The following is a 282,805-nucleotide window of genomic DNA, read 5'->3' as shown; positions in this document are numbered from 1 at the left end:
GAAGGGTCAGTTCCAACCTTAAATATTAGCATGTTACCATGTGAAACTAAGGTGGTGAACATTGTTAACATTTTACCCAGAGGTGGAAAAAGTACTAACAGAATACTGTGTTCAAGTAAAAGTGAATGTACTTGTGTCAAAATAGGTCTGAACCAAAGGTGTAATTAAATTTAATGTGGCAAAATATGCACAACCAACAAGTTGAATTTCATAATTGTAAGGTTGAGAAATGCCAAATGTGTCAACATATTAGTAATAATACAACTTGTACTGCACCATACAGACATACACTCCATGATAAGTTCTGTTGACAAGTTTTTCAAAACCCACAGAGAAAGTAGTAACATGTCTGCTTCACTGAATTCTGGGTAATGAATCAGACTGCATATATCATCCTATGTCAAGAAGACCTGCGTGCTGCTACTGACTGCTCTGTAACAGCTTTTACCTAACCATGATAATTATCTCTATAAATCATACAGATCTGTTCCTGCAGGATGGAATATGTGTGTGTGTGTGTGTGTGTGTGTGTGTGTGTGTGTGTGTGTGTGTGTGTGTGAGAGAGAGAGAGTAGAAACAGCTGGGAAATATGGAAAATGATATAAACACATCACTTGATGAGCAAACACTTTCAGTTCTGTCAGTGTTGCTACAAAGGACCAACTGTAGATAGAGTATTATCAATAATGCCTGGATCCTAAAGGCTAAACAGGGTTTTCCTGGAAGTAGATATATTACCCTCTAGTGGTTAATCATCCATAATACACTTTTGACATAAGTGTGTAGGATTCACAAGTTTTAGTGGTATCTAGCAGAGAGGAGTTCTCTTCCTCTCAAAAATAAACAGACCTAACAGACCAGCCACCTTTGGGGGATTTAAGTAAGTAAAAGGTCATAATGGTCAAAATATTGTGCATTTACAGTGTTTATGAATATGCATTTGTGTGGTAGTTCTGTACATGTGAATGTGATGATACATTTCTGGTAAATTCATTTGTTATTGATATAAGATCAATATGTTTATAGCACAAAATAATGAAACAATTGGAGTACATCAGAATCAGCTGCAGCTTCTGTGCATCACTGTATGGTGAAATGACTTTCATTAAAGGGATAGTGCACCCAAAAATGAAAATTCAGCCATTATCTACTCACCCTCATGCCGAGGGAGGCTCTGGGGAAGTTTTAGAGTCCTCACATCCCTTGTGGAGATCAGTGGGGGGAGCGGCTAGCATACCTAATGGTAGACGGTGCCCCAGACTAACGTCCAAGAATACAAAATTGAAACCACAAAATATCTCCAACATGCTCATCCATAGTGATCCAAGTGTCCTGAAGCCCCAACATAAAAAGTTGTTTCGAAAAACGTCATATGAACACTTTTTAGCCTCACTGTAGCCTGTAGCTCTGACTGCTTCTCTGTGCTCCGCACTCACGTGTGTGCGCAAAAGCACGAGTTTTGCTTACCCGTGTTTACATCATGTGACACGTGCACCGCAGGGAGAGACAACAGTAACCACATATCCGAGACCAACACAATTGTCCACCTGAACTACGGTAGAAATGAATGACTTACTCCTCTGAAAGCCTGCCATCTGGTCCTGCGGGCCTCTGCCTTTTCTTCCAGATGAGCTTCGTAAAGTAAAAAAATGTCTCCAGAACACCACGGGTCAGTTGTGCTGGAAACTCAGGGTGATCGGTGATGCACAGTCTCTGAAGAGCAGCAGTCTCGTCAGTACTGATGTCCAGATTCTCAAGTGCAGGCATCGCCAATTCCCAGTCTGAGCAGCAGACTTTCCTCATCCGCTGGCATTGCTTTGCATTTGAAACAACTACACCACCAGGTTTCCAGTGCTCGACTCCGGTATTCTGCGGCTGGCTGAGGGTTAGGCTCATGAGCTACGGCGGTGGCTTCGTCCAGTAGCCTGAGTTCCGCATCCGTATACTCGGGCTCAAACAAATACGGCTCAACAAAGAAATGCCGCAGTCAGAGCTACAGGCTACAGTGAGGCTAAAAACAGAGTTCATATGACGTTTTTTGAAACAACTTTTTATGTCGGGGCTTCATGACACTTGGATCACTATGGATGAGCGTGTTGGAGATATTTTGTGGTTTCAATTTTGGGTTCTTAGGTGTGCTAGCCGCTCCCCCCGCCAATCTCCGCAAGGGGTGTGAGGACTCTAAAACTTCACCAGAGCCTCCGTCGGCATGAGGGAGAGTAGATAATGGCTGAATTTTCATTTTTGGGTGCATTATCCCTTTAAGTATTTCCATTCACTTTTTTTTTATTCCCATACAAATTGATATTGGATATCTTTCATTTTGTCTTTGAAAACAGCATCAAAGTACTCTGCTTCTGCCACTGTTAGTTGGTTTTTCCAGTCTCCAACAATTCCTGCAATGCAACATGCAAAAATGAGAAATCAGATTACATCTGAAGGAAAGGTACATCAAACAGTCTCTATTTTAAATTGTGGTTCTGCTCAATAGAGATACAGTATGTGATCTGCTATACTGTATACAATGTGTGAGCAGTAGTATTGTATAAGTAGACATCTCCCTGTACATATTAGACTGTACAGACTGCATCTAATAACAGTGGAATTTAACATTTATCTTACATGTATTGTTTATTGGAACTCACCTTTCCTGAGAAATTCAGACTTTGTCTGGTCCAGCTGTTCACGAGGAACAGTGTTGTAGTTTGACATGTTGTTCTTCTTCATGTTCTTGAACAAACATCGGTCTGCTATCTTCTCTATCACCTCAGCGTCCAGAGATTTCTGCAAGAACTGAGCGATTCTGGCCACAGAATCCTTCAGGTCCTGCCCCACAGAGAACACACATCATCCTGCAACGATTCTCACTGTATGACTTTGTCATTTCTGTTTGTCCTGTACTTTGGTTGATGACCAAATTTAACAAATGACATTTCCATCAACCTCAGCTGCACTAAGTTGGGCTATATTTGCTATATTGGCTAGACATAAAAACAATACTTTTTAGTTATAGCAAACTTTTTTAGAGACCCAAGGATACTTTACATCATATATAGACAATAAAAACAAAATAAAAGCACATCAGGTGGTGCGGAATAATAAATCCAACATTCAACGCAGTTCTAACAATGTGAGTTTTGAGTAACTTCTTGAACACAGACAGACTGTTCTAGTCATGAATGTGTTTGAGGAGAGACTTCCAGATAGAGGGGATGGCTGTGGAGAAAGCCCCATCACCCCAGGTCTGGAGCTTGGTCTTTGGTTGAAGAAGTACTTTTGGAGCATTACCATGCTTGGCATTATCGCTGTGAGCATTTTAAAATGCTGATATTAGCATTTAGCTTAAAGCACAGCTGTGCTTAATCACAGCCTCATAGAGATGCTTGCACGGCTGTACTATTTTAGTATCGTTCAAACCTTGAGGCATTTTTGAGATGTATTGTTTAATTTCTCACCATAATCATCTCCTCATAGGAGATGTACATGATGTGCTCTTTATCTTCAGCATTCAGCCAGCTCTTCACATGATCAAACCATGAGCCGTACGCAACTAGAAGAGAAAAGAAACACACAATTCTATTGTCATCATTGAACTATAACTATAACTTTGATGATTCAGGTCTCTGAACAGCAATGCCATTATTGTGTATTATGATTATGAAGCAAAAATGTAAACACTTATTTTTATATATACATACATACATACATACACACACACACACACACACATATATATATATATATATATATATATATATATATATATATATATATATATATATATTCATCCACTGACCACTAACCTCATGTTGCAGGATGATAATGCATATGCAGTATGTTTAGGATGCTCTGGATTGGCGTGTACGACAGCTTAGGTGCCTCCATAAAGAGGTTTATTTTATGTTTCCCCCTTCCTTTTCCTAGACTGGTGATTAGTGCATTAAAAAAAGGTGATGCGCCACGTGGGAACAGTCCAGGGCAGAAAATCGGGGAAGGGCAGAGGCCAGGAGGAGCGAGGAGACCACAGGCTGTGGTCCAACAAGCAGGGGCCTGAGGCAGAGCCTGTGTCTAACGGAAAGTGGCAATAATAATAATAATACTCATCACAATAATAATAATGATGATAATAATAATAATAATAATAATAATAATGGTTGTGTCCGTTATCCCTCCTTCTCCTCCGAAAACAAAATAAAACAAAACAATCATCACATTAATAATGTCATGTCAACAATAATAATAATAATAATAATAATAATAATAATAATAATAACAATAAGGAAGTACCTATTTGTATTAATAGTAATATTATGATCTATTGTTGTGATTGGTTCCCAGGCAAAAAGGATGTTGATGAGGTACATGACTGAATTTAATTAAGACTGTAAAAAGTTTATGAGTGGTGACCAGGTAAGGTCGGGTAAGGTGTTGCGCTACATGCACTCTGGGGCACCCGGGGGGCGGGGTGGGGGGCCCAGAGGTGTTGGGGGCTGCAGGATGGTCCCCTGCGGGTCGGTAGGGGCCTGAGGCATCCTGTAAAAAAGAAAAGAGGGGAAAAGGGAAAAAAAAAAAAGAGAAAAAAAGGAAGGGGAGAGGGAAAAAATAATAATGGTAATAATAATTTAAAAAAATAAATAAATAAAAAAAATCTCAATTTCATTTGCACCTCGGACCCCCTCCACCTCCATCTACCCTCCATATTGTTATTATTGTTATTCATTACTATTACTGTTGTCACTATTATTATTATTATTATTATCGCAAAAACTGAAAGTTGGCATTTCTATTTATTTTTTTTAATTATTATTATTATTATTATTATTTGTTTGTTTATTCATTTCTATTATTGTTATTGTTTTTTCCTTTTGCCTGTCTGTTAACTGTAGTGTTTATTATATTATTGTTACTATTATTATTATTATCACTGTTATTATTATCAAGCTGGCAAGAAGGCGTTCTCCTACGCTGCACCTGCAACCTGGAACATGCTCCAGCAGAGGCTGAAGCTGTCCAGCTTTATTCCTTTAGGGGACTTCAAATTGCTTGTAGGAAGGCTAATGAGAGTCTGTGGGGGTCTGCACATGTGCTTAACCAGTCCTATTCTTCTTTGCACTTTGTAGTTTGCACTATACTACTTTAATGTTTGTGTTTTGTGTTGTGTCTCCTGTATGTTCAGTTAGTCTGTAACTCTGTGTTCCGCTGCTGCCTACCTGGAATAGGGCTCTCTTGTAAATGAGACCCTGGGTTTCAATGAGATTTTACCTGTATAAATAAAGGTTATTAAAAAAAATAAAAAAGCTTTATAACTATCATTATTGTCATAACTATCATAATTATCTTTGTAACAAAGCAACTGTTAATACTGTTAGTTGTACTCTCAAGTGATACACACATGCACATACACACATACACACATGCACACACACACGCGCATAAAACCACAAATATCGTTGTTTGTTGTCTGTCCATGTCACTGTATTGTCCTATTGCACAATTAAAAAAAAAAATAAATAAATAATTCCTCCCAAAATCAAACCAGAAAGTGACTGATTCTTTGAGGTACCTGTGACAAATAAATGCATTTCTGTAGCACTAGTCATGATATCCTAATAAATATCTTTTTTCAAGATCCGTCTGCACATTTTAAAGTGTCTTTTTCCAGACAAACCTGGATAGTAATAATGCTGTTAAATGTGCATCTTGATATATCCTATCTGTCAGGTAGATGGATTATCTTGGTGCTCACAAACTAAATGAACTAAATTTGCAATCAAAATTTGAGAGAGAGATATGTACAGTATAGAGTGCATAAAAATTTTTTTCGATCTTTTACTTGAACCTGTGAAAAATGGATGCAAAAACAAAGGTTTTGCATTCAAATTTCTATTCAGTGTGTATTGCATCAAAATAGGATTGAGAACAACCTTTTCCATCAAGGAACTTGTGGAGGAACTGTGAGCCTGGGCTGACCCAGTTGGAGGACATCTCAGAATAATAAAAGTAGGATGTGAACACATCTTTGGGGTTTCTCATCACATTGATGACCTGAAATGATGTTATCACATATATTATTAACCTGACATGACATCAAAGGTAAAATGTGTCAGTCAAAAGAATAATGATTATGATTCATCACAGTATATCGCAGATTTACCCTCGGCTTCACTTCAAAGAAAGATGGAGGCATCATTTTGTACTGGATATGTGTAGTAAACATTCGGGGGGACGGCCTCTCTTGAATGTTAAGGATGCCGATCCGATTCTCCTCCAGCCAAGGAACACGGTCCCAGTTAGGAAGAGTCTCAACAGAAGCTGGATCTCCTCCACTCACGATCAGAGGGACAATCTCCTGCATCCAAGTCGTACCTGAAAGAAGAACAGCAGCAATGTTCTGAAAACTATAGTTAGACCCGCATTTATTAATATATCTTTTTCTTCAGGAGTGGAGAGTGGTTGATAATATTATACTCCAAAACCAACTGGAAAATCAATTTGGAATCTTTGGCCTGGCTCTCAGGTGGTCTTAGCTATTTCAAAGAACACACTGTGTTTCCGATAATAATACTACATTATAGGGCTGGGCGATATGGACAAAAATTGGACAAAACATGTTTTGAGTTGCAAGTCAAAGCTACATTTGAGATGTCACATGCACTTTTATAAAAACGGACTGATCAAAATAAAATGCAAAGACAGATTTTATTCCTGTTTGAAAATATGCAGCTGCACAAGAGTTACACCTCCAAAACACTAGTAGGCAGCAAGGTTTCTGTGAAGGCTGTAAATCTAATTAATTCAAAACACACCTAAAACACACATGAAGCATGGTTTAATGATTTTAATGGTTTTCAGTTACAAACACAAGTACACAAATCAGCTTCACTTTAATTCGCAGCATTCACAAACAAAGCATTTGTCTTTTGCTGGACACATTCTCCCCACAAATACAACATGCTAATGTTTTCAGCACAAACCTCAAGCATTTTACATTGTATTAGCCTAGCAGCTAGCGGAATTTCATCTAGTCAATGAAACCAGGGACAACAGCTACAAAGGTACAAAGGTAACGACTCAAAATTAGCACAAGCCTATGGCATTTTACATTGTATAAATTAGCTTAGTGACTAGCGGGGATTCCCCTCTGCTCATGTGAAGCCAGGATAAATCACACACAAGACTTAAAATGCTATTTAAGTGGAGGCTTTACTGTCTTCACAATTTATTGTTTCTTATCTTTAAAATTGAAGTAAATAAATGCTTGGTTTCCACTGAGGGAAATGGTTTTCAGCTTCCAAAAATAGACAGGAGGTCTGCATCACTGCTAGCCTGGAAATCCAGACCCAAATCTAGAAAGATTTAGGGTCTGGCCAGTAATGAAAATGGCCTGACACAAGGGGCGGCACCACACATGCATTTGTAAATATCACTGCACGCAACTGGATAACACTACGACCAATCAGAACAATACACGGGGTGATGTATCCAGAGCTTAGCTACCAGCGGAGCTAACTGGTAGATTAGACTCTTGCCAGCAAAACAGAAAAAATGTCCTTCTTGCAAAGGAAAGACTCGAGCGCCGTCTTCTGTTCCTCTTTTAGAGAAAAAGCCAAGTCTAACTTGTTCATTGTAGCGGCCAAAGCCGTTTCAAACAACTGGAGTTCATCCGTTACCATCTTGCAATGTTTACTGACTGATTCCAGACTTCGTCGTCGCAGAGCTGTCGTCATCTGTTTAGCTCGCCTCTGGCCCGCCTATATCAGATACACTGATGTGATTGGTGCAGCTTGGCTCCAAGGGCATGGGTAATGAGCATCATTACTGATTGCCAGAGTGACGCGCTGAGCAAATTCAAATTGTGCTCTCGCGAGAACTCTGGATTTCCAGGGTACATCACTGCGACATGTTGTTACATTTCTGGGGAAAGGCACGTCAGGCTACAACTCTAAAAAATGTTGCTGGAGAACTTGTGAGAGTTTTTGTAGAAGCATGAAAAAGTTGTCGTAATTTCAGTTAGAGTACTTAGTATATTGCCATCCGCAGATTGTATTGCAGAAATGCATCCACCCTAAAAAGTGCGTTAAGTTCATTTTTCACCAAGCTACAGTGATCTGCTCGTGCAACACAGAAAGAGTGTTGTTGTGCTTTTTCCAAGGATGCCAGCTGTCTCTCCAACTCAACCACATTTTGTTGACGAGATCGATTTAGAAATGAAGCAAATGAAGTAACGTTGTCTTTTATGAAACCTTTAAAAGCCTCCCAAACGGACCTAAAATCTTCCGCTGAATCCAAATTGAGTGAGACAAATTCCTGTAGTTTGAATTGGGAGCAGAAGTCACATGTTTGATATTAAAATAGTATTAAATCTCCATCGGTGTGCCTTTTTCTTAATGGTTGCTAATAAAAGTTTAACAGTAATTGCATGATGGTCAGACAGAGAGGCTAGAGTAATGTCGGCTGACTGTACTGCCAGACATAATGTATTTGAAATAAAAAATATAGTCTATTCTCAAGTATGATTCATGTCTGCTGGAGAAAAAATATTAGCTTAGCTACAGGATTGTGGAAATGCCATATATCCATCAGACTGAGGTCTAACATACAGTGGTGGAAAAAAGTTTTCGGACACCCCGTGCATTTGTGAAATATTGCATTAAGAATCACTCTTAGGTCTTCAAGTGCAATTTCTTTTAGTACAGTCACAGCCAAAATACTAAATAAATCCTAAAAAACCCATTAAAAACTTAAAATTGATTGGTTCCATAAAAATACATAAGAAATTTTGAGTATTGGGTCATTTTGGTACCAGTGATGCAGATCGTTCTTTTTATTAAAAGACACAATTTTTGTTGCCAAGCTTTGTGTCTACATAAAGCCAGCACATTTGAAAGTTCTTCAGACACAAAAATGGCTAAAACAAGGAACCTAACGCAGGAAACATGCCTGAAGATAAAGATTCTCAGCCAGGAAGGGTACAGCTGCCGCCAGATAGCCAGGAAGTGCAGATGCCGTCCTTCAGCAGTTGGATACACTCTGCAGAAATACAGACGAACCAACAGCTTGGAAGACAAACCAAGATCTGGGCGTCCAAGGGTTTCTTCAGCAAGAAATGACCGCATCCATCATGTGCAGGCAAAACCGCCGAATGACATCACAGGAGCTTCAGCAGCAGTGGTCAAACCAAACTGGTGTCCAGTGTTCCACCCGCACTGTACGTGGCCGACTTTTAGATCATGGCTTAAGGTCCTACAAGGCTATCAAGAGTTGGGCCCAGGCACACAAGAACTGGACAGCCAGGAATTGGAAGAAGATTTTGTGGTCAGATGAGTCCAGTTTCCAGCTTTATCTTCCTCCTACTAATGTGAGGGTACGCAGAAGGCCAGGCGAAGCATTATCTCCAGCATGTGCAGTACCTACTGTCAAGCATGGTGGAGGCAGTATCATGGTTTGGGGATGCATGAGTGCTGCTGGTGTTGGTCATCTCACTGTCTGTGATGGCACATTGAACTCTACCAAGTACTGTACCATTCTCAGAACCCACATGCTCCCTTCTGCGCGTGCACTGTTCCGTCGAGGTAAAAACTGGATGTTTCAACAAGATAATGCCCCTTGCCACACATCCAAGGCCAGTAGAACTTGGCTGCAGGAGCACAGTATCCAGGTCTTAGAGTGGCCAGCTCAATCCCCGGACATGAGCCCCATTGAAAATCTGTGGTGGATTATCAAAAGGTCTGTTTCAAAGCATAAACCAAAGAATTTAGAAGAATTAAAAGCAGTAATTCAAGAAGAATGGGACAAGATTACCCCTCAACAGTGTGAAAGGCTTGTGGAGAACATGCCAGCCAGGATTAGAGCTCTACTACGTGCCAGTGGCAGGACTACTAAATATTAATTTGATGATGTGAGGGTTTATTTATTTTTTGTTCAGTTTTGACCACATTCTCTGTTATTTGTTGACTTTGATACCGACAATGTTGAGAACTGACATATTGAAACTGTCAAGAATTTAGTTTTGTTAGTTTTTCTTGTAAACAATAAACAAAACAATATAATTTGTATTTGTTTGTATCTGTCTAATGCAGCCACACCTTCTGAAACACAAAAAAGATTTTTCCACAAATATTTCATGATAATATTTGAGATTGTGTAAAATTTTAAGGGTGTCTGAAAACTTTTTTCCACCACTGTACATTGTTGCAGAGCCTTAGAACAGGATAGCTGGGAACTGCCCACTGAGGGGTTCGATTTGTCCAACTTTGGGTCTATTATAGTGTTCATATCTGCCCCAATAATGAGATAATAGTCTGATAAATTCATTAGTAAATTAGATAATGTTGAGTAAATCATAATTAGCAGGAGCATAAGCACTGATAAAAGCTATTTTCATATTTGACATTGTTGCTTTAATGAAGGCAATCCTACCTTCTATGGGGTGCTGTTTGTAAAGTGGCTCACGCTGAAAATAACATCAACATTTTGCCACATTTAGCTTCAAACAATGTTTAAAAAAGTGTTGTGAATTTTTTCACGTCACCTTTTACCACATTTACAGCAATATTTGTTAACTTAGAAATATATTAAATAGTTAAATCTAAATATTAAATGTGGCACCTAAATGTTAAATGTTAAATCTAAATGCTAAATCTAAATCTAAATATTAAATCTAAATGCTAAATCTAAATCTAAATGTTAAATCTAAATATTAAATCTAAATCTAAATCTAAATGTTAAATCTAAACGCTAAATCTAAATCTAAATGTTAAATCTAATGCTAAATCTAAATCTAAATGTTAAAGGGGCAATAAGTGAAATTTCTAGATTGAAGGAATTAAAAAATTGCTAGCCTGTGAAGAACTAGAGTGTAATTTCATCTGGAGTATAGCATGACGTCACACACCCTCTCTCTGTGTTGATCTCCAGTCCCTTGTTTACAAGCTGGTCCGGCTGCGCGTTTATGTAAGTTCATGTGAATGTTAGCATTTGCAATTAGCATTGTAAAATGTAGCCTGGCGGGCAGCCTGGCGGGCAGCCTGGCGGGCTGTGTTTAGCTATTCCCCTGCCTGCTTAAATGATGATGGTACCTGTAATAAATGTAATATATTTGCTGAGTTGGAGGCGAGGGTCAGTGACTAGAAGAGCTGGCAGAAGCGCTCCATAGCTGTAAGTTACTCCAGTAGCCGTAGTAGCTCTAGTGCTAACTCTGGGAGCTAACGCTAACGTTCCTACTCTTCTGCGTGAGCTGGAGTTGTGAGCCTGTGAGCCCGCCAGGCTCATGGGTTCATGGAGAAGAGTATAAACGTTGAAACCGGGGGTAACCGGTGCTTCCTCCTCAGGCTCCACTTCACTCAGTTGTGCCAGCACAGCCAGTTAGCTTCCGCTAGCTTCCCAGCTAACGTTAGCCCCGGCTCTCCGTTTGGATCCAACTGGAGCACCGGGCCCTGGTTTGTTATTCAGGTTAATGTGGGAAGAAGCAGCAGGTATATCGGGCAGCTGAGTGAAGCTGAGTGAAGTGGAGCCTGCAGAAGAAACACCGGGACCGTCTGGATGTAATAGTCCGTGGAAGTGCTGCGGTGCTTGGCTGCACAGACGAGGCGAGTGGGGTGGGCGGTGGGCGAGCAGAGGTAGAGGGAGGTGTGGCTCATGACACACTTTGTTTTGGTCTACAGGCAGTGCACAGCAAACCTAGCGGTGAAACAATTTCGCTTTTTGCCCCTTTAAATCTAAATATTAAATCTAAATGCTAAATCTAAATCTAAATGTTAAATGTTAAATCTAAATGTTCTGGGTGAAACTAAATATTTAGCTAATATGCAAATTCACACTGTCGGTCACCGGAAGTACCAAAATAAAAGCTCGAGATGGTCAGACTGTGTTTATAGAATCAAATAATGAATTAAAACCAACTTATCAGAGGAAATGAACACTTGAACATACATTAGTGTGATAATAACTACCTAACTACTAACATGTTTGGAGAAATTTTATTTGACGTTAGTTCCCCTTTAAACGATTTCATCATCTCTTTGCCTCCTGCCCCGTTAAATGTCCAAGAGCATGATCATCCTCGATAATCATTGTCTTAGTTTACAGGTGCAGTTTGTGCATTCACACCAAAAGCGTCATGAGCGTCATAAGCAGCTGGTGTCCTGACAAATAGACCTACCACTCAGAATGACCTACCAACACGATGTGTGCATGTGCAGAGTGAAAAAAAAATTCCAGAGGACACACCCAAAATTTTAAACTACCCGGGATCTTCGCAGGTAGGAAATATCTATCAGAATGGACTATTACCTCTATAAATGTTATTAAAAATATGGTAGCTCATTCTGTCAGGTAGGAAATATCTATCAGAATGGACTGTTACCTCTATAAATGTTATTAAAAATATGGTAGCTCATTCTGTCAGGTAGGAAATATCTATCAGAATGGACTGTTACCTCTATAAATGTAGTTAAAAATATGGTAGCTCATTCTGTCAGGTAGGAAATATCTATCAGAATGGACTGTTACCTCTATAAATGTAGTTAAAAATATGGTAGCTCATTCTGTCAGGTAGAAAATATCTATCAGAATGGACTATTACCTCTATAAATGTTATTAAAAATATGGTAGCTCATTCTGTCAGGTAGGAAATATCTATCAGAATGGACTATTACCTCTATAAATGTAGTTAAAAATGTGGTAGCTCATTCTGTCACGTAGGACTTCAAGCAAATGTAAGTTTCCTTTCCATTGGCAGGAACAGATTTCAGACATGATGTGCCCATCAGAGACAAATGTCGCAGGTAATAGTCCATTCTGATAGATACAGTACAGGCCAAAAGTTTGGACACACCTTCTCATTCAATGCGTTTTCTTTATTTTCATGACTATTTACATTGTAGATTCTCACTGAAGGCATCAAAACTATGAATGAACACATGTGGAGTTATGTACTAACCAAAAAAGGTGAAATAACTGTTTTATAACATGTTTTATATTCTAGTTTCTTCAAAATAGCCACCCTTTGCTCTGATTACTGCTTTGCACACTCTTGGCATTCTCTCCATGAGCTTCAAGAGGTTGTCACCTGAAATGGTTTCCACTTCACAGGTGTGCCTTATCAGGGTTAATTAGTGGAATTTCTTGCTTTATCAATGGGGTTGGGACCATCAGTTGTGTTGTGCAGAAGTCAGGTTAATGCACAGCCGACAGCCCTATTGGACAACTGTTAAAATTCATATTATGGCAAGAACCAATCAGCTAACTAAAGAAAAACGAGTGGCCATCATTACTTTAAGAAATGAAGGTCAGTCAGTCCGGAAAATTGCAAAAACTTTAAATGTGTCCCCAAGTGGAGTTGCAAAAACCATCAAGCGCTACAACGAAACTGGCACACATGAGGACCAACCCAGGAAAGGAAGACCAAGAGTCACCTCTGCTTCTGAAGATAAGTTCATCCGAGTCACCAGCCTCAGAAATCGCAAGTTAACAGCAGCTCAGATCAGAGACCAGATGACTGCCACACAGAGTTCTAGCAGCAGACCCATCTCTAGAACAACTGTTAAGAGGAGACTGCGCGAATCAGGCCTTCATGGTCAAATAACTGCTAGGAAACCACTGCTAAGGAGAGGCAACAAGCAGAAGAGATTTGTTTGGGCCAAGAAACACAAGGAATGGACATTAGACCAGTGGAAATCTGTGCTTTGGTCTGATGAGTCCAAATTTGAGATCTTTGGTTCCAACCGCCGTGTCTTTGTGAGACGCAGAAAAGGTGAACAGATGGATTCCACATGCCTGGTTCCCACTGTGAAGCATGGAGGAGGAGGTGACTACCTCTTGAAGCTCATCGAGAGAATGCCAAGAGTGTGCAAAGCAGTAATCAGAGCAAAGGGTGGCTATTTTGAAGAAACTAGAATATAAAACATGTTTTCAGTTATTTCACCTTTTTTTATTTAAGTACATAACTCCACATGTGTTCATTCATAGTTTTGATGCCTTCAGTGAGAATCTACAATGTAAATAGTCATGAAAATAAAGAAAACGCATTGAATGAGAAGGTGTGTCCAAACTTTTGGCCTGTACTGTAGATAGATACTTCCTACCTGACAGAATGAGCTACCATATATTTAATCACATTTATCGAGGTAATCGTCCATTCTGATAGATATTTTCTACCTGACCGAATGAACTACCATATTTTTAATAACATTTATAGAGGTAATAGTCCATTCTGATAGATATTTCCTACCTGACCGAATGAACTACCATATTTTTAATAACATTTATAGAGGTAATAGTCCATTCTGATAGATATTTCCTACCTGACAGAATGAGCTACTCTACTTATAACCACATTTATAGAGGTAATAGTCCATTCTGATAGATATTTCCTACCTGACCGAATGAACTACCATATTTTTAATAACATTTATAGAGGTAATAGTCCATTCTGATAGATATTTCCTACCTGACAGAATGAGCTACCATATTTTTAATAACATTTATCGAGGTAATCGTCCATTCTGATAGATATTTTCTACCTGACAGAATGAGCTACTCTACTTAAAACCACATTTATAGAGGTAACAGTCCATTCTGATAGATATTTCCTACCTGACAGAATGAGCTACCATATTTTTAATAACATTTATAGAGGTAATAGTCCATTCTGACAGATATTTCCTACCTGACAGAATGAGCTACCATATTTTTAATAACATTTATCGAGGTAATCGTCCATTCTGATAGATATTTTCTACCTGACAGAATGAGCTACCATATTTTTAATAACATTTATCGAGGTAATCGTCCATTCTGATAGATATTTCCTACCTGACAGAATGAGCTACCATATTTTTAATAACATTTATAGAGGTAACAGTCCATTCTGATAGATATTTCCTACCTGACAGAATGAGCTACCATATTTTTAATAACATTTATCGAGGTAATCGTCCATTCTGATAGATATTTCCTACCTGACAGAATGAGCTACCATATTTTTAATAACATTTATAGAGGTAACAGTCCATTCTGATAGATATTTCCTACCTGACAGAATGAGCTACCATATTTTTAATAACATTTATAGAGGTAATAGTCCATTCTGATAGATATTTCCTACTTGACAGAATGAGCTACTCTACTTATAACCATTTATAAGTTATATAGGCTGTATGTCTGCTTCTTACACATATGTTTTTGCCAGGGTAGGTCATTACGAGTGAGAGGCTTAGTTCATCAGAGTAGTCTGACAGGATGAGCTACTGGTAGTTCATCCTGAGTGGGTAGCGCAAACTTTCAGAACACCGGCAGCCATTCATTTTCAATGTACGCTTGCTACGAAGGGCGTCTGGAGCGTTGGCAGCAGCGAGCAGCGCGATGCCAGCGACCGGAGAGTCACTGTGAAGTTGAGAGAAGCTCAACTTTATGCAAATGAGCAGCGCCGCCACCGAAGCAGCAGCAAGCAGAGAGAGAGAGTTTTTGTTCTGACTTTTGGAACAATTAAAAGACCGGTGCCGGAGGACCTCAGGATCCGCGAGGGTTGATATGATAAAAGCAGGTCATATAAATGAGATGGCCCAAGACCGTTAAAACATTTAAAAACTAATAAAAGAACCTTAAAACACACGGGGAGCCAATGCAGCGATTTTAAAACTGGTGTAATGTGCCACAATTCAGTTCATGTCTTTAATCCAAAACTCTGTGTATGTGTGCGTAAAGGAGAGAAAGGAGGGAGAGAGAGAGAGAGAGAGAGAGAGAGAGAGAGAGAGAGAGAGAGATGTTTTCAGAGTACCTTGCGGCTAAACTCAATGTTTGTCCGTCAGCTTACTCAATAGGACTGCAACATTGTCTTCACCTCCCTGCTCCCTCCGCTGTTGAAACTTGGTGGCTGCCCCGTCGGCCAGGCCTGGTTACTGGAGGATGAGTAGTCTTGCATCGGCGGGTGTGGAGCCATGCTGGTGCTGCCTTGGGCGCGGAGGGCTGCAGCCGCCTCCCTCGCTGACTCGTACACCAGTGATCCACCGTTACCAAACACTTTCAGCTTTGCTGGGTAGATCAGATGCGATTTCACTCCTTTCTCACGGAGCTCATTTTGTAGTTGAACATATTGGCTTCTCTCCTTTTGCAGTTTAAACGAATAGTCTTGGTCAAAGTAAATCCGTCTGTCACCTTGCAGCACGGAGAACTTTTTGACGAGATTCCAAGGTTAGGAATCGCACAACTATGGAACGCGGTGTCGCTCCACTTTGTGTAGATTTCTTCTGGAGTGATCGGTGTGTGGCAACAATATTAATTTCCTCCTCTGGTATCTGCAGTTTCTCTGATATAAATCTCTTTAGGAAACTCGCCATGTCCTCCTCCTCCTCCTGATATTTTTCTGCTTTCTACTTCACTTATTCTTTGTTGCGCAGTCGAAACTTCCTCTTTAGTGCCGTTTATCTCTGCTTGCAGTCCTCTCACTTCGGATCGTAACTTTGAAATATCTTCTCTTGTTTCATCATCACGGCGTAGGAATTCCGCTCTTTCAAGTCCCTTGCCCTCCTCACCTTCTGCCATTGTGTTTGGCGTTCGCTTCCTCCGTTGGCTTTTTTTTTTAATTTCTAATTCTTTAACAACTGCCGAGCGCAGTTCATGCCACCTCAAACTATCCTCAAACATGTGGTTTTAAAAGACCATATTTAGGGGTAGTCTATATTTAGAGGTATTTTACAGAACAGCTTGCAGCGTGATCTCCCGCACTACCTCAACCATATGCCATCTTGGATCAAAGAGAAGCAATTTATTGATGATGCGTTCACCTAATAAATTACGTATGGGGTGCCGTTTGTAAAGTGGCTCACGCTGAAAATAACATCAACATTTTGCCACAAACAATGTTTACAAAAGTGTTGTGAATTTTTTAATGTCACCTTTTACCACATTTACAGCAATATTTGTTAACTTAGAAATATATTAAATAGTTAAATCTAAATATTAAATGTGGCACCTAAATGTTAAATGTTAAATCTAAATATTAAATCTAAATCTAAATGTTAAATCTAAATATTAAATCTAAATCTAAATCTACATGTTAAATCTAAATGCTAAATATAAATGTTAAATATTAAATCTAAATGTTCTGGGTGAAACTAAATATTTAGCTAATATGCAAATTCACACTGCCGGTCACCGGAAGTACCAAAATAAAAGCTCGAGATGGTCAGACTGTGTTTATAGAATCAAATAACAAATTAAAACCAACTTATCGGGGGAAATGAACACTTGAACATACATTAGCGTGATAATAACTACCTAAAATAACAAGAAACATGTTTGGAGAAATTTTATTTGACTTGTACTTTGAGTTGTTTGTCCCTTCGGAGGGACTATCAACCTAAGCTAAGCTAACAACCGTTAGCTCTTAGCAGTGTCTGTAATGACTCATTAACTCTTAAACGGTCCGTAAAAAAAATATATTTTCCAGCGGATGTCTTAATTACAACATGATTGAGCTAGCAAAGCAGTTTTGTGTTGCAAAGTGTGGTATTTATTCAGTTTTGGGAAATCACCAAAATAGACTTTACAAACACCAGATTAGTCTAAACAGTGATATAGTGACGTGAAAAATGTGAGATATGCATATATATATATATATATATATATATATATATATATATATATATATATATATATATATATATATAGCTAAACTCTGCTGGTTTTCTACCCGGAAGTATTTGTAAACAACATGGTGATTCCCTCCGAAGGGACACTAACAACTCAAAGTACACATCAAATAAAATTTCTCCAAACATGTTTCTTGTTATTTTAGGTAGTTATTATCACGCTAATGTATGTTCAAGTGTCCATTTCCCCCGATAAGTTGGTTGTAATTTGTTATTTGATTCTATAAACAGTCTGACCATCTCGAGCTTTTATTTTTTATTAGCTAAATATTTAGTTTCACCCAGAACATTTAGATTTAACATTTAACATTTATATTTAGCATTTAGATTTAACATTTAGATTTAGATTTAATATTTAGATTTAACATTTAGATTTAGATTTAATATTTAGATTTAACATTTAGATTTATATTTATATTTAGCATTTAGATTTAACATTTAAATTTATATTTAGCATTTAGATTTAACATTCAGATTTATATTTATATTTAGCATTTAGATTTAATATTTAGATTTAACATTTAACATTTAGGTGCCACATTTAATAGCCTATTTAGATTTAACTATTTAATATATTTCTAAGTTAACAAATATTGCTGGAAATGTGGTAAAAGGTGATGTTAAAAAAAATCACAATACTTTTTTAAACATTGTTTGAAGCTAAATGTGGCAAAATGTTGATGTTATGTTCAGCGTGAGACACTTTACAAACGGCACCCCATATCCTGGAGCTGGTGGAGGAGGTGAAGGCTCTTCGGATCCAGAACGCCGAGAAGGACCGGCGTCTGGCGGACCTGGAGAGCCGACTGGCAGAGCTGGAGCAGTACTCCAGGATCAATGATATAGTTGTTACCGGGCTCCATATCAAACCCCGGTCATACGCCCGGGCGGTGACCACTGACAACGGGGGAAGAGCCCGGTGAGCAGGACGACGGATCGGCAGAGCAACAGGTGGCTTTCTTTCTACACTCAAAGGGGATTGAAGTGGATATAAACACCATCGAGGCCTGCCACCCTCTGCCAAGGAGAAATGACAGTATATACCAGCCGTAATCATGAGATTTGTTAATAGAAAACACAAAGACAGCACTGTTGAAACAGAGAAGGAAACTGAAGGGAACAAACGCTTTATGAATGATCATCTCACAAAACGAAACTCCGACATCGCAAGAAAAGCACGCAGTTTGAAGAAACGGGAAAATTCAAAACACATGGACCAATAACTGCAAAATATTCATCAAACTTAACAGGTCACCAGAGCAAGCGAGATTTGTGGTCATCCGGAACATGGAGGAACTGGACAAGTATCAGTGATCCCATAAACCGGACTGTAAGGTATGACGCATACTCAACACACAATCATGACACCATCTGAAAAACTCACTCGCCTGCAGCCAGAGACAATGATGATACAACTCTAGGGATTCTCGATTACGTTATGGAGCTGAAAACTTTTCAATATACAGATCATAACACTGGACATTGAAAACGATATAGATCAGGACAATAATTTCTTTTCCACCATTAATGACAACCCTGTTGTTATTATTACACAGATGAACAGTACAATCAGACAGTCAACACTGATAACAAGCTATTCATAATCCACTTCATCTACTTTGCATGTAGCCTATACAAACTTCAATAACATCAAGGACTACTTAAGTCAGTTCATAAAACCATTCAATATTATTGCCATATCAGAAACTTGGATTAACGTTGATAAAGGAGTGGATTTTGAGCTGGATGGATATGAACTCAACTAAACAGAGAGAACAAAAGTGGAGGAGGTGTGGCTGTATATGTGGACATTAGTTTGAATTACAGGGTAGTGCAAAATATGTCAACTGCAATTGACAGTTTGTTTGAATGTATAACGATTGAAATCTGTAAAGAAAAAAAAACAAAAATGTAACAATCAGTTGCATATATAGAGCACCTGGCTCTAGTACTGAATTATTCAGGGACTGGATTGAGGCATCTTTTGCAAGGATGAATCAAAAAGTTGTTTTCATCTGTGGTGATATTAACATTGATCTTCTAAATCCAAATAAGCACAAATTGACAGACAAATTCATTAATACAATGTACAGTTTGAGCCTTTATCCAAAAATCCCCAGACCCAGCAGAATCACATCCCACTCTTCCACACTGATTGACAACATATTCACCAATGACATTGAAAACAATACTGTGAGCGGATTACTAATCAATGACATCAGTGACCACCTACCAGTTTTTACAGTTTAAGACAGCAACTTCAAACAATATCACCCAGATGCAAGACCAACTTATAGACGAGTAAAGACAGATGTAACTATGAATGCACTTAGAAATGACTTGTTAGCACAAAATTGGGATGTCGTGTACAAGTAAAATGATATTGACAATGCATATGACACATTCTTAAGGATATTTACATCACTATATGATAAAAACTGTCCTATTAAAGAATATAATAGGAAACATAAATACAAAGATAGACCATGGATCACAAAGGGATTACAAAATACCTGTAAAAAGAAAAATACACTCTATAGAGAATTCATAAAACAGAGAACCAGAGAGGCAGAAAATACATATAAAAATATAAAAATAAGTTAACCAAAATTATAAGGGATAGCAGAAGGGAATACTACAGTGAAGTATTAAATAATAATAAAAACAATATTAAAGGAATATGGGATATATTAAATAATAATATTAAAATTAGCTCTAGACAGTATTACCCTCAGTGTTTTATAGATAACAACATTAAAAAGGATAACATGGATGATACAGTTAATAGTTTTAATCATTTTTTTGTAAGTGTTCGACCAAACCTGGCAGAAAAAATCCCTGATCCATTGCCATCTGAGGTTTGGAATGATAATTCTATAGATAGAAATCAGAGCTCAATGTTCCTCACTGCTGTGGATGAAAAAGAAATTATTGCTTTTGTAAATAAATGTAAACATAAAACATCCACTGATTGTAACGACATAGATATGAAAATTGTAAAAAGGGTCATTGAGGGCATTTCAAAACCACTAACTTTCATCTGTAATTTATCATTCCAAACTGGTAAATTTCCAAACAAAATGAAAACAGCAAAAGTTGTACTGTTGTATAAAGCTAAATTACAGGAGCTACTGGGGAAAATAACAACAGAAATGTATAAATTAAAGAAATGGTGTGACAGAAACAAATTATCATTAAATCTTAGAAAAACCAAACTCATGTTATTTGGAAACTGTAAAAGGGATACTCAGGTGCAAGTACAGGTGTGTTGACATTGTCAGGGTACATGAAAATAAATTTCTGGGTATAATAGTGGATGATAAAACCAATTGGAAACCTCATATAAAATACATACAAAACAAACTGTCACGAAGCATTTCAGTACTCAGTAAAGCAAAACACTTTCTGTGCCACAATTCACTCCACATTCTCTACTACTCACTCATATTACCATACTTAAGTTACTGTGCAGAGATTTGGGGCAATACTTATAAATGTACATTACAACCACTGTCTACACTACAAAAAAGAGTGATAAGGATAATACATAAGACTGGCTACAGAGAACACACAAATCCACTATTCTCAAAATCAAAAGCATTGAAATTCACTGATCTGGTTCATTTTCAAACAGCACAAATATGTACAGAGCAACAAACACCCTACTTCCAGGAAACATCCAAAAACTGTTTTTTCAACGAGAGGAGGGATATCATTTAAGGGGAAAATTCAACTTCAAACATCCTTGTGCTTGCACAACATTAAGAACTTTTTGTATTTCCATATGTGGAGTGAAATTGTGGAACATACTGTCGGGGGACCTGAGGCAATGTCCAAGCGGTACAAACACACGGTGCTCACAAGGTATAGGGAAGAAGGATGTGATGAACACTAGGTGTTCCCACATTTTGTTAATAGTTACTTGGTTATTTAATTATTTATCTTGTATTACTGATACATGCCATATTCATGGAATGTTTATTCACACCTGTGAGTATGTAAAAAAAAATGTACACAGGGAATAACTATGAATTGTTGAGTGGAGAAGGGGTAGGATTTAATAAGCTTTGCTTCTTCCTACCTCTTTTCGAACATGTCAAGTATATATTCTTTTTGATTGTTTAACTGCTTCAGTTGCTTTGTTGTTGTTGTTGTTGTTGTTGTTCATTCATTCAATGTAGGGGATTCTGAGCATATTTTTACCTGGTATCAAAAGCAAGCTATTATTTTTAACAACTCCTGTTTTCAGTCATACTACAGTCAAAGCTAGTTTATACATCTATTTATTTTTGTTTTCTTCCTCTGTAGGCTACCTTGAAAGGGGCTATATAAGGTTATTATTATCATTAGTCTGAGAAGACATGATATACACTTGATGCCAAACAACCAGACAAGTAAAAACGACTGCTTACCTGATTTGGGATATGATGCAATGATGATATCTTCTGGCTGAAACGAAAATTCCTCAAAGTATTTTAGGCTCTGCGAAGTATGAAAATACACAGGGAGATAGATCCCTTTGTAAAGTGTGTATAACTCTGCCTCAGTCATTGTTCAGAGCAAAAATGTGCAGATTCTCAGTGGGTGGCATCAGACAGACACGGACAGCTGTGGCCTGTGGGCTCTTGCCTTTATACCCTGGGCGTTTCTAGCCCATGAATTCCCAGCATCCCTAAAATTTGAGAGTGTTTTTTATGTCCTTTTTTAACAAGCTAGAAAAGTGTCAAAACCATACTGTACTTGGCTGAAATGTAATATTTTAACAACAAAAATACAGCAGCGACAGTACCAACACATTATTATCATTACCAGTCCTCATTTTTGCTGCATTCCTATTGCACAGTTCTGGTCACTGTTTATATTGTTAGGTAGGAGTTAGCTGACGTTTTTTCTAGCTAGGAAACGTTACAGGTGGTCAGTACCACTGTCCTCTGTTTGAATTGGAATGAGAGAAGCTAGCTGTTGTGTCATGTGCATGTGTTAATATTAAAACCAAGGTGCTACGACTAGCTAACTGACTGGATGCCCATTAACATTATAACTCCCATTGTGTGTGTGTGTGTGTGTGTGCGCGCGCGCATATGTGTGTGTGCGTGTGTGTACAGACAGACAGACAGCCTCATCATGGATATAAGATTGTTTTTTCAAAAAAAAAGAGCCAGGTTCAGGTAAGAGTGTAAGATCAAATGGTCTATCTATCTAGAATGATGTTGTAAGTTGGATCAATGTATCAGTTTATATCTCTTATTAGATATAAAACGCATTGTTTGGTTATTTGCCTTTTGGTTGACAGTACAAAGAGAGAGAGAGGAGCAGAGAGAGGACTTTATTTATTAGTATTCTTATTAGTATTTTTGGTACTCACTATAGGGGTCTGGTTTACTCCAGAAACATGCATACTGTTTATGTGTATGTTTAGGAGCTGCTGTATCAAAATGAGTTGTCTTCCCCCAGAAATTAGGGTTACAATATGTTTCTTTTATGATTCCAGTCCATTCGTCTTTTGCTGTGGCTCAGCACCTTTTAAATAACCTTTATCAGATTTGATGGTTTAGTCACAGACTTTCCCAAAAAAGTGTTGTGTTTTTCTTTCACAAATGTGGGAATGAAATTGCGTTAAAATGTACAAAACAGTGAAATTTATCTTGCCTGGCCGGGCAGCTGTCTGGGTGCTCAGCACCCCTAAACCTCTAATCCTAGAATCGCCCCTGGTCTCTAATCTGATACTTCTGTACTTACACTTGCTATTTTGAGTAAACAGGTGCGGTCACACTGAGAGGTATGGCAAGATGCAGCGCCAGTGAACCTGGATGGTCCACTCATACAGTCAAAAAGTCAAGTGTGGAACAGTGGACACCTCTCCACCTCAACATGTTGCCTATGTAGCTGAATGGGCTGGACCACAAACACATTTCAAATTTGTGAAATGTTGACTGACTACTGGGATGAACACTGAAGCATTGTACTGACATAGATATGTATTTTTCACTACCACTATACTGTTGTCAGGTAGAAGCCATTAGTTTGTTGATTGGGTTAATTCTGTAATAATTTGGTATTGCAAATGAAAAATGCAAATGCTAATGTTAGCTTGCTAGCAAGATAACAACGGCACATTTTATCATCAGGCATTAATGTTACGTAATTTATGGCTTAAAGGTCCAGTGTGTAGGACTTAGGGGGATATATTGGCAGAAATAGAATATAATAAGTATGTTTTCTTTTCTACATATATATATATTAATATATTGATGAACATATATATATATATATATATATATATATATATATATAATTTTATTATTAGTAGTGTGACAGGGAAAGATAAATGAAAGGCCTCGAAGAATGTAACAGATGCTGTTAACGCTGTATCCTCTGCTGCAAGAAAAATCCAAGATATTAAACTAAAATGCTTTGATATGAAACTTGATGAAAAAAATGAATAAGTACACAAAAAAAAAAGACAACAGCTACAGGAGGAGGCTCTTCACAGTCACAGCTGCAGATGAGCGCTATACATACTTCGCAGTTGGTTAGTAACGTGGGTCTTACAGTTTCGCCTCTCAAACAAAAAACATTAAAATGAAATATTAGTGATTTTACTGCAAATAATTTTTCCAGTAAATTAGTAAAGAGCTGGCAGCAGGGACATCAGCAACTGCGGTGAAGTTAGTTTTAAGTTGGTTATTGGACAGATATTTGCTTCGAGTCTACCTCTAATTAATACAAATTATTAAGAATTTCATAATGTAAAATAAAGAGCTGTATCTTATCCAGCCTGTGTAGTAACATGATTCCACACTGATATTGAGGCAAATGATCACATGACCTGGAGGCTGTTGAGCTAAAATGCTAATAATTTCTTTAAATACAAATTCTGAAAAGTTTTTAAAAGGAAACATTGTGATCAATTGACTCAAAGTCAGTGTGGGATCATGTCCCTACACAGGCTTGATGAGATATGAAATACTCTGGGTGGAGTGAGAAAGCTGTTCAACAAGCATTGGATTCATCCAGACAGTGCCAGTTGCTGAGAGCAAAATTTCTAAACAGACCACTTTTGAAGCCAATTACAGTTAAACAGGTTCAGGCAAGACACCAAATCGAGCTACCTGACATGACAGCATGGAAAGATACACATGGGAGAGCGACCTACAAATATGTCCTCATGGTACAGGATGTGTTCAGTCGATATGTGTGGCTGAAGCCATTAAGAAATCAAAGTACAAGAATGGACCGAAAAAGGTACATATGCTTTGTCGACCCAGCAGTACCCTAGCAGAGTACAAGTATGTACATTTGAACAAGGTACATACTTGTACCTTCTTGTCTGTACCTCTAAAGGAATACTTCTGTACCCATAGCGATAACAATGTACCTTCATGTCCTGGTACAAAAATGTACCTATTGGAAAGGTACAGAACTTAAACCTGATAAGGTACAGCTGGAGCGACATGCCATTTTGTACCTTTAAGAGACAAAAAAAATATCCTTAAATTCAGAGACATAAACATTTGCAATTATTCACCAAAATTTACTAAAAGTATTAATTAGTTTGCATCCATTAACAAAATCACTTTTACATGTAAACTAATCCAAACAAAAAACAGTGCTTTTCATTTCATAACATGTAAAAGTTGAGTACAAAATTGAGTAAAAACCACACTTACAAAATACAAATTCATAACTCATGCAGGGTAAGATTCAATTTCTTAACTGTTGTAACACTTAAACTGGAGACATCAGGCTTTTCTGAGCCATTCATTAAACAGTTTTAAATGCAAAAAACTTCAAATCTGAGTATAAAGTACAGAACAAAATTCAAATTTATAACTCATACAGGATATTAATTCTGCATAAAACACAACATTAACAAAATGAAAACACATGGTATGCGTTTCAGTTCCTTCAGAGCTTAACACAAAACTGAAAGCATCAGGCCTAATGAGCCGTTCATTAATCAGCTTTAAATGCAAAACACTCAAGCAGTTAAACACATCCAGCTATCCTGAAACTTTCTGCAGACTTGTTTTCATATTTACTTTTGTCCCTGTTTACACCTACCATTAATAGCCATACCTGATGATCAGTGTGTCAATCTGTATTTTGCACTTTAAGTTTAAATCACATATCTTGCTACAATCTGGACAGGAGACTTGTGTTAATCGCAGGTGTAAAAAGGGGCAAAAATTCTGTCTTGTAATACTTGCACAACACGAAGCATTCCATTCATCTACCCTTGCCAAAACCTTGCAAGCATTTATACAAAATGTCTCAATCCAACATACAAATTATCGTCAACTGTGTATGTGTCAAGTGATGTGTGGTCCAACTCATCTCCAGGTTTGAGCAAAATCCAATCACTGTCTACTTTTACATGATATGCATGAAAATGTGAGTCAAAGGACAATGGAAGCAACATTTTACTGCAAAGCACCCACATGGTATCAATGTTAATAATGTATTTGATCTGCCCAAACACAGGAATTTTTTCAACATGTAAAAGGTCTAATGTCAACACATCTCTAACAGCATACTTGATATTGTCTACAGTCATTTCAGAGACACACTGAATTATTTTTCCCTCTAATTCTACATCTCTGAAGTTGACACTTGTTTTTAGAGCAGTCTGAAGGTCAATGGGTAGAAACAATAATGGTGTGCTGACACTTCTACCAGGCACCTTTTCAAAATCACCCAAGATATTCATAGGGGAAAATTCCCAACATTGTGAGCTGGTGACGATTACTAAGGGTCACTATTAGGTTTATAAAATTTTGACAGTTATTAGTCAGATTCTTAAAATACTGATGGTTTCCTTCGAATCTCATACACCAAAGAAAACGAAGAGGACCATACAATGACATAAGTCCTGGATAATGTATAAGATAATGACATTTAGGTGTTAAAACTGTTCCAAATACCTCTGTCATCTCAGAAAGGAATGCAGTTACAAGTAATCCTAGACATGCCAATTCATCTTTCCTCACTTTAGCTGCCATGACAATATCTGCAATATCTCTACATAATAATAACACATGCCAGTATCTGCTGCCAGGAGGAATATGGTGCCCCATTATAAAAGGCAACAATCTAAAAAGACACCATTTTTTAAAGATATTTTTGGCCTTTATTTGATAGGACAGGCAGGTGTGAAAGGGGAGAGAGAGAGGGGATGACATGCAGCAAAGGGCCACAGGCTGGAGTTGAACCCGGGCCGCTGCGGCAACAGCCTTTTATACATGGGGCGCCTGCTCTACCACTAAGCCACCGACGCCCCAAAGACACCATTTTTGAGTAGCTGTTCCTACAATCCCTGAAGTTTGGAGAAGTCGTTCAGACAACAGCACAGGCTTATTGGCCTTGTCATTCTGACCTATGCAGTATTTTTGAAGCTCTTCATTTATCTCAGTTATAGTTATATGCTTTTGTCTATGTGCTTCGCAAATAACATGCTTCATTGTCAGTGGAACAACTCCCTCCAACATATCGTGCATGATGTCTGGAGGCAAAGACTTGGTCACATCAAAATAACCTAAAGCATCAAATGAACTAGTGCCATGTACACCATAAAAAGCAGCATTCAGGTCATCTATCATTGGTTTCAATATGACGTCCATACCAAATTGTTTCACATGTGAATAACGAACCAGCAGAGCTAAGTGAATGTGCTTAAGTTGAGATCGATACTTTCCACTCAAATTTCCAATAGTGTAGTAAAATGCACACAACTTATATTTAGTTCTCTTGGAGACTAAAGGGTTAACTATTTCAAATTCATCTTCATATAAATGAAGCCTTAAAGCATCTGGATGCTCTCTGAAAAACAAATGTTCCTTCAAATAAATACCATCTCTATAGTCCGTCAGAAGCTCTTCATCTTTGACCTCGTTATTTTCAGATATTATTTGATCACAGATATCTTCATGAGAACAGTATTTCTTTAGAACTTCAGAGATGGGAACACAGGAATAGGTTCCTATTTTTTGCCATGAAGAGCCTTTCAGTGTGTAGTGTAGAGGTTCTGTATAGTCCATCTTGGTCTTACAGTGTTCTTTAATCATGTGTGGAGAACAAACCACCTCATAAGCTTTATCAAAGAAATCAGATGAGTGCAAAACTTGCTGAAGTTCAGGGCACTTTGAAATATCAAAACCACTTTTTTCAAGATGGTGAGAAATAAACGAATCATAGTTTTCTTTGAAAAAAACAAAGAGAAATTTTACATCATCAGTAATGTCTTGTTGGACTGACAAATGTAGAAGGTTTTTCTCTCTGCATTTAAGAATGAATCCAAACAGATTATCTCTGAAATCTTCTAATAGTTTATCTAAATTTGGCTCAACTGTTTGGGGATCAGAAGCACTTGGATCAGTCCAGGTTCAAGCTACGTTGCTGTACTGTGGACTCAATGGGACAATCATTTCTATTATCAGAAGGCCTAAACACAAAGCATCTGTGCTTCCTGTACACGTTTTCTAAAAGAATGGAAACGGGAAAAAGTTGACAGGCAATCACCTACCCCACAGGTGATACTAAAATTTGGTTCATGTGCATGAACAAGTCCAACATGTTGGAGCAGCTTCCCTAGAGTAAACGTCCTTCGAGTGCACTTTGGGCACAGGTGTAGTTGAGGCATGATGATCTAACACAGAAGGTTAATCAGTCGGAGTAAAGTTACTGGCAGGGGCTTGTCTCCCTCTTCCACAATACTGACAATGCGCCTCTGAAGGAAGGTCAGTGTGTTTTTCAGGTGCAGTGGGTAGGTAATGTTGAACGCAAAATACATACTGAAGGCTATTATGAAGGCTTCATCAAGGCCTGTGCACTGGCACACATCTACTCCATCTACTTTCACCACACTAAGCCCTCTTCCTGTGATCACCATTTTCCAGTCATTGTCCATCAGTTGTACAGTTGGATAGAGTGTAGCATGTCCCCCTACGTAAGAAAAACATGCACAATATATCAACAATTATGTTAAATATCTGACATGGGTTTAATCGGTACATAACCCATTTAAGTCCATGCCAGACTTTTCACATAATATGTAATATATTTCTATTTACATATTAAATTTCAAATTAATCTTTCAGTTTAGCCATATTTTTTTCTGTATAAATGCAGCAAATTTATGTTGAAAATTCCCTGTAAACAGAGAGGTGGGCTTAAGGACTTTACACTAACCTTATATTTTTCATACTACGCTCATTAAAAAAAACAAGCAAACACAATATTAATACAGATGAAGACTGTTTTAGTTTTAAAAAGTTAATGTTTAAATCAAGCATATCTACATGAGGCAGTTAATTCCTGTATCCAAGCAGTCTTTTCCTGAGCATGTATTTGCATGAGGTCTACCAGTATAGTAGGACAATCCAGATGCCTACCTCTCCCATTGTGATGTAGTGTTCAGTCTTTTCTCTGAAGATGGATGGCAAGAGGATAAGCCCGGCCCTTAAGTCGATTCCTGCAATGCAGAAAAATATCCTACATTCACGATCACACACATTTTCAAGTGTGCAGTGTGGTAATTACAGCAGATCTACTGTCAGGTTCATTAGCAAGGTGACTGTCACTACCTGGTAGATCCTCAGCTAATGCATCCCGCCTTGCATCAGTGTACTGTTTTGCTAGGGGAGATTTTCCCTTGGCAAGTTTCAGCACATTTCGCAAAACTCCAGCAAAGCCCTCTTTGAAGCGATGACAGAAGCTACTTGTTGAAGGATGGATTCGATCAACCTCGTCAAAAAACTGTGGAATATACATGAAGACATTATTATTAAAATTAGGTACATCACTTAAAGTAATTGTAAATCATACAATTGCTGTTAAGCCTCAATACTATGGCTTTTACAGACTGTAACTGACTGTAACAGACTTTTAATTTATTTATTTTCAGTGACTGCAAATGTTACAGTATTCTAAATTATTACATATTGATAATGCTCACCTGTAACATTCAACTTTTTTCACTGTACATACTACAGCAGGCGTCCTTAAGTATGGGTATTTGTTGTACATCCCCCACAGGCATCCCTTCCATGATTTCACAACATCGCCGGGAAAACGTTCGCACCATGCGGTCTTTGACAGTTGAGATGTCTGGATGCGTCTTCCGATACTCACTTTGTAGCACATTCACATGGGCCTCAACAGATGCGGAATCCTCCCCAACACAAATGTCCTTTGGAAAAAGGACAGAGACAGATAATGCTCAGATAGTGACAGATAATGACAGAGATATATCCTAAAAGTCTGCACATTCTCATTCTACATTAAGGAGCTTTGGATAAAAAATATCCACTGAACTGCATGAAATATTTGAGACATACAGTAGTGTCCAGTCAGAGGAAGGATGGGAGTAGAGTATATACAAAAAAATTTTAAATGTCTATAATTTCAGCCTCATATTGTCTTGCACTAAGTGTTCAAGTAAAAGTGATTAAAAATGTGAGTATAAGTTATGCATATGGCAATGGACTTACAAATGTTACATTAGCTGGCTTTCGGCACAAACTTGTTGATGCACTGGTGGCTTTGGACTGCCTTGTGTTGCCAAACTTCTCTTTCAGCTTTGTGACTTCACTGTCGCTGAGAAGTGGTGCACGTTCTGCTTTAAATTTCCGCTTTAGGGACATGTGCCAGGTGTGCTAGTAAAAATAAAACACATTTGATTATTTGGCATAATTCAGCAGGTAAGGATTAAGTAACAATACCTTGTGCAAATATATACATACAGATAAGTCAATGATTTAAAAACAAAACAAGAATGCAACTTACATAGCCATTCCCCTCCATATCTCTCAGGAAAGGGTATTTCATGATCAGTGCCTTGGCAGCTTGAATATATTCTGCGTTGGCTGGATACCTAGTTCAAAGGTAGCCACAAACTTTAAAACAACCTCTTGGTTTTGTCAAAAGATAATTTCACAATCTATGAGGATCACAAGTAGTTAGATTACAGTGTTTCCCAATTGTGGACCATTAACCAGTAGACAGCCACAATATGTGCAAGTCTGTGACAAACTATAAGCTGAACCAAATTCAAGAAGACTGAGAAAACACCATGTAATAGAAATTCTTCAACCAGAAAGCTCTTGCTCAGACCTGTTCTCGCTGCTCACATGGAAACTTAGAGTTTGGCATTATTGACAAAATCAAACCTCTTTCTTAAATACCCAAAACTTCTAGCATTGACAAGGCTCTTCAAGCTCATTTTCCTGTTCACATTTGTATGGACAACTCCAGAAACCAATGAAATATGATAGGTGGGTCTTATTAGCTCCCATTTTTTCTACAATAGATACGAGCCTTCTTTCAGGCTTTGATTTGGATTTATTTGGGTTAAACAATGGAACATACATGATAAAACATATGTGGATTTGAACCCAGAGGATGGCATAATGAAGTACTAAAACAGTTCCATTGTGGTCCTTGCTGGAAAACAGATAAAACATTCAGCTGTTTTTTTTTTTAAGAAAGCCTAGGAATGAGGTTTAAAAAACATGCGGCAATGATGTGACATTATTTTGGGATGACTACTCTATTAGCGGTTTCATAAAAGTATTTTCACACAAGAAAATGTTTTTAAAGAATCACTAGTAATGTGGATATAATGAATAAACAGGTAGAGCCATTCAATATTCATTTCACTCAAGCTACAACTGTCTAATAAGTTGAGGAAATTTAAACATTTTACTGTAATGCTGCCTTTTAAGACCAGGAAAAGCCAGGATTAATCTTAAAAAAAATAAAATAATCCCACAATTTCTAGTTTCAATTTTACAATGTCTCACTATTGTTGGGAATAGAATGATTTTATGTGTTTTACTATAAGTTGTGTTTCACTATATAAGTTTTAGATGTGTGAACAATGAGAATACTGAGATGATTTCAGCTGATCTGAATGTGTTTGCTTTGCAGAAGTGGAGAAGTACAGAAGAGGAAGAGACATGAAGTCTGAGGAGCACATACCGCAATGCTTAGATAATTAGTTTCATATATGGTAAAAAGAATAGAAAGTGATGTACAGATAGTAAGGTACAGCACGTGTAGGGAGTTGTGTTGTTCTCTTGTCTTTCAAAACAGGAACCACGCCCCCACCGCCAGCGGGAAGGAGTCAGATTAACACGAGGCAGGGGCGTGGTGTGGTGAAGGAGGAAGTGGAACTGCCAATGAGAAGAGGACAACGCCTTGCGTGCACAATGACACTCTGTTACGCTGAAATATACTGGGTCAGGGAAAGGACAGGAGGTCAGACTTCGTGAACTGACCACTGACACACCTTTGTTGTTCGTCAGGGACGTGAAGTTGAGACCCAGAGCTCTGTAATTTTATTCCTTTACTGCTTAATAAACTACATTAACTGAGACCGAATATCTTCTCCTATTGCTTCATTAAAGAACACGCAGGACTGAGCTCACACATAGCACATTAGAGAGTAGGATGAGACTCTTAGTCCAACACTATACACCGTTTTCAAAAAACAGAACCACACACCATGCAAATGAGCAGACAACAACCATCATTAAAAAAATTTTGATTAATTTTTACGTTAGGCATATTAAGCCCTTGAACTCTTATTTTCCCTAAAATCCCCCCTTAGGTAGCTTCAAAATTAGAGAAACACAAGATGTGTTTCCATATTGTAAGACAGTGGCACATCTATATTGTGTTGAAGAAATTAACCACAACTTTGGATCAGTTGAAGGCTGAGGTTGGAGCTCTGCTGTAGACTGAACTGGTACTGGCTCCAATGTAATGATGGTCTCACCCTTCTTGTATTGGTGCACAAACTGTTGAAATTTTATTTGCTTTTTGAAGGAACCATCAAACAGGTATCCAACCATGGCTTCAGTGAGTCCACCGTTTCTCCATCCACGTCATTTTCTGAGACAGACACGCGCGCACACAAACACACACATACACACACAAACACGCAAAATTACAACACAGTTATGGGCCAATAAATGTTGAACACATGTATACACTTAGGTGCAACCAAATGTATGGAAGAGATGAGGAGAGCCATCGGCAAATGGCATTTTAACGTTAGCTTAACTGTATGAATGCTTGCTACCTAAACCATGAGCTGGAAGCTATTGAGCTAAATTGCTAATAATTTTTTTAAATACAAATTCTGAAACGTTTTTAAAAGGAAACATTGTGATCAACTGACTCAGAGTCAGTGTGGGATCATGTCCCTACACAGGCTTGATGAGATATGAGATACTCTGGGTTGAGTGAGAAAGCTGTTCAACAAGCATTGGATTCATCCAGACAGTGCCAGTTGCTGAGAGCAAAATTTGCAAACAGACCACTTTTGAAGCCAACTACAGCTAAACAGGTTCAGGCAAGACACCAAATCGAGCTACCTGACATGACAGGATGGAAAGATACACATGGGAGAGCGACCTACAAGTATGTCCTCATGGTACAGGATGTGTTCAGTCGATATGTGTGGCTGAAGCCATTAAAGGGGGAAAGCAGTCATGAAATAGCTCGGCATTTGGAAGATATTTACATGGAACATGGACCACCAAAAGTTTTACAACATGACCAGGAACAGCTGCAGATGAGCGCTATACATACTTCACAATTGCTTAGTAACGTGGGTCTTACAGTTTCACCTCTCAAACAAAAAACATTAAAATGAAATATTAGTGATTTTACTGCAAATAATTTTCCGGTAAATTAGTAAAGAGCTGGCAGCAGGGACATCAGCAACCGCGGTGAAGATAGTTTTAAGTTGGTTATTGGACAGATATTTGCTTGAGTCTACCTCTGCCGTTCCACCCAGCCCGAGCCAGCCACTCCAAGATTTCAAGTGCACCCAGATTACAGACTTTACAGCAAACACACAGAGGTGGCTACAGCTTTATTTTCTTTAAAAATTAATACAAATTATGAAGAGCGTTAAAATGCAAAAAAGAGGTGTATCTCATCCAGCCTGTGTAGTAACATGATCCCACACTGATATTGAGGCAATAGCTCACATGACTTAGAAGTTATTGAGCTAAAATTTTAATATTTTCATATAAAAATTAAAACAAATTATGAAGAACTTCATAATGTAAAATAAAGAGGTGTATCTCATCAGCCTGTGTAGTAACATGATCCCACACTGATATTGAGGCAAATGATCACATGACCCGGAAGCTATTGAGCTAAAATGCTAATAATTTCTTTAAATACAAATTCTGAAAAGTTTTTAAAAGGAAACATTGTGATCAACTGACTCAAAGTCAGTGTGGGATCATGTCCCTACACAGGCTTGATGAGATATCAGATACTCTGGGTTGAGTGAAAGCTGTTCAACAAGCATTGGATTCATCCAGACAGTGCCAGTTGCTGACAGCAAAATTTGCAAACAGACCACTTTTGAAGCCAACTACAGCTAAACAGGTTCAGGCAAGACACCAAATCGAGCTACCTGACATGACAGGATGGAAAGATACACATGGGAGAGCGACCTACAAATATGTCCTCATGGTACAGGATGTGTTCAGTCGATATGTGTGGCTGAAGCCATTAAAGGGAAAAGCAGTCATGAAATAGCTCGGCATTTGGAAGATATTTACATGGAACATGGACCACCAAAAGTTTTACAACATGACCAGGAACAGCTGCAGATGAGCGCTATACATACTTCACAATTGCTTAGTAACGTGGGTCTTACAGTTTCACCTCTCAAACAAAAAACATTAAAATGAAATATTAGTGATTTTACTGCAAATAATTTTCCGGTAAATTAGTAAAGAGCTGGCAGCAGGGACATCAGCAACCGCGGTGAAGATAGTTTTAAGTTGGTTATTGGACAGATATTTGCTACGAGTCTACCTCTGCCGTTCCACCCAGCCTGAGCCAGCCACTCCAAGATTTCAAGTGCACCCGTATTACAGACTTTACAGCAAACACACAGAGGTGGCTACAGCTTTATTTTCTTTAAAAATTAATACAAATTATGAAGAGCGTTAAAATGCAAAAAAGAGGTGTATCTCATCCAGCCTGTGTAGTAACATGATCCCACACTGATATTGAGGCAAATGATCACATGACCCGGAAGCTATTGAGCTAAAATGCTAATAATTTCTTTAAATACAAATTCTGAAAAGTTTTTAAAAGGAAACATTGTGATCAACTGACTCAGAGTCAGTGTGGGATCATGTCCCTACACAGGCTTGATGAGATATCAGATACTCTGGGTTGAGTGAAAGCTGTTCAACAAGCATTGGATTCATCCAGACAGTGCCAGTTGCTGACAGCAAAATTTGCAAACAGACCACTTTTGAAGCCAACTACAGTTAAACAGGTTCAGGCAAGACACCAAATCGAGCTACCTGACATGACAGGATGGAAAGATACACATGGGAGAGCGACCTACAAATATGTCCTCATGGTACAGGATGTGTTCAGTCGATATGTGTGGCTGAAGCCATTAAAGGAAAAGCAGTCATGAAATAGCTCGGCATTTGGAAGATATTTACATGGAACATGGACCACCAAAAGTTTTACAACATGACCAGGAACAGCTGCAGATGAGCGCTATACATACTTCACAATTGCTTAGTAACGTGGGTCTTACAGTTTCACCTCTCAAACAAAAAACATTGAAATGAAATATTAGTGATTTTACTGCAAATAATTTTCCGGTAAATTAGTAAAGAGCTGGCAGCAGGGACATCAGCAACTGCGGTGAAGATAGTTTTAAGTTGGTTATTGGACAGATATTTGCTTCGAGTCTACCTCTGCCGTTCCACCCAGCCCGAGCCAGCCACTCCAAGATTTCAAGTGCACCCGTATTACAGACTTTACAGCAAACACACAGAGGTGGCTACAGCTTTATTTTCTTTAAAAATTAATACAAATTATGAAGAGCGTTAAAATGCTAAAAAGAGGTGTATCTCATCCAGCCTGTGTAGTAACATGATCCCACACTGATATTGAGGCAATAGCTCACATGACTTAGAAGTTATTGAGCTAAAATTTTAATATTTTCATATAAAAATTAAAACAAATTATGAAGAACTTCATAATGTAAAATAAGAGGTGTATCTCATCAGCCTGTGTAGTAACATGATCCCACACTGATATTGAGGCAAATGATCACATGACCCGGAAGCTATTGAGCTAAAATGCTAATAATTTCTTTAAATACAAATTCTGAAAAGTTTTTAAAAGGAAACATTGTGATCAACTGACTCAGAGTCAGTGTGGGATCATGTCCCTACACAGGCTTGATGAGATATCAGATACTCTGGGTTGAGTGAGAAAGCTGTTCAACAAGCATTGGATTCATCCAGACAGTGCCAGTTGCTGACAGCAAAATTTGCAAACAGACCACTTTTGAAGCCAACTACAGTTAAACAGGTTCAGGCAAGACACCAAATCGAGCTACCTGACATGACAGGATGGAAAGATACACATGGGAGAGCGACCTACAAATATGTCCTCATGGTACAGGATGTGTTCAGTCGATATGTGTGGCTGAAGCCATTAAAGGGGAAAAGCAGTCATGAAATAGCTCGGCATTTGGAAGATATTTACATGGAACATGGACCACCAAAAGTTTTACAACATGACCAGGAACAGCTGCAGATGAGCGCTATACATACTTCACAATTGCTTAGTAACGTGGGTCTTACAGTTTCACCTCTCAAACAAAAAACATTAAAATGAAATATTAGTGATTTTACTGCAAATAATTTTCCGGTAAATTAGTAAAGAGCTGGCAGCAGGGACATCAGCAACCGCGGTGAAGATAGTTTTAAGTTGGTTATTGGACAGATATTTGCTTCGAGTCTACCTCTGCCGTTCCACCCAGCCCGAGCCAGCCACTCCAAGATTTCAAGTGCACCCGTATTACAGACTTTACAGCAAACACACAGAGGTGGCTACAGCTTTATTTTCTTTAAAAATTAATACAAATTATGAAGAGCGTTAAAATGCAAAAAAGAGGTGTATCTCATCCAGCCTGTGTAGTAACATGATCCCACACTGATATTGAGGCAAATGATCACATGACCCGGAAGCTATTGAGCTAAAATGCTAATAATTTCTTTAAATACAAATTCTGAAAAGTTTTTAAAAGGAAACATTGTGATCAACTGACTCAGAGTCAGTGTGGGATCATGTCCCTACACAGGCTTGATGAGATATCAGATACTCTGGGTTGAGTGAGAAAGCTGTTCAACAAGCATTGGATTCATCCAGACAGTGCCAGTTGCTGACAGCAAAATTTGCAAACAGACCACTTTTGAAGCCAACTACAGCTAAACAGGTTCAGGCAAGACACCAAATCGAGCTACCTGACATGACAGGATGGAAAGATACACATGGGAGAGCGACCTACAAATATGTCCTCATGGTACAGGATGTGTTCAGTCGATATGTGTGGCTGAAGCCATTAAAGGGGGAAAGCAGTCATGAAATAGCTCGGCATTTGGAAGATATTTACATGGAACATGGACCACCAAAAGTTTTACAACATGACCAGGAACAGCTGCAGATGAGCGCTATACATACTTCACAACTGCTTAGTAACGTGGGTCTTACAGTTTCACCTCTCAATCAAAAGATAGATTTGTGGAATTCTCTCTCCTGATTGATTCAAGGGGAAATGGGATGCCAGAAATGCAGAAAACACATGTATTAAGTTGATTTTAATAATTCACTCTCATTTTTAGAAAACCTAGACTGAAGCTTAATTGCCAACTAATTTAGCTAAATGTGTTATATTTCTAATCCTTTGTCATGTTTTACTTTAATATTTCAAAGGCATCTGCGTATTGTGAACAAGCAGACAGCAAGAACAAGCAATGTCAGAAGCAGGTGCAGTTTGTTAGTACCTCCAAAAAGATTGGCGCTACTTATATATTGATGAATGCCTAAATACACATAAATTTCTTTCTGCAAACAGTTTACACACACATTTGTTCTGTTCACGTGTCATGAATGAAACCCCTTGTGTTCAGTGTCTAGTGTGAAAATAATGAGTAATGTAAAAGAATTCTTCTGAATATACAAAATCTTCATGCAGTAAAGCAAGCAAACAAAAAGCTGACATTATTTAAGCAATGTTTATTCCATTTAATATCTATGAAAACATTGAACTATGGAAACTTCAATGCAATGGACTTATCAGTCAATCAATCAATCAATCAATCAATCAATTTTATTTCTAAAGCCCAATATCACAAATAACAATTTGCTGAGGGCTTTACAGCATACGACATCCATCCCAATCTCAAGTCCCGCCCCTTTCTTGATTCTCCAAACAACTGCTGCTTCTATGAAGAGTGGCAGTTGTGATTAGAGGATCAGGAAGAAAGGGCAGGGCTTGAAACAGGTCTATTATCAGTCAGATCTAAAACACATGAGCTTGAGGCTAAGATGGAAACTATTTAAGACTGTTGTAATGCCCGCCAATGTAATAATGTCCACAAATGTAATAAACCACAAACGTAATAAAAATCTGCAGCATTTAATGTAATAAACCCACAAATGTAATAAATTTTCCACAAACGTAATAGCCGCTGCCTACTACAAAGGTAACACGCAATTTCCCACAAATGTAATAACTATTACGTGTACAGGGATTTATTATATTTGTGGGGACGTGAAAATCTTTATTGTAATAATTTCCCACAAATGTAATAATACAATGAATAATGGTCGTTGTGGTTGTTGTTTGTTTGTTTGCCTATACACCTACTAATACTACTGACCGTGGGTGCAAAATCCAGCTGCTGACTCTCCACTCCACTATCACACAACGGATGCCATATATTTGCATATGTCTTGATTCTGGAATTTTTAATGAGGGAAAAGGATTTTAACAAGATAATTTAACGTTTTGTGTGTGAAAAACTATATCAGTCACATTATTATTCAAAGAAAAGTATTTTATATAGGCTACACCTTGAAACATGTCTAGAAGGAGTCTTTAATGATTGAATTTTATTATTTATTTACAACACAAATTGATAACTTAATTGTGATAATGTTCAAAATTATTATTATTATTGTTATTATTATTACACATAAACACACACACACACACACACACACACACACACACACACACACACACAAACAAACAAACAAACAAACAAACAAACAAACAGATACACACAGCAAGTATAACTGTACTGTGTTTTGGCAATATTGTTGTTGTGGCATTCATACCAATAAAACGAATTTGAATTGAGTTGAATCAATAAACCTTTAAATTCTTGCCTATTTAGACTAAGTGTTGTGTTTACAAATAAGCAAATAATCCAGATTCCTTTTTATTGCAAAACCAAGTGCAAAAAAAATACAGATGAGGAATGTGAAAAGCAAAACAAGACATTGAGTGTATCCCCTGTCAAACTCACTGAGACCTAAGGGGTAACTGTTTTTAGCACCACAGACAAACCCAACTGAGGTTGTATAAAATCAGTTTCTAAAGAGGTTGACTCTGTACTATGTAAATAAAAGACCCCTGCATATCGTAAGTCAAGGATTGCAAATGATTAATGAATAACAAAATGACTTCAATAGAACATTTCGGGCACAAAATGAGAGGATAAATACTGTAACACTTCCAATAGCACGTTACTTCCAAAAAAAGTCTTTCACTTTTAGCGCCCAAATTACAAACCAAGTGCACAAAATACAGATGAGGAATGTGAAAAGCAAAATAAGACACTGAGGGCCGAATTCACAAAGAATGAACTGTGGCCGCTGATAGCACCTTGAATTGCACTTCATTTGCACCCGCAGTTTGCTCCATCTTAACGTCCTATTCACAAAGGATATTGCGCTAATGATATACCAGCGCAAACACGCCCACAAAATTTGGCAGCTGAGTGCAGTCTGCCCCTGATTTGCCCCTGGTTGGGGCAAATCAGGGGCAAATGGCAAAGTATAAATGCTGGCTTTGCGCCAAGAACACCGTGGCAGAACAATAGCAGACTTTGTTTGGCAAAGTACTGAATACTGTATACCCTCATGTAGTGATGTCTGCTGGTGAGTCAGTCTAACAGTGTCGGATGGGTTGAGTTTAGCCACTGTGGTATCAGACCTTTCAGCCTCACTGGGATTGGAGAGTGTGGCCTCATGAGGCTCAGAGAGTTCGGCCTCATCAACATTGGAGAGTTCGGCCTCATCAGGATCAGGGAATATCTTTAGTTTTTCTGCCTCCTGAATTGAGTCAATGTACTGACTAACTGGTCCCCTGAGACTAACATAGTGCTCTCCATGACCTTCTGCAATGTGGCCTAGAATCAGAAGCAGCAAATTGTCATTGTAAATGTTTGAAGGTGCTATGAGAGATGTTGCATCTGGACCAAGAGTTGAGATTATTAGCACCTGCACATTAAATATTTCAGAGGCTCTTTGCAGTGTGATATGTCTCCATATGTGCCTTGTTGACCCATGCTCTGTAGGTACGTATCCCAGTTACCCTCCACATAATGAGCAAGTGGGGTTCCATGTGTTGTTTGAGGATTTGACTGCAAATCCATGACAATTTCTCACCTAAGGGATGTAGATGACCAAAGTATCCCAAAGTTCATCAACTGGTCAGCAAGTGCTGCCAACTGACACTCGCCATTGGTCTGTGGATCTAGTTCTATGGAGAAATTGAATGAGCTAAATGACTCTAACTGGTCCTCATGTGTATAAGGGATCCAGAAGTTTAATTGGTTTGATTTCTGTCACCTGCGTTCTTCACCTCTGGTGACACTGCTGATGTCTTTGAAAACCACTTGAGGCTATAAGCTGTTTTCCCAAGAGGTGTAAACTTAACCTTGTGCTTTGACAGTCTCAGATTCCTCTTTACAATGACTCCATTCAGAACAGCATGTTTCTTTGTCAGTCTATGGGTCTTGCACCTGATTCTTACCAAAACTTCATCATTGATGGATGGAGGATTTGCAGTACATGTTTTGCGAACCATTTTTTCATTACAATGCTTAGTTGCATTTTTCTTCTTCTCACTCTATTTATCTTCTTTTCAAACAAATCCCTTTGTTTTCTTGAAGGAAGCAGTGTGTCTGCATTAGCTGTATAGTCCTCTACGATGTCAGGTAATGGATGTGTGCTTTGAGCCAGCAGTATGTTGTTGCTTTTACGGCCATAATATACATGGAATGGTGTCATCCAACCCAACTGTTGTTTGGGATCTTCATTAAGGACTTGGGCATATTTGGGTAAATGACTGACCCTGTTCACCCCTCGTCTTTTTATGTTTATGAGACCATACAATATCTTTTTTCCTCAATGCTCTGTGCATTCTCTCTCTCAACTTTTCCCTGGCTTTGAGGGTGATAAGGTGAGCTTTGAATGACTTTTACCTTCATGCTTGTCATAAGCCTTTTCACAGCACCTTTGAACTCATATCCCTGGTCATGTTGTAAAACTTTTGGTGGTCCATGTTCCACGTAAATATCTTCCAAATGCCGAGCTATTTCATGACTGCTTTTCCCCTTTAATGAGCCGGTGAATACTGGGAAAACAACTCCCTTCAGGGGAATAGAACACCTCCGCTGCGTGATTTTACTGTTACAAGTCCCAGTGATGCTATACTCTATCTATATCAGCACTCACGGAATGCCTCTCGTCCAATCAAATTACTCAGTCGGAACTAACTGTTGTATAAATATATATTTAGCTCTAACGAGGAGCTAATTTAGAAAAGAAAATTTTGGTTTGGTTATACTATACTAGGTACTTATACTATATTGACTGGGTATAATAGAATTGCATGACTAAAAAGAGACTAAAATACAATTTTCATTGACTAAAACTAGACTAAAATGTCGTCAGTTTTCATCGACTAAAACCAGACGAAAATAGTCATGGATTATTCTGACTAAAATAAGACTAAAATGCTCAGACTTTTAGTTGACTGAAACTTGACTTGACAAAAAAGAGTATGAACGTGACTAAAACTAATAAAACCTAAAATGACAGTTTGACACAAAGACTAGACTAAAACTAAAATTAAAACAGGCCGCCAAAAACAACACCCAGAGTACTTCTCTCTCAGTCTGCAGTTTACTTTTCAAGCACTAGAACCTTTAGTGACATCAAATCCTGTCTTGGCAAGTTCCAGGATATCAGACTTCTTTACCACAAACTTTCCATTGCACAAATGGACTCTCTGTCATCACTTAAGGAGTACTGGTGCCTGTTACTACATACTCTGCCCCGTTGAGTATTTGTCCTGTCTGCAACAGGGACATCAAATCCCCCCTTGAGTACCTTCAGTATAACACTGTAGGTCTCATCATCCATTGGCTGTAGGCCTTGTCCAGTACATATCACACAGAGTGTGTACAGTAGAAGTAATGTAATGCGCAGCATCATCTTCAATCTGTGAGAACACAAATATGATATGGTATAAATAGGCTCGTTCGAGATGAACTGCGCCTCGCCTGAAAGGTAGATGAGAGCAGGCAGCCACAGCAGGGGGCGGTGAAAAAAAGCTGTGGTGAAGTCGGACAGTTTCCCTACAGTTTCCAGCAGCCTTCAGTCCGTGCAGGAAGTCACAGACACACTTACATCCTGTCTGGAATGATGTCAATTCATTAAAAAAGTGATCAGACCCATATATCAGTTTGTTTTCACCATCAGTCACACAACATGTTTTCTGTTCACAGAATAAACCTTCAGATCAGACAAATACAATCTTAATCTCTAAAATTCAACAAAAATTAGTAGTTTATCTAAAACGTCATATTGTTGAGTCGGCATCTTAACCAATCAGCTGTTAGATCAGGTGAGAGCCAGGCGGTGCAGTCGGTGGAGAGCAACTGCAGCGCCTGGCTCTAAAAACTGCGGCCGCCTTGCTCTCGCGGCTTTATCGCTGTCCACTTTTGTAATACGTCAGAGCAAGTCGGGATGAAGTTGGACACAAAACTAACCGGCATGCATTGTGCGCTGATCACCGGTGATCGAATCTGCGCGGGACTGGCTCATCTCGAACGAACCTAACATCTAACCACACTGAAAGTGAACAATAATTTTAAGTCTAACTCAATGAAGTAATTTATCAATTATGACCCATGAGTTTAGACTTTAAACTGCTACTGTTACTGTAGCATTCACTGTTTGTCTGTAATGTTTGCTGATTGGTCATATTCACTGTAAAATTACAGTATATTGCTGGGTCTTTGTTGCCAGCTCTTTACTGGCTTTGCACAGAGATGCCTCTCCTCATGAGGAACAAATTTACCTTAAGAACCCATAACTTCCGGTTATATAGATTTCCACCATTTTTAATTTTTTGAAAAACACTTTTCCCTGGAGAACAAAGAAGCAAATGGGACAGTCTGTCCAGAGAATTTTTAAACCTTTTATCCTGCATGGATTTTAAACAGCACGTCACACAGCCAACTCACAACAGAGGACACACCCTGGACCTGGTCATAACCTATGGCCTATCCACTGGTGCGTCCTCTGTTGTTGACCTGGCTGTGTCTGACCACTACTGTGTGTATTTTAACCTCACCAGTTTTAGCCATCAGGAGGCCCCGGTGAGAACTGTGAGGAAACGCTACCTAACTTGTGAAGTGGCTGCAAATTTTATCCAGATTTTACAGAGCACTCCTGCTGAAATTTTACCTGCACCCTGTGATTTTATTGTGGACAATTTTAACAGTAAATTAAAGTCAACACTTGACTCAGTGGCTCCACTTTTAACCAGGACAATAAAAACAAAACCTACACCCCCATGGAGAAATGATAATATAAAAAGACTGAAAAGAAAATGCAGGAGTGCAGAGAGGAGGTGGAGAAAAACCAAACTGACAGGTCATTTTGAAATATTACGCGAACAACTCAAATCCTACAATAAAACAGTCAAACAGGCAAGAATATCCCACTTTTCAAAACTCATTTCCGATCATAAAAACAATCCCAAATTTCTTTTCTCCACCTTCGATCTTTTAACCAATTTTAATAAACCATCCAACATATCAACAGACGCCCTCTGCGAGGACTTTGCGGACCACTTCAGAAGTAAAATCGATGATATCAGATCCAGTCTTTTATTTCAACAGAATGTAATTTTTAACACACCTGAACAGTTGCTTTTACCTGAGGAAACACTGGAGAGTTTTGCCCTGGTTGATGGACCAAGGACACTCGGTTGAGTTTTCTTCCAGGTAAACCCAACAATCTGCCTTTTAGATTCAATTCCCACATCACTTTTAAAAACATTTTATGGATTCTTTGAGGAACAGATTTTAAATATAGTAAATTACTCTCTTCAGACGGGTGTCTTCCCCACTGCCTTCAAAACGGCAGTGGTGAAACCCTTTCTGAAGAAGAGTAATTTAGATCCCAACATTTTTAATAATTACTGACCTGTATCCAACTTACCGTTTTTAAGTAAGATTTTAGAAAAACTGGTCTTTAACCAAGTAAATGATTTGTTAAAAAGAAACAATATTTTAGAGAAATATCAGTCTGGTTTTAGGATGAACCACAATACCGAGACAGCCCTTTTAAAGATTTTAAATGATATCAGGTTTAATGCAGATTCACAAAAACTCACAGTCTTGGTACTACTGGATCTAAGCGCCACCTTTGATACAGTAGATCACCACATTTTATTAAACAGACTCAGAAACCTGGTGGGCCTCTCCGGTACTGTTTTTAACTGGTTCAGCTCTTATCACACAGATCGTTGTTTCTTTGTGAGTATGGATACATGTTCCTCCAGAACGCATGAAATTAGGTGTGGGGTGCCCCAAGGGTCAATTTTAGGTCCAATTCTTTTTAATCTATACATGCTTCCCCTTGTGGACGTCATCAGGAGGCACGGCATCAGCTTCCACAGTTACGCAGATGACACACAGTTGTACATCGCCGTGTCTCCTGATGACACAGGGCCAATTGATACTCTTTTTAACTGCATTTTAGATATCAAGTCATAGATGGCAGTGAATTTCCTACAGCTCAACGAGGACAAAACAGAGGTCTTAGTTATTGGTCCTGAAGGCAAGAGAGAGAAACTTTTATCAAAACTACAAGATTTTAAACCTTCACAATCTGTAAAGAACGTGGGCGTCATTTTTGACTCTGAGCTTAATTTTATTCCACACATCAAAAATGTAACAAAGATAGGTTTTTATCATCTTAAGAATATAGCCAGAGTCCGCCCGTTTCTCTCTCAGGCTAACACAGAGGTGCTGATGCATGCTTTTATCTCTTGTCGTTTAGATTACTGTAATGCCATGTTCTCTGGTCTTCCCAAAAAGACCATCTCTAACCTGCAGTTACTCCAAAACTCAGCCGCACGAGTGCTGACAAGGACCAGAGGGCGGGCGCACATTACACCAATTTTAAAATCGCTGCATTGGCTCCCAGTGTGTTTCAGGATCGATTTTAAGGTTCTTTTATTAGTTTTAAAATGTCTTAACAGTCTTAGGCCATCTTATTTATCTGACCTGCTTTTATCATATCAACCCTCGCGGATCCTGAGGTCCTCCGGCACCAGCCTTTTAATTGTTCCAAAAGTCAGAAGAAAAACCCACGGGGAGGCTGCATTCAGCCATTATGGCCCACAAGTATTGAATAGCCTGCCAGAGAGCATCAGGATTACAGAGACTGTTGATGTTTTTAAAAGGAGGCTCAAGACTCACCTTTTTAATCTGGCTTTTAACTGATTTCTTTTACTCTTCTATTATATGTTATTTTTACTTTCTAATGCTTTTAAATGATTTATTTTTAAATCTCCATGCATTTTATTATTATTAAGTTTCTAAATCTTCATTTATTTATTTATTATTATTAATATTATTTTAATCTTTAAATCTTTAATGTTTTCTCAATCTTTACATTTTTATGCATTTTATCATTATTTTATCACATACTTGTTTTATCTTATCATATTTCCTTTTAATCTTTTAGTTTTGAGTTTTTAGCTCCAGTGTTTCCTCATGGGGGGCCTCCACACGGAGAGTTGTGTCTGGTCTGCCCGCGGGGACGTCGTCCTGGAGATCCCTCAGGCCCGGAGGACTGGGAGGCTCTGCATCATGTGTGGAGCCTACCCCGGTCTGTCTGGGTCGGGGTGGTCTCTGTGGCGGCGTTCCCTGTGGCCGTAGGCTGTGACACCTCTCAGTGTGGATGGCTCCCCATAGGTGGTTCTTTCCTCACCTGTGTCCTCAGTGCCCAGCCATGTTACTGACTATTGACTCTGTGTGTGTGTGTGTGTGTGTGTGTGTGTGTGTGTGTGTGTGTGTTTATATGTGAGGGTGGGAGTTGTGGGTTTTCAATATATATGTAGTATTTTTGTTTGTTTTTATTCTGTGAAGCACTTTGTGCTGCATTTTTAATGTATGAAAAGTGCTATACAAGTAAAGTTTGATTTGATTTGATTTACTGTAAATTATAGAAATACAGAAATATACTGTATTTCTGGTTAACGTCACTGGCGTGTATCAACAACTGGACGTTGTTGACAGTGATGTCGGGAGAATCTCACGCGAATTCGCCTCAAAAGTTCAGTATTTTCAACTCGAGCGATGAGGCGTTGGATGCGAATTTCGCGTCTATCACGCCACGCTAAATGCCTCTATCGCATCCACCGCGCCGTCTGGCATGAATTCACGTCTAATCGCGTCTTTGCATTGACTTTGTATGTAATCTTGACACGCGAATTTGCAAATTCGCAAATTCGTGCGTCAAGATTAGGTGGTGGTAGATGGTTTGGTGTGAATGCAGCTTTAGTGGTAGAGCAGGCGCCCCATGTACAAGGCCTTTGCCGCAGCGGCCCAGGTTCGACTCCAGCCTGTAGCCCTTTGCTGCATGTAATTCCCTCTCTCTCTCCCCCCGTCACACTTGTCTGTCCTATCCATTAAAGGCTAAAAAAATGCCCCAAAAAATATCTTAAAAAAAAAGAAAGAAAGAAATTAGTTTAGTAACGTTAGGTCGGAGGGTTGTGTGTGTGTGTGTGTGTGTGTGTTTTATGTGTAATGATAATAATAATAATAATAATAATAACATTATCACAATTAAGTTATCAATTTGTGATGTAAATAAATAAAATGCAATCATTAAAGACTCCTTCTAGACATGTTTCAAGGTGTAGCCTATAAATACTTTTCTTTGAATAATAATGTGACTGGTATAGTTTTTCATACACGGGGGCGGGCGGGGGATCCGTTGTGTGTGATAGCGGAGCGGAGTCAGCAGCTGGATTTTGCACCCACGGTCAGTAGCAGAGGTGGGTAGTAACTAGTTACATTTACTCAGTTACATTTACTTGAGTAACTTTTGGATAAATTGTACTTTTCAGAGTAGTTTTAATGCAAAATACTTTTAACTTTTACTTGAGTTATATTGTTTTAAAGCAACAATACTCTTACTTGAGTACAATATTTGGCTACTCTACCCACCTCTGAGTACATAATTACTCACATATGTATGGATGTATGTGTGTGTGTATATATACATATATATATATATATATATATATATATATATATGTGTATATATATATATATATATATATATATGTACTGTATATATAAGAATATATTTGTTTCTTGTGCCTTGATTTATGTTATGTTTGTAAAGATTTAATTTATTTTTGTTTTAGTTAAAGGGGTATCGTTTAAAATACATGAATTTGCAATTATTATTTTTGATTGATTGATTACGTTACGTTATGTTCTTATTTTACAAATAAATCAGACGTTACTCAACAGTTACTCAGTACTTGAGTAGTTTTTTCACCAAATACTCTTTTACTCTTACTCAAGTAATTATTTGGATGACTACTTTTTACTTTTACTTGAGTAATATTGTTCTAAAGTATCAGTACTCTTACTTGAGTACAATATTTGGCTACTCTACCCACCCACGGTCAGTAGTATTAGTAGGTGTATAGGCAAACAAACAACAACCACAACGACCATTATTCATTGTATTATTACATTTTTGGGAAATTATTACAATAAAGATTTTCACGTCCCCACAAACATAATAAATCCCTGCAAACATAATAGTTATTACATTTGTGGGAAATCGCGTGTTACGTTTGTAGTAGGCAGCGGCTATTACGTTTGTGGAAAATGTATTACATTTGTGGTTTATTATATTTGTGGACATTATTACATTGGCGAGCGTTACAACTGTGTGGAGACCTGTTTCATAGATCAACCTGAGACTAAGAGAGTATTTTAAAGTCTGAAATGAGATTTAAATGAGATCATGTAGAGAGCTCAATTTGATATCAGTCAAAGTTTGAGAAGCAAAAATAATGTTACATTGAGCATCATTTGAGACTTATTTGAGATACCCCTGTATAGATCAACAGAGGCCTGATCTGAGAAATTCCAACAAGTTCTCATCCGAACTCATCACATATTTGCACTTTGTCAGTGGCGTTTCACGTCCACATATTGTGCCCTAGGTGACCTTATGCATCTGTTGTTGACGTTCCAGGGTGCACTTCCAGTGCCAGGACATCAACAAAAGCACATGGTTAGGTTATGAAAAAAAACCCATCTCAGTTTGGCTTTCATGAAGTGAACACCAGGCTCCCAGGTGAAAGTGCGGGGTTTGTTGGATCCATCCTCCACCCCTCCCACCCACCTCATAGGGACTTTCCAGCTTTTACATTGTTACCTACAGCCTGATGCCGTCCAGTGGCATATCATACCAATGTCAAAGGTTCCGTCCGGCTGCCTTACACACTAACGCTACATGGCCACGTATCATACTGCTGTGAAAGGTGGCAGTATTTTGGCATCAGGTGTCTGACACCAAAATCACTGACGTGATGGAATGAGGGCTGGAAATGGCCAAGTCTGTTCCTCAGGAGATAAAAAAAAAAAAAAAAAAACAATTAACATGAGACAGACATAGCGTTCTCTTTTTTGTGTCACGTTGATCTCATTGCTGTCTAGGAGAAACAGAGAACTTCTCATTTCTAATTTGTCTTTCCTCTGGGATTAACAATGCATTCACCTCATATATCATGACATGTCACTCTCCCTACATTATATTACATCAACTGCTTTTAACGTGAGGATTCTGGCCCTGGTTTTACTCGGTATTGACACCAAGTTTTGTTTTAATGACATCCCTAACTTACTTTTATGAACTTCTGTTTTCATCTGCACAAGTTTCAGCAAATCTAATAGCACCACCAGCATTTTTACTTCTGCGTTGGTGTGTCTGTGTCACTCTGCAGTGACACCTCCAAAGTGGTGTGAAGTGTGAAGTGCTGCAAAGTTTAGTTGATTCAAAACCTCTATGTTCAAAACACACATTAAACACACATTAAACATGGCTTAATAGAGACAATTTCAAACACAAGGACACAAATTGGCTTCACTACAACTCGCAGTGTTCACAGACAAACACTTGTGTTAATCTGGACACATTTTCCTCACAAATACAACATGCTAACGTTATTAGCACACGCCTATGGCATTTTACATTGTATAAATTAGCCTAGCAACTAGCTATCTTTTCATCTTCTCATATAAAACCAGGGACAACAGCAAAATTTAACAAAGGTAATGGCACACAATTTGGCTCCATTACAACTCACAAAGTTCACTGACAAAACAACTGTCTTACTACTGTCTTACTACATACTAAACATGTTTTTTTTTAAACAAATACAACATGCTAATGCTATTGGCACAAGCTAGGCATTTAACATTGTATAAATTAGCCTAGCAACTAGCTATCTTTTCATGCTAATGTTATTAGCACAAGCCTATGGCATTTTACTTACCTACTGACTTAATCCTCTTCTTCTTGGGTGGGAAATAAGACTTTGACGACTCAACACCATTAACATAGACTCATGGTGTTCCGGACACTTGGCGCAGTAAAAGTCCCATAAGATATCAATGCACAGATAGATACGCTTGATTGGTGTGTCTATCTCTGGGGGCAGGTCTTACACGCATACCAAAGTTTGATTGACACATTTTGGGCCAATCATTTGGGAGAAATGTTGAAAAAATAGTCAGTAGTCACGCTGTCCAGATGACGGTGACTTCTCACAGTAATCTGGACAGCTGGCAATTTCCACTCACGGTATTCTGGACAGGTCCGGAAAGTGGTGTTAATAACACAGTAATGTTAATATAAGTTAAATTTAATGTTATGGCTTGAAAAGTTAATAATGTTAAGTTACAAATATGTGTAAATAACTTTAAAACAGCCATTTTAAGAGTGAGATGATGTCTGTGTCTTGCTCGGTCTTGCTGCAGTGATGTGCCGTTGGTGCTCATATTCATGTCAGACGAAGGGCCTCTGTAAATGTGTGTATCCCTTCAAAAGGTCAAAACTAAGTCCTAAATATTCTATGACAACTTAAAGATGTTTATTTCATTTTGCTGATGGGTTATCTTGTTTTAAAATGGGTACTTTGCGGACATAAGCCTCCCACGTAGCGTCCTGTCCAAAAACTCTCCCCTCCGGCCATTTCTGAGCATCATACGTGCATTCCCAAACGACAGCCCCCAGAAAGTGGAGATTGGTCAGAATCGAAAGAGGCGGAACCAAAGATGACACAGACATATATATTACTCATGACCTGGAAGTATTTATTCATTTATTTGCGGGTAAAGGTCAAGTCTCCGGAATACCGTGATGTCCGGAATACAGTGAGTCTACGTTAATCTCGGTGTTGTGCTACTTTCTGTGCCTCTCCCCATGTAAGCTTCATTTCTTTCAGCTCCCCTTCAGCTGTTCTCCACCGGCTGTTCTTTGGCCGCCCAGGCTTACGTTTTCCAGGTGGTGTCCATCGTAATGCTACCTTCGGTATCCTCTCCTTGTCCATTCTTAGGACATGGCCTAGTCATCTGAGTCACCGGTGTTTTATTTCAAGGACCACATCTCTGCATCCTGTTTTGCCATACAGCTCCTTGGTTGTTATTTTATTTGGCCAGAAGATTCGGCAGATTTTTCTCAGGCACCCATTGTGGAAGGCACTGATTTTATTCATGTCTCCTTTCACCACTCGCCAGCATTCTGAGCCGTACATAAGGACAGATTTCACATTGCTGTTGTAGAGCTGAATCTTAGTCCTAAGATTGTACTGTCTGGATTCCCAGATTGGCTGAAGTCTTGCGAATGCCCCATGAGCTTTGGAGAGCCTTACTTGGATGTCCTTTTTCACTCCATTGTCCTTGCTGATGAGGCTCCCCAGGTATGTGAAGTCCTCTACAAAGTCAAGTGGCACGCCATTGATGGTGATAGGTGTAGAGTTGGTGGTATTTATGCACATGACTTGTGTCTTTGAGGTGTTGATATTAAGACCTGTCTGCTTTGCGTAGTTATTCAGCCTATCAGTTTTCTCCTGTAGATGATCTCTCTTTGAGGAGAAGGCCACCAGGTCATCAGCAAAGTCAAGATCTAAGTGGGAGAAAGGCGTCCACTGAATTCCTCTGCGTATGTCTGATGTAGTGTTACGCATGATCCAGTCGAAGGTAACTAGGAACAGGATGGGGGAGAGGATGCAGCCCTGTTGCACATCTGATTCCACTGGAAACCGTTCTGAGAGGGTTTTGCACTTTCAAAATGGTTGTAGAACAGGCTTATCAGGGTAACGATTTTATCTGGGATTCCATATGACTTCAGGATGTTCTCTCTGTGGGTCTCTCTGTGTACACTGTCAAAGGCCTTTCTGAAGTCTATGAAATTGATGTATAATGGGACATTCCACTCAGTGCACTGTTCAATGATGTTTCTTAGTGCAAAGATCTGATAAATGCATCCTCTACCTTTTCTGAGTCCTGCTTGTTCTTCCCTCAGCTTGTTGTCAATTGCTGGTTCAATCCTTATGGACGAGCACTCTGCAAATGTCTTGCTGGGAATGGAAAGTAGTGTAATACCATGCCAGTTGTCACAGATCTGTAGGTTGCCTTTCTTGGGAAGTTTAACGATATGTCTCTTTGCCCAGTCACTTGGAATCATGTCACTCTCCCAGATGGAAGAGATCAACCAACACTGATGCTGCTGTGGCAGGGTCAGCCCTGAACATCTCTGCTTCGATGGAGTCAGTGCCTGCTGCTTTGCCACTCTTTATGGCTTTGAGGGCTTCCTTGATCTCAGAGGCTGTAATTGGGCTAATGTCAGTGTTAAGGACATCTTTTGCTGGTTGAGGATTGGCTGGTTCGTCTGGCTGGGGGCAGTTTAGCACTTCCTGAAAGTGTTGGGCCCATCTTGCTGCTTGCTCCCGTTCAGTTGTTATAACGCTACTGGTCTTACTTCTAACTGGGGCTGACTGGCTGGTGTTGCTGCTCATGGCATTTTACATGGTAATACATTAGCCTAGCGACAAGCGGAGATTTCCTCTTCTCATATGAAACCTGGATAAATCCCCAAGTATAAATCCCTGAAGGATAAATCACACACAAGACTTAAAATGCTATTTTACTGGAAGCCTTGCTGTCTTAACAAGTCATTGTTTCTTATCTGTGAACTAAAAGTAAATACAAGCTCCGTTTCCACTGAGGGAAATGGTGTTAGGATCCTGTGTGTTCTCTCTGTTCCCCTCCCTGCTTGTTGTGTTTGTTTTTTTGTCTTCCCTGTTCCTTGACTGGCTGGGCGTGGCTGACGTGGCTGGCTACTTGTCTGCTGCATCTCCTCCTCCACCACCTGAACTGAATCACCGCTGATTGCCACCCACCTCAGCTGCAGCTCAAATACCTGATCTCATTCTCCACTTGTTGGTTTAATATCCTTCACTGGTAACCAGCTCTGCCTTTTTACTGCATTATTTGAAACCTTGTTTTTTGGATCTTGTAAGTTTCATTTTTTGCTAACCTGTGTCTCTGTTTTCTTGTCCTCAGTGCCCTGCCATATCCACTGTTCCATTTTTTCTATGCTCTGCCAGCTGCCTGAAAAAGTGTGAGTACTTTTCAAATTTCTTCAAGATAATAATGACAAATAATAAATGTTGCATGATGATGCAAACACTAGACAAGCAAGAACAACTGCTTATCTGACTTGGGATACGTTGCGATGATGATATCATCTGGCCGAAAAGAAGACTCAAAACATTTGAAGTTTTGAGTGTTCACCTTCCCTTTGTAAACTGTGTATAACTCTGCCTCAGTCATGGCTCAGAGCTAAAATGAGCAGATGCCAGTAGTTAGTTTCAGCCAGTGATGGGCACAGTCTTGTTGTTACTCAACTGACAAAACCTGTACCACTGGAATAATTTGCCCTTGGCTTTACTTTAATTGAGTTTAAGTGTAAGAAGTGGTGTCTGAAGATGAGTATTGCGAGTATAGCAGCAGCTGTAGTCACGTTGGATTCCCAGCAGTTTATGATTAGCAGAGCAGGTTCCCAATAGTAAGTGTCAGCTTGGCACAAGCAAATGTGAACTGTGGACCAAGAGTTACACAACACTGTTTTGCCCTCTAAGGTAGTCTGATGGACATATTTCTGTATGGTGTGGGTAAGCTGCATTAGGCTGAAAAAAATGTAATGAAACTTCAAGACCTATATCTTTTTCAATGTACATGTTGTACCAAGTGCTTTCCTCGCCAGATCTGTGTAATAATAAACATATATATTTAATTGTCAAAACTAAGCCTATTTTATAAGCCTCTGCTCGAAAATTGCATACCCATAATGAAATGAATATATCTCTGCAACCACAAGGTCTATTTGAATACTTTTGGTGTCATGGTAAAGGGAACACTTTTTTTATGAGTATCCCTTTGGAATGATGCAGCTGCAGCTCTAAACCTCTATCACATCATAGTACAAAATGTGAACATTAACTCTGCAAAGGTTGATTCTGATAAAGTGAAGCAGTACAATATTAGAGAGGTTTTAGTACAGAAAATTCAGGTGAGCTCTCCAAAATTGCATCATGTTTACATGTGATTTTTGTCATGTACAATCCTATTTCTTTCATTTTTTGTTTCTGTAAATCTCTAATGATGTTTAGGATATTCGTATATTTCGTTTTTTCCTCTGTTTCCCACTCCAAACTGACCAATACACACCTGCTACACCAAAGACAAAAAACAAACTTCAGGCACTCTTGCATGGAGCAGGGAAAGAAAAAAGGTGGCTTGATTACTTCATTAAAAAGCCTTTATTTTATTATGGCTTGTACAAAGACACTTAAAAAAAACGACCCGTTTCGACCTCTTGGGTCTTCATCAGGGTTACAAATGGAGACATGATGTTCAAAACGGGCCTATTTATAGGCTCGACTGGGAGTGTCAGGGTCCCGGTTGGTGAGTGGACACGTGATAGAGCTCAAGTCAAATTAACACGGGTGATAGAACTCAAGTCAAATTAACAATCAGAGCAGTGATACCAGACTCTTCACTTCTGTTGAGGAAATACAGATGGTTAAAATAGGACAAGGGGTCATATCAGTCCCAGAGGAAAAAAAACAAAAAACAAGATACAAAATAAAACAACCAACAAAAACAGCCAAACCTACCAAATTGATCAATTAGTAAATTTAACACATTTCAAAAAACCCCACAAATAATCTGTGTGAAATTATTTATTGATGTACTGACAGATTATTTGGTGGTTATTCAGATTTTTTAAAGAATCATTTATGGCTTTCTTTTATTATTATGGATATAGCCTATTTGTGTATTTAATGACATATTTATTCATGTTTTCACTGAATAGCATATTTAGTTATTAACATTTGTGAGGGCAGGCATATGTATTACTCCTCCATATAAGGGTTAACCTAGAATTAAAGTATTAATGAAGTAAATAAATGAATACAAACTTAAAACATTATTTTCTAGCAAGGGACTCAAAGCTTGTTTTGCCTCTCACCCCCTTCTAATTCATCTGATTTGCCAGACTCTAACTTGGCCGTGGGTATGAATGTGAGTGTGAATGGTTGTCTGTCTCTATGTGTCAGCCCTGTGATAGTCTGGCGACCTGTCCAGGGTGTACCCTGCCTCTCGCCCAATGTCAGCTGGGATAGACTCCAGCCCCCCCTGCAACCCCTAACAGGATAAGCGGTTACAGAAATGAATGACTGAAGCAAATGACTGACTAATTGAGAGTCACTAGCCTACATTAATGGGAAAATGAGCTGACTGTCCTGTTGACACTGGCAAAGGCAAAGGTAATCTCATGGCCACTTGGACATGGGACTCCACCCTGGTGATGGTGAAGAACTCAGACATGAGGGAGGAACTGCCTACAGTGCACCAGGCGTACACACTGACCCAAGAAATCCAGGAGCTGGTGCAACGGTTCTCACTGGTGCCCAGGAGGAGAACTGTGGTGGCCCCCAAACTGGGCCCCAGCACCACCACCCAAGGTCAAGAACACCAGATCTCTCCGGGACCCTTGAGCACCAACCACCCATCTCCCCTGAGGGCAGCCACACCAGATGCTGGACCCTGCAGAGCATGAGCACTCCGGGGGCCAGTCCTCCCATGAGCCCTAACCTGTAGGATGAGGTTAAAGTCAGGTGCCCCAGCCAGTTCTTTTTCAAATCAGATGTGGAGGAGGATTTTATTCTGCTGATCAACAAGGATGAACAGTAAAGGAGCTCTCTTTTTTTGGTGATGTCATTTATCCAAATAGGAAAAATAAGTTGCAGGCATTGTTTTGTTGTTTTCGTTTTCCCAGGAACTTTGATTTTTATGTTTTATTCTATTTGATGAAGTCCTCGCCCGGATGAGAAGGATCTCTGGGGTTGAGAAGACAATTGACACAGAAAGTGAAAAGAATTGTGAAGAAAAAAGTAACATACAAGTTTACATATAAATCTGTTTTACCATTGAATATTTAATGTAATTAAATAATTATAAGAATATTTATCTTACTCTGTTCTTTGATTCTTTGGAGGTCCAGTGTGTATGATATGACATCTACTGTCAGAAATGGAACATCCATCCCTTTTCATCCACTTACCTGGGGCTGGGTCAGGGGGCAGCAGGCTGACAAAGTACTCCAGATGTCCCTCTCCCCAGCAACACTTTCCAGCTTCTTCTGGGGGATCTAAAGGTGATCCCAGGTCAGATGATATAAAGTAAGACACATAAGGCAGGATGCTGATCAGGATGCCTCCTGGGCGCTTTCCGTTAGAGGTGTTCTGGACACATCCCACAGGTAGGAGGCCTTGGGGCAGACCCAGAACATGCTGGAGGGATATAAACTAAGCACATAAAAAATTTGCCAGATCTTCTCTGCCAATGCCGTTGTGGCTGTGTATGGTTCTTCCACACACTACTGAGGCTCCTCTGTTTTAAATGAATAAATTGTTCAATTGCCAATATGCCTTGTTTCCTCAGACTTCAATCATCCAATCCACCAAACACCAAACAAGAGTCAACAGCAAAAAAAACTGTTTGGCATTGGTAGAGAAGATTTGGCAAATTTTTCATGGGCGCAACCCACTTACTCAGCTCTGCTGCTCATCCCACAAATGTATGTTCCTTACAAATGTGGCACCATTTAAAAGGGAAATAAACAGGATTTCCAACGGTATAAGATTTATTGCTAAGGAGCATTGTTACAATAAAGAAATCATCTACCAAATACAAATTTCCTGACTTTTTGTGCTTAGTTTATATTCCTCCAGCATGTTCTGGGTCTGCCCCAGGGCCTCCTACCTGTGGGATGTGTCCAGAACACCTCTAACAGAGAGGACCCAGGAGGCATCCTGATCAGTTGCCCAAACCACCTGAACTGGCCCCTTTGGGCACGAAGGAGCAGTGGCTCTACCCATGAGAGTAAATCAGAAGCTAAAGAAACAAATGAATAAATATTAAATAAACAAATTAATCTGGATCAGTGCTGGTATTTTAGCAACAACTTTGTGTGTGATGTTAATGTTTGGGGCCAAGTGGAAAAGGGGACGCAGGGGATTAGTTAATGGTTGAAGAACACACTCTGCACAGCTATGAAGTAACACAGATGAGTGTTTGAAATATAAAATTCCGCTTTTTTTTTTGTTATACTGTCAAGTTTCAATTCAGAGGAGGACCCAAATGCAGACCAACAGACAGTTTGAGTCTTTGACAAAAGGCGAGCTTTAATGTAGCTGGTTGAAAACATCCAGTAAAGGTAGGCAACTCAAAATCCAAATGAAAGCAGAACAGAAACCAAATGGAAAATCAACCAGGAAAAACATGATGAACAGGGATGAATGCAGGATAAATGCAGGATCAACACAGGAACACCCACAGAATGCACCCTGGGGGAACATATACGACCTGAACCCAGAATGAACAAAAGGAATAACGCAGGGATGAATGCAGGAACAACCACAGAATGCACGCACGAGGAACACAGATAAGCTGAACCCAGGATGAACAACAGACAAACTGACAAAGAACAAAGGAAAACGCAAAGATATATATACACAGAAAACTAATCACAAGAACGGGACACAGGTGGAGTAGGTGAACATGGGCAAAAGGAGGGAAACAGAGATTGGCTGACAACAAGGGTGGAGCAAACAAGACTAATACAGAACAGGTGTGAAGGGAAGACTCTGGGAACAGGGAAGGATTAACGAGACAGGTGTGACAGAAAACAGGTGAGAAAACACACAAAGACGAAAAGTAAAACCAGACACGACACATGAGGAGAGAATCTACAAAATAAAACAGGAAGCAGATTAAACATTAATGAATAACACAAAACAAGGAACACAAACAGAAAACTCCTAAACAAAGTCCATAGATAGCAGAAAATGAACAAACCCAGGATCATGACATATACATTGCTATAAACCACTTAAATGTTGTTTGTACTACTGAAAGAAGTTGTTACATGTTTTCATAACCTTTTTCTTAAAATGTTCTGATTTTATTCTCCAGAATGAGAAAATAATAGGGTTTCCCCACCTACCAAGTCCCTAGGGTGACCAGACGTTCCGCATTGCGCGGGACTGCACAGCATTTCTGCCTATTCACGCAAATTGAGACCATGTCCCGCATGATTGGTTGTCACCCGCGGTTGCATTCCCCCCCCGCCAATGAGAAGAAGCTGCATGCAGCGGCCAGTCCACGTGGGCTCTGTGCGTTTAATGGTGCATTCGTTTTGTACTCGGAGGTCGGAAATTCCCAGTTCCCAGTCGGAAGTTTAAACTTGAACGCACTCTGAGATCGGATTTCCAACTCAGAAACTCGGAGCGACCGCATCAACCCCGACTTACGAATTCAAGATGGCTGCCGGTCACATACATAGTGAGAAAACACTCTGCTAAAGTACTGTTTATAGCAATTGTCAACTAGAATGCAAAAACTGTTGTCAAGTCGGAGGTGACGTCATTCCCACTTCCGACTTCCGACCTTCGAGTACAAAACGAACGCACCAAAAGTGCTAGAGCCCGCCCCTCCCGCCCCATCTACTTCAACCTGCGGTGAAGTCGGACAGTTTCCTGACAGTTTCCAGCAGCCCAGTCCGTACAGGAAGTCACAGACAAACTCGCATCCTGTCTGGAATGATGTCAATTGATTAAAAAAGTGATCAGACCCATATATCAGTTTGTTTTCAGTCTCCAGTTGTTTTAATTATGATAGATTAATTTATTAAAATGCTTTACTGGTGATCTGTAGTTTATGTTCATGGTTTAACCTCCATTTTACATGAATTCTTCTGTAAATCAGCATCATATCAGTTTGACCTGTCCCCGCAACTACACAGGCTGAATAAACTGTTGGTTAATATTTTCAGGAAGAAAAAAAAACAAGACAACAGCTTTCATTAAAGGTCAGTCAGATACAGTAAGGGCTTCACATCTGTAGGCTACAGATGTTATTTTAAGAATCCTCACATCCCACTGATCACAAGTCTCTGTGTTGCTAAATCTTACTTCAATAACTGAAACAGTCCAGTGTTAATATACAGTAGACTTTGTATAGTTTATGATGAATGTATTTAGTCTCTGATGACTAATCTTTGCGCTGGGGGCGGGTGTCCCACATTGTCCCTCACAAACCTACTCCTTGTCCCACACTTGGTTTATTGGGATCTGGTCACCCTACCAGTCCCACTGTAAGCTCTGTTTGTTTGCTTTTTAATGACCTGATTCTTATCTTTTATGTCATGAAACAGACATGTTTGTAGAATAAATTTGGCTCTTGTCATTGCACAGTGAACAGTCATGAAAGGAATTCTGCTCATGCTGGCGTTTGAGATATTAGGTTTCTTCTGGTAAACCACAAAAGAGGGTGAGAAAACTATAGCTGGTTCTTTGTCTTTACACAAAATATTATACATATATATACCAAATACATGAACCAAATGCTTCTCCTTATGGTATGTTCACTTTGATGTAATGTAGTGTAATGTACTGATTTACTGAAGTGTTTATACTGTACCTTTAAGTTGACTTTTAAAAGATACGTGTTGAAGCAATGTACTCTGTGCAACTGACAAATCACACACTGTGTTATTATTTCATGTATTCTTATGACACACATACACTCACTGAGCACTTAAGCATTGTGGTAGAGAAGTACCTAGGATTCACTGTGCATCATTTCTAAAAATAGCATGAGGATGGGCTCAGAAACACTGGTCGAAAGTTAGGGGAATTCCAGCTTGTCCTGATGTGACCCTAGAGGAGGCGGGCTTAGACTGCCCAGAAAAACATTACACGGTGGAATTGGCTCCAAGGCAGAAAAGGAGAGAGGGGATACTATTATGTACGAGTGCAAGTAAAGAGGCAGCCATCAGGGGGAGACGGGAGAAATGTGACACCGTTATGTTTCAGCTCTAAGGGGGAAGGATTAAAGAAAAAGTGGGAACTCAGCAGAAATGTGACACCGTTACGATCAGCGCCAAGTGGGAAGGATTAAGAAAAAGATGACTCAGCAGGAATCTTCACAATAAAAGCGAGTGCACAAACAAAGAAATTGCAGTCCTGCTCCGGAGCTTGACTCATTAAGTTGTGATGTGTTTGTTGCCTGCGAGCACATTAGACTCAGTTGCATCTGATTCTGTGTGTCTCCAGTGAGTATTTGAGTTTTGATATCTAATAGAAAACAACGAAAGCCCGTTCAAGAAGAAAGGAATGAGGTCGCGAGCTTTCTGGCCAGGTTCCAGACCTTTAAATTTATGTTTCTATAGTAACCAGGCAAAAGACAATGAAGGAGAGGAGATAGTAACAGGTGAAAGCAGAGGGGATGTTAGGTTAGTAAGAAAGGACCAACATAAAGCTTCAGATGTTTCTCATATACTCTGTAGTCATTAGCTAATCACAATAAGGTCATTTAGTAAGGTAGGTTTTCACTTGAATAACCCTTGGTGTAAAGTACAATAAACATTTCCATAATTTCTGTTAGTGTTTCCTTGCAGACATATTGTCCAGTCAAGACAGACCTCAGACATCCTGGAGATTCATGCCGGCAGATGTGATGAGAGGTAAATAAATCTAGCTTGTCTTTGGAACAGGTATCTTGTCAGTTCTTGAGTGCATTTCACCATTTACCAGACTTTTTTCTGTTAAACACAATGAAGTTGGAATAATGACTGTGCAAGGAACACATGAATGCACCACTGGCCTGGGTTAGTCCGATTTAACAGAAGCTGCTATTTATCATTAGTATTTATTATGTTTATTACTGTACAGCTTTGTTTCTTTTGTTTTTTGCTATTAAGAAGCAATGTCAAGCCTCGTGTAAACTGTTGTGACATTTCTGATTGACCAACATTGTTTTGGGGTTTGTTTGTTTTTTGGATTTTACAGTTGGCCAATTTATGTCCTGGAGGACAGGAGCTACTATTTATTATAAGTATTGAACGTGATAATGAGTAATAACAGAAGAAATAAAATATAAATAAATACATATATAAATATAGGACAAATGCTATTTTAACAATAATTCTGATGTATCTCACCTTGTACATGATCATATAGTATTAGCTGGAGTGCAATGACATAATTTAATCATTTCAGGCCAAGCCACACCCCTTTGCCCTTTAAGCTGTCAACTTGGACAGGCTGTGTCCCAATAGACTTTGATGTAAATTTCATTTCAATCTGTGTTATGGCTATGTTGTTGACCATGTGGAGGATGAAGTGACTTCAGGGACTGTTAAAAATTGCCAGGACAATTTGTGATAAATCATTGTTGGTAAATTCATTTGTGATGAATATAAGATTGTTATGTTCACACCACAAAACAATAAAACACTTAAGAACATAGAAGTACATCAGAATCAACTGCATCTTTATTACAAGTTTCTGTGCATCGTTGTATGGTGAAATGACTTCCAGTAAGTATTTCCATTCACTTCTTTTTACTCCCATGCAAATTTATACTGGACATCTTTCATTTTGTCTTTGTAAACAGCATCAAAGTACTCTGCTTCTGCCACTGTTAGTTGGTTTTTCCAGTCTCCAACAATCCCTGAAATGTAACGTGCAAAACAAGGAATCGGATTACATTTGGAAGAAAGATTAATGAAACAGTGTTTTTTTATATTTATGATTCTGCTCAATAGAGATACAGTATGTAATCTGCTATACTGTATACAATGTGTGAGCAGTAGTATTGTATAAGTAGACATCTCCCTGTACATATTAGACTGTACAGATTGCATCTAATAACAGTGGAATTTAACATTTATCTTACATGTATTATTTATTGGAACTCACCTTTCCTGAGAAATTCAGACTTTGTCTGGTCCATCTGTTCACGAGGAACAGTGTTGTAGTTTGACATGTTGTTCTTCTTCATGTTCTTGAACAAACATCGGTCTGCTATCTTCTCTATCACCTCAGCGTCCAGAGATTTCTGCAAGAACTGAGCGATTCTGGCCACAGAATCCTTCAGGTCCTGCCCCACAGAGAACACACATCATCTCATACTCCTGCAACAATTCTCACTGTATGACTTTGTCATTTCTGTTTGTCCTGTACTTTGGTTTATGACCAAATACATGTATAACAAATGAGTTTTCCATCAACCTCAGCTGTACTTTGTGTTTAGTTTTGAAGAGTATTGTGTAATATTTCACCATTATCATTTCTTCGTAGGAGATGTACATGATGTGCTCTTTATCGTCAGCATTCAGCCAGCTCTTCACATGATCAAACCATGAGCCGTACACAACTAGAGGAAAAAGATCAGAAACACTCCATTATCATGAGCAAAATATAACTTTGAGTATTCAGGTCTGTGAACAGCAATGCACATTTTAAATCTTATCACTATCGTATTGCCAATTATAAAATATTGTATCAAAATAAAATTGAGATCAACCTTTTCCATCAAGGAACTTGTGAAGGTAGTCGCTCTGTGAGCCTGGGTTGACCCAGTAGGAGGCCATCTCAGAATAATAAAACAGCGATGTAAAAGCATCTTTGGGGTTTCTCATCACATTGATGACCTGAAATGATGTTATGACACATTCATTATTTACTTGACATGACATCAAAGGAAAAATGTACCAATCAAAAGAATAATGATAGGGGGCCCTAGTGAGCAGCGCATGGAGTAGATGTGCGTTCTGATGCTCCTCTGTGCTAAACTCTAAACCTAATATATTGATGGTTTCACACCTAATTTTGCCTCCCTCCGGAATATCCTTGACATAAGAGTGACTCAACTGGTTATGCAACAAAATGCAGAGGAAGTCGCTTAAAATGCCTTGATCATTTTCAGCATCTACTAATGCTAACAGTGCTAGCCGCGACCCGCCCGACCATATGGAGGATATGGAGGACCTGTCGCTAATCTGGAAGAAAGTCTGTCAGTGTCTGCCATGAAGGTGCACAGAAGGACAGGTGCCCCGGGTGCGCACAGCCACCTCTCTGCAGAGAAAGAAATCTGGCACATCTGTTGTTGGCACCGGAGCTGCTGGTACAATCCAAACTGTCAAGACCAAGCTGGTGAGTGTTTTTGCTTCCAAGTTCTCACCTGATCTGTATGTGGAAGCTCTCTCTGACTATCTTAGTGAAAAACTTGGCTGTGTGGTTTCCTGTAACCGGATCGGTAATGACAACGGCAGATATAGTTCGTTTAAAGTTTCTGCCGAGTGTAATGAGGTTGGAGAAATGTACAATCTGGTGTAGTATCTGACGTGCCACATGTTATGTGATGGCCTGGGTCTTTCATGATCAGTTAGGGGCCCAGGTCAAGTATAGATAAGCTAGGTGAAAGGTTGGATTCCATCTAGATTGTCTTTCTGTCACCTTTCACATTTTGTCTCAAAGTTCACAAAAACAACCGAACTCTATATAGGCAGAGTACTTGGAGCTGTTTTTCAGAGCAGTTCATATTGGCTTTGAACACTCTCTCAGGCAATCTAGATGCTTGATTTGATACTGTACTTCTTGTAATAAACCTTTTCTATATACAAGCAAGATGGTGTCAGCGGAGTCTCCTTCATCACCTTCACATCATCGCTATTTAATAAACAACACTGGAGCTCTGGCCAGACGGGGCATTTGTCCGGCACTGTTATGAGCCGCGCCAGGCTGGTGCTATCAGGGCTAACACTGTCATCGCTGCTGAGATGAGAAGTGTGTCAGCTGGTGCAGGGAGCACCAACTAGATTCCCCATATGACTGGACCACTTCAGGTTTTTTTCCTACAGCTGTCGAGGTCTGCATCTGGGCCAGGGCGCAGGACACAGGCCTCGCCCCTTGTTTGTTGACTATCTCCTGGAAAACTGTGACATAGGCTACTGTGCTTGCAAGAAACGTTTTTGGCTGAGCAAGACTTGGCATATTAAACACTCTCAATGTCAGTTTTCATGGTGCTGGTGAATCTACGACTGATCTCAGCTCAGGAATAATCAGGTAGGATACCTGGGGGTGTGGCCATCCTGTGGAACAAGAGGCTTGATTTATTTATGTGGTTAGGTTTGATGTAGACTGGTGTATTGGTGTACAGTTCAGTCACAATGGCAGGGAGTTCATTATCCTTAATGTGTATACACCATAATACAGTGCATCACAAGATGGTATTGATGTTCCAATTTCTAAAACCGTCCTTTTGAATGCTATTCAAACCTTCCCCTCTGGAAAAGCAGCCGGCCCAGATGGCTTTGGCTGTGAATTCTACAAGGCACACAAGGCAAGGCATTGCATTATTTTGATATTGCTTTGGAACCACTTGGGATATGTATCAGGGCTCACCCAGGGATTCACAGTGTGAAGTTTGGTCATGTTGAAAGCCTGCTTAATTTATACGCTGATGATTTACTGATCTGTTTATTGGACCCAGTAGTCTCTGAGAGAGTTCATGTCTTTGAAGAATAAGTTGTGTCCCATATTCTTGAAATCTTTGCCATTTAAATTAGTCACTACCCACCTTAACTATCTTGGACTTAAGATTCTTAGAAATCTCCAAATTTGTTACTCAGATTGAAGTTTTTGGATATGATGGACAAGCTAAGAGCTAATATTAGGAAGTGGAAGTTGCTAAGGCTATTAAAATGGTTGAACGTCCAAGGCTCTTACATCTTATTCAAAACCTCCCTATTTATCTACCCATGTGTTTTTTTAAATGACTGTATTCTGTCATCCTTTCATTTGTCTGGGCAAATAAACCCCCTCACATTTGTAAAGCCCACTGACAGAAGAATGTAAACAGGGGTGGTCTCGGCCTCCCTGTATTTAGACACTATGACAGGGCTGAAAATTCAAGGGCTCTCACTTTCTGGCCATGGGGCTCCCCTGGAGATGATTGATCTGCTGCTTCCCCACTCTGGTTAAAAATTGAATCCATGTCAGTTTCAGAAACTTCAGCATTGCTTATTTCCCAAAACACAGCCTTACTATAAATTATTTGACCATAACTTCATATTCATAAACTTTCTAAAGATACTGAATCAGATAAAAAAATTCCTTGGACTGCCAAACATCTCAGTTAACACCCCGATAGCACACAATCACGTGTTTAAACCAGGATTGATGGATGGGGTGTTTTTAGACTGGTGATAGAGGGGTTGCGTTGTATTGGAGATTTTTACATAGATAACAACTTTGCCTCTTTCCCTCAGCTCCAGACTAAATATCACCTTCCTCAATCACATTTTTACTGATACGCACAGGTCAGGCATTTCTTAAGGGACTATGTTTCTGGATTTCCACTGATACCACAGAACCATGACTTTTAGGATATACTCTTCTCACAGCCAAATTCGAAACATTTTATCTCTCGCTTTGTCACCGCTTTTGAAACACCAGCATGTAGCAGTCATGTCAAGGATGTGTGGGCAGAAGAATTGGATGTTCTGCTGTCAGATGAACTATGGGAGGAAGGCTTGGCCAGGGTACAGAACTGCTCTATTAACTCTAGATATCGATTTGTGTGATTCTGTCTTAGGCTGCATTACTCCAAAACTAAACTCGGTAAAATTTTTGAATCAGTGTCTCCCATGTGCGATAGATGTGGCATTGCTGAAGGCTCACTCTCACACCTGTTCTGGCAGAGTCTGGTACTCTGCAATTTTTGGTGTGACACATTTAATTGGCTCTCTAAACAATTAAGAATAAATATTCAACCAGGCTGCAATCTGGCAATATTTGGCTCTTCAGACAGGACAACAGCCCTTCCTCCCCAATATAAGCAGGCTCTCAAAACAGGCATGGTTGCAGCCAAAACATTAATACTATTAAACTGGAAGTCTCCAATACCCCCTTGTTTAAGAGGTGGCTCAATGAAATGGTTTCTATTGCTAGGATGGAACAGATTTGCTTTAGCAAACAAAATTCACAAAACTATTATCAGAAGATGTGGAAGCTGTTTTTGGCTGATGAGACCTAAATGTCCATCTTGTGAGCCATGCTGCTATGTTGTATCTTTTTTTTCTCTGTGTGAAAATTCTGCCTCATCCTGATCTGACTGATGTTCTGATATCCCTCCTCCCATGTTTCTTTTTTTGTTTGTTTGTTTGTTTGTTTGTTTGTTTTCTTTCTGTTTCTTGCACCCCTGATAATACTGCCGACTGGAAATTTTCAGACTGTATTTGGTTGCTCCATGGATCCTCTGTCCTTTTTGGTTTTTCATGCAACAATGTCAGGTGCTGTATGTCTATTGTGCGTGTATTCTTTGTGTTATGATAGAGTTAAAATAAAATTATTTAAAAAAAAAAAAAGAATAATGATAATGATTTATCACATAAACTACATGGTGGATTTACCCTTGGCTTCACTTCAAAGAAAGATGGAGGCATCATGTTGTACTGGACATGCGTAGTAAACATTCGGGGAGACGGTTTCTCCTGAAGGTTAAGGCTGCTGTTCCTATGGTGCTCCAGCCAGGGAACACGGTCATAGTTAGGAAGAGTCTCAACAGAAGCTGGATCTCCTCCACTCACGATCAGAGAGACAATCTCCTGCATCCAAGTCGTACCTGAAAGAAGAACAGCAGCAATGTTCTGAAAACTGTAGTTAGACACATATATTAAATAAATCTTTTCTTTCAGGAGTGGAGGGTGGCTGCAAGGTGAATGGAGAAGTGTCGGGGTTAGGGGGTTGGTGGGAGGGGGCCCATGTGTCTAATCTGTTCAGGTTCAGCCCAGCTTGTTCTGCATCATAACTAAAATCAGGTCCTCTCTGATCATGCCCAATGCAGAGGTCATAATTCATGCTTACATCCAGACTTGATTTTTTTATTGTCAGGTCTGGTGTGTGCTAGTGCTAAAAGTCTAATGCTGTGTCTCAAATCCAGTGTTGGGCAGTAACGCGTTACAGTAAAACCGTTAGTTTTGGCAGTAACTAATACTCTAACGTGTTTGTTTTTAAATTCAGTAACTCCGTTACCGTTACCAAACGATGCGTTACTCCGTTATTTTTGGCTAGGTTTTAAAACGGCGCCCAGCATGCAGTATTCCTTCACAAACTTCATTTTAGCCCTATACAATAACAGATAGTCAAGTCAGATAGAGGTATATGAACAATTCTTACCAGAGCATCTTAATGAAACACGTCTCTCACCATCTCTGAAGTCACTGTCGACCTGCTGGCCTCACCACAGTGCTGTACATTAAGCAGAAGCGCTTCTGTATATTTTTAGTCCCACTAACGTTATATCCAGTGACGTGATATCCATTGTTGTCCCGAGGAAGCTTTTGTGGACAGACAGTGTCTGCGGTGGGTGACAGACTCAACATCATCATGTAGCTCTTCAAATGTTCTCTTTAGCTCATTTTCCATATTTGTATCCAAGTATCGTAGTTGTAAAACGTTTAGCTGCCTGACACCGAGTGACTCCACTGTAGCAGACGATTGCATGTTTCCTATACCGTTCAATAGTTTTGTCAAGTTGTAGTCTAACAGTCCCTTGGTTAAACTCCATCCGCTGTCGCTTAGGTGATGTACTGTAGCTACGAGCCAATACAGTTAGGAAATGTTTTGGGCTGCAGGGCTGAGTTTCCCAAAACATGATCCTTCTTAGCAATGTTGTCTTCTTTGTGGCTTAGAAAAACGACACTGCAAAAAAGAAAAGCACCTAGCGCCCTCTACTGTTCCCACTCAGTCATCTACAGCCAGGACGTACTCAGAGTATAGATGACACTAGTGCGCATGCGTCAAGGTCATGGTGTGATGGAGCACCAAGACGAGAGTCAAAGTTTTTTGGGGGGGGGGGTAACTAAACAGTTACTTTTCTCAGTAACGCATTACTTTTTGGTTTAAGTAACTGAGTTACTAACTGAGTTACTTTTTAATGAAGTAACTAGTAATGGTAACTAGTTATTATTTTTTAGTAACAGCACAACACTGCTCCGATACTTCTGTATTCATACTTACTATTTTGAGTAAACAGGTGTGGTCACACTGAGAGGTATGGCAAGATGCAATGCACTATGAGTACCTGTATGGTCCACTCATACAGTCAAAATGTTGAGTGTGGAACAGTGGACACTTCCCAGCCTCACCATGTTGCCTATGTAAATAAAGGGGCTGGACCACAAACATTTCAAATAGGTGAAATGTCGACCGGGTACTGGGATGAACACTGAAGGATTGTACAGATATACATATGTACAGTATTTTTCACAACCACTATACTGGCGTCAGGTAGAAGCCATCAGTTTGTTGATTAGGTCAATTCTGTGATAAATGAAAATGCAAATGCTAATGTTAGCTTGCTAGCAAGATAAGAACGGCACATTTTATTGTCAGGCATTGACATTACGTAATTTGTGGCTTAAAGATTCGGTGTGTATACGATTTAGGGGGATATATTGGCAGAAATAGAATATAATAAGTTTGTTTTCTTTAGTGTATAATCATGTGAAAATAAGAACAGTTGTGTCTTTCTTACCATAGAACGAGCTGTTTATAGAGACATATGGAGGGGGGTTGTCGTTTATGGATATCACCATGTTGCACAACCATGTTTCTACAGTAGCCCAAAATGGACAAACCAAACACTGGCTCCAGATAAGGCCATTCACATTTTTGTGTCAACCTCTGTACTTACAAGCCCAACTGCAATGAGCAGTTTTGGTTTGTAATTTGGAACTGTTTTATTCAGTGTTTTTACCAGTTTAAATCACTGGGTCTGTTTGTTTTGGACAGGAAATGCCTCGGCTCCTACTAAAAACCTTCTGAACATCTAGATCTTCAGTTGTCGGAGAAAAAAGATGAGCACACATTGACAGGTAATGGACGAGCCGCCCTCATCGACAAGTGAAACCACGTAGGAGATACACAGTTTTGTATTGCGAAACTGCTTTATTCAGTTTACCAGTTTAAATCCCTGGTTCAATTTGTTTTGGAAAGGAGGAGACCTCTGTAGATAATATGGCTCATGGTAAAAACCTCCTGAACATCTAAATCATAGCTTTTTTTGGGCGAGCCACCCATTTCTGAGAGGCCAAACAGCGCCAGAGATAAAGTGATTTGTAACATGAAACTGCTTTTGTCAGGTCCCATACAGTTGTTTAGTTTGTTTGGTTTTTGACTTCCTGTTTTATTTTGTTTGGATTCCCTCACTTCCTGTTTGTGTTCATTCTAGGTGTCTTGACTCCCTTTGTGTGTGATTGTCCATTGTCTTCACCTGTGCCTCATTATCTCCTCCCCTCATGTGTATAAATGCCTGTCTCCCCCAGTGTGTCTTTGTCAGATTGTCTGCATCATTGGTGAGTAGCTTTCCGGCAGTTTCCTCGTGTAGGTTTCCTCGTGTTCCGACCATGTTTTTTCCCTTGAGACCAGTTTAACCTAAGCGTTCTGTACCGTAGCCTTATCCCACCATTTCATGGTTTTTGACTCTGGCCTGTTTTTTGGACTACCCTTTCTGCCTTGTGTTTTTTGTACGTCTGCCTGAACTGACTGTCTTTTGTGTACCGACCCTGGACTGTTGAATAAACTGCCTCACTACACCTGTCTGTCTCTGGTCTGCTCTGTGGGTCCCAGTTTTGTCTGTCTGAACCTGACAACTTTATTCTGTGTTTTTACCAGTTTTGTTTTTTTTAATTGAGTATGCTTCACAATGAACCCTTCACAAGATGGAATTAACACAGTAGATCTTAAATATCCAAAGAGCACCTGTATGCGACCCTGTAGTGCCTCGACTTATTTGTGTTTAGGTTACAATTGTGGTGACAGTTTGCACCATGAGTTAAGTCATATACACAGTTAGTGTCTAACATAAAGTTGTGCTAAGGTGAAATAAAGAGCATTTCCCAGTTCAAAATTGCCTTATATTAGTCTCGCAATTGAGAAACCTCGGGTTGTATAATAAAGGTTTTAAAATGTGTATTCAATGTTTTTATCATATGACATAGAATTATAAATGCTCAAACAACAAAAAAAGTTATGTTAAACTGACATAAAATGTCTCAAACAATGGTCATGTGACAAATTTATTTTGTGTCTGGTGTACTTTTAAATTCCTGTATTGTACTAAACTAAAAGTATTGAGCACAAGCTGTCTCCAAAAAACTTTGAGTTGAGTGAGCGAATTTATGGTGTGGAAGATAAAAAAAAAAAAAAAAAAAAAAAGAACTTCAAGAGATCTAATTTCTACTCTTTATTTCCTCTGGGATTAACAATGCATTCACCTCATATCATGACATGCCACTCTCCCCTACATTATATTACATCAGCTGCTTTAAACAGTTAATGTAGGGGATTCTGGCCCTGGTTTTACTTGGTATCAACACCAAGTTTTGTGGTAATGACCATTCCTAACTTACTTTTACAAGCTTCTGTTTTTATTTGCACAAGTTTCAGCAAATGTAACAGCACCATCCCACTAAGTCATACTACACTCAAAGCTAGTCTGAGAATAAGATTCAACAATAGTCTACATTAGACTGAGAAAATGTGAGTACTTTTCAAATTTCTTCAAGATATAGAAAATAATAAATGCATGATGATGCAAACACTAGTCAAGCAAGAACAACTGCTTACCTGACTTGGGATACGTTGCAATGATGATATCATCTGGCCGAAAAGAAAACTCCTCAAAGTATTTGAAGTTTTGAGTGTTCACCAGTGAATGGAAATAGATCCCTTTGTAAACTGTGTATAAATCTGCCTCAGTCATGGCTCAGAGTTAAAATGAGTAGATGCCAGTAGTGTCGGCCAGGAATGGGCAGTGTTCTTGTTACTCAACTGACCGAACCTGTATGACTGCTAAAACTAGTAAATAGGTGATAGCGGAGAGGATATTAGGACAAAAACATAGGATAACTAAATGTAGCCCGTCTAGTTTTTCTGGTGCACACCCACAGAATTCTTTCTTTGATGTGTATGGTGATAAAGATGATTTATCTTTGTTTGTTTTTTTGTCATGCAACAAACGTGAGCCCAACCCTCATGGGTTTTAAGACACCATTACCATGACAATGCAGTGAGCAATCCGAAGTACATGTAATTTTGCGGTTCAGTCCTCGAACAAAATACTCTGCTTTCTATCCCACACCAGGCAAAGAAATTCAGTCACAAAAAAGGTTCCCCCACTGCAAAAAAATTCAAATTTTTCGTGACCATCCAATCAAAAGAAATCAACATAAATAAGGATAATTTTACTGAAGTGTACATCCCTTACATCTTCATATTCCGGACAGTAAAACAAGAAATGAACCTCATTGTCAACTTCACCTAAATTACACAACAAACAAATTCTGTCATGTTCTGGTGTGGCCTTCAGCCTTCAGATCTCTGAGGCTAATGTTAACATTTCTGAGCACAGCTGTGCACACAGGGATCTTTGTGTTTTGATAAGATTATACTCATCTGTTTTTTATGAAACAATAAATTCATAGTTATGGTTTATACTATATGTCAAAAGACCATTTTTCTCTGAACATGAGTAGCATTTTACTCCTACTCTCCATAATATCACAGATCAACTTGTTCTGGAAAATAAATGATGAACTGTTCAAAGAAAAAAATGATTTCAACTCATTAACCCAGGGATGACAGTGGGAGATGTCCGAATTAAATATCTTTTTAGTGAATCTCTGATCCAACATCTTTACAAGTCTTTTTCAAAAGCTGAGACATTTGACTTTTTCTGACATTTTGAGGTTCCCATCCCATATCCAAAACTGAAATTAAAGGGATAATTCACCCAAAAATGAAAATTCAGCCATTATCTACTCACCCATATGCCGACGGAGGCTCAAGTGAAGTTTTAGACTCCTCACATCCCTTGCGGAGATCGGCAGGGGGAGCGGCTAGCACACCTAATGGCTGACGGCACTCCAACAACAACTTTTTATGTCGGGGCTTCGGGACACTTGGATCACTACGGATGGGCATGTTTGAGATATTTTGTGGTTTCAATTTTGTGTTCTTGGACGTTAGTCTGGGGCGCCGTCAGCCATTAGGTGTGCTAGCCGCTCCCCCCCGCCGATCTCCGCAAGGGATGTGAGGACTCTAAAACTTCACCTGAGCCTCTGTCGACATATGGGTGAGTAGATAATGGCTGAATTTTCATTTTTGGGTGCACTATCCCTTTAATTTCTTGACTCCCAGGAAGAACTGAATCGCTCTATAATGTGCTGTGTCACAACAACACATGTTCTTGGAAACCCCAAACACCAGAAACATTGTCAGACAGAGGACACACACGTGAATGATAGATTTGTGTATAAGTCTGGGATCCTAGATTGCCACATTGTTTGACTTTGCTCAGTATAGATCCCTGCACTCTACACACTGACCAAGCTACAACACTGACAGCTTCTTAAAATGACACGTGCGTGGCCTGACACGTCCAGTGTCAGGCCAAGATATTTGTGCTGGTCAGTTTATGACAGCACTAATGAACCAAAATCAAGAACATCCAAACTTCTCTCCATTGATTTTCTTCTGAAATGTGCTTTGCGTTTTTTTTTTTTTTGGTTTGTCAGATTGTCTTTCTTTTCAGCAAGCATAAACTACGTAATCCACATAAAAGAATATGCCCACAGTATAGGACCAATGCTATTTTAACAATAATTCTGATGTATCTCACCTTGTACATGATCATATAGTATTGGTTGGAGTGCAATGACATAATCTAATCATTTCAGGCCAAGCCACACCCCTTTGCCCTTTAAGCTGTCAACTTGGACAGGCTGTGTCCCAATAGACTTTGATGTAAATTTCATTTCAATCTGTGTTATGGCTATGTTGTTGACCATGTGGAGGATGAAGTGACTTTGAAGACTATTAAAAATTGCCAGGACAATTTGTCATAATACATTTCTGGTAAATTCATTTGTGACTGATATGAGATCATTATGTTCACACCACAAAACAATAAACATAGAAGTACATCAGAATCAACTGCATCTTTATTACAAGTTTCTGTGCATCGTTGTATGGTGAAATGACTTCCAGTAAGTATTTCCATTCACTTCTTTTTACTCCCATGCAAATTTATACTGGACATCTTTCATTTTGTCTTTGTAAACAGCATCAAAGTACTCTGCTTCTGCCACTGTTAGTTGGTTTTTCCAGTCTCCAACAATCCCTGAAATGTAACGTGCAAAACAAGGAATCGGATTACATTTGGAAGAAAGATTAATGAAACAGTGTTTTTTTATATTTATGGTTCTGTTCAATAGAGATACAGTATGTAATCTGCTATACTGTATACAATGTGTGAGCAGTAGTATTGTATAAGTAGACATCTCCCTGTACATATTAGACTGTACAGACTGCATCTAATAACAGTGGAATTTAACATTTATCTTACATGTTTATTGGAACTCACCTTTCCTGAGAAAATCAAACTTTGTCTGGTCCATCAGTTCACGAGGAACAGATTTGTAGTTTGACATGTTGTTCTTCTTCATGTTCTTGAACAAACATCGATCTGCTATCTTCTCTATCACCTCAGCGTCCAGAGATTTCTGCAAGAACTGAGCGATTCTGGCCACAGAGTCCTTCAGGTCCTGCCCCACAGAGAACACACATCATCTCATACTCCTGCAACAATTCTCACTGTATGACTTTGTCATTTCTGTTTGTCCTGTACTTTGGTTTATGACCAAATACATGTATAACAAATGAGTTTTCCATCAACCTCAGCTGTACTTTGTGTTTAGTTTTGAAGAGTATTGTGTAATATTTCACCATTATCATTTCTTCGTAGGAGATGTACATGATGTGCTCTTTATCTTCAGCATTCAACCAGCTCTTCACATGATCAAACCATGAGCCGTACACAACTAGAGGAAAAAGATCAGAACACTCCATTATCATGAGCAAAATATAACTTTGAGTATTCAGGTCTGTGAACAGCAATGCACATTTTAAATCTTATCACTATCGTATTGCCAATTATAAAATATTGTATCAAAATAAAATTGAGATCAACCTTTTCCATCAAGGAACTTGTGAAGGTAGTCGCTCTGTGAGCCTGGGTTGACCCAGTGGGAGGCCATCTCAGAATAATAAAACAGCGATGTAAAAGCATCTTTGGGGTTTCTCATCACATTGATGACCTGAAATGATGTTATGACACATTCATTATTAACTTGACATGACATCAAAGGAAAAATGTACCAATCAAAAGAATAATGATAGGGGGCCCTAGTGAGCAGCGCATGGAGTAGATGTGCGTTCTGATGCTCCTCTGTGCTAAACTCTAAACCTAATATATTGATGGTCTCACACCTAATGTTGCCTCCCTCCGGAATATCCTTGACATAAGAGTGACTCGACCGGTTAAGTTTACGCAACAAAATGCAGAGGAAGTCGCTTAAAATGCCTCGATCATTTTCAGCATCTGCTAATGCTAACAGTGCTAGCCGCGACCCGCCCGACCATATGGAGGATATGGAGGACCTGCCGCTAATCTGGAAGAAAGTCTGTCAGTGTCTCCCATAAAGGTGCACAGAAGGACAGGTGCCCCGGGTGCGCACAGCCACCTCTCTGCAGAGAAAGAAATCTGGCACATCTGTTGTTGGCACCGGAGCTGCTGGTAACATCCAAACTGTCAAGACCAAGCTGGTGAGTGTTTTTGCTTCCAAGTTCTCACCTGATCTGTATGTGGAAGCTCTCTCTGACTATCTTAGTGAAAAACTTGGCTGTGTGGTTTCCTGTAACCGGATCGGTAATGACAATGGCAGATATAGTTCGTTTAAAGTTTCTGCCGAGTGTAATGAGGTTGGAGAAATGTACAATCTGGAGCTCTGGCCAGACGGGGCATTTGTCCGGCACTATTATGAGCCGCGCCGGGCTGGTGCTATCAGGGCTAACACTGTCATCGCTGCTGAGATGAGAAGCATGTCAGCTGGTGCAGGGAGCACTGACTAGATTCCCCATATGACTGGACCACTTAGGGTTTTTACTACAACTGTCGAGGTCTGCATCTGGGCCAGGGCACAGGACACAGGGCTCGCCCCTTGGTTGTTGACAATCTCCTGGAAAACTGTGACATACTGTGCTTGCAAGAAACGTTTTTGGCTGAGCAAGACTTGGCATATTAAACACTCTCAATGTCCGTTTTCATGGTGCTGGTGAATCTACGACTGATCTCAACTCAGGAATAATCAGATAGGATACCTGGGGGTGTGGCCATCCTGTGGAACAAGAGGCTTGATTTATTCATTTTTGTGGTTAGGTTTGATGTAGACTGGTGTATTGGTGTACAGTTCAGTCACAATGGCAGGGAGTTTATTATCTTTAATGTGTATACACCATATGAGTGTACCCAGAATGAAGATGAATATCTAGATAGGCTTGCCTTTATTTATTCCTTTATTCAGAGCAGCACTACTTCCTGTATCTATGTCATTAGGGATATGAATGCACACATTGCTGACAGAGGCTCATTGTTTGCTAATCACAGGATCCAGTTTTGTCAGGAAAACAATTTAATGCTGTCAAGTAAAGAGCTACTACCCCCAGATAGTTATGTAAGTAAGGCCTGGCATTCTGCTTCATGGCTGGATCACTGTATCAACACAGCTGATGCACATGCATCTTTGGAGGGTATGAACATTCTGTGTGGGGCAGCAACCTCTGATCACATGCCTGTGGGTATGTTGATAAATGTTGAAGATATTCCTATGCCCTCTAGTGACAGTTATGATTTTAACACTACTGGACTGGTCTGCTCTCTCAAGGGAGGATATTGCTGCCTATTATGTTGATACAAATAAATTATTGAGTAATATTCATCTACACACAGATGCAATTAGGTGTAGTGATGTAAATTGTAATGACTGGAAGCACAGGGAGGAAATTTCCTCTTTATATACTCATGCTGTGAGAGCTCTGTATGAAAGCAGCAGACCCTTTTTTTAAACAGAAAAATAAGAGGGGTAATGTTAGGCCTGGCTGGAATAAGTATGCGGCCGGGTATCATGAGAAAGCAAAGCTAGCCTTTAAGTCATGGGTTTTGCCTGGTAGACCAAGACGAGGGCCTTTGTTTGAAAATAAGAAACATGCTAATGCACTGTATAAATATGCTGTTTGATTTATCTGTAAAAATGAGCAAGCTATGAGGTGCTGACTCTATGGCCTTGTAGGTAATAAGAAACAATACTACTGATTTTTGGAAGGAGGTAAAGGTCCTTAACAACTGTAGAATACCGTCCCCATGCACTGTAGATGGTATCTCAGGGGTTGACAATATTGCTGAGCTATGGAGACAACACTACAGCACCTTATTCAATTGTCAAAAGTGATATATATGTGCCTGATAATGTTGAGTGTGTATAAATAATCTAGCAGATAACAAAGCATGTGGTTTGGATCACATCACTGCTGAGCACATCAAATATGCCAGCATGAGGTTAGCGCCTCTCCTTGCCATCTGCTTCAATGCTTTTTTTAATTCATGGATTCTTGCCGGATACAATGATAGCTGTCTTTTTAGTTGCGGTGATTAAGGACAAATCTGGTAAAGTTGGATGCTCTGATAATTACAGACCAATAGCCCTTGCCAGTGTATTGTCTAAAGTTTTTGAAAGCATCCTGCTGGACAGAATTGTGGAGATTATTTCCTCTGCTGATAACCAGTTTGGCTTCAAAGCTAAGCATGGCACAGACATGGCCATATATTCCTTAAAGGAAATTGTCAATGCATATGTAGATAAGAATTCCTGTTTTGATGTGTTTTATTGATGCTTCAAAAGCTTTTGACTGGGTCAATCATTTTAAGTTATTTGTCAAAATGAGTTGCAGAGGGGTACCCAAATGTATTGTGAGAATTCTGTCTTACTGGTATGCCAACCAGTCAATGCAGGTAAAATAGGGTCATTGCGTCTCTGCCCCTTTTGGGGTCAGGAATGGAGTCAGACAAGGTGGAATTCTCTCACCAATTCTTTTTAATTTGTGTGCAAGCATGAAAATGGGTCAGGGGTGAAAAAGATGAGAAGGATACGATCTTATCTCCCCCTCCAAGCATGATGATAGGCAATACAGAACAAAAGAGGACAGATGTCTAATGTTTCCTACATTCAAATTGTCAGATAATAATTTGAAAGTAAATAGTAAAGTATCTTGGACATTTCATCACAGATCAGTTGAAGGATGACCAAGATATTTACAGGCAATGCTGTGCTTTATATATAAAGATTTTTCTTTCTACTCTCATGTTCAGTAAGTCTTACACTAGGATCAACTATTTCCTGATATCCTCTGAATGATCCTACGTCAACAATTGTACTTATCACAATATCTTAATATCTAATTATAGGCCGGTCTCTCTTAATTTAAACAATATCCTGTCTAAACAAAAATATAGCTGGCACTTCAACCCTCTCCTTCTTCAAGACCACCCTTTTATTGAGCTTATGACGACACGCATAGATGAGTTTCTTACTACACATGATAATGGGAGTGGTCTGATTCTACTCTGTTGGAGGCCTTCAAGGTCGTGATGAAAGGACATATTATCTCATTTGAAACTTCTAAGAAGAGAGAACTTAACAGTTGCCTTAGGGATACTGAAAAGATGCTTCCAGTACTGGAAGAGGCATACAGATCCTCCTTCTTACCTCTTGTTACTTACAATAAGATCTTTAATTTAAAATACGAATATAACACCATCCTTAATATATTTATCAGCAATGTTCTACTAAAACTTAAACAGAAGAATTTCAAACTTGGGGATAAACGAGAGAAACTGGTAGCAAGCCAACTCAGAGGTGAGCAGGCTAAGCAAGCTATTCATAAGATAAAATCCAAACCAGGTAAACTGGTTACTAACCCAAAGGGGATAAACCCTTGCTTCAGGAACTTCTACAAGGAACTGTATTCCAGTAAAGTAAATCCTACTGAAGCTAGATTTTTCTACCTTTTTTTGCTAATCTAAATGTTCTTCAATTATACAATGCATCACAAGATGGTATTGATGTTCCAATTTCTAAAACCGTCCTTTTGAATGCTATTCGAACCTTCTCCTCTGGAAAAGCAGCCGGCCCAGATGGCTTTGGCTGTGAATTCTACAAGGCACACAAGGCAAGGCATTGCATTATTTTGATATTGCTTTGGAACCACTTGGGATATGTATCAGGGCTCACCCAGGTATTCACAGTGTGAAGTGTGGTCATGTTGAAAGCCTGCTTAATTTATACGCTGATGATTTACTGATCTGTTTATTGGACCCAGTAGTCTCTGTTCCCAACCTCCTGACCTACATTAAATCATTTAGTAGACTGTCAGGATATATGATTAACTGGGAAAAATGTGAGTTTATGTCTTTGAAGAATAAGTTGTGTCCCATATTCTTGACATCTTTGCCCTTTAAATTAGTCACTACACGGCTTAACTATCTTGGACTTAAGATTCCTAGAAATCTCCAAATTTTTTACTCAGATTGAAGTTTTTGGATATGATGGACAAGCTAAGAGCTAATATTAGGAAGTGGAAGTTGCTAAGGCTATTAAAATGGTTGCACTTCCAAGGTTCTTATATCTTATTCAAAACCTCCCTATTTATCTACCCATGTGTTTTTTTAAATGACTGTATTCTGTCATCCCTTCATTTTTCTGGGCAAATAAACCCCCTCACATTTGTAAAGCCAACTGACAGAAGAATGTAAACAGGGGTGGTCTCGGCCTCCCTGTATTTAGACACTATGACAGGGCTGAAAATTCAAGGGCTCTCACTTTCTGGCCATGGGGCTCCCCTGGAGATGATTGATCTGCTGCTTCCCCACTGGCGGCTGCAGCCCTCCACGCCCAAGGCATCATCGGCGCGGCTCCACACCCACCGATGCAAGACTGCTCACTCTCCAGACGAGGCAGCCACCAACAAGTTTCAACAGCAGAGGGAGCAGGGAGGTGAAGACAATATTGCAGTCCTATTGAGAAAGCTGACGGGCAAACATTGAGTTTAGCCACAAGGTACTCTGAAAACATCTCTCTCTCTCTCTCTTTATTTTCTCTCTCCCTCTCCCTCCTTTCTCTCCTTTACATACACATACACAGAGTTTTGGATTAATGAAGAACTGAATTGTGACTAAGAGCGAACTGCACCTGTAAACTAAGGCAATGATAATCGAGGACGACCATGCTCTTGGACACTTCACGGGGCGGGAGGCAAAGAGATGATGAAATCGTTTAAAGGGGAACTAACACTTATTTTCACCCTGGGTCCTATTTTCCGATCTACTTTTGTCTAAATGAGTGATAGGATGTTCAGTATTTGACATTTCTCCAGTACGAAGCTAGGGCTGACCTGCCTGCAGCCCATGAGCACGCACTATACTAAATAATAGGGCACTCAGACAGCGTCAAACAACATCAAAATACGTCCACTAAGTGCTATTTTTTCACACAGAAAGGCTCGTATTGTTCGTGTAATTATCCGACAACATAACGGAAAAGAGAAATGAACGTCTGTGTTTACCTTTAGCTGGAATCGGATGTATTTGTTGTGGAAAGTCAAAACACTTCCTCTGCCTGCTCCCTCTCTCTCCTCGTCCACTCTTCAGTTTCAATGAGCTCTGCCTCCATGTACAGTACAGGCCAAAAGTTTGGACACACCTTCTCATTCAATGCGTTTTCTTTATTTTCATGACTATTTACATTGTAGATTCTCACTGAAGGCATCAAAACTATGAATGAACACATGTGGAGTTATGTACTTAACAAAAAAAGGTGAAATAACTGAAAACATGTTTTATATTCTAGTTTCTTCAAAATAGCCACCCTTTGCTCTGATTACTGCTTTGCACACTCTTGGCATTCTCTCCATGAGCTTCAAGAGGTAGTCACCTGAAATGGTTTCCACTTCACAGGTGTGCCTTATCAGGGTTAATTAGTGGAATTTCTTGCTTTATCAATGGGGTTGGGACCATCAGTTGTGTTGTGCAGAAGTCAGGTTAATACACAGCCGACAGCCCTATTGGACAACTGTTAAAATTCATATTATGGCAAGAACCAATCAGCTAACTAAAGAAAAAGGAGTGGCCATCATTACTTTAAGAAATGAAGGTCAGTCAGTCCGGAAAATTGCAAAACTTTAAATGTGTCCCCAAGTGGAGTCGCAAAAACCATCAAGCGCTACAACGAAACTGGCACACATGAGGACCGACCCAGGAAAGGAAGACCAAGAGTCACCTCTGCTTCTGAGGATAAGTTCATCCGAGTCACCAGCCTCAGAAATCGCAAGTTAACAGCAGCTCAGATCAGAGACCAGATGAATGCCACACAGAGTTCTAGCAGCAGACCCATCTCTAGAACAACTGTTAAGAGGAGACTGCGCGAATCAGGCCTTCATGGTCAAATAGCTGCTAGGAAACCACTGCTAAGGAGAGGCAACAAGCAGACATTAGACCAGTGGAAATCTGTGCTTTGGTCTGATGAGTCCAAATTTGAGATCTTTGGTTCCAACCGCCGTGTCTTTGTGAGACGCAGAAAAGGTGAACAGATGGATTCCACATGCCTGGTTCCCACTGTGAAGCATGGAGGAGGAGGTGTGATGGTGTGGGGGTGTTTTGCTGGTGACACTGTTGGGGATTTATTCAAAATTGAAGGCACACTGAACCAGCATGGCTACCGCAGCATCCTGCAGCGACATGCCATCGCATCCGGTTTGCGTTTAGTTGGACGATCATTTATTTTTCAACAGGACAATGACCCCAAACACACCTCCAGGCTGTGTAAGGGCTATTTGACCAAGAAGGAGAGTGATGGAGTGCTGCGGCAGATGACCTGGCCTCCACAGTCACCGGACCTGAACCCAATCGAGATGGTTTGGGGTGAGCTGGACCGCAGAGTGAAGGCAAAGGGGCCAACAAGTGCTAAACACCTCTGGGAACTCCTTCAAGACTGTTGGAAAACCATTTCAGGTGACTACCTCTTGAAGCTCATGGAGAGAATGCCAAGAGTGTGCAAAGCAGTAATCAGAGCAAAGGGTGGCTATTTTGAAGAAACTAGAATATAAAACATGTTTTCAGTTATTTCACCTTTTTTTCTTAAGTACATAACTCCACATGTGTTCATTCATAGTTTTGATGCCTTCAGTGAGAATCTACAATGTAAATAGTCATGAAAATAAAGAAAACGCATTGAATGAGAAGGTGTGTCCAAACTTTTGGCCTGTACTGTACTTCTGTGTACTCCATGTTCAAATAAATACGGGCGGTCATCAAATTCAAGTTTTCACATCTAAAAACTACGGTACTTACGGTATTGGCTGATGCCACGTAGCCTATCACTACTGTGGGATAAGCTCAAAGTCTAATGGCAAGAGGAGTCCATGAGTGTCCATACGCTGTCCAATAATGGTCCGCGCTGGCCACCTGGCACTCAATATGCTGCTGTAGTGATTTGTTTTCCAGACGTGAGTATCTTTGAGCAGTGAAAGTTATTATTTATTTCTTTTTACTTGTCGGCAGTGATTTGTTTTTCACAGAGTTCTACTTGCAAGCACTTTATTCGCATTTGCGACTACAAATAGTTTTGTGCGAGCAAAATAAATCATTCAGCACACTGTCAAGTCCAGATTTCAACCAGCAGCAGAAACGAAAGGCGAATCCGGCCGGCTGTGGGTTGAACAGGGGTCACAGACAGGAATACGGCGGTCAAATAGCCTACGGCAGCTCCACAGCGCAAGATAACGACTTACCGGCGACAGAGGTAACTCCAGGTCCAGTAGCCTAATTTCCTCTTTCGTTAGCGTCATGACTGCCCAGTAGTACCTGGACAACCGAGCCATGGCGGCGCACAGGTATGTGACGTGTCAGAGGAGAAACAAACCGTTCACATTTCTCTCGTTGTGGCAGGTAACGGTCCACAAACCTCACCGCACTTTAGGGACTGTTCTTTACTTGTCAGGGGAGGAGGGTGGCTGGTTGATTTTTATTTTATTTATTTATTTTATTTCAATCCCCCTATGTTAATCACTTATTGATGCTGTTTTTGAAGTATGAATAAGTCAATAATATAATTACTTATAATATAATATCATTGATGTATTATAGAAAAGTGATTTATCTTTTTATAAATGACAAAAGGCACATCTGCCTCATTTTTGCTGTGGTATTGTGATACTACTCAGAACCGTGATACTTTCACTGGTATCGTAGCGTGGGTCCCAATTTTGGTACCGTGACAACACTAGATGCCACAACTATTCCATTCAGAGTTGTGCAGTGAGGAAGCTCGGGTGCCTCTTGTTCCCCCACTTTTGGGAGTGGGGGAACACTGCTCTCTCAGAGGCCCAAAGTGTTTCCCTAATTACAAATTAAACACTGCTCTCACCAACTCTGAAGTAACTATTGACCTGCTGGCCTCACCATAATGCTGTAACTTTACATTAAGCGGATAGCGCTTCTGTAGATTTTTAGTCCCAGTAATATTATATCCAGTAACGTGATATCCATTGTTGTCCCGAGGAGGCTTTTGTTGTGGACAGACACGGTGGGTGACAGACTCAACATCATCATGTAGCTCTTCAAATGTTCTCTTTAGCTCATTTTCCATATTTGTATCCAAGTACCGTAGTTGTAAAATGTTTAGCTGCCTGACAGCGAGTGACTCCACTGTAAAAGATGGTTCCATGTTTCCTATACCGTAGTTTTGTTAAGTTGTAGTCTAAAGGCCCGAACATACTCAGGCAGAAGATACGCGGAACGGACTCCTCGGAGGTCCGCGTGGACTCAAAGCAGACATCCGCAAGCCCTGTGCCCGCAAAGCTCAGATTTTACGACCGCGCAGACTCCGCTCCGCGCACCAGTGACTGCTCGGCATGTATTTTTCACATCATGGGGATTTTTCACGGACATTTTTACAGGAAACTACAATGCGGAAGTGCGCTCGACTATGAAAGCCCGAATGACTGCGTACATTCCTCGCGGAATCAGTTCCGCATACGTTCTGCCCGAATATGTTCGGGCCTTAACAGTCCCTTGGTTAAACCCCATCCGCTGTCGCTTAGGCGATGTACTGTAGCTACGAGCCAATACAGTTAGGAAATGTTTTGGGCTGCAGGGCTGAGTTTCCCAAAACATGATCCTTCTTAGCAATGTTGTCTTCTTTGTGGCTTAGAAAAACTACACTGCAAAAAAGAAAAGCACCTAGCGCCCTCTAGCGTCCCCACTCAGTCATCTACAGCCAAGACGTACTCAGAGTATAGATGACACTAGTGCGCATGCGTCAAGGTCATGGTATGATGGCGAGCCTAGACCAGAGTCAAGTTTTTTTTTGGGGGGGGGGGTGTAACTAAAAAGTTACTTTTCTCAGTAACGCATTACTTTTTGGTTTAAGTAACTGAGTTACTAACTGAGTTACTTTTTAATGAAGTAACTGGTGACGGTAACTAGTTACTATTTTTCAGTAACAGCACAACACTGCTCAAATCCAATACTTCTGTACTCACTTCTGTACTTGCTATTTTGAGTAAACAGGTGTGGTCACACTGAGAGGTATGGCAAGATGCAATGCACTATGAGTACCTGTATGGTCCACTCATACAGTCAAAATGTTGAGTGTGGAACAGTGGACACTTCCCAGCCTCACCATGTTGCCTATGTAAATAAAGGGGCTGGACCACAAACATGTCAAATTTGTGAAATGTCGACCGAGTACTGGGATGAACACTGAAGGATTGTACAGATATACATATGTACAGTATTTTTCACGACCACTATACTGGCGTCAGGTAGAAGCCATCAGTTTGTTGATTAGGTTAATTCTGTGATCATTTGGTATCGCAAATGAAGATAATGAAGATTCCTAGCAAGATAACAGCGGCACATTTTATCGTCAGGCATTGCCTTAAAGATTCGGTGTGTATACGATTTAGGGGGATATATTGGCAGAAATAGAATATAATAAGTTTGTTTTCTTTAGTGTATAATCATGTGAAAATAAGAACAGTTGTGTCTTTCTTACCATAGAACGAGCTGTTTATAGCGACATAGGGAGGGGGGTTGTCGTTTATGGATATCACCACGTTGCACAACCATGTTTCTACAGTAGCCCAAAATGGACAAACCAAACACTGGCTCCAGATAAGGCCATTCACACTTTTGTGTTGACCTCTGTACTTGATGAGCCGCCCCCATCTACATGTGAAACCGTGTAGGAAATATACAGTTTTGTATTGCGAAACTGCTTTATTCAGTAAATTTACCAGTTTAAATCCCTGGTTCAATTTGTTTTGGAAAGGAGGAGACCTCTGTGGATAACACGGCTCATGATAAAAACCTCCTGAAAGTCTAAATCACAAAAAGGTGAGCACACATTAAGTAATCTGACAAAAGGGGCGGGCATACAATAGCTTGTGTTGGGCGAGCCGCCCGTTTCTGAGATGCCAAACAGCATCAGAGATACAGTGATTTGTAACAGGAAACTGCTTTATTCTGTGTTTTTACCGGTTGTTTTTTTCTTGTTTGATTGGGAGTATGCTTCACTCATGCAATGAACCCTTCACAAAATGGAATTAACACAGTATATCTTAAGTATCCAAATAGCACCTGTATGCGACCCAGCAGTGCCTCGACTTGGGCTATTTGTCTTCAGGTTACAGCTGGGGTGACAGTTTGCACCTAGCCTTGGTCCAAGATGTTCATTGCATGAACGTCTTGGTCCAAGGCTAAGTTTGCACCATGAGTTAAGTCATATACACAGTTAGGGCCGAATTCACAAAGAATGAACTGCGGCCGCTGATAGCACCTTGAATTGCACTTCATTTGCACCCGCACTTTGCTCCGTCTTAACGTCCTATTCACAAAAGATATTGCGCTAATGATATACCAGCGCAAACACACCCACAAAGTTTGGCAAGTTTGCCCCTGATTTGCCCCTGATTGCAATTAGCCACATGGCAAAGTATAAATGCTGGCTTTGCGCCAAGAACACCGTGGCAGAACAATGGCAGACTTTGTTTGGCAAAGTACTGAATACTGTATACCCTCATGTAGTGATGTCTGCTGGTGAGTCAGTCTAACAGTGTCGGATGGGTTGAGGCTGTGGATTTGACCAAGTTTGACCACTTTATCACTATTCCCTCTCACTTGTAGCTGTTTTTTCATTATCTTTTGAATTTAATATGAAGTATGGAACCGTTTTTGTTCACGTTTGTTTCACCTGTTTCGTAAAATAAATTATTGAAAGTTGCTTTTGAAGTGCGTTACAGAAGTGCGTTTTGAGAACGGCCGCAGACTGTCACCTGTTCAACGCATCAATATCTTCGGATGCCATTGAAGTAATAATGATTATAATAATAATTTCAAAATATTATTTACAGACTGATTTAACAGACGATCACTGCTGCCACGATCGCTGGAAAGTCTGGGCGAGAGGCTTCCACAGAGGAGTGCCCAGTTTGCACCAGCTTTCTAAAGACGTTATTTACTTCACTCAAACTACGTGTGGCTATTAGCGCTGGTGTTAGTGAATTAGACGTTGTTTATCAATGAGGCTCATTTACATAGAAAGGGGCAATTTTTGCGCCAAATATATGCATATTACCTCATTTAAATACGTGCAAATAACACCGGAGCACCGAGACACAATCTGCTTGGCAGCACAGTTAGTGGAGCATTTCACCCTCTGCGCGTGCTTTGTGAATTTGACGGTTTCTGTTTGCTCCATTTTTACCGGTTTAGCGGCCGCAAAAGCCACGCAATCCTTTTGTGAATTCGGCCCTGAGTGTCTAACATGAAGTTGTGCTAATAAATCTCTTGCCTCTCTTGTAATAGGGAAATAATAGATTGTATCATTAAACACTGTGTAATATAAAGTTAGCATACGTTACGTGTGCTGACGTTAGCAAGCTAGCAGCGTGACATTTAATCATTAAGGACAGGCTACGTGACTAAAAACAACACGTGTTTGTGTTTTGTTTTAGGTATTCAAGAATATTTTATTTATCGCTTGGCCTCCGATGACCAGAAAAACGGCAATTACAGGTCTCTGATTGAGGGTCAAAATTACCTGAGCTCCGGATGGGTCGGGCAAATTTTACACCACCGATCAATATTGATCGCCTTCAATATGATGTGATGGTCACGTAGCCTGTCCATAATGATTAAATGTCACGCTGCTAGCTTGCTAACGTCAGCACACGTAACGTATGCTAACGTTATATTACACAGTGTTTAATGATACAGTCTATTATCCAACCTGATCTCACAGAAATACGTGAAATGACCACGGCCTCTTACCACCGCATTCCGTGGTGGCAGCACGTAATGGGTTGAAATTACGTGCTGCCACCACGAAAACAATGCCAATGTAAAGTCAATTAGGATCCTCTCCCGTGGTGGACACACGGATTCCCTGATTCAATCACGTCACGTCAACCTCGTTTTCCTCAATGATATCTTTAACATTCCTGTACACACACAAAAACGCGGAAATGTCCTTGATATTAAAACGGCAAATACATTCTTCTGTTATAATTTCACACCAATAATAATAATAATGGTAATAACGTGATAGTTCAGCTGTTCTAGATATTTGTTATAGCCTATTCAAATATTCAATCACAAAAACGCCGTTTCTAGAGAACTTGCTAAAATATCTGAAATGAACCATCATGCGTACTTTTTCTTAACATATTTCATCTAGGTGCAGTGTCATTACTAGTTCAGCTTTACTAGACATTTGATATATTCAGTAGATGTATCTTTTTACGACCCTGTTTTACAACAAGCCGCAAAAAACCTACCGTCCCAAAAACGCCGTTTTTAGAGTACTATCTAAAATAGCTACGATTAGCCAACATCCTTGCTTTTTTTCTTAACATGGTTCATCTAGATGCAGTGTAATAACTACTTCGGCTTTACTAGATATTAGATTTATTCAGTAGATCTATCTTTTTACAACCCTATTTTACAAGCCGCAAACGAACCTACTGTCCCAAAAACGCCGTTTCTAGTGTATTAGCTAAAATATCGAAAATTAGCCGACATCTTTACTTTTTCTTACCATATTTCATCTAGGTGGAGTGTAATAACTAGTTCGGCTTTACTTGATATTAGATATATTCAGTAGATATATCTTTTTACAACCCTATTTAGAGCCCTACTTTGCAAATCAGAAGAACTACAACTATGTTGCTGATATGTATCAAACTGCATGGCGCGGTCCCAGGGAATTGTAGTTTTTTAAAAATCTAAGCGTTTTTCCCAGATTTGGAAGTTGGAAATACTGAAATTGAGAGTACAGTGTGGACTTTAAGGGGATGGTAAACACACTTGTGTAATCAGATTTTAAATATCTAATTTCTAAATGGGTGAAAATTAATTTTATCCATATTTTATCCATATCTGACAGCACCCTCAGTTGTTGACTACACTCACATGATAGCTGAGGTCAAGAGCTCTCTATAACAGTTGGTCCCATGTCTGTACCCCCTTTAGTTGCTGAGTTATAAGCCCTCAAACATGCACTGAGGTCAAGGTTCAAAGGTCAATGGCTGAAAGCAGGAGCCATGTAGAATCTTCATATTGACATATGTTACTCTCCAGGTTGAGACCTTTCCAATGATGTATTTGGTTTAGCTCTACGACAAAGTTTAGATTTTTTCATTTTTTGGACACAGGCCATGCCAGGTGTAGTTTCAGAGAGCACTTTGAAGGCCCAGTGTATAAAATGAGTTTTGTTTGTTTCTTTGCTTGTTTTTTCTTTTTTTACTGTAGATAGTTACTAAAATGAGTCATCTTCAGACAATACAATACTACTAAAAAGTAAAACCAATAATAACAATAATGAAATAAGCAAAAATAATATTAAAATTATATTGAAATTTTAAAATCTATTTACAGAGTGGAATAGTAGCCTAATAGATAACTTAGATAATATTTACTATTGTTTAGACACTTTATTATTGCTTAGATACTATTTAGCCTATTATTGTATTTACTTTTAGCATGTTCTACTTTTGAGTAATTTCCGAGAAGTTATGATAAAAAAAAAAAAATTACAGACTATAGGAGACAACCTCTTCAATGTCTCACGTCAATTAATTAACACTATTTGTCGGCTTTTTATAATACCTTTTTTTTTTTTTTTTTTTTGCTGCTGTCTCCAGTTGAGAGTGATGATTTGCTAAATACATTCTACAATAATAATTAGATTAACATTTGGTCTATAATATTGTTGGCTATATTACGCATTTTAATTAAAAAAACGGAAGAATAAAAGAAATAAACACCGAAATAATTACTTTTTTTTATTGATCACACACACACACACACACACACACACACACACACACACACACACACACACACACATTGAACACGCGATTGAATGAATGAATGAATGAATGAATGAATGGCGTGGTCACATTGAGATTCCATTTGTTTTTTATTACTAACAAAATGTTTTATATTGACCGTATGAATGGTTTCGTTTTCAAATAAATATTTGGAAACGAAAATATGCTTTGGTGTACTTTTACAGAGTTTTGCAATATGTATATAGCCTACCTGTATCAAAATGTAGGCTATAATTTTCAGCAGCGGTTTGTGTGACAGCTGCCACGGTCGGAGGTATAACCAGCAGGGCAGCCGCTGGTTCTGTGGCGCTGGCTTGGGGTCCGCTCTCCCCTGGTGGAGTGGAGGGTGGCCGGGTTGCCAGGGGCAGACGGCTCCATGTGATGGTGTTTCCTCTCTGGTTCTTCCGTGCTCAGCCTTATTTTTATCTTCTTATTTATTTATTTATTTATTTATTAGTGGCGTTTGGATTCAGTTATGGCAGACGGATGGCAATCTGAAATGGTATTAAGCCCACAGACGGCGGACAGCAGCTACAAAACAGTAGTGGAACGCGCCCCATCCGCCCACAGCACAATGCTCTTAAAGCCCTATGCTATCAAAAGCTGGCAAAATACATTTATTTTATTTTATGGCCTTGACATTAACCTGTCATATTGTTGAGTTATCAAGGACACTTCCGCGTTTTTGTGTGTGTACAGGAATGTTAAAGATATCATTGAGGAAAACGAGGTTGACGTGACGTGATTGAATCAGGGAATCCGTGTGTCCACCACGGGAGAGGATCCTAATTGACTTTACATTGGCACTGTTTTCATGCTGGCAGCACGTAATTTCAACCCATTACGTGCTGCCACCACGGAATGCGGTGTTAAGAGGTCGTGGTCATGTCACGTATTTCTGTGAGATCAGGTTGCTATTATCTCCCTATTACTCTAATCTTTCCTGCTTATCGCTCAAATGATTAATTTCTATATTAATATCGGTACTCATTTAAGATACCTTCATCAGTTACCGGAGGCCACTGTCTAACATCATCAATCCAGCTATTCATGATGCTGTCATTGTAGAGAGTCAGTTCACAATGACAGCATAATGAATTGATGACTGACACATGTCACTGCAGCAATGGCGCCGCCGCAAGATGGCGGCATACACAAATCGCTCGCCGGATTTGTCTATACTTGACATTATATGAGGTTCCAGTGAGTGGACTTTGAGTCATTTTAAGGTACATCGTGACACTGATAAAGACATGCCACATCACACACACATCACACTTCTGAGGAAGTGTCACTTGGTGGTGACACTTCTGAGGAAGACGGAAGTTTCCGCCGAAACATGTCAAGGTATGTAACATTCTAACATGTCTGATATAAAAGAACAACTAAAGTCATTATAAATAGAGAGATGTTGAGCTCTTCAAACAACTATCAGTAAGTGTGTGCTTGTAAATCATGTTAAAACTTGTCAAGAAGGGTAATGGCCCTCGTAGCTGTCTTTTTGTGCTTGACACTGTCCGCTCTTAGGTTCTTCAATGGGTCCGCAGCTCCTGGTCATCTTGGCATGAGTTGCATCTTGTCCCTGCTGGTGGCCCTCCATAAATGCTGACACCCAGGCCTCATTATCTACCTCAAAGTTTTCACTCAAGGTTAGTGCTCTTTTGCAGGCCTGCTCGATCCCTTGCCCTTTCCCACCCAACTTTGGTTACACATAGCACTTGACATCATCTCTAGACGTCCATCCTCACAAATACAGTTAAATCCACCATAGTGGACATGTTTTTCCATATTGGTAATTTTGTGGCTCTCCCTAAGCTCCCCACAGCCTTTGAAACAACCAGCCTCCGGGTTAATCATGTGGTTGGCCGCCATGGACTACCCACTGACCCACTGTCAAGCTTTAATATCTACTTTATCTTCTGGTTACCATCTACGGACCAACGGAGCGGGCCAACCAAGACCTGGGCGCAGCATCACTGCCAAAAATCCTTCCTTCTTCCTCCTTCCTCCAAAAATCCATTAAATCCCTGTTGCCATTGGAATGTGGTTTTGTTTCTGGCCACCTCTGTTCCTTCCTCATGGTGACGACTTCACTGTGCCCTTGCCCCAGGGTAAACTCCGCTGTTGCCATAGGATGGATGGATACATGGGTGGCCTTACTGCGCACAGCTGACAGCTGACAGCAACCAGCGCATTGCTGACCACCACTGAACTTGAGCCCACAATTACTAACCAGGTCAGAGTGTTTGGCTTTCCTCAAAAGATCTTCCCCTGACAACTGATTCTATGAAACTTATGCCCCATTACTTGGGCCCCTATGTTATGGACACCATCATGAATCCCACCGTCATCAGATCAAACAAACCTCCTTTCTTCTGCCTCGCTCCAACCCTTCCACACTTTGCCACTTGTCCAACATTATCACCCCACTGACAAAACCTCCAGGAGATCTTCCCCCATTTCCACCTTCCACTGACAAAGCCTCCAGGAGATCGTCCCCCATTTCCACCTCCCAAAGGACTGCAATAAAATCCCATCCATCCATCTTCGTAACCGCTTATCCTCTTGAGAGTCGCGGGGGGGCTGGAGCCTATCCTCGAGGTACACCCAGGACAGGTAACCAGACTATTGCAGGGCAAACACATTGAGACAGACAACCATTCACACTCACATTCACACCTATGGACAATTTAGAGTCACCAATTAACCTATCCCCAACCTGCATGTGCATGTCATGGACTGTGGGAGGAAGCCAGAGTACCCAGAGAAAACCCACACTGACACTGGGAAAACATGCAAACTCTGCACAGAAAGGCTGCCTCCTGGGATTGAACAAGGAACCCTCTTGGTGTGAGGCGACAGTGCTAACCACCACTCCACCATGCCACCCTGCAATAAAATCCCATTCTCATCAAATCTCACTGGAGATGAGGTTTAAAACTTTGGTGTTTTAAAGGGTTAGTTCAGATTCAGTCAAGTCACACAATAACACAAACACACTACTGATCAAGGCAGCAGTAGACCAGCAGTTCCTGTGTTCAGTGAGGTAAAACTGCTATTTTTGACAATGGAGTCTGGCTTTGAAGAGAGCATGGATTTACGTTGAGTACAGTTTTAAATACTAAGGTTTTAATAAAAATGCACGTGTTTGGAAAGAACTGAGCATATGACTGGATAAATCAGACATGGAGTTTGTAAATGGATGTTTTGGTGTCATTTTATTAAACAAAGTTTTCTTAACAAGTTCAACACAGCACAAGGTGAGTAATTAATACACAAATGATAATTTGAGGGTGATGTATTCCTTTAACTCTCCTCCTCTCCAGAACAAATGGACCTGGTGATTTAAATTGGTACAAACACTGAATAAAGCAAATTCACATAAAAAAAAAAATCAGTGTTATTCTGATGCTCTCATCATGAAGGGGCTGCTAACTATGGTGGCCAACACAAAAATGCAAACACCGTTTACAGTCATTAAAGAATAAGAGGGGAGACTGTAATGGTCTGTCAGTGAGAAAGATACTAAGATTTTGGTGCATCACAGTATAGTGAAAAGACATTTATTCGTTAGTTTTAATCCCATACAAATTTATACTGGACATCTTTCATTTTGTCTTTGTAAACAGCATCAAAGTACTCTGCTTCTGCCACTGTTAGTTGGTTTTTCCAGTCTCCAGCAATCCCTGAAGCGCAATATGCAAAACAAGGAATCAGATTACATCTGAAGGAAAGGTACATGAAACGGTTTCTCTTATAAATTATCGTTTTGCTCAATAGAAATACAGTATGGTATTTGAGTGTGCAGTAGTATTGTGTAGGTAGTCATTGCCTGTCAGTGTTTCTACATTCACACCAAAATTGTCATGAGCGCCAGTGGTCAAGCTCCATAGATCATATCCAATAACAGTGGAATTGAACATGTACTGTAAATGTATTATTTATTGGAACTCACCTTTCCTGAGAAATTCTGACTTTGTCTGGTCCATGATTTCACGTGGAACAACAGAGTAATTTGACATGTTGTTCTTCTTCATGTTCTTGAACAAACATCGGTCTGCTATCTTCTCTATCACCTCAGCGTCCAGAGATTTCTGCAAGAACTGAGCGATTCTGGCCACAGAGTCCTTCAGGTCCTGCCCCACAGAGAACACACATCATCTCATACTCCTGCAACAATTCTCACTGTATGGCTGTGTATTCTTGTGAGGGCAGTATTGTTAAGAAAATATTCAGAGGAGATTCTAGTGGGCTATTTTGTAGATTGTTACTAAATCTCACCATAATCATCTCTTCATAGGAGATGTACATGATGTGCTCTTTATCTTCAGCATTCAGCCAGCTCTTCACATGATCAAACCATGAGCCAAACATGACTAGAGGGGGGAAAGCCACAGGTATTCCATTATCATGAGCAAATTAGAACCTGAAAACTATGAAATGTGTTTTCTTTGCATTGACATTCATGGGTCTTTGACCATAACCCATAATAGACCAGGTTAAAGACCACAGCTGTTTCATAAAATACAGTTTAGTTGAGGGTTCCTGTCACTTACTGTAATGTCTATTGTATTATGAATAAATACTGTATGTTGTGGTGTAACAACGAGAACAACCTTTTCCATCGAGGAACTTATGGAGGAATTCATTCTGTGTGCCTGTGTTTGACAGGAAGGATGCCATCCCGTGATAGTGAAACAAAGATGTAAACACATCTTTGGGGTTCCTCATCACATAGATAACCTGCAGTGAAGATAGGACATCCATAAATCATTTATGGAGCTTTTAAAAACCCAAACCTTTTCAGTCTTAAAAATATTGTGTGTCAATTATGACATGACGTTGCAATCTGCTCTGCTTTACTTTGCCACACAGCATTAATGTGCCATTTCTTGTTAACATCTCTGTATGACTATACCATGTGCTCAAGAGAGAAAGAGCAGGCCTGTTTTTCTTATCATAGCATGACAACCACAGGTGAAACAAACAAAAATAAATAATGGCTAAGTTCTAATAAATAATGACCACTGTATGTGCTTTTTAAATCTTTCTATATAATGATGAAAACTCTGTCTGTGGGTGTGTCTGTGTGTGTCTGTGTGTGCGTGTCTGTGGGTGTGTGTCTGATCCACTTTTTTCTCCTCACTGACTTGGTCAATCCATGTGAAATTTGGCACAGCGGTAGACAGTCATGGGAGGATGCGAATGAAGCAATGTTATATCAATTGGCCAAAGGGGGGCGCTATAGCAACCGATTGAAATTGCAGACTTTGAATGGGCATATCTCATGCCCCGTATGTCGTAGAGACATGAAACTTTGCGCAGAGATGCCTCTCCTCATGAGGAACAAATTTGCCTCAAAAACCCATAACTTCCGGTTATATAGATTTTCCGCTATTTTGAATTTTTTGAAAAACACTTAAAATCTCTTCATAGGAAGTTTGACCGATCTGCATGAAACTCGGTGAACATAATTTAGGCACCAATATCTAAAGTTCCCTCTTGGCAAAAGTTGGAAAACTTACTAAAACTGAACTTCTATAGGCCCGTTTCCACCGCAGGAACTTCGGCGTAATTTTACAGGGCCGGGGCAGTTGGTGCGTGTCTCCACCGCAGGAACCACCCCCGAAGGACAGAGTTCTGGAACTTTTACAGGGCCTAAACAAGTCCCTGCCTCGGAGTAGGTACTCAGAATGGCCCTGAGAAACTCCTGGCTGGGGCTTGGGGATTACTTGGTGCTGACTGGATATACTCAAGGCGGGATGTGACGTTTTGTAAATAACAACATGTGGTTATTGTAGTTTAGCTAGGCTTACCGTTAGCTGTTAGCGGTGTCTGTAATAACTCAATAAATGGTCCGTGAAACAAAAAAAAAATTCCAGCGGATATCTTGGTTACAACATGATTGAGCTAGCAACGCAGCTTTGTGTTGCTATGTGTGGTATTTATTCAGTTTTGGGAAATCACGATGTCTAGAAAGCATCAGCTGACAGGCACAGCTAACAGCAGCAGCAAAGCTAACATCAGGACGTCATCTGTTAAAAGCCCCCCATTGTCGTAAACGACATGAAACTACTCCAGTTAGCTCACTCAAGTTGTAACTAAGACGTCCACTGGAAAAAATATTTTTTTCACGGACCGTGACCGGAGTTATTACAGACACCGCTAACGGCTAACGGCGTCCCTACACCCCTATGTCGCGCCGGTCAAAATGGTCACGCAATGATTACGTCACATCCAGAGCCCGGTAACTTTAGAGGAACCTTCCTCCTACTCCGCTCTCTCAGTGGAGACATGCGGGCCGAGCGAGAGGACGTTCCTGTAGTAGTTCCTGCCCCCCAAATAGTAACAGGAACTTCTTCAGTGGAAACGGGCCTTAACGGGCCTCATCACATAAAGGTGTTTATTACACGGCTTTATTAAATGCTGTATTCTGATTGGTCAGTTGCGGCGTTCAGCGGTCTGATATTACTGCGTACTGACCACTGCTAGTAGCAACGGTCATTACACAGTTGCTATGTAGCCCAGCGTTGCTAGGGACGCTACAAGGATTTTGAGAGAAGGAAAGAAAAAAATCAAGTGAAAAACAGCACAAGGAACTGACACCTGAAGAGCTTCAAGTGATAGAGGAGGAGAAAGATGAGATAAATACAAAAAAGACAACAAAATGGGCTACTGTACTATACTGTACTGTACTACTACTATACTGACGGACTTTCTCTGCCAAAAATAAAAGAACACGGATTTGAATACACACTTGGCAGTCATACTTAATGACATTTTACGCATGCCTTTTATGCCTTGGTTCAGTCCACTAAGCCTGGGTGAGTACAAAACTTTCACCAAAAGTTGACGGTCGGTTTTAATGCACTTCACGGAGGCAGACAACATTATTTATTTAACTGATAATTAGCCATGTAATAAGCGGGATAATATATAATGAGCCGGTGAATACTGGGAAAATAACTCCTGACGGGAATAGAACCCCAACGCGCAGTGGGAGTTATTTTTCCCGCTCAAACAAAATGGGGGCGCTAGAGAGCTAATTTCTTATCTAGGCCTAACCGCCATATCGATTTTTACTAAACTTGGTAGATATGTAGAACAGGACGCCTCAAGGTGACTGGAGAAATGTAACTCTAATTGGCAACTGGGTGGCGCTATAACAACAGAAAAATGCTAAAAAATGGCTAAAATGCGACCGATCACTGTGGCTCCCCCTGTGGACCAATGTTGGGGGTTTTTTCTAATTTTTGGTATGACTAAGTCATGGTATAGTATGCTGTTCATAATCACAGAAACTGTCAGTGTGTCACTCTGTTAGTCAGTCATTCTGTCTGTCCCACGTTTTTCTACTCACTGACGTGGTCAATCTATGTGAAACTGCACATAGGCATTGAGGATTGGCATAGGTAGAAGGTGACAAAGCTACCAGTGGGTATGGACTAGTTATAATATATCAACATAATAACTGCATACAGTATGGCAATGTTTCTTATATGCCCCTAGGGGTACTTTAGAGTACTGCAGGGGGTATGTTGGATTTTTTTTTATGTTAAAGGTAGGGTCTGGAGGATTTTCCAGTTGCTGTTTGTAAACACACATTCAAATTTGGCCCCTCCTATCAGGCTCAATTCTCCCGGGTGTACACAGCCCGGAGGTATGGCAGAAGGCTTCACAGAAGAGGTTCAGGCAAGGCTCGTGCTGGTGCACGCTCGGACACGCTCAGACACGCTTGGACACGTTTGGGCATGGCACCTGCGCTTTCTCATTGGCTGGGGAAATCTCCGCCCAGAAGCGGTCAGAGCTCACAAAAACATCAAAATACAGTTATACGGCAGGAGGTCTGCAAACAGAGTCACCACCACACATGAGTAGAAGCCCGTATCTGATGATTAAGCAGGATTTCATTTGTATATGTCTATATTTTGTTTTGTTTGAAAATCCTCCAGATCCTACCTTTAATATCATAAAAAAACAGTTGTGCATACTTCCTAAAATAATTATAGTATAATAAGTTTGATAAAAATGTTAATGTAGGTCAATAAGCCCCATTTTATATTATGTAAGTGTTAATTTCCATAAACTGTCAACAAATATTTTAAAGGTGGTACATTTAGGGATGCATCAATTCTGAAATATTTGGTTGAAGTTTAAAATAACAGCCGATTCTGATATTTTGTTTTGCTTTGTTTTTGTTGTTTATTTGTTTGTTGTTATTCTCTACCCCTTTTGTGTCAGGGAAACAATGAAATCATAACTATGAAAAAAAAAATCTTTAAAAATATTAAGTCCTTCATTACACTTGAATTAGCACAAAATCATACACATTCACAAAACAGCCTTTAAAATAACCTTCTTTTACATGAAAAATGTTTAAGAAGTCCTTCAAAAGTCTTTTTTACTATATATATTATTCCATAATTCCCTCTCTGATATCTATTTTATATTGCTGTGAGAACATCAACAAATTTCTCCTTCAAACAACTCTTATTTATTCAAGGTTCTCACCAAAAACGAAACTCTACATAATTATATATGAACACATCATGACAACATTATAATTTGCCTTTGCCCAATACTCCTTACTGAATAGAGCTTGATCGCATCATAATGAAACCCAGTGCAACCTCCGTCAGCAGTGAGTTCAAGTCAATGGCTGCTGACAGATAGTGGTAACTAGCTCTCCTCTTGCCGACGTCGTCAAGGATTTGGTGTTCACAATGTGGCATTATGGGGGACAAAACAGGGTGCATCCCCTGACGCGACAATAGTGAGTTTACTGTGTTCTTTTGTCCTGACAGTTACAGTGCACCATTAGTTTCAAGCCCTGTTTTTTAGTCTGCTCAAAATGTATGTAACGCAATGGAAAAACATCTGCAACTGCCATCAGTGAATGTCATCTTATTTCCCAATAGGCCAATAGTAGTCAACAAGATGAATATCGGCCAATACCGATGTGAGGCAGATAAACGGTACACCCCTTAACACATAATTGAAAAAAGTTTGAGAACTACAGCAGTATGGTACTCATTCTAGCCTTTATACTCTTCTTCGCTTGTTATTCTGCCTCTTCTCTTTATCTCACCATAGTCAAGCCCCCATAGCACAACCACACAGGTGTTTTTACTTGACTGGTTGGACTTCTCTTCACCTGTGGGCTTGCAAAGTTCAGGTTAAACTGATAGCTCAGTGACTGTTTCATTACCTTTAAAGGCCCTGCACATTCACTAACATTACAACAATTATTCTGATTAGACCTCTCAGTTTCGTGTTGGTTGGAGCAATGCTACGTTATCTATGTTATCTTACAAAAGTATATGTACCAGTCCGCCTTAACGGGTGCAACCAAACTAGTCGGAGAGGGAGGGAGTGATGTCAGCCAAGCCCAATAAGTGCACACCCACAAAGTGATGGTACAATGAAATTAATCTGCATGTCTTTGCAAAATATATGGTTCTAAAAGCTTGGTGTCACAGTGAGTAGAGCTAGTTGGTAAAGTGCCATAGCTGATGAGCTAAGTGCTAACACGCTAGCAGTCACATTAGCTTGCCGAGATTTTGTTCTCACAATTTTACACTATTAAATTCAAAGAATTACTTCAGGGCGAACATAAAAACATCAATACATTTACTACACCACAGATAAGACACAAAATGTTTGCTCTTGCTTTTGTTTGTTTATGCTAGCCTAACACCATCCTAAGATAGTATGTTGTGCATTATGCTATACATTAAGGTATTATAATGGATGGTGCATCAAAGCTAAGATAAAATAACTTTTTCTATATTAGATTCCCCTTATATGAGCAAGTGCTTGGAACATTATAGTAACCACTTCTGAACATCCCAAGCACCCACGTTTGTGTGACTGGATTCCATCTTTCCCAACATGTAAAATCCTCTGAACTCAAAGCTCCAAGGTGTCTCTTGAATCCAACTGTATCACAGGAATTAAAACTAATTTAATTCCTTAAGGGCCTTAATGATAAAAGCAGGGTTCCCACACATTTTCATGGATCAAATTTCAAAACTTTTCCATGACTTTTCAAGGACCCATGGTAATTTTTTTTCTTTCCTCATGCAAACATGATTTCAACTTGCTGGCATACATGAAGGGAGAGATGGAGTGCAGGAAGAAAAAGTTCGCTGCATAGATCAGCCTCTCATTGGGTGGAACGAGCCACCCGCTGAAGTCCCGCCCTACCACCTCCGGTTGCAGTTTTCAACACGTCCTTTACTAACTTTTGCGGTGTTTGATCTTGCAGGGATGTAGCCATTTTTCTGCCATGGTTCGCTTCCTGTAGGCGATATTTTTGTGGGTGTGTTACACGAAAACCTGTTTCCCCCCGGCAATATTTTTGCAAGCGCACCGTTGCTGTGACAACGCCCAGAACGATTGTGATTGGTTGAAAGAAATAGAAGCAGGCGGAGCGTTTTTTTCTCCAATCTTAAAATGAGAGTCGGCTCAGCCAGACCTTTCTTTTCTTGAGAAAGGTCTGGTGAGCGAGACTACACATCAATGCATGATAGAGCTACATTACATTGACAGCTATAGAAAATAAATTAGCTGTAATGTTACATATCATCAAAGATTATCCAAGAAAAATTACTGTAACAACTTCATTACACAAAACAAAATTCTTTTCCAGGGCAGGAAGATGTGAATGTGAAATTTCATAATGATTCCAGGTTTTCCTTGACTGTGAGGACCGTGTATAAGACACAAACTATATAATAGGTTCACCTTTGGCTTCACTTTGAAGAAAGATGGAGGCATCATGTTGTACAGGAAATGTGTTGTACACATTCGTGGAGACGGCCTCTCTTCAAGGTTAAGGTTGCAGGCCCGGGTCTCCTCCAGCCAGGGAACACGGTCCCAGTTAGGAAGAGTCTCAACAGAAGCTGGATCTCCTCCACTCATGATCAGAGGGACAATCTCCTGCATCCAAGTTGTACCTAAACAAAGAAAAGCAAGAAGAATTCTCAAATTTATAATTACACTAATGTCTTATGTGCATTGTTTCTATTTATCTTTTGATTTAGCTCTTATGCTGGCCCTCCAAAATGAGAGCTGTTAAGGTGTCATTTTACATTTATCACTGTGGAATACAATGACACTCATGAATCGTGCGCTTCATGACAAGTATACAACAAAAAGGAAACCACATGTTAAATCAAACAAGAAGGGTGTTTTTGGGAAACTTTTGTCTTTTTTTTTCTTGGGTTAACGTCCAGTTTAAAGTTTCATACAGTCCTTATTTTTCTTCCCCTTATGCTTGCCTGGTTAATCAAACATTAACTGTATATTTTATTGTTGTTATAAAGCACTCTCTAACTTTGGTTTGATACGTGCTATACCAATAAATTTTATTATTATTTTTGGTATTTTTAATGTAGTCATTTAATTTGAGCTTTGGGTCATTCAGGATCACATGATGAATTTTCAGTAAATTCTCAATGTACTGGACAATCTCAGCATTTGTCCCGGACATGGGTTAATGCTCTTCTTGAGGGGACAAAAAATAATAACAAATGTTGATGTTAAGTAACTCATTAGGGTTCTCTTTCTCTCCATTTCACAGCTAATACAGAGGAACCATTAACATACAGTAGTCATTCTTGAGTAACTTATCAATATCCAGTGGTGGAAAGATAAGTAGAAAGTAGCAAGTAGAAACCAATCTATGTAAGTGCTGTACCATTTTTTGATAACAAGCTGTGACATGTAATATATGAGTAATACATGGTTTACATGCATCATGAGTACCTCTATCTTTGATAATTACATAGAATTTGAGAAAAAAAAAAGAAAGAAGCAAAATTGCATCATTTACACGAAACGGAGCATTCTCTTCTAATTTCACTTGGGAGCTGTTCGTTACTTGTGAGGGGAGAGGGGTGGTGCAATAAGGCATGTCAAATAATTCTTTAAGCCGTGGGGAGTGACTTATGTTTTTTATTTTGGCCTGGGGGAGGGGCATTCATTTTTAAATGGTTGTATTTTGTATTTGCTTTACTGCAGATTTTTAAGAAATTGCTAAACAGCCCATGTTCCATTGTTGCCTCACAGAAGGTGACTCCCCCACCCCGGTTCGAATCCAGGGTAAGGGGTTTGAACCTCAGGGTGGGGGAGCCCTTCCTTGCGGAGTTTACATGTTCTCTCCATGTCACCGTGGGTTTTCTACGGGTTGTCCAGCTTCCTCCCACAGTCCAAAGACATGCAGGTTAATTGGTAACGCTAAATTGTCCATAGGTGTGAATGTGAGAGGGAATGGTTGTCTGTGTCTATGTGTCAGCCCCATAATAGTCTGGTGACCTGTCAATGGTGTACCCTGCCAGGATAAGTGGCTGTGGGAAATGAATTAATGAATGCTTAAAATTACGCCATTTATCATAGCCAGAAGCTGTAAAAACAGAAATTGTCATTGAATTTTCAAATTTTCTACTGTCTTTGGACACATCATGTGTGATGAAAGCTTCTGTCAGAAGCAAAACATAACCAAATCTGAGCTTCAAATCTTGATGTTTCATCAGATTCACTTATTCTATGTCTCCTTTAAAACAAACTGTTCACACTGACTAACCAGCATGCACGGCAGGAGTGAAAATCATCTTCAACTTCCAACTTTCAAACATCAAGGTTAAGTTTTAAAAATCTGATAACTAATTCATGGTCGAGGGAGGGTCATACATTTTCCGCTAATCTTTCAGGGAGGCTCAAGGGAAAATATTTGTAGCTTCAGAAGCCACCCCCTCCCCTGATAAGTAGAGAACAGTCCCTTAAGGATGTGAATGCTTTCCCCACTACTGTCTGACAGAGTCGTTTTTCCTTAACTGTTCTTGGCTCCAACATGTTTTTATTACCTTCAGTGGAGATAGCAGAAGCATCATGAGGCTACCATCCAACTACATGTCAGTACAATTGGATGGTGCAAAGTGCAAAGGGTTACAATACTTATGTAATTATACAGGTAACATACAACATACAGGGCTGTGGTTGTGTGTTGAGTAGCTGGCAGCTCTCTCTTTACTGGTCAGACCAGAGTCAGCACTAACCTGTCAGATACTTTTAAACATACAGCCATGGTGTAACTGCAATTTTATGACCTAGGTCAAATTATTTTGCAGTGAATACATTACACCTCACAATTCAGATATACTAAAACAAAAAGCAAATTCGCCAGGTGTGACATAAAACGAGTCAAATGCAGCACTAAAAAAACTTTGTCTTTGGGGCAAATACAGGGAGAGGAAAATAGGTGTGAACAGTTCAGATCAAAATGACCGTCATGGCTGTGCTAGTGAACTTCTACTGAACGCCTTTTTTTCTGTATGACATAAACATTAGGAATTCCCCTTTAAAGTCTTTGTTTAAAACTTGGTCTGTTAATTAGGCTAATTGCAAGATTCTTTAAACAATTATTGGGGATTTTACATCATGACTGTGCCTAAATTCAACATGTAACAGGGCAGACTCACCAGACTTGGGATATGTTGCAATGATGATATCATCCAGGCGGAAGGTAAACTCTTCGTAGTATTTCAGGCTCTGTGGACTGTGCACAGCTGAGGGCACCAGGACCCCTCTGTACTGCGTATACAGCTCTGCCTCAGTCATAGTTAAAGGCACACAGAAGACCGGCGGCTGTGCTCCCTGTGTCTGTCTGTCTCTCTTCCCCTTGCTTGCCACACAGAAACAGATTTTGCAATAGAAAGGAATGGGATGAGCAAGGACACGGGAATGTGGGTGCTGCAGCCACTGGTGCTGTATAAGGGGGGGGGGGGGGACAAGGGGAATAGGTAAAAATTAATATAAAATTATTAAACCATCATCATTAAAAAAATGTTTTTTTTTTCAAATATAGTAATAAAATTATGATCTCTTTGTTTTTACTTGTTTTTGGCAGTAAAAGTTAAATATTCCCATTGATCAGAAAGTCAGCCTCCATATTGACTGACCACCCCCCTGTATCTGCATGAAATGGTTTGGTCCTGCCTTAGCGCACTAACTGTGACCGTGCCTAGTCATGAATAGCAGTCAGCAGTTGCGCTAGGGCTACAGCCATCATCATGCTACCTAATACTAACAGAAAATCCGGTTTTCACAAAAGGAAAGAGAGAGAGGAGAGGCAAAAGAAAGGGTCAATATGTGAGCCAGTTTTTCTCCAAGAAAGGTGGGTAGCCTATAGTCTGAGTGGTAGAAATGAACCTGTTAGCTTAATGTCCATAGTGAAATAAGCTAGCTACAGACTAGAAGCAGTGTTGGGGGCGTTACCCAGAAAATTAATGTATCACACATTACACATTACTTAGGAAAAAAGTAATCCCTTACCTTACTTGATTACTCCCTGGAGAAAGTAATTAGTATACAAAATCAGTACTCGTTACATTATTAGTTACTCTGTAAAATTGCCTGAAATGCATTGTCACGTAATTTGCCAGTGAATGATATAGCATTAAACTTTACATACGTGGAACAATCCTAAGGTAGGTATAGTTACCTAGATGGATATGCCCAGAGTTGGCTTCACCAGGGGGCACCAGGGGGCCCAGTCGGTGTTGTGCCATATTAAGCACGCCTGCCGTGAAAGCACCCCTGGTTGTGGGCAGTGGCGTCACCAAGAATTTTCTCTTGGGCTTCAGCCCCGGATGTTTTGACTCTAGCCCCAAACGTATTTTCGGTGATTCACACCTATTGTGAATCACCGAAAATACATTCGGGGCACCCAGACAGGACAGGCAAACCAGGCAATTGCTTGGGGCCCCTGAACTCGAAAATGGTTTCCGATGGCCACTCAAATTCTGCTGGTTTTCTACCCGGAAGTATTTGTAAACAACAAGGTGATTCCCTCTATTAGACACATTTGCAATGACAACCATCTTAAACCTCCCAGTGCAACGGCACCTCTGCAGCGCCGCAGCTCTGAAACCCCCTTAATAGGGGCCCCACCACTTCCTCTAATGTTAGCTTGAATCTGATGCGCGCAAGGCAGCAGGCTACTCTGTATTACAAGTGTATTTATTGTGCATACTGGTGGCCAGCACATAGCGACCGCGTTTTAGTCTTGTACACATACAACTGTCGTTCTGTTTTTGTCATGTATTTCCCACTCCAAACTGACCACACACATATCATCTAAATGGGAAGCAGATTTTCTCTTCTGTGCTTTGGAGGCTCTATCTCTGCAACAGATTGGTCGATTTGAGTAATTGACACCTTGTTTGATTCTATAGAGCCAATAGAATGACGCTATACCCACTAAAATGAGATTGACAGCACTGTAAGCCAATCAGAGTCAGCAGAACGCCGTTGTGGGGGAGGTGCCGGCAAAAACAACAAGGTAAGAGAAATAATACAAATATATTTTGGCGAAAAGATTTCTGTTGTTGTTTTTCTTTGACCTCTAGCTCTCTGATGGTTTGGTTTAGCGCGTTTTGGCACATATGTGTGGAAACAGCGGAGTCTCAGCTTTCAATTGAGATGAACGGCATGTGTTTTGCATAACGTGGCGTCGAGGTAACCTAGAGCCCGAAATATGCCGAGTGGGTCGGGATATCGGTGCTGTATGGTGTTTTATTGGTTGTTGTTTATTTAGGGCATGTAAAAAGGGTTTTGTAGCTCAGGTTTGCTGTTTAATTTGATGTGCAGCTTCACTATATTCCTCGTGATTACTGCGTTATCTCACTCTGTGTTTGCAAAGTCGTTCTCAAAGTCCCCCAACTGGGGGACTTTCGGGTTTTTAACCTACAATTTGAGCAGCCCAATAGAAGTCTTTGTCAAAATACGTCAAAAGCCCTATTTGCACGGAGTTAGTATTACCTGGGGACCTCTGGTAATTTGTAATAATTGCGGAGGATGTCTGTGATCTTAATCCCGTGCGAATGTGCCATGTCTGTAATTTGTAAAGTAAAAACTCCACCGCAAATTACCTACTATATTTCGCCAAACACAGACGTCGTTTGATAATACTAGTCCTGTGCGAATCTGCATCTCAGTGACTGGGGGGTATTTTAGTTGCTGTTGTTTTTATTGCGCGCCTTTTTTCTACCTCTTTCCCGGTTGAATTATGGAGGCTGCGGTGGAAATTATGAATGACAGTTTTGACAGCATTTTAGGTGCAAATGCAGGAGTCTCATCATCTCGGTACACAGTATATGGAGACCCATTCGCAGAAACAGCAAGCTCAGATCCATCAGAAGAGCGAAATTTCTAAAGATATTGAGATGGATGACATGCGTAGCAGCATGCGGTAAGGAACATTTTTCTATCTTTCAACAGACTTAATACAAACGCCCTGATAGCTCGTTATCCCAACAACAACTGCCGACTGTTCCGAAGTTCCGTTGCTGTTTTGACATTTCATTTACTGTTGCCATGACGACTAACACATACCACGTTAAAAGTGATCAATTTAACACAAACCATAATCTTTCCATAAACCTAACCAAGTGGTTTTTGTGCCTAAACCTAACGAGACCCTAACAATAGTGTTGTTACAACATAAGCTTTTAACAGTGATGTATAAGGGTTTTGGAAAGCACAAATTATGTTTATGCAGCAGATGTCTTCTTCTTCTTCGGATTTTATTGGCGGTTGGCAACTCAGCAGTGGATGTTATGATGTGCATATCTCTGACATCATATCTGGGCCGTAATCTCAGTATATTCGAGTAAAATACAGACTTCGCTTATCCCGTGCGAATGCACTGCAAGAAACACAGACGTGGGGGGTAATTTACAAATTACCAGACGTCCCCAGGTAATACTAATCCCGTGCGAATAGGGCTAAAGTCATGTGTTTAAAAGGGAATTATTCAAAATTTTCCCGGGGGAGAAAATCCCTGGACCCCCAGGTAAAAAATTGTTACCACTTCAGGGCTAGGCCCCGATGTTTTCAATTCCTAGCAACGCCCCTGGTCACGGGAATATGCGTTCCCGCCGCGACCAGGGGGGCTTTTCACGGCAGGCGTGCTTAATACGGCACAACACCTGTCAGCGGTGAACACAGATGCGGGGACGAGCCAGAGGATGGGAGAGTTTCTGCCGCAAACAAGCACTGAGACTCGGGGAGACATGGGAGCAGCTTCATGTGTTTACAGCAGGTAGCAGGAGTGAGGACAGACGTCTCACTCCGCTACTCTGTTCTGCAACTGTGAGGCTTTAGCAAAAGAACTGGATCCACAATGACTTGTGTCAAAAAAGGAGAGTGAGTTTATTTTCACCAAGCAGGGTCCATAAACAGGGAAACAAAAAGTAGGAGTCCAGAGCCGGTGTTGTGGAAGTTTGCGCTACCCACTCAGGATGAGCTACCAGTAGCTCATCCTGTCAGACTACTCTGATGAACTAAGCCTCTCACTCGTAATGACCTACCCTGGCAAAAACATTGTTTAATAGCTACTCAGGTCAGATATGTGTAAGAAGCAGACATACAGCCTATATAAATGTGGTTATAAGTAGAGTAGCTCATTCTGTCAAGTAGGAAATATCCATCAGAATGGACTGTTACCTCTATAAATGTAATTAAAAATATGGTAGCTCATTCTGTCAGGAATTTATAGAGGTAACAGTCCATTCTGATAAATATTTCCTACCTGACAGAATGAGCTACCATATTTTTAATAACGTTTATAGAGGTAATAGTTCATTCTGATAGATATTTCCTACCTGCGAAGATCCCGGGTAGTTTAAAATTTTGGGCATGTCCTCTGGAATTTTTTTTTTTTCTGCTCTGCACATGCGCACATCGTGTTGGTAGGTCATTCTGAGCGGTAGGCAGGGGCGATTCTAGGATCAGAGATTTAGGGGTACTGAGCACCCAGACAGCTGCCCGGCCAGGCAAGATAAATTTCACTGTTTTGTACATTTTAATGCAATTTCATTCCTATGTGTGTGAAAAAAAAGCACAACACTTTTTTGGGAAAGTCTGTGACTAAACCATCAAATCTGATAAAGGTTATTTAAAAGGTGCTGAGCCACAGCAAAAGACGAATGGACTGGAATCATAAAAGAAACATATTGTAACCCTAATTTCTGGGGGAAGACAACTCATTTTGATACAGCAGCTCCTCAACATACACATAAACAGTATGTATGCTTCTGGAGTAAACCAGCCCCCTATAGTGAGTGGCAAAAATACCAAAAATGGACCTTGGACTTATTTTTTGGACTTTTATTTGAAATGCAATGCACAACATGTAACATTAACACATTAACAGTAATTGACTTTTTCAGTGTTTGTCTCTGCCTTTTTCCTTCTTGTCTGTATTATATAATACAAATACATAAATAAAAATACACTTCAAAAAAGAAAAGTGCTTGAAATCTAAAAAATAATAATAATGATAAAATAATAAAAGAGTGGCAACCCTGCCTATGGTACAATGTATGCACACACACACACACACACACACACACACACACACACACACACAATGGGAGTTATAATGTTAATGGGCATCCAGTCAGTTAGCTAGTCGTAGCACCTTGGCTTTAATATTAACACATGCACATGACACAACAGCTAGCTTCTCTCATTCCAATTCAAACAGAGGACAGTGGTACTGACCACCTGTAACGTTTCCTAGCTAGAAAAAAGGTTAGCTAACTCCTACCTAACAACATAAACAGTGACCAGAACTGTGCAACAGGAATGCAGCAAAAATGAGGACTGGTAATGATAATAATGTGTTCGTATTGAGTGGTAGAAGTTAAGAAATGTGCCACATATCCTGGTTTAAGCCAGGTACTAACACCACTACTGCATATCACCCACTCTGGAAGGCAGCGCATTGCACTGTGCAGACTCAAATTTTTGGGGTGCTGGGATTCAATTTAGGAGTGCTTCAGCACCCCCAGAAATGGGCTAGAAATGCCTATGGCGGTAGGTCTATTTGTCAGGACACCGGAACCAGGAATGTGGGAACAGAGCTGGCCGAAGCGGGGAAGCAGGCGACAGGATGGTACTGGGAGAAAACAGAGGAAAATTAATCCAAACATAGAGACTCAAAACATACATGCAGCAAAAGGTACTAGATAGTTGACTAGAGGCCAGGATGTTGTTTTACCACTGAAAGTAATTGGCAAGGACCGGATGAGCAAACCGGGTTTAGACACTGGAGGAGGTGAGTAGTGGCAATCAGGTTGATGAGCAGCAGGTGGGTAGTGGAAGCAGGTGCCGTGAATGACAGAAGATCCTGCCTCAGCCAGCTGACAGACAAAACAAAAACACAGAACACAGACACAGACCCAACAGCAACTCTGCAGCACAACACTGCTGACAACTCCGTTGTCCTACTAAGTATTGATACCACGCTTAGTATTTTACAAATTCAAGTTTTTTTCTTTATCTGATGAACATACCGCTAATATGCAAAAATGATCTAAATGACCGTGGGGCCCCCTCGTGAAGCCGACTCTGGGTATATCCATCTAGGTAACTATACCTACCTTAGGTTTGTTACCCATATGCAAGGTTTAATGCTATATCGTTAACTGGCAAATTATGTGACAATGCATTTCAGGCAATTTTACAGAGTAACTAGTAATGTAACGAGTATTGTAACTAATTACTTTCTCCAGGGAGCAATCAATTAAAGTAAGGGATTACTTTTTTTCCTAAGTAATGTGTAATGTGTAAAACATTACTTTTTTGAGTAACGACCCCCAACACTGCTTATTTTTATGGTTTGTTGTATTTTTGACAGTCCGGTCCTACTATTTTGGTGATTGCTAGTGAACTATACATTAATACTTTGTTACTTTCTCTTGTCGTATTCAGTTAGCCTGGTCACATGACTTTGATGAATGTTGTGATTTACACATTGCTACCTACCTTTACTTGCAACTTCCTGACATGATTTTGATGATTGCTGCTACTTATACATCTATGTCTTGTTATTATTTTTTTCTTGTCGTATCGTGACAATCTGGACATATAAATTTGATGATTGTTTTGATTCATGTATTAATGGTCTGTCATCTCACTGGTCACATGGTTTATTGATTACTGCTTTGATTTATACATTCATACTCAGTTGTTTTATCTTGTCGTGATCTGACAATTTGGTCACATGACTTAATCACATGATCTCCAACACATGCTTGACATAATTTAAACACCTGTGTGCAATCTGTATCCTCATATTCTGATGAACACTTGCATAGTCGAAACGCATTGATATCCCCGCTTCATTAAAGGATTTTTACACTACCCCAGAGTGCCTCGGACTCTTGGTTTGGACTACCTTTTGTTACATTTTTGATATCTCTGTTTATTGTTGGGAATAGAATGATTTTATGTGTTTTACTATCAGTTGTGTTTCACTATATAAGTTTTAGATGTGTGAACAATGAGAATACTGAGATGATTTCAGCTGATCTGAATGTGTTTGCTTTGCAGAAGTGGAGAAGTACAGGAGAGGAAGAGACATGAAGTCTGAGGAGCACATACCGCAATGCTTAGATAATTAGTTTCATATATGGTAAAAAGAATAGAAAGTGATGTACAGATAGTAAGGTACAGCACGTGTAGGGAGTTGTGTTGTTCTCTTGTCTTTCAAAACAGGAACCACGCCCCCACCGCCAGCGGGAAGGAGTCAGATTAACACGAGGCAGGGGCGTGGTGTGGTGAAGGAGGAAGTGGAACTGCCAATGAGAAGAGGACAACGCCTTGCGTGCACAATGACACTCTGTTACGCTCAAATATACTGGGTCAGGGAAAGGACAGGAGGTCAGACTTCGTGAACTGACACACCTTTGTTGTTCGTCAGGGACGTGAAGTTGAGACCCAGAGCTCTGTAATTTTATTCCTTTACTGCTTAATAAACTACATTAACTGAGACCGAATATCTTCTCCTATTGCTTCATTAAAGAACACGCAGGACTGAGCTCACACATAGCACATTAGAGAGTAGGATGAGACTCTTAGTCCAACAATTTGGTGACCCCGACGTGATGAAGATGGAGAAGTGATGGAATAAAGATTATTCAGCGGAGGACGACAGTATCGTGACAACACTTGGCCGGCCTGAGAAAAAGGTAAGCAGACGCCTGTTTTATCGAAGTTCTGCAATTGGAAATGCTAAAAGATTGTGTTGTCATTTTACTACAGTCTCCTAGTCTAAAACGTAAAGGAATAAAATTAAAACAAAACAAAAGTGAAATGCCCCGGGGCAGGGTGAAAGGCCCTGGAGCAAATCATAAATTTGACTCCTAAATACGAAACATAGTCAACACCTCGACAGGACAGGGTGAAAGGCCCTGGAGCAAATCATAAATTTGACTCCTAAATATGAAACATAGTCGGGTGTAAGGCCCTGGAGCAAATCATAAATTTGACTCCTAAATATGAAACATAGAAAAGCCCTGAGACTAGGTTTTCCATCTAGTCTCTAAAAAAGAAAAAGACGAGTGTCCTGAGGTTGATAAGCTCGGGGGGAAACCCATAAGGTTGCCCCTTGGACAGCTGAGAATATAGTCTGAAGACACGGGTTGTCTGAGGTTGAAAGACCTTTGTGTTGATTGTTACAACACAAAAAAGAGGTTACAGAGTTCTGCGGGCAGGGGAGCGTTTTCCATGTGATCCCTAACACTGAATACTATCGCTCATGTTGAGACATCTATTCAGTGGTCCGCAGAACCACCCTGATATTGGGAGTGTAAATAAATAAGTCTTTTAAGGAGTTTGATGATTTATGGAAGGCATTACAGGCCCAAAATGAGCTTCCTGGCGATGAGGAGGCAGTAAATGTTACAAAGAAATTGCTGGCTGCAGAGGTAAAGGTGAGAGATGATTTGGAAGAACATACAAAAAAAGGAGAATAAACCAGAACTCATAAAAAGACAATGGAAAAAACCAGAAGGAGGAGAAGGAACGTAAACGCGCCTTGCTCCATCAGATGGCAGTTACTGCCATGGCTTATTGGAAACACACTGATAAGACTCACAAAAAAGAAAAAAACAGAGACAAACAAACTCCGCCAACTCCTGCGCCAGTTCCTGCGCCGACACCACCAGAGCCCACCCATAATAGATTGTATCCCGAGCTACCTCAGACACCCACAGCCCCATCTCCACCACCATACTTGGGGAGCAACAGGCAAATGCCTTTGCTGGTGATTAAGGAGGGAGTGATCAATGCAGATGTGGTGGATGAGGAGGAGTATGAGAAAGCTAAACAGGAAGTAACTAGGGAAATAAGACAGGGGTTAGCACATGTAAAGAGACTGACACAGGAAGCAGACGATGAGGGAGATCAGATATGGTCAGACACAGACTCAGGGGAAGAATACGAGGAGAGAGCAGTGAAGCTTACAGGATTAATGAAGTCATATACAGTGCCTTCAGAGAAAGGCAGAGAAGGACAGTACAGAGTCAGCACAGGTTCAGCTGTTGAAACTCCAATTGGAAGATACATGTCGTAAAACCAACGATGCAAAAAAGCAGAGAAAAAATCAACCAATCAGACGGTTCAGCAGCCTCCGCCTCCCCATACACACTCCAGATCTATTTCCGACCCCAGAGTGGGTTGATCCTCGCCTCCCTATTGGAGTGGCTCGAGAGGAGGTACAGGAGGATTCAGAGGCAGGGGTGGGGATCGTGGCGGCCCAAGAGGGGGTCAGGGCGGTAGAGGGTGTTTTATTTGTGGAGCCACCTTGAATCTCCCTGTGTCTAAACACCAAATATCATCCTCAGCAGTTGAACTAACTGGGTTCTCGGGACAACCACAAAATCTGCCGCTCACCAAACCACTCACTACCACCATACTCCTGGCTGAACAGACATTTTCACACAGATGTGTTTCTCCTTTGTCATGCCCTGTGAATCTATTGGGGAGAGATGTGCTGCTGAAGTGTGGAGCTTCCATACTCTGCACCCGGATGGGCTGATAGTGACCTTCCCAAATGGCTACACTGTGAACTGCTTGTTAACAACTGTGCATTCCTCCTCGCAAATGTTGTTATCAGCGGATACCTCCCCCACGGCTGAAGGACATTGGGCTGATATCTACTGGGGCCTTCTCGAGCCAGAAACCATGGAGACGCCTGGCATTGGCACTCTCTATCAGTCTTGGCGTCCCTGGGTTCAGTCATTAAATCCCTACACGCCTCCTCGATCCCCTCCATGTAACTCTTTATTATGACAGGAATGGCGACGAGCTGTATCAACAGGCATTTTATAATGAGATAGAAGGGAAAATGTAGGAGATAACATCCACCTGCATACTGGTGGGAAATGAGGGAGTGGCTGCAGCTGTTGAACTGACCTCAGAGCAATTGCAGTGGTATGAGGCGGCGCGGAAGCCTCCTCACATATCCTTGGCAGTGCATGCAAAACATCAAGCTAAAGACTTAGGCCCTATGTGTAAAAACATTATTCACAGATGGATGTTGTTTTAGACATCCAACGGAGGGACTCAAAGCAGCATATGCAGTCGTAAGACAGACAGAGACAGGGTTTGAGGAAGTGATTACAGAAAGTGTGACAGGAAAAGAATCATCTCAATTGACTGAACTCCAGGCAATGATTGCAGCATTAGAATGGTCAGAAGGGAAAAGAGTGAACATCTACACAGACTCTGCCTATGTCGTAGGAGTGATCCATGTGGAAATGACACAGTGGATCAGATCTGGCTTTTTAACAGCAGCAAAGACCCCCAGTAAACATGAGAAGGACATGAGGAGACTACGGGAGGCTCTGATGAAGCCGGCACAGGTAGCAGTGATTAAGTGCAAGGGTCATGACAAAACAGGGACAGTTGTCTCCAGAGGGAATGACGCAGCAGATGTGGCAGCCAAAGGAAAGGCAGGATACAGTCAGCAGTATGTAATGCTACAAACAGAGAGAACAGTGCATAACCTCCTGCCGCCCTGTGATGTAAATATGTTAATAGCAGAACAGCAGAAAGCCTCTCCAGAGGAGCTCACAGTCTGGAGAGAAAGAGGAGCAGTAAAGACAGAGGGTATGTTTGGGTCCCCAGACGGGAGACCTGCACTGCCCCCAGGGCTGATGAGATCAGTCCTTCAAGAAGCTCATGGTGTGACTCATTGTGGAAAGATGCAAATGGTGCGAGGTCTCACTCATTGGTGGCACCCTTTTCTGCCAGCCATGAATGAGAATCACATCAGAGAATGTAAAATATGTACAGAATACAATGTTAGACCCACGGTGAAACCACATCAGGAGATTTCCCCCCAAACTCCCAGGTCAAGAGGTCATTAATGACTATACAGACATGCTAGAGAGAGGAGGATACAGGTGTCTTCTGGTGGCAGTGGATGCATACACTGGTTGGCCAGAAGCCATACCTGCCAAATCAGAGGATGCAAAGACAGTAATCAAATTTCTGATCAATCAATACATTCCCACGCATGGGTTTCCCAAAAGAATCAGATCCGACAACGGAACCCATTCCAAAAACAGAGATCTACAAGAAGTAGAGAGAGCATTGGGACTAAAACATACATTTGGTACAGTCTATCATCCTCAGTCACAGGGCAGAGTGGAAAGAATGAATCAGTCTATTAAGGGAAAAATAGGCAAGATTTGTGCCCAGACTAAAATGACTTGGGTGGATGCGCTACCCTAGCTCTATTATCCATCAGGAGCTCTGTTAACTCACTGACAGGTTTTACTCCATATGAGCTGAAAACAGGGCAACAGTTCCCAGGACCGGGAGCTGGGATTCAAACTACAGAAGAGGAAGAAAGTCCTCTACAATATAAACTGTATTATGACCAACTAACAGCATTGGTGTCAGTTTTCTCCAAACAGGTGACCACAGCTCAGGAGGGAGCAGAAGGAGAGGGGCACCCAACATCAGAGTGGGTCCTGCTCAAGGTGATTAAAAGAAAGTGGTCGGAGCATAGGTGGACTGGCCCCTACAAAGTCATGGAACGGACGTCCCACGCCGTCAAACTACAGGGAAAAGGTGACACATGGTATCACTGGAGTCAATGTGCAGTGGCAGAGACACCTGCCCGAACACTGGAAGACATAAGAGACAATAAAGACTAAAAAAACAAACAAAAAAAAAACAACTCACTCACACCTACATTTACTCTTAGTTCAGCATAAGTGCGGTAAAGATATCCTGTGATCAATGTGAAGGTTAGAAGCTCCTCTGAAGCAACACTTTGCCCAGAGTACGTTTGAGTAATATAAAGCCAGGATACAAGAAAGATTCGCTTGCAGAACATTTACACTCCATATTTACTTTTATATTTTACATGTTTATATTTACCTTTTTGCAATACAAAATAAAGAAATGAGTGGTCTCATGTGTATGAGACCAAAAGGGGGAGTTATAACTTTTTGTTTCAAAAGAAACAAAAAGTGCAGTAATCACAAGACCTAAAAAGGGGGACCTGGAGACATTGGGACTGAAAAAAAAAAGTGGCCTCAGTCCTATGAGGCCAAAAGGGGGACTGTTGGGAATAGAATGATTTTATGTGTTTTACTATCAGTTGTGTTTCACTATATAAGTTTTAGATGTGTAAACAATGAGAATACTGAGATGATTTCAGCTGATCTGAATGTGTTTGCTTTGCAGAAGTGGAGAAGTACAGAAGAGGAAGAGACATGAAGTCTGAGGAGCACATACCGCAATGCTTAGATAATTAGTTTCATATATGGTAAAAAGAATAGAAAGTGATGTACAGATAGTAAGGTACAGCACGTGTAGGGAGTTGTGTTGTTCTCTTGTCTTTCAAAACAGGAACCACGCCCCCACCGCCAGCGGGAAGGAGTCAGATTAACACAAGGCAGGGGCGTGGTGTGGTGAAGGAGGAAGTGGAACTGCCAATGAGAAGAGGACAACGCCTTGCGTGCACAATGACACTCTGTTACGCTCAAATATACTGGGTCAGGGAAAGGACAGGAGGTCAGACTTCGTGAACTGACACACCTTTGTTGTTCGTCAGGGACGTGAAGTTGAGACCCAGAGCTCTGTAATTTTATTCCTTTACTGCTTAATAAACTACATTAACTGAGACCGAATATCTTCTCCTATTGCTTCATTAAAGAACACGCAGGACTGAGCTCACACATAGCACATTAGAGAGTAGGATGAGACTCTTAGTCCAACATTATGAATAGGACAGTCCTTCTTCTATTTTTTTTTTGGCAACCTGGCTGGATGGAAACAAGCTATAGCTACAAAAATAATATAATAAACCATAATTTTACTTAAATAATGACAGTTTTTGTATCATGGTATCATTTAGTAACATTGTCACAAAGAACATTTGTTTATCCATCAGTGTTCAAGTTGTCTCTGCCTCTGTATCTCTGTAGAGGAATATCATGCATTAGAGGATGTTCTTCTTTTTTTAGCCCTGCCTCTAGGATTCTAGTGACACAGGTACTAGTTTTATGTCATCTTGATGACTGCTCTGCAGTCTGGTCAGGTGCAGCAAAAAACAAAAACAAAAAACAAACTGTCTGAACTCCAAATAGTTCAGAATAAAGCTGCAAGGCTCACACTGTCCTGTCTGGTAGGTGTGAGACAGAGTACAGAGGGAATACATGCCAGTCTCTTGTGGCTCAGAGCAGAGGACAGGTTGACATGCAATCTATCGGTTTTTTTTTTAAGAATGTTCATCATAAAAAACAACCAATTTGTCTTTACTCGCATAATTATGTGAGAGACCAACATTTTGATACTGCAGATCTGTAATGTATCGAGCCATCACAATGTGGAACAAGTTACGGAAAATGATAACTGAAGCACCCAGTAAGGCAGGTTTAAAAAACAAACAAACACATTAACAATAACCCAAAAGTAAACCAAACTTACCAACAAAGATGGAAAGCTGTTTGATATGTTGTAATGTTTAGTTTTTGTAATTGATATTGATTTATATGTGTCTTATAAAAATAAAGTCTTCATATGTGACTTGTTATGAATTATGTGTCTAATGCAATTTAAGGTGTTTGGATGTTTAGTTGTTCACTTGACTTATACTTGAACACATTCTTAATGAGATTTTTTTATATGAGTATATGTCTTGTTTTATGTTTGATAAGTTGAAGAGAAGCTGCTACCTTAATTCTGTTTGACACAGGTACATATTACTTTTGACTTGTCAATTGAGCCATCTGGGAGTTTCTTAAGTTTTTTTAATTTAAACATTTTCGAAAGGAGCCATTTAAAAGCCCAGTGGTGTCAGGGTGCCATGATGGGACCAAATAGCAGCAAAGTAAATACAGAACACAACAATTTAAAGTCATATGCCCTTCCTGTGAGCTAAAATAATAAACACAAGTTCCTCCTCAGTGCTTAAAAAAATAGTTTGACATTCCTCCCCCTTTTGTGCACCACCACCACCACCCCTCTCACATGTAGGCTAACGCACAGTCCCTAACCACAACTCTTGGTCACGTGAATTGACTGTTGTCACGGCAACCGTAAACTAGCAAGAGGGCACAGAGCTGTCTGAGCATCTTAACAGTTTTTACTAAAACTTTACATCGTTCACACTTTGAGAGTGACATAGAATAATGTCGGATGTAGGATCTGATGAGTTTGATGATGAACGCAGTAAACTCGGGGTGAGAGGATGAACATGTTAGATACTCAGTTCGGTTTGTTGTAATGACGTTAGCTGGCTGAAGCTAACGTTACTGGATACATTTATTTTCGTGAGGACGTATCAAGTAGATTGTCTCGTAATTCTCTGTTCATTATTTTGCAGCTACATAATTTAATGTTCACTACATTCACACATATTCTATTTTGCTCCTCACATTACATTTGGGAACTATTTAATATCGCGCACATTACGTGCAGGTGATAAGCATAGACTGTAGAGTTATGAAGTTTGGCGGAGTGATATATCAAATCTGAGATACCACTCTTGTCGATTTGCAGTTGTCCTACATTCTTTGGGAGATGGAAGTGGAGGAAGAGGCGTTACCGTGTCCTCACTTGACCTACAGCACTTTGATACATAATTCAGTAACTACTAAGTTTATAGATAAGACAGAAGGAAGAAACCTGCCTACATTAGCATAAACCTACCCGTTAGCTGATAGCAGTTGGTGTGTGTTGGTAGGAAGACAGGTGGCGTTATTTCTTCTGTCTCTGGATACAAACTCTGGTTTGTTTGGCGCAGGAATATGAAGGAGACAGAAATGAAGCAGGAGAGAGACACGGAGTCGGTAAAGCTGTTCTGCCCAACGGAGACATTTATCAAGGACAGTACGAGAACGGCAGAAGACACGGACAGGTATGACCGTGCACTGAGGTCAAGTCGGCCCTCACTAATCCTATGTACATTATGCACAGTGAAATATGAAAGTTCAGAGAGCTTTTATTCTGAAATGCTACATCAGATTGACCCGATATTTTCTGGGTGGCACTCGGAGGTTGTGTACTATCAGTCTGAAGTGGAACGGTTGAGTAATAACAGGTAGTTTTTAAAAAAATATATATTATTCTTATTGTACAAGGAGTACAGTAAAATATGACAGCTCATAGGGCTTTTATTCTGAAATGCTACATCAGATTGACCTGATATTTTCTGGGTGACACCCTGAGGTCGTTTTGGAAGCTTGCTTTTACTTTGAAATCAGTCCTTTCTCGCTCTTGCTGTAATGTGTAGTATATGCGCGCACTGCAAAACAACGTGAGGGCTGGCTTGACCAAATGTTTCAAAGTGAGGGCTGGCTTGACCAAATGTTTCAAAGTGAGGGCTGGCTTGACCTCAGTTGATGTGCTGAGTCCTAATTCAGTTCACTTGTTATTGTTAATGGCGCCGAGTGGCCAAAGCAACCACTCAAGAGAAATATGCATATCAAACATAACAAACAAACTACTTACTTGCTTCACACTTTAATACAATTAGTCCATTTATGGTGAATAAAAAGTATACTTTATAAAACTTTTAAAATATTAACTTAGACCAGGTCAACAGTTCTAGGCCTAGCACATTTGGGGGTCTAGGCACCATAGCTCCTAACCTCCTAACTAGGGTAACTAGATGATAGTTCAGACTTTGCATGTGTATATTGAGGTCAATGAGCACTGTGAATTAAAGAAATGTTCTCTCGTTATTTTTCATTTGTTTACTGAGGATACATATTCAGCCAGTGATGACAACAATATTTCTATTATTAACACAGCGTTTTCTATTATGTTACCTGGATAAGAATATTCTCTTTGACTAATGTCTATTGATCTTTGCCTGTTTTGTCTTACAGGGGACATATCACTTCAAGAATGGGGCAAGATATGTGGGAGACTATTACCAGAACATGAAACATGGACAGGGCACCTTCTACTATCCAGATGGATCTAAATATGAAGGTACAAAGAGCATATGAGTTCAGATAGTTGCCAGCTTCTGCATTTCATCAGTGTGTGTTTCAGTAGTATGAGTGCTGTAAAGGTTTCAAACTTTTCAGCTGACATGGGTGTAACTAAAGCCCCGACACAGACTTATAGAAACAAACTATAATTGCTACCTCTCTGTGTCTGTCAGGGTCGTGGGTTGAGGACCTGAGACAGGGTCATGGTGTCTACACTTACCCTAATGGTGACACCTATGATGGAGAGTGGCTGCATCATACGAGGTATATCTACAGTTTTAAAATCACAAGTGTATGTCATTGAGATGTTTGTAGTTCATTTCTGAAAGCACACATTCTTCTGCAGTGTTGAGTCACGCTTTGTCCTGTGTGTCCTTGATTTAAAGACTGCTTGATTTCTGTTATCTAAACTCAGTGATAGAAATACATAACAATACATGTGATTTATCTCGGGACATCACTGCTGTAGAAAATAGAAATATGCTTTTCAGTGTGGATTTGTTGATTTGCAGGTCAAACAACATCTATGATGATGACATTTTTTAGATATCTATGTATGTTTTGTTTCAACAACATTAAATGACTGTATTTTAACATTTACATACAGTAGTTATCTATAACTTGGATGTATCAAAACCTTTCACTGCTCAGCCAAATTTAGACTAGTTTCAGCAATGTTGTCTTTTTACCTGCACATTACCAAATCTATTCTCATTAGTTACAGAAAATGGGGATTTTAAAACTTCCTTGGTGTTGTGTGATATCCAGGCATGGCCAGGGCATTTACCACTACAAGGAAACTGGCTCAGAATACAAGGGCTCATGGGTGAATGGCAAGATGGAGTCAGCTGGAGAGTACATCCACTCTAACCACAGATACAAGGGTAATTTTGTCAACAATAATGTGAGTTCTACTTTAATTACTTACTCACAAATTGCTTGGTCAGTGATTGATGAAATATGTAACATCTTTCACTGTGGTGTGATTTGGGTTTGCAGGGGAGCAAATAGTCTAAATAGTTTGGTTAATTTATGCCAGGCCAGATCAATCTCTGTCAGATGATAATAGTGTTGGGATCAACGTATATATTTTGGGAACATAATTTTAGGTCTCACACGGCGGCACCAAATATGTTGTGATCAACATATTAGGGCATCACATGGAGGCACCAATTATGTTGGGGTCAATTGGCTATCGGAAATAATTAATAATAATTAATAATTATGTTAAATAATGTAATTAATTAAAATTAAATCACCTCGTGGTGCACCATTCCCGTAAAGGGAAAAATGATAGCCAGTTAAAGATATCAGTCTCATAAAATACGCTAAACTATTAATTTGGAGTTTTGATTAATAATTAAATTAATGACAACAACCAAAATTAACAGTAACGCCTGAAGGATCTCGGAGTTCTTGACGCAGCAGAGGTTGACTATTCATTCACTCTTGTGCAACATTAAACAGACAACAGGTAGGATTCCAAAGAATTATATTTATTCACAAACTAGCAAAGCAAACCAAAACACACAAATTCTAACTAACTATATACAGGCCTGGTGTGTGTGTGTGTGTGTGTGTGTGTGTGTGAGAGAGAGAGAGAGTCTATGTGAATGTGATTTGTGTTGCAATCGGTCTGGATTAGTGCAGATATTGTTTAGTTGTGTGCAAGAATCTGTTGTGAACAGTATTAGCAACTAAACACTTAGCTTTGGCGAAGCCAACTAACCAATGACCTAACTGCAAACAATCACAACAATAACTCAATGACAGCATTAAATCACATACAACAAGTTAAACAGTCTTGCTTAGCCTGTAAAGCTGTGATAAGCTATACCCAGTTGTTACATTACCGATCCTTGAGTGGATGGGAGAAAGAGTCACTTGGTGGTGTACTGCTTTGTTAGCTGGCAGAAGAAGGCTGGGAGTGGCTGTGGTTCCAGCTGCAGTCTTTGTTGTGTCCTTGTTCCAAAGGTTCTGATCCGAGGAAGCCAGTCGCTCTGGGTCCTTGCAGAGTTAGACGCTGGGTGCTAACTCACTTAGTTCCTTGTTGCTGGAAAGCTAGTTGCAAACCTTGTGCTTGCACCTCTAACTTTCTGGTTCAGGTTAGAGAGTCTGTGATCAACTGCCCCACCTTTGATGGTTCAGGACAAGGAGCAAGGGTCTGAGCATCTGGGCTGTTCCAGGCCCAGCAGGAAAAAGGTGTGGGCTGCTTCGCAGTTCCCGAGTAAGAAAGAGTTGTCTGAAGGGAGCAGACCTTCTACAGATGCCTGTGACATCAGAGTCACGTGTCACTTTAAAGGTCCTGTCCAATCAAGTTTTGGGACTTGAGTCTCACTGAGGTGTGAGGTGAGACCTCCTGTGGAGATGGGTGTCACATAGCTCTCTTTGTTTGAAGACAAAGAGCATGCAGAGGAAAAAGCCTTCAAATGTCCTGTTTAGATTTTAACAAATGGCAAATCATATGTGGTCCTGTGAATCCCAATAATAGTGCAAATGGTTAAGCATAATTCAGAATACATAGTACTAGTTATTTCATCTCAGCTTTCAGTTAAAGTAAATATATGTTTGTAAATCATTTTACATCACTTCGGCAGTCGCTATAAATTTAGTTCTTCTACACTTCTTCTACACTCTTCTACACAACTACAGTTAATTACAACATGGGTTTTACTTTTGTAGCTCTGGCCATCAGTTCAAACAGTTATGATAACTTTGTAATAGCAAAGATTTCAGAATGTGGGAACATTGCTAAAAATAGATCCAATTGAGTAAAAAACATGAGCAGTCTGATGATCAGACAGGTTGTAAACTCTCAGGTCAGACAAACGATAAAATAATTACCCAAACTTTACATTTTAAACATCCATCACAGTTTATGACAAGAATTATTAACAAGCAGGTGCATTTACTTTCAATTTGACCTCCAAATTAAGAGGAAGCTAATCTAATTAAATTTCTGTTACCTGCCCTGTTTGACTTATTCTTTGCAAAGTTGTCTTGTTTTTTTCCAGATCTCAGCAATTACGTCAATAAGCACAAAGTTATAATAACAGATGGAATAACCCAGTTGCCAGAATAAATGTTGGCATTGCACATTTCTTCAAACCACAGATTTGCTACAATTGTACGTTTCAGGTGTAGCAGATATGTTGAAACTTTACACTTCTTTCAGTTTTCAATTGAATGTCGTGACAGTGCTGTGGTTAATGTGTGATTAAGTGTAGGCACAAAAATCACTTGGTTAGGATTAGGAAAACATCATGATTTGGCTTAAATTACCCACTCTTGTTTCTACAAATACAGCTGGAAGTGTCCCAAACTCTTCTGTTTTTTGATTATGTGGAGGGAGACATGACAGATCAGAGCAGACACGACAGAACCCAAATTTAAAAATAATCCAGCAGACCACTGTTTGAGACAAACAAAGGCAGTTTTGGACGCTAGAAACACATCTGGAAATGTCTCAGACTTTTGTTAAAAAATGCTTGTCTTTGTTGGTCTCAGTGGTCTGCAGCTATCTCACCTACATGTCACATCATCCAACATCCCCTCCTTGACAGTATGATGAACTCAGATCATATACATGCAATCTGAAGTACTTTACTTAAGAAATGTTTATATGATACAAATGTAATGTGTCCATTGAATGGAGAAACGTACAACACCAACATTTTTGATTTGTCATTATCAAAGTGGATTCTGTGTTCAAGTTGTCTCTGCCATCCCATTCTCATTTTGCAGCCGTCTGGCCAGGGGAAGTATGTGTTCGACACTGGCTGTGAGCAGCATGGTGAATACCACCAAGCAGAGCAGGTAACTCAACATCAACACAATCCAACTTCATTTCCTCACTATAATCTGGAGAACTGGAACTTGTCAGTACACACTGATATGACAAACACTGTGACACAACATAACCATGACACCTCTCTTCACTGAAACTCCAGCCAGCTACCGATGAGGAGAGCGGTCAAAATATCAAAACACAGAAGCTGCCCTACCCGGGCTCCAGAGAAGGTTATTTCACCATAGGAACCTCAGAGGGAGCAGAGGAGGTGCTGCCACAACCTCTATACACAACGTTTTGTCAGTAGCATAGATCACTCAGACACAGCAGTGTCTTGCATGATGATTTCTGGGGTATTTTCAAATATGAGAATGACTTTTTATGCACAAGAATGGATCGCTGTTGTTGGGTATACTGCCAGAAGTATTATTATTCTTTCTTACTGTGTACACTTGCCTGTTAAAAGAGCATGTTTGACTTTATATGCATGATGTGACTGGTTGTGTTGAGTGACTTTATAAAACTTCAGGATGATTGTTAACTATATGAAGTTTGTGATGTAAGTTGCAGTGTGTCATCAGTGAGTCTGGAGTTTGCACGCTTTCATGTTTGCCTCACTGCACACAGTCAGAGTGCTTCCATGTAACAAATACTGAACACAGTGAGGCCTACTGTCATTTGTGAAAACATCAAGATGGAAGTATATATGTGCATTATGCTTGTAAAACAAACCAAAATGTGTCACAGTAATATATTTCAGAGCATTTCTCTGTACACAAAAAAATATAAAGCTTTATCTCATGCTCCCTCCATTCTGTGCAGGACCGAGCTGAGGGCAAGTGGGGCGAGTTGGCCTCCACCACTGTCCTTAGGTGGATTCCCAAGTGTATCACTGGCCTGACACCATGGACTCCAGCCAAAGACACCTCAGGTGAACTTTATCAAGGGGAAACACTGACAGACCTGGGGTCTCATTTATACAGCTTGCTTACGCAAGTGGCGTACGCCACTTACCACGCAAAGGTTGTGATTTATAAAAATAAACTTGGTGGGAGAATGTGCGCACCTGTAAGCAAACTCTGAGTCATGCGTGCGTACATTTGGAAGACACTGGGAAGTGGCGACGCAGACGGCGAGGTGAAGAAGTGGATTTTTATTGATGTCTCACACAAATTTAATGTCATGCTATATCCACCTTAGATCCATGTTATCATTGAAATTAAATCCAACAGCTTTATTTTGCGCTTGGAGTGAGGGATAATTGTTTCATAAAAACGTTGTAAAATCCAACTCAAATCCTGAATTGAAATTCTTTCTAAATACGTATTTAATCCGCACTGTCTCTAATGTCTCATTGTCCACTCTGTGAGCGCAGGAGGGGGAGAGGATGGCACAACTGCATATTTATTAAGCTAAATATTTCCAGTACATTCATCATGTCTCGAAATACAGCCATTAAGCACAACCGTTACACTCATTTCATCAGCCCTACTTAGACATGTGTTGTTCATGACAAAACCGGCATGAAGAAATGTGTTTGCCTATTACACTTTCATCTTTGAATTGTATTTCAAATTACACGTTGTATTTTGGGACAGGGATACCACTGGTTCATGCTGTAATTCAGGCCGGGTGTCTGATCAGACTAATTGCCATAAACATATAAATACTGCAGTGACCCTTGTGCGTAATTGCGCAAGATGGCACTGGCACATACTCCTTTTTGCCTCCACCTTTAATAAATGTGATTCTTTATGTCGCACATCAATGTCAAACATCCTCAAATTTAAAAGCAACACATTAACTACATGTTGGTAAAGGACTAGAAATATTTGGTCTACCTTTAGATCAGACCACCTTTATTTTTTTTGTTCTGTCACTGTCCGTGCAGTCCCACAGACACAGCTGACAGCATCAGCAGTGTTGATGTGTTGCCACTTTCTTTTATTAGTGATCCCGCTGCTGTGGCCACCAAATAAAATCTTTCTTCAGTCCTCCACCTCCCGTTAAAGGGTCTCTAGCTCAGTCTTGGAGAAATTCCGTTTTTTGGTTTGTTTCTCACCCGTTGCTGTGACTCACACAACGAGAGAACACTTGCATGCTGGCTTATTGATATGCAGATCACATTCATGAGGTGATTTGCATGACCATTTATGGTTGAACTAGGGCGTGTAGAGGGCGGAATATGAGGCAGATGTGGGTGCACACAACTCCAGGAGGTCTGTGATTTATAAAGAGAACATTGCGTGCAAGTGTGTGTGCGCACGGTTTTGTAAATCACATTATTTTTTGGCGCACGCCATTTTCAGCTTTTGGGCGCACGTCAACTTTTAGTATGAATCCTAAGCACTCTTTTATAAATGAGGCCCCTGGGCTTGTTACGCTGGACTGAACAGGAGATGCACAAAACAACAGAAATACCTGCAGTAAATATTCCAATCTGCTGAAGTTCAGTCTCTGTTGTTGTTTCTGAGGCATAAATTCAACCTCATGACTGTTTTTGTGACTGTAGTTTGAAGTGTTGCTGTTGTATGCCTCTAATGCTTCAAACACAGAGGGACACAGAGGCCAGACATGATATAATGATGATGAAAGAGATTGGGATCAAAATATAAACTTAAGTGATGGTGTGTTTTCTTTTGTCAGGTGGGGAAAAGGAAACTGCTTCAGCAGAGGAGGGAGCAGAGAACTGAGCTGTGTGATCAGCCCACAATCCTCATTTTTTAACCTATGTTTTTGAAAGGCAAAATAACATAAACATATTAATGAATCTGTAAATAAATTTGTTAAGCTTGTATTTTCAGTGTTTCCTCATGAAGATGTGTGGTTGTAGCAACTGGAAACTTTCCATTACCTACTGCGATTAGCATAGTGTGTACTTTCATAGAGTGCAGTGCCCCCTTGTGGAACTCCAGAACCACTTCCTCTTCTTCATGGTTCAGACAGTTATAGGAGAGAACAGGGGTGGTGGTCGTGCTTTTCATTTTATTTAAACCCCTTAAAAATGTATATTTAGTAAATTTCCTTTTAATGTGTAACTAAAGCTTAAAAATTCATGTAGGAATGCAGTGACCTTACTCGATTATAGTTTTGAAACCTAATTTTATATACTTGGCATTTTTTCTTAATCATTTAAATTTGGTTGGGTGGTTAATAACACATATTTTGTTATGTGACAAGTCATGACAGATTTATTTTTGCTTTATTTGGACTTAAGCTTAATCTATTCTAGAGATAGGGACTATCAATTATGTTTTGTGCACTTGTGACATCCATCCCCATCATGGGGTTGGTTGTCACACTGAATAGGGTTGGTTGTGTCTGTATTTTTTTTTTCTTAAATTTTCCATTGAAATGCAACAACCTAACCAGCTCATGGATCCAGATACAAACATTATAAAGAACAAAGAAAAATTCGTGAAAATCAACCCAAAAGACAATGGGCCTCATTCACAAACAGTACGTACGCACAAATCTGTGCTTAAACTGTGCGTACGATCATTTGACGCACAAATCCGGGATTCATCAATATTTTCTTACCCGAATTTGTTCTTACTCTGCGAACAAATTTAGAACTGCCTCAGACCATGCGTACGCACAAATGAGGAAGGCCGAACTGACTTAGAAAATGCAAACATACCTTTTAAGTACATGCAGAGTCTATAAAACCACATTCATGAAAAAGAGATTTAATTAACATTTTTTTAAATCATTAATTTACTAATATATTGGCCAAAAGTATTAAATAACCATGAAATTGACACACGTTCACCCTCATCATTGTGACAATTAAAATATTAACAATAACATGAACAGAAAAACTATCACTCCATCATCGTGCAGATGATCTGTAATGGCGACTGCGATATCCTTAAGGCTGTGGCCCGCTGGCCAGGAGGCACCCACGACTCATTTATTTTGCAAAACAGTACAGTGGGAATGCGTTTGGAGGCAGGGGCTGTGAGAAGTGGATGGCTTGTTGGTGAGCTAGTCTTTTATTTCAATTGTTTTAAGTTAGTATTTTCAGTAAGTCTCTATTCCGTTAATGTTAAAATGTTATATTGTTTGGGTGACCGGGCATATGGCCTTAAAACATGGCTGATGACACCATACGCAAACCCTGAAACCCCTCAAGAGGTGCGCTATAATAACATACATGCCCACACACGCGCCGTAGAGCGCACTTTTGGCGTGCTTAAGGGCCGTTGGATGTGTTTGGATCAGATACGGCCGGTGGCAAACTACTTTATACCCCTGAGAAGGTGTGCAAGATCATCCTGGCATGCTGTGTCCTCCACAATCTTACAATGACCCATGGCATTCCTGTAAGACCCGGCGCCATCGCTTCTAACAAACTGTGAAATTTACTACTTCTCTCCTCGCGTAACCGCTTCCTTCATTCATGAATCAACTCTCGGCAAGCGGTTTCCTTATGTGGAGAAATGGGGGCGTGGTAGTATGCTGATTGCAGATTGCGGACACGCGCCTGTCAATTTAGAATGGTTCTGATTTACTAACATACGCACGGTGGTGAGAACAAAATTTGCCGGTACGCACGTGTCATGAATCCGACGGTGATTTTGCGCAAGTACGTATTTTTTGCGGAGAGTAAGAACATTTCTGCGCAGATATTAGTGAATGAGGCCCAATGTGCCAAGAATGCCCTACTTAGATTTTAACTATAGAGTTCCCCAGGAATGAGTCCTCAAACCCGTCTATGAGTTAGAATTTTAGCACTCATAGTTCCCTTGTCTTGAAGTTAATGGATTGTTTAAATGGGTTTTTGGTTAGGTAGGCCTACCTGAAATAAGGTCTTTACACAAGCTTCAGAGACCTTAAAGTTTTGATCTACGACATAAAATAGCCTACATCAGTAAAAAACCCACTTGTTAACTTTCGAGCTTCTATACATCCTTAAAACGGTGGTTGCTAACAAGTGGCTAAATGAGACTGCAGATCATACCGAGCCGCACTGGACACGGCTTTACAGTCTTGTTATGGTGGTGACGCTGAGGTCATGCAACCATAATGTAATTCATTTATAGCCTAACGTATTTGTTAACAAGGCGATTCCCTCCAAAGGGTAAGAACTCCTGAGGTGTAGGTTTTAAAGTGTTCAATTTAATATGCCAGTTTTGGAGGGAAGATAACGCTTGCAAAACTGCACTTGCCAATGCACTGAAACTGGAGTTATAGTAATCACATTATTTTTATTCACATGGATGAGCTTTTATTTGTTATAGCCTAATGCTTTTGTTTAATATAAAATGTTAGAAGAGTTTGTTTGTTTAATATAAAATGTTAGAAGAGAAAGCAGTTAATCTTCTATGTAGAGATGTAATCTAGGCCGTTTTTCTTTGTTTTGTTTTTTTTAAAGTCGGCCCTCGTATATTTTGCTTTACAAAAACGGCTGTGACCAAGCTATCACGAGGTGAGTAGCATTGTAAGCATAATTAATAGCGATATACTTCAGTTTGTCTGTGTGTTTTTGTATGCAAGCGGGTCTGCTGCGGTCTGCTGACAGTCCAAAATGGCGGCGGTAGGACGAAACCATGGGCGAGTCTGTTGCTATGGGGCGTTCTATTGAGTTTCGCCTCTTGGCATCCATACTCTTTGATGTACTGTCATCGTGTAGGACGTCAGCGGAAGTTCCGGCCTGTATGGATTTCGTCGTGTGAGGCAGTTAAGAGGTTACCGGTACTCGGTCAGCGTCACCTGTATACTCAACTGTATACTCCCTCGGACTCGGACACTATTTATTTCGAAGACAGCATCCAGGATGGACGACTGTCCCCAACAAACGCCGCTGTTTACCTTCGGTGTGATAGCTGACATTCAGTACGCAGACCTTGACGACGGATACAATTATTCCCGGACGAAGAGGCGGTACTACCGGAGCAGCCTCCAGCTGCTGAGGCAAGCCCAGGATAGTTGGTCAGAGTCGGCTGTCAAACCCGAGTTTATCCTCCAGCTGGGAGACATTATCGACGGCTTCAACAAGGGCCCCGGCGCGTCAGACCGAGCGCTGGACACCGTGCTGAGAGAGTTCAGCTCCAGCCCCGTGGAGGTCCACCATGTGTGGGGGAACCACGAGTTTTATAACTTCAGCAGGAGCGCGCTGCTGCGTTCAAAGCTCAACAGCACACCGCACACTGACGGGAGCCTGAGTGGAGCCCGGCCCGGCAGTGACATCTATGCCTACAGCTTCAGCCCGTTCCCCGGCTTTACATTTGTGGTCCTGGATGCGTACGATGTGAGCCTGCTGGGCAGAGACAAGTCCAGCGGACAGTACAGCGAGGCTCTGACTTTGATAAGACAGTACAACAACAACGAGGATCTCAACTGTCCCCCAGGTATGCTGGCTAACTAGTCACACTTTTATTTTGTGAGTAGGTAAATATTCATTATGATATTATTAAATTCAATACAATTTATCAAAAATGTATTTAAATATCATATTTGTGGTGTATTTTTAATCAGAATCCAGAAACATTTGTATTGCCAAATAGGTTTGCAAAGGCATTTGTGTTGGTGATTCAGTGCAAAAGTCAAGATATTTACAATAAAAAAGAAAAAAAGGAAAAAGATGTATGTAAAAAAATATCCGTTTTTAAAGATCTGTACAGTTCTGTGTATGAATATACAAAGTATTGACCAGGGGCTGTGCAAAAATAGTGCAGTGGGTAACAATGACACCTCACAGCAAGAAGGGATCCGGGTTCAAGCCCACCAGCCGCACTTCTGTGTCTGGATGTTGATTTGGGTTATGGGAAAGGGACTGATTCAGGCTTAGGTAGGAGGAAACAGTCTTCAACACAACACTGGCTCCCTCTCACAGTCCAAAGGTGCACGTGAGGTTAATTGATGACATGTGCATTTGTGTGAATGGTTGTCTGTCACCGTGTCAGTCCAGTGATGGTCTGGTGACCTGTACCGGGTGTATCCTGATAGGGTTTGGCAGTATGTATTTTCTCATACCTTCATACCTTTCTGATGTTTCACTGGTGTGTATCGTATAAGACGTATTTGTGTTGGAGAAAAAAACAGTCTATGTGGTTTGAACTGCTTTAAGATTTTTGAAACCTTTACTCTAAAAGACATAGAATTTTCATTACTTAACTCTTGAATGAGAAGCCAACTTCAGCCTACAGTCTTTCACTGTAAGTCCCATCAAGTAGTTTTAATTGTCTCTTCTTTTGTTTCAGTGGCTGAGAGCCTGTTGCAGAGGTTTACAATGTTCAACGGTGGTTTCAGTAAGGACCAGCTGGACTGGCTAGATTCTGTTCTGTCCTCAGCCGACAATAAACAGGAAAGAGTCACAATTGTCAGTAAGTGAAACCTATTGCTTTTACAAAGTGTCAGTTACTCAGATTAATTTTGATTCCTGACATCTTATTTCTCATTTATTTAATTCTGAACAACGGAAATCAACATCGCACAACCGTAATAGCAACTTTTCCAGATGAAGACTGGGTGTCAAACTTACTGTGTATATATGTGGATAAACTGTCTTGCTGCTTTCCAGCCAGCAGCTTAGCTTGCTAACTGGCAAATTGCTGCTGCATTGCTGGTTTAGAACAGTTATACCTGTACTTTCATGTGGTCAAGCACTACCTGATTGAATCATATCATCCAAAACACAATACAAGGTGTACAGGGGGGAGCTTGGTTACAGGCTGTGAAATATAGTGTTTACATCATCTGCTGTCCTGCTGCATCAGTTATAAAAAACCATATTGTTTGTCTTCTTGCCCAGGTCACCTCCCTGTCCACCCCTACTCCACAGAACCCGTCTGCCTCGCTTGGAACTTTGATGAGCTCTTGGCCATCATACAATCCCACAGCAGTGTGGTGTGTTTCATGGCTGGACATGACCACGACGGTGGATACTACCTAGATAAAACCATGGGAGTGCACCACCTGACGTTAGAAGGGGTGATCGAGACTCCACCCAACAGTAACGCCTTCGGCACGGTGTCTGTGTATGAGGACAGGATGGTGCTGAAAGGCAACGGGAGGATTCGAGATCGAGTGCTTCTGTTTCCATGCCAAAGTGACACAGGTCATAGGGCAACATGACACATGCTGTAATTCAGATGCTGTCAAGGCAATATTTTTTTATTTAGAGAGGTATATTCTGGACTGGGACATTTAGAGGATGTTTGTCACATTCTTTGGAGAAGTCAGGGAATTTTACACAGGTCACTTTACAAGAAAGAAAATCTCCCATGACACAGGCTTTCCTGTGTTTTTCTCAGATGAAAAAAAAATTTAATATTACCTCACTTCTGTAATGGTACTTTAACTTTCCTTTCTTTTAGTTATATTAAAGATGGGAACACTTTCGAAAGTTAACCACTGACAACTATTACAAAAACACACACCCACATATACTCTGTTTTTGTAGATGATGCTTGTTATGTTCACTTACCTCAAATAATTTATTGCACTTATCAGTTTTTATTATTGATAATCCTGACAGAGCTGAAACTTCTGTATATCTTATTATACACTGGTTGTGTTTAAGTTGGAGGTTTAAATTTTGCATTTTTTACACACATATTTTAAAAAGAAAGTTTCTTGCAATTGCTGCCTTTTTGCATGTTGCATATTGCACACAAGTGATTTTAACATATTATTTGCTGAGTACTGTATTGTGCAGAGTAGTGAGAAATTTGATTGGTGCAGTGTACTGCTAATTATCACTGATATATTACCCAGCTTTTAGGTGAGAAGATCAGCAATGTAAAACAATGCAACTGGTAATAAAATCTTTACACCAGCAGTAGTTGCACATCTGTGTCTGGCCGAATATCCCATCCACATCTCTGGCATCTTATGCTGCATTCAAGTTTAAAGAAAAGTGGTGGTGGCTTCAAGCATTCTGTTAGGGCTTTGTATTGGCAATGAGCTGATAATACAATACATATCACTATATAGGGGTTATATTTCAATTTGAATATATTGCTGTAAGCAAAGGCATATTGCAATTTAAAAAAACAAATTTTAGGAGCTAGCAGTGCCCCCTTTATAACTGCCTGTTTCATAGGCTTGTGTTCTGTCCCAGCTGGCCAGCAGCGTTGTTAGACATTGATACTTGGTTGAAATTAGGTTGTGATGTTGGATGACTAAAATTCAATGTCAGGTCTAATGCCAGCATCAATTTGATGTAGAATTTGAGCAGACAAACAAACAGATGACGTGATATTTTGTTGTACTGTTCAGTAATTGAAATCTGACATCTTCCGTGTTTCATGCCGAGGTCCTCTTGATGTAGAATAGTGACGTTTAGTTGTAAGGTATGGAGAACAAAACCCAGTGTATCCTAACATCATTAGGTATTTAAAATGTCAACCTAATTTTCATTGCAACCAAATTTAATGTCAGCAGCCAGCTGGGTTGTGCTAGTGATATGTTGTTACTTTGTAGTGGAGGAGTAAAATGGCTGAAGATAGATTACAACACTATCTAGCGTTGGGGGTTTGAACACAACACAAAATAAACCACTACTACAAATGTTTGCGTATCAGTTAAAAATTGATACAGCAACACAAAACATAATATCATGATACTCAACTATATCATTTTTTTCTCACACTCCTACTTTCTATTACTTTAGTTTTTTTTTTACTTGAATTTCACTCGAGGTAGGATTATGAACCCCAGTCTGACATCACCCTGCACACTGCGGCAGTGCATTAACACTTGAGTTTCTGCTTGCTGATGACAGTGTGGTGACAAGTCATTTGTTAGTAATTAGATGTTGCTTTGTGTGAAAATATAACCAGTAGACGACAGTAGAGACATAAGAAACACTCAGATCGGTAATATGAAGGAAATAGTATAAAGGGAATTAAAAAATACAACAAAATAATCTTGACTTAAGGTTTGTGGAGCTTTCAACTGCAACTCAGTCTTCATTAGGTAGCTGTATATGGCATTCTCTTATAAATAGGCATCTTCATGACAAGTGAGCAAACAAATAAAGACCATGAGATGTGGTTGAAAGCCCTAATTTAGCCAGTAAGTGGTAGAAGTGTGGACTTAAGGCACGACTCGGACTTTAGGCACAAATTTTATCAGTTTAGACTCGACAAAATCAAAAAAACACTTGCAACTTGACTTGGATTTGAACACCAATGACTCGTGACTTCACTTGGACTTGAACCTTTTGACTTGAAAATATTTGATACCCTGTGCTAAACCAAAAGATTAAAAAGGATGTTAAGGTAGGGGATGTCGTATACGATAAGTATTCTGTTTACTATTTCAAAAAAATCTACATTTAAAAACAAAACAGGACAGAACACAGGTTCTGCTGTGGTACTGGCTAATAGCACTATATGCTATGAAAATGCAACATCTACATTATTGTTTATGATTTAAGCTTGGTTGCACTTGTTTAAAGTACTTGATTTAACAAAAAAAAAATTATAAAAAGCACTGATGTTTTTTGTAAATTGTAAATATTACTCTGATGTTAAAATGGCATTACACTTGGATAAGAGTGCATTATGACTTGTTAAGGACTTAGGATTTGGGACTTGAGTCTGGCTTTGTTCATTTTGACTGTGGACTTGACTCGGGACTTCAGGGCAAAGACTTGAGATTTACTTGTGACTTGCAAAACAATGACTTGATCCCACCACTGGAAAGTGGACCTGGAATTAGGGTTATTTTGCCAAACTACCATTTCAAAGGTCAAGAATGATGCTAATGCTAAATGCTATATGACACATGTAACAGTGACAAGAATGCAACTGTGAAATGTAAGTGAAAAATAAAACACTGCTAATCACTCAGTTGTGTGACTCAAACAACACAAAGACTGTGAATCAGGAGGGACCAAGTGCTACAGCATCACAGTAGCAGTGCAGGTTAAAGGAGCATACCTACTTTTGTGTTTACCAGTTTGTTTAATTAGATAAGATAAAAGTGGAAAATTGAGTTGATACGGTGTATACAATATAGGACGTGGAGTGTGATGAGATAAAGAGGGAGGTATAATACGCAGAGTGTGCTTATTTGCATGAAAACTAGAAATGTGTCAACAATTACATTATAAAGTCATGATATCGGTATTTCCGACACACCTTGAAGGCAGCTGCGGCACAGACGTGGCCGTGGCGCAGCTGCTGCGTTCAAGTGTCGCAGTGTCCCGTTTGGTGGAGGCAGAGAGGAAGTTTGACTCTGCACTGCAGCCTGAGCGCTGCTGTTGCCCACAGGAATACAACACAACAATGGCGACTCCCAGTCCTGACAGCAACTCCACAAGCTCCAGCAACAGCAGCAGCATAGTCGGATCCACGTCGCACCATTTTCACCCGCAGACACAGAGCAGCAGCATGCAAGGTAGGCAGTGACCTTTATTTCACATCTTTCTATTTCTACTGAAGACTCTGGAATTAGTAGGAAAATGTAGCTTGTAGCTTCCCAGAAGCAAAAAACCACAGAATAATCATACACTTCCGGTCAGAATTTTCAAAATAAGATCCTCGTTGTTGTCTGTAAGATATACCATTGAACATTTGTTAATGTTTATAAATGCGATTTTGTTAATTGAGAATTTTTGAATGTTGTACTTATGTAGACGTTGAATGTAGAGTTCGGTTTGACACTGTCAAGTGTTCTAAGTTTTGTACTGTTAGTAAATACAGCGGGCCATGGGGGTGAACACTACTAACGGGCCAAACCACCTGTCAAATGTTTGCAAAATATGGAAAGGAAAAATCGAAGAAAGGAAAAAATATACAAGTGGTTGTAGATTTGTTTCACTTGCCAGCCAAAAGAAAATATTGGCAATCTACTGAGTGGCTGGTAGATTTTGGAATCAAGCAGCCACAGTGGCAGGTGCACTTAGAGGTTAATTTCTAACCCTGACCACCAATCCTATATAATCCGTGACATGTTGTTGACCAACACTGGATAGTAATATGTAATAGTAAAATTAGCACTAGGGTTCGGTGTTGACATTGCACACTTAGTAAAGCTAAAAATTTGACAACTCAGAAACTACAACTATTGCTTAGGGACTGTTCACTATGTATCAGAGTAGGGGGGGCTGATTGTGGTGTGATCTCTTGGGTTTGTCTTTTAGATCATAACCTTCTTCTGAGATATAAGTATTTTTGTTAAATTTTATATTTTATTTTTCTTATGCCTCCCTGAGTGACTGGGGGAAAATGCATGACCCTCTCTCATTAGAAACCATATTTCACAGTTTCTGGTTATGATAAATGATGTGATTTCTAAGTCTTCAAAGAAAAAATGCCTTTTAAATCCACTTGTGGGTTTGGGGGTTCTGAGGCTGTCTAAAAGAAATATAAAATGCAACCACTGAAAGTTAAATGTCCCTCCCTTAAGCCAGATTGAAAAACTCCCTCTCCAATACTTGAAAAATTAATTGAAGTTTTGGACCACCCACTCCCCTCTCATATATAACGAACAGTCCCTTGGTATCATACAAATTGTTAAACTAAATACATCATGAATTCGAGTATGATCTCTGTCGTGTCGTTAGCTTGTCAAACTGTACGCTTTTATTTTGAAGAGCGAATTGCGTAGTTTCCGCTAATGCTCTAGCTTTCTTTGGCTAGCTTGAAGTAGCTGCCTGAAACTTCACGGCTCCCAGTTAGCAGTGATGCAGTAACCCCTGTTTAGCTGCTGATCCGACTGACCTGTGGAGGCACAGTGTCTTCATTCCTTTAGTCTGACACTATTTTCACCAGAAACAAAACTTAAATCAACGTGTGGCATCGTAAAGATGCATTTTATGAACGTCTAATCACCGATATTATTAGCACCAGGCTGCTAAAGTAGCACCAAGGCCTACACTCAAGTGTTTCTCTCCACTGAGCCAGGCCACTGTTTGAATGCACCGCTGTCTGTGAATATACAGTTAAATATAATAGCACTATTTATCGTCTTAAAACGATATTGCTTTAGTCCCCTGACAACATGACGAGGTCCTTCTCGTTTAGTGTGTCGTGAACGTTCGATAGCGTCAATGTGATAAACACCTCAGTCTGTAACACAGCTAATGTAACGTTAGTAACTCAAACAATATGTCTGTCGTTTGATAATGTGATGCAGGGTCTGTACAATTTAAGTTAACTGCTAGAGTCTGCTCTCTAAATTCATTATCGGACAAGAAGCCAATCCTTTGGTTAGCCGAGAATTGTTTTTGCCTATTTGACCATTCAGTCACGAATGTCTCTATAAGATGTGAGCTACATCAGTGCCCACTGGTACAAGTCAGAAAGTCCTTACAGAAAATGGCAAAGCAGCATCCAGTGCCAGCTGAGGTGGATGGATCTGTGGTAACGTTCAGGGGTGGGCGATACCACTAAATTTAGTTTTGATTCGATACTTATACAGGGCCTGAATCGCTGATATCAATACCAGTACAATACTTTTTTATTAATAACAGTGGCTACTTTAATGTAGGGTAAAGCAGTGTGTCATGATTTTGAGTTGAACAATCAGTCTGCTAAAGTAACAGCTATGATGATTGTAACACTAACCAATGCTGCAGATCTTATATGACTAAAATATTAATTTCACTACCATACACCTGGATAATTATTGCCTCAGCCTCTTTGAAAAGACTGTGACAAGTGAACTCTGTGTCTGTGTTGGGGGTCTGGATGCTGAGGCATTTCCCTCCTCCTCCCTTCTCTTCAGTTGCAGCTCCAAGTTCTCTTTCTCATGGTCTTTTCTTTTTCATTAGGCCATCACTGTTATTACGTGTCATATTAAACAAGTCAGGTTGGAGGCCATGGTATGTGAAGCATATGTTGTTTGAGCGCAGACAACACAAAAGCATTGGAGAAGCAGTACATCGTACAAACAGGTAGGATGTAGAAGGGACAAACTAATCATTGCTTGGTATCAAAAGTATTAATATTTTGGTATCGATCCTCCCACCCCTAGTAACGTTAACTGATTTGGGATCATAATCAAGTTATTATGTTACTTATAAACACTTGTATGCAGGCACACCCAGCATATTGGTAACCAGTTAGCATACAGTAGGCTGTACCTTTTTGTGATGGCTAAATCTTACTGGAAAAAGACATCAGTAAGACAGGGTTGTGTCCGATAATGGATGTGTTGATGGTGGATAACGGACGACATGTCCATTGATGGGTTGACTTTTAGATACCTATTAAACAGCAGTTCAGTCATGTATCCAGTGGTCAACACATCTTGAGTTGTATTTCTTACTCTGTGGCAGATGTCTAGTATCAAATGTTTTATCTAAACCTTACAGAAACCAACAGCTGCTGGAGATGTCAAAATGAAACAGGTATTCACACTTATTTTATAAGATTTTAGCCTGCTGTTGGGGATTGTGTGTTTATATTATGTTTGATCAGGACATGTGCTGGCAAAGGGATTCCTTGAAATGTTCCCCATCCACATTCCTCTGTTGATCATTTGTGTTTCTGTTTGTTTTATCCACTTATCTGCCTGTTCCCATATTAGAATGATCGTATAAAGACACAGTAGACAGACCCCACGGTGAGACACTGCATCAAACAGCCCTGTCTGAGTTTTTTCCTCAGCAGCACAGATATCAAAATGTGGCTTTTTTAGTGACACTTCTTAGTGGTATGCCACTTTTAACTTATGGTGTTAACAGTGCTGCTGTTCGACTGACTTATGGCACATATTCAGACTTGAAAAAAGAGGGAACGCCGCACAGTCAGCTCCAAATGAAAAAAGGAATTTTATTTAGGACAACGTTTCGGCACAGGGCCTTTGTCAAATGTTGAGACTTGACAAAGGCCCTGTGCTGAAATGTTGTCCTAAATAAAATTCCTTTTTTACTTGGAGCTGAGTGTGCAGCGTTCCCTCATTTTTCAAGTTTTCTACTCCATCGCCAGCACCTCAACAAGACAATCTGCAGTGTGCGTTACTCTTCTCCTACATATAAACAGACTGTCAATTAAGCTTGGACATAATCTGTTTTTCATACCCGGGTTTTATGGTATATGATAATATTTGTGTAAGTGGCTAGTTCACCACATTCCACAAGCTCTCGTAGCTTTTTTAGTCTAATTAATACACAAAATAAACAAAAAAATGTCAAGAAAGTAAATATTCTTACACCTATTTTCTGTATTAAACAGAAAAATACAACCATACACTTGATGATTCCAGGTTGGTCTCTTTCACTGTTGTAAGACTAGCGTAATTTTAACTCGTTAACGTATCGTAAAACACACTTCATTCAAACTTGACAGAAACAAAATAAAACTGACTTAAACCATCTCTGTTCGTCTTTACACTATATTAACAATTGCCAACTCTGGTTTGGTCAGAATAAACAATACATACACAGAGTTAGATGATACTTGCTCTACATGCTAAAGGATAAAAGACACTATTACCAGTCCTGTAACGTTATTCCCAGTTATGTCTTTTTTAAAAGGTAAGAAGTGCAGTATGTCAGTGAAACAGCTTAATCATGTATGTGGCATACTGTCACCACAGAAGTGGGACATATCAATGGAACATGAGTAGTAGGACTGCACAATTTTATTTTCTTGTCGTCATCACAATGTCAACTTGCACAATAAACACATCGTAAATGACAGCAGCATGGCATTCAGGGATTTTATAGTTAGTTGAAAGGATCAGTTGAAAGCGGCATTTAGAAAATTAGCTTATAATTCCTTTTTTCATTGGTGCCTTTTGTGTTCAATTCAGTGTTCAATTTGTTGAGTAAAAGAATGCAGGGAATATTTTTTTTCATTGTTCTAATTCAATAAGCAATTTGTTGTATTTTAGCAGAATAGTGAATGCAGCAGAAAACTGAATACACTTTAATATCTGTAATATCTTTTTTGTGGGTTTTGTATCGCATATTGTATATTTTCCTCATATCATGATGCTGTAACAAGTAACATATCATTATTTCATATCTTATGGAATAGAATAAAGAACGTCCACACACTGTCTCCCACACTTGCAAGAATAGTTTACTTACAGGGTTTGCTGAGAACATAACTAGAAGATTACTCTCTAGGTGATACCTAGAAAATAATGAGAAGATAACTGTCTAGGAGATACCTAGAATACCTAGATATCTGGAAGAAAAGTGAAAGCTAACTATCGAGTGGATATCTAGAAGATAATTATCTAGGGGAAATCTGGAAGATAAATATGTAGGAGATATCTAGAAGATAATAAGAAGATATCTATCTAGGAAATATCTGGAAGAAAACTAGAGAGATAATTATCTTGGACTTATTCTAGAAGATAACAGATATAACAGATATCTGGAAGATAACTACATAAAAGTTACCCAGAAGTTAAGTAGAAGATAACATGATAAAGGTCTCAGTACCGATATATTGTTCTTGTTTCCAATGAATTTCCTATTGTTGAAAGTGTAGCAAACAGTGTGTGGGAGGTCTTTGTTCTATGATAATCGGCCCATGGTCCTCTCCTTTGCACCTGTCAAACTCAGGTGTGCAAAAGTTTTGCCTCGTGATGTGTTATGTCAAAAGAACAGCAGCACACCAACTGTCAACAGTGATGTAGCACTTATAATTAGCATATGCCACTAAAATGAGATTGGCAAACCATCTGCCACTTTTCTGTCTCATTTTTATTGTTTAATGTTAATAATAAATAAGTGATGATCAATGAATAAGTGATAACTGCAGAGGGTAACAAAAAGATGAAACAAAACAATGAAATATTTTAATACATTCTGCTAATGGGCAAGTGTTGACTAAACTTGGTAAAACTGGACTATCCCTAATTCCACTGGGAATACAACAGAACCATATCAAGTTACAGATGGTACAGCTGCATAGCAATGCACTGAACTAGACCTTCCAAAATATGGTGCTTCTTTTACCATTCAAAGCAACCTGCCCTGTATTCCACTTTCAGCACTGGCTCTTGCTGGAATGGCACTACTGAAAGTGACCCCCTAACACTCAAACAAGCCCTAAGAAAATGTAGTAAAATGTTTTTTCTTTACTTCAGGGTTTCAGATAAGCCTGTCTGGAGTGCCCCAAAGTAAGCTATAGACTCGCACACAAAGCACACCGACCTCTGCTCTTTGTGGGTACACCTCAGTAGTCTAAAGTGGTTTCCTTTCCTCACTGACTTTCATTGAGCTGTTTCTGTTCAGTCATTGGCTGCGTAGTCATCAGTCAGCGTCATTATTGAGCTCCAGGTTCTTGATGTATTTATCATGCTCATATTTAATTGGATAAAATAGGTGAAAGGAAGCCACTGTATACTATTGACACCGCCTGTGTGGTGCTCTGGTAGTTGGGGAGTCTGTCCACTGTTCACTGCTGTTAACTGTCACAAATGCAGTTATGGCCAAGAGAGATTTATTTGCACCGGGGCTTAAAGGTTAAGGGATCTGTTTGCACTCAGGAGCTGGTTACACAGGGCATGGCAAAGACGACCCAACACTTAAACTCAGCACTTTGCACAGAAGCTAGTCTAATCGCCACTTATATTCTAGAGATGCATCCTAATATGCACTTACAGGTGACGGACACATTTGCTGTGTTTAAATTGGAATCAAGTGCTATCTAAGTGTTGGGTCACTTTGATATCTCGAGGGAACGGTTCAGGTTTGAATTGCACATTTTTAAGAAAGTGGAAATGGAAATGTCTTGGACAGGGATTTCCAATGTCAGCATCCTGCATGGGGCTCTTTTTGACATTCCAATACCTTGAATAAATACACAATTTGGATGAAATAAAATCCTCTAGAGCTCAAAGAACAGGTGCAATGTCTGAGTATTGGGAACCCCTGAACATCTGGGCACTTTGCTTGTGTTCAAAATGCATTTTGTGCTTCCTCTGATCTTAAGAAGAGCTTGAGATAACCCCAAGGTCATAAACAGGATCTTAAAATTATGCCACAAAGGTTTTCTCCACACCAATCTCAACTGACCTGTTAGCCAGATCTAGCTGTACAAAGCACAGATACCTGGAACCTGGTCATATGAAAGTTTTGTGGCATGGATCTCTAATTGCACTCATGTAAAGGCTTATCTCAAGTGTGTAGAGACAGTGGCTGCTGAGGTGAGATCACACTGTGTGTACCAGCTGGCTGAGCCCACAGTGTGGTGTGCATGTTTTGGGAATCTGTATCTGTTTCTGTCTCTTTGTCCTGCCAGGTAAACGCAAAGCTCTGAAGCTGAATTTCGCCAGCCCTCCAGTGAAACCAGCCTCTCGGCTTCCGCTCCATCCAACGGCTCCGTCTTTCCAGAACCCTCACATGTAAGTAGAGGCGGCTGGTGACGGGATCTAATGGGAACTCTGTCCGCTTTAGATAATACATCTGGGCCAGTGGATCCTGTATTTCAGCCAGTCCAAGGAACAAACAAGTTTTCTCAAATTGACCTGATGGTGGGTTGATATATTTGTCTTTCTTTCCATCCTCACCTTTGTCATTTTGGGGGATGGAGGCAGGAAGTGATCTACAGCAGACTTTCCAGCCTGCCTTCATACTTTCAAATCAGCCCCTCAAAGAGTCCATTCATATAGGAAATCTCAGATTACAAAGCCACATGGTTTTAAATATTTATCCTATCTACATTAATTTATAATGCATGTTCCTGTCATGGCTCTTTCTCTACCTCCTCCTTCCCCTTCCTGTGGAGTCTTCCTCCTACTCTGTCTTATCTGTTACCTCATCCAATCCTGACTCATCCTGTCCTCTGTGCTCCTCCAGAGAGCGCCTGCGGACACACAGTATCGAGTCGTCAGGGAAGCTGAAGATCTCTCCGGAGCAGCATTGTGACTTCACTGCAGAGGATCTAAGAGACCTCGGGGAGATCGGTCGCGGGGCGTATGGCTCCGTCAACAAGATGGTCCACAAACCCACGGGCCAGATCATGGCTGTCAAGGTGCTTATAGACTCCTCACTTTATCTGAGTTTACCTCATCCAGAACAACAGTGAATCAAAATACAGGAGGTTACCATTGCCCTCAAGGCCGATTTCTATTTCGCCCTGAAGAAGTTATTTCACTTATTCAAGATTCTCACATGACTTATGGCTCTGTCTGATTTTGATTGTCACAAGTAGATGATCAGGAAAGGAAGAATAAGTCTGAAGTGTCAGTGTGTTTGTGTCTCTCAGAGGATTCGCTCCACTGTGGATGAGAAGGAGCAGAAGCAGCTGCTGATGGATCTTGACGTGGTGATGAGGAGTAGTGACTGTCCCTACATTGTTCAGTTCTACGGCGCTCTCTTCAGAGAGGTCTGAAATCACCACATCATCCTGTCTTGTCTGTGACCACACTGATTGTTTAGTAGGGGTGTAACGGTATGTGTATTCATTACAGCACCTTTGGTTCTTTATGCAACGTACATTTGGTACGTCCTGTGACCCAGACAGTCAGAATAGTCTTGTACTGTCTAGTACTTTAAAATGCGGAACAGAAATTCTAGAGCACAAGTTACCCACAAATTTTTGGCAGCGCACAGTTGCTGTCTATGAGATGTAGGATGCCAGCTGGCTGAGCCTGGTTAGCCGAGTTAGTCAAGTATAGTAGAGAATAATTTGTGTCTAAATAACAAAAATAACAAAACCAAGTCATATACCGAATTAGACATTTTGTGTACCATTACACCCCTAGTGTTTACTATGTAGCAGCACTCGTATGGAATCTAATATTTCAGTGATAACCAGTGAATCCTGCGGCTGCGTCAGATATCAGTTACTAACCTTTGACTGTCTGTTTCAGGGGGACTGTTGGATTTGTATGGAACTTATGGCTACCTCATTAGACAAATTCTACAAATATGTATATTGTGCATTAGATCACGTCATTCCAGAGGAAATATTAGGCAAAATAACATTAGCGGTGAGTAGATGATTCACTTTTTCCTTATACATTTTGATTTTACACGCATGCATATCACGGAAACAGAAGTGATGTGTCTTATTTTGTCTTCAACAGACCGTTAAAGCACTGAACCACTTAAAAGAAAACTTGAAAATAATTCACAGAGGTAAGTCTTATTGTTAAAATATTTCTAAAATGAAAGGCATTAAAATTCAGATCTAATATTTATGGAATATTAAGTAAAAGCCATCTCATCTAATTGAAAGATAGCTGGTATTTAATGTCAGCACACAGTATTAGTTGTTCACAGTATCAAATCATTTACATCGGTTCTACCATTTAAAACATTGGATGAATTCTGTTGTTATTCTGTATGAAACTTTCTGTTTTTGTCATTTTAGACATCAAACCTTCCAACATTCTAATGGACCGAAAGGGTAATATCAAGCTGTGTGATTTTGGCATCAGCGGTCAGCTGGTGGACTCCATAGCCAAGACCAGAGATGCAGGCTGCAGGCCTTACATGGCGGTAAGTGTCAGTCATAATCAGAGATACAGGCAGACATTCACATATCAGATAACACCACATATGTGTGCACGACAGAAACAGACTTAATGAAACAAAAACTGTGACTGAATCTCTATATAATACTAGTGATGTAAACAGTGTTTCACTAAAACAGAATTTGAAAATAAAAAAGTAAACAAAGTTGATATTTCATATCATGGTGATGGAAAGTGATCAGATTGTATGGAAACCCAGTTTCACCAGTGTGATGAAAAAAAAAGATGCTGTAAGTCATTAGAATAACAAATTTAGTAACTATAGTAACTCATTATTTTGAGACGAGGAAGTCATTTTGAGAAAGTTTCTCATAGGCCCTGTCCAAAAACCCGCATTTGTGCCCTGAGGTCTTCCCCTAAGTGCACTTGCCGAATGTGCAGTTAGGGGTGTAAGTGCGCAAGGGACCGATGCTGTTTAAAAAGGAGAATTGGGACAGTTGTGTACACGTCACTTCCGTTTGGGTCCAGCTGGTCTGTCTCCTAGGAGACGAAACATGACATTAGAGCAAATAACGTTGTTTGCAGCACTGCTGCTGCAAATGATAAATAGATACAATCAGCGAATGATGAGGAGGATTAGGAGCCGCAGGAGAAAGCAGCATCTACATCAGATCCAAGTATTGATGCTGATGCCCAACCAACAGGTAAATTAAATTAAATTTTTACTCTTGAATTTACCTGTTAATAATGTGTATATTAGCTGTAACGTCTTTTTTTACTCTACCATTAACATAGCCTAGATTACCGTTATTCCTATTAAAACGTTTTTTTGCTTGGATAAATTGTGGTAAATTACCGGAGAAAAAGTAGTTCTGAAGATATACGGGGGACACGTAACCAAAAGGTTTTAAGCTATAAAAAGTATGCATGTGTTTTGTTAGACTATTTCAGTAATAGTCTAAAATAATTCCTCTGTTTACCTACAGCAGCTGACGAGGGTGTGTCGTGAGCTGTAGTAGTAGGTATATATATATAAGGCTAGTACATCTTCTTCCTCACTAATAATAGCCTACTGGTTCTCTGTTGGAAACAGCCGATGAAGTTTTCGTTAGCCGTTGCTATCCTGCGCACCTGCACGGCGTGGTGATGAACTGTCTTATTGATGTCTTGCGGGCCTGCACAGCGGAGTGATACTGGCCAGAAAATAGTCCCAATTGATAGCAAGGTCTGACGTAATGCGGGGATGTTTTAAAATTATTGAAATAGTCTAACAAAACACATGCATACTTTTTTGTAGCTTAAAACCTTTTGGTTAAGTGTCCCCCGTATATCTTCAGAACTACTTTTTCTCCGGTAAGCTACGGGCCATTTCTCAGAGCAGGAGGCTCGTTGAGAGTAGTGACACCGTCACATCAGAGCTACAGATGGTCAGCGTTTCACACAACTTCATGTCCAAAAACCTGAACTGTCACTTTAACGGCTCGCGGACACGTCAGTTACCGTTTGAAGGTGGTGAGTTGTACCGGCCAGCTGTGCAGTGTTAGGGCGTCACGACCCTATGGAGGATTCTGGGTAAAATCCTTCAGCGAAGTGAGGTCTGATGCGCACTTTCGGAAGGGGTGCATTAAGGGTGCAGGTTTTCACCCCTTGATAACAACAGAAGACAATTGGCGCACCCTACGCACTTGCGCCCCTTATGACAGGGCCATAATTTTAAGAAACTATTTTTTTTTTAGAAAGTTTCTCATTATCTTTAGAAACAAAATCATTATTGTCTGATACTAACTCATTTTGAGAAATTTTCGATTAACTTTTAAAAAAAGTTTGCGATTATTTAGAGATAGAAACTTAGCTGAGAATGATGAGTCATTTTGAGAAAGTTTTGCATTATTTTAAGATAGTAACTCATTATTTTGAGCTACTAACTCATTTTGAGAAAGTTTTTAGTAATTTTGAGAAAGTATCTAATATTTTGTGAAACTAACTTTTTTTTTTTTAATTAAGTTTCTTATTATTGGCCAATCATTTTGAGAAAGGTTTTAATTATTTTGAAATACTAACTCAATTATAGAAAAGTCATTTCTAGAAAGTTTTTAATAATTTTAAGAAAGTTTGTCATTATGTTGAGAAACCATTACTGATTTTTCTTCTTTTTTTGAGAAAATTTCTCATTATTTTGAAATATTAACTAATTTTGAGAAAAGTCATTTTGAGAAAGTTTCTAACAACTTTGAAAAAAGTTTGTCATTACTTTAAGATAGATAAGTCATTTTGAGAAGGTGGCATTATTTTGAGATAGTAACTCATTATTTTGAGCTACTAAGTTATTTTGAGAAAGTCTTTAGTAACTTTTTTTTTAGAAAGTTTCTCATTATTTTTTAGAAAGGTTTTAATTATTTTGAAATACTAACTCAATTATAGAAAAGTCATTTCTAGAAAGTTTTTAATAATTTTAAGAAAGTTTGTCATTATGTTGAGAAACCAACTATTTTTCTTTCTTTTTTGGGGGGAAAATTTCTCATTATTTTGAAATATTAACTAATTTTGAGAAAAGTCATTTCGAGAAAGTTTCTAATAACTTTAAAAAAGTTTGTCATTATTTTGAGATAGAAACTTATTTTGAGATGTCATTTTGAGAAGGTTTGGCATTATTTTGAGATAGTAGCTCATTATTTTGAGCTACTAGCTTGTCATTTCAAGAAAGTTTTTAATAATTTCCAGAAAGTTTGTCATTATTTTGAGGAACCAACTCTTTTTTGTTATAAGTTTCTCATTAGTTTGAAAAATTAACGAATTTTAAGAAAGTTTGGTATAATTTTAAGAAAGTGTGTCACATTTTTAGCTCATTTTGAGACAAGTCATTCTGATTAAGTTTCTAATAATTTTGATAAAGTTTCTGATTATTTTGAGATGCCAACTCATTTTTTTAAATACAGTTTGGTATTATTTTGAGACACCAAGTTGAGAAACTAGCTTCTGATCATAATGAATTACAGGATATTTTTTTTCATCACACTGGCAGAAATGGGCTTCCATAACTTGACATCAGGGCCATGGTGGGAACTTTGATTGTGTTAGAGAATAGATGAATTATGACAATCAACTTCATGTTGTTCGTGTAATTTTCATTTTCTGATTCACCATGGTTTTAAAATTTCAAAACTAAATGCTCAATGATGATGAACCATACAGTTTTTGGCTATTAAAACTCAAACAAGTATAATAAACATACTAAGGGCAGTGACAACACTGCAGTGGTATTGGCTTAAACTTTACCACATTTAAGGCGCTGCTCAGTTTATGACCCTGACCTTTGACCTCCCCTGGATGGAAACTGTCCTGTGGGTTCAGTGAAGTATCTCAGTCTAACAGAGCCCATTTCTGTGTGTGTGTTTCAGCCTGAAAGGATAGACCCCAGTGCTTCCAGACAAGGCTACGATGTCCGCTCTGATGTGTGGAGCTTGGGAATCACCCTGGTAAGACAAATAATGTAGTCAGCTTTAACGTGAAATCTTACCTTTGTTATGTCTGAGCGAGGCGGAATGGACAGAGCTGTTGTAGTAAGAAAAATCCAGTCCATCAAAGTCTGTGTTTGCTTTCAGTATGAGCTGGCCACAGGAAGGTTCCCTTATCCCAAGTGGAATAGTGTTTTTGATCAGCTGACTCAAGTTGTGAAAGGGGAGCCTCCCCAGCTCAGCAACTCAGAGGAGAGGCAGTTCTCCCCCAAGTTCATCAACTTTGTTAACCTATGGTAAGCACCACTACACTCATCACTCACTCAGTGTTACAGGCCTCTGATCAGTGTGTGAAATATACCACTTCATTCATAACTGAAAACATTTGAAAACAACTGAGCGTCACAGTTCTCTCTGGGCCAAAAACAAAAACTTATCTCAAGATTCACATTTAGCTTTTTAAGAGTCTTCAGCCACATCAAATCATACCAAGTTGTCTTCATGTGACCTGAGTATAGAACAGAGCCATCAATCAATGGACAATCACAACTGAACAAACTGTTCGCTGGTGAAGACTTTGAAAAAAATTTTAAAGCTAAAGAAAACCTGACCTTTAGTTCCTTTTTCAAAATGTTAAAAGGTTAAATGTGATAAATATGACAGCCTTTTCTGGAATGACCTTCCAACCACAAAGATGAGTAGTTACAGCACATTTTTGTTCATTGGTTTATTCATTGCTGTTTAAGGACTTATTACTTATTTCTTTTAACAAGTGAAAAATCTTGTGTATAATATAAATAAGCTGTGTTACTTGACATTTGAATACTTAAAGGGAAATTTCGGTTTATTTCAACCTGTCTTCTATTGTCCTAAATTTGTTTCAAGTGACTAGTGACATAAAAATAATAGCATGCTAGCCGTTAGCCTAGATACAGCCGGGGTGCATAGTAGCATCAGACCTGTTAAAACGTAAGTGAACGGGCAACCTTCAAGTGCAAAGTTAGTCCACTAAACAAGCTTTTTTTCCACAAAGACCGCCTCATATCGTTAGGATAAATGTCAGATAACATACAGAAAACGACATGTAAATTTGTTGTCTTACCTTACCGGTGTGCTGCCATGTTTGTTTACCATTTAGCTCTGCTTTCCAAAGCACGGCTGAAATATATCTCGCCAGCTCTAGATAAAGCCCAGCTGGATACTACTCCAGGTGGAGGTGTCTCGTCCTCGGTCACATCCAGACCTTGAAAATAAGGCTGCAACCGGTCCCATTCCTTGCAACAGAGGCATTCCTCTTCTGTGGGCACTGGGGCACAGCATTCACAGGTACACCACCAATCTCCAGAGCTACGCAGCCTTGCAGCAGCCATTCCTCCTCTCTCGTCCTCTACCTGTTGCGCCTCTCTCTCCTCAATTTCACGAAGTTCTTCATCAGTGTATTCTGGCTCAAATAAATAAGGGCAGCCATCAAACTCTGCAAAATCAAATTCCTCCTCCACAAAGTCGAAGTCTGGCAAAAAGTCAGCCATTATTCTATAAATCTTTCATAAAATAAATGAATGAACTTTTCAGGCTACTGTCCGGTTCTGCCTTCCAGCTGTTGCTGCTTGTTCAGGCACACTATGAGATTGCTGCTTGTTCTCGCGATATTTCAGCCGTGCTTTGGAAAGCAGAGCTAAATGGTAAACAACAAACATGGCACCACACCGGTAAGGTAAGACAACACGTTTACATGTTGTTTTCTATATGTTCTCTGACATTTATCCTAACGATATGAGGCGGTCTTTGTGGAGAAAAAGCTTGTTTAGTGGACTAACTTTGCACTTGAAGGTTGCCCGTTCAATTAAGTTTCAACAGGTCTGACGCTACTGTGCACCCCGGCTGTATCTAGGCTAACGGCTAACATGCTAACTATTATTTTTATGCCACTAGTCACTTGAAACAAATTTAGGACGATAGGAGACGGGTTGAAATAAACCGAAATTTCCCTTTAAATGAGCTTTAAGCAAGTAGTATTCAGTCTGTGCTGCTCACCTTTATCATTTCACAGTTTCAACGCACATTTACAATTACAGTAAATAAAACATGCTGAACCTCATTATGATTTTAGTATGTTGCTTCATTTTTGAGACCCCACAGAAGTGTGTGCTAAGGGTTCAGTACCTGGTTGTTGTTGAAATTTTTGCTCTGTTTCTGTCCAGCCTTACAAAGGATGAATCAAAAAGGCCAAAGTACAAGGAGCTTCTGGTAAGTTCTTTGACTGTCGTCACACATCAATACCTCAGACTCATAGAAATAAAAAGAATAAAAGTCTATTTCTGTGTTCAGATCAGAAGTGTCTCCTCATGGTGCTGTCTGTGATTCTGAAAAGACCAGTGAATTTTGAAGTAACACGACAAATGAAGTGTATACCTCACAGGGGGTGGTGTGGTGGTAGAACACAGTCTGCTGCATAATATACCATGCATAGAGTTATGAGCTACAGTAGACTCATTGACACACAGTCAGCACTGGAAAGTAAAATTATAGTTCTTTTTTCATGACATATTACATATTATTTAGTGTGTTCAAAAGCTTACATTTAGCTAAAGCAGTGGTTCCTAAACTCCAAATAACTCCAAATTAGTGGTTCTTTTTGAACCTTTAACCTGTACTAACTAAATATTTTTATGTAAACATCAGAACAAATTACTGTGTTATGTGAAAAGGTTTGCCACAGTGACACCCCCACCGAGAACATTAACCCAACTCTGCAGTTCCCTGAGCTCTTCTGAGCCTTTTAGCCTCTTTGAGCTCATTGTTTTGGTTTTCCTGCACTATTAGGAAGCAGTGGAAAAGCCATGAAATATCCACTGTACACTGCTCTAGTCACTGAATTCATACAATTAGTGATAAGCTTGTGAACATAGTGAAACATCTAGCAAGCTATATATTTTCTGAGCTGGTAGTTACCAAAATGAAGCTCAAAGGAGAGTGAATATTAGACTTTGTGGGGTAATGCTACTTCCCTTTTCACAGCTAGCTTTGTATGTACATATTTTTAATGGTATTTACCATTTGTTTTTGTATATTATGTTTTTGATTCTGATAATCACCTCAGTGTTTTCAATAATTGTGACATTTGCCAGTCACTCATAGCACCAAGGTTAGCCTGATTTTCAGAGCTTAGCCAACATCAGGTTGCTGTGGCTCTCTACATTCTGTGCTTGGAATAGTTGCCAAAATTAAAGTGTCTGACATACACTGTCTTGCATAAGCAAGGAGTAAAGCTCCGTGGAGCTGACTGCCCTTCTCATAGACTTAACAATGTTTTTTTACATTTTAGTAACTAGCTAGACTGGCTTATCGGCTAATCTCGCTATTTAAAGACACTGAGGTGACTATGAAAATGGTCAAAAACGCTACATAAACAAACAGTAAATACTATCAACAATATGTCAGTCGCAAAATTAACCGTAAAAAGTGAAAAAACTAACATGGATAAAAAAGCACTGTGATCACTAAGGTCAGAGGAGGAGGTAACGTTACTGTATAGTTGACAGGAAGTGAACAGACATGGAGATTATTAAACAGATCCTTCACACTGCATTGCACAAGTAGACAAAAACAACACAATAATCAGTGTTGACCAGTAAGGCTCAAAGACAATCGCCAATCTGGATCGACGGCAAAAAAACAAAAAAAAAAAAACAAGTCCTGATAGGGTAATTTCTATTAAATACATGTAAACTAAACTTCTCCTGGAACTCAGTTAACACATTATTGCTGGCTGTCTGAGGAACAACTATGGCTACACAAATGAATTTTGCCACCAGTGATCTTCAAACTGAGCCTGACCCTCACTGTTTCTTTTCTGCAGAAACATCCTTTCATTCTGATGTATGAAGAGCGCTTCGTGGACGTCGCCAGTTACGTATGTCGCATCCTGGATCAGATCCCCGCCTCTCCCATCTCTCCCATGTACGTGGACTGATGGAGTTTGGCTGGGGGTTGGGGTGGGAGGGGTGGGGTGTGGTGGGGGGTTCCCCCAACGTGCAGTGGGAGGGACACTAAGCTTTGTGATGCAGCGCTTTGACATCTTAGCCCTCAGAGTTACGTAGGATCACCTGTTAATTCACACGTTCCAAAGAACAAAGGAACTAAGTCCAAACAGTGTAATGAGCAGAATATTGTTAACTCTTCCAGCTCCCATCACCTCATTATAGTCAGTGAAATCTAAAATATCATCAGCCATCTTCAGCCAGAGAAACTTGAAGACATCGTCTTCGTAAAATGCAATGCATCTTTTCATGTGGGGAAAAAGGAATAGAGTATATACTTGAAGTCGTTGTACACAAATACAGAATCTACCAAATAAAATGTTGAACAGTGACACTCATGATGTATGAACAAAAATAGCCAACTATTGAAATGTACATTGTGGACTGTATGTATGCATATGTGTGTTCACCTCTGAATTGTCGACATGTACAGATGTATGCTGATAGACCTACTGTCTAAACACACACACACTCTCTTTTCACACAGTTTGTTGTGGGCACCTTCACTCGTGGTAAATGAATGAGTATGCAAAAGCGTTTCTCTCTGGAGAGCTCATGGATTCGGTAGCGTGGCTTTACTTCTGTCTTTTTTTCAATATGCAATCTGTGAGAGTTTGTCTTGACACGTTTGGGACATATACATTTCTCACATCTAACATTAGCCGGAGTTTGTACCTTTCATGTGTTGTCATTATGTCTGAGTCACAGAGCTAAACATGTGGTTTCTTAAAAGAAAAATCCTCAACTTAGAAGATCATGTACCAGAAGTATCACACTTCAAAGTTATTTGCAAAATTGCTTTATGCCTCTTGTGACCATCTGGATCAAACAGTATTTTGTCCACTACATAGTGAGTTGACTGAAAAAAAACCCTAATTTCATTGTATTCGAAAAACAAGCTTGTTCTCATTCCCAAGTCATCAAATACTGACGCTTCGTAAACCCATCAGCAGCAATACTTGGCGCTCAGAGCAACTGACGTAGTATAAAGAGCAAGAAAGTCGGAACAAAACCTGACTTTCATCTAGGAGAAACCATTTTGTGTTTTGCATGAAACCAAAAGTCAGTGTTGTTTTTTCATAGCATATCTTGTACCTATGTCCTGTGTGAAACCACAACAACCACCTACAGTGGTAGCAACTGACATCACCCACGTAACATATTACCGCCACGTTATGCTACATTACAAACATAACATGATCTTTTTTCTAGACCTATGCAAAGTAGCGTTGCCTAAACTTAACCATGACGGTTTCATAACATTAATCATGTGCTACAATGTTTTTCAGCTGTGCATCACATAAAGACTCTAAAGGGTGCCCTGTGCGTCGCTATGAGACGCTGAGGGCCGTGACAAAGCATCTGTACTTGACTTACCAAAACTAAGAACTGCAGGAAGTGTGCAGGTTTTTGCTTTTTCCTAGAGATGGTCGATTCCTCCTCAGACAAACAGATGTTTAGCTCTGTCATTCAAACACAATTATAGTTCATAAGATGCACAAACTGCAGCTAATGCAATGCTTCATTGCCTGATGTAAAGTTACTTTAGGACATTATGTCCACTGATGTAAATGTGTATGTATATAGTACATCTAATCTGCTGTTCCTGGCAGGTTCTGCTTGACAGTTAAGGCTCAAATCAAGCGGTGAGGAGACCTGGGTGCAGAATCGAAGTGTGTCTGTATGTTTCAGTTTGAGAATGAGTCCTAATGCTCCTCAGCAGCCTGCCATAGCACTGTACAGTTAAACTGCTCATCCACACTGATCACAGATGCACCATGCTGCCATATAAAGGCAAACAGTAGTGACTACAGTTTTTAAAAGTCCTGGCAAGGGTTTCCTCTTGAGAAAAAAAATGACATCTGTAAATGCTGCTAAATGACTGAAATGTCCACTTCTGTACCAACCACACAACTGTCAGGAGAGGAGGAAGGTCTCTCCTCACATGGTTACTGCTCTTTGACCCTTAAGGTCTTCATGGACTCAGCATGTTCCTCCGTGACTTGGCATGTCTGTCTGGCTTGCACTGATGATAGAATGTTTCCCACGCCAAACCATGTATTACACTTGGGTTGATCTCTGTAGTCTTAGAAGCGTTCCCTTACCTGTTTTCCTCCACCGGCGCTGATATACCAGGACAGGCTAAGGGGAGGTTGCAGCTTGAGACTATTGAGATCCACCTGCCGCTGTTCCCTCTCAGAAAGCCACACCTACCAGGTGGGGTCACTCCCCCGCAGAGCGGAAGCTACTTAACCAAACTGTCCATATGGATGGTGGTCCTTAAAACTGGGACACTGTAGAGACTTGTAATGAATTTAATGGATAAGGATGGAATTATTTACATTTTATATTTGTCAACAAATCCCATTAATATAATATTAAATACTACCAGGCTTATCTTTTAACCTAGCAAATACTAGTCATTTAATTTAATGTAACAGAGCTGATACAGTAATAACCCAGTAGGTATACAGTGATTTAAAGGGACACTTCACCTGCCAAAGGATGATTTGTGTATCGATTGCTTCCCCCGTTACAGTGAATTTGTGGAGAAAACTTTATCTTGCATGCCTCCACGGTTGATGAAGAACCATAAAATGAAATTCTCAATGACTTGAAGTCATAGGGGTCCACATTTAATAACAGCAAAACTATCAAAACATCCATTTCCAAACTCACATACAACTTGTGCAGTACAGTCCCAGTCTCAGGGGTTAGTTCAGGCCCCAGCAAGGTAAAATGTCAATGGAGTCTGGCTTTGAAGTGAGCATAGATAAGTTTCACTTTTAGCTCAGTTCCCCATTGGAAAGGGACGTCTGTTTAGGAAGTGCTGAGCATACCACTGGATAAATGAGACTTGGATTATACTGCATGAGTTGTGTGAGAGTTCGTGAACCCATGTTTTTATATAGTTTTGCTGTTGTTAAATGCAGACCCCTTTGACTTCAATTCATCGAGACTTTCCTCAGTTTATGGACTCTTTTTACAGTAGATGTGAGAAATACTTTTTTTTTAATGAATTCAGTGAAACATGGGGTGAGTAATGGATATACAAATGATCATTTGGGGGGTGAAGTATTTCCTCAAGTCAACAGCTGACTTTCTCAAGATCTGCAGAATTATTACTATTAGTGTGAAACTTTTAGCTTATTGTGAAGAAATTACATTAAAGGAACTTGCTGAAATGGCCACTCCAGCAATTTTAGTGTTGTGTTTGACAGCAAGAGACAGACTAAAAAATTATGGTCAAAATTGATTCAGCAAAAGCCTAGATATCCTCACTTTTCATACGGGGAAGCTCCAAAACCAAAAAAGAATAATCCTGTTGACATCATGGGGGTTATTTTCTCAGACTTGACAAAGCTCCTCCAGAGCCACAAATGAAGTTATACAACTGTTTTCAGAGGCTGAATAGTACTCCTGGTGACTATAAATTTGACACAGGTGTGAAATTTGTTGGAGTTCCTGTAATGTTTTATCAAAAATTCTATGATCTCTACAGATGTCAGCCATGTTGGCAAATGGCCACCATCATTGTTGAGGAGTTTGGGGTTGCATTAAAAGTAGATTTGTTGAATACTTGTGGCTTATTTGAGAGGGTAAAACATTACAACCAAGTTGGTGGAGATGCAGTGTCCAGTCATTATTCTCTCTTTAGTAAAAATGGAGAATTCTGTCAGCTCTGCTCTCTCCATTATTCTGTGATTTGAAATGGTGCAAACCCTGAGAAAGCCCACAGTCTCATCTGACTCAACAGACGGAGCCGTTACTGCAGTCTCCAGATGTGTTCTTCTCTCATGGGATACATTTCCACTGGTGAATATAAATCTCCAGGGTACATGTTGTATAAATTGCAATTTACTAGAATGTTCATATTAGATTATAAGATATTAAGGGCGATGAATATTATATTGTATCTTTATCGAGGGTTACAAATAAAGTTCCCATGGAAAATATTGAAAACCTGTATTGTGTGCTTCTTGTGAATTGGACATGAATAAAAAGTAACTGCAGAAATGATTTTGCTGTGATAAGTTTATTGCTCTTCTTTTTTGTTGTATACAGTGATGTTTTTGGATTTTTTTTTACAATAGTAAAGCAAGTCAGTGGCCAAGCAACATGGAAGCTTCTGTCAGACGTGATTTTTTTTTTTCCTTATGAGGGAAAGTTATTGCAACATGAGCCCACCTGATAAAAAAGGCCAGCAGATATTCTTACAACAGAGGACAGGAAGTAAAGAATATCAGCTTTGCCATATATTAAAGATGAGTATTCGTAGCCTACATGTAACTAGTTAACAAGTGCAACACTTCATAAGTAACAGGAAAAAAGCAATATTTGGTCTCAACCAAACACAATGAGACCTGTTAACAGAGGACATAACTGTAAATGGAAGACATGTTTTGGCCGATGCACTTCAAATAGGTTGACATTTTGGAAAGTACCGGTTTCATGTATTTGCTTTTGTGCCAATGGTTAGATGAGAAGACCGATAGGCCTACCACTGTCATATTTGTGCAGGAAGCAAAATTTGGATTTTTAGGATGGCGAAGGCACGACCTGCCCTATCGCTCTATGACTGGCTAGCACTCGTTGCCTTCCTTTGTTGGGTTGGTTAATTTTAGGCAAGAGGAGTGGGACTGGTTAGGGTAAGCTGCTTTCACACCACCTGATGGGGAGTCAACAGAGGGGAAGCGATGTTCAATTCGTAGGTAGGGATATGAAGTGTTTGCCATCCATGCGCACACGTACAGATTTTCAGTGTTGAACTTCTGGCGGTTGCTTTGTGACTTTGGTTGATCAAAACGCAGGCATTGCAGAACAGAAAGATGACAAAATGGAGGAGCTAATAATGCTGGCGTCTGAATACCCAGACTTTACGCTCTAGCAACTTAGAAGAACAACCAAAAGAAGAACTGGGTCTGGGATAACAATTCAACCAAACTTCAGATGACTGGTAAACTGTCCAAATATGTAGAACACTTTGGTAATATCAGTGATTTTCATTGTCTTGCTATGTTATAAAGCTACAAGCTAGCTTGCACTGCTAGTGTTTACCAAAGCACCTGCCTGTCACCACAGCTGTGGATCATAGCGGCAGGAGCCACTTTTCAAAACACTTTGCTATTTGGGGGAACCCTCTTGCAGGCCGGCGGTTACCACCTGGCGGTTTGAAAGCAGCTTTAGTAAGAATGTGGGTCATGCCTTTGCCATCCTAGGAAAAAAAAAAAACATTGCGTCTGGTAAACATGAACACGGTTAGCTTAGCTTAGCTAGCTTAGCACAACAAACAGGCAAACTGCTAGCCTGACTGTAATAAGATCCACCTACCAGGGCAAATAAAGCTCACTAATTAACACATTATATTTCATTTGTTTAATTTGTACAAAAACCAAAGTGTAAAAACAAGTTTTGATTTTCAGAGGGGTTATGTGCTGGATTCATTTAAAAGATACGTGTTAGTCAGCGAGCATTATCTCAGCTAGCATCTCAGGTGCTAGCTGAGATAAATTTGACTAAGAGAGAGGCTGAAAATGTTGCCGAGAACAGGGAGGTACATAGGCTTGTGGCCAAGTGTTTCACAGGCAGCAGTAAGTTAGCTAGCAGGCTAGGTGTTTCCCAGTTTCCAGTCTTTATGTAAGCAAAGCTAATACAGTGCCCCAGGGATGACATTTTTCTGTAGGCCAACGCAGAAGTTAGCATTGCACCGGTTCCCCCTTCAAAAAGGTCTATGGGATTTTTCCATTGGATTTTGGATTATTGCTGAAAATAAACTCTGTGACTGACAAATGATTATGATACTTGCTCGTTCTGTTCAGCAAGATAATTTTCACAAATGAACACCACTTTTGTGATCATTGAAGTCTAAATGCAATCACCAGAAGTTAAAAGCTAACGTTGGCTATAAAGAAACTACACCGTGGTCACATGAGCTGACATCACCACCATAACAAGTCTGTAAAGCTCTGTTTGGCATGGTTCAGCGTGATGATCTGTAGTCTCATTTAGCCACTTGTTAGCAACCGCCTTTTTAAAAATACATTGTAGCTTAAACGTTCACGAGAGGAGGTATTTACTGACACATTTTATGGCATAAAACAAAATGTTAAAGTCTCTTAGGCTTGTGTTAATCACAGACCTTATTTCAGGCATCTAACCAAAACCCCATTCAAAACCCCACTGACTTCAAGATGACGGAACCAGGATTGCAACAGTGCTACCTCATTTGTGGGTTTTACGACTCATTCCTGGGGCACTCTATGGGCTGCAGCCAAATATTTAGTGTAGCCTATAGATATTAGAGTGGTATTGATTTTCTCATCTAACTCCCTCCTTGAACTTTTTACATGTGTTAAAAACACAAATACTGACCTAAACTAAAAACCATGAAGGTAATTTGAGTCTGAAATTCTCTCATTAGTGTAATTACTGTGTGTTAAGGCTGGCTCTGGTACACGTTTATGCTGTGTTAACATGCAATATTCACAGTAAAGATCTGAATATATTACATTTTCCTATTCACAAGTGCTAAGAATGGACATGTCCACTTCATAGGATTCTTTAAAGAAAGTGATTTAAGTAAGCATGGCTTTTCCAAGTGGTTCCTTCACTTTGTATCACATTTTAAGAGAACTGATTTACTAAGAAATGTCCATGGTCAAAATGGCAGTACTGGAGTTTTTCCGTTAAATCAAAGAGCCCCAATCTATTAGAAAGGAATGTCAGTATAAATACAGGATAAATATAAAAACACAAAATAAATAACTGTGGCCTGGGAATAGAAAGGGTGACATTTTAAGTACATAAACTTTCTAATAATTAAAAATAGCAATTAAGTTGCATTTTTCATAAATATTTTTCTCTGATTTTGCTGCTCAAGAATAACTGATGTTGACTTATGTTGGCACTTTCTATATTAAAGGGAAAGTTCACTCAAAAATTGAAAAAAAAAATACCTGTCAGGCCTTTTATTAATCTAGGTTGTTTTGGTGTGAGTCGCAGTGTTGGAGATATCAGCCCTAGAGCTATCTACCTTGTCTCCAATATTCAGTTGGAGTTCAGTAGAAGAAGAAAAAAATAATTTCCTACATGAAACTGCTCCCAACAAGGTTTGTGGATTATTTTGAGTATCTGGGTGGGTAAGGATTTCTGGAACTGCTGTTGAGTTTTAAAATGTATTTTTTGTGGCACTTTGGACACCATAAGCTGAGTGCCATCTAGTTCCATTATACTGGAGACAAGGCGGTCATCTTTATGTCCGATATCTCTAACACTCTCCAACTCAGACCAAAACAAACTAGACTGATAATACAGGCAGGGGGACAAATATGAATTTTTGAATTTGAGGTGAACTGTCCCTTTAATGTCTGTCAACAGCTTTCAGGGGAATAGCACAGTACTAACACATTGAAAAGGGGAAACTGGTATAAAAAGATGGTAATAAAAAGTTGTTGGAATAAGGCACAGGTTTTTTGCCGATTAAAATTGATAAGACCAAAGGTTTCTCAAAGACATTCATTTCTCTCCATAATGTCATTCTGTCGATAACTACGCCAAATAGTGAAAAGAAAGTTATATAAAAAAAATCCTTCAAAGAAATGACAACCATTTCTACACACGTATTCTAAGCTCAAGCAAACTGTGACAAATGTATATGTAGCTAGAGGTGCACAGTGAGATAAGTTTGTCATATTTACATTGTTTGATAAACTGATTACATAATACACTTGATTTGTGGTTTGTGTCTTCTCCCACACCACTGACAAAATATATGCAGACGTCAACTTGTCTCTGTCAGTACAGTTAAGATATTTACAAAATGGCCATACTAAGCAATCCAATTCACCTTGTAATTCCTTTCTTTTTTTTCCAGTAATACAAACATAGACTCAGAAAATATACAATGATTGTCAAAATGTGTCTTCAAGTCTAGGTGGTGTAACACTGATATTGCATAAAGTGTTGGTAGAACACTGTAATCTCGTAATCCATTATCTAGAAAATCCTTCATGTGTCCACTGTTATACTTATTTGGTAGTTGTGCACATTGTTGTCCAAAAAGGGCAAAGAACATGTCAGAAAGCACCTAGTCCTCGGATTCTGGATATGATGACAGCATGAGAAGCTCATTTCTATGAAGTAGAGAGAATAAGTCAAAATATAATTCTGTAGTTCGACTTTTGACTCAGCCGTCAATTTTTGAAGGTAGGCTTACAGTCTACTTAATGTTACATCCCACTGATTTATGACAAGAGGCACATTCTGGCACTTGGACTAAAGCTGTTAGAAGTCAATGTTTCTTTGGTATGGTCATGATATCAGCAGTCCGTACAGCAACTTGGCGGCTGATGGCTAGCATGTTGCTTTCACCAGTGTTCCAGGTGAAGGTCCATGGCAGAGTTTAAGTTAATGTCTGTGACATCCAGGAACTCTGTGTTGAAGATGCTGGGCCCACTGGGTGGAGCAATACTGAAGGCTGTGGCTGAGCTGGGTGGCGTCAGGTCCAGCCACTCCATCGTCTCCCATGGCGTCTCGCTGAAAGTCATGCTGACCATTCCCTGCACCTCAGGGACGGTGGACACCTTGGTGCCGATGGGCGACAGAGGGGTGTCCATCAGATCTCTGTTGGTTAGAAGTTTGTCCTGTTGGGGATGGTGAGGGTGGCGGTGGTGGTTGTGGGGGCTGCCATACCCTTCGCCATCTCTGTTCCCTTCGTCTTCCTGCCCCCCGTCCTCAGTAGGCATTTTGAGAAGGGCCACCTCCCCTCCCCGGCCAACTGGACTTCCCAGCAGATTCTCCAGGTGGCTCTCAGTGATGTGATTGGCTGAGTGGTCGTAAGGGAGCTGGCTGGGGGACAGGTGTTCGTAGTGTCTGTGGAACCTCGGGATGAGGAGGCCGGGACACCCTGGGGACACAGTAATGTGAGGCACAACTTTGGTTACAGAGGCCCTCTCCCTCTCTTCTCTGGCGTTAGCTGGCATCTCTTGAAGAGAAAGAGGAGAGGAGGGAGGGTCACAGCAGGTACTGGGATCCCATACCAATCTGTGAGGCACACTGTGTTGACAGTGCACTTGGTGATTTATATGTAGCTTTTAAACCATCCTGCATATGCCTGTGCACTACTAGCTATGCTAATAATCTGTGGAATTTCACATTACCTCCACTCTCTATCAGCACATCCAGAAGTTCGTCCATCTGCTGACTTCTGGTCAGTTGCTGTAACAGTAATAAGAAAGTGATTCTTTTATTAATTGAACAATGTTTTAACAATTAAAATTCAATCCAATTATAATAAAGGATTGTATATGAAAAATATGCAAGCTTTCAAGCAGTCCACAAAGACTTGCAGAGAGTTTTGGTAATACAAACTTTTCTTGGAGACACACCAGTTTAGCTGCCAAGATAAAACTAGCTTAAGACGAAAAGAGACACACTTTCTCTACAGACAAAATTCCATCTCCACCCATTGTATTGGGGTGGAGATGTCTCAGAGACAGAAATTTGGACATTTGTACACAAGCTAGCACACCTACGGTATATCACTATACCCCTCTCTCTCTGTCATTTGGGTGAACTATGTTAGCTTTTCTAGGTTAGTTAACAAGTGTCAAACTGCTTTAGTGTCTAGTTCAACTCGTTGGTTAACTTTCGTTGCTGACAACATTACCAAAGTTGTGGTTAAAATTCCATTCATATTTTATAGATTTTGACTGTAAGAGGTTGCTCTTCACCAGGAAGCTATAACAGCTTGACCGATTCTGGATTTGAGATCTACATAAACATTGATATACAACAGTTTAAAAAAAATCCAAGAACAATATATTGGGCAGTATTTTGGAGAATAAACTCTTACCATTTGATAAGAATTCCTTAAAGGAGCTGTTTATGACATTCAGAGCATTAATATAGCCGCAAACCACAACCTGCTATTTAAAGATAAAGTGGAGTACTGGCTTTCTAAGCAGAGAACTGAGTCACACTACCTCTGTGTGTAATCCCAGTTTCTCTCTCAACGTTTCTCTGTTTGCTGTTGTGATAGACAATCCGGAAGTGTGTGTGTTAGTGCATGTGAGTCCCTGTGTGTGTCTGCCAGTGCTCATATGACAGTTACTGCATATAACACTATCCCAACCCATGGCGATGTTGCATAAGCGTAGTGCCCACCCTCTGATTCCTCCCCGGTTCCCTCCTGGTTAACACTGTTAGCTATGTCAACACCATGGATGTATAAAGAGAACTGGATACAGTGTTGGAGGAAGGACCTTGTTCATTCTTATGAAAATTGCTTAGTGGCGCATGAAGCCAAAAAAGCCTGATTTCCAGGATCTTCCACATTGTAGGGCCCATAAAGCAAGCACAATAGATACTTCACCTGATGAGCTGCTAACTTCCACCAGCCGAGTGGCTACTTCCAGTTTAGCCCTCTGCTAACATGAATGGGGATAAAATGATTTAAATCATGTAACTATTCTACACTACTTCTACACTGCTACCGGACTGAATGGATGAAATCCTGACTGTCTTTTGGGGTTCTATAGCACCATGTGACAGACCTGGACAATGTAATTCCACATTTGGCCACTGTGGAAAATTGACTTTAAAGCCTTGCACTGTTCCTGGGGGCTTGTTAGCACTGTTGCCATTGTTAGCACTGTTATTGTAGTAAGCACTGCTAGCTGCTGGCTCAGCCACCTCCATGTTGAGAACCATATGCAGACAGCTATGGATCTTAGATATGCTCTGAATATTGTACACAGCTCCCTCAAGATTTGTAGACTTTTTCTGTGACCAAGATACATACTGAGCAGTATGTTTTACAGTTGAAAAACTTGTTAGTGCTCTCTGTTTGCGAACTATGTCAAAGAGACCCTGTTTCTAAATTACCTCAAACATATTTGACATTTCTGTACTGTTAATATTGGCTGAGTCAAGCCAATTTATCGGTTGGGCTCTAGTAGCTTCAGGTCAACTACTAAGAATTACATCTGCCTTCAAAAAATGTTTGTACAACTAAAACAGCAATCTGCTTCAGACTTGGTAAAGGGTGGAAAGTTAGTGCAGTGAACAAAGCAAATGGATGAGTAAAAGAGATGCAATACAAGTGATGGATTGAAAGAGACAAAAAACAGGAGGAAAAGTGGGATTAGAGCAACGCCGATAGGTCAATAAAATCTCTGGCCAGCCATTATCTACTGAATTTTGCATGAATTCCAGTTTACCTGCTTCACTGCATCCTCATAGCATGGGGGCTGTCTTAAGACTGATGCATCTGAATCTGAGCTACTGAAGGCAGGGGGAGGGACCTGGCACTTTAAGCCAACATGCCGAGGAGAGGGCATTACTGACATCTATATGAGACATAGGTGAAAAGTGACGTTAGCCCACCAAGTAGAATAGGGGAGCTTACCAAATGTGAGTGTATTACAGATTTTTTTAAAAAAAGCAAAAAGAACTTTTAATCAGGCCCTTGTGGTCGAATCATCTCATCACATTAAACAAAAAAGGAAAGGGTTGGCGTTGTGTTCTCGTACAGGAAAAGTCACCAACATGTGAAGGAATATGTGATGAAAACAGAGGGACTCGGAGATATGACAAGAGCGACAATGCACCTCATAACAAAAGACAATCATATGGAGTCAGAGACAGATCACAAATGAATAGAAAAGAGAAAAACGGTTACGTGAACGTGAGGTGATTCAGATGATTCAGAAGTACATGACACTGACATGACAACATTGCAAATGCTTTTCTTATCGACATAATGTTTACCTTAGGTTGCATATTCTGGTTCTCAGACTTGGCTGAGCCACTGTGGCCACAGTCAGTTGAGTTGGGAAAGACTCCCTGAAGGGCTCTTTGGTCAGAAGGATAAGAACAGTTCACCGCCTGGCCACCGTTCTTCTGCTGCATCTGTAGTAGCCAAAAGTAAAATGGAACCACGTTATCCTATCATATATATGAAGGCAACATCATATTTTCCACTGGATGATTGGTGACTTGGTTTATTGGCATTTCAACCACCTTTACACCTTACATTAAAATGTATTTTGGTAGATTGGATTGCAATAGGATAGTTGTTGATGCTTACATTTAAGATGGACTGTGATCCAATCGGCCAAACCACCATGGGTGGTCAGGGATGTATTGTGACCACATTAAACACAAGTGTAAACTTTTTTCAAACCACAAACAACAACATGGGCAGACATTAGTAATCATGCGGGACTGTGCCAAACCAGCAAGGTTGCAGCTATTAGCCAGTTAGCGAGCTAGAAGAAGAAGAAGAGGAACGCCTATGGATATTAAAGACATTCATGGATGGAGTCAAGACAATCACAACTGAGCCATCTATGAAGCCAACGCTGGACTGGTCCTGGAGTGATTGGATCTTAATCAGATCTCAATGTGGACACTTGAAATGCGCATTAATACCAAGTGTAAATGTGATCAGGTTAAACTGATTTCAGGAAGCACAGCAGGGAACATCTTCCACTATTCATAGGGGATGAATGTGTGGAAAGGGTTCAGAACTTCAGATTTCTTGGCATCCACATCTCCCATAACCTCACCTGGTCTGTCAATACTACGACTGCAGTGAAAAGGGCTCAACAACGTCTGCATTTCCTGAGGCTTATGAGAAGGGACGGTCTGAATAGACAGCTGCTGGTGCATACTAGTGTACTGCATCACAGTCTGGCATGCTGGCTGTTCTGCGATGGACAAGAAGGCTCAGCAGAGGGTAATAAAAACTGCCCAAAAAATCATCGGCTGTTCTCTCCCCTCCCTTGATGACATCGCCAGTAGCCGCTATCTCAGCAGAGCCTCAACCATCATCACAGACTGTACGCATCCTGGTCACCATCTGTTCCGCTTTCTGCCCTCTGGGAGGCGCTACAGATCACTACTACCAGATTCAATCGCAGCTTTTTTCCGACAGCAATACGCACCCTGAACGGACTCAATAACACACACACCACACACCACTAATGCTCCTTCCGTGCAATACAAATAATTGACTCTTCTTCTCCATGTGCAATATTCTTGTTTTATTGATTGATTTTATCTATTTATTTATTTATGTATGTATGATCTAAGTTTTTTTCAAAGTTTTTTTCAAAATTAATCTCCCTGAGGGGAAATTCAATGTTTTCACTCTTGCTTGTCAATTACACACAGGTCCGAAAGACACACACATGCACAAACAGGACCTCCACAAAGTGGAGAGATGTCAGAGTGAGGGGGCTGCCCTTGAGGCGCTGAGCGGTTGGGGGGGTTCGGTGCCTTGCTCAGGGGCACCTCGGCAGTGCCCAGGAGGTGAATTGGCACCAGTCCACACTCCATATTTGGTCCGGACGGGGACTCAAGCAGGCGACCCTCCGGTTCCCAACCCAAGTCCCTATGGACTGAGCTACTGCCGCCCCAGATATGAGATGAGATATGTGAATCTGGCACCTAACAGAGCAGCACTTTTAATTTTGTTGTATTGTTCTCAATATAAATGACAATAAAGGCACTTTGACTTTGATCACATCTGGATACAAGACAGATTTTAATTCATGGGGAAAAGAGGGTCTTCCTCTAGCACCATCATCTGGTCAAAATGTTAATTTCTCCAATACTTTATTTACAGAGTTGAGGAGTAACTAGTTATGTGTAATTGTTACGTGTTGTTACATGTAAATTACAGTTACTAATCAAAATGTTGTCGATTACAAAGAGGTTCCATCCGAATATTCTTTTTGGTAAAAAGCTCATATATAAAATATAACATTCATTCTGTTGCTTTGAATCTTTTCACCATGCAGGAATACCTTCTTTTGGCATATTTCTGAAAAATGTAGATCAGCAAAGCTGTTGGGACAAATTTAAATGCAAAACCATCAAGGGTAGGAGTGCTTACACATAGCTGTCCCTACATCCAGACAGGCTCCATTCATCAAGAAGTATGTGCTCAAATTTTGAGTACTGTTTTTGATTGGTTCGCTTATTTGTATTTGCACCGCCTCTTGTCTGCCAGTCAAATCAATGCGAATTGCTCTAGGTAGCTGGCGTCTGCCACTGCCTGGCTGCAACCAGCCAACGTCGCCAAGGCAGGTGGCCATGTCATTGAACATTTGTATTTCCAACCCTGTTATTTTCTATCACTTGGTATAATAAATTGTCTGACTTCTCCACGGAACATTTAAGAGTGATACTTGTGTCCATAAATACATCATACCTGCATGTTGCGTGCTCTGTTATTGCTCTGGGGGTGGGGGTGACCGCAGCCGTCCCTTCCCAATGGAGGTGATAGCAAGTAGGGGTTGTTAGGAGATGAAGGCTGGGGGCTGCTGGAAGGCTTTCCGATGGGGGAGTCTTGTGGTGAGCACTGTGGACTGAGGAAAGCGGACATTGTGGAGGGGCTGCCAGAGGAAGTGTCCATACACTGTGGCCCACTGGGGCCCCCCATGTTTGAGAGGGGGTTGTTGCAGTGTCCAATATCCTCCATGCAGCTGCCAGGAGAGCTCTTCAGCTGTTTGGGAGAGGACAGAGGGCAGCTGGAGGACAAGGACATGGGCTCCTGCTTGATAGTCACCCCAAAGAAGTGCTGGCCCATCATGGCTGGAGTCTGCTGGTGGTGCATGGAGGGGTGAGATGGAGGAGGGGCGGTGTCCTGTGTTGCTCCATAGCAGCGTTTCCTTTTGTGGAGCTGCATCCTTAGCTCTTCAACCTAGCAGGAACGGTGACAAAGGTGAATGTGTCAGTCGATATTTAAATATATGTATTTTGATAATTAAGGTTATTGTAGATTGGTATGGTGCCGTCTACTCACCTGTCTCTGCTCCTGGTGCAGCTTCCATGTCAGCTCCTCAATCACCTTCTGCTTTTCCACCAGCATCTTATCTTTTTCAGTATCCACTCCATCCATACCTCCACCCTCCCCCACCCTTGGTCCTCCCCCTCCCAGGCCGTCCTCCATGCTGAGTTGGGCTGGAGATGGCTGGAGGGCGAACTGTGTTGGCGAGGACATGGGCACGTCGCTGAAGCTGTCAGGAAGAGAGCCGCTGAGGGACAGCTCTGAGGAGGCCGGAGAGATGGGAGGGGTGGAGGAGGTGCTGGGGTAAGGGTAATAGCCTCCCTGGGAGAGGGCACTGGAGGAGGATGGGGACTGGTAGGAGGACAGGGATCCTGTGGGTGTGACGGGGAAGGTCACTGTGGTGATGTCAGAGGAGCCCGAGGGCGAGGAGCTGGTGTTGGAGTCCTTGAAGGGTCGTAGTCGCTCGATGAGGGCTGTCTTGGTGCCGGAGACGGGCATGCCTCGAATACGCAGGTGCTGCCTGAGCTCTGAAACCTTACATAGCACAGAAAGAGGCATGTCAACATCAACAAGTCAACAAGTCCCATAGGCTCTTTCTTGAAAACTTAACGTCACTTTGTAACACCTACTTTAAGGTCATCCAGATTAGCTGGCAGGGGCCCAGGTTTGACCGGGGAGATGTTACTTTGGTTGGCATACGTGTTCTTGACCGGGGACGACGAATTACTGTTGGCTTGGCTGGATGGAGCACTAGAGCTACAAGCTGATAGCTGCTCACTAGCTCCTCTGAAATGGCAAAATATTAGTAGATTAGTTGTAGTGAAGTAAAAATAGCAACAGTAACCGCTTTTTAATAAGGCACCCTTTATAAATGTTGTAACAAATGGTATTAATGGTTAATAAGTCTTCTGCTAAAGCTTTATTGATCAGCTAGCCTTGAATTTGAAGTTACTATGTTGCTGATTGTTAAATGTAGCTGATTGCCCTCATGACCCTTTATTAATAACCTATTAATAATGGAGTGTGTCTAATTGTCTAATAAGCCATTAAGTATACAGGTTTAAAAACCAGTATACAGATATATCAGATTTACTGTACTCACTTTTGGGTTTGGGTTGGTGGGTGAGGCTGGTAGCTGAAAGCGGGCTGCCGCTGCTGGGCCTGAGTCTGTTGGGTGTGTGCGTGCTGCTGCGACTGCTGCGACTGTGAATGTGTGTGAGCATGCTTCTGCTGGCTGAGGATCTGCAGCTGCAGGAAGAGCTGCTGCTGCTGGAGGAGTCGGGCGTAAGCTGAGTCCATGGGTGGTGGGGACTTCTCAGCCTTCTGGTCCGGAGGAATGTACTGATGGTACTTGAGCTTCTTCACCTTTGGCTTCACATCTTTGGGCTTCTTGTGTCGGTTCTTGTCTGACGTCTTGGACTGCTCAGAGAAAGGAGGGTGAGATAGTATGATGGTCTTAACTGGGCATTTGAAAATAAAAAGTTTTAAGTCAAGACAAGTAACTTAATTAAGAAGTAAAGTTATGATGAATGTAAATTCTTCAAATGTTGCTGACCTTGACGATAGCAGGAACAGGTATTGGGGGAGTAGCCTGGCTGTTGTTGGCACCAGACAGCCCTTCATCCTGGCTTTGGTCAGGTGGGTCTCGGGTTGCGCCTCCCTGTTCACAAATAAAAACACTATATGTAGTCCTTTTTGTGTGGGTTTACTCAGAGTCACTCTAACACACCAGCTTCCCAAACATACAATTATATGTTGACTATGTTTATGTACTGGACTTCTGGCACTTGTGGTTCTGGGCATGTTTCACTATTTATTTATTTATTTATCCATTTATTGCATTTTATAGATTAAACAGTCCATTGGCTTATTGGAAAGCAAGACTACAGCCTCACTATAGTGTCAGCTGTGTGAAGCTCTACTTGGTCACTACTTGGATGCGGCCAGCTTGTTCTCAACCACTGGTTTGTGGTCTCCAATTTTGAAGGCTCTAGATCAGCATTTTAATGTAGCCATTTTGGATATTTGGAACCAGAAGTGACCATTGTCGAGAGTGTGGTTCTGACTAAGACGCCGAGCACACTATCAGCAGACAGCCACTCATAGCGGCAATAAGCCTGACTAAAATTTAAACAAGTAAGCTATTTAAAAATTCACCCCCTGTACAGCTGAAAGGAATGTTGAAATTAGCTTTTGACATCAAAACCGTTTTTTTGTATCAGGCTATAAACATGTCAGTTTCAGCTCTAAAATTGGACATGTTCATATGGGGGACTATGGGGATTGAATGACTTCTGGAGCCAGCCTCAAGTGGCCATTTGAGGAACTGTAGTTTCTGGCACTCCCACATTGGCTTCATATTTCAGCCCCACAGGTTGCCGCTTGGTCACAGCAGTACTTTCCACAAAATGCTATCATCAGCATGCTAACATGCTCACAGTAACAATGCCAACATGCTCTTGTTTAACAAACAGTGGTGATCACTGACTCTGGGGGCCCCAGGCAAAGAAGACTGACATTTACACCTAACGTTGTATGTATGGTAGTTACGGGGAGTTCGCTGACTGTCCTAACTAACAGTATCCAGCTGTGCTATGGCAGAGGCCACACTTTTTTTTTTTGAGGCAGCAGTGGTTGACTGAATGTGCCTTTATGGGAGGTTCACAGGTCTTTATCGCTGCAAAATGTGCCAATGTAAGTGGCCATCACGGTCCCCTTTTCCCCACTTTTTTTGGGGGTCCCAAAACATTAGTGTGGATTGTCTCTCTGGATGGTGTCCCCTGTTAAGATGTTAATGTTTACCTTTTTTATGCTTATTTTAGTTAATGTACTAATTATCACCAAACACTAAGTATGATGGGAATGCCTTTAATTACTCTTCATCCTTAATTTGGTAAACTGTTAAGTATTGGTTGTCAGTTGAAAGGGATCATACAATGGCTTGATGGATAAACCCTCAAAAACACAACAATTAGCTCACAGTATATGGTAAAAGTAAATTAAAGTAGGTAGTTGTTGTCCTTTTATTATTGTTTTACTCTGATGACATTGTTTTCTCTGATTGTACAATTTTAGTCAGTTTTTCCCTGCAGTAACTTTTCCTTTAAAGTTGAACTGAGGACTGCTTTCAAGACAGTTGGTTTGTAATCCAAATGGAATAATTACACCCAAAAATGCACAAAGATTGATGTTTCATTTGTGAAAGTGTTCCACAAAGCTCTCAACAGGAATTTCCAGTTGCTTATTCACAGCTGATGATTCAGTTGGAGCATTTTAGAGACAGAAGTCTGACCGATATAAACAATCATGTTCTGGCATGAATTTCAATCAAATGACCGTTGCTGCTGCGACCGTTGGAATGAGGTCACCGTGAGTGAAAGGTAAGCAGCCAGGAAATAAAGGCAGCTGTGCAGGCAGGATGGAATGTGTCACCTGCCTAGTGCAACTCAGTCCAACACTCGGTGGAAAACAGGAGGCTGAGGAGGGTGGTGCAGTTCAAGCTGACACCACAAGAGGGCAGGAGAAGCAAAGCAGTGGCAACAGCTGTGAGAGGCGCAACAATGTCAGAGTGAAGAGCATACGGAGGAAAACAGAGCAGAGATGGAGGGAATTCAGGCATCTTTGACCTCAATGCTGTCAAGAGACAGATGAGTCGTACCTGTCGTGGGCTGGTGAGGGCAGGTGAAGAGGAGGAGGAGGGCGTACTGCCAACAGCCTCCGATGAAGGGCAGGCTGAGCCCTGTGACTCATCACTGTGGTGCTGCTCTGGAGACAGACTCTCACTGCTGCTGTCCTCCTCAAATGCATAAGAATCCTCCTGCTTGGGGAACTTACCGTGGTTTACTGTAAGAAAAGCAAAGAGGGAGAAGGAAGGGTCAATATGCATTACTTTAAGAGTACTGAGAAAATGAAAAGATATAACAGTCTGCTTTTACGTGATACTTTGATCCTTATTTTAGTTGTTTATTGATTATGATAACACTGAGATCCTGCTGAGATCTGTGAACACAGCATCGCTGCAAAAAAAAGGAGCCAGAAACACGAGCAGTCAGAGGATCGGGCAGGTTGTGAAAAAGCCAGGAGTTTACCTAGATTGTCTTAAGCAATTTATTTGGAGGTAAAGCTGAAGGTGTGCGCATCCAAAATTTCCAAACAATCCCTCAGTGCACAGGAAAACTAAGTGCGCGCATCTATGGCAAGCACAGTGGGCCTTTAATCCTGAATTAAAAGCTCTGATATTTTCTTACAACGAGTGATGTGCGCTACACAAATACAAACATTTTCTGCTAATGTAAAAACACTTTATAGAGATTTCTGCGTTTCTGTTTGTGTCTTCTCCCTGGTTTGAAGTCAGGAAAAGGTGATGTCTTGACTTCTGCGCACCAATCAGATTTTGTTTTTGTTTCTTTTCTCAGTCAAAATGTGTTAACAGATTTGGGGTTGTTTGCTTATGTTGCCGAGCCGGCTCTGCTAATTTGCAGTCAGTAGTGATTAACAGGACTGATCCTGTGTTTGCACTGACCTGTTTGTGGGCAGCTCGGATGCACATTGCATAGCGCAGCACGTTCCCTATGTGACCAGCGGTATTCACACACTGCCTGTCTGTCACTGACACCTAGTACAACACTCAGCCCGGAGGTGTTACGCTGCGTGGGTGAGAGACTGACACTGCCTCTTCACATCCACCACACTCCTGATTGGCTTGGCTGATAGTGAGCAACGCTTTAATTGGATGAACTAAGAGCGGCTATCTAACAGAGCTGACGGGACAGGGCCAGGGGTAGAGGTTGGTGTGTGTGCGTATGTCAGTGTTGGTGTGTGCACAGAGAGGTATAAGATTCTCTTTTTGTATCCAAACATGTGACAGGCAGGAACAGACCCTGGTTTCAATCAAAGCACCAGGCCCATTCTGTGCAACTCAATGACCTCGCAACACACACACACACACAGCTTAGTGCACAGCATTGTCTTAAATGCCATTTCCTCCCACCTGTTCATGTTTAACTCATTCACTCTCCACAGTCACAAACACCAACACACGCTCTGAAGGGGTCATGTGTGAATTTGCTCGTCTCAGTACGTGCCCTCTCTGCTACATGTGCTCCAATACATGCTGTTTCCATGAGTCTTTAAGACAATTTGATGTCAGTGGGAGATTGAGATGGCAGAATTGCAGGAAATCTGCAAGCCGTGTACACTTCCGCTTTTCAAGTGGCTGATTTAGAAGTTACGGCGGGTCACATAGTTTCCAAAATTACCAGACAGAGGTTGAAACAATCGTTGGGAGTGTTGTGTCAGGGGATATAGAGCTTTAAGGTGAGGGGTTAATGCTGTAGGCGAGGGGAACGCAACAGCCTGGTCCTGTCACAGAGCTTTGTAGGTGACTGGAGCCATCGAGGCTAGTTAAAGCACAGACAAAAGCAGGGAGGAGGGGTGGGGGGGTACAAACATACACACAGGTACGCCCACACAAGGATGCACTCGAACTCAAGCACACACATCGCCACTTCGGAAGAAAATGGGTGGACCCAAATACAGCTGCTGTTCATCTCAATAAACGGCGCTCCCCTCCTCTTGTAGAGGTAGTGTAAACCAGCTGACTGCAGGCCGCCGTTTCTTTTACGCAACATGTTTACTGGAAGCTCAAGGGGGCAAACATAAAACCTCTAAAACACCAGAGTCTAAAACACACTAGTCGCACTGCCAAGAATGATATAGAGACAGTGAGCAACATGTTGAGGATTAGAAGGCAAACAGTCAGAGGTCTGAGCGGCGCAGTGGGACAGCTCAGGCCCGATGCTTTGCACGGTGCTAAATCAGTGGAGCGTCTAAGCATGCATGTTGTGCACTTGCTTAAATCAAAGACTGGAGGAGGCTGCCTGTACACTTCAGTCCACAATATACATTTGTAAACGCACCTCATATAAAAGGAAACAAGCCTTTTCCTCAACATTCTTGGAAACCCAGGCTGGATCAAGAGTTTTTCTGAAATGTTCTAAAATATGTAAATAACATTCTCTGTGCACGAAATACAAATAAATACTTTTTCCTGCCAAGAAATTTGGATCACATTAAGGAGGAAAAACAGGAAACAGGTACTGAAAGAGCAGACCTGTCCCCAGAAGAAAATGTTGGCACTGTACGTTTCTACAAACCACGTACGTGTTGCACTTGTACGTTTCATATGTATGGCCTGATGCAGATCACATGTATATGAGCTGACTTTCTCAGGAACAGGAAGAAGGGATGATGTGACGATACGTATAGTGCCAACATTTATTCTGGAGATTGGGTTCAGTGGGAGTCCAGTAGAGTGTAAAGGTGAGGAGGTCAACACTTGTGAATTACTTTAATTCTGAGTAAAAAATTAATTTGTCTACATTTGGTGGTACGACTTTTTAAAAGTCACCCGTTACAAAGGCTTTATAAGTCATTTCTTTTTCAACCACACAGACAAAGTTTTAGCCTGTAACTTTAGATTTAGATGAAAGGCTTCCTAACATTAAGCATCCGTAAGGAACTAATTATTTCTTTGGATTTAGGGGCCACTGTTGGTCAGATGTATCGTGTACAGGCTAAATGCAATGTCCAGTTCATGCTACTGTCACAAACCTGTTTGTGGGGGATGAACATAATGTTCATAGAAGATCTATAATAAACACTCTACTTTTAGTGGGTGCTTGTTTGACAAAATGGTGTGACTGTGTGTTCTGTTTAGTAAAGGACCTGAGAACACACACACACACACACACACACACACACACACACACACACACACACACAGTCAGTAGTGAAGCGTGCTCTCCTGTTCAGGGAAACTAGTGGATGCCACTACCAAACACACAACGTGGAGTCAGGCAGGTTGAGATGCAGCAAGTGTTAATGTGTGTTGAGCATCTCTCTGCTGATACCTGTCATTGTGATGGCAGAGTCTAGGGGAATGATATTCTTTTGGACCAGCTCCAGGGGCCCCGGCCTGAGAGCCAGCTTCTCATTCAGGTCCTCGGCGAGCCGTGCTCGCTTCAGCCTCATCTGGGCCTCTAGAGAGGAGCCGTCTGAGGCTGGGTCTGCACAACACACAGCAGGACCACACCATCAACAACATGGGACACACCTGGGAAACACTGCTTATACACGACTCTAACTAAGTACACTTGATCAAGATCGGTACTGAAGTATTTTAGATACTTGTACTTTGAATTCATTTTTGTGCAGTGTTATTCCTTTGATTTACTGATAACTGTACTGTAGCTACTGCTATTATATTATTTTTAAAATAAGTATTTTGACCATACAAGTACAATACTCTAAATTAAGTTGCCAAACAGTGTATTAAGTATTTAAAATAGTTCAAATTAACTTCACCTCAATGCTTACACAGTCAGTGATAGTAATCTGCCAATATAATATAGGCTATAGAATAGAAAACATAAGACTGACAGGGAGATTCCTGTGGCACAATGAGTTACGTTTAATACTTTTAGGACTGCCATAAGGCCTGAGTGGTATCACAGTATTACAGTATACCAGAGTATTTAGAAATCTCAACAGTATGATTTTCAGTACTGTCAAAACTCCTGTAATTAAACTGATAGAGTTGCTGTTTTGAGGCGATGTATTGTAGTGTACAGTACACGCCACCAGAGGTCAGTCTCCACTGCTGGAAAAGGCAGCTGAGCTAAGAAAGATGGCAACTGCGAGTGATGGGGATAACATCACAGGAAAAGTAAAAGGTAGAGAGAGACTAAAGAGACAGAAACAGCGCGCAGAGCCAGCATATTTTCACATCTAACTCAGCGAATTAAGGCTTTACTTCGACCAAACCAGAACTAGAGATTTTTGGAACACTGACCAACCAAGACAGTTTGCTAGTTCCTGCAGTTCATGCTCACAAACCAGCCTGCTTTTTGTTGCCTATCTGATTGTGTTTCGTTCATTTGCTGTCTCTCTGCTGCCTCCCTTTAAAGATGAGCTTACGTGGTGGTTGTGTTTTCACAAAGCCCTTTTAGGACTGTCCCCTGCTGCATAGCCTGTTACAATAAACACTCATTGGTATGCTTAAAAGTTAGAAGTTGAACAAATGACTACAAATTATATATTAAAATTTTCTACATTTAAACTGTAATTCAAATTTCAAATTCATACATGATAGATTCACATAGAGCATAATGTAGTCTCTCTCTTGAAGACATTTATACATTAAAGCTTGATGCAGATGTTTTAGAGACATATTTTCATGCATTAGTTTTTGTTTTATCCTATTTTGTTGCCTATTGTCTTCTACAATTACCAAGTTTCCTTGAAAAATCAATAGGGCTATCAATATCTAGATGCTAAATTCACAACGTCTTTCTGTTAAATAGTGTTTTTTGTCTTTTCATGTCATTTTTTACATTCCATCACTATCATCATACTATTATTCATCTATGTATTTTTATTCAGCTATCATTTCCTCAACAAACACTTTGCACATGACCTTCCTAAACCTTCAATAATCAATATTTCTTTTCTAATATCTACTCAGCTGCTCCACTCCCTGCACAGCCAGATACTTTGAGTACTAGAAAAATAAATGGAGTGGCTGTAATTAAAGGGCTGCAGCGGGTGAGATTTTCGATCTTCCACAATCTCTCTCTGTTAAACCCAGTATAAATAATCTAACCTGGCCTGGCCCACAGTCTATCCACAGCACTCGCAGGACTGATTACCCAGCAGAGAGGAGAGCACACCAGATCACGGCGATTATCCGAGTGCAACAAAGAGCACCAGCACTTATTTGGTCAAATGTAATTTTAGTGGGATATTTCTGAGTGATGACACAAGATACAGTGCCAAACTCAAAGGAATGATATTAACCTTTGTGCTTGAACCACTCAGGTAGAGTGATGCTGTCTGATGAAAAATGGATCTGAAATGTAATGCTTCATAAGAAACTTTAAGAAGGACACAAAAAGGACTTAACAAGGACACAAGTATGTAATTAAAGGCTGAATGGATGGACACAACACAGAAGGAAGGAATTTTTGTGTGAGAGGTAAAAATGATAGAAAAATGAAGGAAAACAAAATAGACTTCAAAATGAGTGAGCATAAAAATTAAAATACAATGGAGGAATTAAGAAAGAATGAAAAGATAAACACATTTAAAGAAACTAAGCAAGAAAGAAAAAGTCTAAAGTTGAAATAAAAAGAAGGTATGAAGGACAAAAAACAGACAGGAAGTAAGAAAAATTTAAATGAGGAAGAAAGCAGTAAGGAAGAAAAGCAGAAAGAAAGACACAAAGAAAGAAAAGCTGGAATAAAAACAAACAAATTAAGTTGGAATAAAAAGAAAGAAAGAAAGAAAGAAAGAAAGAAAGAAAGAAGAAAGAAACAAAGAATCCAACAAAAGTTTGAACTGAAAGAAAGAAAGAAAGAAAGAAAGAAAGAAAGAAAGAAAGAAAGAAAAAGAAATTAAAGTTGAAATATAAATGAAGGGATGAATAAAATAAAGAATGAATTGGAAGTTTAAATGAAGGTTGATGTAAGAATGGAGGGAGCAAGGCAAGGGAGTAAAAGAAGAGAATACCAGGTGGGTAGAGATTCCCAAAGAAAGAATTAGTATAAAATATAAAAGAGAAAAAAGGGAAACAAGGGAAGGAAAAGGGAATGATAGGAATGAAAGGAAGAGGGTGTAAATGAAGGAGGGATAAAGGGATGTAACAGGGCAGTGAAGGACAGAATGTCACACAGATGGAGGGCAGTGGGTAAAGCAGATGATCCAGTGAGGAAGGACCAGCTGCCAGTCTGTGGTCACGTTGGCGAACAATCACCGTCCACCAGCAGGATGACATCATCATCTGTTTATAAGTCAGCTGCCCACCAAGTCGGCCCCGCTGTCTTACACTCTCCCACCTCACCTGTCACTGACTGTTCTGATTTAAGACCTGATTTGACATCACAGGGACACACGGAGCTTTAAGTGTGTTTAAACTGTGTAACCAAACTGCCTAAAAATGCCTCCGACTGTGGCTGCACGGGCCCACACGGGCATACTGTAACATGATCGTGTGAGTCTGAAGCTGGCTTACAGACTTTTAAACATTCTGCAGCAGTATTAAAACATACGACGCACTTTAAACCTATTGCGATACGTGTACCTGCTGACCGTATCTGCCAAATGTAAACACTACACTAAGAGGTAAGACGTATGGTGCATTAGGAGGAATAATTCCCTTTGTGTTTCCATCCACTGAGGCTTAAAGCACCACTGCTGTGGGAGTGGAAATGTGTGTTTTTGTGCAGGAAAAAAGCACAGTAAACCTGCAGGTACAGTCCTATTATCTTTATGAGGAAATATTAGATTGTATGTGTGTGTGTGTGTGTGTGTGTGTGTATTCAGACCCGTGGCCAGCAGGCAGACAGTGCACCCCTATGCAGGCCACACGCCAGTCAGGCTTGAGAGGCTGGGGCGGATTCTCCAATAGCCTAATAAACACCAGATGTTCCTTGGGTAATATATACACAGACCCTGTGCCGTGTCCATCTCCCCAGCAGGAATAACACAGCCAGCATCTGAAGGATCACATCCACAGCAGCGTGGAGCAGGAGGAGGATGCTGTGACGCCCTGAGAAATGTCTTACTTTTGGGTATAAAGAGCTGGAAGGACAAATGATGCTGCTGCTTTCGAGAGTGATAACACATCTAGTGTGTGGGTGTGAGAAAGTGTGTACTAACAAATACAAGTCTTTGCAACCCTCTTCCATGTGCGCCACTGCCTGCAATCAAGAGATAAACAGCCAATTGAAATGTCTTTTTTAAAAAAGCGCCTGCAGCCCTGCTGGCCAATTGTGTTTCTCCTTGCTGCCTTATCTGTGACAGACTCCTAAAAACTGATAGGGCCTCGCAGGGCCTCTGGATTCCGTTCCCCCGCACACTTACCAGCAGTTTATCTGGAGGCTGGAGCCTCTGTGAAATGGCAAACGGTGCCAGAGATATCATTCAACAAATCCCTGGCCTGCAGTCCAAGTCCCCCAGTCCCCTGTTGCTCCAAAAAAGCTACACAGTGCACACTGGCATCACTCACTGCTCCCGTGTTTGCCAAGACGACGTTGTTGCTTTAAAGTATAAGGAATTGATAAGATCTTAGTTTATAAGTGGCTGCGTGCTGTGTAATGTCCCATGCTAAACACATCTTTGGTTTCTAATGAATATTTGAAATTGACATTTTTTTGAATGCCAGCAAAAATATCTGTGCTTGACATTTGTGGCATGTAGTATGTTGGCAACATGACAGTTCTGCCATGACTTAAAGAACACGAGGTTATAAATCGTAACAGTAAGGATCAGGTCTACTTGTTCTCATCAGCTCATGCTCCATGTTGTTGATTTTGGGCGTGCCTCTCTACAGGCGCCGCGCTGTAAACAGGTACCGACGATGTAAATCTGTTTCTTTTGAGGTCCAGAGCCTCTTCCAGCACAAGAGCATTCCTCTGCGGTCACTCACCGACCTGTCTGCCTACTCGCTGGCTGCAGGCACTATCTGCCTGTCTGTCTGTCTGGTGCATATATTCACCTGCTTCCTCTAAGTCCACCTTTGTATCTGTCACTACCTGTGGATTTATCCGTCTGGAGTCTGGATCTGGTTCTCTTTGCAGCATCTGTCATCTTTGCTGTTTTCTTTTCTTCCTACATGTCTGTCTTTAATGCTTTAATTTGCAGTGTAAGTAGATCTCGGTTCTGGCGCAGTTTGACTCAGTTTCAAAGTGCATCAGTTACATACTGTAGAGCAGTGACTCTCAACCAGGGGTACTTGTTCTCTAGAGGGTACTTCTGCAGTTAAATTGTTAAGTTGCTCAGCTAACTTGAAACGACAACAAAACAAACTTTGCTCTATTTTTTCTATCTTATTATGAGAATATTCCTAAATGTGTGCAATGGAAACGTGTACAGTTTGGATCTATTCATCTTCTGTTCTATTCTTACATTATTTGTATTCTTATGAAATGTAATATTTCTACTGAAATTAACTTTGTATGGAAGAATTTAAGTTGCTATTACCTTTACTGTTTTTTTGTAGTGAAACACTCTCTGCTTATCAGCGCGTGATTATTTAAAAGGAATATCTGACAGCGATTTAGCACAGAGCGAATCTGATAAGTGATGCGAAATGCGTAGTTCGCTCCTTTTTTGTTTTTAATGTAAGCAAAAAAGTGGCAACCTGAGTATCCTGGTGTGCACTGGAACATCCTTTTTTTGATTCACGTTAGCTAAAAGTATTGCAAATGGTTGAAATACTGAGCTTAAGTATGAGATAAAACCTTGGATAACATGGCTTAAAGTAATATAAATAGTTGAAATTGCGAAGGACTCAGTTAACTGTTGAAACTGCTAAAAGTAAGAGATAAATTGTTTAAATAGCTAGCATTTTAAGTCTTGGATAAAAGGTTGAAAAGGCTGACTAAAAGTAAGGGATACAGTATATAAATCAAAACATAAGCTTAAATAAGCTAAAAGTACTGATTTGGGATAAATGGTTTAAGTAGCTACACTAAGTAGGCTAATGGATAAACTGTTACAATTGGTAACTAAAAGTAATAGATAAGTAGTTGGCTAAATGTTACCAATAAATTGCTGAAAGAGACAATAACATATCGAATAAATGATTGAAAGGTTTGCCAGAATTAAGGGATAATGTTGGAAAAAGCTACAGTATGTAACAGATAAACAGTTGAAACAGTCAGGCAGGAGCAAGGAATGAACAGTTTCAACAGCTGGCATTAAATAGGATAAATGGTTGAAATATCCAGCTGCTGGCGCTCAAAGTCTTAGTAGTAGCCTACAAAAGCAACTGACCAATTAGACCTAAACACTGTTCATATTTGGAACATGTGTTGTCAGTGAAGAGGTATTTGAGTTCATGTGACAGGGCTGTGGGGTTACATAAGACAAAAAAAATGTCTTGAACCACAGCTGTAGAGTGTGAAAAACTCTACTGGTATAAATCTGCACTTCAACCAATGTGATTCCAAAAGATTACGACTGCAACTTGTTTCATTGATTGGTTCCTTTCTGGTTGAAGTTTATCAGTAAAATCATCTGCTGATTCCTGAGCTACACAATTCCTCCGTCTCCATACCTCTTACTCTTACTTTCCTGTTCTTTTACAAGCAGCTGGCATCTGATTTCACTGTTTCATTTAAAACTGTAATAGATAATCCCAAATCAGTCGTATCTTTTTCTTTTCATGTCATGCAATCTGTCAGACTCAATGATCTGATTCATGTAAAATGATGCTTCTCACAACTGCGTTCCAAGATTTTCAAAATAATACTGATTGAGCCAAGGAGACCTACAATTATAGGGCAAATTTGAAAAGGCAATAACCGCTCATATTTCCCACACTGGGCTGGATGTTTGAACCTTTACATCCATGCTGCTTTCCAAAACTGTCAACACACACAATATCAGAGGTTTCACTGTACTAAATTACCTTAAAAAATCTGTTCTTCATGTGTTTACCCTGTAGCTCTATGTAGAATTGTATCATTTGCGTAGTTTTTTAAAAAAAATTTATTGATAGAACTGAAAAAAGAAGATTTGAATTGAAGAAAGTCTTTTGTTATTACAAAAGACTTTGTGAAGTGTTTCAGCATCTTACAAACCTTTGTTTTGGTTGACTCTTACTGCTCTCATCAGCAAATCCACATATATGCCAATGTTGCTTTGTATCCGCTCAATGTGTAAAAAAAAAAAGTGTTTGCTAATCCATAGTCATATCAACTATTTACAGTGATAATATGTTAGTATTTCGTTGAAAGCTTGCTCTGCTGCTCCCAAGTGGCCAAAAAGTTGCATTACTACTTTAACCAACATTCCCAGATTCCAAAAAGAAAGCAGGACCACTCAAATGCTGTGGTCATGATAACGCCATTTTCCTTGTCACGTGACACACTGTGGTTTCAAGTGTCAGATCCCCTTATCCCTATAGTAGAATCTGGTATCTAACCATAAAGATAGTTTTGGATTTATCTGTCAAGGTATTGACATTGAGCTCTAAAAGTTCTACCTCCGCTACATTACTAAGGACGTGAATAAGATTTTGTTGTTGGTGCTCAAAGCATTGAAAATGTCAAATAAAAAATGCCTCTCAAAGGAGACGTTACTGTTGAATATTTAGATGTAATTTCGTTTTCCTTCATTGCACTGGGGTGGAGGCAGAAATCTCAAAACCTGGACCTGCATAGCTGGACACCACAACAGGTAGGTGAGAAAACATTATGTTAGTTGGCTCTTTTGTTGTACCTTTCCTTTGCCCATCCCTGTTCATTGTGTCTCTGTCTGTCACACTCATACTACAGCCTAAAAACATGTAAGTGGGAGAGTGTGTGTGCCTGCATGTGCGACGGCAGCTCGGCGTTGGAAGGCGTTACTCACGAGGCATGATGCCTTGGTCTGCCAGCTGCTCTCGTGTCCTCCTCTGCTGAAGTCTTAACTGTAGGACTGGAGTTGGAGGATGGAGGAAGAGGAGGAGGGTGGGATAGATGGAGGGGAAGAGTAAGAAGAAGGGGAAAGATGAGAAAGATGTGGAAAGACAGGTAAGGGACAGACAAAAAGCAGGAAGAAACTGAGAATTCAACCCATTATAAATGCTGTTTCATAACTTGTAGTTTCAGAATAATTTCACCTCACCTACAGGCTGGTATAAAAAACACGCACATGTATCATATATACATATGCATACAGAAAACACGGGAAAAAAACAACGCTGCTTGCTCACAAATATTTCTGTGAGCAGGATGTAGGGAATGATAAACACAGCTCCTGGCTTTTAAACAGATCTGCTAGCCAGTGTGTGGTCCGCAGGGTGTGTGCACGTTTCTGTGTGCGCTTTATGTGCGTGTGTGTGTGTGTGTGTGTGTGTGTGTGTGTGTGTGTGGAAGTGGTCTAGGTGGGAGTGTGGGGTCATAAACATAGAGCCTCCCCCATGTCTGTTGGTCTGCTTGTGTCTGTGGCTCTTTTGCTTTTTTTTCCTTTCATTGTCTATGTGTGTTTCTCTTCATTGCTGTTATCTAAAGGTCTCCATGAGATCCTGGATCTGACACACAACTATGATCTGTTCCCCCTTTTCTACAAGACCCTAATCACTTTCTGCTTGTCTTCCCTATTGTTAATTATCTCTCCCAGGTGGTTTATATTCCTGTACATTTGGCTAGATTCAAGCATTTTATGAACGTTCCTTTGATGTAATGATTTTTGTAACAGTTAGACTGAATATCAGCGAGCTCGGGTGTCACATCGTAGCGCCCCTGTGGGAGAGCACCTTCATTATGTAACACCAGGCCCTTCCCTTCATCTAACATCTGCTTTAGTTTACAGTGAGGGGGTCGTGACCTGCTGGTCGCAACATCACAGAGAGCAAACGCAGGCATTAGTTGCTCACTGAAAGCTGACTAAAACATGTAACTGATACAGCCTCTGTGAACGGAAGTTTTTTGCCCATCCGCTACAATAGTGGATAGTGCAATAGCACCCGTCTATGTATACAGGCACAAACACATGCACGTTTTGTCTCTTCTGTCATGGAAAAAGCAAAGTGACAAAGGAATGTAGACTCTTTGATTTTAATGCAAGGGACCGCTCCTCGCTGCTATGTATTATGGACTGACACTTCAAAACTCACATAGTGAAACCTAATAGATCTGTTACTGTTCCTTTCATTTAAGCCTTACTTTTGTGACAAGCTAACGTCAAGGCAAGATAGTTGCATTTTAAGTCACCTAACGGCAGTGTTTGTTTCTTCTGTCAAGAAAAAAGATAGATGACAATGGAATGTAGCTGTTAGTGTGTGTAGTTAATTTTGCGGCTCGTGGGCAATGCTCTGTATTATGTTATCAATAATTCTGTTTGGAGAATCACAGCAAACTGCTCTTTGTTGTCAGGGCTGACACTTAAATTATAACTTTGATTTTTTTCAGTCTGGATTCTCTCTTCTCTTTTTTTCCACTGTTTTTCCAGTATAAGTGACTAATAGGAACAATCATTTTTGAAATTGGTCCAGTATTGCCAGCTGCAGCCTTAGCAAGAGGGCTACAAAGTAACCATTTGGGGCATGTTTGCACCGTCAGTTTATGTCCACTAAAAGTACTTTTGCCACTGATAGGCTCAGATTGTTATTCTAAATGTCTGACAGCATCATGGAAAGGATCCCTAATGAGACAGACCTTTTTGTTAAAGAGTAAGATCTGTTTTGTTTGACCAGAAACAACCCCAAAATCGCTTTTGCCAGCCAGACTCCATTTAAATGAACAGTGATTTAAGCATGTATGCAGTCAACATGTTTTCACATCGAACTGGGTGAATTAAGGGTTTATTTCAACCAAACCAGAGTTGGTGATTGTTGGAACAGTGGAAAGATGAGCCAAGTTGTTTTTTATGAGTTTTATTTTGTTTCTGTCAACTTTGAATTTTGTTTTACAATGATAAAAATACTGTTTATTTAAATAGAGTCTGTCTGGTGGCTTTTGATGATAGCAATCTCAGCGCCATTTCTAGTTAAACACAAGGAATCTTACTCTTTAACAAAAATGATTCATCTCAATAGGGATCCTTTCCACAACGTTGTCGAACAATCTGAGCCTGTCAGTGACAAAAACAAGCACTTTTAGTCAAGGTAAACTGACAGTGTAAATTGACAGTGCGAAAACACCCAGAGTGGTTATATTGTAGCCTGTATTGCAGCTGCTGGCTGCAGTCCTCTCATTCGGTATCGTGCCATTTTCATAAATTATTGTTCTCATTAGTGACTTGGACACTAAATTCTGAAATCTGTTGTAGGACTAGCATGGTTTCATTTATTCGTGGTGGTTCTATCAGGCTAATGTGACAAGCTAACACGACATAGGCAGCTGCATTCTAAGTCAGCTAAAAGCCTTTATTCTATCCAGGCATGTTTGTCTCTCCTGTCATGGAAAAAGCAGGATGACAAATTGAGCGTAACCAATATTATTACTTAACTCTTCGCTGCTCTATATTTACTAAAACCTTATCAATAATTCTGTCTGAAAAAACACAGCAGCTGCCATATAATCTGCTCTTTTTTTCTAAAAAGCTTTGCTAAGACCTGAGGGTTGTCTGTCTTGATTGCAGCGTGCACATGTTACAGAAAGGCTGTGTAATCACAGATCACTGAACCATACGATACTCTCCCTCGCTCACTGTTGACTTTGAAACTGAAGACATTTGTTTTAACTTGGGCTTTCTTGACAACAAAGGACATACAAATCCACAGCAACATTTACAAGTTTTCAGATTTATAGTGTAAATAAGTGATCATTTGGCCTGGTTTGCACTGGTGAAGTGGTGATAATTACACAGGCCAGTGTAGTGATATTCTGATTTATTGTCGCCCTGTGGCTAACACATTCACAGCCACCACACAAGAAACAAACGGTCTAATAATAACATCACACTTTTACACTTAAACTCTAACGACTTAGCTAAAGAGACTGGTTGCATTTGTTACATGAATTCTCCTGAACGTTCCCTCAGCAGGAATGTGTTCGCGACAGATGTATGAGCGCAACTGTATAACATCTAATAAACAGGTATTCCTAAATGAAGTATTAGGTTTATTTTAGTCTAATACCTCTGCATAAAGTGAAAATCCACCTTAAAACAGAACTTGCATACTTTATCGCTTTGCTCTTGGACAGTTCGAGGCAGATTTGTGAACGTGAGCCAGAGCCAGATGCAGGAGAGCCAACAGTCCACCATTAAGATACAGTTTCTGGAGCAGCTCCATTGACAGTGACTTATAGTCAACAGTGGGATAGTAGGGTGATGAAGAAAAAAGCGCAAAAGCCAACCCATTCCACAGGTAAGTGCTTTTTTATCTGTTGCCAGAGTACCATTCATTGTCAGTGGAGGGTGTCTAAATGTTGTCTTTCATATTATTACTTATTATCAGTTTTGTCATAAATTTAAGCAAGGGAAACTTCTGCCAGGATCATGGAAGTAACTTTTTTTTTTTTTTTTTGGTCTTACAGGATGTTCTATCTTAAGGCTCAGTTAACACGATACACACAAAATTATGCTAACACTTAAGTCAAAAAATAAAGCTCAAACAAACTGTAACTTAAGTAATTCACAACAATTAATCATTTAATTAGAATTTTTCATTATCAAGCCTAGTCCTAAACTATGTTGGTAGTTGAGGTTCTGTTCCTCACTTGAGGAAGCCTGAACTAACATGACAAGCTAACGTGACATGCACATGTTACAGTAGGGCTGCTGCATGTCAAACACCCTTAATTTTAACCATCATTTTTCCTTTCACAGTTTCTTAACTGCCTCACCTTAACTGTCAGATGGCTTGTAATCATAGTGATCCATTTGACACGATTCACTAGATTTCTTTGTTGCGTTAGCTTAGCAAACAACAACAACTTGGTTCAATAATAGGGCACAGAGTGGGTCAGATGGAATGAATTGTGAATTTACGGATCACTATGGATAAAATATTTGATATATTTTCTCACACTGTGATCTAATTTTGAATAAAACATGACTAAGGACTGTTTGTTATTAATGAGAGGGGAGGGGGTGGTGCAAAAAAGGGGGAGGCATTTCCTATTTTTTTAGGCTCATGGGAGGGACGTTTTTTTTTTTATCTGAGCTTAGGGGAGGGGAATACAACTTTTTGTACTTATTTTACCACCGATTTATAAAGAAAACATTGGAAGGCATGTTTTCCTTCAAAATCACCAAAATTACACCATTTATCATAGCCAGAAACTGTAAAAACAGCAATTATCATTGGATTTCAAATTTCCGACAGTGCTTAAACACATTATGTGGGACACATGCTTCTCTCAGGAAAAAAACATAACCAAATCTAAGCTGAAAATATCGATGTTTCATCAAAATCACTTTATGTTCATTCAAAATTTTGCAAAAAATAAACCATTCACGCTAACTAACCAGCATACAAGACAGTAGTGAAAAACCAAGGCTTTTTTCAACTCCAGGATTTCGTCTTCAACTTTTAACTTTCAAACATCAAAGGGTAAGTTTTTTTAATCTAACAACTTATTTGTGGTGAAGAAACGGTCGTACATTTTCCCCAAGTCACTCAGGGAGGCTCAAGAAAAAAATGTATTTGTAGCTTCAGGGAAGGTCAAAAAAATAAAATAAAATTAAGCATCCCAGCCACTCCTGTCCTCTGAACAGTCCCAAAACTAGCGATATACAGCCAACAAAATGCAAGATTGGGTTTTTTGTTTGTTTGTTTGTTTTTGGGTTTTTTTTTGGGTGGGGTGGGGGAGGTACAAAAATATAGGTAGGCCTATATTTCATATATTCACATTTAGCAGTCAATTTTTCTCTATAAGTCAGATGAAAACATCAACAACCCCTGGATTGGGTGTGGCAGCTGATATAAAACAGGTGTTTGGGAAAGAAAGTGTGTGTGGTGCTGATTTACAGTTCAACATGTGTTTGACACCTTGTAGCACTGATTTAACTCATATTTGACGCCTCTGTCATACCATTATGTAATGGCAGTGAGCTTGAGAGCACGGGGCACAGCCCTTTGAGCTGTTAATCAAAGCGGCATGAGAACTAGTCAGTAACACACACATTCACAAAACATTTGGAGGTCCGAGGGGAGCACTTAAGTGAGATCTTTATCTTTCCCTTTAGCTTCACCCATGCAGCGGCAGTTCCCATGGCTTTGATAATGTAGTTAAAGCATGGTGCAAAAGAGCAACAATTGCTGTTTTTCACGGGGCACTGAATGTAACTCGAGCTGCTGCAGCTTACAGAAAACTGTAAATCCAGCACAACCAGATCGTCTTAGACTCCCCCTGTCATCGGCAGTTATCACAGAAAGATTTATGCATAGTTTTACTTCTCTTACGCACAACATTTTACTCATGCACTCATAAATTCACCCAACCAGTCATGTCAGTTGTACCTTGTATAACCCAACATTAATCCCCCCCCCCCCCCCCCCCCCCACACACACACTGTAGCATCAAGCTGACTTGTAGGAAGATGACCTTTATGGCAGTAAGACACTATCTCTACATCTGTGCTCTATTAACCAGCTAGAGCGCGTGGCTTAGTGCAACACAGAACCTGAATCAACTCAATCAGCAGAATAAACATTGGCATTGTATATTTCTGTATGTTTAAATTTTATCTTTCAATTTTCAATTTTATATTGTGACATCAATGTGGTTAATGTGTGGTAAGGTTCAGGCACAAAAACCATTTGATAAGAGTCAGGAAAACATCATGTTTTGGCTTTAAATACCTGGTTTGTTCCCGACAAACACAGCTGGAAATGTCCCAAACTCTTGTTCAAAAACACTTGTTTTTTGTTGATCTCAAGCAGTGGTCTGCTGCTGCTGCAGTCACAACATCCACCATCACCGCCTCCTCCTGACGAAAAATTAGCTCATACACATCTAATCTCAACTACCTCACATGTATGAAATGTACAAATGTCGGATACGTTGTTTGCATAAATGTACAATGCAAATGTTTTATTCTGGTGACTGGGCTGCCTCAGCCACCTTGGCGAAAACCCTCGTGCTGCTTTTGAACACAGCCATCCCCCCTGTCATGTTCCCCGGAGCACTGGGGGTCATTTCCCACCCTGCTGATCTGTTCTAAACAACTCAAAGGAAAAGCATCATTTACCCTGCCATTTCTGGGAGGGCAATTACAGCTCACTGGCAAACTGCAAGTAAGGACTGAATCCTCCTGCTGTACATTCACAGCAGGGGCAGTCATTTATATCAAACTTTACAGAGCAGAGAGCTGCATTTGAGCTCTGTTGTTGCCACCATCAGTTACATTCTCCTCAGGGAGGTGGCAGTGTTGGTCAGACTGCACACACTGTAGTAGTACAGCGCAAACACACATGCTCAGCCTTGCAGAAAGTATGTTCTATGTGTGTGTGAAGCAGATAGATGGATACAAAGCCCCAACAGCTGCTGTGCGTTAAGGGGAGTTTAAATCAGTGCTGTAGTCAATGCCCTTCCTCCCTCTTTGATATGCCCAGGTACACACACCCACACACATACACAAGCACCATCAGCTTCCAATTCAGCCATATTAAGATAACCTCTGACCCCTCTGCAGTGTCTAATCTCTCGTTATCAGCGTGCACAGAGCCACAGAGTGAGAACCCCTCGCTGGTTTCCCCCTTAGCAGCAGCAGGTCAACGAATGGCACGCAACAAGTGCGCTAACCTGCCCAAGGAATCGGCCTCACATGTCGCGCTTTTACAAGGAGGTTGATGGACATCAAAGAAGAGCTGTAAATCCATCACAGTGTGACAAGGTTCGTCCTCAGGGCACAGCGCTCTGGAGGATTTCTGACTTATGCTGGCCTCCCTCTGGTATTCCTCACACCCACAGTATATTACATACACCTGTCACTTTGCTGGTGTCACTGAAGAGCACATTGGGAGTGTCAACACAGCTCATCCAAGACAGATGAATGACATATCGTATACAGGATCCCCTATAAATGCCAAGTGTTGACAGACAAACTGCTTGCAAGGCTCTTAAGAATAAACACAGCTGTACACAACATGTGTTCTCTGATAAACTTGACAGTGCATGCACGGATACAGAGAAGTCACATGTCAGTCCTCATTGGACTTACCTGATCTAAACTTGCTTCGTATCAGTATGGAGTGTTCAGAGCCCAGAAGAGTCATAATGCTCACAGTACAGTTCCAGTGTTTAAAAGTTGCAAAATAAAGTCACACAAGGTACACACTTCGTCCCCCCCGGCCACCTCTGGACGCCAGACTGAGATGAGCTGGAGTGGACCCAGCCTGCCTCATTAACAGCTCTACAGGAAAAGTAGTGTGTATGTCTCTTAGCCAGTGTGCACACTAGCAGCAGCCCTCTGCTCTCTGTGGGCTGCTCTCCCTTCCTGCCTCCTCTTTTCTGCTCTCTCTCCCCCGGGGGCTGATGTGTGGGTCTGCGGGCCAGTTAAGCTTTGGTCCCATCTAGCTGAGAACTCTGAGCAGAGCCAGGGACAGCACAGAGATATGCCCCACTCGGGGAGGGGCTACCCGGCCAGGGTTTCCTCTAAGCCCCGCCTGCCACAGCCCGGAGGCTGGACGAGGCTTGGCTGATGACTTCTTCCTCCCTTGCCACAAGTGTAAATATATCTGCCTATCAGCCCTGCTGACTGTCATTAGAGAGGAGAGAGGGAGGGGGAGATCAAGATAGAGACGGACGCTGATAGTGGAGCAGCAGTACAGCCAGGAGGGAGAAAGTGGGAAAAGCAGGGATGCGACAAGTTTCACTTCTTACCATGTGCCAGCAGCTGAAAAACAACAAGTCAGCCTATCAACTTTGGATCCAGGTATTAGAAATTTTAAGTTGGTTTGGTTCAGTATTCCCTTAAAGTCTAAACTTAGGTTTACTGGGGGGCCTGTCCCAAACACTAAACATATCCAAGTGTACATTTTCTGTTATCTCGGGGATCATAAGAGTCTGTCAAGTTATTTTAAGACACTGGAAGGAAACAAAGGCCCAAGAAGTGCAAGAGTGAGTTAGTGAAATGATGAAAACAGCAACAAATGTATGCTTTGCAGAATGGAGGGCAATCAGGAGGCAGGGGTGTCTCCCTGGGACCAGTTCTGGGTTTACATTAAAATGAAAGATAGGTCTAAACACATATCAGTCTCCTCTGAGACTATGTGTTCCTGTAGTAAGACTCAAGATATATGTATGGTATGTTTTCCCTGTAGTCTAGCTCTTTTTTTTCTTTTCCTTATGGATTTATTTGTTTGTTTACTATCTATGCACTGAAGTCTGTCTCCGTACTATAAAAAAGGTACCAGTTTTTTCAGTACCCTGAACCCTTGTTCTCTTTGACTGGATATTTCCTGGTCTATCCTCTGACATTAGATCTAATTTTATGACTTACAGTACTCACTGTTACAGCACCTAACTGCCTCTGTGGATCAAAATGCTTGGGACATATAGCTTATAGTGATCAAGTAGTGTGCTTGCAGTGTTTATTTTGTCTTTTCATACATGGCAATATACGGGAGAATGTTTTAAAACTACAGTTCTATTCTTGAAAATTTTTTACTCACACGGGCAAAGCACTTGTAGTTAAAGCCGCCTTCGTCCATTGGATTAATAATGTCCAGTCACGTAATGCCCCTTGAGCGGCCCTTGGTGAGGAAGAAGGCGGAAGAATTGGCAACGAGCCTGGTAGAGGACAATTTTAAAGTTTCCATAGGCTGGTTTGAGTGATTTAAAAAGAGTAGGGACAGATGAGACAAAATACAGAGGAAAACATTTGGAATGCCGATGAGAGAGGAATTTATCTTCAAGTACCTGATGGTAATTTGTAAAGAGTTTGAAATGACTGCACTGTGTTTTGAAACCATCAGTAAAATTGTCGATTATCTGCATGAGAAATGAAGAAAAGAAACAGTTACTATAATAATTCGCTTATCGTGATCCGTTTGACTTGGACAAACTTGACCACTAAAAGAGGTTTCCACTGTTCTCCTTCTCTATGCTTCGGCAACACAGCTATGAAGAAGAATTATTCAGTTATCATGAAAATTTGTTAAGCTGAATCTTTCATCAAAGAATGAGATTGAAAAAACACGCTCATTACAGTTGATCACAAAGTGTGCTTCTATTTGTGTTGAATCAGTTGAAATAAAGTATATGGTGGATTTTTTTTCTGGGCCTAAATCTGGTCTTAGAACACTCTGATTTATCGATGTTCACTACAAAAAGTGATCAGTTGAGTGCAGTCAGTCACCCAGCAGCTGAGAAGCAGGAGGTTTATCTTCCTCTCCAGCCTGTACTCAACAAGGCATCCCTTCCTCCAGCTCCCACATACCAGGCAGACATTTGTCAGAGTTGAACTGAGCTCCGTGCCCGCTCTCCTCAGGGGCGGCATTAGCCAACTGCAGCTCACAGACACCACATAGCCTCCAAAACGTCCTTCAACACAGCATGTCAGCTGGACACGTTGAGACTTTCTCTGCAGTTGTTTATTCAGAGAAGTGATTTGAACATATTATGGAATGTGACGCAATGCTTGAACCTCGGCACACTAGAAACGCAGCATCAAAATCCAGCGCAGTCAGAATGTTGAGTCATTTATGAGTTCTTGTTTCTGTTGGACAGCAGGTGTCAAAGTCTGTGCTGGCTGTTGTTCCAGGACGCTACTGTCTCACTAAAGCCAGATTAAAAGGTTCAGTGAATACAGCTGAGAATGTGGGGAGGCTAAACCTGTCCCTGTACCAGTTTGGCTTCCTGTCCCTACATGCACTTTACAAAGGGCAATACAAGAAAGTCACAAGATAACAGTTCCACCTTTTGTATTACATTATTGAACTTATTTTAAGGTAAGTGGTATTTATTTTACTAAGTAACATATTCAATCTATTTCTCAGGCTGGGCTAATAACAAACAGGCCTGAAAGGTGGACTGTATTGTTGTCACACGAATAATAGACTGAAAACCTCTGTCGTCTGTATGTGAAGTATGGAGCCAGGAAACATTTAGCTTAGCTTAGCGTAAAGACTGGAAGCAAGGGGAAATAGCTAATCTGAAATCATGCATTTTAATTCGATTTTTTTTAAATTTATGTGCAGTCTTAAGCACTTCTACACATAGAAAAAAACTGGCTTTGTAAATTTAAAAAAAAAAAAAATTAATTTAACCTTATCACTTGGCAGTACCAACATGGCCCACATGGGCACTCCGACACCCGTTGATTGAGAATTGCAGTACTTAAAGGGACACTTACATTTCTGGAAACTTAACACTTTTCTTTGTTTAGGTTAAAATGCTATTAATAAGCTGATGGCACGTTAAAATGTAAGTGAATTCCACCAGAGATGAAAACTCATAATTATACCATTCTCATATGGTTCTAAGAAAACTCCGACCAATCACTGCATTTGGACCGAATGCAATGATTGGTTGGAGTTTTCTCCTGTCCTGTCTGTCTTCCCCACGTGGAGGCCTCCGACAGACGTAACCGGTCGTGTAACATCCCCCACACACCCTCCAACCCTGAGTCTGTGAGACAACAATTATGCTAGCAACAGGGACACTTGTGCATATAAACTAGTAACCTGAGATGACCATGGTTTCGCCTGGAGCTGTCCCAAAGGGAAGATGCTGGCAGCACTGTGACAGGACGCGGAAGCGGGGGAAGTGCGGAGGGGTTAGCTCTATGCTAACAGCTAACCCCATCAAACCAGCTGTTCCCAGCGGCCTTCTGGCGAACGCTCGCTGGACATGAAATGGATTACATCTGACTGTGGAGATCCACTCACTGAGGAGTGAGGGACTGCTGCGTCCTTGTGTTCACTGAGACATGGATGAATGGTAACATATAAGATGCCGGTGTTGAGCTAACGGGGCTAACACTACATAGAGCAGACAGGGAGGCAGTATCATCTGGTAATCTCCGTGGTGTATACACAAACAATTCATGGTGCTGTGATGTGAAGAGGATCTCCCAGTTCTGCTCTCAGGATGTGGAGTTTTTGACTGTGAAGTGTCGACCCTTTTCATCTTACTACTGCACTATATGTTCTTTCTTGTATGTTACACAAATTGTTTTTAAATGTTTTGTTTCTTTTTGCTTGGGGTATGCGAAATGTCAGTTCGTTTTTTGTGCTGTGCATAAAAATAAAAAAGTTCAGTTCATAATGTTATATATGACAACACAGCATCCAGTTGCTAATGGCTAAAGTTAGCCTACTGTAGCGTAGCCTCTGAAACATTAATGTTATCTTCCTTGTGCGTTTCCACTTACTTGTAACGTTAATGCTGCTATCTAATGTTAGCACTGTAACCTTATTCTAAAACTCATCAGTCATCACTGACTCCAATTGAGTTTTAAAACTCCAGGTTTGCATTTGTAACGTTACACTTCTCTCTCTCGCCCTCCTCTTCCGTGTATCTCATGTTACCATGCCAACGCCTATGTCTATCATAGACGTAATGAAGACGTAATGGAGGAGGGGGGAGTAGGCCTGTGGAGAGAGGTGGAGTTGCAGGAGGAGGAGGATGGCACTTTGGAGGGAGGCAGGAGTTGTGGATGTTCAAATTTTTTCTAAGTGCTGTGTGAAATGCAAGAAAGGTAAAAGTTGCTTTAAGTAATGTTTTAGCCCTAAATGACTATTAATATATTAGTTACTCAGTATATTACTCACATATTAGTTACGTAGAATTCGGGAAGAAAGCTTGGCTTTTCTCAAATACCACCATGGTGAATGAAGAATGAATTGATGAATGATGAATTGTAGTCATAGGTGATCACATTTAACAACAGCAAAACTATACCAAAACATCCATGTAGAAACTCACACAACTCATGCAGTATGAGCCAAATCTCATTTATCCAGTTGTATGCACAGTAGTTACCATACACATGCATTTTTACTAAAATAATAGAAGTAACTTACCTGCACCATAAAATATTACGGTGTTTGGGAAGTATTGAGCTGGATAAATAAGACTTGGATTATACTGCATGAGTTTTGTGAGAGTTTATAAACGGAAGTTTTGACATAATTTTACTGGTTAAATGTGGACCCCTACGACATCAATTCATCAAACGTATCCGTTTTTGGATTCTTTGCTGGAGACATGCAATAAAACCAAGTTCTTTCTGAATTCAATGTAACATGGTGTAAGTACATATAGAAATGATTATTAGGGGGTGAGGAGTATTCCTTTTAGAGGTTCTGGTCATAGACTGTAAAAATGATGGATGTAAACTCCGTGACGTCACCCCTTGGTTTGTGGAGCCCCATTTTGAAGCCTCACTTCACAGAGAAGTTGAGGACACTATGGGCAGACAGCCTGTCAATTAAAGCGACCCACCCTTTATTTTTACAGATTATCTGTCTCATTTAGTGCTGTGTGAATATAATGACAGCTGAAGCAAATACGCCAAAAAGGTTTTTTTCAATATAAGTTACTAACTACAGCTTTAAAAACAAGCCCTTTTTGTTCAGAAATTGCACTAAAAGGCTGCCACAAAGTTCCTTCTTTATACCTCCTTTGCATTTTTTCATAGCACCAAACAACAGTGGCATGCCGACATTACGGAAGCAAAAGAGGGGTAACAGGTGTGACATGTAACACAACAGTGCTACCCTTTAGCGTTACATTAACATACTCATAAACACTGCTCCATTAACAATAACAATGGTGTTACATTGGCAATAAAAATCATTTACAGTCACTGTTAAATGATGTCAGATCTTGTCCTCTGCTGCTGAGGTTAAGGAGCTCCTGGACCTCATTGTTTTACCAATTTGTGGACATTTTTGGCCACTGTGCTTCTTCCCGCAGTTAGCTGCTAACTGCTATCAGCCACTTTTACCATTATACAGAAGTTGTTCTGGCACTGTTACTACCTCAAATGCCGCCTCAAAGACGAGGCCACTCAGTCCCCCCATTCTGCTATTATACCTTTTATATAAAAAGTCGAGGTGGCATAACCTTTCTTGAAGAGGCAGTTTAAAAGAGGCTGAAGATACAGTCTTTAATGCAAACTAAATATCTAAGTAAGAAAGACTTTTGTATTCAGAATTAAACTCTAGTTGAACTGATGGTAGGTCGCTTCACTGGTGTAAAGAAAAATGACGCTTTTTCTGGAAAATTCTTGAAAGAAGTTGAGTGAGCCTTTTTTTAGAGGCTCAGTTGATGACAAAGATTGTATGAAGGGGAATGTTTTCAGAGACCAGAGTTCAGCTCCTGAATGACTAATATCTGCTCAGAGGGGCATATCTGTCTGTGTTACATCCTCCTCCTGAAGCTCCTCACTGTCACATATGACGATGCAGAACAATTCATGTTTTCATTTCAAGACCCTTTCCCATGAATTTCTCAGTTTCATGGCTTATATAAAATCTTTTATTTTACTTTAGATGTCAGATAGTATTTCATAGTGGCCTGATTCTATGATAATTTTAAAAAAATGTTATCTATCTATATGTTATATATCTATCTATATGTTATATAATGGTAATTGTTATGTACCCTACACCCTATGTACCCTACAGCCAATATTTTCTTGTATAAAGCTTGCAGATTTCACCAAATTATACAATATATCTTGTTCGTTCATAGAAGGCAATTTTTTGCAGTGTTCCTTCTCTGTCCCGACGTCATTCCTCCCTTCATTTGATCTCAATGCTGCCTTTGTTACTTTTTCTATCTACCTTGTTTATCCCCAGGAGCCCATCTCCGGCTTGACTCTGTCCCAAAGTTATTATTCTCTTAAAATATCCACCAATTTCCCACCCTGTCACCATAAAGTTTGCTACTGTAAATAAAAAGAATACCAAAAAAGACGTGTGTGACTACCACAGGCCTTTTCTCCACATTGTGTAAAAGCAGCAGTGACACAGCACTAATCAGTCATTGAGAGCTTTGTCCAGCAACAGCTCACTGCTTCTGCCTCGCCGCTATCCATTTTAATCTCTTCACACCATAAACACTGCTTGGCTTTTGTTGCCGAGGAGCCTCCACACACACACAGCAGTGCGATGCACACACACCAAAACATATAATCATTTAATGTAATAAATGACACGGCATATCTGTTTGCTGTAGCTCGTGCGCTGACGTGTGCCCGAGCGAGCTCCAAAAACCCATACAATGCTCAAGTCAAATATTTACATAGAAGCTTCTCAGGCTGCAAATCTATCGCTGACACTCGCTGGTACATTTGTCTTGTATGCGGGGTGAATGAACACACACACAAATTACACAGATGTTCATGCACGCACACACACCAGTCCTGCGTCTTAATTAGCAGGTGAAAGTGCTTAAAGGGAGGGTCTGTCAGAGGGTTTGACAGTGTACACACAGCGTCTCAGAGAGATTCCTGAAGAGGTCACCCAGCCCTGGCTTAATCCTCCCCTTTAATTGGGCCCTATGTCAACGGATGTGACAAGTCGCATCTGAACTGTCTGGAGCTATACATGTGTGTGTGTTCGAGTGTGTGTGTTTCTGTGTGTGTGTGTGTGTGTGTGTGTGTGTGTGTGTGTGTGATGAAAAGAAAAAGACAGAGAAAGAGATCACGCTCACATACCAATTAGACAGATTTGAGTGCACATTTTCCACATTATATACAACAAGCGTGCGGCAGGGTGTCAAGCTCCAGCTCTTTTCGCTCCACTGTGTGATGCATATTGTGAAAATGTATGCTCCTATGATGCAATGAGTCATACGCCTTTGCGTGGATCACATTAAAAACACAAATTCCATAATGCAATGACCGACCCCAACGTGTTTATTGGCTGGCTGCACAGACATCTAGATCAAAAATGACTGTTAGTGTTTTGTGTGATTTCTTGTGTTTTAGATAAAGCAGATGTGACCAGTTGAAATGCCCAAACCGCGCAAAATATCATAAAAATGAAGTCTAAATTCAGTGAGGGAATTACAAACACTTATTACTTAAAATGTGTCTGGAATTTTTTACAACATCGTCATCTTGCCATCAGTTCCAGTAAAAGATGAATCAGTGGTGTTAAGCTGCTGATAGGAGCAGTCACGTATTTGAAATGCTTTAAATATCTCTGTTCATATGCCATCCGTGGAATCCAGCTGTCCCCAGGAGGACATGTACCAGAATGCACTGTCCAGTGTAGTATGAATGGAACATGTGCTGGACACGATGAGAGCTGGGCTGTAGAGCATGTACTCAGCTGTTATACTGCAATTATCTCTATCTTCAGGCCTTCAGTCATCTCCTCCTTCCTGCCTGCTTCCGTCATTGGAGGACAGAGACAGTCCTTCAAATGAGTTAAAACCAAGCAAAGGTGAGGCAGGAAAAGTGGTGTGTGTGCTGAGGTTGGGATGAGGCAAGAGGGTTGCATTAGAGGAGGATGGGAGATAAGAGGGTTGATAGAGCGCGGGTAAAGACAAGACGACAAGAAGTGAGGTTGTCAGGAGTGCACAGGATATGGGTGGGGGGTCTTGGAGGGCACTGTGTTTGTAAAGGGGCAGACAGAGTGGCCTCCAAGGCCCCAGCAGCAGCAGTGGCAGCAGCAGCAGCAGCTGTGTCCTGTCAGTCTGAGTGCTGTGTCTGAGATAGTAGCTCTCCACTGCTCACTGTCCCTGTGCTGGGTGGCTCTCAGGTAAACACTGACATTTAAATGGCCAATAAGGATGCCGGAGACAAAGTCCTATACAAGTTAGGCCCGCAGACTGTATGAAATAATGGACATAGATACCGTGACGTCACCGATTAGTTTGTCGACCCCTGTTTTAAAGCCTCGAATTTGGCAATTCGGCCAAGATTCAAACATCCTGCTTTTTTGAGGCCAGAAGTGACCATATTTGAACAAGTGGGTGGAGCTATGGAGGAATGAGGTATGGATCGGACTGAGACACTGTGGTGACATCTCACAGACAGCCTGTCACTTAAAGTGGCCAGCCCCCTACAGTTGTCATGAATGGGGAAATTAGCTAAAGGGACCAAAATCATTTTTTGTACCAGACTGTAAACATGTGTATATATGCTGTAAAGTTGGGTACTTTAACATGGTGGGTCTGGGAAGATTGTCTTGCTTTTTGAGCTAGCCTCAAGTGGCCATCTGAGGAACTGCAGTTTTTGGAACTTCCATGTTGGCTATATTTTTCAGCCCCATAGGCTGCCACTCTGTGAGGCCAAACAAAAAGAATTAAAGTCATCACAGACTCAAGGTCATGGTGACCTTCACCTTTGACCACCAAAATCTAACCAATATATAACTGAACTCAGGTTTCTGCCAAATCAGCCACAGTCTTTTAGCACAACATCACCTATGTAGCTTATTTAAGACCCCTTTCACAAGAGTCTTGTTTTAAAATGAGTCAGCTGGAAACATTATGGTCATTTGGAGACCTAGATTTCAACCAATTCACTGAGCCTACATTAGCTCATTAGCTAGCTAGCTACAAGTAAGAAAATCTGTTCCTGAAAGCTGTCATTTCAGGCAGCAAAATGGATGGACTAGAAATCAGAAATTTTTGTCTACCTTTGTCTGAAATCAAGGAATAACTGTTTCAAAAATGACTATGAATCCTGATGATAAATATTCCATTATTCTGATTGTAAACTCCTTGTGTGCCATGCCTGGACAGAAAGCTTGATAGGCATTGTCATAGTAACTAAGGGGGGCAGGGCTTTGTGATGGTCAGTTGGTGGAATTTGACTTTAATTTGTCTGAAAATTTAACTTCCTCATGCATTCTGTTACATGATGTATTTTGCATCAGTGTTAACGTGAACTTGAAGCTATGTTTTTGTAAGCTTTCATTTATCATTTAGCTCCACTGTAAAAAATGAAGAAGTCAACGGGGTGATTCAAGGTTAGATGATGGAAGTTGGATTAGTCAACAGAGAGACTTGAGAGTGATTCAGTCTTTTATCAGCACCCAATCAGTCTTATCAGAAAACTGAGGGGTTTCTCACGACACAAGGTGGAGGAGGCAGAAATATACTGTGAGAGGAGCAGAAGAGGTGGAGGAGGGTGGGAAACAGAGACGTGGACAGAGCCAGACATGGAGTCAGGTTCAGCCTCTCCCCTTCGCCTCTGAGCTGTGCTTTATAACGAAGAAACTCCAGGGGGAGCGAGCCGAATCCAAACCAGAAGTGACAGAAAGACGAGCCCCAGCCAACAACCTCCACTCCTGTCTCCATCTTTATCTGTTCTGTGGCGCGGTCACTTCCACTCTGCTTTCTCTCCTCAGGCCTCTGCGGGTCTGAGGGCCATGCGTCTGCCGCCAGGCTGGAAATGTCAGTGTGTTTGAAAGACAGCGGTGCTGCAACCTTTCTGAATGGAAGAGCACGAGGGACGTAGATTGTCTCCACGTCATGTAAAACCCCAAAACACAGAGGGAGGTACTGTTTTGTGTTTTTGTTCTTGTTTAGGTTTCGACAATTGACTTTGCCTCCACTGCAGTCTGCAGGCGCTGGCCAGTGGCCACAGCAGCACAGGGTGGGGAAGTGGGGAGAGTGGAGAGAGGGGGTGTCTGTGTCTGTGAGGCTTCAGCGCAGAGACGTGCCTGCATCAGAACAGCTTAACTCTAACTCCTGCCTATTACCAAGGGTTATGGGCTGGCTTTATGTGGTATTCCCGAAACTTCACTATCAGAAATTTAATAACTCAAAGTCTACTTTGTTGTTGTTAATGTGTGTGTCCGTGACTAACGGGCCAGATGAAAGGCACAGCAAGAGGAACAATCTCTTATGCCAGACAAATGTCTTTCATCAGGCTTGAATAGAAAAACCAATTAAGTAAAAATTAATGAAGTGAAATAGAGTGATTCTATATTAGTTCGAGCAAACAGTATGGATTAATCTGTGGCTGTCTGGTTTTGTCACGGCAGCTGGTTGAGAGATGATCAGCCGTGTCCACATGGCTTTCTAGCAAGAAAACTGACCCTGATTCACAGCTCTTCTCCTCACAGTCAGAACTCACATGGACACAACATAAATTCCCCCAGATAGTGTTATATTATCATATATTTATTTTAATATTGCAATAATATTACCAATGGGTTTTAATGCTGTTCTACTTTAACTTTTGCTTTCAATGTTAACAACATTGGGAAGAAAACTGTGCTTTTCTCAGCTGCTCCAACAGTAGTAGCAAACTTAAACATTGGCGAAAACTGTTTGTGAAACAAGGGAGCACCAGCTAAGTTAACATTGCTTAGCTAATGGGACTAACATTAGTGGCTAACATTACTTTCTAAGGGTTGCAGTAGTACCACAAAATGAATGACCTCAATCAACTATTTGGCGTTATTGTGAAATATAATGTTAGTTGCTCTAACTAGGGCAGTGATCACAAAGTAAAATCATTCAGTCTGCATTACAAACAGAAGACAAATTACAATGTTATTCATTTTTTTGGTTTAACAAGTGAGTGTTAACTGGTTTCAGTTGAATGCGGCGTGGTAACATGCGTTTGCTCGTCCTCTTGTATACAGTGCTGCCAAGAGTAATAGTATTGACATTTATGTCCCTATCCACCAGTTCTGTGATGGACTCGATTCCCTTAAGGGAGACCCTCAGCTTGTTGCCATCATGATGATCCATCGCCTTGGCCTTCCCGCCAGTGAGGGTTTCCAGCTCTGCCTCCTTTCCAATGGTGAAGATATTGAAAAGGACCTTTGAGCCAGTGGTGATAGTCACTTTGAATTACGTCAGTCAAATCAGATTTGGCTGTTCAATACAAATATTTGATGATTGCTTTTTATTCTTTTCATATAAAGTTTTATTGCTGCTGTTTTTTGCTGTGATCAGTCGATCAGGAGTTACATGCAAATGCAAGCACGCAGGTAGGGGCAGTGTGGTTTTTCTTGATCTTTGCAGAACACAGCGACAATAAAACGACCATTCATGCACTCAGGAGGCCTGCTTTATCCATTAAAGTCTAACTGTAACTAGCTGTCAAAGTAATGTAGTACAGTAAAAGTATTTCCCTCTGAAATATAGTGGAGAAGTAGAACATTTCTTACAATAGAAATCTTCAAGTAAGGTACAAGTACTTATGTCAGTGTTACTTTCCATCATTACAGTGCCAACAGGAACTGCTAATGCCAAATACAAATAGAAATTTACACCAAAAGAAACAAGGTTCAGGTATAACCCACAGCTAACTCACTAGCTCCCTAGCAGCATTATGCTTTGTGTTTACATCTCCAACTAATGTCCCAAATGATTTTTGCATTTCTGAGTAGCCTGGCCTATTCTGAAAACATTCATGCAGGAAGTTTTCATAAGCCTGTAAACAGAAGTAACGAATGAACAGTTCATACAATTTCAACAAAGGCACAGCAGATCTGCATCACCATCCCATGACTTTAACAGGGAGTAACAGTGACGCAGGCACACCACAGCATCACTACAGAACTAATAAAGAAAAAAAACAAAATTGCAAATATTTAGCTATTTGGATCTCCTGAGTTGGTCTAGCACTTCCAAATGGCCTGGCTGAAATGGCCTGTCAGCCAGCACATTCTTTCTCTCAATGAGGACCGAGCGGAGACGTGTTTTTGTTGGTATGACCCCACCCCACCCACCCTGTCCGCCCCACAACCCCACAATCCCTCCTTCCTCCGCTGACGTCTATCTGACAGAGTAAAACACACTGCTCCAGACGCTGACACCAGGTCAGATTTTTGTTCTTGAAAGAAACAATTTTGCTGGGGTTCCAGCGCTGTGTAATCTGATCTGGGTACAGTGTTTGAGGCGGCTGACAGACAGAGAGCAGACACAGGGGTTGCCACGGGCCACAGACTGATCCCTGGGTACCAAGCTGGTATCTGCTGGGCTGGACTCCACTTGACCCCACAGGGCCAAAGATTTATTTATAGTCCTATGTCTCTGTGTGTATGTGTGTTTATCGGCCTATGCGTGCACGTGTGTCCTTTGTGTTTGCACGCCCGGCCAGAGGGGAGTACGTCTTATCAGCACCATGGAGCATTCATCAGAGGTGACATTTTCTGCCATTCCGCGTTCAAACCAAACACATAACTACATGTGCTATCTCCACTCTGCGGGATGTTGAGAGGCCTGACTTATGCGACTTGTCAGTAAGAACTAACGCTATCGTCACACCGACCCATTGATTCGGTACGTTGCCTTTTTTATTATTTTTCCTGCGATAGGTAATTTGGTCGGACAAACCTTTCTTTCTTCCTTGCCCGATTCTGAAAGCTGAAACAACAAAGGGGCACCAATAGCTACATGGTACTGCTTGCTTTTAACACCCCAGGGACGCTCAGTGGGTCATGATCGAATGTTGTTCTAGGGTTCTGAAAGGGGCTACATGTGTATGTGTTTCTTACTGTCTTTTTTCTATCTTTGTGGTGTGTGTGTGTGTGTGTGTGTGTGTTAACCCCAGCACACCTTTTCCAGGCTCAGTGGGTTTGGAAACTTGTAGAAGTGTCGTGATTGAGAGTAATGGGATAAAGCGAAGCTGATGCTGTTGATTCAGCTAACAGGATTGTGAACTGTGGAAAACTATTGCCTTTACCTCATTGGATATGGCAATTTTCATGCCCTGGAGGCAGCCTGAGTTTAGAGTGGGGTGGGCAGTCTCCACTGAGGGCCAGGGACAAACCAAACTGAAACAGAACTTTGACTGGAAAACTCAAGGACCACTTACTAGCTTTTACCAGAGCTTTCAACCACACCTTCCATGGGAGTGCATGTGCTCAATTGTAACTAAGAAAGCTCAGTCATCAAGTGATGTGAAGTGTGGTTATACAGTATGTATGGATATACTGTATACAGTACAACCTCAACAACTTGTTACCAAGATAGTATTTCAAATATCTAAATTATCTCCTGAGGTTGATTAGATAGATACGTTATTGTCCACATGGAGAAATTTGACTTAGACTCCACAAAATTTCTAACATGTACACAAGTGCACCAATTTGAAAATTCAAATTTGTAAAACACAACCTCATGGTTGATTTTATGGTCGGTGCCTTAATCCTAACACCACCATGTCACCCCATTGGCATCATTCGTGATTTAGGTAACACTAGGCTGTAACTTCACATTGATTCCAAACTATGGTTTGTAGATAGAGAGATGGTGACTCCTGAAGAAAGTTCAATGAGAGTAGGTCACATCTAGTCAATACCAACCCAATTGCCAGGAAAAATGTTGGTATTGTGCATCACTGCAAACCACGGATTTGTTAAATGTTTACGCTATTATGAAGCAGATATGTTGAAATTTTGTTTCTTTATGTTTCAACAATACTATGGTTAAGGCATGGTTAGGTTTAAGCAGAAAAAGCACTTGGTTATGGTTAGGAAAAGATCATGTTTTGGGTTAAAATTCCTGGTTTTGGGGGCACAATTCTGGAAGGAAACACAGCAACGTCTTGATAAAAAACAACCACTGTTCACGTCACTGTAATGGCAGGAGATGCAGTGATATTTCAGTAAAAACAACTTTTCATCACATTATCCCTGGTGGAACAACAGTAATGAGTAGGGCCGTAACGGTATATGTATTTGTGTCGAACCATTCGGTCCGCGACTTTCGGTTCAGCACGACCCTGAACCGAATTATTGGGCGCAGGATATTGTTTTATTTTATTTTGGTTTATTTTAATTCCGTTTTTGCGAGCCGAACCATTTAAAATATCTAGTTCCCTGACGGACATAATTGAGTGACAGACCAAGTCCGACCGTAAATCTCCGCCTTCACTTTGTGCAGCGCATTCTCGCATTTTGACAACATGGCAAGTGAGCCTGACGAACCTGAAGACCCACCCACAAACCTTAAGTCCTCCGTTCGGGAACACTTTGGTTTCAGGGTAAAATACGAAGATGGAAATAAACAAGTGGAGAAGACAAAAGCAGTGTGCCGACACTGCAGAACAGCGGTCGGGTATGTACTTGGAAACACGTCTAACATGGTAACGCATCTAAAGCAACACCACCCGCGTTTGAACGTTAACCGGCATGACTAGAAAGAGTAATCTGGTGCAAACTACGATATCATCGTCGTTTAAAAAGAAAGAGCGTTTCCCTGACCATCGCGCTAAAGAAATAACCAACGCCATTGGAGTTGAGTAAAATTGTTTAAGCTGCACTTTAGATATAAGCATGTTTTGTTTACTGCACTTTAACAAAGTGGGAAAACTAAGTAAGTTCCTAGTAAAACTGAATCTGAGCAGGCTTTAAAGCTGACCAGCTGCACTATACTTTTTATTTTAATTGAGTAAAATTGTTTAAGCAGAAATTTATATTTATATTTTTCATTCAGAAAATGTGTTAAAAAACAGCAGGATTTTCTTTTTCACTTTTATATTTCTATTTTCATTCAAACAATGTGAAAAAGCAGGATTTTATATATATTTGTTTCATTCAAAAATTGTGTCTGCTGTGGTGGTATGTTTTAATAAGGTTACCAACAAGTAAAAGATATTTAATAGTTGTCTATTTTTTTCATTACTGTATCGAAAAAAAACGAACCGTGACTTGTGTACCGAGGTATGTACCGAACTGTGATTTTTGTGTACCGTTACACCCCTAGTAACGAGTCACCAAAAAAGCCCCATGTTTGACAAAAAAGCTACTGGAAAAACAGCAATAACTTGCAAAAACACAACCGGTTTTGTTGTTTGGTGGTCTTGAGCAGTGGTCTGCAGCATGACAGATGTCTTACCTAAGTGTCACGCCATAAACCATGCCCTGCCCCTTTGAATGACAGTCAGCTCAAATACTAGGTCACTTTAGAAACATTGAAATGGATCAGATCAATGCATCCCTGTATCCTGTGCCTGAACTATCATGCCATGACAACTGAAAAAACTCCTTCCACTGAGGACGACCTCAGAATGCAGCTGAAAGTTAGCAAATGGAGGATTTTTCAACCCTCTCTTTCTAATTTCAAGAACAAACTTTACACTTAATATTAAAACAGAACTCATGTTACCTGGGTGGTCTGAACAAGTTCTTTCACAGAAAACATGCAGACACAAGCAAGTACTGGATCTGCACTCATTAATAATGGCATTTCTCTGTCGACTACAGATCCAGAGAAGTTTGTTGGAGCCTTTACACCTAGCTCAGTTTTATTTTATTGCAGAGCAGACAGCTTTAAAACACAAAATGCTCCTATATCCTGTGATATCACCCTGTGTACGGTCACAGTGTCCACAATGCTTGCTCAGATCACTGTCTATGGATTTACTGTGTTGAAATGACAGTAGTTCTGTTACAAATGACTTGAAATGTCACACAGATTAGAGATGAGAGGGTTGGCTCGCTTGTTATTTGCTTTGTATATGTTTGCTCTGTTACAGAATGAAATGCTCCAAATGACAAGAATCAGTTTCAGAATTGTCTGCTTCTGGAACGTTGTTTTCCTTCAAACCATCAGGCTTTTTTTTTCTTTGATGTCCTAAAATAGTCTTGATGTTGATTCAATGCCACTATAATTAGTTTTTTTCTGTCCTTAGCAGAGTGAGCGTAGGATTCAACAACAAAGAAGAAAAAATTGAAGGTCTTGCAAAAACAGGACAAAAGTCTTTGGATTACAAGTACAACACGCACTCATAACCACAATTAGATCTGACTCAGAGCGCAAACTTGGTGGGTGAGACAGATGGTGTGTCACAGTGACCAGAGGTGTCACTTTTTTGCCCCCCTACACACACACACACACACACACACACACACACACACGCTGAAGTATGATGTCATTGGCTGCCTGTCCACTGAGTCGTGGACCAGGGCCATGATCACAGGCTGAACGACTCACAGGCTCCACACGAGCCGGGAAGGACGAGGGGGAGACGGGGGGAGGGAGGGAAAGTAAACGGCAGGGCAGACGGCGAGAGAGAACTCCAGTGTCCTGGACTGGAGAGGAATGATGCTGGAATAAGAGCAATTGCCAGTGACTCCAAGTGTGATCATCCATCCATCAGATGTGATATCATGTTTAACCTGTTAACTATGACTTAAAGGGATACTTTGCTTTTCAACCAGCTCTTTATCAAAGCAATGTAGGCAGTATGAGTAAATGAGCTGTGGTAAACTTCCCTCCATCTAACTAGTGTCTAGATCTCACTTCTCCCCCTGGCAAATCTCTGCCACATGATGCAAATGATGCGAAATACATCACCAAGTAAAATTTCTTTGGTTCTCCCAGGCTGTAATTCTGCATTTTCTCTCTCTCTCTCTGAAACTGGGAATGAAATTTGATCAAATGGTAAAACTAGGCAATGCTGATGGCGCATAAATCAAGATAATGTTACTGCACTGCCTGTTTCTTATCTAAAATGTTCACAGAAATGTATTTAAGGACCTTATTTAGTTGTAATAGTGAGAGTTTGCGAACAAGAAGTGGGCGACATACTGTTTCACATCCAATCACCAGAATAATATTGCAATTGTACAATTCATATATTTATTCATTCATACGATTAACATGTGGTTAGGTTTAGGCACAAAAATCACTTGATTAAGGTTAGGAAAACAATGTTTTGTCCTACAACACACCCTTTGGTTGCTACAAATCTCCTAACTTGCATTTAAATTTGTCGCTACAAAAAAAGCTCGGCTGGAAACACCCCCATCAGTCATTAAAAAATGCCTGCTTTGTTGTGTGAACTATGTCAAACGAATGAAACATACAAATGTTAATACATCTGTGGTTTGCAGCGGTGTGCAATGCAAACATTTTATTTTGGCGACTGGGCTGAGACATTCTTGTCTTGACTGTTTTTAAATTTGATTGATCCATTTATTTTTCTTTTTGAGCCTACTATGTTTTGTGTTTTGGATTTGGGCATGCATATTATAAAAGTTAGGTGGGTTATAAGTAAGAAATCCCCATGACGTTCCAAGCTCTATGTGCTGATAAAGACTCTGAGAAGTGATTGAAAGATCTGTGACAAAAAGCTAGTAGGCAGACTTTGAATAAGGGAAATTTTGTCGAATGGTATCTATGAGGTCAAGAATGAACTGTTGCGCCTTGTTGCCTATGAATTAAGCAAGCTTTATTCTAATAACAATTAAACAGGTAGAAAATAACTATGAAATGTTTTAGAAATGTGAAATCATTTTGTAAATGGATTAAAACTTACAGTGGGCCCATTAGTAAACAATAAACAATACCTACATAAATACTATACTATAGTCAACACAACTAGAGAGAATCGAGACAACAGTCCTCTGATAACAACAGTGAAGGTGACAGTTGTCTGCAGAGCCTATTTGGTAGAAACAGATGTCTGGATTAAACTCACACACCTCTTCATACAGTATGTATACACACACACAGATCCCTGTCAGCCGTACTCTGTATTTGCGTGTGATGGGAGACACCTCCGCACCGTGCTGACACTTTCACTCTCTGCATACTTCACATGAGCCTGCAAACTGTCCACCGCTCCCCTCAACTGTTCATCAGCTTGACGGACAGCTCGGAAATGTTTGGGCTTCTCGACATGTCCGAGGGCGCAATTTGTCGGATAAACAACTCTCAGAAGCAGACAGCAGCTGGCATGTCAGACAAGGAGGCGGAAGACAGCAAATTGGAGAAAGTGAAAGCAGACAGGCAGGTCACTGGTGTTATCTCTGCCAGTGCGTCCTTTTCACTAATCAGGCCATTAGTGAAACAGATAACAGGAATCTTGCTAAGTGTTTATACCTTTTCGCTCTCGTGGGAAAATCCTCTTTTTGGTCTTTTTGTTTTTAAATAAAAAAATATATATATTCCTTATGTCACTATGTTGTAAATGCTTCAAAGCGTACCTGCAGGGAATGTCAGACATTTATATGGGATGTCAAAGAGTCTACTGGGAGAAATAAGCAGACTGAATCTGGCAAGGGAGCCTTTTTGGAGTGTGACCTTGTATTATACTGCAGGATTTGGCTGCATGGTGATCGGGAACGTGCTGCCTGGCGACTCTTATCATTCCTGTCTGTCAGAGACGGGAACACTCATGGCCTGTGGGGATGGCTGCCTGAAATTCTCTGGAGAGGTCTGCTGTTGGCTCGGACTCTTCAGGTCAGAGATCACACCGGCCACTGGCCACATACCAGAAAGACAGGAGACACGATGGTAGGTACTACCTGACTACTGTAGCTGTTTCATTTGCAGAAAAAACAGTACTTACAGTGTATGACTGATGAAAATGTGCTAGACAGGTGAAAGAACATCCTAGTGTATTCTTGTGATGAAGAGTGAATGTGGTCGGCACAAATAAAGGGGAGTTGGGAGTAAAGGTTTATACTTCTGTGTTGAATTGACACCGTACCCGTGGCGTGCGCTCTGTGTAGATATGTAGCCTACGCCGTAGCCTGATTTGCACCTTACCAAAAGTGTAACTAAATGACGCAGCATTGCAGACCTCTGTGTTTTTTGTGTGAAAACCATTTTCTTCAGTGGAAGTAAAACTTTTATTTACTTTAATTTCACAGATAAACAATTCATTGCATGACAATGAGGCTCTCACAAAAAAGCACTTTAAGTCTTGTGTGTGATTTATCCTAGGTTCATACGACTAGAATGAAAGTCTGCTAGCTGCAAGGCTAATTTATGCAATATGATGCCATAGGCCTAACATTAGCATGTTGTATACAGTATGTGGGGGGAAATGTGTGTCGTATAAGGATATTGTTTAGTCGGTGAACATTGTGAGTCATAATGGAGCCGAATTTTGTACTTTTATTAAATGTTTTTGCTGTTGTTCCCGGCTTCATATGAATAGTGGAAAAGTTCACTAGCCCCGAGGCTGAAAAGTGAATAATATGATTGTAACTTTGGAAAAAAAAACTGAATGTGGAGAAAGTTGTAGAGAGCTAGGAAAAAAAGATTTACATTGACATACATTTAAAACTAATTACATACAAACTTGAGGTGTTATATCTATCAGCTCAGTATCCCAAGAACCTAGGTTTATACTTGATGTTTCTGCTCCTAACCTAACTCATTAATATTCTGTGCCAACTTTCAGTGCCAATGCAGGATGTAGAGCGCCCTTTAATACCGCAAAATGTAAGGGTATCAGTTGCTTCAGACAAAGTGTTTGTTGGATCATATCTGAATCCCCACATCCAACAACTTTCCAAAGCTGACAATCCAACAATCATGCTCACACTATGCAGCCATTTGCAAGGTGAAGGTGCGAAAAGTGATCTGTTACATTCATTTCGTCATGGTGGGCCTCCAAGTCAGTTTTTACTACCACATCAATGTCTGGTCTCATGTTACCTTACATAAAAGTGATTCCAGTTTCAATCAGGAAAATAGGCAATGGGAAAAAGAGAGCACTAGTACTGGGTCGGTACTCTGTTATTACCAGAAACCCTGAACTGAAGTATCATACCATCATGGTATCAGGAGTGTAAGGGTGACCCTAGAATAAACCTTTGTTTGTGGGCTTTAAGTTTGCTGAACCCTTTAAGGTCACAGCGTTTCCCTAACTATAGTGTGGATGAAAAAAACATCATTGCACAAAATCTGGGGTTTTGCAGAATCGTCCAAAGTTAGTGTTTCTGTCTGGTGACAACCATTTTGTCAAAAAGGTGTAGAAATGTATCATGAACAGGTTCTGACATAGATGTCTGTGCCCTCTGTACATCTGTCTGACAGTTGATGTAAGTAAGACAAAGGCTTGACTGCTGTGAAGGCTCAAAAAGAAAACATTTCGAACATTTCCCCTTTAAGATTCCATAAATAGAAAAAGCAGATATAGTTTGGCATTAGTACATTTTTGTTATTTTATATTAACATAAAATATAAAGTGGATTCATTTCACCCCACTCTCGTCTTCTTATAAGATAAAGTCTCTCTCAGCTCAGTCTTTCCTGTTCGTAATTTCACTGTAAAGCCAACTAGCAAAAAGGCCTCGTATCATTCGACAGCCGTCTACATCAAACCAAAGCAAACAGTGGATCAAAAGCCAGATACCTGTTGCAGCTCTTCTTCATTTTAATGAAATTTCCAAGGTGTATTGAAAATGGGCAATGTACATAAACAGAGAATGATCAGACCAGATTGCTGTCCTGAGCGTTAATTGAAGAACATCTGTAATGAACACATACTTGACCCTGATAGGATCTCCATACAATTGGCTGGAGCGTGATCTCAATATAAAAGTTGGTATTCTGTTGTTTTTGCTGAAGCTTCCCATAGCTCCTGGTATGTCAGCTGAAACCTTTGAAAATATGACCCTTGGTGCCATGTTATACTTGGCCTTTGGGATAGGCGGCATTTAGGAGACATTTGGAGGTAACACTTGATGGATTCTCTGCTCTACACTTTAATGAAGAATGTATCTAGAACAAAGAGGCTTATCAATCATAACACTGAGCCTTGGTTTGCCTGTGAATAAAGTACACTATCTCGTGGTGAGCTGGAATTATCTTTATGCGCTGTGGACCAATGTGTTTCAATCACCACATTTATATCATTGGTTGATCACACATACTGGTGGTAAGCAAAGTAAGTCATCTGACTGCAAATTGTGCCTGTACTACCAAAGCCACGTGAAAACCAATTAACTGCATAGTGACATTTTCCCATATTACCATATGACTATATAGTGTATGTTAATGTTATCCCACTGTTGTTGAAACTTTCACAAACCTATGACAACCCAAGCCATCACAAAAGTGACCACTTTTGAAACCACCAGGATGACTGGAGGCATAATAAAGTCAATGATTTCCACATTGCCAGCTTAATGGATGTTTTTTTCAGCAGTCTACGTAAAACACTACATTAAAATAAGTTCCCGCCCCAAAATTAATTTTCTACTGCATATTAAAGGGACAGTTCACCCTTAAAATGAAAAATACATATTTTCCCACTTACCTGTAGTGCTATTTGTTAATCTAGATTGTTTTGGTGTGAGCTGCAGAGTGTTGGTGTTACCGGCTGTAGAGGTATCAGCCATCTCTCCAGTATAATGGACCTAGATGGCACTCAGCTTGTGGTGCTCAAAGTGCCAAAAAATAGGCTACATCTAAAAAACAAAACGGCAATGTCTGTTTCCAGATGGGTTACTCAAGATAATCCACAGACTTTGTTGTGAGCAGTTTCATGTAGGTATTTTTTTTCTTTCTTCTGGGTTAGAACCCACCAACCGTATCACCACGCAAAAAGAAGCGTGCACCTACTCTTGGACAAGAGGCTTGTGCATGTGACAGCACAAGGTGCAAATGTTAATGATGACCTCCTCAGCTGAGCTGTAACGTTAGCTAGCTTAGTAGGGCTAGGTGAGCTAAAAGTAGATGCACGTTTCCTTTGTGCTGTGATACGGTTAGCAGGTGTTTTTCGGTAGAAAGAAAATAGTTCCTACAAGAAACTGCTCACAACAAGGTCTGTGGATTATCTTGAGTAACTGGGTCATGGTTTCTGGAAGGAGAAATTAGTGTTGGGTTTGTCAAATGTATTATTTTTGGCGCTTTGAGCACCACAAGGCCAATTGTGATGCATTGATAAATAGCACTACTTGGAGGAAAAATATGTATTTTCGATTTGGGGGTGAACTGTTCCTCTTAAAGCCAACACATACAAGAATAGCTAAAGTGGCCAGAGAGCAGCAAAGTAACTCAGTCAGTTTGCGACCTCACAGAGGCTCAGGTCATGTCAGTGTTTTGATTGTTATCTGGTAAAATGCTGGGTCACTGCAATGCTCCCCTGCTGGATTCTGCTGTCAAGGGGGCTGGCAATTGGCAGTCACTGTTTCCTCTACTTCACAGTGTGGTGAAGTAGAGGAAACAGAAATTGTCATTGTCTGCTGTGGTTCAGGTACATCTAACCTGGTTAGCATTCCACTGTGTGTTGGTTTTGTGAAGTTCTGGCTTCACCACTGGGCTGAAAAGTTAGACTTGATGGGACCCTCTTTCTCTGTCTCCACATGTCTTTAAATGTATCACTCTAAATGCATAACATCAGCATACTTAAACATGCTACTTGCATAATTCTTGCAATTTTAGGGTTGCACCCATGTGGTTCATTGCACTTATTGTAAGTCACTTTGGATAAGAGTGTCAGCTATATAAATGTAATGCAATGTAACATTAACATTAACATGAGTGAGGCTAGGAAATTATTTTTTTTCTGAGAAATGCACACAGGTCACACTGGTTTCTACATGTTTTCCATCACATTTTTCCCTCATAGTTAGGTTGACAGCTACTGTATGCACTTAAGATGCTCTGGGATTTATGTGGATGACTTTGCTGTGTAGGTCTCATTACTTATCAAGCCAACATAGAAAAAATGTGGCATAGTCCTTAAATACCTGGGGTTTGATGACTTGTCATTGTGAACTCACTGTTTGATCCAAAATTGCTTGTTCTCTATGAGCTTTTTTCCCCCAAATGTGCTTTTTAGCTGCTATAATTCTGCATTGATTAGATCTACAAAACAAAAATCTTAACAAAAAGCTGATGTCTGAGAACAGTTTTACCTCTTCTTTTATTTCTAACACCTGTTCAAGGTTTGACTTTCACAAAAACCTGAAATTTGAAATGAGTAACAACCTAAAAACGCTGTGTCGTGAGCTCTGCCGAGGCCTCTTTGAGAGAAGAAAAGAACTGTGTGCTCAAATAAGCCCACATACTGAGAGGGACGTAGTAAAATAAATTACATTATAATTTATGGAAGATTTGCTCTTTTTGTGGAGATTCTGTCCTGTCCGTCAGCACACTGATCTGCTCATAAACACAACGCGTGTCCTCTGTAAGCTTGTCCATCCGTCTGGTAATGAAAGCATATGATTTAGATCTTATAAATGTTGTTAGTCTGATTTGAGCCAGTGTTGTCCTGTCCATTGTGCTCTCCCTGACTCCAGTCCAGTGTGTGTTTCTATCATCTGCAGCATGGCCCTAATCACAACCAGGTGCCTCCCATTCAAATTAACATATGGTTCTAACTTTCCCCCTATTTTGACAAATGCATACCTGGGTTGCTGACTAGTAAAACCGTAAAATGAATTCTTCTTTTTTTTATTATTCACAACACATGAGGATGGTTGAGAGAGCAAGGTGGAACAGGGCTGAGAATGATTTCACCTTGCATGCAACTCTCCTCTGCTGGTTTTGTGTACCATGATACATGACTGTGATCATGGTTATTAGAAGCAGGGCCTATTGTACTTGGCTGATCCAAATTATTTTTTTCATCGCTGTGTTATTTGGGTTATTGGTTGTACTCAAGAGCGCAATAGCACATAAGCAGAAAGGCTTTAATGTGATAGTTTCATGATCTGTGATTGCAGTTAAACAGATATGTTCACAAAACTGCAGTCTGTGTTTTTGCACTTCAGCAGCTGCCAGAGGCACTGAGAGGAGAACATTTCAGCGTCAACACAGATGTGGCACCAGTGCACCGCACACAAACCATGCTCTTGTTTATCAATCCTACATGCAAGGGATGGGACGATCTCATTGTTTTGCAAGTTAGAAGTAAGTCTTTAGTCTACTCCTTAATCAAGACAGTTAAGTCCCGAGTCTAGTCCCAGGTATAGACAGTTAAGTCCAGAGCCTAGTCTCAGGTCAAGACAGTTAAGTCCTGAGTCTGGTCTCAAGTCAAGACAGTTAAGTCCAGAGTCTAGTCCCAAGTCAAGACAATTAAGTTCATAGACTAGTCTCAAGTCAAGACTGTTAAGTCTAGAGTCATGTCCCAGGACAAGACTGTTAAGTTTTGAGCCAAGTTCCAAATCAGTTCCTAAACTTTGTGTTTCAAGTCCAAAACAAGTCCATTATAGTACTCTTGAAAATGAACTGCCTTGGTATATTATTCCTGTGACTAGGTTTGGGGCTTGGTTGCACTTTATTAAATCTCAATCCAAGTCCCTTGTCTAACCCATCTGGATTTAGCTGTCAATATTTATTACATAAATTTGAAATAGCTGAAACCTAGCGGTTCAGTAGAGATCTGTATATTTTGTTGGTGGGGAGTAATATCATTAAAGCCTCTGGAAACCCAAATCCACAACAGCCTTCTAACTATGTAATTTAGGGTCTTATGTACATAATATTAAACATGTAAAACAATTAGAAATCTGTTTCCATCCAAATTTGAAATATCTGTCTTTTAAGTTTTTGTACATTCTTGAAATTGGGTTTGATTTGGCCGTGGTTATTGCTGAGATTTATTACGCAATAAATTCCAAACCAATCATAAATCATCCGTCAGTTGTCTCATCCCGTCTTTCTAGTCTGATGTTTAGAAAATACAGATCGTAAACTGGATGAACCGCTCGGCTGCGACCCAGCGGAGGCTCTGCCTCCAGCGGGCTCCCAGCAGCACTCGAATCAGGTTGACCGGCTCCAGAGCCCAGACAATCCGAGCCTTTGCAACTCGTGGAGCTGCAGGAAGAGGCGGCTTGTGAGCGGCCAGGCTTGCTCCCCAGGCCCGGTGCCAGTGCCAGTGCCAGCTCGCGGGGAGGGGACGTAATGTGCACCCTTCATCACCCCTAACCCCAAGCAGTTAACTTTGCTACGCATAAACATATCCCCAATCGCGGAGGTGATGCTGCGGGAAACAACACAATTTTAGCCGGAGGGGAACATTATTCGAGGCAGGCAAATACTTCTACACAACGCCAGAGAGGCGGCCGGCCGGCACCGGTCTCTCCCACTTTGACGGTCAGTGTGTGTGTCAGAGTAAAGACATATTTAATCTATTAAGACTTGGTGTGTTTGACTGAAAAAGGCTATTATCAGAAAAACGGAGCAGATTTATGTTTTCAATGAAAACATATCTCAGTGAAGAAAGGCAAAGTGCTAGCCTCCCGTTGTCATTCATCTCAGCTGACGTTAACGGCCGGGCTCCATGGGGGAACGTCTGCAGCGCGAGTCCCGTAGCAGCTCGCCCCCCTGTTAATCAATTACAGTGGCTCCACCGGCAACGAGAGCGGCGCGACAACTCTATTTTATACGGCTCCTCTATTGTTTATCTGTGACACTGTGTCTGTGGCGGACATTTGAAAGCGAGTAGATGACAAACAGTACAGTAAACTTGTAGATAACTCAAATATATGTAATAACTTAGGTGGAAAATGCTTTAACATTTCATGCAGCCTACATGCAGCCTCTCGGCTCAGCAAACGGTAAACAACCCCGCTGGCTTCTCTAACGTTACGTGTCGCTTCCGTACGCAGTCAGTGGAGCCCAAATGAATACGCCGCGATGCTACGCTGTACGTTTGCAGCCAGTGGAGCCTGGCCGTAACATTGCATGTGAAAGTTATGCTAACTATTCTACAAAGTAACATTAATATGAATCACAAAACATTTTGAAACTTACCATTCAGTGACCACCTGAAAGGAATCATTTTCAGCTTCTGCTTCGTCCTCTGAATCATCAGAGGGCTCAAACATGTACGGCTGGATTAAATTTGTGGCAGCCATTGCTGAGCCAGGGAGATGTTAATCAAAACGAGGGAGCTGTCAATCAGAGCGTTATCCGCCACACCCACTCTGTCCTGGCAAGTGGTCTAAACAGCAAAATGAGCTGTTTTTAAATCAGGTTTTCTAATAGTTATTAATGGTTATTTTCACTCAGACTTTTGTGGATGATTAATGAGACACTCGACTTTGATATAATATATGCATTTTTACTATTTCAAGCTGTGTTTCCAAAGGCTTTAATGTTTACGACCTGTAGCTAAAACTTGGTATGAAATTGTGATTAAATATGTATCTAGAAACATTAGACTAATAACTGTTGGCCTTCTAACATACGGTTTCTTTTTAATAAGCTATGTGATCACAACACTTGAGACCCTGAATCAGAACTATTAGGTTAAGATATATTATATATTTATCAATATCCACTGACTATGACATGAATTCAAGTTTAAATGGAAGGTTTTGATTCATATCCTTCGTCTGGGTTTTTTCTCCACACTTGTGTAGAACTTATCTTTTTAGTTAGTTGGTCTTGGAGTCAATCAAAGTCATAAAGCTCAAGTCTAAGTTAAGTTAAAGTCAAAGTGACAAGTGACTTGACCTGGGTTTGACTAACTGCACACTAACATCTACACCTTTATTTTACACTTTAAAAAAAGAGATAGTCAAACTAAGGCCAGCTCGGCTGAATGCAGCAGTAACTCGCATGTGTTTAGTCTAATTAAATTATTGCCAGTATGACAAATCAGTTTGTACACTTTGCGTTGTTGCAGCTCTGCTTTCCCATTTAGGCTTAACAGTAAGGCTAAAAATGATTTTGCATAAAAATCAAAAGCGCATGTGGCAGCTTTAAGCTGTGCCAATGAAAGCAACAGTAGATGACTAACAGCCATGGGAAGCGCTGATGATGACAGACCAAGATGTAAAAAAAAATTATAGGATGGACTAAGACGTCTCTTTTATTAATATTTATGTCAGGGTGTCAGACAGTGTTATTAAAAGGTTTGAGGGGGAAAAAGGTTGTGAAAACCAGTAAAACGTTTTCACAAACTAAACAGCTCCTGTGGGAATATATGACCTTGACCCTGTGGAGCCCTGATTCACATAAATGCCATACACGTGATCGATATCAAAGAATGATCCGGAGCGGTCTTTCTCGCTTCCTTTCTCTCAGGTCTGGAATGCGCTCCTGCTCTCGAATCTGAGCCGTGAGCCGGATCAGTGCTGTATATTGTGTTACTGTTTTCATTTCTACCGTGAGGATTTCTCCCCTTGGTAAAAATTCACCGCCCAAAGCTCTTGTATCCACAATACAACACCTGGAAAAAGAAACTCTTCATTAATCTCTGCAGCCCCTAAGAATCTGTGGTTTTAAGCACTCCTGTTTCCAAACCACATGTGAGGCGGCACAGCGGCTGGTCGGCAGAGCCTTTGTTTTAGAATAACTCTGGGTTATTTTCAGGTCATTGTGGGCGAGTGGTTTCTTAATTGAATTTCTAAGCGTTTTGTTTAATATGCCACCGTTAAAAAGGGCTCTAAAAATAGTCCTGTGGATGCAATGACCTAATCTTTTCCGGAGTTTAGAGAGATAGATAATCCTGGACGGTCTTTATCTCTCGGACTAACAGCTGATGAATGAATTATTACAGAGGACCACAGATTAGATCACTGTCAGTGTTGTTCTTAACTTAAGAGTGTTAAATCACGTGGTAGTGCACTGATTACTGATACCTCTGAGAATATATAGTGCATTTGATAAACAGTATAGATTTTCTTTTTCCTGTCTCCCTCAGTGTGTGTGTTACTGTATCCTCATTAATTCCAGGGAAGCTTTTAAGGCTTTTATAATAAATATGGCTGGTATCTGTGGTGACAGATGAAAGAGGGTACTCCTTTAATTGCCTGCCTTCGTGAAGACTCTAACGAATAATGAAAACTTTGAATGGAAGCTTCTGAAGTAAGCCCTTTAATTCCATCTATATTACATTTGTCCTTGCTCATATCCACAGCGCATATTAGCGACAATCACGGAAAGTTTAATAGCTGCCCAGCTGAGTTTTTGTTTCCAGTGGACAGTAGCTTCAAATCTGAAAATCCTTTTCATAACAATAAAAGCCATGAAATCATAATAACATCTATTTCCCCTCCCAAAAACTGTCCAAATGTAAGGCGGCCAATGAGATTACACAATGCCGTGTTTGCTGCTGCCTAAATATGGAGCCCCAGTGTGTTTAATAAACTGTGTCCCATATACAACTGCATCAGTAATTTGTGAAATAATTTAGCATCTTATTAAAACTCCACTCTTTATCATTATTATAAGTGTTATTTTTTTTAATTCTGATTTTCATAACATATTTCTCATTGTGCAGCCCACACTACCCTGACCTTGTATTCAGCTCAAAAATGGTGCAAATGCTATCTTCTCAGTCGGCTAATTAGCAAGACTGAGTTTTGAGCCTAGATTACTAGAGCCAGTGTTAGTATTATTAGCTAGCTCCTTTTCGCTAGAGCGAGCACAGAGAGAGACTGCAGAGAATTGTGTGTCTTTCTTGGAGGAACATCTTCAGAGTAAACACTGTCCAAGTATCTCTACTTAACCAGCTAGCTGCTGCTGCTGGGTCAGTTACTGTGTGTGTAAATATCAGCAGCTTCCTGTTGGCTGAAGTGTGCTGAACCTTGAAGCCTATTTGACATAGTGGCCAAACTGTTTAACTACAACTTCCGTGTGATGTTATTGGGCCCAAAAGGTCTTTCTCTCATAGATATATACATTGTGAAAGACATCTATAAATCAATGGATACCAGTGCGACAACCTCCACAGAATGGCTCGTTTCAATATTGAGATTTGATTCATTTGGTCTGCCAACATTATAAAAGTCTAGAAGGACTCCACAATTAAACCATTTTACCCCCATTCATTTTTTTGGATTCATGAGCCATTGAGCAAATTTCAGAGGAATGAGAGGGGCTCCACCTCCAATGCTATATCCAGTTCTCTTTCAACATCTATTGAAAATATTGGTCTCTTTAGCTGCTCAAGGCCACACTACGTTTATTGGCTAGTTTCTAACAGTGTCCGTCTTAAGCCCTCACAAACAGCACCATTGATGCAAATGTGACATAGTGGTCAAACTGTAGAATTACAACTTCCAGGACATATACTTACATTTTGAAAAAGAGGTCTGTAAATCAGTGGATAGGTTTTTTTGGGCGTCACAACCCCGCAAAACAACTTGTTTAACTATTGGGATTTGATCCATTCAGTCCGACAATATTTTAACAGTCTAGAAGAGCAGCGTCATTAAATCAAGTTAGCGGAAGGTTAAACCAGAAGTAAGGTGCTTCTGTGAGCCAGCAAACTCTCTCGCACACTTGCTCTATGGCCCAATGATGCTCAAGATCAGGGTAATTTTATATCAAGGAAGTGAAACTTTTCAGCTTCATGTGCCACTGAGCAGTTTTCATAGGAGTGAACAGGTCCCTGCCTCCAACACTGTATCTAGTTCTCAGTATACCATTATACTATATCCATGGTCTTTCTGCTGTTTGTTGAGGAACAGGTAGTTCACAGAGGGGTATTACAGCTTTTTCACCAGAAAATGACACACAAAAGTGGTGGAGTGAACCAAAACAATAAAGGTGCGGGCTGGAAAGCTGAAAGTGACTATAAAACACCACAGAGCTGAGGAAAACTACAGAGTCAGGTGATAATTCTCTCTGGGTTAATTACTATGAGAGACCCCTTTCACAAGCAGTCATGTGATCCAATATTAATATATATATAAGTAAAGCAGGGTGCATGTGACAAGTAACACTGCTGCTGTGGTAAGTGACAAAAATATAAAATGCGACAAAAAATTCAAGTGCCATTGGGAAAAATGCGAGTATGACATAAAACAGACTTTTGAAAATGGGTATTTCTAAATAAAAAAAAAATGTACATGAAGTTGAAATAATCTCTAGTTATGCTCTATTGCGAAAATAAGAATCAGGAAATAACACCTCAGAATGATGTGTTCAGTTTCAATAAGTTATCTGTTAAAGCTTATAATAGAACCAATTTATCAGTTCTATGTTTACATTTTCCACTATTCATTTATGTGATTATTTCTTTCTATTTCACTTATCTATTTTAATTAGACTGAATCACTGTTATCATTTTCAGCCCCAACTGTAACATTTAAAGATATATAGTTAAACATGGTGCTCTGACCTATCTGACATTTCTGCAGAGCTTATTTTATGCTTTGCTAGCATCTTTAATAAACTAAATCTACAGTCAATGTACTGCTGTTGATGGGGCCGCAGCAAAACGTATTTTAGCCATCCAAAAAATCTGTATCAGTTTAAAGGACAACTTCGGTATTTTTCAACCTGGGCTCCATTTCCCCATGTGTGTATGATTCATGGGTACAACTCGTTCTAAAATTGGTTCAGTATTGAGCCAGGAAACGAGCTAAAAGGGTAATGGGGGCAAATGCGTCCCGTATAAAAGTGCTTTTTTTCGCCACTGATCGGTTCAGTTCGCCAGTGCTATCTCTGTAGATAGCATATTGTAGCAGCCCTGGGGCAGTGGTGACTGTGAATGAGTGGAGTCAGCGGTCAGTCAGTGTTGGAGCAGAGAGGCGGATGGCGTCCCCGCTCGGTATTATAAATGACTATGTGTGTATTAAGTGTGTGTTTTTTCACCACTGACCGGTTCAGATCGCCAGTGCTATCTCTGTAAACAGCATGCTAACTTAGCCTTTCCCTTACCTCTGGGCTGTGTGATGTCATGAGCTTTACTCCACTGTGTCTGTAGCTCTCTCTACTCGTGGGACAGCTGTTTTCTTGAGGAAGAGGTGTTTCAGGATTGGATGTCTTCTCTTCTTCGGCTGGCAGTAGTCATCTTGGGAGAAGTGAGCACTGCAGACCCGATGGTCTGCAAGGCCCAGTGTCTGGACAGGAGTGTTAGCATCCATTTGACATCCTGTTCTTGCGTTCGGGAAAAAGGCCCGTTTATTTGAGCACTTCAAAAACTCCGGTAACACTCCAGAGGGTAGCACGTAAAAGACTCTGTCCTCTGACTCTTCTGGCGTAACACACACTTCACACACACATACTCATTTACAATACCAAGCGGGGACGCCCTCCGCCTCTCTGCTCCAACACTGACTGACAGCTGACTCCACTCATTCACAGTCACCACTGCCCCAGGGCTGCTACAATATGCTATCTACAGAGATAGCAGTGGCGATCTGAACCGGTAAGTGGCGAAAAAAAGCACTTTTATACGGGATTTGCATTTGCCCCCATTACCGTTTTAGCTCGTTTCGCGCCTCAATACTGAACCAATTTTAGAACGAGTGGTACCCATGAATCATACGCACACATACACATGGGGAAATAGGGCCCAGGTTGAAAAATACCAAAGTTGTCCTTTAAGTGTACACTGCATCTGGAATATTTTCAGCACTTTACCATACACTAGCTGATAGATGCAGTGGTAGACCAGCAACTCCACTGTTCTGTAAAGGCTGGTGGCTTTGACTAACAGCTTCAATTCCCTGTTGGAAAGGGCTGTCTGACAGCAAGGTAAAGCTGTGAAAATATTCTAAATATAGCATAAACTTACACTGATATTGCTTAAAAAATCTTACCGAACCTTAAACCCATTTGATTGATTGCTGTTTGATTTTATGCATGTGACACAGGGATTTTCTACCTGGAAGTTATAAATAAATGTTGTGATTCGGTCTATGGAACACACTGGAGCTCCGTACCAGAGAAATGCTGTACAGTGAAATGCTTTCAGAGAGGTGAGCGTGTCCGACAAGCAGTCGCTTTGTCATCACAGAGACACAGTGATGCGTTCTCAGTGGTGACCTCATCTTCTTAATTACTTGTCAGTGATCGAGGGCAGCAGCAGAACACACACGCTCACTTACAGATTTATCAACATGAAAGCTAACATGATGACCACCTTTTACTTCACTGGAAGAGCCCGTGACTAAGACTTGCTTGCACTCCACACAAGGGCCTGCCATCTCTCTGCACTACAACAGCCGTGGCCTGTATTTATATTAGCTGCAAAGCAATTTTAACTGTACATTCCAGATAGGTGAACAGCACTTGGCCCAGGCAGGCGAATATTTCAAAGCTTACAAGCAAGAAAAAAGAAAAAAAAAAAAAAAAAAATCAACGATCAATGTCCAGTCAACAGAGCACTTGGCATGAGGACATGCGCAGCTTTTTGCAACAAAGGTAACAGATTTATTTATGTGTCTGAGCTCACAGAACCCTGGTGTACCTTTCAATAACTTTTACTGTAGTAAATATGAAACCAATTACAAACTTGGGTCGGCACTACAAACAGTCCTTGGGTTTTTTTTTTTTTTTTTACCTTCCTATTGGATACAAGTATTTATTTCATGCTCTCCCATTTGGTTTTTCATCACGTCACACAGGCTGGTTTGATAAATAATAAATCTGTTTACTGCCCGTGTGGACTGAGGTAATATTTGCCCTCAGAAATGTTCTATCCATCAACTGATCCTCGTCTCGGGGCCTGTTGCTCTCGGCTTCGCTCGGATGATGAATGAACATGTGAGTAATTTCATGGATGAATTAGGAGCTAAAAACAACAGCAGGAAAGATCGGCACACATTCCACCTGTTGCTAAAAAGCTGCTTTTTGTTATGGCGTTGAGGTTTTATGCTGATTGAGGCTAAGATAGAACGCCTGGCAGGTCTGCAGAAAACGCTTTTGATAATGAGGATAGTAAGGTAAACATTTGTGTCTCTCTGTGTTTACAGAACAGGCCGTTCTTATCATGTCTACAGTAATATCTCTCCATTACATTCATTTAAAATCTTTTTTCTACTGAACTAAGTTCACATTTTAACCACAGACATGGAGTTAAAGCTATTGTGCAATGCATGATTGTCTATAATCAGACAGCTAAGTTAATTTCCTCTGATGAAAATCAGTCAGTTTAGAAGCACAGCGCTACATAAACAAGCGAGCTGTGCGGAGCCGATGTTAAACTGCATGAAATGATCAAGTGTTGGGCTGATCATGTCTACCAGTATCACAGACTAATCTCCTCCAGATGAGAGTAATCTCCCCAACTCTGGCCACCATCAAATCAGTGTGGAATCCACAAGGTGCTGCACGAAAAAGCCAGACTGGAGCAATAAGAGTTGTTTTTACTGCAGGTGTTAGAGAGTCCTGAGCTGCCAAACAATGCTCTTACCCAGTCGGACCTCTCCTCAACTCTTATTTGACTAAATGAAAAGAGTGTTGGCGAGATATGTATTGGGTAAATTTCTGTTTTAATGTCAAACCTAGAGAAGAATTACAGTGGTGTTTGGCCACCTTTAACTGAGTAACCAGAACGTTACTTAATCAACATCTCTGATACTGGGCCAGTGAAGTCTGATTGCATGTCTACTGCCACTTGTTCATTTAAGTTTTAGACCAAAAGGCGATAACGGACTAAGTTCAGGGAGAAACTGATAAATCAGTGAACCTTAGAATTTTTCTGGACAAATACATTGTTGTTTCATTTCTTCCCTGCTCCTCTATTCCTGTCTGTTCCTATGATGCAAAATAAATAAATAATTTTCAAAAAAGTTTTCATTGACACCAACATGAAAATATCAAACCAGACCAAAAAATAAGCTTTTGAGGAGCAGGCCTTAAAAGTATAAGTAGGCAGCAGTAACATCTCTCATGGCAAAGTTGTGTTACTGATGCCATCATGTGGACTCTTATAAAGCTCTAGTGATCCTATAGTGAGGGTATGTCTTGTCATTATCACGAAACACAAACCTAACTACTGAATTCAGCATCATTTACAGAGAGAGAACGTCACTGTGATCAGATACCAGCTGTCAACATTTACTCCTGGCAAAGAACCAAACCAGAAACTCTTCTGTGCTCAGTGTTAAGTCACCCACTGTTACTGTCACTCTGTCTCTCAAAGGCACACACACCTTTTGGGAAGGCTCTAAATGTACTGCTCAAATCCAAAGTGCACTTAGTTTCTATGCATTACTGTGAAGATGTCCTGAGAGTTAGTTATAAGTTATAATGCATCAGTGCATGTGTATCAGCAATGAGAAAGTACAGAAATGCCAAAGACATGTTTTGAAGAGGTAGTTTCAATTGAGGTTTAATCTGTTGACATAAAGCCTCCAGGACAGTTCAGACAGTCACTGTGAGCATGTGAGCTGCACTGACTGCATTACACTTTCTATATGTCATAAGCCCCACCCCCACACCAGCTTCTACCTGAGTCTATACATCATCATCACTCCCCACTCCACTCCTGCTTTCCAATTTCATGAGCACAAACTGTGCGTTGCCGTGGCAATAAAAGCTTATTTAAAAAAACAACAACACACACACACACACACACACACACACACACACACGCAATGCATGTAAGGAGCATAAATTGACCTAGCGTCATATTTTGACACCAAGGGCCACTCACCAAGTCTTGGTATTGACGAGTTGGGAGTAGAGGAAGCACCAGTGGTCCCACATTGACCTTCCCAATTAAAAGTCATTGGTGGCGGGCTATTTCAACTAACAATTATATTTTATGTTTAAAAAAAAAAATAAATAAAAATAAAAATCACAATATTTAGGTCTACATGGGGATTCACAGTCCACTCCACACTTCCTGCAATAAAATTCTGGTGGAGAAAATAATAATCATTATTATTATTATTATTAATATTATTATTATTTAATTCATGATTACCTAAAAAACTAATCACATTAAAATATATTGAGTCTAAAAATACTGGAATTAGCCCTTTAAAATTCCCACCATGTTCCACAAACACTCCCAAAACCTTATTGTTCCGTATGGAAGCGTTGGCACAAACTGCGCTCTACTTCATCTCTATTTATTATCAACCTTTACAGCCTAAATTTTTACAATATTTGAGTCTTTACTGTTAAAAGTTAATGTTAAGTTAAAGACATGGTTATTTTTTATCAGTAAAATGTTATACTCATTACATATCTTCCTTTTTAAAAAACTATGAATGTTAGAGACTGCAAAATAATTAATAGGGGGGAGAAAGTGTCAGACTAGGGGGAGGATTATTTTTCTTTTTGCTAACTCCAAACACTAATAACTTTCATACAGTCTCTTACATTTTGATTTTTTGAAAACTAATGGTGTATGATGTACATCATTTATATTTGTCAGGATTTTTATTTTGAACTTAAACTTTAATATTGATATTGGCCTAAAAATAAAAAAAAAGAATTAGGACCTTCGGTTCGTACTGCATGTCTACTGTACACTAAATGAAGAAAAAGTCACCATGTCAGTAACAGTCTTATCTTTCATTTATGTTTGGAGTGTTTGGCAGGAACATGAGGAGCCACAGTCTGGGCTCCTCACTTGTTTTGTTTCCCTTGTCCCTGACGTCTGCGGGCTGATTTGAAGAATAAGGCGATTAAATGAATGGCTAAATTTGAGGAGATTCCAGTTTATGTTCATCTGCCTCTTCAATTACTCTCACTCCCGCGCCACACATGACATCATGGAAAACTTTGTAGGGTCTAGGAGTGCAGAGGGAAATGTTGTGTGTTGCTCTTGCTATCCCGAGAGTCCGCTTGGGGATACATCAGTCTAAAAATACCGATTGAAATCACAGGATTCCTCAGATACTTTCACCTTCAGCCCTGTGATGCGAGTGGCATTTAAGCCCCGCTGATTTGAGCTGTGAAGCTGAGAAGCAGAGATATTTCAGAATGGATTAATCATCAGATGGATTCAATAAAATGTTCAAACAAGCTTGTTTTATCTGGCCCCGTGGACTTTCTTGGCAAAGATGTGTGACTTGCATACTTACCTATTTACCTGCTGTGTGTATGTTGGCTGAAATAATACTTGTGATTTGGCTTTTTCTCCTAAATTTTTCAAACATAAAGCAGTAATGCTTGTATGAAACTGAGTTGAGCTTGTTTGTGTTTTACTCTCTGCTTTTATAATTGATTTGGACGATTTCATCAATCATTTGAAGGCTATCGTCCCTGAAACAGAATCTCCAAGACAACAACAATCCTCATGCCTAAACGTGCAGTTTATTCACGGCTACCTGGACAATGACATTAAACATGAACTTCTTTTCACATCCAAATGTTTCCTTTTCTTCTAGACCCCACCTAAAAAAGTCCCACCTAAGACAATCAGTTTAGGTGTATGCCATATTGAGAGTACTTTCACTGCTTTACTTTTCCATTAGACAGCGATATCCAACAGGTACCTGAAACATTGTTACACTTTCTTCAAAGCCAAACTCCATTGAGAAAAAAATGTGGTTTAACATCACTAAACATAGGAGCTGCTTGTCTACCACAGTCCCACAGTCCCTAATCAGTTTTTTTGTGTCATTGTGTGACTTTGGTGTTTAAAAGGGTTAGTGTGGATTCATCAAAGTCTCACATTATCTAACTGATCAAGGCAGTCGTAGACAAGCAGCTCCTGTGTTCAGCGAGTCAAAGTTAGCTGGTAACAGCTTCCCCGTTATAACGGGCTGTCTAAAAGAAAGGTAAAAGAGTTCAAATACTCCCGATATAGTGTACACTTACTGTTATACATTTTTTTAGGGAAGAATTTTTTTGATGGTTAAAATACATTTTGTTGCTGACCCCCATCCACAGCAGTACATTGCTATGCTTCCATTTAAGCACTCCTGCCACTTTTCTAAACTGGGGGTGTACTGACAGACAACGACTGTAGGTAATGCACTGACTATGGGTAAGTATCCCATACAACACCACTTGAAAAATTGCAACTATCCCTTTAAGTGAACTAATGTTCAGCTGTGGTAAAAATGTAGCTTTCTGTATACCACATAGCCATGGCAGGGAGCACAATCACAGGATCAGCACTCAGCCAACCATAGAGGACAACGAATAGGAAAATTTGAGCTGGCTAAAATCACAGCTTTCTAAATACTTTAAAAAGAAAAGCTTACCGTTGTGGCCCTCTGTGGATGGCAGCTGCTTCTTTACTACGTGGTTTCTTCTCTCTGTTAACTGTGTGGCGCCTCCATGACCCTGTGTAGCCCTCTGCAGGTGTCCAGGACACTGTCTGTCCTCTGGACCATTGACCAGGACCTCAGAGCATTTCACAGCATTCATGGCCCACACTTCACTCCCCTGTAGACGACATCTTGTCTCGGGTCACCTCAACTCCCCTTTCAAAGAGAACAAGACCCAATGAGAGCGCATACTCCGTCCACATCAAAGTGAGAGCACTTGACTCTGACTACTACATCAGTCAGCTGTAACAATTTGAGAGCGAACATTAATTGAGTTTGAACTAGCATGAAAGACACAGCAAACAACCATTTGAATGTTTACATTTGAAAATCCTTGGCGGGGCCAGGAGCTGGAGTATAGCCATGTTAGTGTTTGCAGAATACAATGCCAGTTCCAGATTTTGTATTGTTTCTTTTCAGAGGTCCATCTCAGCTCAGGCAGACGGCAGAGCGCGTGTCTGTTTGTTTACAGAGCTTTAAGCCCACTTTCAACCTCACGGATGCATCCCTCCATCAGCCACCACTATCCTCCGCCGCTGCCAACTTATCAATTTACACAATTTACAAAAAGCAGACCGTCCTACCTCCTGAGCAAATATTATACACATCTACTCTGTGGATTCAGTAGCTTAGAGAGCCCCCACAAGGTGTCGATGTGAAAAATGAGCCTCTTACTCAGATCCCAGACAAGCCAAGTCTTCTGTGCAGCCTGTCTACGCTCTATACACTACATCATCTCCTGAGGCCTGCACCATAGGGCACCACAAACATACATTTCTGTTTTCTTTAATAAGCTCTGTTTGGAGAACCGCTCATATGCTTACAGGACAATAAAACTCTCATAAATGCATGTAACGGCTTATAAAAATACTTTTTTAAAAAGGCTCCTTCAGTAAGTTAGGTTATTGTTGAGGCTACAGATTTACTGCAGAAACTGCGCCACAAGAAAAATAGCATTTGGGGATCAAACAGCATATATTTATACTAAGTATTTAGAATATAGAAATGTGCTGAGGGCATCCTGGGTCATTTACAATCCCAGGAAGGCTCCCAATGCAAAGCAATTAGGTTGAATTATCACACTTAGAACCATTAAGGTCTGGTATTTTGTGAAAGCCACCAGGATCCATTTCTTGTTATTCACACGAGCCAGACTTAACAACAGAGGGACACTAACATGCTTGGAAGTCAAAAGACATATTTTCTACTAAAGGCACTGGTTGTGCAGTTTGAACTGGATGAGGTATAAATGGTGGTCCATTCATTGCAATGTTTTATACTGTTCTGCAAATGAGAAGTAGTTCAAGACACAGTACCAATGATGTCCACTATAAAAAGTCAATAGGTGTTTTTGAACCAAACGGTTCTGGGCACTCTCTGAGAGGAAATGCCCACTAGGGTGCTCCCTCAAGAACTACATTCCTCCAGGGTTTTTTTTTCTGTTTGCATTTCCACCGCCAATGGGAACACTGAAGTGATGCAATCACTTTGAGGAGTCAAAATCATGTTGTACTTTCACTGTTGTATTAATGCCCAGAAAAGTCTGGACTTTACTGTCAGTCCATTTGTCTAGGTTTTCTTTCATTTTTGTCACAGGCTGTTTTTGTTTTGTCTATTGTTTGCAAGGTTGTTTGGCTTTTAAAAATGATGTTTTCCAGCTGGCACCAGGCATCAATGTGACGACAGAAAGACGCTGGACTCGTATGTTGGTGGACAGACAGTGGGTCTCATTCATGAAAAGTGAGTAAATCTGTGTGTAGATTTGCACATAAAAGCCTACTCTACTAAAAACCTACTCCGGATTCAGGAACACCGCGGGAAACTCAGATTTGATCGTAAACACGTGTGTATGATCATGAATGCCAATCCATCGTAAAGTGACAGAGACATAAATCCCCGCCCATGAATAGCCAATGACCACCATATAAGGAGGTGTAGATGCATCCTGTCGACCTGTCAGTCATGGCGTAAAGCAGTGTTTCCCACAGGACAGGAATCTATTCGTGGTGGTGTGGTCCTGGGAGGGGGTGGGGGGGGTATTAAAAATATTTTTCAATACTCATCTGTGTGAAGAAGTGAACATCCAACGTCTGAGTTAATTACTAACGAGCAGAACCACACGGCCGGGCTCCACCGCCTGCAAACCTACGTCACGTCAGCGTAGCGTCGCGGCGTATTCATTTGGGCTCCACTGACTGCGTACGGAAGCGACACGTAGAGACGCCAGCGGGGTTGTTTACCGTTTGCCGAGCCGAGAGGCTGCATGTAGGCTGCATGAAATGTTAAAGCATTTTCCACCTAAATTATTACATATATTTGAGTTATCTACAAGTTTACTGTACTGTTTGTCATCTACTCGCTTTCAAATGTCATACGGACATTTACACAATATCACGGATAAACATGGGTAAATGCATGGAAAAAATCATCACATATCACCTCTGATAATGGTTTATTCATTTAAAAACACATTGTGCTCGTTTAGCACACTATTTCATATAGTTTTTATCTGCTGGAGGGTCGCGTAGGGGAGCATAGCGCGACAAAAATGGAAGAGCCGCGTAAAATAGAGAGTTGTCGCGCGACAGACGGGGGTTGTCGTGCCGCTCCCGTTGCCAGTGGAGCCGCTGTAATTGATTAACAGGGTGGCGAGCTGCTACAGGACTCGTGCTGCAGTTAACACTACTAACAGCGTGAGTTAATGTCTCTGCACATGTTGAGCTTCCACCTATGTTAATACAGACACAGGCTAATAAAACAGCTAATATAACATGATGAGTTAGAGTTGTTTGGACCACTTTTGGACTTGTTTGCCCACATATTTGTACCGAGAGGTCTTTAGATCCGTTCTGCTACTACGTCTACTTCTTCTTCTTCTGGTGGACCAGGTGCGTTAAGTGCGTCTTTACGATGCATACCGCCACCTATTGCACCAGAATTGTAACGACAAGCTACATTCACAGACAGTGAGTCCCATTATAATGTGTTTATGAGCGAGGTCGAACAGGTAGCGCCAAAAGCAGAAAAATCTATATGTGGCGGAGATAATTTATTCATGGCGCACCGCCACAGATAAATGAATGCATGGGAAACACTGGCGTGAAGAAAGAAAGACAGAGAAAGAAAAAAGAATTTTTCCGAAGCGGAGATCGAAATAATTTTGGGTGAAGTGGACTTAAGAAAAAACATTTTATTTTCTTCAGTTAGTAGTGGTGTGACAGGGACAGACAAAGCGAAGGCCTGGAGGGAGGTAACAGATGCTGTTAATGTTGTCTCCATGGTACAAAGAACCACGTCAGAGGTGAAGCGTAAATGGTTTGATATGAAACTGGAGGCAAAGAAACACATAAGCACACACACAAAAAAATACAGCCACAGGAGGAGGCTCACAGTCCCAACTATCTGCTGCAGACGAGCGCATCGCTGTCATAATTGGGGAAACCTCTCCATCAGGAATAAGCGACAAGCCTAATACATTCTGAAAATCATCATTGATAGCGTAGTGGTCACCAAACAAACAGAAGATTCATTTGTGGGGTTTTGAATGAAGTGGGAACGGGAAACCAGAGATGTTTTGTGCGCAATGGATAAACCCTAAATCAGTGATGGCTGTCGGAATGTAGAGCTATTTAACGTTTATTTTAACAAATGATACGGATAACATATAGCTACAGCAGTTTATGCATTGTCTTCAAATTATTTGAATCTTAATAGCCTAAAGCTCTGTTTTATACAACGTAAATTAAACATTTTCAAATCAGATTTATGCATTCAAATGATCAAAAAGCCACAAAAAAACAAAACAAAAACACGTGTTGTCTCTATGATTCTTTCAGCTGCCTCTGCTGAACCCAGGCACTGAGGCCGAAGAGGCTGTGATCCAGCTGTCCTTACGGATATTTTTATTATCATCATTCAACATGTAGAAAGAACGTATAATCTACTGAGTCGATTTACATAGATAATTCACAATCATGAACCTAATCTGGATCTTAAACCTGCTAATTGCCAACTAATTTAACTAAATGTGTTATATTTTTAATATTTTGTCATGTTTAGATTACGTGTTTCAAAGGCATCTGTGTATTGTGTGCATAACAGAGCGCAATACGAGTTAAAGTTGTAATTTCCAATAGTGACAAGCAATATTTATGTGCTTTACTAAATTTACACAAGCACTACGAGTGGTCAGGAGCAGGAGTAGATTTTGTTAGTAGCTACGAAAAGATCGGAGCTACTAAAATATTGATGAATGCGGACACACACGTAAATTTCCGTCTGTGAACAGTTTACACACAAATTCCTTCTGCTCACGTTTCATGAATGAGACCCAGTAAATTTTGGTTAGGATGAAAATCATGTTGACGATATTCTGAACGTCATTAGAATTTCATGTTAGGGTGTTAACATAATGTCAAGTTTTGCAGACATTGGGTTTTGGTGTCCATACCTCACGACTAAATGTTGTTATCTAAGTAAAGATGATGTTAGCGTGAGTAGTAGTAGACGTTCGATTTTAGTTACTTAACAAGGCAACTTAAAACCAACAAAATATCAATGCCATCTGTCGTCAATATTCTATGTCAAATCTACATTGGTATTAGACATCCTGAATTTTGGTCACCCGATATCACAACCTAAATTAAACCAAATATAAACATCTAATGACATTGGTGGCCAGCTGTGTTGCTGGTGCTGCATTGGCTGGCTCATGTGTTCAACCAATCCCTGCATACTTACATCAGTCAAGGTTCCTCTTTTGCTGGGAGGGTACCTACTCTGAAATAGGAGCTAAAAAAAAGTACTGTGATTGTTCCTAGTTCTGATTTGCAGACACAATAAAAAGGAGAGTTCTTAGAACTATGAAAAAGTTCCTCCAATCCAATAAACAGCTACTGATTACTCAGTGCATGACAGTGGTATCACAAACCTCAGCCAAAGTCACTATTGCTTCTTCATCCCTTCTTCACTTTGGCCCCACTAGCTTCCCAGGTGGCCTAAATGTAGTGGCCTACATCTGATGACTCGTGAATGATTTTTTGGCTGGTGGAATCTGCCCAATTTGGCAGATTTCACCAGCCAAGATATAGTCTGAGTGTTACAAACTGAGGTGATTTTCAGTCTTCCAAAAAACCTTGTCCAATCTGGCAGCCAAAGGCGGCCCAGACTCCACAGGCTACCTGGGTATCTGCCCATATTTGTAATGTCTGGCTCCATTAACTGCCAAGATGGTGGTAAACCCAAACCCCAAATCTTGGATTCTAAACTTCCTTTCAGAAATCTATGGGTGACGATCATGTTTTTCAACAGTCTTTGGTCAAAAATTAGTTAAGAAGTCAATGATGTCTGTTCAACTGTGTCCATAAAGCCAAGTACATTTAGAAACAACCAGCTGTTCACAGCTGGTGTTGCCAAAGCCCCTAAACATGACCAACAAAGGGTGTGTTATCACCTGAAAGCCCTCGGTTATCTTTGAACCCTCTCAGGACATGAATTTGAACTCACTCACTCATGTGGCTTTTTCTGTTGTAAAAACTCAGAATAGGATGCCCTGGCAGTTTTCTGGGATTCCAGTCGCCTCTTCTAAGAAACAACATAGAAGACACTGCATCTACTCAGGCCATATCTTGACACACAGATTACATGGATTGTGGTTGAAGGAACAAAAGGGGGTTGCACACTATACTGTACATAAACATCAGCCGGGGCAAATAATAACAAACCCGTGCATTTACCTCAGAAACAAGACAACAGTTACAGTAAATCATAGTCCGTTAAAAGGCTAGAGGAGACTGGGACTCCTCCATGGAACACCAGGAGGAACCTCTTTAATGAAGCCTTAACTGATGGGCCTGGCTTAAAAGCCCACCCAGAGACAGATAGGGCCTACTCTGACAATTTATACCACAGTGACAACCCCCATTGGGAAAACACTACCTCAAAGACAGAGAGGACAACAACGATGATGTTTCATATTAGCTCATACTATGATAAGTTATCAGTGAATCTGCTACTTTTACAACACAAGACTGACTGGAGAAAAATGCCCATTTACTGAGAGGCTTGAAGGGAGCAGTGTAGATGAGAAAAAGACAAAAAGGAAGTCTTCAAAAGAAGCAGGTTACAGCCTGATGCTATCTGAGGTGGTGCTGAGTGAATGGTGGCCTGTATCTCTGTGTCAACACAATAAGAGCCAAGACACGTGGCACTTGGAGCTCCATCAAGATGAGCTGATAGGAGGTTCCACTTAACAGTTGTCCTCTTATTGATTGCCTCGGCCAGGCCACATGCTCGTTGTATTATCTGCCCCACTCGTCTTAGGATGTTTACGACCCCTCCTATGTCCTCTGCAATGTGGAATGTTTATCTTTATTACCTGGCACTGTTTAAGTTATTGCTCGCAGAACGTGTGATGTCACACTTAAGGACGCCATGTTGTAGATTTTGTCATGATGTGGCAAAATATATAGCATATGTAACGCTGATAGTCTTGTGACCTATCCAGAGTCTGCTGGGATCAGCTCCAGCTCCCCTGCAACCCTGAATAGAATAAGTGGTTACAGAAAATGGATAGATGGATGGATGATATAGTGCTTAAAGCAGTCTGTGACACCAAACTGACTGAAAAAAAGTCATCTCTCATAAATTAAGTTAAAATCATTGAAACTTTTGACCTGGACATAAACCTATATGGTGTCAGTGGCCCTTCCCACTTCTTAACTCCACTCGTGCAACATCAGTGGGCAGTAACTAAACATAGTTCGTGACTTTGGAGTCGACATTGTCATTGCTTACTCCCGTCTCTGATTTGAGAGTTAATCCTTACATTAAAGTATGATGTGATCTGAAGCATGAGTTACACACTACACACCCACCCACCTACACACCCGTGCCATCACCACGAGCAGACCCAGGAAAGAGAGATGGCTAAAACTAGCTAAATTCTGTCCTCCATCTGTGATGAACACAATGTGTCAGTGTGCAGGAGCTGTCGATAACTTAGCAGATGTTAAAGCAAATTGATGTATGAAGCTAGGTTAACTAGCTACCTTTTTTTTAAAGCTGGTTTGTCACTTTTATGTTCCTTAAGTGGCACTTATCAACTTCCTAAGTGGAATGCAAACTTAACAGCAGCTAAGTTTAAGTGTTACAAAATTAATTAATTTACTTAAATACCAACATTACCAACAGTATGTCGACTTGTTGAAAAAACTGGAAAATAGTATCAGTGTTCAAAGGTAATAAAGAGCTTAACTGTAAGGCTTGTCCGCTTTGCTAGGACAAGTGGATTTTTAGCAGGCCAAGTGGAAGAGAAATTTAATCACCCCACTGGGCAAGTTAGTCATAAACAAAAAATAAATAAATAAATAAAAATACTGTTTCTCCACATTATGTGTCACTCTCCTTAAAGGGCCAATGTGTAATATTTGGCATGGTTTATTGTCAATCTGAATCTGAATCTGTTTATACAAGTGTATAATCGCTATAAAATAAAATTCGTTTGGTTTTCGTAGCCTTATAATTATGCTTTTATATATATATATATAGCAAGGGCCTTGCTTTAGAGAGGTCGCCATCTTGCGCCGCCATGTATGTAAGGCAGCCCAAGCGGACAATCCAACGAAGACAGCGGAAGGAAGGAAGGAGGAGGAAACAACAGAGAGTGTTAGTAGTTCGTCGATAGAGAGTAGTGAAAAGTTTTTTTAGTTATAAAGTTTGCGAACAGACCACACTTATCATGCAACAGGAGAGAATGAACCCAAACCGTCATCTGCGAGGAAAAGAAGACACAACTTCACTCCTTGTGATGCACTCTCTGCGGCGCTTTTCCTCCTGGTGATATATCTCCCCAACGATGGTAGCAGTAGCACCGAATCCCATTCTGTGTATTCAGCCTCTCTTCTCGCCCGCTCAGCATCAAACACATGGAGTTCCTCATCTGTATGCTCCGGCTCAAACAGGTATGGCTCTGGGTCTGTGTCCGCTACAAGAAACTCTTCAAAATCGCGTTCAGAGTCGTCCATTGCAGCTACTATAGTCTGGAGATATTGCTAGGCTAAATAAACCGCTGAGCTCTGTTTACCGGCTACTCTGTCAGTCAGTGTGCGGGCTGGAGGTTGGTGGAGCAGAGAGGGGAGGGGGGTCCCCACTCAGTATGGTAAACGAGTATGTGTGTAAAATTATGAAGTGTGTCTGTTATGCTAGAAGAGTCAGAGTTTGGGACGGAGTCTTTGGAGTCCTGGAGTGTTACCGGAGTTTCTGGAGTGCTCAAATAAACGGGCCTTCTTCCCGAACGCTACTCCGGTCTCCTGCTCGTGAGGGATTCATTACAATATCATAACATGGTTTAGATTTCTAAATAAACATTCGCCTCGTCGCTAGATAGACCTACTCCTGAAAAACTCGTGCGCAAGGTTTTTTGTCCCTACGAGGCCACCGTCATTTAACCGACGGGAGAGGTGAGCAAGTGAGCCCTGCAATCTAGAATTTGACCACTGATGTCACTGTTTTCAACCCATTTTACACACTGGCCTTTTAAATGGATACACAAAGAATACTGGTTGAAATGGAGTCATTTTCCCTTCATATAGGCAGAGTAGGAACAGCTAGCAGTTCAAACATTGTATCTCAGATGTACAGTGGTGGCAATGATATGTCCGGCTCCACAGCCTGTCCAAGTGCCGGGGAAAGCACTAAGAAAAACAAATGTTAAAACCGCACCATACAAGCCAAAAAGGGAACGAAAACTCAACAGCTGGAGAGATGGACCTGACTGAGTGAGTTACAATAAAAAGGGGAGAATAATGTTCTACGGGGGCAACCCAACTTGTTTGACAAGTAAGTAACATTTGCTGGCTAATGTTAGCAGCAGTGTAATACACTAGATAACGATAATGTCATAGCACTCATCTAGAGAATTGTGATCCGCTCTCACTGAGTCACACTGACCCAAAAAGACATTTTAAGAAGAGCTAAGCTACAAACAAAGCTGACTGGAGAGGAAGTAGAACTAAGCGACTGACAGTGGCAGCGAGCGGCACCCGTCAGTCATCCACCAGTCACCCATCCTGTAGCTGCTGAGCTGAGAGGCACTCTGTTTGCAGATGAGAGACGCCTCTTTCAACCCACTTTCAGCAAGGGGTAAAGTTTTTATGATATGTTTCTTAAGTATATAAAATGGAGGATTTGTTTTTCGTTGTTTTAGCAGATTATTATAAATGGATATAAAAGTAATTATTAGTGTATTTGTGTTCCTTTTTATTTCAAAAGAAGCAAAATTGTAACCTTCGTGGCAGCAGTGATTATATAAAATGAATGGAACACAATATGGTTGAACTTAGTTGCTCACCGACTGTTCTGAAACCAATTTAAGGCTGCTGGCCTGTTGTGACAAACACAACAAACCATTAAATGCATATGAAAATGATTTGTTAGGGCAATCACATTGCATATAGCCTCCTTAATAAAATCTATAAATTGAATCATTTATGTTGACAATATCTGGATGCTTTCAATTGTTGGTTCATTTTGACTCTGCATTAACAAACAAAATGAAAAGAGTACATTATTGTAATTTCTACTCAGACAAGTGACTTTTATACCTGGACAAGTAAAAACTAAATTTACTGGATCAAGGGACGAGTGTCTCATAAGTTCATGTCGAGCCCTGATATGCAGGTCTATAATGTGTTCCTATTGGCGGAGGACCACAGAAGTTCAGTTGGACTTTAAGTACTGCTGAATTATAGACTAAACCAAGACAAAAATTATTTCTGGAGTCATAAAGCACTGAGGATATCTCATCTCATTCATTTGACAATGATATAGTTAAAGAAAATATGCAGGAACTACTTTTTAATTATTAAGAGCACCAAAGGAGTGCTGTTGGTTCTAGAAGTCTACTGCCTATTATAGTATGTTTACACACTAACAAAGTCCTTACACAATTTCTCGTTGCAGTCATGAGCAGCTTTACTGTAATTAAGCATTAATTTTATTTAACTTGGACAGTATTTCATGGTGAATAATAATGCATTTCTATTATAGTTTTAAAATTTGGAGCCAAAGATTAACACATTTAGCCTTCACTGAATCTCTTCATCAGTACTGGTTGTCTTTCATTGATAGGTTATTATGGTATGTTTTCTTTCCTTTGTCTCTTTCCTGCTTCTCTCACACTCTCCGGGAACCACTGGCGACCACCAGCCGAGCTGAAGCCCGGCCAAATTTACGGGAGGCTTTCATGGCCAGTGGTATTTACATTGGGATTAGTCCAGGATTTCTAACTGATGATTGTGAATTTATGTTGCAATCAATATGGGGGATCCTTCGGCTGAGCTCATTATGATCATTCCTTCTGCTTAATGACATCTGTTTTGTACATTTTGTTGTGAACACCATAATTGGCTGTTTCCAGCTTAGCTAAGGGGCTGTTATGATACGGGTCTGCTTGTTTATGACTTCCACCAAACCGACCAACACTCTTTACTGGAATGCTTTTATCGTAAAGGCTTTTCTCCAAGACTGAACTCTCCCTCACACCACTGTCAGGCCAAACAGTAATCTCTAATAATTTCAGCATCCAATACTGTACAGTGAATCTTCATGTCTCATGCTGCTTTAATCCAGCAGCATGATAATACTTAGCAGAGTGGAATGTTAGTCTGTATGTGTGATGGGTGACATACTGTATTTGAATGAGACAATACGCCCCTCAACAGGCCAGAGGTATGCTTTTATCCTCCTTCACACTATGCTTTGTGTAACGCTTTGCTCTAACCTGAGCCTTTCCTCACACTGCTGTTGAAACAGGTGGTGTTTCTGGATTTGTTTGAAACAAAATAGACCCGCGAATAATGAAAAGGAATCAGCTCTATGTACATGGCGCTTCACTTTAGACAAGTTGTTATTAAATGATTTTTTAACAGAGGATTTGGCAAGATTTAGAACTTTTGCCATTCTATAATAAACAATGGCACGGCCATAATGAAAATATTTACTTAATTCTCTAAAGTGAGTTATGGCAACTTTGGCCACTAAACAGAGTGTCATGAGTGTTATGGCGTCAGGTGCCACAGTCTGTATAAATACTGCCTGTACACTTGTTTATAGGAAAACCCCCATCTGGCTTCAGCCAACACAGTCAGACACGCTGGTGACCTCTAGGATTTTTCGAATGGAAAATATAACAGGACTGTTTGCTGAGCGGGGGGATAGCTGTACGGCAGTCAACTGTCAAGTGACAGACAAGGCAACGTTGTAAAAGACTGCAGGCTCCACATCCCGGAGCCCAGCCCTTTCTCAACCTGTAAACACAGAGCCGGGCTTTTGAAGAACTATCCAAAAAAGCCCAGTGGCCTTTTTTCATCCCCCATTTACGGGATTTATAAACGATGACAGTGTTATAGCGCTGTGCAAACTTAAAAGTTCAAGTAGGTAATAACTGAAGGAATTAGCAGAGAGAAAAAAAGACTGATAGAACACACCAACTACAAGGAAGTAAAAATAAAAATCAGCAGCGCTTAAGAAAATAAACAAAACAATAAGACATGAAGATAAACTGGTGTGTGCTGTCACTGCACCTTTTCAGCCTCAGCTCATTCTTGGATTTATTATAGGACATGGGATTATTAAGCTTATTCATTTGAAACTGCATTAAACAAGCCTAACATTTTTTGTTACTTTTACCTATTTTATGACCAATGTGGTTTAGTCTAGAAGGCCCCTAAAAGCAGCGGGTGACAGTTGATGCATACACAGAGCTGCCGTAACTTATGGCAGAAAGAGCATTGGAGAAAGTTGAAAGGTCAGATGTTTCAAATAAACAAGGAAAGACTACAATAACTGCTTTTGCTGCACATTGTGAAAGACAGGCAGCATGAAATAATACTGATAGTAAAGACTTTTGGTGTAATGTTCACAGCTTCTCTTAATTATTGTGAACAGTTTTAATTCACTGATATAAGGACTTATATATGGCAGCACAACAGTGCCAATATTATGCACTTGTAATGGGTCATGAATGGGGCTCTTTTTTTAATCAGGAAATGTATCTGTGTTTATGTGGGGTTTTAAAAAAAAATCGAATTATTATTATCATTATTATTATTATCATTATTATTATCATTATCATTGTTAAAATACACAGGAGGTCTCTAATGTATTAGTATTGTTAGGTTGTGTAAAATACAGCACACTTAACCAGGAGCTTATTTGCCTCTCATAATATTATTATGCAAGAATTTCAGTGCATTATTTTAACACATAGTTTACTTCCATGTATTTACGATACGCTGTTGGGACAATTATGACACAAATAAGCTCAGTAAGAAGGTTGATCAAAGGGTATGTTTTAAATACCGGTATTGCTCCATTTCTTTGTGCTAATTTTTGCCACAAAAATATCCATGTGTATTTACAACACATTCTCACTCCCAACTTGTCAAAAACCGACACTTGGTCAGTGGCCCTTCATGTCAAAATATGACATGCTAGGTACCCCTCATACTACAGTTTTGGATGTACAGGGACAGTGTATCGATTTACGCTCCTTACATGGATTGTTTTTCTCAAAATAAACTTTGTTTTCACAGGAAATGCACAGTTTCTGCTCATTAAATGCAGGCAATCTTTTTCAAAATAAACTTACATAGTAGGTAAAAAGAACAACAGTTTTAGGTTTACTCCCTTAGACTTAGAGAAAAACTTTGGCTTGAAAATAATAAGTATGGTTGTTACTAAAGTAATGTAACGTCACATCACTTATGTCACTAGCATAGCATGCTATACATATTAGCACACTATACTGTTATTAAAAGGCCTTGATTGGACCTGTAAGACGCCCAGATTAAGGAAATCATTACGTCTAATGGCGGTCTTGCCTTACTCAACTTTCCTCTATATTACTGGTCAGCACATTTACATAAATTGACTTAATGGCTTTAAACTCCAGAGCTGTTATGGTGTAGGTTTGAGACTCAGTCATGTGTCTCTTCTTCACCTCCCTGCCTATCAATCCTTCTAGTTTTACAAAGAATCCTATATTGCTTTCTACCCTAAAGATCTGGCTCCAGTTCAGGCGTCGCAGTTTCTGTTGGCACCCACTATGATGCCCTTAGTGAATAATCAATGATTTCCCCCTACTCTTAACAATAGCTAACACACTTCATGGCAGAATCTATAGGCATTAAGGCTTTCAGATATCTCTATAAAGGCAGCACGTTAGCTACATGTCCAGACTTATCCTCAGATTTGAATCTGCCTACAATCCATCTTTTTTTCTATTTTCAGATTTGACATTGTGCCTCCTCTCTTTTTCCATGTTATCCTTTCCTCCCCGCTAACCCACCATGGGATGACCTTTTGACCTTTAATCCTCATCAGAAATCACTAATATCCAAGATTAATGACAAACTCATGGCTTTTGATAGTCAAAACCAAAAATGCTTGGGAACATGAGCTTGGGGCAAATCTGACGGATCAATGGTAGGACAAAGCTGTGCATACAGTATACTATATGCTCAACTGCTCCTTGTGCCAGGCAGCAGCTTTTACAATTCAAGGTTTCACGCAGAATCCATTTCAGCAAATCTCGACTATCTGAAATATATCCTAATATTGCGGACCAATGTGACACATGCCATGCCTTTATTCCCTTTTGGTGAGACGTCGCATTTTACTCCTGTGGAAATCTCCTAAACCCCCATCTATGTTGCTGTGGTTTAAGGATGTTATGTCCCTTCTAAATTAGAGAAAACAGGAAAAATATCTGTTATCTTTAGATGCAGAGACATTGTTCATTGCTTCTGCCCTCTTCACCAAAAAAGTGAAGGGTAGGCTGCCAGGTGAAAGTCCAGAGTTTATTTGCTCTAAAGTTTTACTCAATTTTGTTTCTTTATGAGGAGCACTGTCCAAATCAGATACCAGAAACACATTTGTGCTAACCCAGCATATCTGCAGGGCCTCAGTTTGGTGATGTATACATCTTTGTTGCAGAGCTACTTTAAGATTCAGACTGATCATATGTGTTTATTTTCATTTAAATAATCTAGCGTATTTTGGCTCCAGCACATCTTCCAAACTTCTGTCAAATGGCTGCAGTAAGTGTGTGAATTTAGTGATTAGTATGAGAGGGTAAGTGAGGAGCTGCAGTCAGCCCGACATGTTTCTACTCTTGTCAATGCAGCTGGGCTTCTAGTATTCCCCTCCTTCAAACTGTTTAGCTTGACGGCCTTTATCCACATCAATCACATGAGGAATCGAGCCACGGGTGTTTCATCAACACTTTTCACAGTAAAAACAATGGAAGATGTCCCGGGCCCACTTACGCACACATTTAACAGAAATGAGCTGGAATGGTGTGCAGCAGCAGGGGCTTGCGTGGTGTCTTGTCTGGTCCCACATGCCAAAAGAGATTAAGATATTCCAGAGAGGAGAAGATCCTTTAATATTTTTAAGTTCACCAGTTGTTTCCAGAGTGTTATGAAAAACCCGCTTTCTATGAATCCATCATCTCCCATTCCTGCCTGTTCCTGAGAACTCACCAAATACTTCAAAGGCAGTGGCACGTGGTGGATGAGGAAATATTACTCCAACATCAGAAGCCCTAAGCAAATTTCCCTCCATGTCCCTCCCACCCTGGTGCCAAAAGATGTTACAGTGACCAGCTGAGCTGCAGAGGAAGGCAACCTGAGGAGGTCAAAGGTCTAAATATATCAAACATCAGTATTGGAACTCCCATATGCACACACACCAATACACAAAGGCAGACATGCAGTGAGTTAAATGGACTGTGTTTGAAATGTTACACTGCAATGTGCATGATTTGTACCCTGGTGTTGCTGTACGTCCTGCACTACACATGCTGACGGGGTTTATAACCAAACTATGTAGAAGTTTAAACATTTATTGCCACTGTAAAAAAAAAATAAAAAAATTAGCGAACGAAAGTATGATTAAAATTTATTATGTTCTTTGTCTTTTCAAACTAGGAAGGAATAAAAAATAAAACTACAAGATGAAAAAAAGAAACAAGGAGGATATGTGACCATGACCTCGTCTGATCTGGGCTAAAACTGATCCAAATCAAAGGAACACAAAGGACCAATTTTAAGAGCTTTGGTGCTTTTGCAGGAAACATTTTTCTTGTCCAAACTGTGATCGTTTTCAAGGTAACACAGTTATCACCTGGGAACTGGAACGTGTCATCAATAAAATGGTGGTCTGCTGTTAGGACCCTGAGAAACTGCAATGAATATTTCATGTATAATTATTGTGTATGACATGTCAGCACAGCCTGACACCGGTGTAAGGGGATGTGAGGGATGCCAGTCATTTCCAGTTTGTCAGCAGTTCACTAAAAATAAATAACAATCAAATAAAGTTAAGAACCACACCATTATGGGCAACTGTGATATGATGTCACAAACATACTTTTCATACAGGGCTGATATGTTGAAACCTTTTTATGTTTCAGTTTTTTTATATTCTGTTGTGACTACACTGTGGTTAGGTTTAGCAGGGCTTGACACTAACTTTTTTCCCAAGGAGCACATGTGCTCCTAAGTTGAAAAAGTAAGGAGCGCACAAAGAACTTTAGGGGCACAATGTAAATTGATCAAATAATGTGTTTTCCGTAATAAACGTGATGCACATAGACATTTACAAGCAAAATTATTTAATGAATTTGTATACAAAAAAAAAGAAAGGTAAAATCATCAAGTTTTGAAAAATATTGCAATTTAATTTTGTCTTTAATGTTATTATCTTATATATATTATCTTTGCAATATGATTATCTTATATAATGTTATTACTATCCTAAAACATTCTCCAGGTCCTCTGAAACTCTGCAGGACTTAAGCCTCTTTCACACAGAGCTTTCGCGGCGCCCACCGCGGGGTAGGGCGCAGAGGACAGGATTTGGGGGAGTACAGGCTCGTTCAGGAGCTACAGCTCTATGGTGACCGCTTTTGGGTCTACTTCAGGCTCTTCTCTGCTATTGGACGTGCGGCGCCGAGGTGTCGTCACAGTGCGTTGCAGTGAAATTAAAAAACTTTCAATTCGAGCAGGCGGCGCGCCGCTCAGCTCGGCGGCAGAGAGGTGCGCTCTTGCGCCGCGGCAGCACATACACAATGAATGGGTTCATCGGCGGAGGTCTGCGCTTTGCTCGCTCTGTGTGAAAAGGGCTTTATTTCCACCCTGCCCAGCAGCGGTACCGTGGCGAACGGTCCCTAAAGGCCTCTACACATGATCAGCTGTAAAACTGCTTTGCACTGGCTGTCCCATTGTTTGTCTATGGAGAGGGCAGCAACGCCTGACAAAGCGGCACCGCTACCCTTGGCATCGCGCACGATATTCATTGTGCCGACAGTGGCTTGGAAAACCGCCCATAACCGTGTCACACGGGGAAGAGGGAAGAGGGAAGGCGGCTGGAGTTCCTCCAACATTTGCGGTTAGATTATCATATTTTTTTATAGACAAAAATATAGGCTGCTTCGGCTGATTTTTTTTATGCGCACATGTGCCCCTAAATATTTTTTTACAGTTTGCACACACCTATTTTTAGTCACAAATGCGAGTGAAACACTCGCACTGTCGAGCCCTGTTTAGGCACAAAAACCACTTGGTTAGGGGTAGGAAAACTTGTTTTGGCTGAAATTTCTGGTTTACATAAATTCACAGTTGATTCGAGAAACATATTTGTACCATCAACTCCAGTCTTATAACCCAACTGTCTTTTTGGAGCAGTTTATAGACCTCAGCACTGGAGGGTTAGATAAAAGTGGATGGTGCAACACAGCTGAGCTACAAGGCTTCCTCTGTTCTGGACTCTGCCACTCACGGTTTCTCCAAAGGTCAGCAATTGCAAGACAGCTTGCTATTAGTCCACACAATTATTTTTGCACACATTCTCATATATAGTAGCAACTTTCAGCTCTGCAAGAAATCAAATTAGCTTTAATTATTTATTTTTTTATTTTACATGTGACATTCACAGTGATCTATAAACAGATATCTGCATATATATACACACACACACACACACACACACACACACACACACACACACACATAATCTGTCGGCAAAGGGGACAAGTTTTTGGTATATGAAGTATTCTGGTGTCCATTTGTAGTGTGAGTAGTATTGATCCATCACGTTTAAGCAAGTTGGAGAAGTGGAACGCATTGTTACCTCCACCAAGGAGGTTATGTTTTCGTCGGCGTTGGTCTGTTTACCTGTTTGTTTGTCTGCAAAATAACTCAAAAAGTTCTGAACGGATCTTGATGAAATTTTCAGGAAAGATTGATAATGGGACAAGGAACAGATGATATAATTTGGATAAATGGATAAAATAGTAAAATGGCAGGAAATCCAAGCTGCTTGGCGAAGGTCTGCGCTCTCCGAGTGCTTTTCTAGTTCCAAAATGCAATCTCGGAGCCCATCAGCTATTGTCTGATGACATTTAGGTTTTTTTTATCTACATTCATACGCAGATGTTCACCTTCAGAGATTTGTCAAAATGAGCACTAGATATCTAATGGCTACAACACAACTCCCGAAATATTGGCCATTGCCCGAGATTGTGTTCACAGAGACATCTGCCAACAACTTATCTGACTATCCTGCAATAACCTCTGTGACATCACTGCTCCTGAGCCCAGCAGCCTCTGTGCTGCTGAACAGGCTCCCTGCTGGCATCATGAATAATGGCCTGTGTGTTTAACTTGCTCAATACAAAGAAGCTATGTAATCTAAATACATAAGGTAATATAAATACAAAAGAACCGTATAATCTAACACACCATGGTTGAGTGTGTGCGACTGTGACATTTTGGCTGTGCCTCCTGCTCCGTCTCTGGTTGGGTAGGCTGGCACTCTCTGTGTTTAAAAAGCTCCCGGAAAGTTTACAGAGAGTGTACTTCTGCCGGGCTTTGTGTGACAAGCTTTAACGCACCATACCCATCAGCAGCAAAACAGCCGCAGACCTCCCTGGAATCCACTCTGCCACTTTCCATTCAAGCATTTCCATGCATTCCCCAGCTTCCTTTAGTGTCCTGTCTCAAAAAAACCTGTGTTGACAATTAATACTGTCTTTGTTTGTCAGGTTGCAAGCTAAGAGGCTACTGTGTGTTTACCTCGCCTTTGTCCTGTGGTGTGTCACCATGCAGAATGGGCCTAATCCAAGTTGGAAAAGATGACCCAATTTCCTCTACAGTCAAATCAGATCTATTTTATAAAAGGAAGGGCTCCTGGTCCCTCGATGGCCATTATGAAAAGCATTTTTCTCACTCACATTGTCTTCTAGCTTAATGAAGGAGATTGGCCATTAACCACCCAGAAAGAGTTCTTTAACATTACTGTTGTAGCTCTGTTATGAATTTAGTTTGAGTGATGTTAAGAAATGGGATACTTTAACAGGCCGCTACAGAATCTAAATGATGCAAACCAGCCAATGTGAAGGTATTTGAAAGGTAATATAGGACTTTATATTCAGGGAGCACAGCACTCAGGTTAATCAAATTAGGTTGATGTCTGATGCTAAAAACTTTATTGATCTTCATTACCTGTGATTTTGTCCACAACAATATCAATTTGAAATTGCCCCAGTAGTAAACCTGGTGATCTGACCTGGACTGCCAGCAAACATAAACATTTATCACTCTCAAAGTAAGGGAATGCACTGCCAACAGTATTGATGATTGATTCATTGTTTTGCTGGGTCTAGCATTTTACATTTATAAGACTGTAACTTTGTATACAAACAATCTGAAGACATTTCATAGACAAATCATCAATCAATAGAAGGAGTAATCAACAGATTAGTGTTTGTTTTTTCCATCCTCTGAGGTAACCGGTGGCTTCCTTTCATTTTTGTGTGACAAGCTTTTGATTTTATTTGCTTAGGTCTCTGAGATTTCAAACATTACATTCGGAAAATTAATGAGAAACGTCTTCCAAAAAATACTATCCAGTTACCCTGTATAAGACCTTAGTCAAGCTTTGAGCAGCACAAGCAAGATTTCTATTCACATCTGTTGCATTACTGCCGTTGCAGTAAAATATACAGCACTACATGATTTGTAGTAACAGTCCAATTGCCAGAATAAATGTTGGCACTGTATGTTTCTTTGAACCACAAATATCTTACATTTGTACGTTTCACATGTAGCAAATATGTCGAAATTGTAGGTTTCAATTTTATGTTGTGACTAGGGTTGGGTACCGTTCATAATTGAACCGATACGGTACCGGTACCAGTATCTGGAATTCGGTACCAAACGGTACCTTATTTCGGTACTTTTTAACCCTATGGGCCCTAGGCCTTTTTGGGGTATTTTTACTGCCTTTATTTTAAGCTCATATCACAGTCATTATAAAGGCTACATACACATGATATATCCTGTTTTTTTCAGGACAATCATCAACCATCATTTCATGTCCTTCTATGTGCCGGTATTTTATATTAATTTTTATATCAATGAAAAAAACAAATCTGTGTGCCTAAATTCTTACATTTTTACATGTATCTCAGCATAGCAAGTTGAAAAATGACATATTCTGCCATATCTGAAGAGGGGAGACTCTCTGGAATCTGGCAATATAATAACCATGATGCTGGGACATTCTGTCACTTCACAGTTGTGCAAAACATGTGGTTTGTGCCAGGCGGACATGTTTGCCAGTATTTTTTCATTATTGCAAGAAATTCCATTGGCTCATTCACAAGTCAAAAATGTGTTTTATCTGAAAGAAACATGCAATATTTACATCTAAGATAATATTTGTTTTTCAGTTTCAGTTATATACTGGGGAGACATTTTGGGCATTGGTGGGGGGGCATGTGTCCCTCTCAATGTATATGGTGACTACGGCCCTGTCATGCATGCATAATTAGGCTGCAGTTGTCTGGGTGCGCAAAGGTGAAGTGCGCTTGTCTTGTCATACAAAGTTTGATGGAGTGTCAACTGGACAATATGGAGATATTTGCATCTTGAAAGCCGGACTACAAATGTGGATAGACAGGGAGAAACACACACAAGCCTAAGACGTGGTAAGATATGATATTCCTCACTATATGAAGTGACTGACAACAAGATCTGTATAATGGATTGTAAAGAAATTCGTCAGGTTTTTATTTTGTAGACAACTGATCTGGATTTATAGCGTGATGGGATGACAGCACAATGATGTGTGTGGTCCTGCGCTTTCATGTGATATGCATGGTATTTCTGTGCGAGCCTGCGTTCGCGAGTTATCAATCCAGCATTAATTTGTGTGTGCAAAGCTGTACGAAAGCTCTGTCATACATCATTTTATTGTAAGTCTATCAATTTTTTTCGCTGTGAAAACACTGTTCGCTGCACAAGTGCTCGGCCTTGTCGGAAAGCTACAGTTCTGCTGTTTCCGCTGATACGCGTGGCTTCTCACTATGACGCACCGTCGCGGAGAAAATCCACAGAGAAGAACGAGTGTGAATTTGGACGCACTATGCGTCGTTCGGGCCCCTAGTCCAAACTCCTCAGTTTCAACATTTTATTGAGAACATTTAGGAACAGTGCTGCACATTAACTTTTGTCTGCACATTGTTTTTGTCACCATTGTTGCTGAGTCTGAGGTGCGAGTCATGCGCTCTCGCTCCGCCTCCACCTCAGGTACCGAAATTTGGCACAGATTCATTTTAAGTGAATCGGTACTCAGTAGTACGGACGTGAATCGGTACCAAGTACAAAAAATACCGAGTTTCGGTACCCAACCCTAGTTGTGACAATGCTATGGTTAACTTGTGGTTAGGTTTATGCACAGAAACTACTTGGTTAGGGTAAGGAAAACATCATGTTTTGGCTTAAAATACCCAGTTTGGTAACTATGAAGATGGGAGGACATGTCGCAAGCTCTCATTAAAAAATAACCCCTTTGTGACTACTATCAAACCTGGAAATGTCTCAAACTCTCATTAAAAAAATGATCTGACCTGTCATTAAAAAATTCCTAATTCTGTTGTTTGTTGGTCTCAAACAGTGGTCTGCTGCTGTCTGCAGGCTGCCAGCCATCTCACCTAGTTGTCACACTATCCACATCCCCTCCTCCTGCTGATGAGAAATTCAGTTTATATACCGTACATGTATCTGAACTATGTCAAACATTTTATGCGTACAAATGTAACATATCCATTGGTTTGCAGAAACATACAACAACATTATTCTGGCGACTGGGCTGGTGTTTAACATTGAAACACGAATACTGTGTTTCATTTCTCTATTGATATCGTGTGAACTAGATCTGTGCCTCTTCCAAGGCCTTTGATCTTCTTTGGGTGGTGCCAGTGTGAGAAAATAATACTAATACAGTATCTCACATAAGTGAGTACACCCCTCCCATTTTTGCAAATATTTCATTCTATCTTGTCATGGGACAACACTATAGAAATGACACTTTGATATAACTTAAAGTAGTCAGTGTACAGCTTGTATAGTAGTATAGATTTACCCTCCTCTGAAAATTACTCAAAACGCAGCCATCAACATCTAAACAGCTGGCAACATAAGTGAGTACACCCCACAGTGAACATGTCCAAATTGTGCCTAAAGTGTCAATATTTTGTGTGCCAACCATTATTATCTAGCACTGCCTTAACCCTTTTGGGCATGGAATTCACCAGAGCTCACAGGTTGCTTCAGGAATCCTCTCCCGCTCCTCCATGATGACATCATGGAGCAGATGGATGTGAAGACACCTTGCGCTCCTCCACCTTCAGCTTGAGGATGGCCCACAGGTGCACAGGTGAGTTTAGGGCTGATATGATAATGACCCAAAACACACCTAGTAGATGACAACTGCCTTGCTGAGGAAGCTGAAGGTGAAGGTGATGGACTGGCCAAGTATGTATCCAGCCCTAAACTGTGCACCTGTGGGGCATCCTCAAGCTGAAGGTGGGGCAGTGCAAGGTGTCTTCACATCCATCTGCTCCATGATGTCATCATGGAGGAGTGGAAGAGGATTCCTGAAGCAACCTGTGAGCTCTGGTGAATTCCATGCCCAAAAGGGTTAAGGCAGTGCTAGATAATAATGGTTGGCACACAAAATACTGACACTTTAGACACAATTTGGACATGTTCACTGTGGGGTGTACTCACTTATGTTGCCAGCTGTTTAGACGTTGATGGCTGTGTTTTGAGTAATTTTCAGAGGAGGGTAAATCTATAATACTATACAAGCTGTACACTGACTACTTTAAGTTATATCAAAGTGTCATTTCTATAATGTTGTCCCATGACAAGATATAATGAAATATTTGCAAAAATGGGAGGGGTGTACTCACTTATGTGAGATATTGTATCTATGTTTGTGAACTGATTTTGTAGACAAGCCTTTTTTATATCCCATTACACAGGACATGCCTCTAAGAAATAAAGAAGAAAAAAATAAAAAATTGAATTTCACCTTCAAATGTCCTCGTAGTACTGTGCAACTATAACAATGCACCTATACAGATGTTATTTCATCCATTATATAATATGCATTTAAAATATACATACAACACAGTTTTTTTTATATTACATTTCTCTTTACATCAGAAGAGTTGGAAGTCATGTTTCTTGAAATACAGTTGTTAGTGTTCACATTTCAAGCTTTAGTTTTGGTCTCTTTCAGTTAATATTTTAAGAGTGCACTTCTAGCCAAAACATGTCAACCATCATGCTCACAGACACAGGGTATTTCATTTAACATTTGTGTTACTTCAGGAATGATAATAACAAGATTTTGGTATTCAGATAAAATTTTTTGCCTTCATGAGACTTCATTTAAAGTAAATGTGATCGATGTTTTGTTTGTGTTTGCAAGTGAAATAGCCCAAAAATGCTCCACATGCACTCTGTGACCGGGACGAACAGACGTAGTAAGAGTATGAGAGAAGATAAGCACATCATCGATCTGATATTTGCTAATAATAACGTGTCTCCATGATGTCAGTTCTAGGAAGCCACATCCAGCAGAAGCAATATTTACATTACACTATGTGCTTGGGAGTCAAAGTATTCTAGGTAATGATGGCAGAAGCTTTGTAGCTGAGGGAAAACAGTTAAAGGAGATAAATGAAAATATAAGCTGACTACATACAGATACAGGTTAGTAGTCAAAAACATCCATATTTCAGGTATTTCATGAGTGCGTTTTTAATTACATAATCCAGGAGTGTATAAGTGAGTAGTATGTCATCACAAGCACAAGCACACATACACACACGCGTAAATCTAGACTGTGTTAACACTTTTAACTCTAGAGCCCTAACATTTAAGTCCTCCTACAATTCCACTTGTTTTTGTTAAGAATTGCTACATTTTGACTGAAGTAATCCAAGTGCAGCTCATATACAACCTTCGAGATGGAAAGAAACGAAAAACCTTGAAATCCCAGACATAATGTAAACACCTGCTTTATGTCAACTGTAGTCTATAACACAGACACTTCACAAATGTGAATTTCTTAGTGACACCCTAGTAACAACCATGGTAGCAGCTGATATTTTATGAGAATGAAGGTTTCCCTCTCTCGTGACCATGTTAAAAATCCATTTGCATTAATATGAAATGTCAGTGTGACCTTGGTGCTTTCATTCAATCACTTCTACAACATAAAGCGCGTGTCAGGCGGATTCCTTGAGGCACTGGGCGATGATGTAACCCTCTTCTGAAATGCATTTAGTCGAGAAAACAAACTGAAGTGGTCCAGGAAACGGCAGTGGTGGGGTGACAGTAATTATGAGTGGCAGCGAACACATTTGCCGCCTGCTTAAGTCCCCTCATGTTAAGACCCAACTCCTATGTAAGCTCCACAATGAAACCTGGCAACTCCAATGGAGCTCAGCAGCCATTACCTCACTGCTTTTACATGGCTCTCAGAAGACAATCTCATTTCCTCACAAATGTTCATTCTGAGGTCACTTTACTCAAAAATGATTGACCTCATTTCATTTAGGATCAACTATGCCATGTTTACATGAGTGGGACACTGAGATGATCACCGTTAATATACTTAATAGCGGCATACATCTGTTGAGAAAACTAAAAGGAATATTTCACCCCCCCATTGATTATTTATACAATATATCAATTACTCCATTACTCAGTTCTTGATGAATTGAAGTAAAAGGGGTCCATGTTTAACAACAGCAGTTGTTTAACAATCTCACTCAACTTGTGCAGTACAATCCGAGTCTCCAAGTCTTCTCTTGCCAAATAGACAGCCCTTTCTTTTGGGGGCATTTTTAAGCCTTTAATCGATAGGACAGACAGGCGTGAAGGGGGAGAGAGAGAGAGAGAGAGAGAGAGAGAGAGAGGGAGTGAGATGCAGCAAAGGGCCACAGGCTGGAGTTGAACCCAGGCCACTGCGGCAACAGCCTTGTACATGGCGGCGCCCGCTCTACCACTAAGCCACCGATGCCCCAAATGGACAGCCCTTTCTGACGAGGAACTGAACAGAAAGTGAAACTTATCTCTCTTTAAAGCCAGACTCCATTGACGAAGGCAAAGATTTTACCTTGCTGAACACAGGAGCTGTGGTGTTCAGCTATTGTGTGACTGTTTTACGGGTGCTTTAAAAGGTTGGGTCGAATTCAGCAAAGTTCTACAATAACACAAACACACTATTGAGGCAATGATAGATAAGCAGCTCCCAGGGGTTGAAGTATTTTGTTAGACTGTATCGCCTACTTTTGATGTATTAGCATAAATATAACATGATTGAGAGCCTTTCTCACCTTTCACACTGAAGTTGACATAAGTAAACAAATGGGTTGAGTTTTGGAAATCTGTTAGATTGCATTACAAAGGGAGTTTGATTTATGACAAAATAAAAGAGACACTTTTGCTCCTATAATAATGGATTACAATTAGGCTATTGTAGGAAGACAGTCACAGATTCTCTTTATGTAAAACTCGGGTCTTATTCTTAAAGTTTTGGCCATAATTTCCAGCAACTATATCATTGCACAAACATATTGCTGAGAGCTAGGGAAATGATGATGAAGTCAGACAGGGCATGAAATGAGCAGTTTATCTAAACCACTTTATTTTCAGTAAAGCCAAAAGTAAGCACACCCAAAAGCTGCCGTTGCATAGGAAAATTGCGTGTGTGCACAACTATGGCAAGTATGAAAGGTCAAAGTGGAACCAGAGAGAATGTTCACAACGGACAGTTTGTATCACAATTCTTTTGTCTCTTCCACAGTTTGGCTAAACTTTGGGTTTGTTCTGATTTGTATTTCTTGCCACGTCTAGCTTAATTTTTAGTGACGTTGAGTTCCCAGATCTCAACAATGACATGATGCAAAACTATGAACCTAAGAAGTAATACATCTGAATTATTCTTTAATTTCAAGGATGAGTGCAAATACTCTTGGTGTAATGGCTGGTGACACTAGCATTATTAAAGTGATATTTAAGACAGCTAAAATAAAAAGGAGGTTAGCCATCCAATGCAGAAAAATGAGAGGACTGAATATGCTTAACAAGTGCATAAACCGATATGCTTAAAGGCAGTAAAAACAAGGGATGTCTTGATCTGATCTCAAAGATCAGTATCAGGGCCAGTCAAGGAATTTTTTTAACTGATCAAGCTCGGCTATACTGAACTATAAAGAATCAGATCTGATCCTTTGGGGGCGTCGGTAGCGTAGTGGATAGTGCCGGCGCCCCACGTACAGAGGTGATGCCTCGCTGCAGTGGTTGCAGGTTCAACTCCGGCTTGCGACCATTTCTGCATGTCACCCCCTGCTCTCTCTCTCTCTCTCTCTCACCCCCTTCACTCTGTCCTATACAATAAAGGCAAAAAAAAAGCCCAAAAAATAATCTTTAAAAAAAGATCTGATCCTTTGTGTAATATCAGCTGTCACACAAGTGTTTTTGTTTCATGCACAGCAACATAAAGGTCAGCCATCATCAACTCTTCACTGTCTGTCTGCTACTCTGTGTATGTAATAGCCTTGCCACAGAAAAACTCCACACACCATAAACAACAAAACTCAGTATGAGACTGTTTGTTCCTGTTATTCACCCAATTTATGTGCAATCGTTTAATTTCAGTTGTGTGTCTTTTGCACTTAAAGTGGCGTCAGAGTGTCCGCTGAGACACTCTGACGCCACTTTAAGTGCAAAAGATGTACAGACAACGAAAAATAAACACTCAACAAAATACAGTCCATTCACTTAACTCAGGCAAAGGCTGCAATGAAGCATCAAACACTGGAGAATACTCTCTTAAAGGGACAGAGAAAGAATCAAGATGTTTGCTATTTTATACTTAATTTTGTAGAACAAAGAGAAAGATGGAGGAACAACTTAGATGCATTAATAACATATAACATAACAAACATCTTTATCTATTCTCTATCCCTTTCGGACAGTGCCACTCACCACAGATGACAAACAAGCAAAACGCAAAATATGGTCACACTGAGCTGAAATTAAACAAGTGCACATAAATTAGGTAAATAACATGAATAAACAGCCTCATGCTGCATTTTTGCTGTCGTTTATGGTGTGTGGTGTTTTTCCATGGGAGGGGCTTACCCTCTGCTCTTACACAGTTGGGGTGGAGAGACAGACAGTGGAGAGTCTGACAGTAGGCGACAGAACTGCACATGGACTGAATCAGGCTCAATGTAGCTCAGTATAGCCGATCCCAAAACCTCTCTACCATGATCCCATAATTAAGGAATAATAATACATAAGATGAATGAATCAATTAATCTGACAATGATGAATTCATGTTTCCCCTGCAGACCTGTTCCCATGTCGCTGGAAAGTAGCGTGACAACCTGTGCTACAACACTGCATTTTATGACAAAGTGTCCCATTCCAAAGTGACCTTTTATCATGAGTGGAGCAGCAGACACACGGAGCACAAGAGATACACACCAGCACATTCCTCCACCCAAACATTCGAACGTGACACGCTGCAGGAGCGCCTCACCCCGTCGCCACTATATGTAGCTGTTTGACGAGGGCCATGTGTGGATTTTTTGCCAAATGTTCTTTTTTTCCAAGAGGTTATGAATAGATGTGTATCTCCAAATGGTGAAGGAAAAAAAAAAAAAGAATTGATGGGTCTGGTTCCTCTGAGCCTCATCAGACACGGAGAGCTAAAAGGGGACTAGCTGAATGCTGGTCTTGTTTAATAGGTGTCATATCAGCAGCAAAACACTAGAAACAGCAATTCCTGAGGCTCCAGATCAATGTAGCCTGTTTACTGTCACTGTTTTATAAAAGCACAGACTGTAAGAGAAACATGGGGACAATGTGTTTTGTCAAAGATGTGGGGTTTGGTGTGTATGAGTTGATGGCTGCTCAGTATTCAGTGCATGCCTTCACATATTCAAACAGTTAAAATACAAACCCCATAGACTGCATCTCTTTGTTATATTTATTCAAGAGGAAATAATTCTGCATCTCTGAGTGTTTAGAGAGATCTAATGCAGATAAGTGCAGTAGGAATTTCAAATGAATGATGTCATCCAAATTGAAGCCTGCTGTTTCAATTGTATAATATAATAAATAGCTCTACTTTGGACAGAGAGCTTGAAAAATATCTATTTGTGATGAGTGCAGATACGTGAGGACTAATATGGTGATTGTTTTGTGTCTAATTGGCAAGGCTCAAAGATTCGCAAACTGTAAAGTATGTGCTTCTTTCCCTGTTTTTGTCCCACTATCTCGCCAAAACACTAGAGATAGTTGTGGAGTAGTGATACCATCCTGATGAGGACAGCCATCCTGGAACACGAGGGAAATCAGACTGGGCACTGGGAGTTCTAGGGTGCGAAGAAAGACCAGATTTCATGACGGAAAGCCATAAAAACTAAGGAGGGCCTGATGTGCTGTCACATGTTTAATGAGCTCTTGCTATTTGGAAAATAAAAGAAGGGTTCTGACGCGTGTAACATCTTATCTCCTTTGCTCTTTTCCTTTGTGATTTCTGTTGTATTTCCAAGACAAGCAAAGCCAGCGCCAGCGGAATTTGATGCAGCTTGGACGGGCCCTCTTGGGAAGCAGCACCCAAATAAGCCCTCCGAGCCCAGAGGTGGTAGGAAGATGGCCCGGGAAGGGAGGGGAGGGAGACAAGGGAGAATATGAGGGAATAGAACAGAAGAAAGAGAGTGAGGAAAAGACAAGAGTGATCAGATGAAGCGGTGAAAAGCATATCTGGATTGTGTTGAGATGTGGCGATAATATTTGCGATGTCAGAAAGACATTTCACTGTTTTGCTTTCCTGGTTGGAGCAGTAGCCAGAGTTCTGTGATTGGAGTCTGACAGCAGATGAGAAATTACAGTTGCTTACAAAGAAGGGATGTTTGAGAGATTACAGTGAATCTTCATTTGGACTGACATTTACATAAAGACAAAGTTCGGTCTACAACCTTATGTGCTATTTTTATTATTTGTCTCAGTTAGTTTGTTGGTTGTATTTATGTCATGCACACACAAGTGTCCAACCCACATGATACCAAAAAGACAAGACAAAACTCCTTACATATAAAATTACACTGCAAACAAAGAACTTTGTCTCCTGTCCCAAAAACCACTAATAAAATCCGCTGCAAAATGTACCCTCCCTAAAACACAACTAAATCTTATTATAATAATAGAAGCTCACCAGAACTAAAAAAGTGCAGCCCCTTAAATCATCATGTAACAAGCAATAAAACATAAAATGGGCATTGTCTTCAATCCTATGTGAATCACATGACAAAAAAGACCTTTTTGTCTTCATGGAGACCATCACAATAAACTTTTTGTTTACCATTGCCCTCCTACAACATCATCGGACTTCAGAGGAATGGTTTGGATCTTTTGAGGTTGTATGAGGGACTTAGTCACAGAAGCAGACAGGAGTACCGCTACGGAAGCTAAGCGATGTACTACGATCGAGGGATCAGCAAAAAATATATATATATATATTTTAGCCACTTTATTGTGCTGTCAGTCATTACTGATATGAACAGAAACAGTTATGGCACTCGCTTCAAAGACTCTGATGAGAAAAACTGACTTTTACATCACTGCATTAGCTGCTGGTCTACCACTGCCTCAATCAGTTTGTTTATGTTACTGTGTGACTTTAGTGTTTAAAAGGGTTAGTTTTGATTCACCAAGTCACACTATAAAACAAACTAACTAACTGACTGAGGCAGAGGTAGACCAGCAGGTCCTGTGTTCAGCAAGGTAAAATTACTGTATTTGTCAGTGGAGTCTGATGGCTTCAACGAGAGCATAGATGGGGAACTGAAGTAGTTACTAGCGTGCTGGTATTGATTTCTTTAGGTGGGACTTTTTTAGGTAGCTAAAATACGTCTTGCTGCTGCCCCGTCAACAGCAGTACATTGTTTAGCTTCCGTCGGGGTACTCCTGTCTGCTTCTCCAAAGTGGGAGCATGCTGACAAACATCTACTGTATGTGATACAATGACCATGGAAAAGTTTCTCATACAACCCCCCATTAAAAGATCCAAATTCCCTTTTAGTAAGGACAGAAAAAAGGATCAAAATTGATGCAGCAGAAACAGAGATATGGTCCACAAACTCTTCTTCCTTGTCAAAACACTGCGTCTACATTACCCACAATGCAACTCAACGGCCAACAGTTAAGTTGGTGATTCAGGTGTGTTATGCTAGGTGCTGACTCAAATGACATCACTTGAGGACATCCATCAGACTTTACATAGCTCCCTCTGGAGACACTTAAGGCTTCTTTCACACACAGCAGAACTCCCCACCACCTGGAAAAACACATCATGCACTTTGATGTGTTAAATGGGTGGACATCCCTTTAAATCTGCCTCTTTCTGTAAGTAATGGTCATCACCTGAACATTACGGGTCTATATTAAGCTGGTGGTAATGTGCTGACCCTACAGCCTTACTGTGTGTGTTGATGCTGATGTCAAGTGTTCAGCTTTTACTTACTCCTACCTTACCTCTTCACTGTTTCCTGGAAAGTCTTACAGTTACAGCTCATCATATGAGAAAAATATAGTAAAGTCACAATCACAACATTGCAACCAATGTTTCTAAACAATCTTATACTGAAGAAGATGGCTTTAAGTATAAGAGACACTGACTGAGATGAATACACTCACTAAGTTTCATGTTCAGTAGTTACACTGGTTGTAATCTGAAGACCATACAAAAAAAACAGTTTTTAATCTTTATATTGTTTTTTACTCAAGTGTCCTTTTTAATTCTGTTAAAGTTCAGAAGTTTAAAAATGAAGGATTTAATAAAGGTTATTATCTTGATGATTATTTTATAATCTGATTATGTTATAATCAGTGTTACTTACAAATATGACAAAAGAAAACACAAGTAAACAGTCAAATTAATATTGCCTGGAAAGATCATATAACACCCGTCTTATTGGAATAAGTTAAATCTAAGCTTTCCTGTTGGATTTATCTCATTTGAAGCCACTGGGCATATTAAGCCACACTAAGCACTTCTCTAGTGTGTGTGTGTGTGTGTGTGTGTGTGTGTGTGTGTGTGTGCACGCGCGTGTGTGTGTGTGTGTGTGTGTGTGTGTGTCATGTGAAGGCCCTCTGTGTTTACAGGGCCAGTGAGCAGCGATCCACAGCATAACCATGGATACTGGTGCGGGGTCATATCGGTGCTGCACACTCACCAGCAGGAAACAAACACTGGGGTGTCACGCTGAAACCTCAGCTTTCTAATTGGCTGCTAATTAGCACACGAGTCTGACCTACTGGTTCTTGTTCTGCCATGAGAGCCCCATCAAAGAGGGCTGACACATATTTATAGCCACACCACTTCACACCATCCTTCATATTGATATGTGGCCCTCCAAATTTTGTGTAATAAAAAAGATCCTTCAAAAATGTACCAAACTTAGCTGATTGTAGTAATATATGAATTCTAAAAATGCTCTTATACTACACTTTTACAGCGACATAAATAGACAAAAAATAATGTTTAGATTTGCAAGTCAGGTTGCAAATATTTCAGAGCCCCTGCTTGGAACACAGTGTTTCAACAACTTCATTACTCTAAGTAATGCTCTAGTATCTGGCTCTGCTGTCCCCAACTGAAGCCAGAATTATAAAGAACAACATGCACATAGTTGTACATGGAAGAATGTTGTGTATAACATTCTAGTGTTGAGAGTCCTCCGAGGCGGGCCAGCGAGAGAGGAGATGTTGCCAGTCTCAATGTGTTCGCATGGATTCAGAAAGTTAAACACAACAAAATCAGTCTGCAACACGTTGAAATCAAAGAAGATATTTGCATCTAAAAAGGTGAAGAAGAAGTGAAGAGAGAGTGTTTGAAGACGCGCTCGTCCGTCTTAGCAGCGCTCAACACAAACAGACGGAACGCCTGTTGTCACCTTATTTTTCACAGGAAAGCGCTTTTCTCCAAAGACAAAGTTTGGAAGTCTCTGATGGCCCTTGGGTCTGTGTAAAGTGCTGAATGTCTCAGCAGCACTTCTAAAACACATTCAGATCATCTTCCAAAGGCCGACCAACCGTTTGTTGACTTTAGTATAAACCACTTTGATTTCTGCATTTTTGAAAGTTCACTTTTTCCAATACAATTGGCTCGACTGAAGTAGTTTCACTCTGACTTGAAAGAACAACAAAGTGGATGAGACGGCTTGTTTTACACTGTAAAAATTCAAACCCATATTATTTGGTATGAATAAGGATTGTGATATATTAGGACTTAGAGACATATATTAGGAGCATTTAAAGGGACAGTTCAACCCAAAATTCAATATATGTATTCTTCCTCTTCCTTGTAGTGCCATTTATCAGTCTAGATTGTTATGGTGTGAGTTGCCGTGTGTTAGATAGTTCGGGAACAGAGATGTCTGCCCTCTCTCCAATATAAGGGAACAAGATGACACTTGGCTTGTGATGCTCAAAGCGCAAAAAAAAAAAATAAATAAAATTTAAAACTGAAAACAAGCAAAAAACAACAGCAATGTGTCTTCCCAGAAAACATGACCCAATTACTCAAGATAATCCACAGACCTTGTTGTGAGCAGTTTCATTTAGGAACTATTCTCTATACCCACCGATTGTATCGCCGCACAGGAAGAAGCATGCGCTCATAAACAAGAACCTTGTGTTCATGACAGCACAAGAAAAAATTAATTGCCATCAATGTTTCCTTTTCAGCTCAGGTATAATGATATAAACTCAGTGGTGCGAGGTGATCAAGCAGCAGTTGCAAGCTTTCCTCTGTATGGTGATATGGTTTAATTTTTCAAGTGTACTTTTTTGGTGCTGTGAGCACCATAAGCTGAGTGCCATCTAGTTCCATTATACTGGAGAGAAGGCAGACATCTCTATGACTCAAATCTCCAACACTGGACTAAACACACCAAAATAATCTAGATTGTTTTGGTGTGTTTTGTCCAGTGTTGGAGAGATAGATTTAACAGCACCTAAGGTAGGGGGAGAAAAATATATTTTTGATTTTGGGATGCACTGTCACTTTAAAGGAAAAAATTAAGTTGTGGCAACAACCTAAGCTAGTGTCTTGATTCAGTGACTGAGCATTGATAAGTAAAAATCTTTAGCTATTTATCAAAGTCATAAAGTTATTGACATTTCTACCCTGTTAAATCTCCTTCATTTTAGTCTCGTTACTTGAAAGGATGATTTGTAATCCCTCACTTTACTCATGAAATTAACAATGCATTGCCTTTTTGTCATTTCCTAGCAAGTATTGTTTTGGGAGTAAAGGTTCTTTGTTCTAATTTAACAAAAGTTGCATGATGGACCGCTTTATTACTCTGTACTAGCTGTCATATTGCTTAGCTCTGATCTACCTCTGGATGTGACAGTCATTACAACTTTGCTTACTGCCACATTCAGAGGCAGATCAGAGCTAAGCAATATGACAGCTAGTACAGCGTTGAACTCTGGGTCCTGTAAATTAGGTTTAGTGATTTGCAAAAGCAACAAGTTTGAACAAATGAACAAAAAAAAGTAATGCCAATTCAGTTTTTTTGTCAGCACAATAAGGAAATGTACGTTTTTAGACCAAAAAAAATTGTTTTTCTACAACATCAGCTTGTATCATTAAAGCATGGTTAACATATTTCATGGATATATTTTGGCACTCACAGCACCTAGGCCAAGTTAAGGTTAGGGCAAGATGGCAATGTTGGTGAAATACTGAATACCAAGCACATAAGACATGGTGTGTTGACTTTATTGACATTTAACTGAAACGGCAATTCTAAAAGGGGAACTACGCCCGTTTTTAAAATTCATACATGTCACTCCTATGGTCTAGGACAGTCAAAAAATACTAGTAAACATTACTAGTAAACATCCCAAATCCATTGTCATAGGGTATAAAATCTGGGGCTGCTTCATAGAAAATGAATGAGATAAAACTAGTCCATATCCATTAGTAGCTTTGTCACCTTCTACCTATGCCAATCCTCAATGTCTATGTGCAGTTTCACATAGATTGACCACGTCAATGAGTAGAAAAACGTGGGACAGACAGAATGACTGACTGACAGAATGACACACTGACAGTTTCTGTGATTATGTACAGCATACCATACCATGACTTAGTCATACTAAAAATTAGAAAAAAAACCAAACAAACTTTCGGCCACAGGGGGAGCCACAGCGATCGGTCGCATTTTAGCAATTTTTAAACATTTCTCTGTTGTTATAGAGCCACCCAGTTGCCAATTAGAGTTAAAGTTCTCCAGTCACCTCGAGGCATCCTGTTCTACATATCTATCAAGTTTAGTAAAAATCGATATGGTGGTTAGGCCTAGATAAGAAATTAGCTCTCTAGCGCCCCCATTTTGTTTGATGGAGTCAATAATGGAGGGGTCCCCTCAGATTATGTGTGGTCATATGCCTACAAAGTTGTGTGGTGATCGGTGAAACCCTTGAGATGTTATACACCTTTATGTGATGAGCCACGCTCTCCTCAATATTCATTGCCTTATAGAAGCTCAGTTTTATTAAGTTTCCCAACTTTTGCCAAGAGGGAACTTTAGATATTGGTCCCTAGATTATGTTCACCGAGTTTCATGCAGATCGGTCACACTTCCTAGGAAGAGATCGATTTTAAGCGTTTTTCAAAAAATTCAAAATGGCAGAAAATCTATATAACCGGAAGTTATGGGTTCTTGGGGCAAATTTGTTCCTCATGAGGAGAGGCATCTCTTTGCAAAGTTTCATGTCTCTACGACACATTGCTTCATTTGCATCTTCCCATGACCCTCTACCACTGTGCCAAATTTCACATGGATTGACCAAGTCAGTGAGGAAAAATCGTGGAACAGACACACAGACAGAGTTTTTGTCATTATATGGTAAGATGTTCTAGATGACACTGAGAGCAGCCAGGGGGGTGAGTACAGGGGTACATGTTTCAGAGCTGAGAACACTACAATAGAATGCAGCTCATTTCAATATAAAACAGAAAAACATTCTGTGGGTCCACAAAATCAGGCTCCCTTTCATTGTCTATGGAGCAGCTCTAGACTTTAGACTTGATGACATCACAAGTTTGAGACTTACTTCACTGGTTTCTGGCTTTGAGAGAGAGTAGCTCATGTTCATAAATACTGATTGAATTTTGATTTCTGGGGGCCATGGAAATAACATTGTAATTCTTAATTTAGGTGGCGTTCCCCTTTAATCAAAGTGCTAATGTTTCCTAAACTTATCTACACACAGGACCAAACTGGCAAATCATCAATGCAAAGTGTACGGTCTCTAGCCACTCAACATAGTGTGGCAGTTTCTACATATTTGCTGTAAAATAATGCATGGAGCCATTACATTACTTTGAAAATATAACTCAAAAAACAAATAGTATATAAACGTTATTTGGAAGAGACAGGGTTTGACAGAGCAAAATTGGAACCAGGCCTAAATACAAACTGTAAATTCAAATAAATAGCATAGAGTAAAGATTTTAGTTATGTGGTTACATAAACTTAGAATGAGTGAATAAACGTGAAAATTGATTAAATTAAAAATGTAATTGTTAAATTTGTCTCCATTACATTTTGAGTTTTCTCAACATTTCCATTTAGTCACAGTCACTACAAGATGTGTCCAGTTCTGTAGTGTAGACTCTCAGCTGATCAAACGATGCCAGCTATTATAATAACATACACTAAAATATAACAGAGTTCCAATCTGCCATGTAACAATGTGACCTGTGCTGCTGTAGGTTCTGGGACAATGGAAGTGAAAAGCAACAGTTCTGTCTTTGATTAATGTGCCGCTACAATGTTTGTTTTCTCGGATTCTGAATAACCAAATAAACATAATCGCTTCACTTCATGAGAGCTCAAAATAAATGAACAACCCCAACAGCGAGGCTTGATTCAATGCATGTCAGTCAGAATTAAGTGAGCACATACTTTGGAGGAAGAAACCATAGATGTCACCTGATGGAAGATCTGATCTGTAAATAGCTGAATAATTGCTCCATCCTGGTCTTTCTTTAGCACTGCAATACCTGTCAATCAACTTCTGTGGTTTTAGAAAACAATTAAAAAAAATATTGTTTTAGAAAAGAATTACAAAAACAAACTGTAATAGACAAAATTATCATATTGATACAAACAATAATGACTGGAGAACGTTAATGATTATTGAGCTTCATGGTTGTTTGCTCTGGAGCAAATATATTTATTAAATATTAATTACGGCTATCAGCGTTCTTGGTATTTCTGAGCTCAGATCTGCTCCATCATTCAGAGTTCTTACCTAAAGTCTTAGCGGTATGGTCAGATAGTACTTTGTGTAATATGAGCAATACCTGCACTGTTACAGTATATATCTCAGACAACGATCAGTTTCTTACTTCTACAAAAAGGAAATTATAACTACTGCTTATTTTGATGGAGCTGCTTCATTAAGTCAAAATTGGACCAGTGGCTTTGAAAAATAAAGACATAAGATGAACATCTATGAATTTATGAGATACGTTTTTTGCGACAGTATATATCTAAGTCAACGCCCCACGCTCTCTCTTTTGTTGGAGGAATGCCAAATCAAAAGAAAGGACAAACGGGACACAAACCACAGCAACAGAAGATCTCAACTCATTACGTATGATAACAATGTAAGTAAACGATTTAAAACAATGTGTCACTGTTTAACTTTTAACGTCACTTAAAGGTCAATTGAAATAGGAGACATGAGCCAGTGACTGGGCCTTATCTAGACTGTTTATTCCAGCTGGGAGATAAAACAAATAAATGTCGTTGGTTTAACATTTTAATACCATATAAAATTTAATACCAGTTTATTTGTCATAGAAGCATGAAAGCATGATGGCAACAATAGACACATCTGACCTGGAATTGTGTCAATATCACATTTTTAGTACTTCCCTGCAGAGTGTTAGAAAGATTCTTAACAATATAATGACTCAAACTGGTATGGCCCGGACCTGGATAAGCAGCAGAGAATGAACCCATTTGCCAGAATAAATGTTGGTATTTTATATTTTTGCAAACAACAAATATGTTACATTTGTACGTAACATATGAAGCAGTATCAAGGCATACGGTATTACATCATAATTATTATCAGTTAAAATGATCCTTCAAGAAATGAAAGTCGAATGTTTTTCTGGTTGAACAGACACGTCATTATAATGAAACTTTTTTTAAAGTTTTAAAGTTGTGTTAAAAGTCTGACAGGGAGTCGAGGGGAAAAGAGATGTGCTTGTCCAGATGCATATTTTTTCCAATACTGTAGCAGATGTAAATAATATGATAACCGTAAACTTTAATACTATGGTATACAGTTTCACCGTATACTGCTGCAACCCTACTTTGTTGGGCTCGAATAGTGGTCTGCTGCTGTCTGCTGCTTGGCAGCTGTTTTGCCTAGGTGCCACACCATCCACCACCCTCTCCTCCTCCAGATAAGAAACTCAGCTCATATACATGTAATCTCAACTACACCACTCTAGAAATGTTGATATGATGCAGCTTTGTTGTACAAATGTAACCCACCCATCCATTTTCTGCAGCCCAGTTGCCAGAATATTATGTTGGTATTGTACATTTCTGCAAACCAATTTAAAATGGTAATCAGCCTGCAATATGATACAAAAAAATTAGTAACCAAGTTAAGGCTTTTAAACATTTTCTAAGGTCTTTAGGGAAATCAAATTCAAAGCTTTCTAACACTCTCAAGACCTGCAAGGCTGCAGGCTTCAAGTTGTACATTTAAAGGTAATTGATTAGATCTGAAGTTGGCATTGTTAGCTTTCACTGTAGTGAAAAGCATGTTGTCTGAATTTGTATGTAAATACAGCAGGCTAGGAAACACTGTTTGAAATATCTAACCAAGCAAAGAGAGGAATGAAAGATGAGAAAAATGGAGCTAATGTGGAGCTAGTGTTTATCACCATTTTACAGCGCACAATACATTGTTGCTGTCCCTTCATTCCTGCGGCTCATCGTGACACTTGTGTTTTGACGGAGTACACCGAAGCCTGCTGCCTGGGTAATCCCAGATTTCCTATGGCACAGCTCTGAGCTTAGCAGAGGGCTTGACTAATAGCTTTCTTTTCAAATGATCGCTTTGCTACACGACTTCAGAAGAAGGCAGCGAGCGTGAAATTCAATTATGGCGCACACGCTCCGCAGCCCTGTCCAGAGCTGTCCACTTTAATCCCTCGTTTGCCCTCAAGGATTCTCCTTTAGCTGGACCTCTTCTCCAAGCTCTGTCCTGTGCCCCTTCACTTGTGTTGGCCCTCTGCACGCCTTCTACGTTGTACATTTTCCTCCTTGCTTTGGCTTTGTGGTGGCCTGCTTTGAACTATAGAGGCTCCCACCCTTCTCTGCTGCATATTCTATCTTCCCTGACGTTGTGCTAGTATATCCTTATCCACACCGCCTTTTACCTTCATCTCAGTCGCAAGAATAAATGTTGGCATTTTAAGTTGTGTGACGTAATTCCTAGTACATATGAGCTGAGTTTCTCATCAGGAGGGGAAGGGGATGGTGGATGGTGTGACACCTAGACAAGACACCGGCCAAGCACCAGACAGCAGCAGACCACAGTTTGAGGCCAACAAAACTGTTCTGGGTTTTTTTCTACAAGAGTTTGGGATATAACTATGCTTGTAGCAACAAAAGTGGGTATGTTTTAAAAGAGTTTGAGACATGTCCAGCCGTGTTTGCAGCAATCCAACCAGGTATTTTTCAACAAGAGTTGGGGACATTTCCAGCCATGGTTTTACCAACCAAAGCAGATTTTTTTTAACGAGAGTTGAGACATGTTCGGCAGTGATTTAACGCTACCAAACTGGGTATTTTTAACTAGAGTTTGGGACATGTCCAGCTGAGTTTGTAGCATCCAAACCTGGTATTTTTTGACAAGAGCACAGAACTTGTCCAGCTGTGTTTTCGATAACCAAACCAAGTCTTTTGTAATAAGAGTTCAGGACATGCCCAGCCATGTCTTTTGCTATCAAACCAGGTATGTTTAACAATCATTTAGGAAATATCCGACCATGACTGTGATGTCAAAAGCAGGTAATTTTAACGAGAATTGGGGATATTTCCAGCCACGCTTATAGCAAACAAGCTAAGTATTTTAAAACAAAACATGGTGTTTTTTTTAACACTAACCAATTTTGCTTGTGCTGTTAACAACAGCATTGTCACAAGATAAAATTGAAAATGGAAACGTAAAGTAAATAAATTTTACTTTTTTTTTAACTATATATGAAACACACAAATGTAACATATCCAGGATTTGCAGAAACGTACAATGCCAACAATTATTCTGACTATTGGGTTGTTCCCTTCTCGCTCCTAAGCCCTCTAATTTTTTGTGAAAGTGTAAAAAAAAAAGAGAGAGAGAGAGAAAGAGAGAATGTGCCTCCAAAAAATGACGGGAACTGCCCATTGGTTCGACATCCCATTGGTTCAACATCCCATTGTTCTGACCATATTAAACCCATTGTTCCGAAATCATCATGATGCCCTGTGGTTAAGGTCTGGTTAGGGTCAGGAAAAGACCATGGTGTGGGTTAAAATGAAAAAGAAAGTGAAAAACACATAAGCTGTGAGCCTGCTTCGCCTCAAGCCTTTCCCAGCTGACCCAGAGCCGGTTGCGGCGCACCATACGCCCGCCACGAGCCATTCAGCACCGCAGACAGTCGGACTAATGGGATGTCGAACCAATGGGCTGTCGGACCAATGACATGGACCCAAAATGACAGCATCAGCCATTCGTGCAAATGTCTAAATATGAATCAAACATACGGTTTCCTGACAAGGACTTCTATTGGCCCTGTATATCATAAGTTGCCGGTCAGGAGCAAAGGTGGAAGTCGTGAGATGTGACATACCTTAATACCTTTGTAAAGAGGAGGTCAAGGTGAATAGACCTGTCAGCGAAATATTTTCTGTTCTCTACCAACAGTCAACCTTATCTAAGAAGTTATTCTAATAATGAAATTGTTGTTTTCAACCCAAACCACAATCTTTCCCAAACCCTAAAAAGATGTGCCGAAAACTAACCAAGTCTGAACATAAAGAAAACAGTCCAGAAAACAAAACAGTCCTCTCTGTAGCAGTGATTAGAAATAACTTTGAAAGGCACAGACAAAATTTATTCATTACGTTTGGAGTTATCATTTGCTGCACATATTGTAGCTTTAAACAGTAAGTTCTGACTAGGAGCTCTGAAACAGTAGACACATGAAAGACAAAGTCACCAAGGTGTTTGTTCTGGCCTTAAATGAAAGATAAATACTCCTATCTCACATACAGAGACCCAGCAGAATCATAGCCCAAAATTAAATTATGGATATTTTCTTAAAAAGTCAGAATCTTGGGGGTGGAATACCAAACTTACTCTTAATCATGAGCAAGCAAGCACTTTTCCCCAATGGAGCTGAAACTACTACAAAAACATTTTTCTCCCAGCAGCTCCGAGAAGGAAATTTAAGTCTTAAGGTCTTTGGAAATGTTCTATACACAATTGACTGATTAATCCAGATACTTTTATATGGTGTGCAACACAATATAAGGCACACTGTATCAGGACAATGTACTGGTCTAAACTCTCTAGTTTCCTTCTCACCCTTCTCCCTCCCCCTCCCCTCTGATCTCCTTTATCTGTATTCTTGTTCTGAGGAGAAAGTCACTACAAGTGAAAGCGGGGGTGTGTATACCACATATTACACCCCCAGGCCCCATTATCCACAACCTCTGGCATATTTTGGTCACTCCGCATTCCTTACATCCCAAACAGTCAGAGTGACAGTGGGACAGAGGGAATGTTTACAGCTGATACAAGCAGTCAACATGTGCAGCTGATTTTCACCAGGAAGACCCCACATCTATTAACCACTGAGTTGTATGTAAATGGGTTTCGACCGAGGCAGTCAAAATCCAGGTAGATGGGTTAACAGTGCCAAACACCAAACTAGGTATGACTAGAAACACCTGAAGACCTGGACTGCTTACTTATCCACTGAGACATATCAGATTGACAAACTCCACCCCGCACAAAACAGTCTGTGTGGCATGGGCTAGAGTACTCATCTCTTTCTAAAGACTGTCATTTTTTAGCTTTACAAAACAAAAAACAAAAAGATTAAAAGTGTAGGGAATGGATCAAACAGTTGGTTTGTCTGCTCTATTGTAAGGGCCCAGAAACACCAAACCGATTTCAGAGAACCAGCAGCAACGAAGGCATCCTGCTGCGCCGCCCGACATCGCCATGTCTGGGAAAAAAGGTTGCACATGAACACACCCCAAAGACTACAGCCAATGGCAAACCAGCACATACATTCTGCTGCTGCATGTTAGGAACGAGCAGATGATGGTCGTCTGTTTTCGTCACTAAAAAAGGTAAACCGGAGGACTGTCTTAAGGCTAGTTAGCCAGTTAGCACATTAACAACAGTGTAGGGTGACCATATTTTGATTTCCAAAAAAAGAGGACACTCGGCCGGCCACGACTACTTAAATGATACTCGCAGTTTACTCAAAGATGTCTTATCATTTTAATATATTTAAAGTTTATATGTATGGATAGAAAATTCAGTTATATTACAAAATAATATCTCTCAAAGACAGAAATTCAGATAAGGCCCCTATAAGGGACACATACACACACTAGAGTGTGGCGATCCAAGCCCGACGGTACCCGACGGGTCAGGCTGGGTTTGGTCAAAAATGTAGAGCTATATTTTTGACCAAACCCGGCCCGACCTGTTATAGCTATATAAATTGTGTTCGGGCTCGGGTCGGAATCGGTCAGCTTTCAGTGAAAATGTAGTGTAAAAATAAATAAAATTCTTTTGTCTGTCCTGTTTATTGCTTGGGCACTGTTATTTACGTGACAACACCTGAACATAACACACACAGACACACATTGGCTGTTTGTTTCTACCTCTCCCCTCTCTGGAAGTGTCGGACCTCCAGCCGCCCGCCTCTGCCTTGATTAAAAGCTGAAAATAAAATAAAAGAGGGAGACAGGTTTTCCTATTTTATCTTATTTTGTTTTATGTCTCTATCTCCCCTCGCTAGAAGCGTCGGACCTCCCACCTCCCGCTCCCGTCTCAAACACGGAGGTCTCCCTCTCCACTGAGCACGCCCAGCCTGTTAAATAGCTTGTAACCGTAACAACTGTGTGACACAAAATCAGTGCTTTGGGCATTAAATAATGTCGGGCTCGGTTCGGGTTCGGCAGAAATATGCGGCCTGTGCCGCACTCTAACACATGCACACAAACACACGGAAAACCGGACATTATCATCAGTTTATAAAACCCCCCCGGACGCCCCGGGGGGGTTTTATAAACTGGGGGGGAAAAGTGGACATGTCCGGGCAAAAGAGGACGTTTGGTCAGCCTACAACAGTCCAATGTTAAAAGAACAATACAAACCATCACAAAACATTTCTGCTTAAGAGCTCTGAGGCTAAAGAAAAATAATTTTACCTTATGTAACAAGTTTGTTTGGTCTCACTCCCTCTTGACTTTAGCCATTTGTTTGCTTTCCTCACTTCCATCTCACTTCTTCTGTGCTGAGCTGAACTGACAATCAGAGTGATTTCGTTCATCGTCCGGCTCCACCGTCGCCGATTCAACATCCTGAATTGCCCCCCGCCCCCCCCCCCAAAAAAAGCCAACAAGAGCCAACAGTGGACACACTGCACCATCCAGGGTGACAGACGCTCACCAATGGCCCAACACTGACTGACAGCCAGCCATCGGTTTGGTGTGTCAGGGCCTTAAGTGTCAAGTGTTAGTCTGCCTCACCAACAAGCTTATTACGTTATACAGTAAAAGTAGGGTGCCATGGCACAAAGAAGCATAGCTTCACTTTCAAGGCCAAGAGGTAGCATACCATTAGCTCTGGGTCTGCATATATTGAAGAAGCCCCATTTAGGACTAGCATTATGTCCGAGCTTAGGTTAATGTTCTTGGCTCTTTGGTACTCTTTGGGGAAGTTTATCCAAGACATGTTTTTTAGACTCATCAGTTAGCCTTCATCGTGTAAAAGAGAAAATATTATTACCAGCCGTTTCTGTTTGTTGACAGATTTTCACAACCTGATATTGTCAACTGCGCAACTGTGCATGATGCAGTCACCAAACTTTACAAGTGTAGTTGAGATCAAAATGAAGGCGTTCGCAGATGGATATGATCCGAGCACCAAATGTAGGGGTGTAGGACTAGGGAAGGGGCCATTGGCACCCCGACTTTATGCCCCTGGCTCATTAAACTTTATAAGTGTGTAGTTGAGATCACAACCGAGGCCAAGTTTGAAGGGGGGTAGGAAGTTGGGAAGGGGCCATTTGCCAGTCAACTTTTCGTCCCTGGTCTACATTTGCTTTAAGTCAGGGGATGCAGTTTTCAGCTTCTGGAGGTTAATGCTAGCTAGCTTTAGCTGATAAAATCTAGGGAGAGCAAACTGCTTGACAGACAAAGCAAGAGTGACTAAGAAGACAGGCCTTTGTAACAGTCAGTTGCAACACTAAAATTCCATTTCTTAATGACAATCGGCCTCACTTTTCACCCCCTCTTCTCAGCCTCAATGACCCTCTCTCATGTACAGCCAAAATATGGCTCATGGTCACAGACTAGACATGCTGTGGTCTCTAGGCCTGAGGTCTGCGGGGGCAAGGTTTGAGGTGGGCCTACGCGAGACAGACTGAGCAGCCAGGACCGCCAAGAAATGCAGGGGAGGTTTCCTGCCCTGGATCCTGGGCTGGGAACACGGCCTACCATTTTCCTCTCCCATCGTCAGACCCCCAAGAGGGCGAGAGACAGACAGGGGAATCACACTGTGTTCCGGCTGGCTCCACTACTGAATCTCTCTGCTGCTGTATTTGATGTCTCATTCTTTTCTGTCCAAATCAGACCCTCTGGCTCTGGCTCTAGATCATTGCCTTGGACTTTCACTCTCACTCTCACTTAACTTCTAATTTCTGCCTTTTCCTCACTCCCTCCCTTGGCTGTGACACTTCATGCACTTCTTTTCCTGTCCTCTGTGTGTGGGGGTGTGTATGCTTGACTCTCAGAGGGGTCAGCTGGAAGCAGCAGTTGTGGTCTGGCCTGTGGTCAGGAACTGATTCACTGATTTGCAAAGTGTAATGACATAATACGAGGATTTGTGCTACAAATTGTTGAATAGCCATAATGTTCCCTAGAGTGATTTCATTTTGATAGATGTCACAATCTGAGGTTCTGCTGTCTGTAAACTACAACATTCAACTGAGGCCAGGAGCTAAAATAGCTACAAAGATATAAAAACTTTGTTCCAGTCAAGGGCTGATTCTGTTCTTCTAATAGAATCACGTGAGAGACAACATATATCATAGATCACAGGCCTCGCTGAGCCAGTTCACACAAATCTAAAAGGGAAGAGAAAGTATTGAGACACTCTAAAGTTGATAAGGGACATTACTATTCCCTTATCGAATCTGCTGCTAACACATCAGATGAATGTATGGGAAATCCCATGCTTTCTGCCTCAGACAGTGATGGTGTCATGAGAGCCGAGAGGCTGGGGACCCACAAATCACTTCTGTGAGTATCAGCCCTCTTAATCCAATATGATGTCCAGCGGCTCCACGTGAACTTTCACACTGTCTGTTTACTTGGCTCTAGAAGTCTCGGGCTCATCCAATTATCTTGCTTATGTGACAGCCAGTAATGATTTTTTTTAAAAAGCTGAACAAAATGCTTCTGGGCTGATGCCAAAATGAGGGGCTCCCAGGGGCTGTTGGTGTGGGGGTGGAGCACAGTGGATGGAAATAGCCATCCAGACCGCGGGGAAAGCCCCTGTAAATTCTGGGACAGTGACCGCAGGCCTGCCTGATGGACACACAGCTGTAGTAGCGGCAGTTGTTGTAGGACTGACGTTAAGTGATGGGCCTTTTGGCAGCATTAGCAACATATTTTGTTTAGTTCTGTTTGGGGCCCAGCAGATGGGAAACAAGCTGGGTCCATGTTCTCGAGAGGTCCTGGGGGAGCAGAGGACCGAAGGGAGGAGATTCTGCCAAAATGCCATGTCGGCTTGGCATGACTGCGGCAATGACATGCACCCCACGCCACGCTTGTTCTGCTCATTGGAACTGACTTAGTCTCAAACAGAGGTCAATTATAGGCAACAGTTTGACACCAGAGTCACAGTTCACATAGTTACATCAGTTCTTAGTGGCATGTACTGGCCAATAGTACAAACAAACATCAGTAAACACAAAGTGACACTTCGTCAACATTTGAAAGGGTCACTTTAGTATTTACTAACCTGAACCATATTTTCCCATGTTGTCGTGAGTGACTAATGGTAACAACAATTTTTGAAATGGGTCTTGGTATTGGTATTGAGCAAGAAAGCGTCATTTTTTTGTCCACTAAAAGTGTTTCTTTTTGCCGCTGACAAGCTTAGATTGTTATTTTAAGTGTCTGACAACATTATGGAATGGATGGTCTCCCTACAGAGAAAGATCCTTTTGTTAAAGAGTCGGATCCTATTTGTTTAACCAGTAACAGCCCCGAAATTGCCATCACCCAACCCGCCAGACTCCATTTAAATAAACAGTAATTTAAGTGTGCATAGAGCCAGCTTATTTCTAAATCTAACTGGGTGAATTAAGGGTTTATTTTAACCAAGCCAGGAATGGTGATTGAGTTTTGCTTTTTTTTTTTTTTTTTACTGTTTCAGGTTTGACAACCATCCTAACAATATTTTGTTAGAAAGAAATCACTAACACAAATCTTTGCATGTAAACAATCAATCAATACAGAATCACAAAACATAATATTGCTAAACTCCAGTGTACTGATATTGTCTACTACATCTATCACATGTAATAAACTAAACATGACAAATTCAGTTCTTTATTTAGGCCCAAAGGCACATCTGTGTTAAGGATGTATGCCTCTCTGCAGAACACTAGAGTCAGCTTTGTCACCACCTGTAGGAAGGGTCATTTTACTCTATTTCCCAGAACTTTAATGATGCTGCCATGGTTAGTCTGTGCATAATGTCCAGCAACAGCATCATCCATGTTTGGTATCAGTTTTGTGTTCAGACATACAAATCTCAAAGCTCCATTCAACATAAACCAGAACACAGAGACATTTCAGCATGCAGATAACATGTGTGCTGCTGCAGTTTATGGAAGATTTTATGGTGTATTTACCAGTACATGGGTGTATAAAGTACTTTGTGTCTGACAACACAATGGATAACCTCATCCAGAGATATGTACTATATCCACACAATATAACCTATGATAATTATCTGGAAAGCAATGAACTGTTGCCAACTGAGATGCTGTTTTTTGTTTGTTTTTTCAAATTAAATTAAAAGGTGTATGAATACTGTGTGAACACTGGCATTGTACAACAGTAGTACAACAAGGGTATCTTGTGGAGGGAAATTTAACAGGCTTGATTCAATGCATCCACTATTGTGCTGTGTACAAACTGACCACGCATGCCAAGTACACTTGGCTACTGCATTTAGAATAGGTACTTTTTCATAATATGAGCCCATACTATCTGATAATTCCCACAGGCTGCAGACAATATATAGAACATAACCATAAGTGCAATAAACATGAAAATGGGGAAAATGACGGAAAGCATATTTATAACACTAAAATATAGAAGATATGATGAAAGATGAAATGTTTCCATCATCCTGAGAAAGTTACAAATATCAACACTATCGCTTCTCCGATGGTCTGAGAATAAAAGGAGGGTGAGAGCAGCCTTGTAGAAAACGTGCACTGGTGATGCCATGTGCAGCTGGCAGTACCATAAGCAAACACTGTGCCCTTCACTGAGCTATGAATCATAAGTGGGGGGGGTGGGGGGGGGGGTTTGCAGACAGAATGTGAATGTGATGGTGTGGATATAGCTCCGGTCATGGCAGACTGTGTGGGAAACACAAAGAGGGGCAGGCCGAGTCACATGGGTCGTCCTGCTCCCAAAGACACGACTCTCTCTCTCTCTCTCTTTCTCGCTCTCTCCGTCTGTCCTTTCAATCTCTCACTCATTCCATCTCTCACTGGCAGGCCCTCTTTATCCTTCTCTCTCTCTCTCTCTCTCTCTCTCTCTCACACACACTCACATTCACACTCACACACACACACACACACACACACACACACACACACACACACACACACACGTAAATACTCCCCCATTGTCTTTGCTATTTATACTTTACAGCCTTCATGCTTAATGCTCCTGAAGTACAAATTTGAGTTACTTGTACTTGATTATTTTGTTTTCATGCCTAATTATACTTCTACTCCACTATAGCTCATAGGAAATACTGTTCTTTTTACTCCATTACATTTATTTGACAGCTTTAGTTACTAGTTTATATGATGGTTTGTTATAAGTCAAACTACCCAACAGTATGTACAAGTAAAACCAAAACCAACAGTCTGTTATGCCATAAATTGATTGACAGAAAAATGTATTATTTTTATGGTTGCAGGCATTTTTTAATGCAAAAATATTTCATGGTTCCGGCTTCACATTTTAGGATTTCTTCTTTTCCTTTTAAAAGTCAGAATAATTGTAATGTATTAGTTAAAATGTTGATGTTTGGATTCTTGGTTGGACAAAACAATCATTGTGAAGGTGTCACTTTTGGCTCCTGGGCATTGTGTTAGCATTTCTCATTATGCATACTATTTTTACAAACCAAACAATCAATCAATGGAGAAAATGATAAGCAGATTAATCCATTATAATCATTTGTTGCAGTCTGATACAAAACAGTTAAAAAAAAAAACAAGCTCCATTTCAATCTACTATAGAAGTAAAATTTGGTTACACTTTTTTTTTGAATATATATATAATCTAATGACATTATGTATCATACTAAGTCCCAGCAGACATTTCTCTGCATGAGTACTTTAACTTTTAATACCAAAGGTACATTTTACTGATTTTACTTAGATACTTTCTTTTAAATGGAGGATTTTGACTTGGAATCTTAATTGTTTTTAATAATTACTTAATATATTATTGTCATGAATTTCCATTACTGCACACAATAGACAGTATTATTTTTGGTTTTAACATTTTATTGTGCATTAGGATATAGTCAGTACCTGTGTCATAGTGACATGCACACAACATGATGTTATAGTCTAATGTATGATAGACTATTTACAGTACAGTACATGTGTACGTGCAAGGTACATACACATGCATACAATATGCAGTACATGGGCCTTTAGTATGTATGCATGTCTTTCTGACAGTTTATATACCTAGCATGTAGCATTTGTGTTCATTGGGGTTTTTAATCTTATAGTCTGTTTTCTGACTGCAATGAAGTGAATTCTCTGATTGTGTATACAGCTCACACTCAAATAAGAGGCTCACAGTTTAGATGGGGAACCACAGTAATTAGTATTTTTATTTGATGATACTGTTACAGTACATACTAAATACTAAAACAACAAAAGGTGGGTCACAAGAAGACACTAATTTTAAATTTACACGAATAAGATCACTGGGGACCTACTCACTGATCTTTGTTTGACACTGTTCACTGTATTTTGCTGTTTTCAGGGCATGGCTGTGTTATGGGCCCACTTGTTTATCTTTCAAATCTCATATTTCTTATTCTCATCCTCACACATTGTTATTTACTATTATTCATTTAATAATTTTTATGAGATGTTTTAGTGTGTGCTTTCTTTTCTAGATTTTATTATTTGCAATTTACCTGAGTATCTAATTTCTTCCTTCATGTATGCATGTTCTGGAATAACAAATTTTTCTTATCCTTATAAATAAAAAGTGGTAGTGCTAGTCACATTGTACTGCTGATGTAAACTGACAATATTCTACAGCTGTAGCAACTCCCCTGAGATACATTTAAGCTATATTTTATTCATGAATGCATCCATGGAAAAATCCATACAACCCCCACCGTCTTTTCCACATGCTGAGACAGAAACCAAACAAACAGCAGCATATATTGAGCTGTTGGGTAAAAACAAAGTCCTTCTGGTCACATTGCACCTGTTAACAAACCACTGGCACTGTTCTCTGAGGCCAACAGGAAAAAGGTCTCCAAATAGCTTTCCCATGAGCCCCTGGTCTAAAATAAAATAAAAGGGGCTGGCAGGAGCCGCCCACCGCACTGTTGCGACCTTGTCATGGGAACCATGCTAAACTGTCTGTGGAGATTTGAGCAGAATAAATGAAACAGCCATCGCTGAGTATCTCTATTTACATCGCTAATTCAAATGCTCATTTATCTTTAGCGCATAAGAAATACACAAGAGAACGGAGGCTGCTTCCCTGCAAGTGTATTTGTCTGTGTGGTTGCATGCGTGCCAGTGCTTGCACGCAGGTTGGACATGTGCTCGCGCATACTGAGATGCCTTGTTGACTTGTCTCAGATGCGATGAGTGAGAAGAGGAATAAGCAAATCGCATTAAAAGTGTGAGAGTGAAGAGCCAATAAGACCTGTAAACAAAAAAAGGGCATGCTAGCCATTATCGCCAAAGTAAACACACGCACACGCAGCACGCTTCAACAAAAACATTTACATTAAACACCACACAAAAGACCATTTATTAAAAGAAAACAATAATGCTTCAAAACTTACAAAGCTGAAGCATCTCTGAAAACCCAAACAGGCTATATCCACCAAAGAAAAGTGAGGATTCCACTGAAATGAATCAGGTTTTTTGGGGGGCGCTGAAGCAGAATCGGCTTAACTGAAGAACACCAACCAGCGGTGTTCACCTTTCTCTGCTTCATTCTCAGACTGCACTCTATTTTAGGGACCTCTGATGACTCCGTCTTGGCCACATCTCCCTTTTTCCACTGGAGAAAAAAGCTATTCATAATCCTCCCAATAACTCAACACTGTTTGTCCAATGTGATAAAGCAAAGGGAGCGTTCACAATCTAAATTTGCATTCTTCAGAAGTGAATGGCTTTGTCGGCTGGAGTAATACAGTTTGCTTCGTCTGCCTCCTCCTGCTGCAGGGAGGCTGTTTACATGGGGACAGCTCAGAGATCCAGAGAGGAGACAACGCTGCTGGCCTCTCCCCACAAGAAAGGCCTCCGTGGGTGGGCAGCATTTCACCCGCTGATGCTCCAAGATCATCCCCGAGACGCACAAGGAGAATAAAACTCTCCAAGGAATTGACAGATTTTGTGCCAAATAGTCCATTTTATGACACGGCCCTCCTCTCAGCTGCATTATCTGGACTTTAGAGCCTGTCACTTTAAAGGGGAAAGTTGACAAATGAACAAAGATTATCCTCGAAATAGCAACAGAAGGTCGCTGACAGAGGGAATCCCCTTTTAATCTCATCCCTGCAGTTCCGTGGAACTTTAGGGTGCCAGTCAAGACCAAGAGAGCAGGGGTTAGAGGTAGGGCACCTTACTTAAGGGGTCATGGGTCAGGACCCCAGATCCTGTACTGCTCTCAGCTATCTTGGCTTAAAGTAATCAAAAACACAAGTTGGAGTCATTCCCAGAGTGTATTCCTAGATAACACAAGTGAGAAAGCTTTGGCAGGCAGATACCACAGAGAAACCGTCACAGGTTGGCCTTTAAGTGTGATGCACAACTTGTTTTTTGTTGTGTTTTAGTGCCGACAAACAGTTTATTGACATTTAGGGTGTTAAAATGTTCTAATATTGGGCCAAGTGAAAGCTATTTTCACTAAAACATGGGTGTCCATGGATACCATGGAGAGAGCTTAAAATTCTGCTCAGAGTCCTTTTTTTAAAAAAAAGTGTGGTGCCGTCTGTCCAAAGTGAGAAAGTAATCGCAATGAGCTACAAGGAGCAGCATCCTCCTGCAAGGACTTCTGGGTACTTAGAGGCAGTTGTTGACACTTGATAGCCAGCAGTTAGTGCTTAGAAAGTGGAGTGGACAAAACAGCTAATACCGACTGTATATGCAGCTAGTTCCTCTTGTGTTTCAACTGCTTACTGTGAAGCCCCAAAACTTAACTAAATGCAGTAAAAAACTTTCATTTCATTTTCATCCGCTTATCCGTGGGCCGGGTCGCAGGGGCAGCAGGCAGTAAAAAAAAAAAAAGTTAAAAAAAAAAGCAAAATAACTTAAGCTAGATTTTAACTCTTATTACTGTTGAAGTTTTATGTTTAGTTGACATTATGAGAGGGGAACAGTGACTACATACACACACTTACATTAATGTAGCACTAAACTAGTAACACTGTCTTGTTTGTTAGCTTAAAGAAGCTTGTGCCCATGAAGCATTACTTACTCTGTTATCGTACTGACCAAAATGCTTTGGGTAAAAATTATTTAGTCTTCTATATCATTCTGAAGCTTATCAATAGTGTTTCTTATATATTCAAATCCAGAAAATTCAAATTTAGGTCAAAGTACGCATGTTTTAGCATCAAAATATTATTTCCCCTGCCCCTCTAAAACGTTTCCTGTGGGACCTGACGTAGGTTTCTGATTAAGTAGTTATATATAGACCTCCTTGCCCGCATAATGTGCCTCTTTAAGCGAACCCTTCTCAAAAACACAGATTATCTTTTTATAAAAATAAAAAAAAAAACGTTGTCAAAACACTTGATTTTGAAGAAGTAGATCGGAGTACCGACAAAGAAGCTAAGCCACATACTTCCATGGACGCCGTGTTAGTTATCGAAGTCATACTACAACACAGACAAACTAAAACAAATTAAGACAAACTAAATCAATCAAGGCAGTGGTAGACCAAAAACTCCTCGTGTTGTGTTAGTCAAAATGACTGTCTCTGTAAAAGGAGTTGGCTTTGAAAGGAGCCATATAACAACTTCAGTTCACCACCTGAAACAGTTATCAGATGGCAAGGCAAAGTAAAAAGTCTAAATGTAGCGTACACTTAAACTGATTTTCTTTTCTTTCTTTTTTTAGGTAGCTAAAATACTTTTTGCTCCTACCCCAATTCACAGCCACCAGAATCCTTTGACAAAAATGTTTTTACTCTGCAGAACACAGTTGCTGGTCTACTGCTGCCTCTATCAGTTAGTTTGTGACTATTGATCCATCAATGTGTTATTATACTAGAATAGGATAAATATTGGTTGAAATATTCAGTATAAAAGCAGTACAAATTAAATTTCAATGTGTTCACCTGGTTATATAAAGGTTGAATAACAAAATAGCATCATCTTCCACCCTAATATTTACATACTGTAATGTCAGTCATACTTTCAGCAAACTGTGTGTGTGTGTGTGTGTGTGTGTGTGTGTGTGTGTGTGTGTGTGTGTAGAATGCAGATGGAGTCATCCTATGAAGTACATATATTAATTTGATTTATATTGATTTTAATTATTTAACTAACTGTGCTATCTTTCTATTTATGTATTCAGTTATGTTTCTGACTCGGTTCTGCAACCCCATAGCTATGAATGCTGAGAGTACATTATGGCAACTCTAAGTCAAGTTTAGTTAAAGTTACATGAAATCAGGTTCATTTTTACTGATAAAAACAACGTTAACACTTTGACATCATGCTGAAAGGATCACCTGCCAGTACAGCATCTTATCTCCCTGCATAGCCCACAGCCTCACTCTGACTAAGCTGAACTTCTGCAGAACCTTTTCATTCAAGGGGGGAATTTACGGGCATCAAAGTGAAACACTTTGTTCTACACTGAGCCTCCCGTCTCTCTTTTCTCCCACAGCCTAGAGGCGGGACAAGGAGCGGGGCTTTATCCTACCATCTGATCTTCATTACTCCGCCCGTTTATGACTAGGTACGTCTTGTATCTTGTCTTTTTTTTTTTTTTTTTTTTTTAACATAATTCATGGGTCACAAAGTCATGCTTGAACCTGTGACTCACCGAAAATCTTGACTGACACTTAGGGTGCTCTGTTTTACTTATCAGGCACAATGTATCATCTGAGCATCTCTGTGATTTATCATACATATGTTTTCCCTGAACAAGAATGTTCTACAGCTATATTTTGGAATGGGTTCTATAGCCCCCAGCTGTTAAATACAGAGCAACCACTTGCATTTTATACATCTTTATGGGGCACCAATCGCTCCTATTTATTTGCTTGTACCGTATGAACCCCTACAGCAATGAAAAGGGTGTGCACTCTTTCCCATCATAAGGAGAGATAGTTAAAGATCGTTTTCATTTTGGGTATTAATAAATGAGATTTAGCAAAAGAATGTTCCTAATGTATGAACATAATTTATGTGAAAGAAGCAGTTGAAGCTTCCATATATGGAGTTATATAGGAACACTTTTACCTGAAAAGAAGAGCAAAGATTCCTAAATCATACTCTGAATCCATCACCTGCCACTTACTCATCTCTCTGATCCCTTCGAACCATTCCTCTATCGTTGCCTTCGAAAACGTTTGCGCACGGGCATCACTGACAGCACAGCCCTCCCCTCCATCATAGGTCAAGCAATTCACCCCGAGCAGAGGAATTAAAGAAAGCAGAGATATCAGCAGATGATAATCCCCTCTAACATTCGGAGATGCTGTGATCTCATGACATGCACTGGCTGTTTTTCAAAACGTGTTATTTGAAAGAATCTCTCACAATCCAGCTGTATGGCTCAGTACATAGCTATGGGAAAGACAGTGTGACCTCTGTTTGACCTCTGAGTTCACCTTTGACCCAGAGGAAGTTGTAAACAGAGTAATCTGTTGTCAGTAAAAGGTATTAACTGTTCTAAGGTCATGAAATGATGGTGGCTTAAAAGTGCCTTTAAAATGAAAACATCAAGGTGCCATGAGATGAGGTAAGACTGGGTGGTGGTTAAGGGTGTGTCAGGGAAGGGGTCTCAAGCATACTCCTAATCTGCAAGGCTTTTTTGCAGGAAAATGAATTGGAAAAAAACTAACATAAAATATATGTACAGAAACCAGAGGGATGCTTGAGTGACACGAGTTTGATGTTGCAGGTCTCCTGACACACGAGGCCGTTTGGAATTAAGCCCCACGCTGCTGAGGCTTGACAGTAAAAAGGCCCTGCGAGCTTCCCTGTGACAAGCTGTAATAAATGTCACAACCATGAACCCTTTCTCATACAGACAAAAGGCACACCATCGAGCAGGTAACGCACACAGTAGGCCTGCACAATTGCTACTGAGAGTCAAACTAAACAAAACAGCTTCTGCAGATTGATTTGTACTGGTATTTTGGGAGGGGAACTTTTATGGGGTGGAAAAATGTACATAGTTCCATTTCATGAGGGCCAGTAATGTTTAAATCCCAGCAGACATCGCCATTAAATCATCATTCTGAGATGTTATATGAGTGTCAGTGCTTTTTCTATATTACATGTCACATGGGACAACATGTAAAAACTAATAGCTCTGGTACCTATAGTGGTCACTATGGGAAAGCAAGATAATCTCTCGGTAATAAAGTTGTTTCCAGTAAGAGTCAGGGTCTTATTGGAGGATTTAAGTATAAAATAAGAGCATTATAGAACAGTGGGCTCAAGATGGAGCGAATGAAGGCTGACAGGTAGCTCTATCAGCCACAGCTCATGTTGTTGAAAACTGCACTACATCTGACCAGTTGGGTTTTACAGTGACATTTATGTGTGAAATAAAAATCTGCTTGAAAATCAAATATGCTTCATGTGATACATCTTAGATTACCTAGCAAACATTAAAGGAATACTTCACCCCCCAATGACCATTTCTATATCAATTAGTCACCAACTGTTACGTTGATTTTGTGAAGAAAACTTTGTTTTTCTTGCATCCTTTTGGTGAACAAAGAATCCAAAAACAGAGAAAATTCTTGAAGAACTGAAGGCATACGTCCCCAAGTTGAATAACAGCAAAACTATATCAAAACCATCATTTATAAAGTCTCACACAGCTTGCATAGTATAATCCTAGTCTCATTTATCCAGTCATATGCTATAGTATACTTCGCAAACACATGCATTTTCACTGAAACCTAAAATATCTATGTTCTCTTCAAAGCCACACTCCAGCGTCAAAAACATTAATTTTACCTCGCTGATCATAATGGGTCCTGATCCACCAATGCCTCAATCAGTTTGTTTGTTTGTGTTATTGTGACAGTTTTGTGTTTTAAATGGTAAGGTTGGATTTACCAAAGTCACACAGTAACAACAAATTAACTGATCAAAGGAGTCTGGCTTTAAAAAGAACCTAGATAAGTTTTACTTTTCGTTCAATTCCCCATCAGAAAGGGCTGTCTGTTTGGGAAGTACTGAGCATGTTTAAATAAGACTTGGATTACACTGCATGAGTTGTGTGAAAGCTTATAAAAATTTCTTATGATATAGTTTTGCATTTGCTAAACATGGACCCCTATAACTTCGGTTTATCAAAAAAATTCTCTGTTATGGGATTCTTTGTTCACCATGAACAAAGTGAAGTATCCCTTTAAGCTGATGATACAATTTACCTATAAAAAGTAGTTCTCCAAATTACGGTGTACTTAACAACAAACTTTGATGGTAAACAAGATAATTCATGTTGATGTATGAAGAAAGAAAACTATCAATCATCTACTATCCAGCCAGCCTCCATGGAATCACATCTGTCTCAAACTAATTCTTGCCCCTGGCAGACCATAATGAGCACAGCAAACTTTGTTGGATGTCTTTGCCAGGATACTTCACAACATCACTTGCTAATCATTTAAAGCAGTAGGGTGATGCACTTAGTTGGTAACTGTCCCATTATGCCTGTCCGATTTGATTCTACTGTAATTCAAGTTCGAGTACGTTTGTCTTCACCTAGCTCCATTTGTGAATTCAGCACTCCCCTGTTTGAATCCAAGATTCATATACATACATCCATTTTACTTCTCCCCTGGGGTTTATGTAGGGAACACTATGTGACTGAGTAAGTAATGTGCAGGGTACTGATGTCATAAATGAGGCTAGATTCTTGTATCACGGCCCAATCACCAGAATAAATATTGGCAGTGAATTTCTCTGCAAACCATATGTTACATTTGTACATTTCATATGTATTAAACCTGTTGAAAAGTTAGAATTTCTTTTTATTTCAATTTTCAATGTTGTTGTGACAACACTGTGGTTGACATGTAGTGAGGTTTAGGCACAAAAACTACTAGAAAAACATATTTTGGCTTAAAATACTGGTTTGGTCTCTCCAAACATAGGCGGAAATGTCTCAAACCCTCTTTAAAAAACATATCCGTTTTTGTTGGTCTCAAACAATGGTCTGCGCTGTCAGCTGTCTCACCTAGATGAGACCTATCCACCATCTCCTCCTCCTCTTGATGAAATATTCAGCTCATATACACGAAACTATACATGAACTATGTCGTATGTAGAAACACAGAAATGGAACTCATCTGTGGTTTGCAGAAACATACAATGCCAACATTTTATTCTGGCAACTGGGCTGTGTATGAAAATGATGCATCGTTGTCCTAAATCAAAGAATTAGCAGATGTTCAGTGTGATATAAGCATTGCATTACTGAAAAATTCAAGGCGCTGCGTTGGTATGGGCTGATACGATGAGATAAGAACCAAGAGATCCAGTTTGAGTAATGCATACATTGATCTTAGGGCTTATGAGATGTCAAACCAGTACAGTCACAGTCTGTCTCTGGCTTTCATGTTACAAAGTTTCAAAGTTATCTACCATGAGAGTGTGCTTGTACATTATTAACTGAGTGGCGGGATGCGTTGCAGGGTGATGCATTGTGTGTACAATTTGGCTGCAGGTCTTTCATTAAAAAGATGGAGGTTGTTTATTTTTTAGTGAAATTCTGTTGGAAGTCTGAAGAGGGCCATACTGAATTTGTAGACCCATAATAATGCAAAAACACTAAAATAATCCTGTTGTGGCTCCAATTACCTTTTCAGTAATTCTTATCTAAAACAAACAACAAAATAAATGTGAGACTGACAGAAATCCTACCTGTTCACTGGGTGGTACTTGGCATTCCTGTTTCAAGCCACAGACTGGACCCTCCACCTGTTAGAAAGAGATATAAAGGGTAAGCTAAACAATTACCACTTACATACACCTATGTAATCTAATGCTATCCAGTACAACGGTTCAGTCATAATGTATTTTTTTGATGATGCCTGTAGAACACTGATGTCATGATTACTTTACACATTTTCAGCATCAACAAATACTGTACATTTTATACTTAGAATTTTTGGTAGAATTGTAGTATTGAATTCCAATTGATTGCACAGGGGTACCTAATAAATTTGCCACTGAGTGAAGTTAATGACACAGAATATACTTTATAATTTTTTATGTACAAAATTATGACTGACCTATAACCACCACCATTAGTATCTACGACTTCATCTCCAACCTCATCTTTCATCATCAGCATCACTGTTCTCCATCAGAAGTGGTGGAGTGGGATTTGAAAGCAGCCGCCATCTGTTCTATTATGCCTTTGACTGACAGCGCATCAAAGCGATGAAGCACAACCCCTGAAAGCTCCAGCTATCCCCACGGATCACGATGCTTGGCGGGGCAACAAACTGCCAAGTAAACACGCATGTAATCAAGCAGCCAATAAATACAGCAGAATAGCACGACAAGAATGTTCACACAGTTAATGTGGATCCCACAGAGCGCCAACAGCTCTGCCAATCCCAGTGGGATCTGGGAGAGGGTACGACGGGGAAATGGCCACGTTCCAGTTAATTGAAGAAGACTTGATTTCTGCACCTTAGAGCCAAAAGCCTGAGCTTATTACGCAACCATGTGGATCCAACGTTTGAAGTTGGTGCGGCGTGATATCACACAGTTATAGAGAGGAAACAAAAGAGCTCGAGTCCAGCTTGTTTGCAGAGGCGTGAACTTAATTGCTTGAGGGCTCTGCAAGCCATCTGATTTTACTATCTTGCACAAGCAAACACAAAAACACACAGACTTAAGCCACTCACACACACACTCTCAGCATGCATATTTTTTTATGTATCTTGGACGAAGAGGTCAGCAGATATAAATCTTTCAATAAGCCAAGAGACTGAGATGAATTAACATCAGCTGTATTCTGGTCTGGTATCAAATCACCCTGACTGAATGGCACAATAATAACCTGTATTCCATGATGTATAGTGCTTCATTAGGCTGCTGAATCACTGAAGAAACAAGACTAGCCTGCATGGTTTAATAGATCCTGTAAACATAATTCTTTCCCATGTGATAAGAGGACTACAAAACCTTTCCAAGGAAATGACGCTGACATGAAGTCATGCCATTCCTCTCGGCTACTCTAATGACAGCATCAAGTATTCTGTAAGAGGAAACAGCCAACAACAACAGCAATAACCTCTATTTTTCATTATCTCTGCAACTATAAGCATTGAGGGCATCTTTGTAACTTTAAGCGTGAGAAGGACATTAGTCTCCAACTTTATTATCAATACTCCCAAGAAGCAAGCAGCGACACTACTTTTAAAAGGACCGATTTGTGGGTTTTCTGGAATCATACACATCCTTTTTCCCCTTGAGCAATGCATTCAGTGTAACATCTGTTTCAAGATACAAACAACAAGGCCGTAACCCAGTGGAAGAATTCATAGCCCCCATGTCCATTCATCCAGACCAGTGCCCATTCTTGACAGTTTTACTTTGGTCTTTTTCAGCCCTGTTATTTTGATCTATGTATGCAGGCTGCTTAAGGCAGAGTTCCACTCAGAGGATTCAAACCAGGAGAACCCAAGACCTCTTCCCACTTAGGGTGTTATTACAGGCACATTGTGTACCCAAACATCACAAGTCTCCCATTACAATGGAACAATCTTATTCTGCTATTTATGCCCAGGGGATTTCTGGTAGGGTTCTGTTAGTTTCTCATATGTCGATATGTGTTCGTGGGTGCAGTAATTTAATTAGGTTTCGTCCTTTCAATGTGGTGACTGTCTGTGGCCCAGGTGAATATAGTATCACCAAACTGTTGGTGTTTTGCAAAGACGTTGCACTCTGTCCCCATGGAGAAACACTATTCCATACTAACGCCTTAATGACGCCTTCTGTAATAACACCAAGGGTCAGCAATTAGGTTCACCCAAGGGCCATTTAAACAGGTTTTCAGTTAGCCTGGAAATCCAGACTCAAATCTAGAAAGATTTTGAGTCTGGCCCTCACCGATACACCCTTCCTACCCAAGGGGCGGCACTAACTGAGGCATATTAAATGCCGCCGCACGTAACTGGATAGCATGGTAGCCAATCAGAGCAAAAACAAGGTGACGTATTCATTGCAGTAAGCCCCATTGGTTTGCCGACGAGTGGGGCTAACTGATATATTATGCTTTTGCCATATCCCGTCAGCAAAATGACAAAAACGTTGTTCCTGGAAACGAAGGCTTCTAGGGCAGTCTTCTGTTCCTCTCTCAAGGAAAAAGATAAGTGTAGCTGGCTTAGTGTTAGTGTTGCACGGTATACCGGTACTAAAATAGTACTGCAGTACTAGAGTATTCCAAACGGTACTATACTACATTTGGAAAATACCGGTACTTTGAAATTGATTCAATTCATTAATTTAGTTAATTTATTTTACTCATTTATGCACACAAACGCCTTTCTTGTTCCTATTGGAGCACAGATTGCGCAAGTGGTGCATATGACAACACCTGTATCAACATCCGCAGCTGGCGCACGTGAAAAAAGACAAGATAAAGTCTGCCTCGCAAAGGGAGACAACACGAGACAACACAAACTTGGTGGAACATTTGAGTTACCAAACTGTGACGTCCATACCGAGGTACTTACCGAACCATGATTTTTTTGGTACCATTACACCCCTACTATTAATTGTTCTAAAGGTTTGTATCCAAAAGGACTTTTCCTTAGGAAAAGTACCGAGTATCGACATTCATATTGGTATTGGTACTGAAACAAAGATTTTGGTATTGTGACATCACTACTTAGCGTTTCTTCCAAAGCTAAATTGAATGGACACGGTTCTTCGGAAGCTGCCATCTTGGCTGTTTACTTTTCGACTCCTACGGCGCAGCACTGTCCTCGTCATGTTACGCCCACCCAGAGCCCACCTTTGTCAGATAGACTGATCTGATAAATGCAGTCAGTGAAGCAGAGCAGAGGGAGTACACTACAAAGCAAGATTAATAGGTTAGCGAGATATGATAGCCTAAAGCCAGAGTTGTCAATGTCACAAAGGTGGCTCTCTTTTAACCTGGCTAGACTGCCATATGATACAGACCTAAGAAGAGTTTCTTCAGAGGGAGAGTGTGTCTGGGGACTAGACAGATATGTAAGACAGTATTCTCTATGAGGGATACAGATTCTAAGCTGGGTGAAAGCATTTTAAAGGAGCTATATGTAAGAAATCTAAAGCAAATAGTCGTAAAATCATCCTAATATGTCTCAGAGACTAAGGAATAATGTTCATATAACATACTGATCTCACCGACAACAATAGTACAGCCACAATATTTGCATTTAAAAAAATGTTTTGCAGTCTGCAAATCATGTTTATGTTTTGAATTTGTGTTTTGGCCTGTTGCGCATGTCAGTAGAGTCTCAGCATCAGTTACAGTTACGATTGAGCTACAGCAGCACGGCAAGCAGCATTAGCAGTGTCCCAGTACATAGCATTAGCAGCCGGCTCTTCCTCCGCTGTATCCTGGCAGCAGCGTTAGCAGCAGAGAAGCCGGACTTGCTCGAACGGTCTGCTGGAAAACCGAAGATCAAAGACGCGGCGATGCGGCCCTGCCTCAGCAGCTGCCCGTGGGCAAACAAATCAGTCTCCAGCGTGCCGCTGTCCAGCAACCTCGAATCTGTGGGGGGGGGGGGGGGGGGGGGTAATGCCAATGAAAAAAGCCATGCAACCACAGTAGCACAAACTATATGTACCTCATTGCATTTCATTTTTTTTTTTTAAGTGATGTGCATATATTTCTACATCTTTTTTTTTTTTTTTGACACA

The 282,805-nt window shown here is 40.3% G+C and overlaps 5 protein-coding genes and 1 long non-coding RNA gene across 31 annotated transcripts; 4 read left to right on the top strand and 2 right to left on the bottom strand.

Annotated features, from left to right (window-relative positions):
* Positions 1 to 2,238: 2,238 nt before the first annotated feature.
* On the bottom strand, positions 2,239 to 101,411 carry LOC125881225 (sulfotransferase 2B1-like). 14 transcript variants are annotated; one of them, XM_049564296.1, is made up of 11 exons: positions 101,148 to 101,410; positions 98,413 to 98,624; positions 92,283 to 92,409; positions 91,948 to 92,042; positions 91,622 to 91,802; positions 78,099 to 78,304; positions 73,355 to 73,481; positions 73,111 to 73,205; positions 72,870 to 72,929; positions 61,237 to 61,357; positions 2,239 to 2,396 (listed from the first exon to the last, which is right to left on the bottom strand). In XM_049564296.1, the coding sequence occupies exons 1-11, from the start codon at positions 101,284 to 101,286 to the stop codon at positions 2,287 to 2,289; spliced, it is 1,473 nt and encodes a 490-aa protein (XP_049420253.1). In that variant the 5' UTR covers positions 101,287 to 101,410; the 3' UTR covers positions 2,239 to 2,286. The 14 variants fall into 14 exon arrangements, with proteins under 14 accessions (XP_049420253.1, XP_049420249.1, XP_049420259.1 ...); XM_049564292.1 differs by lacking the exon at positions 61,237 to 61,357 and adding an exon at positions 2,646 to 2,766 and having other exon boundaries at positions 101,148 to 101,409; XM_049564294.1 differs by lacking the exon at positions 2,239 to 2,396 and adding an exon at positions 60,788 to 60,988 and having other exon boundaries at positions 101,148 to 101,409.
* On the top strand, positions 88,560 to 91,132 carry LOC125881227 (uncharacterized). Its single transcript, XR_007448219.1, has 2 exons — positions 88,560 to 89,315; positions 89,482 to 91,132. It is a non-coding gene; the product is annotated as an uncharacterized LOC125881227 (long non-coding RNA).
* A 13,650-nt stretch (positions 101,412 to 115,061) lies between the features above and the next one.
* On the top strand, positions 115,062 to 124,087 carry rsph1 (radial spoke head component 1). Its single transcript, XM_049564249.1, has 8 exons — positions 115,062 to 115,217; positions 115,781 to 115,894; positions 116,868 to 116,973; positions 117,149 to 117,239; positions 117,744 to 117,879; positions 120,720 to 120,791; positions 121,588 to 121,696; positions 123,412 to 124,087. The coding sequence occupies exons 1-8, from the start codon at positions 115,167 to 115,169 to the stop codon at positions 123,456 to 123,458; spliced, it is 726 nt and encodes a 241-aa protein (XP_049420206.1). The 5' UTR covers positions 115,062 to 115,166; the 3' UTR covers positions 123,459 to 124,087.
* A 2,090-nt stretch (positions 124,088 to 126,177) lies between these two features.
* Positions 126,178 to 129,966, top strand: adprm (ADP-ribose/CDP-alcohol diphosphatase, manganese-dependent). The gene is made up of 3 exons (XM_049564258.1): positions 126,178 to 127,118; positions 127,971 to 128,093; positions 128,522 to 129,966. The coding sequence occupies exons 1-3, from the start codon at positions 126,545 to 126,547 to the stop codon at positions 128,842 to 128,844; spliced, it is 1,020 nt and encodes a 339-aa protein (XP_049420215.1). The 5' UTR covers positions 126,178 to 126,544; the 3' UTR covers positions 128,845 to 129,966.
* A 1,940-nt stretch (positions 129,967 to 131,906) lies between these two features.
* Positions 131,907 to 152,620, top strand: map2k4b (mitogen-activated protein kinase kinase 4b). Of its 4 annotated transcripts, XM_049562728.1 has the most exons (13): positions 131,907 to 132,117; positions 135,038 to 135,073; positions 137,770 to 137,802; positions 138,927 to 139,029; positions 139,484 to 139,658; positions 139,893 to 140,012; positions 140,500 to 140,619; positions 140,716 to 140,767; positions 141,003 to 141,130; positions 144,504 to 144,581; positions 144,708 to 144,856; positions 146,762 to 146,807; positions 148,420 to 152,620. In XM_049562728.1, exons 1-13 carry the CDS (start codon positions 132,006 to 132,008, stop codon positions 148,531 to 148,533), a joined length of 1,266 nt encoding a protein of 421 aa, XP_049418685.1. In that variant the 5' UTR covers positions 131,907 to 132,005; the 3' UTR covers positions 148,534 to 152,620. The 4 variants fall into 4 exon arrangements, with proteins under 4 accessions (XP_049418685.1, XP_049418687.1, XP_049418686.1 ...); XM_049562730.1 differs by lacking the exon at positions 135,038 to 135,073 and having other exon boundaries at positions 131,908 to 132,117; XM_049562729.1 differs by lacking the exon at positions 137,770 to 137,802 and having other exon boundaries at positions 131,908 to 132,117.
* Positions 152,621 to 152,630: 10 nt separating this feature from the next.
* myocd (myocardin) lies at positions 152,631 to 278,848 on the bottom strand. 10 transcript variants are annotated; one of them, XM_049562718.1, is made up of 14 exons: positions 278,801 to 278,848; positions 222,306 to 222,527; positions 177,813 to 177,878; positions 170,309 to 170,464; positions 167,056 to 167,240; positions 164,953 to 165,057; positions 164,500 to 164,816; positions 164,027 to 164,183; positions 163,413 to 163,931; positions 162,819 to 163,310; positions 160,370 to 160,510; positions 159,820 to 159,948; positions 157,759 to 157,816; positions 152,631 to 157,583 (listed from the first exon to the last, which is right to left on the bottom strand). In XM_049562718.1, exons 2-14 carry the CDS (start codon positions 222,469 to 222,471, stop codon positions 156,967 to 156,969), a joined length of 3,108 nt encoding a protein of 1,035 aa, XP_049418675.1. In that variant the 5' UTR covers positions 222,472 to 222,527; positions 278,801 to 278,848; the 3' UTR covers positions 152,631 to 156,966. The 10 variants fall into 10 exon arrangements, with proteins under 10 accessions (XP_049418675.1, XP_049418677.1, XP_049418676.1 ...); XM_049562720.1 differs by having other exon boundaries at positions 152,631 to 157,505; XM_049562719.1 differs by lacking the exon at positions 278,801 to 278,848 and adding an exon at positions 271,517 to 271,634.
* Between the last annotated feature and the right edge of the window lie 3,957 nt (positions 278,849 to 282,805).

The sequence above is a fragment of the Epinephelus fuscoguttatus genome, linkage group LG20, assembly GCF_011397635.1.
Source record: "Epinephelus fuscoguttatus linkage group LG20, E.fuscoguttatus.final_Chr_v1".
Classification (NCBI taxonomy): domain Eukaryota; kingdom Metazoa; phylum Chordata; class Actinopteri; order Perciformes; family Serranidae; genus Epinephelus; species Epinephelus fuscoguttatus.
The sequence above is the reverse complement of the archived record's forward strand: the minus strand, read 5'-3'. Positions and strand labels throughout refer to the sequence as shown.

What these genes read in the sequence shown, in the direction of transcription:
- map2k4b (XM_049562728.1), top strand. Translation starts at nt 132,006, where the DNA reads ATGGCGACTCCCAGTCCTGACAGCAACTCCACAAGCTCCAGCAACAGC. An exon ending in ACAGAGCAGCAGCATGCAAG is followed by an intron (nt 132,118 to 135,037) that starts GTAGGCAGTGAC and finishes TAAACCTTACAG; the next exon opens with AAACCAACAGCTGCTGGAGA. An exon ending in GCCAGATCATGGCTGTCAAG is followed by an intron (nt 139,659 to 139,892) that starts GTGCTTATAGAC and finishes TGTGTCTCTCAG; the next exon opens with AGGATTCGCTCCACTGTGGA.
- rsph1 (XM_049564249.1), top strand. Translation starts at nt 115,167, where the DNA reads ATGTCGGATGTAGGATCTGATGAGTTTGATGATGAACGCAGTAAACTC. An exon ending in ACGGCAGAAGACACGGACAG is followed by an intron (nt 115,895 to 116,867) that starts GTATGACCGTGC and finishes TTTGTCTTACAG; the next exon opens with GGGACATATCACTTCAAGAA. An exon ending in AATACCACCAAGCAGAGCAG is followed by an intron (nt 120,792 to 121,587) that starts GTAACTCAACAT and finishes CATTCTGTGCAG; the next exon opens with GACCGAGCTGAGGGCAAGTG.
- LOC125881225 (XM_049564302.1), bottom strand. Translation starts at nt 101,286, where the DNA reads ATGACTGAGGCAGAGCTGTATACGCAGTACAGAGGGGTCCTGGTGCCC. An exon ending in GTCAGAATTTCTCAGGAAAG is followed by an intron (nt 78,305 to 91,621) that starts GTGAGTTCCAAT and finishes TTTGCCCGTCAG; the next exon opens with CTTTCTCAATAGGACTGCAA. An exon ending in CCTACGAAGAAATGATAATG is followed by an intron (nt 2,827 to 61,598) that starts GTGAAATATTAC and finishes TCTGTGGGGCAG; the next exon opens with GACCTGAAGGATTCTGTGGC.
- adprm (XM_049564258.1), top strand. Translation starts at nt 126,545, where the DNA reads ATGGACGACTGTCCCCAACAAACGCCGCTGTTTACCTTCGGTGTGATA. An exon ending in GGATCTCAACTGTCCCCCAG is followed by an intron (nt 127,119 to 127,970) that starts GTATGCTGGCTA and finishes CTTTTGTTTCAG; the next exon opens with TGGCTGAGAGCCTGTTGCAG. An exon ending in GGAAAGAGTCACAATTGTCA is followed by an intron (nt 128,094 to 128,521) that starts GTAAGTGAAACC and finishes CTTCTTGCCCAG; the next exon opens with GTCACCTCCCTGTCCACCCC.
- myocd (XM_049562718.1), bottom strand. Translation starts at nt 222,471, where the DNA reads ATGAATGCTGTGAAATGCTCTGAGGTCCTGGTCAATGGTCCAGAGGAC. An exon ending in ACAGAGCACGCAACATGCAG is followed by an intron (nt 160,511 to 162,818) that starts GTATGATGTATT and finishes TGGCTACTACAG; the next exon opens with ATGCAGCAGAAGAACGGTGG. An exon ending in ACCAGAATATGCAACCTAAG is followed by an intron (nt 159,949 to 160,369) that starts GTAAACATTATG and finishes TGTCTCATATAG; the next exon opens with ATGTCAGTAATGCCCTCTCC.